The following is a 288,358-nucleotide window of genomic DNA, read 5'->3' on the forward strand; positions in this document are numbered from 1 at the left end:
ATGCATTGCTTTGCATCTTATAAACTCAACTAAGCCTTCAAAAACACTGTGAACCACCCCTTTAAATGATTTTTTCACCACAATTATTTTGCCAAAGAAAAGCACCACTGGTGCAATCACACCACTGTTTATTTCGATCCAAGATAACAAATCCCAACCTGCTTCTACAGCAAATATATACAAATATATAAATATATTTATTTTTTCATTATTTTATTATATATGTGTTACTCTGTAATATTATAGAGGTTTGAACTGTTCAATGTTACAACAATTATGTTAAAATGTTTTAAAGTCTGGACCAATTGTTTTAATTAGATAAACATTTATCGGTCCTATGCCTTCATAAACAGTTGACGTCAGAATTATTAGCCCTCCTGTTTATTTTTTCCCCAATTTCTGCTTAATGGAGAAGAGATTTTTTTTCAACACATTTGTAAACATAATAGTTTTAATAACTCATTTCTAATAAATGATATATTTTATCTTTGCCATGATGACAGCACATAATATTTGACTAGATATTTTTAAGACACTTCTATTCAGCTCAAAATTACATTTAAAGGCTCAACTAGGTTAATTAGGTTAACTAGGCAGGATAGGGTAATTGAACAAGTTATTGTATAATGATGGTTTGTTCTGTAGACTATCAAAAAACTATATAGCTTAAAAGAGTCAAATAATTTTGACCTTAAAATGGTATTCAAAACTGCTTTTATTCCTATTTTATTAAAATCTGATTTGACGAAAATGTCCTTGCTCATAAACATTAATTGAGAAATATTTAAAAAAGGCAAAAAGTTTAAAGGGGGGTTAATAATTTTGACTTCAACTGTATACTGTATATAAAATACGTACAGTATAAATACATTTAAATCACTTGACTTTATTAATTTTGTTTTGCTAATATTAATTTTGTGATGTGAAAAGACTTAATCAGCATAACAAAAATTGTTTGAGATGACAATTACCTATTATACCTTTACATCAGTAGTTATGGAACACTTTCTGGCTTATTGTTTTTTTTTTTCGTAATTTTTTAGGGAATTAAATAAAAAAGCCTAACTAAAAGCTAAAATTTAACTTAAACCACATTATTATGCTTCTATGATTATCTGAATATGCAGATGCTTCAAATACTGTAACTACTAAAGAATTAATTATGCTTACACAAAGTGAGACTACAAAAACTTTACATAAATACACTGTAAAAAGTAATTAATTGACTTTACTTAAATAAAGTGCGTAAACTCGTTGCTTTAAATTATGACTGAAGTGAAGTGTGAATGGACTATGTGCATAATCATAAAAATTAAGTTAATTAAACTTAACAGTTCTAACGGGTAACTCATTTTAAGTCCTTATAGCCTACATGAAAGGGAATTTGCTCAAAAGAGACATTAGTACATGAAATTGTACAAAAATGTTTTGTACATGATGTTTTTGTATAGAAAAGTGATCTGAGGTTTTGATGGGTTTTATTAATAAAGAAAAAAAAATTAAATTTAAATTTTAAATTCTAAATTTAAACTGTATACGGGTTAACTAAAACTGAAACATTACAGAATTTGTATTGTATATTTTATCAAATTTAAAAAAAAAATGTAAATTTTAAACCAAGATGACCCTACAGATCTGTGCTTTCATTTTACTAAAGTAATGTCAAATCAATGTTCAAGACAATGTGCTTAAATTGGTACTCTTATTGTATAAAAGTGAATAATCAAGGCAGATTGCTGTGTACGCACATTCATCGTAAACCTTCACCTCATTGACACAGATGAACTGCGCATTCACAAATATGTCAGACCCTGTTGTTTGTCAGCCATATGATAAAGAAGTAGGAAAACTAATCATGACCAAAGGAGTGAAAGGTTATGTTGAAGCAATTAGACCTCGGTGGTGGTCCATGAGTCGGCCCATAAAACAAAAGATCTAAACCAGACACACAAAGCAGGCAGTGAGTTACAAAAGGAGGAAAGACGAGTCCAATCATTTGTCACTGTTAAAAAGCATTCAGCTAAGGAGGTCTAAATCAATTTCACAGTCTCTTAAAAGTGCGGTGCATTGTAGCACCTCGGATTTAGAAAAACGCTAATGCTACTCAAGGAATCCTGGCATACTGCAAACTGAAATTTTACTAGATACAATGATAAAACACAGTGTTATTGGCCTCAAACATGTCATGTGCTGTTAAGGTTACAGTCTCTGTGTTAGCGCCAGTTATCTAGCTTGTAATTGGAAAACCATGTTCTTAAAGGAAGTGGTTGATATCAAAGTACAAAACTACAAAATAAAAGGACCAAAATTACATCATGGCATAGGCCTCATAAAATGTCGTTATTTGGCAATTGCAAAGATGGTTTATGGCAAAATGGTGTACAGTGTTTCAACAGGGCCGAAAAGTCATAAAAAGGTTTAAATCGTTCACATGTTCTTTTTCCTCTTCGCTTTTTCTCACAAAAGACTTTTGCATATGGTTACAGAAAAATACTGCTTTCATATACACTGAAAAAGAGAGAAAAAAAGAGGTTGTCACCAATGGTTTCACGTTCACCTTAGAAGATTGGTGTTTGTTTTATTGAATTAATAATGTTATAACATTGGCAAAACATTTTGTACATATACAGTTGAGAGCTAAAATATCAGCCCTCTCGTGAAATTAATTTTTTTTCAAATATTTAAATGATGCAAGGATTTTTTTTAGTATTTCATATAATATTTTTCATATGGAGGAATAAAAGCATAAATAATTATATTTATTATAATAGTAAATATAAAATTTGAGTGAATATAGGTATCCAAATTAAGAAGGAAAATTTCAGATTACATAATAAACCAATGTTCTCCAATAACTCAATAAATAACTTAATTAACCTAATTAAGCCTTCAAATTGCACTTATACAAGTATAAGTATAGTATAGAATACCAGCATTCTGCAAAATAACTAGTAAAATAGTGTTTAACCATGACAAAGACTAAATACATTAGCTATGCTTAAAAATGTTTTGAAAAAAAAATAAATAAATTTACATCTTACAGGAGGGCGGTAAATAATTTTGCATTAAACTGTATGTAGATTCTTTAAATCCCTTCTTTAGTTTGCTATATTTCATCTTTTTATTTTTATCATAAATATCCTTAATAAAATGAAAAATCAGAATGCAGTATAGTTGTTCAATTTGTTTGAATGTTATAACTTAATAAAAAAAAAATATAAAAAAAAGATTTTTTTAAATATATATATATATATATATAAATTTGGATTCAATTAGATTCTGTATCAAGCCTTACATTCCAGTATTTCTTGGAATACTAACTGTTTTTGCTGAAGGAATGTACATTTTGTCCAACAGTTGTATTGGACAATAAACTAAATTTGTCCAGAGCCATTTCTAAAAGTAATACAAATCATACTGTTAACAAAATAAAGCCAGTATAAAGCCAAGTATGACTTGTCAACTAAATGTCTAAGTTTATTATTTATTTTCAAAAAATGTTGCACTTTTATTTAGCAAGTATGCTTTAAATTGATAAAAATGTAAATAACTACATTTAGACAAATAGGCTTCAACATGGATGTGTAATGTTCCACCATGTTCCTATAGGGGTCAGTCTGGAAGATATAAACATGCAAGAGAGCAATTGCTAAATCTTCAGGAGAATGCTCAGAAAAAGCTCCCTTAACATAGCAAATATTGCTAGTCCCTCTGGTTACGGAAAGATACAAGGGGAAATTATTGGGTGAAATGGGATTGTTATTTACTTCAAACAAACAATGATTAGGCATAAACTCCTATCTGTAACAACAGGTTCTTGTGTATCTACAAGTCCTCACATTGTTATTTGTTATTAATTTTTTATTTTTGTTTGATTTGAGGCTTTTTCCTTTTTCTCCCCCTTTTATTTGACTGTTTATTTCATTGCTTCTGATACAGATATCTTTGTCCAGTGCTCAGCATAAATGAGTACATACCTTACAGATCTCTCTTCTAAATTTATATAAGGATGCTTTACATTAATATAATTGTGCATATACATTAGATTAGTCCATACCAAAGCCACAACTGGAACTTATTAAGCAAACAAACAAAATATAAGATCATAGCAACAAAAAAGTTGCAAACCCAAATTAACATGTTGATATAAACAGGACAGACAGAACAGGAGTAACATATAAATATTAAATAAAAAGGTTATTTTTTCGCAACACCTTATTGAATTTAAATGCATTTTCTTTCTATTACCAAAGATGTTAGGTAACCAAACTCTTATATTAATGAATATTACTGTTTAAAAAAAACTGAAACATGTATAATATATATATATATATATATATATATATATATATATATATATATATATATATATATATATATATATATATATATGCAAAAGGAAGTGTACTCACTTATATGCTCACTGTATATGTTAAAACAGAAACTGTTTAAAAAAATTAATATTTTTAATAAAAAAAAAAAATTTTATCATTTGTGTTATTATTACTTTTTAAAGACTGATTTTATTGTAGACAGTGCAGCAGTTTACTCAGTCTGAGAATTTTATTTTGCGCAACCCCCGTCAGTTCTCAAGAACACAGTGACAAGAAACAAATGCAAAAGACTCGGATATAGAAGGTCAGCGACATGATCTCAATGGAAAACATTCCCCACCTCTGCCCATTATATCCTTAATTTGAGGCGTAAAACTGACAAAGGCACTTTGGAGATTTATGTGCTTCTTTGTACTGTTGACTCCCATATGTGCAGCCTGCGAGGATGGTGACTGGACAGGCCAACTAAAACTCTTTAACACAGACCACAGACACCTTTAATCTGCCTCACACAAAAAAAAACCCTCGCACCCACTTGTTTAGATTAGATGTGGCCTCCACACATGGGGAAAGCATACAGAGGGCAATTAAAAACACACTGTATCCCTGCCGGTGGCCTTTTGCACTGCCAATGGCTTCCACACTTTGAGCGAGTCTGCTAAACAGATAAAGTGTCGTTTAGCTTCTGTTACACTTCTGCCGTCAAACAGAAGTTACACATCCGTCCACTTGAAGCCGCCCTCTGTTTATTTGCTTATCCAGCTTGGTTGGAGGCCATAGCTTTGGTTGTTAAGACTTTGATTGCCACCTGCACCTGTCTCAAACAACGCTGTTTGCTACAAAGTCTGCAACTTCACTCGAAGCTGCAGGGGAACATCTGATGGGTGGGGAAGCCATGACTCTTTCTCTTACCGGTCTGTTTGAATCAATGGAGCGAGTGGCCATAGGGTAATTCTGTACCGCATTCACCTCCAAATGAAGCAGCAGGATGAAGTGAGTCATTTGGCTCAGATAAACAAATTTGTGCAAACCTCAGCTCTGCACGGCTCTGACCTCAAATGCGTCTTACAAAGCAGAGCAAGTACTCAGGTGAATGATAATAAACTGCTGGGAGGCTGGCAGTGTTTATTTGCTTTAAAGTAATTTACTCAGTGCAGTTTAGTATGGGCTCTTAACAATACTTTTCTAAACATAGTGTGTTCTATTAACATACTATAACCTGAAAAATTTAAATGAAATAATTTTGAAAACGCATGTATGTTCTGTACATACAACAAATTTTTTTACATGTAAAGTAAATTAATTCATAGTTGTTTTTGTCTGTAACGTGTATGGAAGCCCACTTCTAAATAAAAGTATATTATTTGTTAAACTTGGGGCATTTGTAACCCTGCCCCAAAACAAGTTACAAGTGCATATTTTATTTTTAGAAATGTTAATGTTAATTATGACATTTAAACAATCATAAATATCTAAATAAATCTGATTTGTTATTATAGGACAATATTGGAATCTGAGTGTTCAAAAATCAAAGAGAATGATGAACCTAAAATCTGTCCAAATTAAGTTCTTAACAATTCACATTACTACTCAAAAAATAGTTTTAATATATTTACATTAGGAAATGTACTAAATGTCTTAATGGAACATGATCTTTACCTGATATTCTAATGATTTCTGTCTTAAAAGAAAGATCTAACTTTTTTTTATGTTAGATTGTATCTAAATCGATTTTTGTGGTTTTGTGGTCCAGGGTCACATTTATATCTCACTCTTCTCTCTAAAATTAGTTTCTTGAAATTGCGAATTTCTATCTCACAGTTAGCCTGTTTTCATTTGAACCTCAATTTTAATTTATGAGCAAAAATCTTAATATTCATTTATTTCATTTTTAGCTTAGTCGCTTTATTTATGAGGGGTAGCCACAGCAAAATTAATTGCCAACTTATACAGCATATGTACGTAGCAAATGCCTTTCCAGCTGCAACCCATCACAGGGAAACACCCATACACTCATTCACACACATACACTATGGACAATTTAGCCTACCCAATGCATCTATACCGCATGTCTTTGGACTGTGGGGGAAACCGGAGCACCCAGAGGAAACCCATGCCCTAATGGGGAAAAAATGCAAACTCCACACAGAAATGCCAACTGACCCAGCCAGGACTCAAACCAGCGACCTTCTTGCTGTGAGGCGATTGTGCTACCCACTGCACCACTGTGCTGCCCCGTGGTGGACTTTCTCTCATTATTATTAAAACAACATTTGAAATGATGCCCAGATCAGTGTTCTAATTCAGGGATTCCCAAACCCCTGCCCGTGAGCTGCAAAATAACAATACCAGTGAATTGCGACCCCTACATTCCTCTGAGGTGGTTATAAATATACAAATGTTGCACACACAACAATAGGCCTGTATAAACATGAGCATACTAACAACACAAAAAAGTGCAACAGTCTAACAACCATAGGCTATAATTTATGTAGTCATAATTTGTTTAACCTGATCTAATGAGACTGTTGTGGCCTGGATTCATTTTTTTATGTATTTGCCTGTCATAAAGGAGTCAGAATGTTTAACCTAAAATCAATCTGCTGCAGATGACACTATTGATGTGCTGTTAATTTAATGTAAACACAATAATCCTATGAAAAAAAAATGTAAAGGCTAATGGCTTTTCATTTGCATGTTTGCTGTTTTTTATGTAACTATTAACTACTATTTTTCTTCTGTGCGTTATGGATAAAAATATAGTAATATAGAAATATAGTTCTAATAGTTTATACATTTATTTGACTTTTGGAAATCACCAAGCAACCCCATCAATGTTCTGCGACAACCAAGGGGGTCCCAACCCCCACTTTTGGAACCACTGTTCTAATTAGTTCAATAATCCAATCACATAATTTTCTTGAGTCAAAAATCAACTATGATTCTATGCACATGAAGCAATTAATTGGGTAAATCAAATTCTTTTGATTTAGTGGCTAATTAGCATGAATTCGTATGATCTCATTCGTACAATTTAGTTTGATTTGCTTATTCCCTGAAAGCAGCTGGGTTTAGCGGTGGGGATGGGTTCCATGCCTCCTTTTTAAATTTTTTGTGCGAGTGAAGTTGTACAAATTCATATGAATTAGCCACTAAATTGACAAAACATAAAATAGTTATGTTTCCTGGTGGGATCAGGCTGCTATGCGCGTTTCCATCATAGGTTTTCCATCCTAATTTTTTTCTAAATCATTTCAGTTTTCATTCAAAGATTTTTATTTTTTTTTACTTTGAGGAGTTTTCACATAGCACTATTTTTAATGTTATGTTTCTAATGCATTTTAGTCTTACATTTATATTTGTGCATCCTGAAAATGTGTGGGTCGTGAAAACAGACATTCGAAAATGGTTTTCAAAGTGTACGTTAAAAAAACAGAGACGTATCATTATTGTCTCTTTGTAAACATGATATTGTAAAAATGCAATGTCATTTGCATAACTAAAACTTCAAGGATGCACAGGACTGTATATGTACAGAGGTATATATTTTGCTTCTTAACAAAGTGATATCGCCAACTACTGGTCTGGTATGAAAGATAAAAGTTTTTTCAAAAAATCATTGTCAACGGGTATTGTTTTGTCAACATTATCATATCTATGTCGACAAAATGCTATCGTTTTTGTTTTTTGATACATCACTGTCACACAAATGTAGCCTGAAAAAAAAGTGCTTTCATTTCGCAAAGGGGCTTTTTTATATAAAGCAACATATTTATTGCAGCTGCAAAAAGTGGTTATTTTTCTGGCAACATATTGTGATGTGTAAGTGGAACGCAAGTGAGAACATGTCTGTTTTGCTTCTTTCATGGTAAGCCACTCCGTGCTATGCCTGAGTGCACAAATCATTCTAGTCTCCATGAGAGCCCGGCTATCTAGCATAGGAAAACGCTATAATGACATCTAAATCAGTGATTCTCAATGACTGCTGTTGTTTTAGCATTTGACTTGCTTCTGTTTTACTGCCAGACCGCTTTTGGCTCCGGATTTTCCTCTTCAGAGGCCAACAACATGCACCAAATGTTTCACATTATCGGTGTGAAAATCCCCCAATTCCTTCGCTTTTTTTCTTTACAAGTCCATGCATCCGTGGAAACTTGATATTTCATATTTCATTCTGGTTTGTGAATGTCATCACGAGAGATGCTGGTTCACATGCAACCGGCCGCCCGAGTCCTTTGATCAGCCTGACCACGACTAATTACGAATGGAGAACAACTGAAAGAAATATCGAGAGATTTCATGGGAATTGGCACAAACGACCCAAGCTTCCTAATTCTGAACGGTCACTCAATGTTCATTGAGGAGGTAATGTTGCTTTCAAACAATGCTATGGTTCAAAATAATAGGAACATCAACACCTCAGATCATGATGATTCTCTTTTAGCACGCTCTTAAAAACACAGGTTCCAAACGGGAGATTTCATTTTAATTTTCTTGTCATAAGAAATATTTTTGCCTATACTAAATAATCTTTCAGCAAAAAGTCCTTTGTTTTTATTTGCGTGAAGAACATTTTAACAATCTAAAAATGGCTGCATAGATGTAAAAAATTTCTCCATCGAATAAAACATGCCAAGAATAAACATTTATTTTTAAGTGTGTACAAATGAAAATTCAATGCCACTACAATTAGGCTCAGCTTAGAATCCAAATTGAAGGCGACTGCACAACAAAAGTGATCTGTCAAATGTGGCTATTTGAACTTATAACTAAAACCATGTCGAAATATAAAACGTTGACCAGGAAAAGGCGAACATATGTGATTCAGAGCATTCGAAATAAAGACCTGCAGCTCTGGAAAACAATATCCCTGAGCTGAGATATCAAGGGAAAGATGTAAAAGGAAATTTAAAGCAGCATAAATGTTCTGAGTGTTTAAGAGTAGTGCAAAGGTCCCAGGGGTCTCATCTGGCAAAGGCCTTTGTTCACAGGACAGGATGAATCCAGTGAGATAGTTTCCTTCCCATAACATTCTTTGTCTCAGATGTGCTCCGTTGTATGTTTGAGCTCCTTATCAGTTTACTAAAAAACTTTTAAAGTCTTTATCTTTACAAAATTGGGCTGCTTAAAAAAAGCTAGAGCACATATTTTTTGGAGGCATTTCTGAAACCCTACAGCTTTTTTTCCAGAAGAGATGCCAGGTCAAGCCTGGTCACAGCAGCAGGTGACTCAAATGAGGTCATTATGTGGTCATTAGGGTGATTTGAAACCAGCGAGCAACTGCAGGGTTCGGAGGTGAGTGCTGTCACACATCCTGCAGGACTGTTTTTGTTTTCATTGTGCTGTCTTTTTTTTTCCAGGGAAACCGAGTCTCACCAGGCTTTAACTTTTTTCCTAACAAGCGTGAAATGCACATTATCTTCAAAAAGAAGGAAATTAGCAAGTCTTGGCGCTTGAGACAAGTACTCAGCTGTACACTGACAACAGTCATTCGTGCTGTTTCAAAAGTCCCAATTTTGGAAGAAGAATTTTTTTCATAGACGTCTCAATCGACAAAGCTACGCTGCTGCTTTTGTCATCAGTGTTTCAGTAATAAATCTGAAAATTACAAATGCGTGTCATACTTTTGTTTCAATTGTTCACACGGACAAATTCAAAGCTTTTATGGATCCGTGAAGCCCATTCTCCCATGTTTTGGCTGACTTTCTCAGGCCATACTGTGATCTGCCTGGATTCATCTTACATCTCTTTCTCCTCTCGGTTTGCAGCAGGTTCACTGCCGCAGAAAGCAAACTGTTCCACATTAAATCCTCTCAACTACCTGTCTGATAGTCCGCCAGCTGTATTCCTCAAAGTCAGCCAGTCGTTCCCCCTGCAGGGCTGGAGAGCGCAGACAGCCTTGGCCTTCATTCAGCTTCATCATGACTCAGGAATACACCTGGAGTGGTATTTAGAAAGGCATTTTTAGTAGGTGTTTACATGACACTGTTTTCAGATATAAATTGGAAACTTTTTATGTGTTTTGGCCATTCTTTGGAACAAAGTTTTGGGGACCTGAAAGGAGCAGGTCCCCCTTCTAGAGGAGTGACATGGTGTGCTTAGGCCTGGAACAATTTGGTTGCTTTTAAAGTGGAAGTTAAACACACCTATTCACTGTCTGGTGCACTGCCAATTTAATCCCATATAATTATGGTACAATGACACTAGATTGTAGTGCTGTCAATTTCACAGCTCAAAACCAGGAGAAATGTAATTCTGCAAGCTGTAGATCACTTGAATATATGTAATGAATTATAATTGTTGGCTTATAAATATTGAAACAAATTAATCTATGTTGAAAGCTCATTAGAGTTTGTATTCAGCCATGATGCATGCTGCTTAAAATATAATTCATTGTTACATGTTTTCTCACTTGTTTAAAAGATTAAATGTACTCTCCCAAATTGTCTTTAGTAACGAGGTAAATGCTTAAATGTGGCATTTAATTAATTTTAGCTTTCTGCTAACCACTGCTTTTTGTTTTGAACAAATGTTTTCTTTATATACGTTTTCCATTGGCAATGTCAAATAACAGCTTCACATTTACATTTTTTTTTGTGTTTAAACAGATGAGAATACACAGACGTACTGATTTTTGCCCTTCCGTATGCCACCATTTTAAAAAATCTTTTGAAAGATTATCTTTTAATTAAAAATGCATGTTTTAAAAAATTATACCAATATTGTTACAACTGGGGCTGCAACAACGAATCAATTAAACCACTAGAAATTGATTTCTAAATGCATTGGCAACAAATTTCATAATCGATATGTTGTGTCAAGCAACACAGGGACATTTGATTATAAAAAAAAAAAACAATTTAAATGAGCGCGGAGCGGAGTGAACACGGTCTCTCTTGTCTACTGATACCGAATTCAGTACCTCAAAGACAGGGGATGAGGAAGAAGGGAAAACAGCCGGGTAAATCCCTACAGAATCCTACTTTTGTTCCATTTTGAAGTAGGGAACGTAAAGTCCTGGGGCCTCATGTATCAACGCTGCGTACGCACAAAAACTTTGCATACGCCAGGTTTCACGCTCAGAATCGCTCACGTTTGGATTTACTAACAATGAACTGAACGTGGGAATGTGCGCAGCTCCACGCCAGCTTTATGGCTGGCGTACGCATATTTTTTGTGCGTGTCTGTTTTATTTCCATTGGCGACTCCTAGAGGCAGTTGTGTTAAATTCCTCTCTACAAAGTGTCTGAGCCTTGCATTTGCGGCTGTATGAGACAGGTTCATCTAGCAGGTATATAGGGTTTCCATACCATACAGTTGACCGGCCAAACATTAAAGCGCAATTTGCAGCAGTTGCCTGTTTTCCCAATGTAATCTGAGCTATCTACTGCACGCACATTGCTATAAAGGCGCCATCTGAAGATGAATTTGCATGCGTGAATCAGAAACATTCCATTCAATAAATGTGTAAATAAAATATGATGCACAAACTTGTTAATGATTCCTACTTGTCTTTACTCGTGATAAATAGTAGGCAAAATCTGATATGTAGCGGTGGAAAAAAGAAGAAAGAGTTCATCAGATGCTGGATTTGAACAGAGTTCATGCTCGAACGTGTCAAAACATGTTGACATGCGTCTTACGAGCTGCGCCACTGAGACTGTTAAGGGTACTGCAACATTTTACAGCTATAAATCACACAATTTCTTTTTTAATTCACTCAGTGCGATGTTCAGACCCAACTGTGTTAACCGCATCAGCTAAACTCTCCCACTCTATTTTTTTCTTTTTTTGTTAATTCCGGAGAACAAAACTTGCAAATAACGCCGCTTTTCTCCGGTCTACCTCCAATTCACATTCTGTTCTAAGTTTCTCTTTTTGCTTGATTTTGTCATTGCTTTTTCCTTTGGTTTTGCCAAAGTAGAGTCATTAGCATATTCATACGGGGGAGGAGGCAGGGAGGGGTTTTGCGCTTGTGCATGTTGCGCTCAGTTTCACGTTCATTCGGATGTACAAAAGAATATGCGTGAGATTTGGCATACGCAGTGTTTCATACATCTGAATTTTTTCAGATCTTTCACATTTTTTCACATTTACAGCTTTGTGCGTACGCAATGTTTTAGTAAGATTTCCACGCAAGTCTTCGTACATGAGGCCCCAGCTCATTTGCATTTAAAAGCACAGGCTGCAAAAACTTTTATGCCAAAATGTGCATGTTCTAGAGGCTATTCTAAATTATCTGATGGATATTTTGAGCTGAAACTTTACAGACACATTCTGGAGACACCAAAGACTTATCGAACGTCTTGTAAAAGGGGTACAATTGGAGCCCTTTAAAGGTCAAATCGTGTGTGTGTCTACTGATTTATCTTCTGGTTTATATTTCTACTGGTATGTGAGTACTTGAAAACCCAAACTATGTTGGATTATTGCTGTCTCTGTGCTGTTGATACAGGCTTTATTAGCCTAGTACAAACTGATAACATATAGAAAATTATATTATATCATACAATTATATTTTATTTATAAATTGCATCCTATTATTACAGTAAAGTGTTTTTTTAAATTTAGAAATACATTTAAAAGTAATATATTACTGTGATATATTACTGTGATGGCATAGCTTTATTATCAGCATCAATACTTCAGTCTTGAGTTACATGATCCTCCAGATATCATTCATTAATGCTGAATTGGCACTCAAGAAACACTTATTATTATTATCTTTAAATGTTTTTATGACTCTTTGATAAAACAAAGTTCAAAAGAACAGCATATACACACATTTGAAACTTGACCTATTTATTAAATTCTAACATAGCTTTGTCCTCTGGTAATAATTGGGTATGATACATCATATTTGATTTTCATTCATGAACAGCTAGAAATCTGAGCTAATCTGATGAGCAATCAATTAAACAAATTTTAAGTTGTAATAAAATAGTGGACAGTGAAGAAGATAATATAAAACCATTATGTGCGTATCAATCACGGGCTGTAAAATTTTTATAAAAATTAAATTTAATAAAATTAAATAATATAATGCTAATTATCTCATTGCTCTTGTCTTCTCGTCCATATATGAATCACAGTTCAACAAAACAGATTATGCATAGTTTTAAAATTAAAATTTAAAGTATTTGGCAATTTCCGTTAGTCAATCTATACCTAAATCTGATTAGCCATAATATGATGCTACAACTACATCTGTGGTCGTTCTGCTGGAGAAAATGTGAACTGAAAGCCATCTGGTACCATCTGGCTAAAAGTGACCTCAAAGATGTCTAAAAATGTTCAGTTAGTTTTAAGAAAAGCTCTTTTCGGCATAATTTGCTTGCAAACTACTTAAAAAGACAGAAGTATTTTTTTTCGGTCATGACCTGTGTGTTCATTCTTCATCATGTTATTTCCTGAGCCTCTTCAACAAGTGCAGCCGTCACATGCCACACAAGTATCTAACTGCTGTAACCAAGTCAGAACACATGGGCCGATGAGAGCTCACTGGATCTGACAGTCGCAGAGCTATGAAGTTTGTCATGCTAGAAGATTATCAGTTGCAGAGCGAAAACACATGTGCACTATAATAGCGAAGAAGAAACAGAAATGTTGATCGATTTATAACACCATGCATGATTTATTCAAAGGTAAATAACCCCGCAATGCCAAAACCATCTTTTTAAAATCAATTCCTACATCAAGTAAAGTATGTTACAGCATGCTTTCTTTTTTTAAATAAAGTTGCTGGGAATCTGGGATAAAACCTGCTGTAACAAAACAAAACATCAAGTTTTTTTTTTCTGAGAGATGAGTGAAAAATGTGCACCTGTTGACAGTTCTGATTAAAAGTAGCCATGGTTTGAGGTAAAAAATGACCTGTGTTCAAATAGCCTCAAGCATTCCAGTCTAAAGACATGCAAACCGATTTAGTTCTACACAGCGTAGCCATATAATGTTAAGCCAACTGGTCTAAGCACTTTTAATGCAGTGAACTTCAAAGTAATTCCACTTCAGAGCATCAGTTGGGATTCCCAAGACAATGCACCTAATACTAAACGAAGTTCACAAGTCTCTATGAAAAAACAGATCACTCCTGTGAGGATGATCTTCACTCCATCTCCATCTACAATATAATGGTACCCTTCAGACTCAGGGCCCAATCATACACTCAGAGCAATATGGCCCCAGGCTCAAAGGACGTGATTTGTTGTTATTTTCAGGTTGGAGCAGCTAACATTTTCGCGTTTGCACCACGTGGTTTAAATAGCAGATCCATTTGCCAACTTTGTGGACTCATGGACGTGCTGATCTGAAAAGGAGGTTTGTTAAGGCACACTGTTGGCACTTTGCTACTGTACCCCGTAATTTTTTTTACCTTAAATTTGCAGTAAATTACTGGCTTATAATTGCATTACTTTTACAGTAAAATATTGTATGTAAATTTACATTACATTTTACATTTAGTCATTTAGCAGATGCTTTTATCCAAAGCGACTTACAAATGAGGACAAGGAAGCAATTTACACTACTGTAAGAGCAACAATGAATAAGTGCTATAGGCAAGTTTCAGGTCTGTAAAGTCTAAGAAGGAAAGTATTAGTTAATTTATTTATTTATTTATTTATTTTTGAGTACAGTTAGTGGTATATCCAGAGAGGCAATTGCAGATTAGGAAGTGAAGTGGAGACTAAATAGTTGAGTTTTTAGTCGTTTCTTGAAAACAGTGAGTGACTCTGCTGTTCTGATGCAGTTAGGGAGTTCATTCCACCAACTGGGCAGATTGAACGCGAGCGTTCGGGAAAGTGATTTCTTCCCTCTTTAGGATGGAACCACGAGGTGATGTTCATTCACAGAACGCAAGTTTCTGGAGGGCACATAGACCTGCAAAAGTGAGAGCAGATAAGTAGGAGCAAAGCCAGAAGTCGCTTTGTAGGCAAACATCAGAGCTTTGAATTTGATGCGAGCAGCAACTGGCAGCCAGTGCAAACGGAAGAGCAGCGGAGTGACATGTGCTCTTTTAGGTTCATTAAAGACCACTCATGCTGCTGCGTTCTGGAGCAGTTGAAGAGGCTTGATAGAGTTAGCTGGAAGCCCAGCTAGTAGAGAGTTGCAGTAATCCAGTTTGGAGAGAACAAGAGCTTGAACAAGGAGTTGAGCTGCATGTTCAGATAAGAAGGGTCGGATCTTTCTGATGTTATAGAGTGCGAATCTGCACGATCGAGCAGTTCTAGAAATGTGGTCAGAGAAGTTTAGTTGGTCATTAATCGTTACTCCAAGGCTTTTCACCATTTTGGATGCAGTAATGGTTGCCCCATCCATCTGGATTGAAAAGTTATGGTGTAGAGTCGAGTTGGCAGAAACTACAAGCATTTCCGTTTTTGCGAGGTTAAGCTGAAGATGATGATCTTTCATCCAGTGTGAAATGTCCAACAGGCAGGCTGAGATGCGAGCTGGAAACGAGGGATCATCAGGATGAAAAGAGAGGTATGTACTTACAGGCTGTTGGTCTCGTTGCTAAAGTGCTTCTCCTGCAAACTAAAGCTAGCGTGCTCAATATATAGTGTTTACCTGGCGTTTGGACATGCCTCCCAAGTAAAACAACGCCCGAAACTGCAGCGGACGAGGCAAAACCGTCCACGTTCGACACACAAGCTCTTATAGTAACCAAGGAAACAGTGGCTAAATTTTTCTAGTACTATACACAACTGAAAACAACTTTAAATGTCCTACAACTTTACACAAACAGCTGAAAACAAGTCTTCAAACCATACACAACAACTGAAACAAGTCTGAATGTACTTACAGGATGTTGGTCTCGTTACTAAAGTGCTTCTCCAAATTCTCGTTTGGTTTCATTGCTAAAGTGCTTCTCCAAATTCACAGTAAATTATTTCTCTCTCTCTCTCTCTCTCTCTCTCTCTCCATATATATATATATATATATATATATATATATATATATATATACTGTATATAGCGCAAACTTTTTTTTAAACGTAGTAGTGCTGCGCGTTATTTGTATAAGGTGATGTGTTGACAGACTGACTGACTGACAGGTGTGTGATGTGTGATGCCAGCAAACACGATGTAACTTTCAGTTAAGATGAACACAGTTTTCATAATAATACTTTATTAATAGATAAAGGTCTGTGGTTCTGCATACAATGATTTTATCTTGCTGGAGTTTATTGCCATTTCAGTTTACTACAGGAAGCAGTAATGCCGCTCTGTAGATCTGGAGAAATTCATAAATATTCCTAATGCCAATCTAATAAATGTTGGAGACATACTTATTACATAAACGCACTAAATCGCACTTTAGCAGCGTTTATTTGAGAGCACACAAGAATATCAGAGCTTGAGCAGCGTATATTTGAGGGCGCGCAAAAAGTTTTGTGCACGAGCAGAGGAAATTGGCGCGCAAGCAAATATATTTGCATGCTCGTATTACATAACTGCAATCTCGACTTGTAATACTGCGCTCAAAACATATTTCAATTTGTCATTGAAATAACGCTATAGGTAGTGATTTGTGTAAAAGATCTGCCGCCACAGCTGAAAAAAAAAATCCTAGAGGAAACACTGTGTGTTTGTGTGTGTGTGTATATATAGATTTTTTCAACACATTTCTAAACAGAATAGTTTTAATAACTCATTTATATATATATTGTAACAACGGGGAGTGACACCAACAACAGAAGTTTGGATCCACGTGCAGGTTTATTAGAATTGTCAGGCAAGCAGTGGTCAATACCGGCAAACAGATGTATGAGGGCAATCCAGAGTCTTAGTCAATTTAACAAGCAAGAGGTCGAAAGGCAGGCGGCAGACAAGGAAAACTAAATAAACAAGGCTGGGTTCAAAACACAGAGAAACAAGACCAGGATAACGCGTTGTAATGTCACCTACAGATAAACAAGACTCGGCAACATGTGTGTGGAACAAAGGGGTATAAATAGTCCAAACAATCATTGTGTGAGTGGCTTCAGCTGTGAGAGTGCAATCAGTGTTGATCTGGAACCGGTTGTGTGTGTGTTTGTGGCATGACTGGGTGTTGTAGTCAATAACATGGCAGATATGTAGTTCAATGAGTGGGAATGTTTGTGTGTGAATGTTTACCAGCGACATCTGGTGGTTGTTCATGACATTATATAGATTATATATATATATATATATATATATATATATATATATATATATATATATATATATATATATATATATATATTAGGGCTGTCAAATGATGTAAAAAATTTACGTAATTAATCACACTTTTTTTGTAACTAATCTTGATTAATCACAAAACGCCATATTTATTACAGAAATAAAAGGACAGGCATTAAATGCCATTTGAATTTTAAAACACTCAAAGCCAATAACAAACAAAAATGATTTCCATGTTGGATTCTAAGTGGACTACACACACACGCACACACAACGTGCGCAGGACAGCAAGCCCGGTGAGCGACGGAGGGATCCTTTCAGATTTATCAACACGCACGATGGCGTTCATCAAATTTGTTTAAACTATGTGCTCTAAAGTATGGCTGTATTTTACAAGCAAGGATTCTGACACAGCAACGTGAAACTTATGAAATGTGAGGGCTCATGGACGCAGCTTAGAGAATAGGGCAGAGAATAGGGCTATCATTGACAGCTTGCAACTTCATTTGCCATTTTCACTGAGTACATTTATATGGACACCAATACTCCGCTTTTACGATTAAGGTAATACTGATTAAGAGTCTACCATTTAAGCAATTTTTGCAATATTTGATTACCTTAAAGGATCACGCGAGTCCCGAAATGCAGAGGTTTTTCTTTCCGTTCGCCATGAGGTGTCAAATTCCATTAAAACATCCTGAATGAAAACATGCTGAATCAGAGTGAACTGCTGAACTGCAGTTAAAGTCTAAAGATTAAAAATGAAACACCCGAATTGCATGAAACTCTGAAGGAAACGCAGAATAGCCTGATTATGCGACATAATTGTTTTATACTGAAACTTTCCTTTAAAAAGCACCTCCTTGGACTTCAAATTTCTTTGCACATCAAACACGCGCAGAGCTGGGGCAAGCTGAACTGGCGCTCGAGGCAAACGACAATCACGTCGCCCTAAACCCATAAGTTAAAAAGAAAGTGACCTTTTTGCTGATAAAAACAAGGACCGTAAGGGAGAGGGTTGGTGTAGCTGATGAAAGTGAAGACCGGGGGGTTCGCTCACTATTCTGCTGCCCAATGCGCCCACTTAAGTCACCTCTATGCAAGCATCGTCCCTAAACACACGTCGGCCACAACAGGAATTGGAAAAACTGCAACTTCGTTATTTGCGTTTTTTTTTTTTTTACGCGTTAAATATTTTAATCATGTGCACTATTTTTGACAGCCCTAGTATATAGATATTCATGATTTGTGCACCTATACATTCCTTGTTTAACCCCCCAAAACAAGCCCTCAGGTGCAATATTAAATGTACTGTAGACATTACCTTAAATTCCTTAAAAAGTGCAAGCGACATCATCAACATACTTCAACTTCAGACCAGATCCGAAGCCAGTTGTGAAATCCAGGTGAGATCCCATGACCACTTGACGCTCCAAGAAAATAAAAGTGCTTGTTAGACGTTGTATTGCTGGGTAAAGAAAGACTGAATTGGAGGTTTGTGAATAATTAATTTGTTTCCAATTCCATACACTGCTTTATAAAACCCAGAAAACAAACCTGTACCGCATGTCTTTGGACTGTGGGGGAAACCGGAGCATCTGGAGGAAACCCACGTGAACGCAGGGAGAAGATGCAAACTCCACACAGAAAAGCCAACTGACCTAGCCGAGGCTTGAACCAGTGACCTTATTGCTGTGAGGTGACAGCACTACCTACTGTACCACCGCGTCGCCATAAAAAATTATTTATATATGTCATTCCTTCATTTTCTTGTTTCTCAGCATATTATACATTCATTTATTTTATTTTTGGCTTAGTCCCTTTATTAATTCGGGGTCGCCACAGCGGAATGAACCGCCAACTTATCCAGCAGTTTTTTTTACGCAGCGGATGCCCTTCCACCCACAACCCATCTCTGGGAAACATCCACACACACATTCTCACAGACACTTACACACTACGGACAATTTAGCCTACCCAATTCACCTGTAACCGCAGTCTTTGGACTGTGGGGGAAACCGGAGCACCCGGAGGAAACCCACACGAACGCAGGGAGAACATGCAAACTATTTAGACACACAAAAACAACACTAGAAATTTTTCTTGGCTGCTGCATTGAGGATGCCATATCAACCAGCGTCTTTAGGCAGACTGTTTAGAACTTCCGTTTACAGCGTTTACAACCGGTAATTTGCGATCCGAAAATGGGTTTTAATAGCGTTTTGTGTGGATTACGGAGTGTTTTTGTGACACAACTTTGAAAGGAGTGTGTTAAAGCCATTATAATTTGTCAGATGTGGTTCGAAAAACGTTCTCAGTGTGTGTGTTTGTGTTACTGACCTGTCACTAATCATGTTTCCATCAACATATTTTTATGCGCATTTTGAAAGCATGCTGAACTATTACTAAGAGCTGTTTATCTATTAGTACAATTGACCATCTGATCATTTTTCCATATTTTAATCTTTTAATATGATGTATAAGGCCTGTTGTTTTGTTCCTTCTTTCGAGCTGGCAGAGCAGAAATGATCAACATTGATGTTTCAATGATCTGATGCAGTCTCGGTTCATATGCTATGTCTCTCTATAATTTAAGCCTATAATGCAGAATTCTAGCCAATGTTTCTTTATTAGATTGATTAATTCAATAGATAGATAGATTTTTACAAAACCTGACAACTGAAATGAAGCTCTGAATGAGAAAGTCTGACCTCTCTGATATATATTTGGTGACGATGTCTGTGGGGTGTTAAAATTAAAGTGCACACTTTCGCTTATAAAATATTCTATACACAACTGGTCAAAAGTTTAAGGTCAGTATAATTGCTAAATATGTTAAAATAAGCTTCTCCTGCTCACCAAGGCTGCATTTATATCATAAATACAGCAAAATTGTGAAACACTGCACTATAAAATAACTGTTCAAAAGTTATCATTTAATTTAATCATTTGACCAGAGATTTTAATGATGAATTTTCAGCTTCATTACTCTAGTCTTCAAACTCACATGAGCGTTCAGAAATCACTAATATTGATTATTATTGTTGATATCATTATTAATAATATTATTATTAATGGTAATGGTAATAAAAGCAATAATGTCTGGAATAATTAGTTTATTATAAACTACATACAAGAAAGCAGTTATGTAAAAATTGTATAAATATTTAACAATTAAATTATTTTTTATATTTAATAAATGTAGCCTTGATGAACTGAATAATTTTCCTTTAAAAAAAAAACTGTACAGCTAGATAAAATAATATAAACAGCTTTTAACTTAAAGCTATTAACTTAGCTAGTAACTAAAACGCCTTACTGTTTAAGTATTAGTGTTATTATATTATTAATGACCTCCAGAATCAAGAGCGTCTGTGCTCCGCGTCTGACACCTTCAAACACCACTGTGCGTTCACTGTATGTCAGGATTGCCTTCTGAGGCGCAAATCATTTGTTTGATGATGAAAATATTCACGCAGCTTCTCCTACTGCAATAAATTCAGTTCTTACTGTAGATATTTGGCGCCAGTTAATCAGGAAGAGACGATTTTGTTTGCTTTGACTTATGGGATGGATATTCCAGTTTTGCGCATAAAGTTCATTTGCATTTTGGAAACATAACGTTAGCTACTGACACCCTTGACGTGAGCGCGAAAACGAGGGCTAGGGGTAAGGGAAGGGCCAAAATTGGGATTGGGCCTAAATTAATTAACGTTAACAGAAAATTACCTTTCTTTTTTCAGGTACTGTGCTCAAAAACTTGCATACGCAAACTCTAAAACATTACCAATCACCAAATGGCATCTGTTTATTTAATTTAAAAAAAAAGGCGCGCTCAAACCGTCCGTTACTAGGTTAATTATTTTCAATTCCATTTACTACACAGCAATATATAAAAAACAATCATTTAACTGGCATAATTTGACATTTAAACATGTACCGAAAATAAACCCATTGGATGAGACGACGACGGGTGGATTTCAAGGGCAGGCTGGCATGCATTGCCTCGTGAAGGTGACGGTGTTTGTTACTTTGCGGTCGAGTTGCCTCGGTTGTATAAATCAGCTTCCTTAAGTGAACCCTAAAGAGTCGACTCTGCCTGAAACCGATTTCTTTTGTGAGACACAACAATATGATTCATTACTCTAACCGCTCGGCCACACTTATTTTGTACAGTAATTGTACACTAATTGCATGCTGATAAATGAGCTTGTGAATATGTGTGATAAAATAATTCTCGATCAATAATTCCCATTCAATCCGATTCAATGTCATGCGAGTGCTAAACTGAACCAGTGCAAAAGTGTAATTTTTTGCTATTATTATTATTTGGCAGCGTAACTATTATATAGCTATATCCGACTTTAACAATAAGAATAAAGTTCGTTTGGTGTGTTTTGGGAATTAATATTTTTATTCTCATTTCGCACCAACAAGCTATTAATGCTATTAATTACAAGCTGTTAATGGGAGTTGAGAAAACCCACATAATATTATAAATATTGCTTTTAATATGTTATGAAATGAAGTTTCGCTTTGATGTTAATTGTAATAATGCAGTGTGACTTTTTTTTGTTTGCAAAAGGCGTTTGGCAGCAGCCGATCCTCCACGCAGTCAGAGACTAGATTTAGAACGGAAGAACATCTCAGAAACACTTCAAGAGGCCTGCCTGCAAGAGATTTGTGTAAAATGCTATAAAAGTGAGATTGCTTTCAAAAATAAATGAATACATTTCTTTATTAGTGAACTCGTATTTACTAAATTTAATCAACATTTGGATGGCATGTGTCTTTCTTCCACAAAATAATAATGTAACGTTACTAGCAGTCTGAAACTGCACACTTTGTGTTTAAGGTTTTACATTTAACGACTGATGCAATTAATTAATGTATTGTATTATATTATTACATAACATTTTGTACAATTATGATTATTATACAATTTGTTACCTGCATTTTGTAATGTTTTATTACTTGCTACACACATTTTTTTGTTATTGTCTTTATTCTGCTGTATAACAGTAATCTGCCTATATACTTGTATTTGTTGTAATTTCATTACTATTATAATGATTTATTTTTTATTTACTTTATTGTCTGCACAAAGATTCTGAGCTGAAATTCATATTTGACACCGGCGAAAGATACAACACAGCACATATACACTTAAATATCTTTAAATCACATAAAAAAAACATACTACCCCACTCAGACCCCCCAAATAATAACAATAATGATGATAAAAATAATAATGAGGCATTTACACACCTATGACTAAACTAACCTGCAAAACATCCTTCAACTGAGATTCAAGAACAACCACTGCCAATCGACAAGATCGTTTAAAGGGTCCCTGTTCATTTTGGCTAATGGTGTATGCAATGTTGTATTATTATTATTTAGATAGATAGATAGATAGATAGATAGATAGATAGATAGATAGATAGATAGATAGATAGATAGATAGATAGATAGATAGATAGATAGATAGATAGATAGATAGATAGATAGATAGATAGATAGATAGATAGGCAGGAAGGCAGGCAGACAGACAGACAGACAGACAGACAGACAGACAGACAGATGTAGTCCTTTGTAGGAAGACTGCAGCTGTGTCTCATTTCAGAGGCTGCATCCTCCGAAGGATACATTCAAAGTAAAAAAAAAAAATCGAAGGCTCCTTCAAGCTTTACTTTCCCAGGTAATGAAGGACACAATTGATGGATCCTTCGCGGCCTCAGACGTCCCAAGATTCATTGAGCACTGATAACGGCAGGACTTTTTAAAAGAAAACTCCGGTTTAAATGTATGAATTAAGTTTAGTTTACTTGGACATCTAAACATGTTAAAAAAAAAAAAAAGAATATGACATGTCTTATTAAAGACACACGTGTAGTTCTCCTAAAAGGAGGGGGTGATGGTGGGCACAGAAAGACAGACAGACAAAGTCCTCCTTATACAAGGAGCTGGTGGTGGTCATACAGGGCTCTAGACTAACGTTTTGCACGGATGTGCCTAAAGTTTTTTCCAAGGTCACCAGAACAAAAGTTAGGTGCACCCACATTTTTTGACTGCATCGCATTTAATGCTGCAGTTTTTCAAAAATGCTATCCATATACACACAAAAAATTATTTCAAAATTGTTGCAAACAATTTGTAAATTGTTGCAAAAATTGTTGTGTTGACTTTAAACAAACAAATTACATTTAGTAATGTTCAGCTTAATTTGTTTGTTTAAATTCAGCCCAAATAAACTGTTTACAACCATCTAACTTAATATTAACTAGCACTAGTTTAACCTACTTTATTATTATTATTATTATTATTATTATTATTATTATTAGGCTGGCTTGTGTAGCAAGCCAGACTATTGTTATCCTATTTTTCTTCTGAGACTAAAAATTAAACTCTATCTCCTCCTAGAGCTTTCAAGCTATGACCACCAAACTCACACCAGACCTCCAAACTGGTCTGACTCGGGTTGCTATATCTTTTCCGACTGATCCGACTTTTGGTTTTCCGAAAAACGTCCCGGGACCGTCTGAAAAATCCCATTGACTTAACATTGGGTCAAACTTTGTGACCTCATAACTCTGCATCAGACTGTCCTACAGGCTTCTAACTGGGCTCATTTAACTCAGACTACCTAACTGCCAATAACTGATGAGCTTTTAACTTTCTGGCCACACCCTAGCAACCACTTTTGGGACCCTAGAAACTGTCCCATAGACTTCCACTGCAAAAGACTCTCATTGACTTTACATTGGGTCAAACTTCAGACTGTTGCACAGACTTCTAACTGGGCTCATTTAACTCACTACCAATAACTGATGAGCTTTTAACTTTCTAGCCACACCCCTAACAACCAGATAAGGCACCCTAGCAACGGTCCCATAGACTGCAATTATAGAGGTTCAGATTGATATCGTCATGCTGCAGTGTGATAGAGACATGGGTGTTGCTTTTAACTGTTCCTACTGGCAAGAAGCTTTGATACATCATCAGTCTAAGCTGACAATCCACTCCATAGCAACAAAACAGACTAACCTAGCAACGATATAACAGCAGCTATATCTCAGTATTAGAACATCGTAGAGAAGCGGGGGTTGGCTTGTTTGACTCATGCTAGCACACCATCCATCCATCCATTCATCCATCCCTCCATAATCTATCCATCTATCTATCTATCTATCTATCTATCTATCTATCTATCTATCTATCTATCTATCTATCTATCTATCTATCTATCTATCTATCTATCTATCTATCTATCTATCTATCTATCTATCTATCTATCTATTTATCTATCTATCTATCTATCTATCTATCTATTCATACTTTTTAAAACTGTTTAAACTAAATAAACTATTACCATCAGGCTTTCACAAGCCAGCCTCAAAGTTTGTTCTCAAACTTTAAGAATCTAGTTATTCATTAATTTGTTTTCTTTTCAGCTTAATCCCTTTATTAAACTGGGGTCGCCACAGCGGAATGATTTGCCAACTTGTCCAGCATATGTTTTATGCAGCGGATGCCCTTCTAGCTGCAACCCATCTCTGGGAAACATCCATACACACTTATTCACACACATTCACACTCATACACTACGGACAATTTAGCCTACCCAATTTACCTGTACCACATGTCTTTAAACCGGAGTACCCGGAGGAAACCCACGGGAACTCAGCGAGAACATGCAAACTCCACACAGAAACACCAACTGACCCAGCCGAGGTTCGAACCAGCGACCTTCTTACTGTGAGGCGACAACACTACCTACTGCGCCACTGCGCAGAAACATCTGTGACAAAGTTTGGTATTATGATTTTGAATGATCTTTTGCATTAAGGGGGTGTAAATTAAAATCAATTTAAAAAAATGTAAAGTAGGTTAAACTAGTGCTTTTTACATAGTTCGAAAGCATTTCATAAGTGATTTGTAAAGAAATCTACAAATAATAAAATAATATTAACTACACTGTAAAAATGTATGATCAATTAGACATGACAGCATATGTTTAAGTTCCTTGTAACTTATTAAACTAAGTTATTCATGTTTTAACTTAATTTTATAAGTAACACAAGCTGTTTTAAGTCAGTTTATAATAAAGTTCAGTGGACTCATAAGGTTAATTTGATTCATCTTAAAAATTTAAGGCAACTAGGATTTTTTTTACAGTGTATGAAAGCAATAATAAAAATAAAAAAAATTGCAGCATAAACTCTCAATGGGTTAAGGATGTAAACTGCTGCTTGCAGCTAGATTTTATTGTAGGAGTTGAAGCACGAACACACCGAATTTTCAACTCACTGACTGCGATGAAGACGCGTCTGGAAAATGCAAGCATGTGGCACCGCGTGTGCGACACTTTGCGTGCACAAACCATGCATCTTCATTTGAAATAACAAACTAAAATGCGCAAATGACGCATATTTGAATTGGCCCTCATTGCTTTGAGGCTTGCGTCTTGTAATGTCATATGGAGAGCTTTATATCAACGTGTGCTGCAGTTGGATCAAAAATATAATGAGAGATGCATTTCTTGAACTTATGTTTATGTCTGTTTTTGTTGTTGGAAAGGCTGCAAATGCATGAAAATTGTTGTTTTCCTAAAAATGCACTTTGGTGCATTTCTCACAACACTCTCTTTACTATTCTAATTTATTCACAGCATTGTGCAAAATAATAAATACACCCTTATTTACAACTAACAGAACATTTCTTTGGGTAGAGCTGTGCACAACTGTGAAGAACATTGCAGTACATATTGGAACTGAACCTACAATATACATAGCTCTGTAAATCATTCATGAAATTGTTTAATTTCCAATTAGGAAATAAAAATATTAAAAAAAAATTAATAAAATTTGCTTGACAGATTTTGCCAACTAGTTCAACATTTTTGTATGTAATGACTCAAGTTATGAAATGAGGACTATTAGTTTTATATGGAATGACTATTCAGCATTCACAAGTTTAGTTAATTTTGACTGACATGACATAAGCAACTGCTAATGTTAGAAAACATCAGAGAGTTGTCTGAAAGTAATTGATGCATGTCCAGAAGTATTTGCTATTTGTTGGATTGAGAAACTGCTACTATGATGTGCACAAATGACTAATTGTTTTGAGATATGCAGTTACTGTTGTGCAAATGTTTAAGTTTAAAATAAATAAATATATAAATAAAAATTTTAAGTTATTAAGTAATTTTAGGTTATATGCTTACATACAACTTGCAGAAGAAAAGATAAATATATATATATTTCTAATTGCATGATGCATTTAGCAGGCCTTAATAAGCTTTTTACATCAGGCAGTTACACACAAATTAAACAGTTTAAAAGTTTATTTACATTTATGTTCCTTTTAATGTTACTTTTGGTGCAATAAATAATTCGGAATAATTAAAAGTGTTAAAATATTCTTTAGATGTATTTTATAACTATGAAATTTAATTACTAAAAATTAAAGCCTTAACTTGCCAAGAAATGCTCCACTTTAAGAATGGTAAAATAATGCCCCCACTTATGCAATTCTAGAACCTTGTTTATATAACCATGGACATATATGTACACACAGTAACACCAAAGTTGCACATTTGTAAAATAAATAAAATAAACAAGATGCGCTTTCTCTCATGCAGCCTCCAAGAAAGCCCGTCGCGGCAATGAACTGGCTACTTGATGAAAAGAAATGTCTGCAGCGTCTGCAATCTTCATTTTTTCAGCCGCTGACTGAGAATAATGCTGCACTATTTTACTAACAAATTAATAAAATGTTTTCTTTTCTCCCAACACACTCATAATCATTATTTTAGCCCGTGTAAGATATATATATATATATATATATATATATATATATATATATATATATATATATATATATATATATATATATATATATATATATATATATATATATATATATATATATATATATATATATATTTTAGGCACCGGCACACCTGTGGCTGCGCCCAAAAGGAATTATAAGTTGATCCTATCCTAATGAACGACCTAAGTAATGTAGCCTAGTTATTAGTTGTCTACTAGCATTCTTGTTAATTGAGATTAAAATAAGATTAAAAAAAAAAACATATTGAAAATGAGATTTAAAAAAAAAAATTATTATGGCAACCTATGTGACTGCTTTGGGAAATAACACTCGTCGGAGACGTCACAAGATGACTGATCAAGAAGGAACGTGTAGTGTGGCACATTTGCTCCCCATGACAAGTCAAGATTTTATCAAGAAAAAAAATTGCATGATCTGACATAGTGAATTTCGGAACCGACAATACAAATTGTGTGATCTGACCAGAGCTTTACCCCTACCCCTCGTTTTGCCCATTCACGTGAAGGGGTAGGGGTGTCTCAATTATCATATGAGGACGTGTGCAGGTGCTATAGTACTGTCCCATTTCTTAGGGATACATTTGAAGCCCTTCCCCTTCACACTCTGTTTCAAGGGCCAAGGGGAAGGAATAGGCAACGGGCTTTAAAATTTACCCCTAACAAATGGGACAGCACTACAACACCTGCACACGTACGGGTAGGTAGAGGTACAAAAATAGAGTTGGGATTGGGCCATGGTCTTCCTACTTGGAATACCCTGCCAGTCTGTCTGTCTGTCTATCTACCTATCTAGACAGACAAACAGCCAGACAGGCAGACGTAGTCTTCCTAAAAGGTGGGGGTGATATTGAGCAAACAATGACAGACAGACAGACAGACAGACAGACAGACAGACATAGTCATACAAGGGCCTGGTGATGGAGATGGATAGATGGATGGATGGATGGATGGATGGACGGAAGGACTGACAGACGGTCAGACAGACTGACAGACATATAGATGTAGTCCTCTTAATATGAGGGGCTGGCGTTGGGCAAAAAATGACAGAGAGACAGACAAACAGACAGACAGACAGACACACCGACCGACAGACAGACAGACAGACAGACAGACAGACAGACGGACAGATGGACAGACATACAGTACTCCTCCTATTTTGAAAACCCTGTCAGTTTGTCTGTCTGTCTGTTTGTCTGTCTGTCTGTCTGTCGGTCTATCTAAAGAGACAGACAAGTCCATCCTAATACAAAAGGCTGGGGGTTGGCATAGATAGACAGACAAAAATAGTCCTGCTAATATGAGGGGTTGCTTTTGGGCAAAGTATGACAGACAGACGGACAGCATAGTTCTTATATTTGGAAGACCCTGTCAGTTTGTCTGTCTTTATGTCTGTCTGTCTGTCTTTATGTTTGCCTGTCTGTCTGTTTGTCTGTCTCTCTGTCTACATAGACAGGTAGACAGATGTAGTCCTCCTAAAAGGAAGGGGTGGTGGTGGGCACAGAATAGTAGACAGACAGACAGAAGAACAGACATAGTCCTCCTATTAGGAAGTCAGTTTGTCTGCCTGTCTGTCTGTATGTTTGTCTTTTTATCTATCTAAACAGACAGACAGACATACATAGTCTTCTGAAGACAAGGGGCTGCTTGTGGGCATAGAAAGCTAGCTAGCTAGATAAGCAGACCGACAGGCACACAGACAGACAGAGTTTTCCTAATACATGAGGCTGGTGGTGGTTCTAGATATATAGAAAGACAGACAGACAGAAAGACATAGTCCTCCTAATACAAGGGGGTGGTGATGGGCATAGACAGACAGGCAGACAGATGTTGTCCTCCTAAAAGGAGGGGATGGTGGTGGGCACAGAATGGCAGACAGACGGACAGGCATAGTGGACTCTGTCAGTTTGTCTGTCTGACTGTCTGTCTGTCTTTCTGTCTGTTCATCTATTTATCAAGACAGACAGACATAGTCATCCTACTACAAAGTGTTGTTGGTGGTCATAGATAGATAGACAGACAGAGAGACGAAGAGACGTAGTCCTCTTAATAGGAGGGGCTGGCTTTGGGCAAAGAACAACAGATAGACTGACAGACAGTGAGACAGATATATGCAGTTTCCCTGTTTTAAAGACCTTGTTAGTTTGTCAGTATGTCTGTCTGTCTGTCTGTATGTCTATCTATCTAGAAAGACAGACATAGTCTTCTAAAGACAAGAGGTTGGTGATCAAGGTTATTGTAGTTAACGAAAACAAACGAAAAAACGAAAACTAAAATGTAAAATAATTGTCGTTAAGCTAGCGTGGTTCGTTTGGCATATGTGAAACCACCAATTGCGCTCAGATCCGCGCTAAAACAATCGTTTCGAGATCGCTTGTATGAGGTGGTCTTGGCTCGATTGAAACGAACTCTGAAGCGGATCGATTGTAGTGAGAAAGCGATACGGCCCGAGCCCGGTTATATCATAATGTTTTTTGGATATGTAATAGGCATACGGCTATATGAAGAGAATTACTATTAGGGCGGGAGGTCATTCAACAGACATCCCAAGTCTCCCAGAAACTGAATCGTATCACAGGTGTGAACGCACCTTTAGACCCTTTCGCACCTCAGTCCACTGCTGCCACTGGCCAGATCGAGCCAGCTCTTCTCTAGTCAGTCCTTGCTGTTGCTCCCGCGACAAAAACGACAGACAGACATAGTCCTCCTAATACAAGGAGTTGTTGGTGGTCATAGAAAGATAGACAGACAGACAGATAGACAAACTCCTCTTAATAGGAGGGGCTGGCTTTGGGCAAAGACTGACAGACAGACGGAGAGACGTGGTCATACTATTTGGAAGACCCTGTCAGTCTGTCTATCTTTCTATCGATCTTTCTATGAATGTATGTATCTTTCTACCTACTTAGACAGACAGATGTAGTCCTCCCAAAAGGAGGGGGTGGTGGTGGGCACAGACAAATAGAAAAAGTCCTCCAAATACAATGTGCTGGTGGTGGACATAGACAGACAGACAGACAGACAGACAGACAGACAGACAGACAGACAAACACCTATAGTCCTCTTAATAGGAGGGGTTGGTGTTGGGCACAGAATGGCAGACAGACGGACAGACATAGTGCTCCTGTAGGCACTATGTCTGTAAATTTGTCTGTCTATTTGTCTGTCTGTCTGTCTGTCTGTCTGTCTGTCTGTCTGTCTGTCTGTCTGTCTATCTATCTATCTATCTATCTATCTATCTATCTATCTATCTATCTATCTATCTATCTATCTATCTATACAGACAGACAGACATAGTCCTCCTAATACAAGGAGTTGTTGGTGGTCACAGACAGACAGACAGACAGACAGACAGACAGACAGACAGACAGACAGACAGACAGACAGACAGACAGACATACTCTACTATTTGGAAGACCCTGTCAGTCTGTCTATCTTTCATCGATCGGTCTGTCTGTCTGTCTGTCTGTCTGTCTGTCTGTCTGTCTGTCTGTCTGTCTGTGTATCTATCTAGCTACTTAGACAAACAGATTTAGTCCTCCTAATACAAGAAGGTGGTATTGAGCATAGACAGACAAAATCCTCCTTATACAATGTGCAGGTGGTGGGCATAGATAGATAGACAGACAGACAGAGAGACAGACAGACATAGTCCTCCTAATAGGAGGGGTTGCTGTTGGGCAAAAAGTGAAAGACAGACAGAGCGACAGACATAGGCTGCGTCCAAAACCGCCTACTACTCAATAGGTACTGCATTTTAAATTAAACATACTACTCAGCCGTTGGAAAAGTACGTTCTATACAGTATGAATGGGAAAGGTATGAATGGAATTCGGACGTACTACATCTGCCATTTTGTTATGGTCACGCGACCTACCTGCGTCAGTTACGTTGCTTTACTCCCATTCATGAATTCTCTTGGCATCATGGCATAGCGCAGCATGCATGGGATGCGCACTCCAGAATCTCGCCGGAAGTAGTAAGTCATCCGGGTACTTCTCGCATAATGATTTTCGAATTCTATGAATTCGGACATACTACTCGGCTCGCATACTGATTTTAGTGTACTGTATAGTATGAAGGTATGTGGTTTCGGACGCAGCCATAGTCTTCCTATTTGGACAGACAGACATAGTCCTCCTAATAGGAGGGGTTGCTGTTGGGCAAAAAGTGACAGACAGACAGAGCGACACATAGTATTCCTATTTGGAAGACCCTATCAGTTGTTCTATCTTTTTGCCTGTCTGTCTGTCTGTCTGTCAAGGCAAGGGGGCTGGTGGTGCAAAGATAGATAGTTAGATACATAGATAGATAGATAGATAGATAGATAGATAGATAGATAGATAGATAGATAGATAGATAGATAGATAGATAGACAGACGGACGGACGGACGGACGGACGGACGGACGGACGGACGGACGGACGGACGGACGGACGGACACAGACAGACAGACAGACAGACAGACAGACAGACAGACAGACAGACAGACAGACGTAGTCTTCCCAATAGGAGGGGCTGGTATTGGGCAAGGAATGACAGACGGACAGACATAGTCCCCCTAAAAGGAGGGGGTGGGGGGGGGCACAACAGACAAAGTCCTCCTGATACAATGGGCGGGGGGTGGGCATAGACAGACAGACGGATGGACGGACGGACAGACAGAAAGACAGACGTAGGCCTCCTAAAAGAAGGGGGTGGTGGTGGGCACAAAAACACTATTTATTAGACAGACATTGTCCTAAATGGAGGCAGTCTTTTTGTCTGTCTGTCAAAAAGATAAAGGGATATACAGTAAGACAGACAAAATTATCAAAAAAGGAGGCACAGAGACAGACTTACAGTCCTTCCAATAGGAGGGGGTGGTGCTGGGCGTAGATAGATAGATATTTAGACAGATAGACAGATATACTGTAATCCTCCTAATTTAAGGGTATGTTGGTGAGCATAGACAGATTGAAACACAGACAGTAACTTTTTGAACTTCTACAATCTGGTCAATAGTAAAGAGCACAGAATGGCCCGACACAGGAACAGTTTCTTCCCTCAGGCAATCCATCTTGTGAACATTTGATTATAATTACAGAACAAATAACTCTATTTATATACAGTACACATACACTTATTTTGTTTTACAACATACTTAGTTTACATTTCAATTTGCACATAATAAAGCTTTGCACACAATATTGTATATATACCTGGACATACAGTTGTAAATTTTTGTTTATATAAATTTGAGGGTTTTTGTTCTGTCACTGTATTTTGTTGAAAACTTCTGTCATGCAAAATACCTGGAAATAAAGTTTTTTCTGATTCTGATCGCTTTACTCACGATTATAACACACACACACACACACACACACACACACACACACACACACACACACACACACACACACACACACACACACACACACACACACACACACACATATATATAAACTCTTTTACTTAAGACTCTTTGCAGAGTCTTTTTCCTGTGAAGCATTACAAAGGGGTTTTCCCTGTTTATCCTCCCATGTTTTGATTCTTGTCTTGTTTACTATTATTGTTGTTTTGCCTCCTGTCTTGTTTCTAATTCTGTGTCTATTAAACATTTTGTTAACATTTGTCTCTGTTTTATTGTATTTTTTTTTTTAAATTGAACGATGTTTGTTTGTTCTGATAATGTTTTATTTCTTAGTGCCAATTTCCGAAAGAGTTTGAGTTTTTTGTTCACTCAACTTCAAACATTTTAGGTCAGTTCAACTGATGTTTTCAAAAGTTGAATACACTAAAAAATGAAAGAAAATAAGGAATAAAGAATAAGTTGTTCACTCAACTTCAGACATTCCAGTTCTGCAGACAAACAATGTTCAGTTGGCACAACTTAAAAAACTTTTGTTACAGAGTAGTTTACCTCTCCAGAAAATCAATAATCTTATGTTATTTTTTTTATTATTATTACTGACAAATAATTGTAGGTCAGTGCAGCTGATGTTTTCAAAAGTTGAGTGAACAAGAAAAGTAAATTGAAATAAGGATTATATATATATATATATATATATATATATATATATATATATATATATATATAGATATATATATATATATATATATATATATATATATATTTTTATATATATATATATATATATATATATATATATATATATATATATATATATATATATATATATATATACACACACACACACACACACACACACACATTATACAGCATATATATAAATTATTTATTTATTTTTTTGAACTGGCTTAATTTTTTACAGTGCACATTATACTAATACTTTTCAACAGGTTATGGGATTCTGTCTGCTTTTTGACACCCACCTCAAAATATTATTGAAGCTCAATCTGGAACTCAATACACCACCAAGAAGTTTCACACTAATCAAGATAATTTATGTCAATTGAGGGATTTATAAACAAAGTGTTTCTAGTCCGATCGTGTCGTCAAACTGATCACTGACACTATCTGGATGCATGTAAACATATCTGCTTTGTCTTGTCAATGCTGATACAGTAGTATGAGTACAGATGGCCATGTGTCTCAACCCAAATGGCTGACAAACCGAAGATGGGGAAGATTAAGTTTTAGGGTGTTTTTGTCTGCCAGCTCGGCACACGGCACTGCTTTGAATGTGGTTAGTAATGGAGAAATGGCTGTTGTATTCTACACAAACCATGTAACCTGAGGAGGCCTTTGTTTCTGCCTGGAGAAATGTTGGACTGAGGCCACAAGGCACTTGACTGTTTCAGAATGGGTTGCAGTCTCCTCTTGGGTCCTTCAACCTTAAACGCAAACTCCATCATAATATCATTTCTCATGTGCTTCAGACACCCTGCTCATTTCTGCAACCCTTGACACCTATGAAACCAAACAGCCTGGATACTTCCACAGGCCTTTATTACTGCTCGGTTTTACAAAGATTTGACACAAAAGAGCCATAAAGATTACAAGATCCATACACCTTTCTGTAAAAAGGTGGTAACCAACCCAAAAGTCAATGCTATTATTTCAGCAGGTTTTTCTCATTCCTGCAGTAACATAACACTCTTTTAATAATCCACTTAGTGGAAATGCAGAGCACCTGCTCTAAAGTAAAAGACAAAAAACTATTCTGTTTTTGTGTTGGGGAAGATAAAAGTGTGTATATTGCTTGCCCGTGCAGTTTGTAAATGTGTAGGCTTTCTAATAACAAGCAAACAAACATCCTTTTTATAGTGTGAACCAAACACATTTTAAGATCATTTTTGCATTTGCATGCAGTTCGAAGAGTTGTGAAAGAAACATGTATTCTTTTTCTAATGCTGCTTTGAATGTATCCCCAAGGTCATAAACATGTCTTTAACATACACTGTAAAAAAAGAAGAAAAACTACCAGGACATTGTATATATGTATGCACAAAACACTAATCCAACAACATGTATAAATTAAGACCTTTTTAATCAAAGTTCTTTTTTAAGGTTTAAAAAAAAGAGTAGTTTGCATTACTGGACCTTATACTGGACATTATTTAAGGCGGAATAATATTTTTATCATGAAAGAGTTGTCATTTGTTTAATTGTATTGCTTTTTCAGTCTTACCTTACTCTCCACCTTTCATGCTGGAGTTTGTGCTCTGCTTCATAAATCGTAAACCCTGTCTACTTTAATTTGTTTGACCATTGCAACTATTTGACCTTAAGGGGCATCATTAGAATTCCTTACACCTTTAAACCTTTTTGTCACAACAATTGAAAAAGTAAAAAAAAAAAAAATAAATAAATAAATAAATAAATAAATAAATAAATAAATAAATAAATAAATAAATAAATAATAAATAAAAATTGGCACACTAGCACTTTAACTCTCAAAAACCATATTTCAAGAGTTCTCACTTAGATATTGTGGCGAGGGGGTGTGGTGCGCACCTGCCTCGGATCCCACGGAAGGAGCTCTGGACAATAAAAGGAGGAACGATGGCAGAGGAAGCGGAGAGAGGACCGGGCCCGGACATATTTTACTTTTGCTTTCAGTTTGATGGCAGTCTCCATGAGGAGCTGCCGTCCGTTTGTTTTGGTTTAGACAACAGTCTCCGTGAGGAGCTGCCGTTCATGTTATAAATAAATATTTCAAAATTGCGTTGGTTCTCCAGACACACTACCACTCGGTCCTCCACCAGCTAAGAGATGCGACAACGTGCTGGGAGCCCTGTGGAGGAATCTATCCACCCGTCCGTCTTCTGCCATCCGGCGACGGTTCTCCTGGCTGGCTGGCGGCATCTCTGGTCTCCTGCTCCGCTCCCGCTTCGGTGGAAGGATGCAGGCTCTGGCATCATGGCGGATCGCGGCGACTCCCCCGGGTTCTGTGAGATGGCTCCCTTCAGCACTTTCCCTTCCGGTGGTGAGCCCCGCGTCCCCTGCTGGGAGACGGCAGCAGGCAGATCCTTTCCTCACCAGCCTCAGGCTGCCCCGGCACTCTGGGCAGACGAACGGGTTTATCCCAAGTGTGCCGCAAGCCTGCGTTTGAGTGAAGGTCTCGGCCGTTTGATCGCCCCCTGGGGGCTGGCTGCAGTACAAGTCATAAAGCCCGCCTCCTCCGTGTTAATGAAGGAGACTTGAGCCCAAATGAAAAAATTAATTACACTTGCAATAAAATGTCCCGAAAGATGGTTCTGGTCGATTAAGGCACTGGTTATTGTGCTGAAATAGGTGCAGATCTTCATTTTTGTAAACAGTTTGTTTTTAGCAGTAATTTAATGCTGGGCGTGTCATCGTGATTGACAGCTGTGATTGACAGTTTCTCAAAGCAGGGCGTCTGAGCTTCGGCAGAAGACTGAAGTGTTATTACTCGATTTCTGTGTTATTTTACCATGACAAAATGAGTTCAGCAGTAAACTACAGTTTCTGACATACATGATCCTGGTGGAACTCTGTTTATTCGCTAAGTTCAGGGATTTTTTCGGGCTTTATTAGTTTGCTGATACATGCCTAACCACCCAGATGGCAAAACACAGTTCTGGCTAGATTCTCGCCTGCTGGAGACTTACCCCTCAGAGCTCAGACTGACTACCTCTGCTGGACCTACTCCGGATGCCTGGACTCACTACCCGATTCCAGCCCAAGTCAATCGAGCCAGATGCGGCAGCCGAGCGAGCCGGCGCTGCCGCATGCGAGCCGGAATCAGCCCGCGACGCCGCGAGTAGGTTATGCGCTGCGGTCCGGAGCTGGCGCGATTGAATATGTAAAACCCTCATATTTGTTAACGTTATTACATCCATTTGTGTTGATATGACAGCAAACGCATGCTGAGAAGTTCGGGGGGCGTGGTTGATTTTACATAAAGCGTTTGGTTGGAAGCTCGACTCCGCTCATTTTCACGGCTCCTCCTCTGGCTCCATCAGACAGTCCTTCTGCGCATGTCAAGGCTCCAATTTCAGCAGTCTTTTGCGACAGTTTGTGCCCGTCAAGCAGGCGTTTTGCCCTCAAGGCGTTCAATAGGAAAAAGGGCTGTCGCGTCGTCCATATTTTTTACAGTCATTGGTTTATCCCCCACTCGGGTTAACTCCCAAACACTCGCCCCCTCTCTTAGCGGCGAAGGCATCTGGACAACGCGTCCCTCCTTCTCCTGGGTTTCGGCACCACTGTAATAAAGTTCACGACCCTTTGGCCGCCGGGAAGAAGGAGGCGGAGAACCGACACAGTTTTGAAATATTTATTTATAACATGAGCGGCAGCTCCTCACGGAGACTGCCGTCTAAAAAAAAACAAACGGACGGCAGCTCCTCACGGAGACTGCTGTCAAACTGAAAGCAAAAGTAAAATATGTCCGGGCCCAGTCCTCTCTCCGCTTCCTCTGCCATCGTTCCTCCTTTTATAGTCCAGAGTTCCTTCTATGCGGTCCGAGGCAGGTGCGCACCGCAGGTGTATCCACTTACGCGGTGGCCTCACTCCGTTCCCACGGCTCTCGGCCACGCCCCCTCGCCACAGATATGCTGAGCGTTTATAACAGGTTTGGCATGCTGTCTCGGGAGAGAACCCTGAAGCCTCCTTTTCACTGCACACGACAAGCGACAGACCGGAAGTCATTCAATTCCAATGGAGAGTAGTCCGGGAGCTGCGGGCAGTTCAGATCATCTTTGTATGTGGAAAACTTGGATCCGATTTGAGCTGCGGATCCATTGAAATATTTGAACTCTTGGTACTAGACCGTATGCGACCGGCCGACCGGATGTGATGTATTCCAGTGTTGTACAAGCAGGTCCGTGCGCAAAAGATGAGAAATACTATTTTTTTATTATTTTTTTTTATTAGAAAAAGTCTATATTAACAAAAAACATTTCTGTTCATAAATGTAAGTAACAAAAATATTTTTATGTTGTCTCCACATCCCCCCTAATGTTAGCGGTCATACGTTCTTTCAACCATGGTAAACAGACGGAGAATAAAGCCTCTTGCTTTTGTACCCCTTTATTTCGGACACTGCGAGAACAGCTTCTCTCCCATGGTGCACTTCAGAACTGAAAATTCTGTGCGACTGCCATTAGGGGGCGTATTCCGACAGTCGTGCTCAAATGTTGTGTGCAGTGGAAAGGCAGCTTAAACTCGGAGATACTTCAGCCCAAGGCTCCCGCCTGTTCAATAAGCTTATGAGGGGATCCGAGATCAGGTAGGTCTCAAGAGCTCCCCCTTACAAAAGGAAAGAAAAGGAGGAGATGGGGTGGAAGGGGGGATTATTTCAAGACGAAGATAGAGCAGTAGGGAGAAAACAATCTATTTATAGTAAGCTTGGATCACTCTAATTGGATTTTTAATGATTACAGAAGAGAAGCCAGTCCCGTTCAGTCATATCACGTGTTCCTCCTGGAATTAGTTTCTGAAACTTCACTTAATGTGACAATTTTTTTTTTTTTTGAGAGCTAAATGGCAGTTAAAAAAAACAACAAACTTTTTCTATTGTGGTTGGCTTGATCGAGCACCCGCCCTTAAGAATGTGTGCATACTGACGTTTTTCTTGCTATAAAATCTGGCAATTTATAATTATATAATAACTGTTGTTTATGACCCTGGTACAAGCCACTTTTTGTGGCTGCCATGTTGCAGCTAAAGCATTTCTTAGTTTTATTGTTGCCTTGAATAGGCCCACATCCTACCAAAATGCTCACTTTTTAAAAAGGTTTAAAGCAGCCCCAACCTGTTATTATCATTTTTTTAGCACATATTTTAGATTTTTGCACGGATTCTGTCAAAATATCACTTGAATTGTTAATGTGTGTATTTTCAAATAACCTGAACAGTTGTTAATCTTGGATATTTTTGGTAGCATTTCATAGAGTTTCTACAATGTTGTAGATGCAAACGGGCTTAAAACCGTGTTTAAATCTCCATTTGTGTATATAGACTTCTCAAACTACAGTTTCAAAGTTGCTTCCCTAACACTTTCCAACATAATCTATTAGATGTGCAAACTGAGTTGCTCAGTATTTCTGACAACACGGGTGGGCTTAGGACAAAGGTGCAAGTATGCGTACTCATGACACATTGCTGAGGAAAGGGGGAGAGCACCCATCAAGGCATCAATAAAATGCAGATCTTTCACGTGTAGAAATACCAGACCATCCGTCACACAGCAGGTAGCCGAGACTCATGTGCGCGTCCTCCAAACCAAATCACACAACCATACGGCACATGTGTTCTCAAAATGTGTGACATCTTACCCACACACTGCTCCTCACAGTGCAGGATTTCAAAGGCCCACCGCGCCGCATTTATTGTGTCTACCTGGACTGTATATTTCTTCGCCGAGCTCTTTCATTTTTATCAGCTTGAGGAACAGTTTAGACTGGCTGAGCTCACGTCACACATAAACTCTTTGTTTGAGCTGTAAACGTGTAGGCGTTTGAGTCCCGATGATGGTGTGATGATTTAAAGCAGTCAGTGTACATTCAGATAACATCTAAAGTGAGTTAGTTGCACTTGTGTCTGTATCTGTTGGAATCGCATCAACTATACAGAAAGTTATAAACTGCAAGATTGTTGGGAGAGATTGAGCCGAATTTCCCCAGTTGACCAGTAGAGTCTTGAAATATACGGGCATTCACCCACATTGTGTAATAGCGCAGATAAGAGCTGACAATATAGCAGAGAAACGATACAGGACAGAGATAAAGTAATGCTAGATGGCCACTTTCATTGATCAGATGCATCATGGGTGACCGCAGCTCTAATGTTCCTGCTAGAAATGCTCATGTAAACAAAGTTCAACATCAAAATGCCTCCATCTTGTTAACAGAGGCGTGAATCTAATCTGAAAACGTTCCCTTATGGTCAGAAGAATCTCTCGTTCGATCAACAGCTTCTTGGGTAACATTTCTCAAGAGCCAAAATGCACCAACACCTGCATCACAAAGTATTTTGCCATGCTTCATCGCTGCGATATCTACAAGAATGCAGGGACTTTCTCAAGGAAGAAATGACCAATCAGACACGAGGAAGTGCAAGTGGAATGGCTCCATCTGTCAAGTCCATGGCCGAGTCATGAACCCTCGTCTTCCTCATGCTCTGAGCGGTGAATGCGAGCTCTTGTAAAGATACCTGCAGCTTTGATTAATGCTTCCAGAAACGTGACAGGCTTTGAAGATCTCCGCACGGTCTCCGTCGTGATGTCATTTTGTTTGTGGATGTTATAGCTGTCCTCATGTCCTGAGATTCTGTCTACTTTAGTGACTGCCCTGATAGCGGTTCTGGTATGTGTGCAAAATGTAATTCAGGATCAAAGCAGAAAACACAACATAGAGATAAATACAGGCGGTGTTCTGTAGTGCGCCGTCAGCTGCTAGATAAGACACATAAAGAGGTTTCAAGGCAAAACACAGACGGGTAAAATAGCATATGAAAACACAATCTCAGCGCTTTGTGGCAGTTTCGCTAATTGATTGAGTCAACAATGACTCTGCTATTTCTGAAGTACAAACAGTGTCCAGTGCAAATATTATTGATGTGAAAAAAAATGAAAATACAAGGTGTGATTTGTGTAGCACAATGAGAAAAGCTAGTATTGGACTGATGGTATGAAAATTGTTAAGCGAACATCAGCCATAAATGGGATACATATGCTGGAGTACTTTGGGGATGATCGAAGGTACTCTCATTCCTCAATAGGAGAGCAGCCTTTGGGGAGTTATTACGACTTCCTAGAGTTCATATTTGAGCTTGAGATGGTCTATAAAAGGCCAAATGATATCAAGCTGTGCTGAGGTGTATTTTGTGGCATTTGTTTTCAGTTGGACTATATATGAGTTTAAGGAAATGACATGCATTTAAGAGAAATAATTAAAGGGATAGTCCTTAAATAATCAATTGCTCACTGTTACATACTTTAAAGCTGTACTGGACACATTTTTTTTGAAGAATATGGGTAAACAAAACAGTCCTGCTGATTTCTATTGTATTGCATATTCTTTCTTTCTTTCTTTCTTTCTTTCTTTCTTTCTTTCTTTCTTTCTTTCTTTCTTTCTTTCTTTCTTTCTTTCTTTCTTTCTTTCTTTCTTCTTTCTTTCCCTTTAAGGTGCTAATGTTGTATATGTTTAAATGAGGTATTTTTTTTACCCAAATTAATTGTTTACTTTCTAACTTGTTACTAAAACTACACACACGTAGTGGTACAACGTGGTATAAAGCTTTTCGATTTACCGGTCAGTTTTCTCATTTATCGGTCTACGTTCTCTCACCTATGGTCATGAGCTTTGGGTCATGACCAAAAGGACAAGATCTCGGACACAAGCAGCCAAAATGAGTTTCCTTTGCAGGGTGGCAGAGCGCACCCTTATGGATAGAGTGAGTAGCTCTGACACCTGGGAGGAGCTCGGAGTAGAGCCGCTGCTCCTCCACATCGAGAGAAGTCAGCTGATGTAGCTCAGGCATCTGTTTTGGATGCCTCCTGGAAGCCTACCTTGGGAGGTGTTCCAGGCATGTCCCACCGGGAGGAGGCCTCGGTGGAGACCTAGGACACGCTGGAGGGACTATGTCTCTTGGCTGTCATGGGCACACCTCAGGTTTCCCACAGAGGAGCTGGAGGAAGTGTGTGGGAATTCTAGAGTTCTCTCTTAAGACTGCTGCCCCTGCAACCCGGCCTCGGAAAAGCGGTAGAAAATGAATGAATGAATGAACACACACACAAACACAATTCAATAAAATTCATCTTTAATTCTATAGCACTTTTACAATGTAGATTGTGTCAAAGCAGCTTAACATAGAAGTTCTAGTAAATTGAAACTGTGTCAGTCAAGTTTTCAGAGTTGAAGTTCAGTTTAGTTCAATTCAGTGTGGTTTTATTTTCACTGCTGAAAGTCCAAACACTGAAGAGCACGAAGTAAGCAAGCCAGTGGCGACAGTAAGTGGAACAAAACTTCACCAATTGACGAACATGAGGGAAAAAATCTAGAGAGAAACCAGGCTCCGTTGGCCAAACTTCTTGTGCAGAGCCTGAGGCTGGAGAATGATTATGTTCATCGTAGAGAAATTACAGGTGTACACACACACACACACACATACAGATATGTGTTTGTTTTTGTGAAAAGTGGGGACATTACATAGGTTTCCATTTATTTAATACTGTCCAAACCGTATATTATATTGCCATCACCCCACCCCACCCCTAAACCCAACCATCACAGGAGACTGTGTGCAGCTTTACTCTCTGATTAAACTCATTCTGTAGGATTTATAAGCATTTTGAGAAATGAGGACGTCACCAATGTCCTCATATTTCACCTCCTTTTTGTAAAACCTGTGTCATACCCATGTCATTATACAGATTTGTGTCCTGATATGTCACAAACACACACACACACAGACACACACACACACACACACAAACACACACACACACACACACACACACACACACACACACACACACACACACACACACACACACACACACACACACACACACTACTGGTCAAAAGTTTGGAATCAGTATGATTCTTTAAAATGTTTTATAATAAGCTTACTCTGGTCACATTTATTTGAAAAATACAGTACAAACTGTGAACTATTATTACAATTTTAGTTTAAAATAACAATACAGATTTCTTGAACAATACAGATTAAACTTGAAATTTAATTTATTGGTAACACTTTACAATAACTGTACATAAATAATGATGTATTAATATGTAAACTAAACATTACTTTATTATGAATTAATGATGAGTTAAGGTATGCACTAATCATGATTTAACTTTAACTACAACATGAGTCACATGAGTTTATGTGTGAATAACGACTACCTTAATTAGTAATTAACATGTTGTTAATTAATGTATTAATTAACATTTAAGTTTAAGCTAAATGTAACCAACATAAACTCATGAGCTGTTAATGTATAGTTATATATTGCACATCACAATTAACTCATCCTTTACTACTCATGAACTCCTGTTCATGTTGACAGAAACTGACAGTATGGTATCAGTTTTACAAACAACAAACCTTTTTCCAAACTATATATATATATATATATATATATATATATATATATATATATATATATATATATATATATATATATATATATATATATATTGCATTCAAATCAAATAAATATGGCTATAAATGTACTACTAGATTAGATTAGATATAACTTTATTGTCATTACAAATGTACAAGTACAAGACAACGAAATGCAGTTTAGGTCTAACCAGGAGTGCAATAGCAGCCAGTGAAGGATATAAGTTATAAAGTGCAGTTATAAAAAACGGTGGTGATATTTACACATGAATATACTATAAACATTACATACAGGTCGTATTAGCTATGATTTACAATAAATGTATATATGTAGAGATTGCTATTAATAATCAGAAAAATGCAGATATATATGAACTTAACTACAAATGTATATGTGCAGTGGACATGTACAATACAAGATGAATTAGTGCAACAAAGTGCAATAAATATGTACAGTTGTAAATGTGCAAATATTTAATAGTGCAGTGACTATTGGGAGTAAAAGTTATGATTAGAGTTTGGGGTGTCTGGGGGTGGGGGGAGTCAGTGGGGGTCAGAATTCAAAAGTGAGACAGTTCTGGGCAAAAAGCTGTTTCTCAATCTGCTGGTTCATATACTTATAGTGTGTGTGTGTGCGTGTGTGTGTGTGTGTGTGTGTGTATATATATATATATATATATATATATATATATATATATATATATATATATATATATATATATATATATATATATACAGTACTCTTAAAAACGTTGAGTTATTTATTTAACCCAATGGGGTTGAGTTAAACATATTTGGTGCTTTTTAACCTTTATTACCTTATTTATAATAACTTGAATAGTTGAGTTAAATATTTGTTGCTTTGTTGAGTTATTTATAACCTTTATTTGGTTATTTATTAAATAACTCAACCAGTTGGGTTAAAAATTTGAATTTCAACAGTCAACTGATTTTATCTGACACAAAACAGCTGTATTAATTTTTGCATTATAAAGTTTATTTACGCTATAACGCTGTAATGTTGTTCTTTTTTTTAATCAAATGACCTCTTGGTGTTATGTTTTTATATCCGATTTACCACCCAAGACCATCTTTTAGAATCGTTTGGATGTGCTTAAAATATATTGTACATTGTTAACACTAAGTGAAGCCTGCTGCAGCTGCTGGACAGTCTCTACAGCACACAGAGCTTCATTCTGCTCAATCAACACATGATTTTCTGCTTGCACAGTTTATAACTGTCTGCACTTTGCTCTGTTTCTTCATTGTTTGTGATTCTTGATTTATTTTAACAAAAGTGTCTGGAACTAAAATGTAATGGAAAAAAGTTTCAATATTTTTGAATACTGTATGTTATTTATTTACACAGTCATAATTATAAAATTAATAGTAGTACTAGTAATAGCAATAGATATACCAGAATTAAAAAAAATAACATTTCATCAAAATAATTAATCAAATAATCAAAATTAATTTAATTTAATATTAAATTATATAACCCAATGCATTGGGATAAAATGACCCATAGTTGGGAAGGTGCTATAATAACCTATAGATTGGTTATATGTTGAGTACACTCATTCATTTATTCATTCATTTTCTTTTGGTTTAGTCCCTTTATTAATCAGGGCCTCCACAGCGGAATGAACCGCCAACTTATCCAGCATATGTTTTACCTAGTGGATGCCCTTCCAGCTGCAACCTATCACTAGAAAACATCCATACACTCTCATTCACATTGGACTTGGGGGGGAACTGAAGCACCCAGAGGAAACCCACACCAACACGAGGAGAACATGCAAACTCCACACAGAAATAATAACTGACCCAGCCGATGCTCGAACCAGTGACCTTCATGCTGTGCGGTGACAGCACTACCCACTGCACCGCCGCACCGCCCACTACATTTGTATACTGTAATATTTACCATACAATATTGAATAATTCTGACATAATTAAAGACAGTGGAAAAATGACCACAAATGAGTGCAGTGCGGCACTGGAATCATCTTAGCTGAGAATGTGTTGTTTTGTCATCGCTAACAGTTTATCTTTGAAACAAGATTATAAAGTTTGTCTATACAAATACAGGCAGCCCTTGTTTATGTAACAGACCTTTTTAAGAGGTACATTTTCTTTATCAGAAATCAGTATTTACCAACAAACACTGTTTAGCTGTTCAGTTCAGTGTTCAGCCATTGAGCTTTTTTTCATGGATGTGTAAATAAAAGGTCAAGGTGTCTAATACCTTTCTGAGAAATGTATTTTTACTCTCAGTACACCAAAAAATTAAACAGTAAATATTTAGCATAATACAAACTTATAATCCTTCCTATTGTTCTGTTTTTAAATTCCTAGAAGATTAGCAGTTGAGCAACTGTCAAAGAAAAAAAAAGTATACTTATACATATTCCTATTTACACATAACCACAAAATACACTATTAACTATGAAGTATATTTAGTCTAAGTATAACCCAGTTTGCTATAAGCAGTTCCTGTTCATTTCTTAATTGCACTGCGGGAAAAAAAGTAACATCTAAGTTGACTGGGATTATTATGTTAGGTAACACTTTATTTTGATGGTCCATTTGAGTCTTAGTAGACTATCTGCTTAATATTTGTTGATCCTGCTCCTTTAACAGACATTTAACTGACTATAAGAAACTTTGCAAGTACATGTCAACTTACACTAACCCCAACCCTAATAGCCGACATATAATCTAATGAGAATTAGTTAGCATGTAGATGCAGTGTAACTTAAATTCAACGAACGGACCAGCGAAATAAAGTATGATCTTATTTTATATCACTGAATCAACTTCAATACACTAATTTAAACCAATGTAACAACATCTTGCAGGCCACCACATGAGCTTTGCACTTTCTCAAACACAGTTAAAGAAATATATTAATTTGCAAAATCAAATATTCAAACGTTGTGATGATTAATGGACAGGATTTTGTAAGATAAATTTAAAAGGGCAAATATTAATAATGTTACAGTGAGCTACTTTTTGAACATCAAGGGTTTACAATGTAGGTTGAGTTCTTCAGTGTCACGATGATCTGGGGACTGTCATCTTTGTGTCCTTGAATGAAAGGCAAAGTTGATCATGCTTGAAGTCACTTGATGGAAAATGCATGTTAAATGGCAACCAAAACATTAGATGTGATGTCAGTTATTTCAGGGAAAAAAATATACTGTTTTCTCCAAACATTATAGTGTAATGTTGTAGGTTCGCCTGCGCATTTGCACTTTTCAAAGAGTGACATTTCATAGAATTACAAAATAACGTTGTCACTGTATCAAATGTGACCCTGGACCACAAAACCAGTCAGAAGTGTCAATTTCTAGAAACTGACATTCATGAATCATCTTAAAGTTGAAAAAATAAGCTTCCCATTGATGTGGAGTTTGATAGAAAAAGACCATATTTGTCTGTGTTCCACTAAATCCGGAATCACAGGGTTCAAAACAGGTAAATATAAAAAAAAAATGCCTTAAACGTTGTGCAAATTCAGCTCTTAGCAATGCATATTACTAATCAAAAATGAAGTTTTAGAAATTTACAGTATAGGAAATTTATTAAATATCACAATGGAACATTTATTTACAATACCTTAATGATTTTTGGCATGAAAGTTAAATAAATAATTTTGAGCCATGTATTTTTGGCTATTAGCAAAAATATACACATGCAAATAAAGGCAGATTTTATGGTCCAGACTTACAAATAAGAAATTAGTATACAGAAATAGACAGCACACATAACATATGTTGTCATAATACCAATGTTCTGCAAAGTTTTGTAGACAAAATACAGTCATTTAAATAAAAATGGGCACAGTGTTGAGTTTTGTATGATCTCACAACACAAACAGTTTCTGTTTGATTTAAAAGGGACTTGAGCTGTGCTTTATTTAAGGGGTAATGTATAGTTCACAGAATAACCTTAGCTTGAATAGATTTGTTCTGAAAAAACAACATGTCTACAGATACATTATTTTGCTTATTACGATTACTTGCAACAAAAACAATAAGACACAAAACATTGATTTTACAAATCAGTAATTTAAAAACTCTTTCATTAATTGTAAAGCTTTTTGAAATAAAAATAGATGACCTACTATTTAGTCACAAGATAGTGCCCAACAGTCAAGAACAGCGGCACCACAGACAAGCATACAAATATGTATATACTGACTAACATTCATGATAAATCAAAGTACCTGGATGAGCCTGTGTTAGTTTCAGCAGATTTTATCTGGGAATAACATACCTTGGAATAATACGATTGACCAATCAGAATCAAGTATTTTAGAGAGCTTTTTTTTTAGGCTAAAATGTGCATTTTTAAAGTTTATTTAATTTGTGTTGTAAGGTGGTTGACTAATAGAGAGAAAGTGATGTATTTTTGGCAGTATTAGTTGGGCTAAACTTTCCAGAGGCACAGAACTCTAAGGGCTAAGATGCCCCAAGACGATGCCAAATAACTAGAGCAAATGAAAACCAACTGTTTTGTTGGCTTGCATTGGCTCACGTCTGGACCAAAAAGCTGCGTCTGAACACACCATACAGACAGCGGCCAACTGGAACGAGAGTGCACGTCCTGTGCCTGCGTGGGAGGATGTGTTTTTCCACATCTACAGACGACAGTAATCTTCTCATTCCACAAAGCATAAACAAAGCAGAGTTTAGTACCAGTATCACAGCAATTGTTTCTCACCACGAAGGGATTCGCTTTTGTAAATATCTCTGATAATATAACAATCCATGTCATTTGCAAATATTTGATACATGTAAAGAAATTACAGGTGGCCTCTTTGTGTTCAGTTGTTTACTTGGTTAAGTGTCAGTATGCTCTCTTCAGCCGGTGCCAATTCTACATGTTGAGCTCGATCTGACATTAGCCCCTTTCACGCAGTGATAGCGGTAAATATCCAGAAAATCCAGAACAACTTTACCGGTAAATTCAAAAAAGCGCTGTTCACACAGGCATGAACATTACGGAATTTTTTCAGAAAAGACCATTCACACATCCATTCCAAAATACTGGTAAATTATGAAATCATGAACCTGAAATGAGCTCTAAATAGTATTGTGAACAACTTCGATATAAAGATAAAAGTATTTATTTTCAAGCGCCGCATGAACGTGAATGTGTATGAATGTTCTGACTGGCTAAAGTAGACGTCGTGCATCAGCGTGTTCTAGACGTGAACGCGCTCTTTCTGGCAGTCTTTCTTCCACATTCACACAGCGCAGCGTTCCGGCAAATTACCGGTAATGTAACAACTTCTCTTTCTGGAAAATAGTTGGAACGAATTTAACGGTATTTTCAAAAAGAGCCTGTTTACAAATACATACCTTTCTGGAAAATTGTCAGTTAATTTCCGGAAAGGTCCATATGTGTGATAGGGGCTATTTACTTGATGAGGTGCAATACCGTGACAGGTCAGAACAAAAAAATAAATAAATAAATGTCAGAGAGATGTCTAATTTTTTAGTACAAATATATATATTGATATGTCAAACAGAGAGGTGAATTACTATAAATGTATATTTCGATATGAAACCATTGCAATTAGAGTATCTGATGTCTTAAATTATTTGAAACCCCAGAAAAAATATTTGACTGGTTGGCTGATTGGAGGAGCAGCTGTCAATTTCACTTAGTGGAAACGAGGGTGATAGGGAAAAGACGCACATGCACACGCACACGCACACGCACACACACACACACACACACACACACACACACACACACACACACACACACACATATCGATTATGTTTAAAATTTGAAAAATTTAATTCTTGAATTGAAGGTTTTTTTTTAACTTAATAGGGTGGTCCAGAGTATATTTTAAGGCGTGGCTGCATTTATAATAAGCAAAGCAACATGTGCTTATGCTTCAATTGTAAAAAATCATGTAATTTTTTTATATATCTTTGATTATATAAAGCTACTCTGCTAACATAAAAACAACTGTCATTTTTTAGTATCTCCGAAAGCCCATCCACAAGAGGCTTTGATCGGTCAGCTAACATATTGACTGTGATTAGCGGATTGGCTCCACATCACCAGAAAGTGCTTTGCTAGTATACACTTTGTCATTGCGTAAATACACTGTCAGTCAGAGTAGCTGTAAGCCATATCAGTGTGAGCCTGAGACAGAAAATGAAGAGGACACAGCTGAACCTCATGCCTGCTCTCCTGCTGTCTTTCACATATATTTGGAATAAGCATGTGTAAGTAATATGAAACGTTCACATATCTTTTGGGAGTGAAACAAAGTGGCCGTAGCTAAACTATTAACGGTGCCAAACAGCATTTCCCATTGTTTACATCCTTGTTTACGTCATTGCTACAACATACTGATAATGCTAGACAGTATGCACGTAATAGATCAATTTTATCAAATAAAAACACTTACAGGTTGTGGCTCACAATCCACAGCTTCATCTATTATGGTTGGAGCTGCTCCTTCTTTGAGGAGTTTTAGCCAAATTCAGCACTAAACTGAGAAAGATTCTGAAAGCTGTCCATTGTCAAATGCTAGCTATATGTTTTAAAATTCTCTAGGACATAATTAAAATTAAATTGTAAACACTTCTTTCTTGGTGTCATGTCCTTTGGAAGCCTTAATACAGAAACAGAAGAAGCTCTGTGGACGCCATTTTAGCTTTCTCTGCTTTAACATTGCAGCTCCTCTGGCCACGCCCCTTCACGGCATGGGGTGTATGTGGTGAATGCGTGTTACCTGAAGCGTTTATGATCTCACTAACCCAGATGTATTTAAAGTCTCCAAAATTTGTTCGCTGTAGGCTTTGCTAAGCTAACGCTGTCTTCTATGCATTGAACTATGAGTGTATTACATTCAGAGATGTTGTTTATATTCACAAGCTACATTATACATCAACTAAAGTTTAAAATATGATATCATAGTGGACCACCCCTTTAAACATTTAAATTTTTTTATTCATGCTCATTATCTTCCTTGACCTTATGGTTTCTTATTCTGGATTTAGTTTTCATTTTTGTACCTTATAATTTTACATGTGTTTTCACTTTTTTAAATACACTTATTGTATTTTGATTCGTGACCATGATACTTTTAGCTGAAATTTGATCCCATAGTATTACAGCATGTATTAACAAGACAGAACTAGATTCTAGAATACATATGTTTTTTTTTTTTCCAGAATGTCATCCTTCATGGCATTCGTTGTCACTCTTTTTTCTTCATAAACTGTTTGGCAGTTTAATGTGCTAAAGGTTCAAGTACATTGAACAGAAAAAGTCCTTTATGCCTCTTCTAAAAGCAAACACATCCAGCATATCTCAGATGTACGCTGTATAGAATTGCTACTGACATGACAACTTATCTCTCAGGCAATGAGCTGAAGAGGCTTGTTACATGCCTCTGTGACACTTCCAATCAGCACTCGCGCTGAAGTGATAGTGAAAGACAAGGAGACAGAGGCCCGGCCCAGTCACTTTGCCTGGGACCATTCATCACTGGAACCGCATCATGCTTTATTCCAATAAAGCCTCGTGAAACAAGAGCTGATTTCTTGCTAAATTCCAACATTAGTCACAGGTCCATATTTCAGGATTAGCAGAGTCTATGGGGAGTAATTGTTGCCTAAGGAATGAATGAGGCCTGCCCGGGTTACCGAACCACTCCATTTGAAGACATTTGTTTAGACATCGCTTAGTAAAAAAAAAACACTGTTATGCTACCGGATCAACGACCACAAATTCCTGTCTTTGTAGCTGTCAGTGAAACCTTGTGAGTGATGCCTGAGGGACGAACAAAAAAGTTTGAGAAGAGATTTTTCACTAGGTAAAGAGGCTTCAGTGTGTGCTAGAGTTGTCTAATGGTTACCTTGCAGGAGCTTAATTGTTACCCAAGTACTTGAAAGATCCAATTTCACAAGTTTATATGAGGAGGATCAAGACGGGTGAGCTTTCATCAGAAAAGCACTTAAGATCCGTGCTGATATTCGATAGAACTTAATCACTGTTTAGAAAAAATGGCGCCTGTCTAAGCGCTCTTGGATTGGATTCCTTCGTTTCCATGAGCGGTTTGTGATTTCTTGGGGGACTTGGATTGACTCGTACAGTATGTGGTCCCCAAACGTTAGGGATCACTCGTTCATTAGGGGGTTTTCAGCACTGTGCTAATGGTTAACATTTTAGGCCCATCCATGCTGACATACTAACACTCCCACTATTCTCTATAGATTCAGTCCTAAGCATTTTAACCAGTGTATTTAGTGAGACCATCTTCTGTGGTTTCAGTGAATTTCAGCTCCCATGACCCATAATTCCTCTGAACTCTCAGTGAACTATCTGTAACATAGGCTCATTCTAAAAACATAGCCCTATATACATTTCTGTAGATCATAAATTATGTAGCCAGAAGTACTTGTGGCTGCTGTTCATTTTTAAAATGCTACGAGGTGGTATGACGTCGTTTCTTTTTGTGCTTACCAGCTGACCGATTGCCTTCGTATGGAAGGCTTTCTGGCTGTTAAAAGTTTGTCCAGTTAGCTCACCATGTATGTCGGTGGACTTGAGACGGAGAGAAGAGAGGGCTTTTCTTTTTTTAAATTACCTTTTACATTTGTCATTTGGGTTTAGGGAGGTTGGTGGGCAGGTCAATCCGTGCATTTTAAAATACTATTGGTTGGGTTTAGAGAAAGGGGAGGGTGAATCAGTCGATCGATCAGTCAGCCAGTCATTCAGTCAGTAAAACAGTCGACAGCTACCTCTGGTGAATTTATGTGAGAACAGCAGGCGCGAATGGCACTCGCGAGAGAAATTTGAAATCTCAAAAAGCGTACACAGCAGCCTGTGGTGGATTTGCGCAAACAAAAACTGCAACGTCGCCCCTGGGACATATTTGACGGTTTCTAGAAATCTCTATAGAGGCATGTTTTCAGAATAAGCCTGGGTTGATTACCTAAGTTTAATGAATGCAGAACTAATTCAATAATGTCAACATGAATAACTGCATCATTTTATGTCAGTCTATTTACGTTAATCCCACAAAAATATATTTTTGTCAAATAATGATCACAGTTTATTTGACAATCCTCATAGCCAGCATAAGTTATTCAAAGTTAAAGGTATTTGAATAACTTTGAAGTTAAAACAATGTAAACAAAAACAATGGTCCTAGTGTATTTCCTGTTTTACATTTTTAATTTCTATAGCTTCCGAAAATCTAAAAAGAGCCACATATTGATAATGTTATGATAGCTGTTGTAACATGAAGTTATGATTGAATTGCCTCTTGTTACAGTTATGAAATAGTTTGATAACAAATAGGAAATGTTCATGGGCCAATGACATCCCCACATGGTCAATAGCTATATCATTAAAATATGTACTAACAACCTTGGGCTTGACAATGAGATACCTGTAATAACTTGTATATTCAAAAGAGCTGCATAGGAAAATGGATAGTTTGTAGATAGATAGATAGATAGATAGATAGATAGATAGATAGATAGATAGATAGATAGATAGATAGATAGATAGATAGATAGATAGATAGATAGATAGATAGATAGATAGATAGATAGATAGATAGATAGATAGATAGATAGATAGATCTAAACAAATAATATACACTTACTTGTATAATTTGCAAGGGCAACTGAATATAAATGGTAAACAAACATATTAAAATAATTACTTCATTTATTCATTCATTCATTTTCCTTTGGCTTAGTCCCTTTATTTATCAAGGGTTGCCACAGCGGAATGAACCGCCAACTTATTCAGCTTATGTTTTACACAGTGGATGCTCTTCCAGCTGTAACCCAATACTGGGAAACAACTAAACACATTCATTCATACACTGAGGCCAATTTAGTTTATTCAGTTCCTATACTGCATGTCTTTGGACTGTGGGGGAAACCGGAGCACCTGGAGGAAACCCACGCCAACACGGGGAGAACATAAAAACTCCACACAGAAATGCCAACTGACTGGAACCAGCAACCTTCTTGCTGCGAGGCAACAGTGCTAACCAACGCATGAGACACAGTGTCACCTAAATAATTACTTGACTGGAAGAAAATAAATAATTTCACCTGGAAATTACACAAAATAGACATTAAATATTCATGTAGAACTCTTGAAAAAATGCTGCAATAATTTTAAAGCAATAATTTTCATTAATAATAATAATAATAATAATGCTACTAATAAAAATAATAATAGTAAAGTAAGAGCAGTGACTGGGAAACAAAAAGTGAGCGCAACCCTGCAACTTGTAGCCTGTAATAACTTGTGAATAGGAAATAACAGTAATATGTGTGACAAGGTCAATATGATTAATGATGAGACCTTGACAATGCACACTTTGAATCCGACATCTGTGGACAGCAGATCTGTTGTTATCAGACAATCGGGGAAAGTTTCTCTCCGTGTTTGTGCACACTTAGCAGGTGAAGTTGAGACATGCAAAGCGCCACGGCCATTGAAAAGCGCATAAGGACTGTTTGCAGTTTGGACACATGAGATCTTGCTGTGAGGGGATGTTACTGGTTGGTAAAATAAGAGGGAGAGATAAGCAGATGGGGGTGCATTGTGCTCAGTTTCTGACTTAATGTCCTCGACCACAGTTTACATTTAAAACAGAACATTAAAATGCTAAATACAAATAAACTGATACTAATACAGATTATATTTGATATATATCCTGATAATAACTGTTGGCGGTGGCTCAATGATTAGCACTGTCGCCTCTCAGCAAAAAGATAATTGTGGACCTTGCATGTTCTCCCCGTGTTGGCGTGGGTTTCCTTCAGGTGCTCTGGTTTCCCCCACAGTCCAAAGACATGTGCTATAGGGGAATTGGATAAAATAAATTGACCGTATAGTGTATGTATAAGTGTGTATGGATGTTTCCCAGTACTGGGTTGCAGCTGAAAGAGCATCCGCTATGTAAAACATATGCTGGATAAGTTGGCAGTTCATTCTGTTGTGGCGACCCCTCATGAATAAAAGGACTAAGCCAAAAGAAAATGAATGAATGAATAAGGGAAGGTATGAAGCACTCAAACCACCTTACAAGGTGCATGGACAAAATGCAACAATAGTAAAAATAGGGAACTCCAGCAACACTTATAATAAAAGAAGACAATTTTTAAAAAATGAAATAAATGCCAACGTGTTTCAGCTTCCTCTGTGCAAAAACACATAATAAAACACCAATTCATTACAACACTAATACAGAATTATGATTATATTCTTTTAAACTTTGAAAATGGAATAGCAAAGTGATTTAAAATACATAGAACATCATAATTATTAAACAGTAATTTTTTAATTAGCATCTCATATATATTCTATATCATGCATATTGTGAATGTGGAGTGCATGACAGCAGAAAATGTATGATATATAGTGACAAAAGGGAAAATAAATGACTATTTGACATTTTCTTGTTTAGCTGCGGTTTGCTGTTACTCAAATTGAATAATGTTGTGTGTGTGTGTGTGTGTGTGTGTGTATATATATATATTCATTCATTTATTCATTTTCTTTTTGGCTTTGTCCCTTTAATAATCCAAGGTCACCACAGCGGAATGAACCACCAAAGTATCCAGCACATGTTTTACACAGCGGATGTGCTTCCAGCTGCAACCCATCTCTAGGAAACATCCATACACACGCATTCACACTCATGCACTACGGACAATTTAGCCTACCCAATTCCCTTGTACCACATGTCTTTGGACTGTGGGGGAAACCGGAGCACTCAGAGGAAACCCACGCGAACGCAGGAAGAACATGCAAACTCCACACAGGAACCAGAAACGCCAACTGACCCAGTTGAGGCTCGAATCAGCGATCTTTTTGCTGTGAGGCGACAGCACTACCTACTGAGTCACTGCGTCACCTAAATCATATATCATTAACAGTAAATATGCTTAATATATTAATAACAGTTACAATCAAGCAATACAATTGCAACTTAAAATGTTTATGTCATTATTGTGAATTTTGATGTAGTTTGTTAATATCTGTTTATGTCAACACATATACAGATATGAAGTATAATAGCCTATTGCACAAGCTTTCAAAAACAAAAGGTCTCTTTGTGAGCATTATAAAACCCATTTGGTTCTGTTTTAAAGGAATAGTTCACCCAAAAATGAAAATCATTTGTCTATCCTTCATTTTTCAAAAACTATTAGAGTTTTTTGGAGACCTGTAGCTGACATCCCCTGACTTTCATAGCATTTTTTTCCCTACTATGGAAGTTGATGGCTGCAAGCAACCAGCATTCTTCAAAATATCTTCTTTTGTGTTAAATAGAAACAAACAATTCTAAATAAAATATATGAAAAACTTATAGCGATATATATTTTCAATAAGTGCATTGTTAATTCAATTGGCAAAAAAAAAACAGTGAATACTTAATGATTTATTCATTTTATTAATGATTTCTCGTTATTTAATTTTGCATCGCATTATGACTAAACATGTTTGCATATATTAATGTTATTTCTAGTCCCCCCTCCCAATCCGCAATAGTTACAGCAGTCTCCATATTTAAAATAACCTAATCTATGACTTACAAAACCTAATGTAATCTGAACTTTGAATCTTGTCACCTACTGCACCCGTTTAATTTAACCAAGAAAACTGATTGACGCATTAAATCAGGTAGAATTAGCTTTTTATGTAACAATTGTAAGTGCCAGCCCAGCTAGCTCAATTGGTAGAGCATGAGAATTTCAATCTTAGGGTTGTGGGTTTGAGCCCCACATTGGGTGTTTTTGTTTTCCCAGAAATGGAATGCGGCTGGAAGGGCATCCGCTGCGTAAAAACTTGCTGGATAAGTTGGCTGTTCATTCCGCTGTGGCGACCTCGGATTAATAAAGGGACTAAGCCGAAAAGAAAATGAATGAATGATTTCAAGTTGTCAAACACTGTTGTGTTACAACTTAATCCAATACACTATCACCATCATTGCATTGCTTTTAAGTTACATTCACAGTATTCAAAACACTCCTCTTAAATGTTTTTTTACAAGGCCTTACAAATACAAAAGAGTGAGTATCAATGAAATAGCTGCAGAGGCTCAGAGAATTACAAATGTCCAAGCATTCAAAATAACCCATTATTGTATTCTTTAGGTATGCAATCAACCGCAGTGAAACATATTTCAGATTGAGCAGATAAAACACTGGCGATAAACTGCACAGGTGCACCCACAGCTTGAATTTAGGTCAACAAATGAAGCACAAAATATGAACTCTATTCAAGTCTGTCAATCAGCACAATGCGGTAGAGAAAGTATTAACTTTGCAACACCTTTCATTGAGAAACACAAATCACTCATATCAGTCAAATGCCAAATTTGTTTCAAGAGGGTGTTGTTGTTTCAACAGCATGGAAACACTCCTTACTTGTGAAGGGCGGACAGGTTGACACTAGCTGGGACATAATTCTCTTTTTATTTTTTTGTAAGAAAAAAAAAGTCACAACGAACTGAATACCAGCACTTAACGCTATATATATCCTGCATGCAACTTGACGATCCAGTGCGGGTTGTTACAAATACTATGCTTGAGCAAATCCTATACTTGAAAATGTGCTCAGCCGTGATGTTTAAATATGTCTACAAATGAAAACAGTCTGCAGCATCTTCATTTATTGATATTGATTGAATTTTTATTTGTATTTTTTGCTTGCCATCAAAGGGTTGGCCTTCAGTAAGGCTGAGGATTTCAGAACTAGCCATTGCGCACCATGCCTGAACTCTGTCAGAACTCCTTTACGCATTTATGATGAAGAGTATATGATTACCTTTTGTGCCAGAGCGATTTTATTATTTTGCACAAGTTGGAGACCGGACCACTTGTTTCATTGAAAACAGGTGTCAGCTTTTATAGTTAGTTTCCACTGAGGGGCAGCTGCCCTGGAAATAGTGTTCATCTTACAGATTTAGAACATTCACGTCATTGATTTATCAACAAGAAACTGACAGACAGTGGGAATTAACAATGAAACATTTACAGAAACTCTCTCACCACCATCATTTCCACCATCCCCACCATGCACTGCATTTTAACCAATCCTCACTTTAAACAATATTGCCTACAATAATTTTCCAACAGCAATCAGACTGTGTACACCTTTTTTTTTTTTTTTTGGACTGTGTACATGTCTATCTGTGCCAACATGCAGGGGTGCAACTACACATTTACTGAGGGGTATGCGGGTACAAGTTTTGAAATAAAATTTAAATAAAAAATTCAAATAGTTTTGAGCAAAATAAGTTACCAAAAGGCCTGATGTATCTTTATGACATAAAAACACACACATATATATATATATATATATATATATATATATATATATATATATATATATATATATATATATATATATATATATATATATATATATATATATATATATATATGTTTTATATATATATTTTATATATTTTATAAAAACATGTATATAGCATAAAGAATGAATCTTGATCGAAGGATTAATGTAGGAAAAATGTGAATATTCTGACTGTTTGATCATGTGTCAGTTTTAACAGGGTCAAGAATCATTATAATCAAGTATAAAAAAAAACAGATAGGGGAATTTTTATTCCAAACAATATTTTCTATTTTATCTGAAATATATTGAGGAATGTACTTACATAAACATCCATTTTGTGTGATCCCTCTTATTTTGGCAAAATAATGAATTAATTAATAATAAATAATAATAAATAAATAACTTTTTTTCTGATTATTTTTTATAATTTTTGACCTCAACTGTGCTGTATGTATGATTTGACAGTTTTTACTTTGATCAATTTAAAAAAATCTAAACAGTTACATCTACATGAACACTTTACACTTGGCTGTGTGACTGCATGTTATTGTGCTAAATGATTTTGAATTAAATGTGAGTACCAACGAATGCAACTCATGGTTTAATTTTTAAAAATAAAATGCAATATTATACTCGTGTAAAATGCTAAATAATCATTTTTAACAAACCATATTTGTTTATTTTTATTATTTAAAACTTTTAATTAGGATAATTTCAAAAATAGTTTTGGCACCATGGTGCCTGAAAGGTGCCTAAAAGGTCTATTAATACCTCAAGGGTACATATTAATACCTAAAAAGTACAAAAGTGTTCCTCTTAATTTTTTTTAGATACTAATATATGCTTTGAGGTAGCAATATGGACCCTTTAATTACAAATGTGTACCTTTTGAAAAGGTACCACCCCAGTGACAGCTCGTGTATCTTTATTTTTTAAAGTGTATTGTTATGTTTTTTGGGAGTATGTTGTTGTATTTTGCACAGTCTGTATTTTGCACTGTCTGGAGCCAGCACCTAAGCTTTTCACTCATCATAGTACACATAGTGCTGATGATGATGTGACTAAAAGTGATTTGATTTAATTTGATTAGATTAGAGAAATTGGTCAAAAATAACCAAATATTTATTTAACCCCCAATATAGGTATTTCAAATACGTGGAAAACAAGTGCTGACTACAGATTTGAAAATACAAATAACTAACAGGTAAGCATTTGTATTTTTAGAGATGAGCTTAATAATGGGTCTCAGCATTATAGGGCTTGTGAATATAAATGAAAATTCACTAATTGACATACTGACCAAAACATTTGTATCTGTCATTAATTTCTACAGATGTAAAAGATCTGAAATGTAAGCTCGTGCAAAGTTATTTCAGAATTTTAAACATTACAAATGATTACATTTAGTCAATGTGGACCTGTAATATCATATCTTTTGATGATGTGGGAACAAATGTGACAACAAAGTTTGAATTAAATGAACGCAAACTTTAAATCCATAGGACTGCTGCATTGCAAAGTAGAACGTATTGCATATTTGCACATGTTTGGATGTGTTATATGTTGTTGATTTTTGCTTTTTTAAAAAGACAAAGCAGAGTGCAATTTGATTTAACAACCTTTGCAGACTGTTGCAGGGTTTGGCATAAAGTCTATGATCGTGGATTAAGAAGTGAGTCTTTACAACGTAAGGTTCTATCAAAGTTAAGCAAGAAAAAAAATAATTCAGTAATTTAAAAAAGGGAAAAGGATATGACATGTTTAAAGTTGTATGATCTTTAATAGTTTTTAACACAACAATAAGAGACTAAATTCATTTGGGATACTGTGAACTGAACCACTTATCTCTTCATGTCAAAAGACCATGGTGTTGTGCAAAACATAGCATAATTAATAATTACAATACACCACTCATGATGTGACACTGATTCTTTTTTTTTTTTTAAATTGTCGATTTTTACTCACTTGGGTCAGTTTTATTTTTAGACCATACTACGTATTGTACTTTCTTCAAAAGCACATTTAACATAGCATTCCCATTCTATCTGTGAAATGCTAAACATCGCATTTTAATAACTGATTATCCCCCTAGCCAAATTTATTAGGCATATGTTTGTTAGATGTGTCGACCTTTTTAAATGATTAAAACTGTCAAAAAGATATAAAAATATATAAAAGATCTGTATCCTGAATGAATGATTTATTCATTCTTTCATTTTTCTTCAACTTATTCCCTTTATTCATCAGGGGTCGCCACAGTGGAATGAACCACCAACTTATCCAGCATATGTTTTACAGAGTGGATGTCCTTCCAGCTGCAACCCAGCACTGGGAAACCCATACAGACTCATTCACACACACTACAGCTAATTTAGTTCATTCAATTCACTTTTAGTGCATGTCTTTGGACTGCATGGAAAAAACCCACGCGAACACAGGGAGAACATGCAAACTCCACACAGAAATGCCAACTGACCCAGCCAGGGCTCGAACCAGCGTTTTTCTTGCTGTAAGGTGACAGTGCTGCTAACCACTGAGCCACCGTGTTGCCCCTGAATAAATGAGTTTGAAAAAAAGCTCTTAGGATATACAGTAATAGTTGTTGTAGGAGAGTGTTTGCTAAGGTCTTATGTCAAATGCCATTCACCTGATGACTTCTCTTCTCGCAACAAGTCATCACCAGCATAAAACAAGGTGAAAAAGTTACATACACACCCGTCCTGTGCACCAAGAAAAAAAAAAAAAACCTTATTGTGTTTCCAGAGCTGAAAAATGAAAACAAAGATTTGCCTTGTGAATGCTAACGTGAGAGGGCAGGGACGTGCAAAATGGTGTCTGTGTACATAGGAATCAGAAATTAATTACAGATGGGGCAGCTGTCATTCTGCCAGTGGCAGCTCAACAAAGCTGAGCGGAATACCTGAACCGTGGTTTAGAGGGGTAAACACTTAACTTATTCACTGCGCCTTCATATGGCATCTGAGCTTCTGTCAGAAAAAGACAAGCACTGTTATGTCTACAGTCAATTGAGAGGCAATTACGTGGGACTAATCTGTCATTACTGCTAAAACGAACTAAGCCCACAGACATTGTATCAAATCACATGCGTCTGACAAAGCATGCCTGTCAGATAAGCCCGCCGCATACCGACGAGAGCGGAGTTTGTGTGCTCAGGCACAGCATGAAAGAGGGAAAAGGTCAATGTTTACTGTATGTGGCATGCAAAGGGCCGACTAGCTCAAGTTGTCGATGATACAACAGATCGGCATTGTGTAATCTTCCTTTCACAGTGGTTTGGGTTGACTTGTCACCACGATGCCTTATTAATTGACTTTCACTGCCATCCATTTGGTGTCTCGATGACTTAACAGACTCCTTTATGGCCGCCGGAGTCAGACTTTGGCCCCTGAGAATATGAGACTGACAAATTAAGATAGAAAGTCAGGCCAAAACAGTTTCTCACATACCACAAGCTTCATGTCATCCTAGAGTGTTTTGAAAACCTGAGATCTCCACTGATATGACAAGCTAATGCATGAAACTCCTCCTCTACGGCCTGTATTCATTACATGCTCCAGAACGGCCGGAGACACTGACCAGTCCTGTGTTGTTTAACTTTCTGAAAACTATATCTTAATCCAGCTGAAGTGTTTAGATGGCTGGGTGGGATGTGTACTTGCGTTTGTGCACACACAGCAGATGTACAAATAAAGATTTTACTCAGGTTTATATATTTTAAATTGTATAGCCTGTGGGTGTCACATTGGCGCAGTGGGTTGCACGATCGCCTTACAGCAAGAAGGTTGCTGGTTCGAGTCTGGGCTGGGTCAGCTGGCATTTCTGTGTGGAGTTTGTATGTTCTCCCTGCGTTCACATTTGGGTGCTCCGGTTTTCCCAACTGTGTTCAAAGACAAGTGGTATAGGTGAATTGGGTAGGCTGAATAAGTGAGCATGGATGTTTCCCAGTGATAGATTGCAACTGGAAGGGCATCCGCTGCGTAAGACATATGCTGGATAAGTTGACGGTTCATTCCGCTGTGGCGACCCCAGATTAATAAAGGGACTAAGCCGAAAAGAAAGAAATGTATAGTGTGTATGCTGACATCTTAACATGCACTATTTCTCCCTTTCACACTTCCACACACACACACACACTTGACACAAAAGGTGCGAGAATAAAGTAGCTCTAACTGATCCCAGATGCTGGATGGTCATTGGTGGTGGTCAGGTATTTTGCTGACATCATCCCACAGGAGTTGAAAGTATTCAGTGTGACAAGTTAAAAACACATTGTGAGCTTAAATTGTTCATCTTAATTTAAAGACAGTAAAGCCAACGTTTTTTTCTTTTTTTCTTTCAGGGCCCCAGACTAAAGAAAGGAAGATTTAATATGTACCCATCATAAATGTTATAGTTAAAAAAAAAAAAAAAAAATCTTGTAGTATTCTGATTTTATTACTGTTTTGGAAGAATATGTGGAAGTGTTTTAAAAATAGTCTTTCCACTTATGGTTGCAATGTGTCATCCAACTATTAGAGTGCAACATTCAGATTCCTGAAGTAAAAACTTTTTTAACGAAAACTGATCAATCTTTAAAAACAGGCCTGTTATTTTCCACAAATCTGCTAGCATTAAAGTCATTTTTTACCAATCATGTTTAATATTGTATTTTTTTTTTTGCAGGAAAAAAACCCAGTCTCATTCTGAAAGCCAAATATGTCCCAGGAGTTACGTTTTATTGCAATATTTGTTTTCGTAAATCAACCAGAGGCCACTGTGTATGCTTTTTGGGATCTCGAATTTCTTTTACGAGTGCCATTCACACCTGCTGTTCTCACGTAAATCTACCAGAGGTTGCTGTGGACTGACTGACTGACTGAATGAATGACTGACTTACCGATTGACTGACCCACCCTCCTTCTTCCCTAAACCCAACCAATAGTGTTTTCAAAAGCACTGACTGACTCACCTGCCCACTTTACTAAACCTAACAGTTTTAAAAAGCAATCACCAAATTTTTACCCCGTTTTCAAAATTTTCCACATTTTCACCTTGTTATTAACTTGTATTTTTTGGCTTCAGGTCTCACTCGCCTTCTGGAATCATTCTTCACCAGACTCGAACAATGTTACCATAGTCAGCTTCTCTCTGTGTCTCAAGTCTACAGACGTACATGGACAACTTACTGGACAAACTGGTAACAGCGGGAAAGCGTCAATATGGAATTTAGCATTCAGCTGCTAAGTCATACCGCCCTGTAGCGTTCGTTTTAAAGACGAAATGTAGCCATATGTACTTCTGGCTACATAATTCGTGATCTCCAGAAATGTATATAGAACTATGTTTTCAGAATGAGTTTAAGTTGAAAAAAATGTAAATACAGTTTATCACTGAGACAAAACCAACAAAACAACCTTTCATAGAAGAAAGTAGAGGAATGGCATTTTTTTTAGATTAACTATGATTTAAATTATGATCCTGAAATTATGGAGGTGGTGTGGGGGTGCAGTGGGTAGCAGTGGTCTGTGTGGAGTTTGCATGTTCTCGCCGTGTTGGCATGGGTTTCTTCTGGGTGCTCTGGTTTCCCCCACAGTCCAATGGTGTATATAGGTGAACTGGGTAAGCTAAATTGCCTGTAGTGTATGAGTGTGGATGAGAGCTAACGGGTGTTTCCCAGTGATGGGTTGCAGCTGGAAGGGCATCTGCTAAGTTGGCAGTTCATTCAGCTGTGGCGACCCCTGATTAATAAAGGGACTGAGCCGAAAAGTAAATGAATGAACGAATGAATGAAATCATTGACCTTTGATTGCTGGATTAGTTTTCACTCTTCTTGACAACTGCTTGCAGATGTTCTCCTTTAATCAGTCACTTTAAACTGTAGACCAAATGTGATTCTCAGACCTACTAAAACCCAGACAACATGTTAAGTGAGCAACTTCCCAGTCCATGCTGATTCTTCTTTTTATTTTTTTTTTGCGTAAAGTCTCTTTACTGGTAGTAATGTGTCTTAGTTTAGCAGATGTCACGCAGGTAAAGATGATGAATAGACAGCAGAGGATAATAGTGAGTGGCAGAACACCTGCAACAAAGGCAACTACAAAGAGGCCTCACTGACAGCGTTTCCTTCCCCCCAGCCTCCATCCTGACCCCTCTGGAATCCCGCACCATCTTGGAAAAAGATTTCCAGCGCTGCTCTTTATCAGATGCCGGTCCCAAGGGCCTGTTAAAAACCCTGGGGTTTGCAAATCGAGCACCAGCGCGGCAAAATTAAAGGGTCAAGTGATAGAAGGTGTCCTGCACCTGTGGATAAATCTGGCTGAATTCCCCTCCCAACAGGACGTCAGAGCAGCAGATAAACACTAACTGAAGCACGTAAGATAAAAAACCAAGGATGTAGCCATTTGGCCAACAGGGACCTTTAAGAAACCTTTTATTGCCACGGATGGACAAAATGGTCACTACTTAAATTAAAAAAGTCAGATTTAGAGGTGCCTGACAGGTTCATTTGTATCTCCGGATGCTTTATTTTCACAAGAATGGACATATATAGTGTCTGTAGGATGATAAAAAAGAAGTCCAGTTCATTAAAACATGACTTATTCTAGGAAAAACAATACAACCTGCAACCAGCGAGTGTCATTCACTGAAACACGACACGAGTTTATTCAAACTTTTAAGTATCCTCCACAAACTGATGTTTGTTTTAGGCATATTGGGTGTCAATAACATAAAATTCAAAAGTGGAATGGCTTTGCGACAGACCCCTGCCGCGTGGCTTCATGTAAATACGAAAGGCTTAATAAGGAAAGTTATCCACCTGTGACGCTCAGAATACCAACAGCACCACGTGCAAAACAAACAAGCCCTCGAAACAGATGTCACATGTAAAACTAAATATAACGTGCCTTTGGTTGGGTCACACCTGGAAAACACAGGCAATTAGCCAAAGTAGCCCATGAAAGCCGCTCAAATCTAGGGTCTATATATATATACTGTATATATATATTTGTGGCCACTGTGCAAATACAAAGCGCGGTGAAATGCCGATACTGCCATGACGGCTGATAACCAATGTGTTTATACAACGCCAGCAAGAGCTAAACTTGTCTTTCTATGAATACATTACACCGAGGCTATTGTGATGTACAGTATGTGAGATTGTTATTATAAGCCACATTTGCATTCAGCTAAAAAAATATTTGTGCTCACACTGTTGAGCTTATTTGAGCTGGTAGTTTGAAGGCATGTGTGAGATTCAATCGTTTAAGCTGCTAAGTGTCATTTAACTTATTCAAATATGTATAGTGACAAATCACCTAATGTGCTTCAGGATGAGTACTGGTTGGGTGACTGTGCACACCCCAATTGGGACAGTGGGCAAATTTCATGGTGGGCAGGCTGAGGAGGTCATGGTTTTAAGGCAAATTGATTCTGAAACCACCGTCCACTGTCATTTTCCATGTCAAATGAATGCTGGTCTGGTCTTTCCTGACCAGTGAATCTGAAGTGGAGGCACTAACCATTCAGGTTATTTGGAGGCTTTATTTGGATGAATTTACATTCAGGAACCTTGCACACATCCTATTTTTTTCAAAATGGCAAGAAAATAAAGGATTACTGAGCAAAGGAAGCAGAGACAGAGCCAAAACCATAGACTTTGTTTACCTGTCCAAAGGCTATTCAAATACAACCTTTACTTTGAGCCTTGCTGTCCAACAAGATTTAATTGTTGTGACTTACTCTGCATATTGATGTACTGAAGAAACTAAAGAACATGTAACAATCTTAATGAATATTTTGTCATGAGTTAAATTGCTCTGGAAACTTTAAATATCCAAATCATTAGAGCTTCAAATATATTGTAATGAACTGATTAGAAAAGCAGAACCATCACAGATGCTCAAATGGTGTTCCCTACAAATACCCTAAAAACATTACAAACCATCAAGTTTTAACCATTAAAGCCAGTACGTTTTAACGGTTTCTCCAAGTTCTCCAAGTTCTTTAAGCAGGTGTTGTTTTGTCTTTAAATAAACATATTTTAGTTGTAATTTAGTATTAACATGTAACAAAGTATCAGACCGTGTAGAATTATCTGCCATTAGAACTGTTACACTTCTGTAATTGCTTCAATTTTTTAAATCAGTACAGCTGTAATGTCTTAAAAAGATAACTTAAACTATAGCCAGATCTACAGTAGCTATATCGTATCAAAAAAAAAAAAAAAGATCGAAAACTATGATCGAATCAAACTGCTGTATTATAGTTTCATTTGAAATACCTCATTTGTTGACGCAGGAGATGATGATAAAGTTTGTGCAAACATATCCATATCTCTATGATCAGTTGCTCCCTCATTACCTCATTCTCTTGGGTGCCACTTTGGTTGTGTCCATTTTGTTAGAGGAAATCAACAGAGAAAGTTAAGTGAGCAGCACATAGGCCTATTTACATATTCATCAAAAGTCACTCTCGGCAGCTTGGTAATGTTCCTTATATTGCTGCAAAAGTTTTTGATGTGAAGTGATTATATCTGGGTATTGAATCACGGCCAATCTCTTGAAAACGGGTGGAAGTAAATTATATGCTGCAGATCGCTTAATGGCCACTGATGTTGTTAACAATTTTTTATTTCTACATACACTCACTGGCCACTTTATTAGGTACACCTTACTAGTACCGGGTTGGACACCCCTTTGCCTTCAGTACCGGGTTGGACACTACCTTAATCCTTCATGGCGTAAATTCATCAAGGTACTGGAAATATTTCTCAGAGATTTTAGTCCATATTGACATGATCACGCAGTTGCTGCAGATGTGTCGGATGCACATCCATGATGCCAATCTCACAAAGGTGCTCTATTGGATTAAGATCTGGTGACTGCGGAGGGCATTTGAGTACAGCAAACTCATTTTCGTGTTTAAGAAACCAGTCTGAGATCCTTCGCACTTTATGACATGATGTGTTATCCTGCTGGAAGTAGCCATCAAAATGGGTACACTGTGGTCATAAAGGGATGAACATGGTCAGCAAAAATACTCAGGTAAGCTGTGGTGTTGACACTATGCTCAATTAGTACTAATGGGCCCAAAGTGTGCCAAGAAAATATCCCCCTCACCATTACACCACCACCAGCCTGAACCTTTGATACAAGTCAGTGTGGATCCATGCTTTTATGTTGTTGGTGCCAAATTCTGACCCTATCATCCGAATGTTGCAGCATAAATCGAGACTCATCAGACCAGGCATCGTTTTAACAATATTCTATTGACCAATTTTGATGAGCCTGTGTGAATTGTAGCCTCAGTTTCCTGTTCCTAGCTGACAGGAGAGGCACCTGGTGTGGTCCTCTGCTGCTGTAGCCCATGTGCCACAAGGTTGGGCGTGTTGTGTGTTCAGAGATGCTCTTCTGCATATTTCAGTTACTGTTCTATCAGCCTATCAGCTGGAACCAGTCTGGCCATTCTCCTCTGACATCAACAAGGCATTTGCACCCACAGAATTGCTGCTCACTAGATATTTTCTCTTTTTCGGACCATTCTCTGTAAACTCTAGACATGGTTGTGTATAAAGTCCCAGTAAATTAGCAGTTTCTGAAATACTCAAAGCAGCCCTAAGTCTGGCACCAACTACCATGTCATGTTCACAGTCACTTAAATCACCTTTCTTCCCCATTCTGATGCTGCTCTAAATCTGCAGCAGATCGTCTTGACCATGTCTACATGCCTAAATGCATTGAGTTGCTGCCATGTGATTGGTTGAATAGAAATATGCTTTAACAAGCAATTGGACAGGTGTACATATTAAAGTGGCCGAAAAGTGTACAGTTGAAGTCTGAATTATTGGAATTATTACCCCCCCCCCGCCCCCCCCCCCGTATATTTATCCCAAATTTCTGTTAATTTTTTTTTTTTTATATTTATTTTCAACACATTTCTAAATACATTAGTTTTAATAACTGAGTTCTAACAATTGATCTTTGTCATGCTAATATTTAATATGATATTTTTCAAGGTACTATTATTCAGCTAAAAGTGCAATTCAAATGCATTTCTAGGTTATGTTAATTAGGCAAGTTAGGGTAATTAGGCAAGTCATTGAATAAGATTAGTTTGTTCTGTAGACAATTTAAACAAAATTTTGCTTAAAAAGGTTAATAATTCTAACCTTAAAATGGTTAAAATAAATTAAAAACTGCTTTTATTCTAGCCAAAATAAAACAAATAAGACTTTCTCCAGAAGAATAAAAATATTATCGGACATACAGTAAAAAATTTATTACTCTGTTAAACATCATTTAGGAAATATTAAAAAAATAAATAAAACAATGAGCGGCAATAATTTTGACTTCAACTGTATAACCTTTAATCATTACTTTATAGCACAATATATTTCATCTTATTTGTGATTAGTTATTTAACTATTATTTTAAAAGGTGATGCCTTTTAAAGACTTGTGGAACAAAGTATTCATTTAAATGCTCTTTGGTGACGCCATTTCACACTTTTTTTTTAAGATATTGCCTGTTTATTTATACTTACCAAAGTCCCTAATCCTACCCAATACCCAAACCTCACTGCTATAATAACATTTAATATAAAGTAAATTAGTAATATATCGAGGCAAAGTCATAGTCAAAGGTTTGTTACTAGACACAATTTTCCCTTATAATAAAGTGTGACTTGTTGATTTTTTTTTTAGGCAGGTGGTTAAAAACACTTAATCATATTTCATAATGTCTCATTGTACAGTTGACAAAAAATGTCCACCTGTGTGACAAAAAGCCATTTATTTTACCATGCGGTTAGAAATGACTTGATAAGAGAAACAACCACAAGAATACAATCTGTCATTCCAACACCGAGGTCACATACAACAACGTGCCTATCTCACCTGATAGCATCAGCCAGGTGTCAGAGAAAGCTGACAGGCGATAAGGTTACACTGCAACCCAAATTACGTTTAGTCAGGGCTGCTGTTACAATTTGTACATAAATACATGATTACTATCCAAAAGACAAATGTATCTTTTAAGTACATTTATAGATGCTGTAATTAATGTATTAAGGAAGAGAAGTCTTAGAATACAGTTTTAGATTAAATGCAGTTCAAATAACACAACTCTTTCAAATAATTTAAACTTGATGTTGTATTAAGTTAAATGATTCAAGATGGCTTTGAATTTTAAATTGGAGGTTTATGTATGTGCAAAGTGTTTATCTTGGCTTGTGTTTGCTATTTAGTTTTTTTTAATGGTGTACAGTATAGTGTAGTTTCCATATTCATAGTTGAGATGTTTTTAAAAATAATTATTATAAAAAATGAATTTACAAAATCCTAAAAGAACAACAAAATTAGCTATAATTTTGTCAGCATGTTCTCTTAATTATATAAAATCCAAACAATCAAAACAGTATTTCCAAAATAATAAATAAAACACTAAAATGTTCACTTTTGGTTTTCTTTGCAAAAGGGTCACCTAATCTAGTTATAAAGTAGGCAGTACTTGTTTTGATAAATACATTGTAGTGTACAGTGACAGAACAGTTCTGTGATTTTTAGGACTTTGTATTTTTGTTTTTAATGACATTTGAGAAATAATCAGTTTTTTACCGCACAATTAATGTGATTTCAAAAATGTTACGAAAACATTTGACAATAATGTAAATGCTAATGCAGGTTAATATTAGAATTAAATTTCTTGGAAATGAAATGTATATATATTTAGTGTCTTAATGCAAATGTAAAAAGATGCACTAGTGGCAATCGTGAATTATGGTACACTAAAAAAAAAATATTTCTGCAAAATTGTTGCAAACGATTTATGTGTTGAATTTCAAAACATTTTGTGATGTTCAGCTTAATTTGTTTGCTTAAATTCAGCCCAAAAAAATATTTACAACCACTTAAAAAATAATAGTAAATCCAAGGAATTATCTTTGACTCACGTTTCAGTGTAGAGCAGTTTAGTAAAAATATATTTTATTAATTTGAGCAGTTTAGGTCTTTTTTAGTATTCATTTATATAAATGAGTTACAATCCATATGATTTACTCACTTTATCACTCTGGCTGTTTAAACTACCTTTGCTTTAAACGGGCTGTTGACAGTATTCGGGATTAAAACTCACTGAAATCTTGAACAATGACTCCCTCAAGTGGTCACATCATAAAACTACGGTTTATTTCGCTTAGAGGCCAGTGAATCCTGTATTTTAGGGTAGGTTTGGGTTAGTATCTGCACATGGGTCAAAGATGAGACATTCCCCAAAATATACAAACGTGATTTTAAATGTAGCCTACAAAAAAATATATATAGAATATACAGAACTCAAGTGTCTAGTTGTTTTAAATGACTTGTGTAAAAATAAAATGTCAAAATAATGGTAACAATGTTCCGTTCTGTAAAAATTCAACAACATATTCTGATGCTTCAAATAAAAGAACAGTCATTATATTATATTTTATAAAATTATATTATATTTAGCTATGTTATATTATATTTGGTTATATTATGTTATATTTTATTATATTATATTAGGCTTTGATATGTTATATTAGGCTATATTTTATTTTATTATATTATAATTGGCTATAATATATTATTTTGTGTTTTATTATATTATATTATATTATATTATATTAGGCTATATTATATTATTTTATTACATTATACTATATTATATTTTATCTTAATACATTTTAAATTATTTAAAAAAACTTCTTGCTGATAAAATGTGTAAAATATTGCTTGACAGATTGTAGCAAAGTATACACATTTAAAATAATAATAATGAAATATTAAATAATTAAATAATGAAGTATTCCTAGTATTTGAAGCCCCATTGGGTTCATTTAACAGTCCGTGTATACAGTTCATATGGCATCAAATTAAATTATCCTTGGTCTAAAAAGGCTGTATATGTAAAAAATTTTAAAAACTGTTTATTCTTTAAATAATGATATAAAATATGTCATATTATTATAACGGTTACTTTATTTATTATTAATTTATTGCTCAGAAATAATTAAATAATTCACATTAAATGGAAGTATTACATTACTACACTTATTTATTATTTTTTTTGCTTGAAAATCGTCTTCGACTCACATTAAATCAAACAAAAATCATTTAAATATACAACTTAACAACATGAATAAAAAACAAGGAGTTTTTCTTCTTCCTGTAGTTTTTCATCTTGTTCCCCAGAATACATGATAATCATACAAATGATCATTTAAATATTTTACTAAGGAGGCTTTTAAAGTTTAAAATTGTTAGGGTTGGGTGGTCTTTAAAGATTTGGACCAAGCTGGTAGCATTCCCCCTATGACTAAACCAATCAGAAGCCGTGAAGTTATTATTTCTTATGGGAGTCAAACTTCGGCTCAAACGAGCAATTTAATTGTAAAAAATTAAATGTATATTATACATTAAATATTTAATTTAACATTTAAATTATAATTAATGTAAATATACAATGTAATACATCACACTTGGTTTTACATCGAAAACTAAAAGCATTTTCCTCTTTGTAGCAAACAGTAACATGCTGCTTACACAACACATGCATTTGCTATGGATGTAATTTTCCCAATAATATCGAAACATAAAACAAAGCGTCTTTCTAAAAGATACGCGCGGACACAAAAAAGTATGAATAAAGCCCATTCTGTGCGTTGTGTGTGAACGCGAGAGCATATAGAAGAGTTTGTCCCTAAACGCCCTGGCGGACAGACGAAAGTTCCAGCACGTTCGTCGTTGTGTGAAGTGAAAGTTATGTATCCGCCAGCCTCCACCCCCAAATATATCACTAAATGATAGACGTGTTCTTCAGCCAATCACACGACAGAGGCGACTGCATTTCCTGCTCTCTCAGCCAATCAGAAATAAGAAAACACTAAAAAACGCGGACTTCAACTTGTCAGCAAAACAGAAGGGGGAGGGGATCAACATATGGCAGTCATATTTCTGAAGCTGAAATAATGTGCTAGACCTTTTATTGTGTTGTTTACCTCGCAGAAGGTAATTAGGTTTAAATACTCTTTGCTTGGACATTTATACTAATGTATATATGTCAGCGGGCAGCATTTTGGGCATTTTACTGATAAAATGTGGTAAGCTAGCATGCTAACATAACTGTACAGACGGTTAGCGAGCTGTTATATCAGACGGGGGGCTAAATAAGCTTGCTTGCTATTAACTTTGACAGCATAAAAGCAGGCGAGTAAATGACTCGTCTATGAATGCAAGAAAAATACCTTCGTAATCCAACGAAACAGAAAAGCTGCTGTGAATGTGCGTTGGTGGCGCGCTGTGATGGGAAGGTCCCAGAAAGTTTGAGATTTCAGGAAACTGCAATGGCGTGAGGGGAGACAGTCATGACAGCAGGTCGAGGAAGCCATGATCCGATCACAGCAACTCTCTCCAAATAACACCCCGCTATCACTGCATTGCTTCTTTTTAAAATAGGCCTTTTGCGTGTGATATCACCGTTAACAGCGACTCTTCCTAATTAGGCTCTATTTAAAGTTTTAGTCATCATGCTCTGAACACTAAACATAGGCCTGCACGAATGCATTTGTACATTCAACAGCAGAATAACGTTAGTTGTTTATTCAGGTCTTTAGCCTGGGCTGATCTGCGTGAATGAACTCTTGTTGGTTCATAGAGACGCGAATAATTACTGTAATTTTAAATAAGGTCTGTAATTAAATGTTAGAGGGCATTTTCTTGATAAAAGTGTGTTATTATCTTACCCTCTGCAATGTTTTACTCTTTACTGTCATACTGGTGGCTTGTGATTCTGTATTTTCATTCCAGAAGTGCCGCTTGAGGGGCGTGTCTGAGCACAGCGCGGGTTATAGTTATGCAAATAACCCTGTCAAAGTTTTGGTCTACCGTGTTGTCTTTTACTTCATAGTAGAAACAACAATAAAGCAGTGCTAGGAAACAATGCAACTTATTAAGTCAAAATCACTCAATTTAATGTATGTTTCCTTTATCTGAGTGGGTGAGGTCATAATAGGCTAATAATAATAATAGTAATAATAATAATTACTATAGTAATGATGATGATGCACTCACATGGGAGTCAAATGTTTATCTAATAATTATTAATGCTAATTTATATATAAGATAGTTTTACAGAGCAAATTAATTGCTTGTTTTTTTCAGCAAGCAACATGCTTAAGAAACTTATGCAAAGTAATATGAAACAATGCAATGTTAGGAGTAAAATATTTAACAATAGCTTAAAATAATTGATAATTGTTCTAAATTATTTGAAGCAGGGGGAAATTTGTTTTTAAAAAAAATCTGGACCCTGAACTATCAAAAATGTATTGCACACATTTCAGTATTATGACAGAACTTGGTTTCAGGTTATTTATATATAATGATGCAAGAAGTCACAGCAGAGTGTAATGCAGTTTCTTCTGGCGTGTTGCTTTTTATTTTAAAAGAGAACAATGCATATTTCTATGTATTAAAACAAGTTATACATGTCGGATTATTTCTGAATAGGTAATATTTATTAATAATAAATATAATCTTAAATGCATTTTAGTTTATTAATGTTTGTGCTCCTATAACTTGCATTTATATGAAGTTTTATGATCAATTTACAGTGAACCTTTTCATAAGATGCATTTGGCTTGAAAATGCTGTCATTTGGGGTGCCAAGCAATGTAGTGCAGGCATGACAAAAACCCAATAGACCCATCTTTTTTCTTCTTCTTCATATTTTCTTATTTCTTCATATTGTCAGTTCATGGGTAAAATAAAGTTTGTGGCAATTTTAATCTGATGATACTGTAACTTCTGATGTTTACCTAATACCTTATAACCACAGACGTAATTTTACTCAAATATTGAAGAATACGGTAGGAAAGGCTTCATTTATATTATCTTTAAACTTTTGTCAATTCCTCTCACAGCTTCTCAGCTGATAGATGGCCACCCCCAATGAGCCACCTGTTGGGATGTCCCATGCTGGTCCCTCACCGGGTGCTGGCCTGTCTCCGGGCCCCATCCTAGGACCGAGCCCTGGACCTGGTCCTTCTCCTGGCTCTGTACACAGCATGATGGGCCCCAGTCCAGGACCTCCGAGTGTCCCACATACAATGCAGGGCCAAGGAGCAGGAGAATACTCACAAGAAATGCACCCAATGCATAAGGTAGAAGAAAATTCAAAACGATTCAACCAGTTGCTTCTCTAAATGATTCGCCTTTTTGAAGCATTCAAAACAGAAATGATTGAGCGTATGCCTAATTATTGAACATTTTGTATTGAACTGAAACTAATATGAATCTGTCTGCCTGTCGTTAAATAAGAAAGCTGCCAAAACAACTGAACTGCTGAAAAATAATATTATCATTATAAGCATTACTTTTAAATGATCAGATCTTTTTTGTATACCTAACACTCTTAATAATTTACTTATGGTTTGAGATGTATATTGTTTTATTTCTTTTGTTTTATTTTTTATTTTTTATATTAAATATTAGTTTTTCTTTGATGTATTGATTTTATTTCTTATCCTTTATGACATTTATGTAACTAGCTGTACAATGAATATGTATCATTTGTTTTCAGGTCACACAATATTAGTACAAATTAATGTTTTCTGTATCCTGTTATTAATATTAATAATAAAAAACTAAAATAAATATAAAAAGCATTGAAAACAGCGCATGTTAGCGGCACCTAGTGGTCAAAACTATGTAAATGCAACAAAAACTCAGCCAAAAAAAAAAAAAAAAATGAATGCAATTGACCTTATTCTCCGCAGACGAGTGGGCGCTGCCATTTGAATCTTTTTGGCACGAGACTTCCGGTCTCATTCACTTGCATTCATTTTTAGACATTAAAAACTGCTCGTTTCGCTGTTTAATGTTGCAAACTGATATTTCCTTGTTGTATTATTCTACTTGGTCTGTATAGTCATGCAAACATTTGTTTGTAGAGCAAGTAGTTTGACCGTTTTTTGCCGTTTATTATTCCTTGTCATTTTTCCCATAGGCGACTGAAACGGAAGTTCTAAGACAATCGCGAAAACAGGCGCACTTCCGCATTTTAGAATAAGGTCAATAGAATGAGTGGGATCTGGCTGCAGAATCAGTGCAGATGCAATCTTAGTTGCATGTAATGCTTTTAAATGGGCTCACCTAACCCCACACCTAACCCTATCCATCAAAGCATCACTAGCTCTATTGAGCGCATTGTGTCTGACATTGCATCTCACAACTTGCATCATACAAGCTGCATTGTTTCTTTGTTCTGCTTGTTGTGAACTTTAAATTGAAATTATAACCTATAAATGCACATAGCTCACAATCTAATGTCCCTAAATAGTCCCACTTTATATTAGGTGGCCTTCACTACTATGTGATTGCATCATAAAATAAATATACAATGCACTTACTGTGTTAATAATACATTGCAGAACACTTCTGGTGCACTTGAGGTGATACGGGTTGGGATAATCACTGGTTTGGTGTTATGAATAGGTTTATGGGTGACTTCAGGTGTAAGGGATGGTCAACAGTGTAACTGCAGAAATTGATTACATGCAAGTATTTAATCAATCTTGAGCAAAATGCAAAAACATGTATTTAAACCATAAGTACATTGTAAAAAATGCTTAATTTCAGTGTACGTATATATTAGTTGACTAAGCTCTGCATACCCAGTACCGGGTTCGGGATGTCATTTACTTTATCGCAATCTTTAAATTTTTAAGGTCCGTACTTGCCAAATACCCCCATAAGTGGTTCCGTTCCATCATCAGTTGAAATAAAACAACTTTTACATTGATTATGATAGATAAATTTTTTTTCCCTGATTACTGACATGTGCAGGAACCACCAAAATTAATTACAGCAACCAAGACCACACAGAACCTAAAAGGTACACTTACAAATTTGAGTTTACAAAAAATAAAATAGAGGTTTATTATTATTTGAGGGGTTTATAATAACACTGGCAATACATACAATTATTTTAATAACTTTCAACAGTGTTTAATGAATATTCAAAGGGTTTTCTTTAAAATGAAAAGAAGCTTTTGCAATTACATCTCTGCATGTGGATTTGAGAAACTTTTGAATTTGGGCAGGCGAAATCCAGGTGGAAACCAAAAATAGCACCTGACTTTAAGTTAAGGCCACTTAATATAAAGTGGGACCCATTTAATTATAAGTGTCAGCGTAATATGCATTCTTTTATACATTTTCAAGGTGTATATATTGTTGTTTAATGGTGGGCTCTACTAAACTAAAAGATACTTTGAACAACTATTAGCTATTCTTCCATTATTGACTTATTGAAACATCTGACAACTCAAAACAAATCGGAGATGAGACAAATGCTTTGAAACTTTATTTTTTGTGTTGTTGTTATCATTGACTTTCTATCACCCTGGCATTGTTTTGTTTACTATATTGTCATGTATTTGTTTTTTAAAGAAAAAAAATGCTTTAAAACCTGTTCAGTCATTCAGCACTGGAGGAGATCTGAATGATTCATGTATGAATTTTATAGTATTACACAGATTACTTCCAGTGGCATTACATTTTCAAAACGTTTTGAAACATAACTAAGCTTTGTTCACTGCAATCATGCCACCATGTAAATTTAATTTTGCATACTCCGAACCACTGATTCGAAACAAAATATTTATAAAGGTTTCGAAGCTACATGAAGCAGTGTGTTGAAGTCAGCCATCACTAGCATAAGGTACCATTTAGTATTCAATTTAATTTAGTATTCAATTTAATTTAGTATTCAATTTAGTAAAAGTATTATTTTTGGCATTGATTAAAAAAATAAATAATCTTCTAGTAATTGCAAAAAAAAAAAAAAAAAAAAAAAAAACAGATAATGTTCATTTTCATTCAAGTTCATTTTCCAGTGGTTGGTTTGATGTTGTCTGTTAATTGTGTGTGTGAATTGTTGGTCTAATCTCCCATCTCTTTTCAGCCTATGGAGGGAATGCATGAAAAAGCAATGGCAGACGATATTCACTATGGCCAGATGAAGGGGGTGGGCATGAGATCACTGCACAGTGGCATGGGTCCTCCACAGAGCCCTATGGATCAACACAGTCAAGGTACAATTACATATAATCCAAAGTATAATAATGAAGCACTCAGCGGTTATAATTTCACCCTGAATTATATTGTAGTTCAGCTCATCAAAAGAGGCTCTTATTTTGCCACTGATGTCTGTGTGTCTGAGCCTCAGAGGAAGCTGGAGCAATTATCTGACAGTGTTTATTTATTTATTTGCGCACTTACTTTTAGGGGCTGCCTTTATGTTCCACCAATTATCCTCATATGCTCGTACAATACCTCTGATCTTTTGCACTCTCTTTATTGCCAAGGCAACCTTTTCTTTCATCTGTTCCTCTTACAGTTGTAAATGCGTCTTGTTCTTAATGTTCATAATTAAGTATTCTGCAATTAACAGTAATGAGTTGTTTAACCAAAATGTCATTTTTTTGTTGATAGCAGCCTTAAAGTGGATTTACATTTGCAAGAATTCCGTGGTTTGAAAGGGTCTATTGTCAGTTTGATTTAATAAAAATACATTTGGTGGGATTTAAACAAAAAAAAAAACAGGATGTGGTGGCACAAAGTGCAACAGATATCTTCATGAGTTCATAATTGATAAAAAAATGAATCACTGTACACACATATAGTGTGTTTAACCCAACAGATAGCATTGCTTAGATCAGTGGTCACCAAACTTGTTCCTGGAGGCAGGCCCGGATTGGCTAATCGGGAGGACCTGGAGAATTCCCGGTGGACCAGTTCATTTTTTGGCCACAAGGGCCGGTGTCCCTAGCTGCTTGCACTCTCAGCAGTCACACTTTTTTCATTTATTTATTTATTTATTTGACCATAGATTCACTCTTTTTATTCATTATTTTGCCGCAGCTCCGCTCTTTTTATTTATTAAAATGCAGCCTGCAGGTTAATGATGATGTAACTATCATTCAACCCCAAAAACCAGCATCTTAGTGAATATAAGAATTCGAATAATTAATATTAATGAATAAATGACGGTTCACATTATGTAATAAATGTGACATAATTTGAATGTCATCGTAACAGCGCCATGGTGGTCTAGTGGTAAGCTAGACGCCGCTGATCCATGTTTGAACCTTACCTGAGTAATTATTATTATTTATTCATTTATTTTTTTCATTTTATTGTTAAGACATATAATACTGTTTGGGTTGTTGAATATTTGAAGTTCTAAAGCAGCTGTTTTCTTGAAAAAGACGTGATAGTGTCATTAGAAACTGAATTGGAAATGACCTTATTTAATAGTCAGTCGTGAACTGAGGTGGGCCGGTCTAAGACTTGAAACTCCAGGGCTGAAAAGAAGTCCCACTCCGGCCCTGCCTGGAGGGCTGGTGTCCTGCAGATTTTAGCTCCAACCCTAATCAGACACACCTGAACAAGCTAATCAAGGTCTTGCTAGGTATACTTGAAACATCCAGGCAGGTGTGTTGAGGCAAGTTGGAGCTAAACCCTGCAGGTACACCAGCTCCTCAGGACCAAGATTGGTGACCCCTGGCTTAGATGTTTGGTAAATTAAATTAAAAAACATATGAAGAGTTTAGATGCAAAAACCTCTAAAGGCCGTTTTCTACTGAAAATAACGATTTTCTCCGACTCCTATGTGCAGGCTCTGTAATTTTACTGTTAAAATGATGAATGAGTTATTTTCATTGACTTAAACGAGAATATAAACATAGAAGGCTGGAAAAAATGCTCATTTTAGCAGAACATGGCATTTAGAGGTTTTTGAATCTGAACCCTTCATATATATGTCATGATAGGTGTCAATGTGGTGCAGTGGTTAGCATGATCGCCTCACAGCAAGAAGGTCGCTGGTTCTAGCCCTAGGGGGGTCAGTTTGCATTTCTGTGTGTCTCTGTGTTTGTATGTTTTCCCTGTGTTAGCATGGATTTTCTCCAGGTGTTCCGGTTTCCCCCACAAGTCCAAAGACATGCGCTATTGGTGAATAGGGTAGGCTAAATTGGCCGTGCTGTATGAGTGTGAAAGAGTGGGTATGTTTCCAAATGTTGGGTTGTGGCTGGAAAGGCATCCACTGCATAAAACATATGCTGGATAAGTTGGTGGTTCATTTTGCTGTGGCGACCCCAGATTAATAAAGGGACTAAGCCGAAGGAAAATTAATGAATATCATGTAAAACAATTACATGTTCTAAAAGTGTTTTCCTTTGTGTTATGCCTTAAAAATAACATTATGAACTGTAAGAAAACCAGAACTAAATGGATATTTTATTTTATTTTTTTGCCAAGAAATTTCCGATGGAGGAGTTATGGAAATTTTAGGTTGTTTTTTATACAATGATGGAATACGTCAGATAAGGCTGTAATGCATATTCTCTTGGCAAATTGCTTTTTATGTTTATAGATGTTTTTTTATGTTGTTTTTGTGATACAACAATGTTGTACATATTTCTTTATACTTATAATCAGAAAAAAACAACAACGAACAAACAGTTTTTCCATTAATTTAATAGGCCGACTGAACCAAGAGAACTAAACTACAAGCATGAAAACATTCTAAAACCAAGCAGCTTACTGTTGGTATCATATTTGTGACCAACATGTGCTGTTCATGAGCAAGTTTTCTGTCGGGAATATTTTCTCCCTCTTGTGAAGCTTCCATATATCCACTCAAAGTATTATGTCACCAAGTAGTGGCAATCATGACTGCATACCTTAAAATGTGTGCACATAAAAATACAAAACGCAAAAACTAGAGAATAGGGATGCACTGACAAATTTTTAGTCCGTTATCGATAACCGATAACTCTTAAGATTTGGATGTCCATAACTGATATTAGCCGATAAATATAAATATTTTTCTAAATATTATTTATAACTATTTACTAAATGTTATAAATATTGCAAGGTGATTAGACTTATATTCACCATTTCACATAAATCATTCATTCATTCAGTTTCTTTTCGGCTTAGTCCCTTTATTAATCAGGGTCGCCACAATGGAATGAACTGCCAACTTATCCAGCATATGTTTTACGCAGCGGATGCCCTTCCAGCTGCAGTCTAACACTGGGAAACACCCATACACTCTTTCATTCACACATACACTACATCTATTTTAGCTTATTCAGTTCACCCATATCGCATGCTTTTGGACTGTGTGGGAAACCGGAGCACCCGGAGGAAACCCACGCAAATATGGTTAGAACATGCAAACTCCACACAGAAATACAAACTGACTCAGCCGGGGCTCGAACCAGTGACCTTCTTGCTGTGAGACGATCTTGCTACCTACTGTGCCACCTCGACACCCCTCACAGAAATCAGCATACCAAAAATAAATCATTTCCTTTTCTTTATAGCAAATGAACATGCAACTTGACTGTTGCATAAAAATAATAGATTAAATGACAAAATTGGATTTAAATAACAGACAAGTAAAATATATAATTTAAATAAAATTAAAATAAATGTAAAAAAAATTAAGAACTAAAACCAGCTCAAATATTCTTAAATAAAACATGTTACAGTAATGTACATATGTCCAAATATGTAATGTCCGGAAAAGCGCTCTGAGAGATGTTTTGATAGTTCAAAGCCACTGTACAAGCGAAAAGCTTAATACAGATAGTATTATTTTAGAAAATGCGGCATAAATTTGTCCCATTTGGAGTTTTAGATTCATTTGAACATGTAGCTGCTGCTTGTCAATCAGACAACACTTCTATGTTCATGCTTTGTCAATTGCTGGAATAATGATCATTGAAAGGTTTTTGATAAACCTTCAGATTTATCATAGTCAAATTTGTCCTCTGAGTCACATTTTGACACCACACCTGAGCACTGATAACTTAATGACAAACACAGTGCATTATATAGAGACTTGTAAAATTATATAGAATTTGGTTGAGAACCACTATGCTGGATTCATGTCTATGTCGGCTCACTATGTGTGTGTGCGCCGTGCTGATAGCCATCATGTGCGCTCGTTTTAATCATTACAAATATGCAGATCAAACTGTATACAGTCTTACATCAACAACAAATTGCAAGCAATGCGTTGCTAATAACAAATAATTAAAATATATTACAAACAACCCAACGAGTTGTTTAGCATGTGTGCATCGCTGCTATTATGCTTACATATGTAATATTTTTTCTGTGGTGTTTTAAACCAAAATACATAATTACACTCAGTCAAATAATCTGCAATGATAAGGAATATGGTTACTTACTGAGATGTTAATGCACAGCAATACCACACAAAGAAAGGACGGGCTTTGAAGAAATTCTTAATGTGAGGAAAGCTCGTTATAGTGCACTCAAAATGTCTGAACAAGTTCAACCCACGCATGTGTGAGGCAGGCAGTTCAGTACAATTACATAATTTATTGGCATAAAGATATCAGCCTAATTTTGAGACCGGACCGATAACATAAAAAAAAAAAATAAAAAATCTATCGGCCGATAACAATATAGCCGCCAAGATATATTGTGAATCCATACTAGAGAATCAAAGCAAAAGAAAAACTGATAAATTCGACAGCACGTCGCATCATTTCTACAGAATACATCTTTTCCTCTTTTGCTTTTTAGGATACATGTCGCCTCACCCTTCACCGATGGGCCAGGTGCCGGAGCATGTGCCTAGCCCCATGTCAGGAGGAGGGCCGACCCCGCCACAAATGTCCCAGGGTCAGTCGCCCATGATGCCAATGGATCCGCAGGGGATGGGACAGCAGGCCAGGGGTCAGTCTGCCTTCAGCCCAGTCCAGCTACAGCAACTCAGGGCTCAGATCCTGGCGTACAAGATTCTGGGACGAGGCCAACCTCTGCCTGAAAACCTACAGTTAGCTGTGCAGGGCAAGAGGAGCCTTCCCACCATGCAGCAGCAGCCCGTCAACACCGGCCCCTTCAACAGACCTCCAGGTGAGTCTGAGTTTATTATATAGTATTTATTTTAAGTTGTGCAGTTTTATTAGTTTTTTTACAGGGCTTGAAGATAACGTTTTACTTCGTAGCACCTGGGCTCTGAACTTCAAAAATTTAGGAACACCACAAAGAATTTAGGAGCACCCACCTAAAATGAAGGAGCACCAGTGCAAATTGTATAGGTTGGTGTCACATGACGTTATTGATGACGTGAGACTCTTTTATGAAGTGATTCTTCCACATAGAAATCACTATCAGAACATCAAAATGTTTCTGTTTTATGTTGTTTATAATTGTTTAAATCGGCCAAAATAAGAAATACCGAACAGTTTTTACTTACAAAAGTTTTTGCTCATAAAAGGAAGAAAGTTGAAGAAACTGGCTGAAAAAGTAAGAAAAGGTGGCATGAACAATTATTCAATACATCCATGTGAACAAACTTTTTTTGAATGCGATAATTTGTTTGAATGTTGATGTGTTATACTAACATCAGATACAAACACCACACAATAAAAGTAACATGAACCTCGAGATGCGGAGCAGTGCTGAATGTTTACTGAATACTGTATTTACACAGAATTTATACAGTTCATGAAAATTTATGGCATTTTTTTCCCACTTAGAATTTTAGTTTTTAGTCCAAATATCTACATTTCAAAAAGAAAAGAAGGTTATTTTTTGTGGTTTAACGGATCACAAATCTCATTTTTTTAAACTTATTCTCTGACATAATTTTAATGGTTGTTTGTCACCCCTTATTGATGAATTAATGTAATTGCTACAACATTCACCAGCTTCAAGCTACAATAAATGGTGATTTTAATCTTTACCATAAACATCAGTGTTTATATCTGAACTATAAACTGTTCTCCCAGTACTTCCGTGTTATTTATATGTTTGTAATGAATTGAAAAAAAGTGTAAATATGTAATATCTTTTGACCAAATGCAGATTTGAATGCAGGACTTTTAAAGGATTAATAAACATATGCAAATCATTATCGTTTATCATTCATGTTGCGCAGGTTTGAATTGAGATTGCGATATTTTAACGTTTAATTGTGCAGCTGTACGCTGAATGCATTAATGCAGACTAAACAAACAGTGACAGAAAACACCTTTAATTAATGATCTAAAAAAGCTTTTTAGGTTCCACCACAACTTTTTCCGTCATTATATTTTACAGCTAAGCCAAAATGCTTTCATACACTGCGGTAGGCAATCTCTCTGCAATTGTTGTACATGCCGTTTTAACCTACAAGTTTAAAAAAAAGTTATTAATCCAACGGTCACGTGTGTTCTGATCTGTGAGTTGTGATTCGTACACCCCTAGTCATTTCACTTACTGCCAGATAATTGTACTTGTATTAAGGAAAAACTCTTATTTTGACATATTTCTTCTGAAGTGGAAAACAAAACAATGTTTGGTAACACTTTATAATAACTACACACTATGAACCATTTATTAAGCATTAGCAAATAGTGAATTCGTTATCTGTTAAGCATTAACTCTACATTATTAACATTAAAGCAGTTTATAACTGCAGCTGCAAATGCTGTACTCTTGGCTTATAATCACATTTATAATGTGCTTAATAATTGTTCTTTCATACTTTGTTAATGATTTATTTTTCATTACAAAACTAAGTATTGCATTATTTACAAACCAGTTATTTAAGCATAGTTGGTTGTTTTTTAAGATAATTCAGAATGAGTTATTAAATGATTTATAAACTATTCAAATTAACATTTATTCAGGCATATACTAATAGTTAATTTGTATGTTAATGAATGCTTTATTAACTCAACTTCATCCAGTTTTGAGACCTAATCTAAAGTGAGGACTATTAAATTCAATTAAAGGCTCAGTTCAATTCGAAACAGGAAAAATTACATAAACAACTTTATTCAATCGTATTCGTTCGAAAATACACAAATTAAACTGTACTTCAAATGAAAAATTTATCTTTGCAACCTTATCTTAAATAAACTTAATGTACAGTTTAAACATTGCTTATAATTATTTAGTTAAATTATTATATTGATGTTGTTTTATCCAGTTTTATGTTGTATTTTGACACCTGTTATTTGGCAATATTTATATAAGATTGCAAATATTATTGTTCATTTGATACTAAGCCTGTAATTGTCCTTTATAAGGCATTTATAAAGCATGAATAGTCCTCACTTTAGATTAGGTCACAAAACTGCATGAAGTTGAGTTAATAAAGCATTCATTAACATTTATAGTAACCATTAATATATGCCTGAATAATACGATATATAAGCATTGATTTCAATAGTTTATTAATCATTTACTAACTCATTCTGAAAAATCTTAATAACCACCAACTACTCTTGAATAAATCATTAACAAAGTATGAAAATACAATTATTAGGCACATTATTAATGTGGTTGTAAGTTAAGAGTACAGCATTTGTAGCTGCAATTATAAACTGCTTACTAACGTTTATTAATGTAGAGTTAATGCTTAAGCGTAAGATGCTAATGCGTAGTAAATGATTCATAGTGTGTAGTTATTATAAAGTGTTACCGTTTGTTGTGCCTCCCTTTAGTCATCATCGTTTTTAAAAGACTTGTTTTTTGGAGTTTACACAGACACAACAATGGTGGTGTTTTCAGAACGAACAAGCGAAATGCATAAAAAGTGTTCAGTTTTTGGCTGAAAATGTTGTGTACATGGCACCTTAAAAGACTCTATAATGCATTAAAAAAGGTCATATTTTGGTTTTGGGAGTCTCCAACAACAACAACCTGATATGCATGCAAGGTCAAAAACACTTTCATTGTCTTATAATATCCATTTATTTTACTTACTTATACCATTGACTCCCATATGATTTATTCAGCGATTTTGTTCCCAGACCCCTCAATAGGGTGATGCTAATCTGTGCTGATTGACTTGATGACCCAGTCTGTTGCAATTGGTCGACTGCATTCAGCATAAAAGAGCTTAGTGCATGCAGAGTATATATGTGTCCAAATGTAGTCAAACCCCAGCATATTGCTCTATTCTTAACCATAAGTAAAAACAGCGACACACATTCAGTATTATTCCACACAGTGGCAAAAGCTAAACTATTTTGAAACTTGACCACCATGTGTGTAGGAACAACTGATGGTGGCCATAGCAATGACAAACTACAGAGGATTGCAAGCTCACAAACGCAATTAAATCCATAAAGCGGTACGCATCACAATTTCAACGTGGTTTTAGATGCGATATGAGAACATAAAGAGTTAACAAGATACAGTACAATCCACATGGAGTGATTAGAAGTAACAAAGCACATTCAAATACATATTTTGTAAGCTAGAGAAAGCAAGGAGGTAACCATTTCAATCCCATTTACACTTGTGAACTGGAGGAAGAAACTGATTCATGAACTGTGTACTGATAACATTCCTGTCAAGTCAAAGTCCCGTACATCAATAATGCTTTCTTCCTTTACCTTCCTTTAACAAATGGCTGACGCGACCCCCATTGCATGGTATTTTACTGCATTAATCACTAGAATTTTCGCTTATTAATGTTCACTCATCTTCAGTCATGATCAGTCCCACACACACCTGCACTCTGCTAGCATTTGAAGGGAGAGCCATGTTTTACCAGATCTGGCACTTCAGATTTGGTATTGTTTCATGTCGATGTTGATACAAACAGGCAAAAGATCCAGACGAACAACTAATCATTTAAATAACTCTGAATCAATATTTTTTTTTTTTTGAAAATTTATATTTTTAAACGAGGTGCACTTTTAGATTTAAACATCAGCTAGTTCATTTTCATTCACTTAGTGCTGTGTTGCACACTGCATGCAAGGTCATTTTCAAAAACCCATAATAGAGGCTCTTAAATGGCATTCTGCACTCTATATTCTCATCATGTTTACTGTCCAGTCAAATTAAATCTGAATCTGAAGATTCTTACCCTCTACATTTAACTTAGATGCTAAAGCTGCGTCTGAATATGGTTACATATTCACACAATTAAATTTTTTCTATGGTGAATGGCACATAGTGCATTATAGCGAACACATGATTAAGCTGATGTATATGCTTTCCATTGGGGTGAATGAAAACTAGTTTAGCATTAGTGTCACTCAGATGGCTAAAGGGCACATGCACAGTCTGCTTCGGTCCAGTAACATGATAGCACAAGCGGATCATATGCATGGGTCGGCGCAGACCACAAAGCGTATCAAACTCATTTGAATTCTTCACAGAATGCTATATTTTAAAAAAACCTATAGAGGAGATTAGGAGAAGAAAAGGTTAGACAGGCTTGGCATTGCTATTAGACTGTGGTTGTCAAAAGATGTTAAATACAGCTTTACTGAGCTCAGTGGCTCTGGCTGAGCTGTGATATAAACAAGATGCTACTGGCTATTAAAAGCATACACGAGAAGCTCTACAATATATCCATTTTCATGTTTTAGCTGAATTTACATCAACATGCTGAATAACTGCATGTTTCAAAGAACCCCATGATACTTTTTAAAGTGGCTATATCGAAGAATATTATGTTATTAACTGCTTTTTATTGTTTTTAACAAGTCAACAGGTTATAAGAAAACTTAAAAGGTTATAATGCTAGATTTTTAACGCAATCCTTGTCTTTTTTTCTAGGTATGCCAATGCCTCATGGAGGGCCTGCAAGTGGCCAGTGTCTGTCTCCAGCCATGCAGACTCATACTCAGAGCTCTGGGCCAAAACAATGGACTGAAGGTACTGTATGTGTGTGCTGTATTTAATCTTTAGCTGTGGGCAGTGGTGGAGTGAGTACTGAAAAATCATACTCAAGTAAAAGTACCATTACTTGCCTGAAAATGTTGTGCAAGTAGCGTACACGTATCTGTTGTAAATATTACTCAGAGTAGGAGTAAAAAGTAGAAATTTCAAAAGCATTTAAGAGTAGTGAGTATTATTAAGCTATAAAAAGCTGATGAATTTACATGTAATTTGTGCAAATGTGTGTAAATCAAAATCACTGGACTGATTTTTCTAATCCTTATAGACAAGAAAGAAATAAAGTAGTGACTGCAGGTTAAGGGAAAGTAGTGGAGTAAAAGTACTGACACTGCACTAAAAATGTACTCGTTGAAAGTAAAAGTACACATTTTTGAAACTACTTAGTAAAATACAATTCCTGAGAAAAACTACTCAGTTATCATACACCCGGTACAATGCGGCGCAAGGCGCAAAGCGCAAAGCAATTGTTGTTTGCTAGCTTCAGCTTGGCGCAAGAGTCGTTTTGATGTTTTGCACCACGCTGTTTAAATAGCGAAAGCATTTACGCTCATGAGTGCGCCCATAGGCGTTTTGGTCTAAAAAATGAGGCGTGTTGAGGCGCATTGCTGGTGCGTTGCTATTTTGAGGAACTTAAGTAAACGGTTCAATAGACCAGATCAAAGCTGGTCTATTGTCCAGCGTAGAGCGCGTTAGATGTGCGCCTGGCTTACACATTGCTTAACACACACAGTATGTACAGCAATAAGCAAATATCTTTACAAATAAAAAAGAAACAAAGGATTAAAATATTATAAAAAATATTATTTTCTTGCCTTCATAAATATAAAAACCATACGTTCATGCCTTCTTCATCTTGGGGGGCTTTTTCAGTTTATTCATAACATTTTGCTTTTGTATAATATTATTAGTATTATTTATTATATGCATATTTATATTTGTTTTATTAAAAACAAGCTTAGTTGTCCACCTGTCAGGTTTTACGTCATATGGGGCACAACATGTGTATTTGGATATAAGACCACTCTTCATTATTGTTGTTCATTTATTCGTTTGCTGGAAATTAGAACAAAATTTAGAAATAGTTTTGATACAAAACTTTGCACTTAACAAACAAAATTAATCATGTATAGGCTAATGGATATCTGTACTTACAACATGTTTCCCTATCCACTTGAGTGAAAGTGCGCGCAAGGCAGATTTTTCCACCCTTATAGTAGCAAAAGTGGATTCTGACACGCTCTTAATGTGTTTGCGCCCTGCACTATGGACTTTGTGCATGGATTGTCAAAATAGAGCCCCTACTTTCTAGAATTACATTCTTTACACATTTGCATTCTTTTACACATTTTGTATAAATATATATATATATATATATTATATATATATATATTATATTATAAATAACTCACACTTTAGGCTGTAAATCATTTTTATATAGTCTACAATCGCAGATGTTTATTTATTTTTTAAATTTTGATGAAGACAACATTTACATTTTAGAAATTTTTGTATACATGGCAATCGGCTTATCTAGAGTAAGCCGTTTAATTAACAGTAACACGTTTATGCTCTAATCTGCTCAGTTGATGCCATTATTGTTCTGTAGGGTAATTCAATCAAGGAAGATTCATTTATATAATTGGCAGACAAAGATGAATCATAACTAAGCCAGTAACCTTTCTGAGAATGAAATATTTGAAGTGGTTTTATCCATCTATACATTGATTTTCATTTATGTAACAAAAATAAATGAATGCAATTATAACAAAGTTTAAACTGACACATTAAGTAGATGTGAATTGGCAAAGATTAAATTAAGTTTAATTATAAAATAAGAACAAACAGCTCGCCATGGACGACTGCCTTCTGGTACGTTCGTAGTTTAGATGCATTCAAGTGGCTTTTCATCCTTTAATGCTGTAATTGGTCAGTGCGACTCTGGCGCTGTTTAGCAAACAGTGATATAACAACAGATCCATTATAGACAGCGCTTGAGGAAAAAATGCTCTGCAGACACTGTCGAGTCTGGGTCTGCAAGTACACAAAAAAAAATTATTCAAAGATGATTCCTTGGATTTACTTAATTTTTTTACGTTAAGCGGTTGTACACAAATTTATTTGGGCTGAATTTAAACAAACAAATTAAGTTAAACATTATTAAACTTAATTTGTTTGTTTAAATTCAACACAAATAAATTGTTTGTTACAGTTCTGCATGCAACACTTTTTTCAGTGTAACATTATTGTTAACAGCCGAGAGAGAAGATAAAAAGTTACCTCACGAACATGCCAGCAGGTCAAAGGGGCCACAGAGAGCAAGGGAGAGAGACAAGGAGTTTACAGCTTTAATTTTTCCCTAGCTGGGATCCGATGTACTTTCCTGTCAGTGAAAGACTGTCCAGCAAACTCACAACCAGTAAGTTATCTGCTCTTTAAGTAGTTGGAGCGTCTTAATTACTTGCGGTCTTCCCCCTCACCGTAAGCTACCACCATTTATGCAATAAATGCCATTTCGTCACCTTAGAATTATAAGGTTCTATCTGACATTTTTGTCAAAATTGAGTTATTAGTATTCTTATTAAATGACAACTTATTTACATTATGGGATTTTGTTTTTTTATAAGTTGTTTACATTTTAAGACTTTTTATTTAATGAACAAATGTTACACACATACTGTTTGCTATGGAATGCAAAAACTTTGAAGCTCAATATCTCAAAATCAGTCAGACACAGATATAACCTTATAATTCCAAGGTTAAGATTTATCATTTGGTACATAATAACCGGTTATGATTATTACTGTATCAATACCATGTGCTGAAGGTTTTTAAATGTGTGATATAAACTGTGGAGGCAAAAAATCACTTAACACAATGTTTCTATTCCAAATTTCAAAAAGCATTTTCTAGGCAAGCAAAACATATTGTCTTGTTTTAGAAAATATAATTAATATAAATTATAAATAATCTGTAAATGGGGTAAGTAAAATAATCTTATGTCTAAAGGAAAAATAAGATCATTTTGCTTACTCCATTGGCAGATTATTTTGCTTGTTTTAAGGAAAAACACTTAACTTTAGCATATCATTTCTTAAAACGTGATTCAAGATTAGGTTTTGATAATTGAACTAGAAACAAGACAAAAAGCCTAACAAAGAAAAGCATTTGTTTATGTGCATACAACTTGTAAGCACCATTTATCTGATATGACGCATGCGGTCCAAGATGATGTTCGTTAGCACTCATGCCACCAGCCACCCACCGCTCCATTAGCTTTAGCAATACTGTCGTCTATTCGCTCCACATACTGCTCCAATATGAACCGACTCAGATAATATTTTTGTGCAAGGTCAAAACTCTTCATACGAGTGAAACTTTGAAAAGAATTAAACTTTTAAACAAAATGCCAAGGGGCAGAAGTTAAATAACCTCGCTAATATGCTTTCAAATGACAGTGAATTAATTCATGAATTGCTAGATCTCCACGGGAAAGTCAGCGAAGTTCAGACAAATTAAAGATCATTGTTCATCTTTTCAAGTGAACTTGATTGGCGAGTCAGTCTGGTTTGATTTTAATTATGCTGCTTATTGGTTATAATTTTGCAAGATGATATTCACCACCTCAGGTCAATTGACATTTCAGTGCTTTTTATAAAATGCCCTCATAGCAGCTTTAGCAAATGATTGATTGTGCCCAGCCAGAAATCGAGATCCACAGACCTTTTTTTTTTTTTTTAATGATTTATTCTGAACATTCTGTATCATCTCTCGGGTGTACGCTCTAATTTATGGACTGGATGCCCTTTATGAAGTCTTAAATGCATTGAACTTGATTTGAAATGGGTTGTTTGAGTCTTTATAAAGATTTTTTTTGTATTTCATAAGTACACGTTAGTTCAAACTATGCTTTGAACTGTCTAAACCTGTCAACAAGCTTTGAGGATCTCTTCTGAGGATGATCAAACATATAAACGACAATGGGCTTCTGAAATATAAATCACACCACTTATGCCTTTTCATAGTGTTACGTTATGTTGATGGTATTGACGAAATCCTTATGTTTCACTGGGAGCATTTTGCATCCAGGAGCATTTCTTTGACTGGCCTGACATTTGAAAAATCTCACAAGATGTTTGCAAAGTGCATCTCTTTTATTTTCAGGTCAAGGTGCAGAGACATCCAGTACACCACAGAAGCTGTTGATCTCGGCTCCCAGTGGCAGACCCTCTCCAGCTCCCCCGCTGGCTCCTACCGGGACACAACCTGTTCCCAGCACCTCCCTCACCTCCCAGCCCCAACCTCAACCACCGGCAGGACCTGGGCAGCCCTCCCTCATTATCCAGCTCCAGCAGAAACAGAATCGCGTTACCCCCATTCAGAAGCCTCAGGGTCTGGACCCCGTCGAACTCTTGCAAGAGAGAGAATACCGGTATGTAATGAGTAATTAAATTCCGCTTATACTGCCCTACACTGGCTAAATGTCATGAATTTTATTTTCTTTTTGCGGTGATGTTTCCTGAGGTGTTCTTTTGATTGAAAACATGTTTATTAATTTTCCATCATGTTTTTTTTGTCATGTGATTAACCACCTCATTAAAATTGTACATTCAGGATGCTTTTCATAACATTTAAAATAAAAAAACGCAATGCTCTCAAAGATTGCCTGTATATGATTTATGTGGAATCAAACAGACCTTTTGTAAAATTATGAGTCCATTATGAGAAGCTAAGTGAACGGTTACTTCAAAGTTGATGCTTCCCACATGAAAAATACTGTATTTAGTAAATACCACTGTAAAATACTTAAATTCATCTGTTGTGGTATGTCTAATGTTGCTGTGTTGATACAATAAGTATTTATTATACTACATCACAGTTTACTAAAACTGTTATAAAAACTGTTGAGTCAGCTGTAGATAATAATACAGTATGCTGCAGAAATTACATTTTACTATAGTAAAACACTATATGTAATGAGTATTTAAATTTCACTTAATTACACTACGCAGCCTATACTGGCTAAATGTCATGATTTGCTTGTTTCCACTAGTGTTCTGCAGAATTCCTCGACAAATAGCTGTAAATACCATTTCTATCTATCTATCTATCTATCTATCTATCTATCTATCTATCTATCTATCTATCTATCTATCTATCTATCTATCTATCTATCTATCTATCTATCCATCTATCCATCCATCCATCCATCCATCTATCCATCTATCCATCCATCCATCCATCCATCCATCCATCCATCCATCCATCCATCCATCCATCCATCCATCCATCCATCCATCCATCCATCCATCCATCCATCCATCCATCCATCCATCCATCCATAATATATATAGTTTAAAGTGCTATAGTATTTTTTCATGTAGAATTGATTTCCATAGCCAAGCCACATCCAAATGGTAATTGTGTGTATAAAAAAAATTTAAGCCATGAAATTTAGTCTTTTTCTTTTTAGTACACTGATGATTATTATTTTTTCAATTCATGATGTTTCTTTAGATTATATTTAAAGTGTCACAAATATACCACACATTTGCTATGCAATGTATAATTTAGACCACTGTTTGATTAGCTGTAATGCGCTGACTTATTTTATTTGTAAAGTACTTTTAAAGGAAAGGAAAGGAAACATTAAATATTGTTCCATTTATTTTTACATTATGCTGTAAGACATCAGACCAGTGTGGAATAGAGACTATGAATCTTAAAACGGCTCAAGGAAAACTATCTCCCTTTCTTTGCTCTTCTGTCTCTAAAATGTTGCAAGAACTATTGTTGTTGTTTTGTGAGCTTTAATGAATGTTAGAGAAAGGTGAGAAACCCTCCGGGGTTTTCTGAAAGTTCCTCAGAACTTGGTTGATTACACTGGCTTGCACTGTCTGCAACATCAGAAATGTGTTGATGTTTGATGTACCTTGAGGTCACCAAGACCAAGTTTTTTTTTATAACTGTCTGTGTTATCTATTTTTTGCGGAGTTAAAGGTTCAGATCTTGCAGGTGAATTATACTTTCAGCAAACTTGTTAAGAAAACTTGTTATGATAAGAAATCATAAGTTTTGTTATCTGTGCTTCATTTGCTTTCATATTTTTTATTGCTAATAACCATTTTAATTCTGTTGTTATTAACAAAAAACAAAAACAGACATTTCTTTTCTTGTTCAAAGACTTCAGGCCAGGATTGCTCACAGAATTCAGGAGCTGGAGAATCTGCCAGGGTCTCTGCCACCTGATCTGCGGACTAAAGCCACAGTGGAGCTGAAGGCTTTAAGACTGCTCAACTTCCAGCGGCAGGTGGGTCATTGACATCACTCTTTGTTTGTCGTACAAGAATAGTTTACTGAAAATTCTGTCATTATTTGCTCACCTTTTACTTGTTACAAACTTGTTTGACTTTTCTTTTTTCTGTTAAATACCAGCGTTGGGGTAGCACATTACAGGAAATGTGAATTATGTAATAACATTAGTTTTTAAGTAGCGAGTAAAATACTGCATTACTTTAAAAGATTCATTCATTCGTTCATTTTCTGCCACTTTTCCGGGGCCGGGTCGCGGGGGCAGCAGGGTTAATAGAGAACTTCCCTCTCCCCAGACACTTCCTCCAGCTCCTCCGGGGGACCCCGAGGCGTTCCCAGTCCAGCTGAGAGACATAGTCCCTCTAGCAAGTCCTGGGTCTTCCCCGAGGCCTCCTCCCGTTGGGACATGCCTGGAACACCACCCTAGGTAGGCATCAAGGAGGCATCCGAAACCGATGCCTGAACCACCTTAGCTGACTTCCCTAAATGTGGAGGAGCAGCGGCTCTACTCTGGGCTCCTCCTGGGTGTCAGAGCTCCTCACTCTATCCATAAGAGTGCACCCTGCCACGCTTTGAAGGAAACTCATTTCAGCCGCTTTTATCTGAGATCTTGTCCTTTCGGTCATGACCAAAAGCTCATGGCCATAGGTGAGAGTAGGAACGTAGATTGATCGGTAAATCGAGAGCTTTGCCTTTCGGCTGAGCTCCTTCTTCACCACAATGGAGCAGTACATTGACCACAGCTGCCGCTGCACCAATCCGCCTGTCAATCTCACGTTCCATCCTTCCCTCACTCGTGAACAAAACCCCGATATATTTAAACCCCTCCACCTGGGGTAAGGACTTTCGTCCAACCTGGAGATTGCAAACCACCTTTTTCCATTGGAGCACCATGGCCTCGGACTTGGAAGTGCTGATTCTCATTCCAACCACACTCGGCAGCAAACCGCCCCAGTGCATGCTGAAGGTCCATGTTTAATAAAGCCTACAGAACAAAATCGTCTGTGAATAACAGAAATGAAATCCTGTGGTCTCCGAAACGAACCCCCTCCAGCCCAAGGCTGCACCTTCAAATTCCGTCTATAAAAATAATGAACAGATGTGGTGACAGGGGGCAACCCTGCCATAGTCTAGCATTCACTGCAAACAAATCTGACTTCTTGCCGGCAATGCGAACCAGACTCCTACTCTGTTCATACAGGGACGAGACAGCCCTCAACAGACAGCCTCTGACCCCATACTCTCCGGGCATCCTCCACAAAATGCCACAAGGGACACGATCAAATGCTTCTCCAAGTCCACAAAACACATATGGACTGGTTCGAGCACCCAGGTGAGGGTATAGAGCTGGTCTAGTGTACCACGGCTTGGACGAAAACCGCATTGTTCCTCCTGGATCCTAGGTTCAACCATTGGCTGGATCCTACTCTCCAGTATCCTGGCATAGACTTTTCCCGGGAGGCTGAGGAGTATGATCCCCCTATAGTTGGAGCAGACCTTCCGGTCCCCCTTCTTAAAAATGGGAACCACCACCCCAGTTTCCCAGTGTGAGAGAGAAATGGAGTTTACTTTCATTCTATCAATTGCTGTGAAATAGGGGGTTCTGCTCGAAGTGTCAAACACACATGCAGTGAAATTGTACACAGTTTCTGCGTTTTTAAATAGTTGGTGCTCGTCTCCCTTGCCATAGTAAGCGAATATGAGGTAAATGATGTCAGTACATAATGACCGATTATGATTATTACTGCACTGAGGTCGAATTGTCTGCATGGCAGTGCATCGAAGAAACAATTAATTTTGACACCCCTACCCTTTATGATGATCGTGTTTTAAGTCACATAAAAATAGAATACAGTGCAAAGTGCAAGTTTTTGAAAACTAGCACCAAAAATTGTTTTTTAAAAACTGTGATATCATGCGTATGCATGTTAAGTCTTTTTACCCTATAGGCAGGTGCAAGTTGGCACCCAAAACAACAGGACTGCATGTCACAGGTGCATAGTAAGGCTGCACAATATATTATTCCAGCGTCAATATCTCACTGTGCGCATCAAGTAGACACAACAGGACGTGCAATTTTGAGTTGGGATTATACAGTAATTCACCAGGAGTCACACTTAATATTTTTTACAGAACACACAAGATTTTTGGAGTCACTGAAGAGTTGAATCATAATGGAGAGAAAGTTGAGTCGCTTTTTTTTTTTTTTTTTTTAAGTTTGTCTGCTTTTTTATCTGCATGTGTTTTAAGGCCTGGGACAGTTTAAAGCATTCATGCATAATACATTTTACCAATTGTAACTTTATTAAAGATTAATGTTATTCAATTATTTATACAATAAAGACGTGTTGTTTTACATATTCACTTAATATTCACATTCACATTCACACATAGACTCCTCAGAACACCATAAAGAAGTGTTCATTTCATTAGCATCTTTGCTCTGTTACAGTTATCTATGCTTGTAATTAGTTTGTTATATTTTATGCATGATTCACTTCTCTACATAGTCATCCCAATCTTAAATCTTTCCAAATAGTGCTGTTAAGGCCAGTTAATACAATTAGATTGTATTTATATCGTATTCACCTTATAACGCCAAACATGTATGTAAACATGTTAACATACCCTAAAATGTAATTGTTATAATTTAGTTATGATTGTTTTTTTTTGGATACAAGTACAAATATTATTCTGATGCAGCTGCAGGTAACCATTTCAGGTAGGCAGTTTTTAGATTTTTTTTAAAAACATGTAAGTGATGTATTGTAACTTTACAAGATATTTTTGAAATAATATTTCAAGACATACAGTTGACCCCTTTGTTTATTATTTTTCCCCCAATTTCTGTTTAACAGAGAGAAGATTTTTTAATGAAGTTAGCTTGGTGGGTGAGGGTATTTAAGCAATTTATTGTATAACGATGGTTTGTTCTGTAGAGTATCGAAAACATTTGCTTAAAGGGGCTAATAATTTTGACCTTCATTTTTATTTATTTATTTATTTTTTAATTTATTAAAAACTTTTTATTTTAGCCAAAATTAAACAAATAAGACTTTTTCCAGAATAATAAATAGTATCTGATATACTGTAAAAATGTTCTTGCTCTGTTCAAAATTATTTGGGAAATATTTAAAAAAGAAGAAAAAAATAAATCAAAGGGGGTTAATAATTCTGACTTCAACTGTATATTAAATACACTTCACCTTACAGTACTTTACAAAAACCTCAGTTCACCACTAGCTGTATTTTAGCAAAGTTTCAAGAACTATTAATATTTTAGATTTGGTTTCATTATTAAGATACAAGTCAAAAATATATATAGTTTACGTAAGAATTTAAAACACAGTTTTTTAGTAACGGAATTTAGTATTTACTGTGACCCCCTTGGCTCTCTCTCTCTTTTTAAAATTTTATTTTTTTAAACTTTTTTTGCAGAAATTGTTCTGAAGTACAACTTTACATTTAGCCATCTTTTGTTTGTCTTATTTATTTTTTTCATCTACACTGTAAAAAATTTATAAATTAGCAGTTTTACATATTTTGTGAACATAAAAAAACACTAATAGTTCACCAAAATGGGACTTATATTGACATTTTTATAATGTACAATATTTATAATATTTTAATAATATAGTTTGAAGTGATATATTGTCTGTCTGGATTAGTGTTGTATATTATGCTAAAAAAAACCTCCCAATACATTTCTGCTTTTAGAAGAGAATTATTTTTTGATGTAGTATTTCTTACACACTATATTAATTCAAAAAACAAAAATGTCAACAAATGTCACAGAGTTGAATCTTTTTAACAGATTTTGTTGACAGAGCAGAGATCAATGTCCCATAATGCAATTCACAACTGTAAGTAAGCACTTGTGAATCACAAAATATGGAAACCATTAGCTAACAGATATTTGTTTAAAGTGTACTGTGCGCGATCCCATACTGTCTCTTTTGTGTGACTGTCTTTGTTTTATGAGCTGTTTTTCTTTTCAAATTTGATTTCACTGTTCAGATGGAGATCCAAAGGATAATTATACAGTATATGGTCATTATAATGCTATGTTGTTATATGGTCACTAGAACATATTCAAACATTTAATTTTATTGATGCTTACACCAGTGCCTTTTTTAGATTTGAGTTGATTTTTTTTAACTTTCCATGAACACAATTGACCTTTTAAGTAGAAATGATCCATTTCAAAATCAATAATAAAAGTCAGTGATAAAATTATTGTATTAATGACAAATTTAGTACTCAGATAAGTTTCTCTTTTATCGATGCTTGTAATTCATACAGTTTAACATAAAGGCTTGTTTCTAATAGCCTAACTTATTACGCTCATCAGCTAGGAGACACTTCTAATGGAAATCTCTCACTTTTTTCATCTGTGCTTTAGACATAATGAAATAATTTAAAAGAAACCAAGTGGAAATTGCTTATGCATATATTTGATTTCCAGGTGTCATTGAGCTTTTTCCCTATTCACATTGTTTGGATGGAGATGGTGTCTGAAGTTGTGCCTTGAATGTTTAATTTACTCAGTGTAATGCATCGAACCTTTAGAGGGCGCCCTTGTTGTATTTGGAAAACAGGCTCCTCAATTCACGGCCTTGTTGTGCTGTAATTAAAAACAATTACGGGCAAAATATGTGTGAAATGCATCAGAATATAATTATCATTTGATGAAGCTTATTAGCTTAATGCAGTTTGCCACAGATGATGATGATGATTGATTTTTTTTTCTTTCTTTTTCAGCTGAGGCTAGATGTTGTAGCCTGTATGCGCCGAGACACAACTCTTGAAACAGCCCTGAACTCCAAGGCATACAAGCGCAGCAAGAGACAGACGCTGAGAGAGGCTCGCATGACAGAGAAACTGGAAAAGCAGCAGAAGATCGAACAGGAGAGAAAGCGCAGACAGAAACATCAGGTGATCGATAATTGATCAGTATATCAAGTGTGACCTATAAAACTATACTACTGATAAAAAACAGACAGAGCTTCTAGCATGTTCTTTGTTGTATATGCACTGCCTGACAAAAGCATTGTCTCCCATCCAAGGTTTTTAGGAACAACAAATAATAACTTGACATCTAGTTGATCATTTGGTATCAGAAGTGGCTTATATGAAAGGCAAAGGCCTCTTGATAAAATAAAATATGATCATGCCTTGATTTTTAATTATTTAATTAGGGAAGTCAGGTCTTACTTTGCTTAGATAAAAGTCTTGTCACTTAACTGGAATAATGTACATTATAGATAGCATGATAGATATAAAGTCATGCTGCAGTGAAAAAATAATTAATATTGTGTGTGACTCTCATGAGCTTGGAGGACTGCATCCATACATCCCTGCAATGACTCGAATAACTGATTAATAAAGTCATCTGGAATGGCAAAGAAAGCTTCTTGCAGGACTCCCAGAGTTCATCAAGATTCTTTGGATTCATCTTCAATGCTTCCTCCTTCATCTTACTCCAGACATGCTCAATAATGTTTATATCTGGTGACTGGGCTGGCCAGTCCTAGAGCCCCTTGTCCTTTTTTGCTCTCTGAAACTTTGATGTGGAGGCTAAAATATGAGAAGGAGCGCTATCCTGCTAAAGAATTTGCTTTCTCCTGTGGTTTGTTATGTAATGGGCAGCACAAATGTCTTAATACCTCAGGCTGTTGATGTTGCCATCCACTTGCATGGTTCCATACTGAATGTAACCTCAAACCATGATTTTTCTATGACCAAACTTGACTGATTTCTGTGAGAATCTTGTGTCTATGCGAGTTCCAGTAGGTCTTCTGCAGTATTTGTGATGATTGAAAAGCAGTTCAACAGATGATTCTTCAGAAAAATTGACCTTCTGCCACTTTTTCGAATCCACTATAAGTCAAGTATTATTTGTTGCTCTTACAAAAGGGATAGACGACAAAACTTTTGTCAGATAGTGTATTGACTAGCTGACAGTGCTTTTCAGAGAAGTCATATTATGAGCAATTAAATGATCTTGTCCCGTTTAGTCAATGAGGAGAAAGTAATTCTTAAGCATTTGTTGGGCGAAGATTCATTCACTTAACCATTTTTCTAAGAAAATATAATTCTAAAGATGCTGTTGACTTTTCAACAGCTGCCAGTTACAACCATAGCAATCCATACATACAAAAAATAAAAACAAATTTTAGTTTAGTAGTTAAGTTTATAAAATAAAAGGAAATGACACAGGGTGAATGTATTTAAACAAATGAAGACAAAGGTGTAAAAAAGCATGGAAAGCCCAGACAGCAGCTAAAATCTCAGTTTTTTTTTTTTAGAAAGCAACCCTCTGCCCCTTGTCAGTTTGAATGAATATTAGCTGCTTTAGTTACCTGTCTCAACACCTGCTCTACCAGATAAAGATGAATCCAGAGTGGATGTTTTAGAAAGACAATGAACCCCCACACACAAAGCAAACTCCGTTGGTTTTAGATGAAGAAAACAATCTGCTAGAATGGTCTAGTAGCCAATAACCTGACATGAAGTCAAAACAAGAGGCATCTTGAAGCAGTCATTGCAAAATAGCCTTTTATATAAAGTATGAAATGGCCTCAGCCATATCAACCTACAGCCAAAGACGAGTTACTTGCTGAAGCTAAACAGGGCTGAGCCTGGTCAGTACCTGGATACGAGACCACATGGGTAAACTAGGTTGCGGTTGGAAGTGGTGTTAGTGAGGCCAGCAGGGGCGCTCAACCTGTGGTCTGTGTGAGTCCTAATGCCCCAGTAAAAGTGAAGGGGACACTATACTGTCAGTGAGCAGTTTTATTTTTTTGGCAAGATGTTAAACCGAGGTCCTGACTCTTTGTGGTCGTTAAAAATCTCATGGCACTTCTCATAAAGAGTAGGGGTGTTACCCCAGTGGCCTGGCCAAATTCTGTCCATTGGTCTTACTATTATGGCCTCTTAATCATTCTCATCCACTAGATTGGCCTGATCACCGTCTCTTCACTCCACCTATAGCTGGTGTGTGGTGTGCGCATTGGTGCCGTTGTCCTGTGGCTGCTGTCGCATCATCAAAGTGGATGCTGCACACTGGTGGTGGTGTGGAGAGACCCCCTCCCCCTCATGATTGTGAACCGCTTTGAGTCTATGGCCATACACAATAACTGAGCTATATAAATACACATTAGTGTGTCATTCCATTGTTATTAGCATAACAAATGTTTCAGAATTTTTTTGTTTCAAGTCTTCAATCAAACTTTGATAGAGTAACATGTTGTTTGTAGCTCTGTGTAATGCTTTTTTAAAGTGTCTCCCATTTCATTCTGAGTTTAACCGTCTGTGCAACTCATTTGATCAAAGCTGTTATGTGAACCCGTCAAACTGCACCGAAGGGTTTGCTAAGGTGCTTTTCAAGGCTAGTACAAGCAGATTGTTTTAAAGATACAAAAAGGGTATTTGCGCATGGGGTTTAAAGCTCCAACCTGTTTTGCTCTAGGTAACTAATTAAATTAAATTATGAATTGAAACCTTGTATAAGATGAACAGTAATACATTGTTAATAATCTGAATTGTTTCCTGAGAATTAAATCAGAATATTATAGTGATTTCTGAAGGACTGTGTGTGTTTATAGTCTTGAGGAATAAATATTCTGCAATATTTTGGTTATCCAGCACAACTATTTAAAGAGTTTAAAAAAAGATACATTTACTGGAGGTACTGAATTAAGAAATCATGTTTCTTTTTTATTTATTTATTTATTTATTTGTTTGTTTGTTTAGTTTTAGTTTTAATTTTTTATTTATTTACATTTAGTCATTTAGCAGACGCTTTTATCCAAAGCGAGTATATTATTTATTATTATATATATTTTTAAAGTTACAAAAAGTGAATTCATGCATAAAACAGGAACACCTGCCTCTCAGTGTGTATGAAAATAACCTTTTCCATTTGATTTAAGTAGATTTTTCAATGCCAGATAAGCAATTTCGCTATTTTAAAGTAAATCTATATTGACTTAAAATCTGAAGAAATGCTGATGGAGTGTGAATTTATGGTACAACAAAAGTTATGTTCAGTGTTAGGCAAGCCACTTGAAAAATGTAGTGAGCTAAGCTATTACCTACTCTACTTAAAATGTAGCTGAACGCTAAAAGCGAACCTTACGGAAGTGTAGTAAGCTAAGCTAAAAGCTACTTGGCAAAAGTAGCTTAGCTACATCTAAGCTATTTTTGCAATCTTCATTTTTAAATCAAAGCAACTTAAATCCAAGTCAATCACATCTTTGTGATCAATAAAACTGTCAATGAAACAAGGCTTAATTGTTCAGTTCAATTATTTACTGCAAATAATATGCTTTACTTAACAGAAACACATTATAGTATATAACAGCTAAAACTAAAAATCCAATAAAACCAGGTGTTACACATTTAAAATAGTATAGTCATTTATAGTAAAAAATTGATTTATTTATAGGGAAATATTTAGAAATAAGCATTATAGTGAATATATAAAAAACTTCTCTCCTTCAAACATCTTTCAGTCAAGCAAGTTTCTCGTGTCAGCCCAATGATTGTTTGGTGATGTCACCAACCAGAGTGAGAGGTGGCAGTAACACACCAAAAAGTTTGTTGTCGACCACTGTAAAACAGGAAGAAGAAATAATAGTAATTCTTGCCATCATATTGATTTACTTTCACCAGCTAGACACGGGCCTGTCAGTGCCGTCACTTATTGATCTGCGATCGGTAAATGTAGCTTGCGTGGACGCTACTTGCTTAAAATAATAGCTTCACTACAGAAAAGCTATTTGATTTAGAAAATAGCGACGCTACTGAGAAATGTAGTTAAGCTAGTAGCGTCACTACTTGTAGCGTGACTACAAGTAACTACCCAACAGTGATTATTTTGGTATTCTAGTGTTTAGAAAAAGAGTTATTCAAAGCTTAAGTTATAATGTTTTAATCAGTTAAAATTCATGGGTTTGAAGTTATTTTATAATGTATTTTCAAACTTAGAAGTGCTGGTAAACTAATTCATACCTAAATCCTGAAGAAACTCCTTTTAAAATGTATTAATATTATATACCTTAACAATATATCAATACATTTATTGATTTATGTCAAACAGTATATTATTTATTATCACATAAGATTTTATATTACAATTTTACTTGTTTTTTTAATCAGATAAATCTAATGCGCATAAGAGACTTCAAAAATCTAAAAAGGTAGTGTTAGAAGGTGCACAATTTATTCAAATGTGTTGATATTGTAATGTCTTTTTTTAGGCTTTACACTGATGTCTTCTTTTTGACCTTTATTTTTTTTCTCGTAGGAGTATCTCAACAGCATTCTTCAGCATGCAAAAGATTTTAAGGAATATCACCGGTCCATCTCTGGAAAAATCCAAAAGCTGTCCAAGGCCATTGCCACCTGGCACACCAACACAGAGAGAGAGCAGAAAAAGGAGACGGAAAGAATCGAGAAAGAGAGGATGAGGAGACTGATGGTATGATTTTTAGCTAGAAAATAGTAAATAAATAAAAATGTAAAATAGGGATGTACTAGTGCGCATAAGTGTATACAGTATGTGCTCCCCCTTGTAAAAAAATAGATGTTTTTATGCATTTCTCAGTGATTAAAGTCAATTATTTTGAGAGTTTTATTAAAAAGTTATATTCAATAAAATAAAAACTGACCCTGCCAAGGCTCGAACCAGCAACCTTCTTGCTGTGAGGCGACAGCATTACCTACTGCCCCAATGCATCGCCTCCCAACATATTAATTTGGGCCCATTATATATTATATAGGGGTCTGTTTTGGGTCACAGGGTTGTTCAACCACTTTACATATTTGAAGCTTCTAGTTTTACTTCCTGTATTTCCATTTCAAAGAATGAACATTGAGCATTCTATGATTCTATGACTTTTCAGCTGATGCATGAGTTACCCTTTTCAAGACATTGTATGTGCTCTTCAAAACTTCATATCCACTTTCAAATGCTGTCAATTTTATAAGAAAAACTAAAAACATCCACTTGTGTTCTGTTACAGCCCTAATATGTACATTTTGGGAAGAGGTGCTCTTTAAAGCTCTTTATAGGCTCACAGTGTTTTTTTTCCCGATAGGCTGAGGATGAAGAAGGTTACAGGAAGCTAATTGATCAGAAGAAGGACAAGCGCCTGGCCTACCTTCTTCAACAGACAGATGAATATGTGGCCAACCTAACTGAGCTTGTCTATGAGCACAAGGCTGCTCAAGCTGCCAAGGAGAAGAAGAAGAAGAGAAAGAAGAAAAAGGTGTGACGCAACATAACCGTGGAAAAGAAAGCATGAAATCATTATGCTCAAATCTGATGCAGTAAAATACAAGGCTACTTATACAGTCAGAATTATTAGGCCTTCGTAATTATTAGTCCCCATATATATTTTTTCATTACTCTGTTTAACGGAAAGAAGACATTTCTAAACATAATAGTTTTAATAACTATTTTCCAGTAGGTGATTTCTTTTATCTTTGCCATGATGACGGTACCTAATATTTTACCAGATATTTTTCAAGATACTAGTATTCAGCTTATAGTGACATTTAAAGGCTTAACTAGGTTCTTTAGTTTTATGTGCCACGTTAGGGTAATAAGTCAAGTCACTGTATGACTATGATTATTCTGTAGCTTTAGGGGGATGACCTTAAAATGGCATTAAATATGTAAAACTTGTTTATTCTAACTGAAATAAAACAAAAACCACTTTCTCCAGAAGAAAAAAATATATTATAGGAAACTAGAACCTAAAGTTTGTTGACAAGCTTTGATGTTGGCTTGAGAAACCCAACACGACTGCACTAGGACTGGGAATGGCGGTTGGTAGGAAGCACTGCACTTGCTAAGTGGTTGCTAGGCAGTTGCTAAAATGTTTATGGCATTGCTAGGTGGTTGCTAAGCAGTTGCTTAATGGCAACACTCATGTACATGTTTGATTAAATACCAATACTTGGTAGGCTATTTCAGCATATGTTATTGCACTTAGATAATAATCAATAGCATGTAGCTAATCGTTATTAGCACTTGACTTATCATTTTTACCATGCATAGTATACAGGAAGCCCCATTTGTTAGCATAAGTCAAACAAGCTAATACCCAGGTCCCTACAATGCTCTGATGTAGGGATAATGCTGTTTTTAAATGGTTGCTAGGTTTGCCTGTTTAATTGCTATGGGGACAATTGACTTTATGTAAAAATACAATGCTTTAATAAGTTTGAAAGTGATACATGCTAGAATATTAGTAAAATTGTACATTTTGTAAAAATGGCTTGCCATATAAGCAAAAAATATAGAGTTTAAGTCATGGAGTTCATGGCATGCCATATTTTGAGAAAAATAATGCTCAAAAATATTTTTTTTTGGAAAACTATAAGTCTTATAAACCTGAAAAGATGAAAATCTAATGCAGAGCACAGCTTTTGGCCAAATTAAGGGCTTGTACACTTTTTTTATATACCCGGATTATTAAAATGTAATATTTAACATTTATTTATTATTTATTATGATGATAAGTGATTGGCATGAGGAGATATAGCTAAAATCTTTAGTGCAAAAGGCACATTTTGACCAAATTTGGGCCTTGTAGCATGAACGGCCTTGGAGGAGATACAGTTGGTTTTGGTCTTTCTCAAGCCAACAAATGAATGTAAAAATAATCCTTACTAATTTAAACATCATTTGTTCTCTTAAACATCAATAATTTTTAAGTCAACTTTAAATGTTTCATTTACTGCTTCTGTTAGGGAATTTTTAATGGTCATCAAACACTTGTTTATTGCTGTCATGTTTAACATTTAGAAGGAAGCTGGTGATGCCGAAGGAATGGGAGCCATCGGGCCTGATGGAGAGGTAAGTAAATTGCTCCGAAAATGAAAGCAGAGTAGATTTGAATAACCGACTGATGTGTGTTCCTTCTGGAAAACTCAGTCTGTCAAACCTAATCCAACGCGTCTTGTCACTGAAAACCTGCTTTTATGTTTACTTATTTGCGCAGCCCATAGATGAGAACAGCCAGATGAGTGAGCTGCCAGTCAAAGTCATTCAGACCGAGACGGGGAAAGTGCTACAGGGGACAGATGCTCCCAAGTCCAGTCAGTTAGAGGCCTGGCTCGAGATGAACCCAGGGTAAGCTCTCCTCACATTGAAACTTATGTGTGTCTGGTAATAGAAAATATATTCCACACAATAAAATATGGCCAGTCTCTTGGATAGAGCTATGAAACTGCGGTGAGCAATGTGTTTACTGCTGTGAGAGGTGAAGGAAATGATGAAGGGAACATGCTTAAATTTTGGTAACTGCAAAAAAAAAAAAAATGTAAATAATGTCCATTTTTTTATATACAGTAGAACAAATCACTCAAATTAACAGTATATGTTAAGATTACTTGTAGTTGCATTAATAATATTACAATATGTCTGTTTTGTAAATGCATGTAAATTGTGAACAGGTCATTTGTGCATATATTTATTTTTTTAAAGAGTTTTATTTTGTAAAATCCTATTGTTTTGGAGTTTCTTATATTTACTGTTTATGATAATATCAAAATTGATCTTTTAATGTTGTTTGAATTTATTGAGTATGTTACTCATAAAATTCCCCAAAAGGTTGATGTTCAGTGTGTTACATTTTGGTCACACATTGTCTGTTTATTTACCTTTTCCTTTTCCACAATTACAACTCAAACAAGACCAAAGTAGGATATTTTAGATTATTAAAGCAACACTGGCTATGTTTACATGCAGCCATGTAATCCGCTTGTATTCAGATTAATAGTTCAAACTAGTTCAGGTACCTACATGTATATGCCTCAGGGGTGTCCAAACTCGGTCCTGGAGGGCTTCAACTTGCCTCAACACACCTGCAGGGATGTTTCTGGAAAGCCTAGTAAAAGCTTGATTAGCTAGCCCAGGTGTGTCTGATAATAAATAAGTGCACTTTATTTTAGAAATGCACTTTAACCTAATTATAAAAGTAAACTAGAATCAAGAAATGAAACGAAGAAAATCTGGAAAGAAACAATAAATAAAGTATCTAATGCCACAAATGAACACAATAAACAGTTGAAGTCAGAACTATTAGCCCCCCTGAATTATTAGCCCCCCTGTTTATTTTTTACCCAATTTCTGTTTAAAGGTGGGAAGATTTTTTCAGCACATCTCCAAGCATAATAGTTTAAATAACTCACCTCTAATAACTGATTTATTTTATCTTTAACATGATGACAGCAAATAATATTCTACTAGATATTTTTCAAGACATTTCTATACAGCTCAAAGTGACATTTAAAGGCTTAATTAGGTTAACTAGGCAGTTTAGGGTAACTAGGCAAGTTATTGTACAATGATGGTTTGTTCTGTAGACTATAGAAAAATATATAGCTTAAAGGGGCTAATAATTTTGACCTTAAAATGGCTTTTAAAAAAAAATAATAACTGCTTTTAGTCTAGCCAAAATAAAACAGTAGCAGTGTGATTTGGTTGGACATAGACATTTGTTGGAGACATGCGTTGGCACAGTATTGCGTTTATACAACAGTTCGTCGGCATAATCATGTATATAAAAAAGAAAATCAAACACGGAGAGTCTAAAAATCCTTTTAAATGAGTAACTGCTTTCTTCCACCATTCATTCACATCTGCAGCTGACGTCAGAACAGTAGAAACTGTTGCTACTTCACAAACGTCACTTTAGAGCTAGTGTTTGAATGATTCTCTAGCATAATATCTAAAGTGATGACAAAACCGGTGATTTTGCTCACATTTTAATGTTATAAGGCTGAACGCCATGAAATGTCATCAGTCTAAAAACGTTTCCCACGATTTCTCTATTACAAACGGGGGATTACAATAAATAACCTCAAAAAAGCCAAAGCAGAGCAAACACTACCAGATTTCTAATGTGTTTGTGCAAAAGAAAAACGCTAAACACATGCAAGCATTTCTTCTTTCTTTCTTTTTACTGAACTAGTCTGCAGTACGAAAACAGGAGATTCATTAAAAACAAACAGATGGCAAATACAAAAGTTGCTCAGGGTTATACAGTGGCCAACACAAAATACATACATTCCTGATACACTACAATTACTATGGTATGAACACAGCACTACAACATACAAAAGAGAGAAATCGACTTAGTCAGTTACCAGATTAATAACGAATTAATCAGCTGTAGCTAGAAATTACGCAAGTACGCAAAACATACAACATTTTGTGAGTAATACCCAAGGGTGAGGAGGCTGTATGAGCGGTGTTATTACAGAAATATCACACAGCTATCAGCCGATCAGATTCGTGAACCAGACAGAACTGTTATAAATAAACATATTTATTTTTACATTTTTCTAGTCTGAGACACTATAGCCTGCTTTAAAAAATGCAAGCATAATAAACTTGTATTATCTGCATTGAAACTAATCTTTTATTTAAGCTTATATTTGACTTAGATTAGAATGTTTATTGCCCATGTAAACAGATCTGCCATCAGATTTACTTCACTCAGATTGACAAAAATTGGTGTATGTAAACATAGCCACTGTGGTTTTGTAGCTAAATTAATGTATTCAAACATATAATTTCAGTATTTTTTTTAGTAATCCAAGTATTAGAATTAAGTAAAGAAAGCTAATTAAAGATAAGCATTTTCATGTGTGTAGATGCTTTGGTTTTGGCCAAGAATACTGAAGTAGATTACAGTAGGTGAAAGGGATATAAAAGGATTTTTCCAACACAAGCTGCAGCATCGTGCAAGCCAGCTTTTTAATTAAACTGTAAGGGGAAAAGCTTTGATAAGAAGCACCTTTTTTAAGCTTGTCTTGTCAATAAACCCTTCTAAGGCTTCAAGTGTTTACTAGTGCATTATGCCCTTTAAAACAGCTATGAAGTTGCGCCGCGGTCAGACAGTGAAGAAAGTGGCTCGGATTTTGAAGAGGAGGTGAGTGCCCTCTTATTTCTTCCCATTAAGCATTGACAGCTTCTTGGTGTAGAGTGAGTCATACATGAGTACACAAACTCACATTATCATCTTTTTCTCCGCTTCCCAGAAGCCTCTTTTAGTATCCGCCTTTGGAGCTCCTTTCTATTCTGCAAATTCTGCTATATTGTGTAACTTGGGCAATCACTGTGCATTAAATGAGCATAATCCGTTAATACTCTCTTTTAGGATGATGAGGAGGTGGTCTCCAGAGCTGAGTCGGAAGAAAAGAAAGTCATCGATCCCAACAGTGATGAAGTATCTGAAACAGCAGCCAAGCACATCATAGAGTACGTTTCCTGTTCACACTTCAAAGCGCACGCACACACACACACAGACACACACACACACACACAAATGTCTTGTCAAGCTGGAGTGCAAGGAAAGTAGACCAGGAAGAAACTAGTGTTGATAACTGTTAAGTGTTCCCCTATTTTCTTTCTTTTTCTGTCAGAATCCACTTCAGCGTGATATTGCTCTATGCTGGAGATAGTTGTGTACAGTGGGGTTCAGATGTGTACTTGTCAAACTATTTTGCACTTTTTCAATTTTATACTTTTTTTGTAAATGAAGTTCTTAGGGAAAGTTCTCACAAAATTATATTTTACCTCCTTTTTTCTCTTGAACACAAAAGAAGATATTTTGAAGAAAGCTGGAATCCTGTAACCATCGACTTCCACAGTATGTTTTGTATGTACATCAATGGTTACAGGTTTTCAAATTATATTTTTTTTATATAATTTGAATATAATTTTTTAAAACTTTTTTTAAATTATATTTTTGTGTTTAACAGAAGAAAGAATATCATAAAGGTTTGATACTTATATTTTTATATTAAAATTTTTAGGTGAACTCTTCTTTTAACTAACTGAATAAAAAAAAGAACTACTTGGTTTTTCAGTACATTCTTATTCTTTTATTCCTTCATTCATAGCAGTATTCGAGTTATGAATGAACCTGATGATTGTTTGAAGGCACAATATGTAAGATTTTCCAATTTGAATTATCCAAAAAACACTAGGACAGCATTATTTATTTAGCTGGCTTATCTACTTATGTTATCCCAAATGTTTTGAAGAATGTTTAAATCCTGAGGATTCACGTATTTTAACTAGTGACATGGACCGTGTTTTGTTTCGCCATAAAATTGACAATATATAAACTCTTGATTTCTGGTTTGGTTTATAAAAAACGAGCAACAACCAAAAACGATTTTAATATCTCAAGATGTGTGCAAGATCTATTTTCAGACCAGCAAAACCCTAGTTTTCATGTTTTGTGCCACGTTATTTAAATAGCAAATCCATTTGCGCCACTTTGTGGATTCATGGGTGTTTCAGTCTAAAAAGGAGGTGTGTTAAGGCGCACTGTTGGCGTTGCTATTTTGAGAAACTGAAATAGACTGTCATTGACCAACCAAAAGCTGGTTTACAGTCCAGCGCAGAATGCATAGTTATGTGCATATGCAGGTCCAAACGCTTACACATTGCTAAATACACACAGGATGTACAGCAACACACAAATATCTCTACATGTAAAAGAAAAATAAAGGACTAAAATGTTACACAGTTATTATTTTCTACATAAAAATAAAAAACACTACCTCCATGTCTCTTTCATGTCGGGGGGCTTTTTTCAGTTTATTCATGACATATAGCTTTTGTATAATGTTATTATTATTATTTATATATAAATATATATAGTATAATGTTATTATTATTATTATTATTATTATTTTGTATAATGTTGTTGTTATTATTTATATATAAATATATATAGTATAATGTTATTATTATTATTTTGTATAATGTTGTTATTATTATTTAGATATAAATATATATAGTATAATTTTATTATTATTATTTTGTATAATGTTGTTATTATTATTATTATTATTATTATTATTATTATTTTGTATAATGTTGTTATTATTATTTAGATATAAATATATATAGTATAATGTTATTATTATTATTTTGTATAATGTTGTTTTTATTATTTAGATATAAATATATATAGTATAATGTTGTTATTATTATTATTTTGTATAATGTTGGTTATTATTATTTAGATATAAATATATATATATATAGTATAATGTTGTTATTATTATTATTATTATTATTATTATTTTGTATAATGTTGTTATTATTATTTATATATAAATATATATAGTATAATGTTATTATTATTATTTTGTATAATGTTGGTTATTATTATTTAGATATAAATATATATAGTATAATGTAATTATTATTATTATTATTATTTTGTATAATGTTTTTATTATTATTTAGATATAAATATATATAGTATAATGTTATTATTATTACTATTTTGTATTTGTTATTATTATTATTATTTGTAGTATTATTTTTTTTATATTCATATTTATATTTGTTTAATCAAAACAAGTTTAGATTTGACGTATGCATCACCATATGGGGCAAAAGAATAGGAAGGTGTTTGGATATAACTCAGTTTTTTGACCACACTTCGTAATTCATAACTGAATTTAGAAATAGTTTTGAAACAAATCTTTGTGCTTAACAAATGAAATTAAATATGTGGGCTAATGGATGTTTTCAGTGGACTGCGTACAACACCATTTCGACGAAAGTAACGAGTAAAGTAAAGAGTAGAAGTAAAGTAAAGAAAAAATAAATAAAGAGGCTGAATGGAGGAAGCTCGTTCTTTATCCTCGCTGCAGATGCGTTCAGTTGTTCACCATGTAAATATCAAATGCATCATATAGCAACACAACAGACTCTTAAAGAGAATAAGAGATGAGATTCTGATTGGCTTAATGCACTTTATACTCAAAACACACATAACTCATAAGGAGAACAACACAACCCTGTTAGACCATGCACCAGGGCACAAACCATAGTTTTCTGTCTTAAGAATATCAAAAGTGGATTTGGATACACCCTTAATGCTTTTGCGCCATGCGCTTTGACTTTGCATCTTGATCATTAAAATAGAACTCATTGTGTGTTTTATTAGCCTGCACAGAGTAGCATTAAAACAGAACCTAAAACTATATTTTGTATACAGTAAAACAGCTCTGCTTCTTTCCCATCTGATCTCTGGAAGAACCAAAAGAGGTGGAATATGGCATTATAAAAGTTTTTCTACTTTCCTGCTGCATGACGCTCATCTCTCAACTGCTTCATTCACACTGCACTTTTTCTCCCATTGACTTCCATTTATATGCATGCAAACATGCCAGACCGGAGACGAAAGTATGTGCGACATGTTTTGCATATCTCTGCATTCTAAAGTTCTAAAACTTCAGATCTGTGAGTTTCCATCATGTGAATGCCTAAGACCAATAGAAGTAAGTAAGTTATAGAAGCAACCTCTGTTTTTTTGTTTTATATTTTGTCTTTTTGCAGCACCATCCAACAGATTTTTGCATGCTTAAAGGTGCAGTAGGTGATCTGCCACAATGCTAGCCTGTTAGCTTAAATCTCTGAAACACCGTCCCTCCCCTGCCATCCAAAGCCACGCCTCCTGAAAACACAAGTGCACCCTAAAGACGACTGCACCCTCTGTCATGTGTTGAGCTAAAGCTTGGCCGACGGCATGCAGGAATTACACTCATTATTACACTCATTTCTAAGCGATACTTACATGCCATTTCTGACCGAATATTCAGAGTAGCTGTAAACAATATAGGAAGCGTGTCACAGGCCGTCATTGTTCAAAAATGACCCAGTATGAATATAAAACCATCTTTAGCTCAGTAAAGCAGGCTAGGCGGAATAGCGCTATCGACTGATGTTTTGATGTTAAACTGAATATCGATGCTGTAAAAGTCCCTTATGAAACTGAAAATAGTCACATTAGCTTTCACCAGGAGATTTCAGTGACTGTACAACACTTCAGTGCAAATAACCCATTCATAACAACCCAATCTACATCAGCTCTGCCTGACAAAAAAAAAGTTTTAAAACATAGCATTACCTGTCTAAGAGAAATACTTGAGCCATGGTGCGCAGCAAGTGGATACACAAATGACAGAGCTAGCTCAAATCTGCATTTGCTGACAAACAGTTTGGGCTACTTATCAGAATTAAGGGAGATGTCGGCCCGACACTATTTTAATTGGATGAAGATTTTTTTGTCTTATGCCTTACCCAGAATATAAATATACATATAAACACATTTAGATCGTTTACTGTAATCATTACTATTGGACTGTGAAGAGACTTTCAACCAGGACAACAAAAAATGTTTCTGAAGACAATCACCTATTGCACCTTTAAGCTCTAGTGTGAGCGCAGCTTCTTTTCTGATTCTACCGTGATGATAAATTTTAAATATTAAGTTTGTCCATGAACTTGTTTTCATGAAATTGTGTTCCTTAGGATGCAATGAAGATGACAACTTCCATGGTTCCACACTCAGTCATTGCATCATCAAACAACACCTTTGTTTGTTTACGCCCTTATTGACGCTGTGAATACCCCTCTAGCTGTGGAAATTACATACATATTATGCCTTTAATCCAGGGTGATATGAGATGATCTATAGGAGCCTTGAGATTTAAGGGAACCAAGAACATTTGAGCACATGATCTAATGTTGACACAAAATTGCTCATGCATTTAATGAGAAAAGCAGCATTCTTAATTTAACCAAGGATTAATACTGTATAACTTGAAGTATTTTGAGGTATTAATTAAAATGTAATTGTATTTAATTTTCAGAGTGCTTTCAGACTTTGAACCTCAATACACTTGCAACAAAAAATTAGGCTGGCGGTAAATTAACATAATGAATCATAATTCTTGTTTATGTCAATTAGAAATGAAGTGGGCACTGGGTTATACTGCTACTACACATTTACACCACTCCCTAATGCAAACGTCTAATCAGTCAATCATGTGGCTGACTCACAGCATGAAAACTTGGACATGGTGAAGAGGTTTAAAAATCAGAATTGCCAGGAAATGTCTCTTAGGCCATCAAGCAATTGTCGGTGCCAGAGGGGAACTCTGGACGGAGGATCTCTGGGGATTTTCACACAAAGCAGTCGCTAGGGTTTCTAGAGAGTGGTGTGAAAGCTAAAAACAGCCAGTGAGCGATGGATCTGTGGCTGAAAAGTCTTTGTCAATGAGAGAGGTCAGAGAAGAATGGTCAGACCACTTCAAGCTGACAGGAAAGTGAAGCAACTAAAATACCAAACATTACAACAGCTCGGTCCTTGAGAAAACGTTTAAATGCACAACACGTTCGACCTTGGACTGAGTGGGCTGTATCACCAGAAACACACATTGGGTTTCAGAGTAAATCCATAGATTTGTTGCCTTGTGTCAGTGGATCAGGAAGATGGTCTCAGGAATTGTATTAATGCAAACTAAAAAGAACCTTCCTGAATGACACAGGGTATTGTTGGTAGTCCGCACACTGTCTGGTTGCGTAGGTAACATGCTTTCTGTTTAATTATTGGAGAATTAAAATACATGCATCATTTCAAGCTGATCAATGAACCGTTTTTTAACATACACTCACTGACCCCTTTGATTAGGTACACCTTACTAGTACCTTTTTGCCTTCAGAACTGCCTTAATCCTTCGTGACATAGATTCATTCAGGTACTGGAAAGTTCCTCAGAGATTTTGGCCTATATTGACATGATAGCATCAAGAAGTTGCTGCAGATTTGTTGGCTGCACAACCATGATGTGAATCTCCCGTTCCACCACATCCCAAAGGTGCTCTATTGGATTGAGTCTGGTGACTGTGGAGGCCATTTGAGTACAGTGAACACATTGTCATGTTCAAGAAACCAGTTTTGAGATGATTCGCACTTTATGACATGGTGCGTTATCCTGATGGAAGTAGCCATTACTAGATGGGTACACTGTGGTCATAAAGGGATGGACATGTTCAGCAACAATACTCCGATAGGCTGTGGCATTGACACTATGCTCAATTGGTACTAATGACTAATTGGTACAAAGTGACTCTACCATTCGAACATTGCAGCAGAAATCAAGACTCATCAGAACAGGCAACGTTTTTCCAGTTGTCTATCGTCTAATTTTGGTGAGCCTGTGCAAATTGTAGCCTCAGTTTCCTGTTCTTAGCTGACAGGAGTGGCACCCGGTGTGGTCTTCTGCTTCTGTAGCCCATCCGGCTCAAGGTTGGATGTGTTGTGCATTTTTCTGCAAACCTCAGTTGTAACAAGTGGTTATTTGAGTTGCCTTTCTATCAGCTGGAACCAGTCTGGCCATTCTCCTCTGACCTCTGGCATCAACGAGGTATTTGCGTCCACAGAACTGCCGCTCACTGGATATTTTCTCTTTTTGGGACCATTCTCTGTGAACCCAAGAGATGGTTGTGCTGGAAAGTCTTAGTAGATCAGCAGTTTCTGAAATACTCAGAACATCCCGTCTGACACCAACAACCATACCACTTTTAAAGTCACTTAAATCAACTTTCTTCCCCATTCTGATGCTCGGTTTGAACTGCAGCAGATCGTCTTGACCTTGTCTACATACCTTAATACATTGAGTTGCTGCCATGTGATTGGCTGATTAGAAATTTGCATTAACAAGATGTTGGACAGGTATACCTAATACTGTGGCCAATGAGTTTAGAAGGGCCTATTTGGTGGAGCAAGAAATCATGCTAACATAATGGTTCATGATTGAGCCAGCACAATGTTGAACCTTTATAGATCTGTTCATTTAAATGAATGTATTGGGCAGATGTTGAATATCCAGTTACAGGATATTTTACATTACACAGTACATGTTCTCTGTAAAATTGCGTTGACAGTGTCTTGCTGACTACAGAAGTGGCAAAAGGCTGTATTTAAACAATATTGTATATTTTACAATATTGTGTGTCCAGTTTTAATTGTTTATTCTAAATATTAGACACGCAAAGTTTTTTCATGTGCAGTTTTACAAACAAACAACCACCAAACAAAATGGTAAAAATGTAATCTCTTCAGAATGGGCAAAGAAAATTAAATACAGTTACATTTTGTAAGCATGTTTTCTCAATTTATGTTTAGGTTTATCACTTAAATGTGATGTGGTATCACAATGCATACTTCATCATGAAATTTAGTTATAATAAATTAAGACGGGCGAAGCAGTGGGTAGTGCTGTCGCCTCACAGCAAGAAGGTCGCTGGTTCGAGCCTCGGCTCCGTTGGCGTTTCTGTGTGGAGTTTGCATGTTCTCCCTGCGTTCGCTTAAGTTTCCTCCGGGTGCTCCGGTTTCCCCCACAGTCCAAAGACATGCTGTACAGGTGAATTGGGTAAGCTAAATTGTCCGTATTGTATGAGTGTGTGTGTGGATGTTTCCCAGAGATTGGTTGTGGCTGGAAGGGCATCCGCTGCGTAAAAACTTGCTGGATAAGTTGGCGGTTCATTCCACTGTGGCAACCCCGGATTAATAAAGGGACTAAGCCGACAAGAAAATGAATGAATGTATGAACAAATTAAGACATGTAAAAATAACTTATACATCCTTTGAAATAAAGTTAAACCAAAACTTTAACACGTTTTCTAAACAGATAGGAATCTATGTTAATTGAGCAGTTTAAAAGTTCTGATAAGAGACAATTTGATCTAATCTGCAAGCGGTATGTTTGACATGCATACCTTTAATAGAAAGACTAAAACAGTTACAGAAATGCAAAAAGATCTAAATGTGTTTCAAACATGAATGAAAATGAAATGAATCTTTGTGGTTTGCGACAACTTCAGAGTGAGAAAATGATGACAAAATGATTTTTTTTTTTAAGTTGTAAGACATCTAATTATTTTTTCAGAACACAAATGAAGGCATTTTAAATTTTTATAAATCATCTTGTTTAACTTTTCAGATATTTTAATAAGACATGGTAAAAGCCATTCATTTGAATTGAGTGATTTAATTAAAGTCTTCTGCAAGGCGGCAGTTGCTCTGTGTAATGAAAAAATAATATAAAAAATAATAAAGTTTGATCAATTTTTGATGCTTGAACATTTTCATTACTTAGACCTTTGGTGAAAGACAGATATCATAATACAATATTAAACCCTGTCATCGTCAACATTAGTGTAAGTCAGGGGTGTCTAAATTCGGTCCTGGAGTGCCGACTTGCTTCAACATACCTGCAGGGATGTTTCTAGAAAGCTTAGAAAGAGCTTGATTAGCTAGGCCAGCTGTGTCTGATTGGGGTTGGAACTAAACTTTGCAGGACACCGGCCCTCCAGGACCGAGTCTGGACATACTTGGTGTAAGTGAATAAGGATTTTTTTTACTTTATTTTTGTACTCCGTTACAGGTCTGCTAAGCAGGATGTGGATGATGAGTACAGCAGTCAGGCAGGACAGACCAGCTCCCAGTCTTACTATGGAGTAGCCCACGCGGTCATAGAGAGGGTGGATAAACAGTCAACCTTCCTGATCAACGGGACCCTCAAACAATACCAGGTACTGTTATACCAAGTAACGGGTAAAGCAAACTCTGAATAGACTCCTCCACTAATATAACATTCTCAGAGTCCATCTGCTCTGAAGAGAACTGTGTATGTTTAAATGATATTTCAAGAGATTATACTCTTGAAATGAAAAGGGCTGGAGGAAAGAAATCGTACTGAGAGGAAACATTAAAAATTGAGTGGTGTGTATAGAATCTTTCATCCCTTTTGGGTGGTAATGGATTTCAAACTGCGAAAACAGGCCTCTTATCTCCTAATTTTCTATTCTGCACTACCTGATTGCTGGGGTTTTGTAAAGAAAACTTCAGGGAGACTGTTTATCCTTTGAAAGAACTAAGCAAGCACTAGCATTCATGCTTTGATTCCACTTGGCAGCTGCGAAACACCAATTGGGTCTATTGTGCCGTGTTGTTCAGTGAACAATTGTGCAATCCGTGAGTCATGAGTCTGCTCGGTTGTCTGTTTGTGATGCTTTTAAGATATTACAGTAATGACGGAAGCCTTTGTATTCAGATCCAGGGTCTGGAATGGATGGTGTCTCTTTACAACAACAACCTGAATGGTATTCTGGCGGACGAGATGGGTCTGGGGAAGACCATTCAAACTATCGGGCTTATCACTTATCTGATGGAGCACAAGAGGCTCAATGGGCCATATCTCATCATCGTACCGCTCTCGTAAGTCCAGCAAACAAACTGAGAATAATGTGATAAGAGGTGTAATGAGGTGAGCCGTCTAAGAGGATTTGCGGCCTAATGGCTTCATTAAATAGCTAAACACTGTTACACACAGTTCAGTTGACCTCTAATGACTAAAACGGCAGTGATAGGGATTCGCTATGTTGCTTTTTAGAGGCAACATATGGCAGTGGCACAGGTCACTGACCAACTTTAATATCAATCATTCATGCTTTGTTGATTTTATTTTAAATTGAATGTTTTGATTTTAAACATCTTGTAAAATAATTTGTTTATTCAAGGTTGTGTCATTTTCTCAATTTTATTTATGTAGTCCTCTTTAAAGCACATCTTAGCTTGTGTCTATAAAAGCCCCTCATTGAAAATGACCTCGAGCGCAGTGTATTCACTTGAGCATTTTTGATTGATATCTGAAAAAGCCAGACTTGTCCTTAAAGTACTTCACCTCTTCACCCGTCATTTGCTCAGCTTCACAATAACACCATCACATATCAATCACACATATGAGTTCATATAGAGGTAAAATGTTCACTCTATATCAGGGGCTTTTAGCATAAAAAATGGCAGTATTGATTTTATTCTCCTTTTTCACAGGACTTTATCCAACTGGGTTTATGAGCTGGACAAGTGGGCACCGAGTATTGTGAAAATTGCCTACAAGGTAGCTATTGATTTTTATGATCAGTGTATATTGTTACTTTGGACAATGCAGTTTTTATAATCTGATAAAAAATGTTTTAATAAAATCAGTTGTCCTTATTGGGTCTTCTGAAATGTGTTAAAGGGCACCCCATCAATGAGGAGGTCATTGGTTCCACAACTTCGCAGTGGGAAGTTCAATGTTCTTATAACCACCTATGAGTACATCATCAAAGACAAGCACATTCTCGCCAAGGTAAGGTCTACACATTTACATGCATGTATGCATTTGCCTTTTTAAAAAAAAAATTAAATCTATTTTTGTTTGGCCTATTTTGGCCTATTTTTTATGATTTTGAAAGAAGGTTCAATTTAGTTGATCAAAAAGTACAGTAAAAACTGTGAGGTATTATTAAAATAATTTAAAATAAATGTTTTATGTTTTTAAAATGTATTTAGAATGTAGTGAATATAGTTTTTAAATATTTCCCAAATTATGTTTAACAGAGCAAGGACATTATCACAGTACGTCTAATAATATTTTTTCTTCTGGAGAAAGTCCTATTTGTTTTATTTCAGCTAGAATAAAAGCAGTTTTTAAATTTTTAAACACCATTTTAAGGACAAAATTTTTAGCCCCTTTAAGCTATATATTTTTTCGATAGTCTACAGATCAAACCATCGTTATACAATAACTTGCCTAATTACCCTAAATTGCCTAGTTAACCTAATGAACCTAGTTAAGCCTTAAATGTCACTTTAAGCTGTAAAAAAAATCTAGAAAAATATTATTTACAGTCCTCATGGCAAAGATAAAATAAATCAGTTATTAGAAATGAGTTATCAAAACTATTATGTTTAGAAATGTGTTGGAGAAATCTTTTCTCAGTTAAACAGATATCGGGGAAAAAAATAAACGGGGCTAATAATTCAGGGGGCTAATAATTCTGACTTCAACTGTACGTATATTTGTACTGGGTAAACAAAACAGGTCTAAGTGTATGTGTGTGTGTTTGTGAATGCTAGGGTGTATGGTTGTTTCCCAGTACTGGGTTGTGGCTGGAACGGCATCTGCTGTGTAAAGCATGTGCCAGACTAATTGAAGGTTCATTCCACTGTGACAACGCCTGATCAAAAAGGGACTAAGTCGAAGAAAAATTAATAAATAAATTAATCACTGCTTCAGTTGTCAGTAGAATTTTCAGATACCATTTCTAAATTTCTAATTACTAAAATGCTGTTTTGGTTTGTTACAAAAATTCTTATCATTATTAATGCTAAAAGATTTTGTGCTGCTTAGTATTTTTGTGATTTTTATTCTATGAATAGAAAGTTCAAACGGACAAGTAGATTCAATATGTAAATATTAAAAAAATGACTTTTAAACACATCCATGCTAAAAGTGTTCATTTCATTCAGACAACTTGGAAGATCTTTAACCTAAGTCCTAAATCCAGCAACAGTAATACTACTTTTATCGATACCACTTCTTGGTTTGGTACTTCAACTCTTATTGGTACTTTTTGCAGTGTTTTATTTTATTTAAGAAAAAAAAGTTAACAGAATTAACAAAACTGTTTTATTATTACATTGTAATGTAAAAAGAAGCCAACTTGTGAAACAAATAAATAAAAAAAATCCTGTTAAAGAATGTACAATGGTTTAAATAAAAATGACTCTCAGTTTTTAACCATTCATCTGGAGAAAAATCTGTAAAAAATACCCTCTTTTAGGTACGAAATGCAGTCAAATTATCCGTTAATATTTATGATTTTTCAATGTTTATGGATCACAGTGTTTTGGAACTTAACAACGTAAAAAAATGTGCATTTTTAAAAAAATTTCTTAATAAGAATAGTTTATTATTAGGCTATATTTGTAAATACAGTAATGTAAAAGCATCTTTAATGTTTAAGACTTAGTTAGGCTACTGCAGAAAGAAATACTGTTTTCATTGTAACCGAATGTGTGTGTTAATTAAACTATTAATATTATACTAATTAAGAGAGACCTTTTGTGATTTACTGCAAGCATAACGATGTGGATGATGTACCCTTAGCTAGTCAGTTGGAAACTTTTAACTTGTCTTTCTGAAGTTAATCCACTTTTGTTGCTACAGACATTGTCGCTGTCTACTCAGGAAATACAACCCGTTTGGTTCTCTTCGCCACTCCACAAGCTTACGAGCTGTGTGTGCACGCGAATCTGTGTTGCGAGCTATGTGTGTGCGCTTAGCGCGAGCCTCCACTGAGCGTGCGCACAGCCAAGAATTGTAAATGTTTTTATACTTGATGCTCCCACCGTTGTACATTTGGGCGAAAACGCAAGCATTTCTCATGTGAGATTGCCAACTGTGCAGACGAATATCGTAAATTAGGTTGGTCAGTTAAATTATGCTACTGTAAACAAAGAGCTTAAAATGACCAAGAGGCGACACTCAATAGAACGTTCCATTGCAACAGCAGCGCCCAGCAACAGCCCTGGATTCCGCCATTATGGAGTGAAAGTGATCGGCCGTCCATTAAATGTCATTACTATCGCGATGGCAAGCAGCTGCTTTGTTTTTTATTTATTTATTCAAAAAGCACATTAAAGTTGAGATACAACCTGAAAGACGACAATACAACACGTATTATCACGAACATCGGCACTTTTAATAGTTTATTTTACAGACTTATAATATGCATGGTGTTCTATTGGTGTTTTCATTCCAAAATGGCCGCCCCGCCCTCTAGTGGCTGTTTCCCAAATTACACCAGAGTGTCGCCTCTTGGTCATTCTAAGCTCTTTGCTGTAAATAATGTTTATTCAGCAATAATTCTCCAGTACTGATAGCAGAACCGTTAACATCAGAGCTTATTGATTCTTCGGTCTTTTATAATTTAGCACCAAGACTGATAAAATACCGAGTTTCGGTACCCATCCCTACCGGCAGTAGGGTACATTTCATCAGTTGATTCATTCTCTGGAAGTTTAGAGAAACCACTAATCTAGTAAAGAGGTTTGCATACCAGAAAAGAGTTAAGAACTAAGATCTGTAAAATTTAAACATCATTTTTCTTGTGTAAACACCTAATGATGCCTCTCAGGCTTTTCTCCCAAGCACCAAGCTCAAGACATTATTCCAAATCCTACTGCATCACAGATTGCAGCAACACGGTGGCGCAGTGGTTTGCACTGTCACCTCACAGCAAGAAGGTTGCTGGTTTGAGTCCCAGCTTGCTTAGTTGTCATTTCTGTGTGGCGTTTGCATGTTCTCACTGTGTGCTCCCGTTTTCCCCACAGTCCAAAGACATGCGCTATAGGTGAATTGAATTAACTAAATGGTCCGTAGTGTATGTGCTTTAATGTTACGCCTGTTTCACACCGCAAGCGTCAGCGGCGCGTGAGCAGAGCGTGAGCAGCGCGTGTGTTTTCGGCGTCCATGTTAACAGCTTAGAGCTTTCACACCGCACGCAGCAGCAGCGCGTCAGAGCGAGGCGTGAGCGTCGCCGAAGCAGCAGTGCAGCGATAGTTTCGGCGCTGGGTCTATTTTTGACGCGCTGCTCACGCTCAATTAAAGTGACAGTGCTTTGATAATGACCAAAACACATTGAATGACAGTAAAAAGTAGCAATTTTACCCAATAAATGCGTTAATAATGTCCAATGGTTTATATATAGTCATTCAAATGAACTTAAAACGATTAAAAACGGCAACAAACATTTATTTAGGCCCGAACTACAAAACCAAATGTAAAACAATTTTAGTATCAGTTTTGCTTAAGTTGCACACTAGTGTTGTAGGAGAGGGGAAATAGAATATTTACGGGAATTGTAGTCCATAGCGAAGTGTATTGTGGGTAGTGTAGTTCGACACGCATGCTGGATGATGTGAGCTCGCTGTGTTCTGTGCAGCTGAGCAGAGCAAGAAAGTTTTTATCGGCTTTGTTTTATGTTTACTCGAGTTATTCCTACCGGGAGCTTTTTGCACTCTGAATCTGACAACACGAAAATAAGTAAAAGAATGGCATGCATTGGTTACTTTCGTCCGTCTCATCCTCTGCACGAGCATGAATTAACGAGCTGTTTTTCTGCCGCTGGACATCACTGAAGCGGAGAAAGTAACACTAGTTTGATCATGTATAAATATCATTATAACTATATTGTATAAATATTATTATAACTAGGTCTACAGCAACCTGATAATAAAAAACAAATGACATGATATCACAGGCGATTGTCTTCTGACTGTAGACGCTTCTTATATAAGTTAGATTGAGAAGCATACAGCACTATTTGATCTATAGAATTTGTAAAATAAACATTTGCCGGTTAAAGAAACAGCATAGGAGGGGCCTTGGTGCAGATGAAAAGTTTGAAAAGTGTATTTGTATATAGAGAGACATAGGTAACTAGATAGAATAGACAGAGATAGGTTGATCTCTGCAGCAGCTGCCGAAGAGCTGCGCGCTGCAGACGCAGCTGGTGTGAAAGGCAAACGCCTGCGTGCTGCTACTGCTCGACATACTCGCTGCTCACGCTCTGCTCACGCGCCGCTGACGCTTGCGGTGTGAAACAGGCGTTAGTGTATGGGTGTTTCCCTGCACTGGGTTGCTGCTGTAAGGGCATCCTCTGTGTAAAACATTCAGTATTCTGGATAAGTTGATGGTTCATTCTGATGTGGCGACCCGGATGAATAAAGGGACTAAATTGAAGGAAATGAATGAATGACCACAGATCACCTCTCACATTAACTAACAATTTCTCCCATATCATTGTTAACGTCATTCTAGGTTGGGGAATTTGCTGGAAGATCTTTTTAGCAAGCTTTCTGTGGCTTAAATGAAGTCTATATGCCTCATATGGAGAGTTATAATTATATGCATTGTGCTTTCTCTTTTTTCTCAAAGTCATTTATGACACTTTATTCCATCTCATAGTCATTTCTTTTGGTGATTAAATTACATCCTTTGGACTGCTTTTTTTAAGCTGAATGTGACGCGTCTGCTTTTGCAATACCTGTGAGTTGATCTTCTAATCCAGTTTGTGACTGCCGAACTGTCATTTTCAGATTCGCTGGAAGTATATGATTGTGGACGAGGGTCACCGTATGAAGAACCATCACTGCAAGCTCACACAGGTGTTGAACACCCACTACGTTGCTCCCAGGAGGCTGTTGCTCACTGGTACTCCCCTGCAGAACAAATTACCTGAGCTCTGGGCCCTGCTCAACTTCCTCTTACCCACTATCTTCAAAAGCTGCAGCACCTTTGAGCAGTGGTTCAATGCTCCTTTTGCAATGACAGGAGAAAGGGTAAACTGTCATATTTGAATCTTTAGAGATTTAGAGATGTCTATTTTACGTCTTACACTGTATTTTAATGACTTTTTTTCTTGGTTATGGGGTTGCGCTGATGTTTGTTAGGTGGATCTGAATGAAGAGGAGACCATCCTCATCATTCGTCGTTTGCATAAGGTGTTGCGTCCCTTCTTATTGCGCAGACTGAAGAAAGAGGTGGAGTCTCAGTTACCTGAGAAAGTAAGTGTATCCACTTTGTCTCTTGTGTGTGTGTGTGTGTGTGTGTGTGTGTGTGTGTGTGTGTGTGTGTGTGTGTGTGTGTGTGTGTGTGTGTGTGTGTGTGTGTGTGTGTCTGTGTCTGTGTCTGTGTCTGTGTGTATGTATTTTATTATTAGCTGATAGTGAAAAGAGCATTCAGTGACATTTAGCATCTGTCTGCTTTGGTTCACTGCACACAGAAATCAACACATAGTCACTGCCTTTTTCACATACTGTGTTGACGCATTTTCACAGATATCGTGAAATACTGTAAAGGCCACCAAGAACTATAACATTAGAATGCATAATTCTAAAACAAGGGTGTCAAACTAATTTTCACTGAGGGCCATTTTAGCATTAGGCTGCCCTCAAAGGGACAGTTATAACTGTAAGACTGTATGGCGGATTTTCATGGAAACTTAGTTGAAACATTTTCAACAATAAGTAAAAAAAAAAATATATATATATATATATATATAAGGTGCCCTTTAAGATTTTTAAGTGCAATATGTATGAGATTTTGTTAAAAACATTTAATGTACAAAAAACAACATTGAATTTCAAAGATGTTCCCAGAAGTCATTGAATAAAGGAGGTGGGAAGTGCAACATTTGATATAGATTTATTATTAAAGTCTCATTTATCTCAGGAGTTTCCGTAAATGAGACAGTGAAAGTAAACATTACCATGAAAATCTTAATAAAGGCACATTAACAGTGTTTATTTGGTGAAATTCCTATTAAAATTTGTTTTATCTGTATTGTGCAACATTTGTTAGGGTCTTTATGGATAGTTTATATTGCGCATAAATGTCATGTGACCATCAGGAAAAACACATTTCATTTCTCACAGGACGCGGTCTTTGTTCTCGCGTTCCCCCAAATTTGTTCTTTCGAGGTAATCTTGCAAGACCAGTCACCACGAGAACATGAGTCGTGTCTCTGCGTTCTTGGAATTTAGAAACAGCCATTGTCTGCATAGTCACTGCCTGATAAGGCAGGAAATAAACAAGTCAGCTGTCTAAGCTTTGGGGCAAAACCTGTATGTCATCCTGTTCAAACTATATTGATGCACTGAGTCTTCATTTGTCACAGGTGGAGTATGTCATCAAATGTGACATGTCAGCCATCCAGAAGGTCCTGTACAGACACATGCAGGGCAAAGGTATCCTACTCACAGATGGCTCGGAGAAAGACAAGAAGGTAAACAGAGAAACTGTGTGCTTACTCACTTTTACACCACTGTGCAGATTTGATGTGTTTAATGTGTTTTCTCCACAGGGTAAAGGTGGAGCCAAGACCCTAATGAACACCATCATGCAACTGAAGAAGATCTGTAACCATCCCTACATGTTTCAGCACATTGAGGTATCACTATCTGTCATAGAACAATGTTTATTAAGTTAACGTTACATAGGTTTACCTAAAACTTGAATTTCTGTTATAACTGACTTTCCTGCAATTTAAATGACTTTAAATATATCAACAGAATACAAGAGAAGATATTTTAACGCTATTGCTTTTTGACATACAAACTCAATGGGGTCCAAAAAACAGAGCCCAAAAAAAAAAAATCTTCTTCAAGACCTAAAACTACTACATAGCTCTGAAGTTAGACCTTAAAGTTTCTGTCTATGTCTGAAAATAATAATAATTTTTGATTCATAATAGATTTATTTTCTGCAATAGGTTTATATCAATTCTAAGGTAAAAAAACAAACAAACAAACAAAAAACAAACATACATTTGTTTTTGTAGATACATCACAACAGCTGTTTTTTCACAGTGTTTCTAAACTCGTCTTTTCATCGCTCTAATTAGCGATGGCCAGTTTGTTATGATTTGTCTATGTACCAGTAATGAAACGTTCATTAACATATCTGAACAGTAACAATGTCACTAGCTAATTCAAGCCCAAATTCGCATGCTTTGAAAGTGAATGCAAATTGGAGACAGTGGAAAAAGGGGTACCATCTTAACATCAACATCACAAACCAAACTGCTTCATGCCTCAGCTTCAACTAAATGTTTGATTGAAACGGGTGTTGTTTGCATAGGTAGGCATTATGCAGTTATGTTACAAACCTTTGCAGTTTTGTGCTGGATGTTAGAAAAGAGTTACCGATGACTTATTTTTAAGCAATTTGGAATCATTTTGGGTGTACAAAAATTACATTAAAGTACTTTCACAAACAGCTATATTACATGCTACCTGAATGTTAAAATCTGAAAAAACTACAACAGGGACACTTTAAATATCTATCAACAATCAAAAAAGCTAACGCTTTACATGCAACTAACCCTGAACCTAACTTGCATTCTAATCCTAACCATATGGTATATACATGTAATTAGGGCTTTCTCAGCCGTGCGATATTCTGCAATATCAGAACTCGTACAGCCTCCTCAGCCTTCAGTATTACTCCGCCCATATAGAGTGACAACAGATCAATAAACTCATTATAGTTTGACAAATGTTGTAGCTGTTAGACAACATAATGTACTTTTGAGGCTTTTTTAGTCGAGATTGTAGTTGTTTAGATTGCAACTATGCCTTTATTTACTGTATAAGGATAGAGCCTGTTTTAAATAATAATACAAAATCAGCCTGTCACTGAGCAGAGCAAAGACGGTTGACGTCCATGTACAAGATGGCGACAGAGACCACATAATAAGCCCTTAAAAGAGAAAAACTCTAATTTCTAACTACAGCTGATCAAATCATTATTATTTTGGTGAGTAACATTTTAAGTTGATGTCCCTCTTTTGTATGTTGTAGAGCTGCATTTATGCCGTAGTAGTTGTTGTGTATTAAGTGTAAGAAAGGACTCGCATATCAGGAATGTATGCATTTTGTGTTGGCCACTCTTTGGCCCAATCCAAATTCTACCCCTTAGCTCTTCTCCCTTCCTCTTAGCCCTACGCCTTCAAGCTAAAGAGAATTGGGACACCCCTACCCCTTCACGGGAAAGTGCAAAACGAGCGGTTGGGGGTGTCCTAATTCTCTTTAGCTTGAAGGCATAGGGCTAAGAGGAAGGGGCGAATAGCCCTTCAAATTTAGATTTTTCAGGACCACACTCGAAACCAAGGAGTAATAAAATTTCCCAGAATGCACCATCCACCACGGCAGGGTCACTGCACCTGGAGGTCAGAAGATGCACAAATTAGTATTGTTTTATATTATTGTGAATTTTTACAACAAACAAGCACATGTTGTAATATATTCATAGCCGCATTTGTGTTTTACCGTCATGCTTTTAAAAAAACGCTAAAATAAAAACTGCTAAATTTCGCAATGTATAATCAAAAACTATAACTTATGTATAGTAGTTCCACAACATTCTGACACTCGATGACACTCGAATACCCTGTCAGAAAAAGTCTAGTGACTGGGAAAGAGCTTTAAACAGTGTGTGCTATAATGTTAGTTTTGTTTTTGGTGTGTTTACATTGATGAATAAGGCCACTTTGTAAATGCACAGTCCAGTTACGATCTTATTGTCACATTAGATTGTTATGATAACATAATACATACCTTAAGTGATTTCCTCAAGAAAAATACCAAAAAAATAAAGCAACTGGAATAACTACAGCACTGATCTCATATGAAGGATGAGAACGCAATGACATATATTGACGTGTGCAGGTCTTGTAGTGGTGTCCCATTTTTTAGGGATAAATTTCGAAGTCCTTCTCTTTTACACTTTGTTTTATGGGCCAAGGGGAAGGAGTAGGGGTTAAAAATCTAATTGGGATTGGGCTTTTGTATAACCTAAGGTTACTTTTTGATTGGCCATCTGTTTGTTTCTATTGAGTCTTCTTGCTGTAAGAAAAACCCGCATGTGTTTAGCGTTTTTCCTTATCGCAAACACAACAGTAATATCGTATTGTTTGCACTGCTTTAGCTTTTTCGGGGTTATTTATGTGATCTCTAATTGCAATAAAGAAATACTGGGAAATATCTGTCGACTGATGACATTTCATGCCAGTTAGCCTTACAATCTTAAAATGTAATGTAATGTAATGTAATGTGTATTTATATAGCTCATTTATTATGTATGGCCAAACACCCAAAGCACTTCACAATCATGAGGGGGTCTCTTCACACCACCACCAGTGTGCAGCATCCACTTGGATGATGCGACGGCAGCCACAGGACAACGGCGCCAGTGCGCTCACCACACACTAGCTATTGGTGAAGTGAAGAGACAGTGATAGAGGCAATTCTGTGGAAGGGGATGATTAGGAGGCCATGATCGTAAGGGCGGATAGGGGGACTTTGGCCAGGACACCGGGGTTACACCCCTGCTCTTTCACGAGAAGTGCCATGGGATTTTTAATGACCACAAAGAGTCAGGACAGTGTTGTGTCCCCTTAACTTTTTCTGGGGCATTAGGACTCACACAGACCACAAGTTACCAGAAGGCAAAGTATCATAGACGCTGCGGTGAACACTGTGGTTTCTGTGGTTACTGTCATTCCTCTGCAGACAAAAAAATTGCAGTTATCGCCACAGCCATAAACTGTATGTAAGCCTTGTTAGTTGTTCAACGAGCAGTGCCACTGTAATAAACAGTCAGTATTTTTTTCCTACTTGTATAGCATGAGCTACACTAAAAGCATCTTTTTTGTATCTATTCAGGAATCCTTTGCTGAACATTTGGGATTTCCAAATGGCATTATCAGCGGGTGAGTATACATCAAATCGAGCGTTACATAACCTTAAGAGTTACCATGAAGTGTTCATTCATGTCAATTATGGATCACTAAACTGACCGCGGGCTCTGGACAGTGGAGGTACACCATCATAGATTTGACATTAGCGTTGTGCTTTTTTTTTTCTTGTCCACCTAGCCCTGACCTGTACCGAGCCTCTGGCAAGTTTGAGTTACTGGACCGCATCCTGCCCAAACTGAAGGCCACCAATCACAGAGTGCTTTTGTTCTGCCAGATGACCTCCCTCATGACCATCCTGGAGGATTACTTTGGCTACCGTAACTTCCTTTATCTGCGTCTGGACGGTCAGTAATCAGCGCAGTCCTTCTTTAATGTTTTCCTGTCCTTTAGGGCCTTATTTCTTGGGGGTTTCCAATTGGAAATTTTAATAAGTGTGATCACACAAACATGCTGCCCTTTCTCTTTCATTAACACTCCTTTGCTGCTGGTTTTGTCCTCCAGGAACTACAAAGTCAGAGGATCGTGCGATGCTTTTGAAGAAATTCAATGAGGAAGGCTCCCAGTATTTTATCTTCCTGCTGAGCACCAGGGCGGGAGGTTTGGGGCTGAACTTGCAAGCTGCAGACACTGTTGTGATCTTTGACAGCGACTGGAACCCCCACCAGGTTTGTGTGATTCACTGCTGTGATTAGAGAGGAACTAGACAGTCGCATAGCAAGTTTTCAGCTCAGCAGTCATCTGTCATCTCTAGATCTGACTTGAAATACATTTCAAAGTGCATGTTTGTTTGAAGTAATCGTGGAGGTCTGTTTTTCTACCCTAGCAGAAAAAAGGTAGCTTTTTCTTTTGATTTTTTTGAACTGTTATTTGATTTTGATTACATCAAACCTTTATAAAAAAATTTTTTATCTGTAATTATGGTCTTAAATCTTAGGTTCTTTATTTAATTTTGTTTTATTCTTTTATTATATTATCTGAAATTATCCTGTATATACATTTTCTTTTTATTTTTAATACATTAAAATATCTTTAGGCAATGCAGTGGCGCAGTAAGTAGTGCTGTCACCTCACAGCAAGAAGGTCGCTGGTTCGAGCCTTGGCTGGGTCAGTTGGCGTTTCTGTGTGGAGATTGCATGTTCTCCCTGCGTTTGCGTGGGTTTCCTCCGGGTGCTCCGGAGTTTGCATGTTCTCCCTGCGTTTGCGTGGGTTTCCTCCGGTGCTCCACAGTCCAAAGACATGGGGCACAGGTGAATGGACCCTTCGCTAAGCCCCGCCCTCCTTAGTTACTGTTGCTATGCCTGTCAAGCTTTATTGCCTGCAACGTCTATTACAATGTGTATGCGCCAGTTTCAGACATTGCCAGGGATAAAATTAGTCATTTTTTTCCAACAGATAAGATATCCGAGAAAGCCAGACAAAAAAGGACAGCAGTATGCATTACAGGGGTAGATTCACGACATAATAGGCAACTGATTAGAAAATAACCGGATCAAAATTGAAGCTAGCTTAGCCTAGCCGCCTCATACGCTGACCATTCAACAGCTCAGTTCATGCACAGCAGGAAAGGTGACATTTAAAAATAATTCAGTAAAACTAAATAAACCCTGATTTCTCTTTTTTAGCCAAAAAGCCTGATAGATTAATTGTTGTGCAATGAAGTATAGCGTTACTTACCAACTAGGAAAAACGCATGGACAGTGCTTCTACATCATTAATTTATAGAAAGAACAGCCAAGAAGGGGAAATAGATGGATTTGTACCAGATATTAGCATCATTTACCCATAACAGTGAACACCTATCACCGTCTGTACGTATGTTTGTGTGCTCTTTATAGCGTTTCTATTCTAATTTACAGTTAAGTGAAAGAGATAAATACATTGAAATGCAAATCAAAGTATAAATAGCAGAAGTGAACGAATAGATTTTCCCTACCAGCAAATATTAATCCGATGCCAAATATAAAAGCAGACACTAACCCTCTATAGCATCGTCACAGATGAATAAATCTCCAAAAGACAGACGAAAACATCAGTGAATTGTAGCTCTGACATGGACATCGAGGCTTATAAATGACTGAAAAACAGCTGCTTGTAAAGTATACTGATCGCAAGTGCTCAGATTGTGATCACATCTCGGTTTTGTTCTGTTGATATGTAATTTCAAATATTCGAAGCTTGAAACAGATGGAAATATGATTGCTATTTGTGTGACTCCAAAGGCTTAAATGGAGCAGTGCTCATAATATCGAGCGAAAAAAGAAAAAGACAGCTGGGAAACATGACCTGTTTTGTATTTTTGTAATAAACACACTTTAGATCTGTTTAGGGTAAGAGGTGTGTGAGTTATTGCCGTCTATGACTGAATGTGTCAGAAATATCGAAAACAAAACTGACTTAACACCGCTCCTTTAGCACCCCTCACAGAGATTGATCCATGCTGGCATTTCTCCCCTTGGGTTTTAGGTTTTGAAAAGGGAAAAAATTCCACCACCCAGTCCAAACTTTAAGGATACCGGGTATCAGATTTGCACAATCAATATGCACAGCGCTTTGGCCTGTTTCCCTCGCTCGAAAGCTTGACAGAGCTCCTGCGCATAGCTACGGTTGCTAAGCCACGATTGGTGGGTGGCGTTTTTTGGGTGTGGCTTAGCGAAGGGCCAATTAGGTAGGCTGAATTGTCCATAGTGTATGGATGTTTTCCAGAGATGGGTTGCAGATGGAAGGGCATCCGCTGCATAAAACATATGCTGGATAAGTTGGTGGTTCATTCCACTGTGGAAACATCAGATTAATAAAGAGACTAAGCTGAAAAGAAAATGAATGAATGAATAATAGCTTTAATTTAGTTTTCTGGTCATTTCCATATAATTAAAATTTTAATTACTTTTACCTACATAGACACTGATTGTACTTTTGCCAGTTCTCCTTAACTAGACAGCCTGAGTAACAGCAGCTGAAGAGTACTGTATAATGTGCATGTTACTTTTAAGGCTATATTTGACAGATTTCGTAAAGGCTTCAGTACTTTTTGAGGTCTCTCTGCAACTTGACACTTGTGAGGGCGACTTGGCTCTATGACAATGAGATGAGACCTCAAATTTAATATTCTGCCACTTGTCACAAAGCACATTTTGCATATTGACTGATCTAAAGTGCCTGAATTTTATTTTATTATTTTATTTTATTTTATTTTCAGTCCCAAGTGGAAACATGCCTGTATAGGTAGTTGACATCACATAAGATAATAAACACTTGTATTAATTATAATTTTTCATAAAAAAATGATGGTACTGTATATGTAATAAGTATATGTAAGTCCAATAAAATTGTTTGCTTGAAGTAGAGGTCTGTGCGTGGCTATAATTTATTTTGCTTGCGACTGCTATTGGGTAAAACTTTGAGGTGTTATCACATTGTCCATAGGGTCATTTTTTTCCATTTGTGTATATGACACATGTAAAAGAATCCTATACATCAGACTTGCCTGATATGGGTTTCCTAACAGTAAACTGACCATTTTTAATGCAAGTTGAAGGACAGCCAATCTACACTTTGCTCTCCCATGTTGGTAAAGACAGCTTTGATGACCGTTATGCAGATGATGCGTGCACAGACTGTGCCAATAAAATGCACATGCAGAAAGCACTGGTCCATGCTTTCAGCATGTGTAACAGTCAAGAGCACTGGCTGTACCGGTGCTCAATAAGATATGCTATTCCAAAATTATATTGGGACACTGGAGCACTATTGTTAGAGCGACCGCTTCAATTTAAATTACTGATGGTTTTCTCAATTACCGCATTTTATTCAGAAATTTATTTGCATCGCAAGAAATCTGCTTGGGTCCCACTGCTGGACTTTGGGACCTGACCAAAAGTCCAGCAAGTCTTTGTACATGACCGTGAAGTCATGTACAAAGACTTGCGTGGAAATCCTCCTAAACATTGCGTACGCACAAAGGTGCAACATGCAGGAGCGCAAAACCCCTCCCTGCCTCCTCCCCCGTATGAATATGCTAATGACTCTACTTTGGCAAAACCCAACGAAAAAGCAATGGCAAAAGCAAGCAAAAAGAGAAACTTTGAACAGAATGTGAATTGAGGGTGCTCCTTTAGGAGGTAGACCAGAGAAAAACGGTGTTATTTGCAAGTTTGTCCTCCGGAATTAACAACAAAAGAAGAAAAATAGAGTGGGGAGAGTTTAGCTGATGCGGTTAACACAGTTAAGTCTGAACATCGCACTGTGGATTAAAAAAAGAAATAGTGTTATTTATAGTTGTAGATGTTGTAGTACACTCAATAGTCTCAGTGGCGCAGCTCGTAAAACGCATGTTAACATGTTTTGACACGTTCGAGCATGAACTCTGTTCGAATCCAGCGTCAGATGAACTCATTCATTCATGCATCATATTTTATTTGCACATTTATTGAATGGAAATGTTTCTGATTCACGCATGCAAATTCATCTTCAGATGGCGCCTTTATAGCAATGTGCGTGCAGTAGATAGCTCCGATTACATTGGGAAAACCGGCAACCGCTGCAAATAGCGCTTTAATGTTTGGCTGGTCAACTGTATGGTATGGAAACCTTATATACCTGCTAGATGAACCTGTCTCATACAGCTGCCATTGCACGGCTCAAAGACTCTTTGTAAAGTGCAATTTAACACAACTGCCTCTAGGAGTCGCCAATGGAAATAAAACAGACACGCAAAAAAAAATGTGCGTACGCCAACATTCCCACGTTCATTTCATCGTTAGTAAATCCAAACGTGAGCGATTCTGAGCGTGAAACCTGGCGTACGCAAAGTTTTTGTGCATACGCAGCATTGATACATGGCCCCAGGCCCCAGATTTCTTGCTATGCAGGAATGCAGACCTTTAGCTTAAAGTATATCATCTAAAACATTTTGTTTACGCCTGCAGACAAAAGTAAATTTGTTGTTGGCGTTTGTAATGTATGTATATATTAATTGTTTTTTTTATTGTTGTTTGTTGTGTTATGTGCCTTTGCCCCACACATTTTCAGCAGAAGATGCTAATGTTAACCCATCCATCCTCCTCCACAAACAGTGCACAGAAAGTCACAGTGATTTGCATCCATTTGTTCTTCCTTTAGAAAACAAATCAAAGAATGCACTATGCCTCTTTTTAATTAAAATCCCCCACTCTGATTATTATTGATCTAATAATAACACGCTGCTGTGATTTCCACCACCAGGACTTACAGGCCCAGGACCGAGCTCATCGCATTGGCCAGCAGAACGAAGTACGTGTGCTGCGCCTGTGTACCGTCAACAGTGTGGAGGAGAAAATTCTTGCGGCTGCCAAGTACAAACTGAACGTTGATCAGAAGGTCATTCAGGCAGGAATGTTTGATCAGAAATCCTCCAGCCATGAGCGCAGAGCTTTCCTACAGGCTATTCTGGAGCATGAGGAACAGAATATGGTGAGTCACTGTAACAAGATCCGCTCTGAGTTATTGTTAGACTTACTAATTACATCTAATGATGCACCAAAGTAAAAAATTACTTCAAAAAAAGTAAATAACAAGGTTGCTCCATTTGTAAAACTGTTTGATGGCTGCATGATTCTGGATAAATTGAGAAATGCCTTTTTTATCATATTTATTATCATAATTTTTTTTAACACCTTAAAGAAGGGGTGTCCAAACTCGGTTGGAGCTAAAATATGCAGGACATTGGTCCTCCAGAACAGAGTATGGACAGCTTTAAAGGGACAGTTTTATCAAAAAAGAAATAAAAAAGAATCATTGTTTAGTCTCCTTTATGTGGTTTTAAAGCTTTATGAGTTTCTTCATTTCTTCATTTTCTTCATTTCTTTTGTGGAATATAAAATGAAATATCTTGAAGATTGCTGGTTGCTGGCTTCCATAGTAGAAAAAATACCATGAAATATATTATTTTGAGTATAACAAAAGAAACTCAAATAGGTTTTGAAGAAGTAGAAAGTGAGGTAATAATGTAAAAATAAAACATTTTGGTTGAACTTTTTTTTTTTTTTTACATAAAAGCATGTTATTTATTAAAGGTTCAAGAAACCCTTAACTACTTTTAAAAAAATGACAGATTTGTGTGTTTTGAGCATCAGTTAAGACGACGTTAGCACCTTTTAGCTTTTTAATTTTGGATAAATCTGGATAATTTTGAGCTTTTGTCAGCTAATTCCATCTTACGGGTTTAAAATCATTTTTGGCGGCATCAGAATCAGAGATGTAGCATTTGTCTGCCTGTCCACGTGTCGGTTTCTCATTATTATTCATAGCTGAGTTTCCTTATCCTTTGAGAAGACCCTGCTTCTTAGTTATTTATCCGAGCATGTGATTTCCGATGACAGACCTGCCAAGTGAGACCGTGACCCCGCATGGCATGCAGTATTTAGCCATACGTGTAGGGTCATATGTGTTTGTTATCATAAACCATGGAGTTTGTTGCATGGCTTTCCCCACAATGCTGTCCGGGCTTCTGACACATCCAAGCTGTTGTTGTGCTGCAAGCATTTTTGTGAGGAGAGCATTGTGAGAATTGGAGAATGGTGGACTTTGTCTTTTATCAGTTGCATTCGTTACTATTCAGACACATCGCCTATATGCATGCTGCTGTGTTCGCCTATATTTAAAATCTTCCATATTACCGGCAGGGATAATGGTGTGAATAGATAGGGCAAGAGACCTGCTATCCATTGTGTCTGTATTCAGACGCGGGAATTCAGGAGGATAGAACTCTATATATGTGTAGCCTTTGACTTTAAGTGTAACCTATATATTTTATAATACAGTTGAAGTCAGAATTATTTGCCCCCCTTTGAATTTTTTTTCTTTTTTAAATATTTCCAAAAATGATGTTTAACAGAGCAAGGACATTTCCACAGTATGTTTGTTAGTTTTTTTTTTTGTTGTTTTTTTTTTTTGAAGAAAGTCTTATTTGTTTGATTTCAGCTAGAATAAATTCTTTTGTTGTATATTGTTTTTATTTTTTTTAAAGCCATTTTTAGGTCAAAATTATTAGCCACTTTAAGCTATATATTTTTTCACAAGTCTACAGAACAAACCATCATTATACAATAACTTGCCTAATTACCCTAACCTGCCTAGTTAGAAGTGTCTTGAAAAATATCTAGTAGAATATTATTTACTGTCATCATGGCAAAAATAAAATACATCAGTTATTAGAGATGAGTTGGTAAAACTATTATGTTTAGAAATGTTGAAAAAATCTCTCCGTTATACAGAAATTGGGGAAAAAAAATAAACAGGGGGGTTAATAATTCTGACTTCAACTGTATGTAAACACAACTATGGATAAACTGTCATATATGTAGCAGGGCATTAAATTATTTAATGTTTATTTCTTTGCATTTTAACTTTGTAAACTAAAAAATCGTGGGTCTCTTTTATGGTTTCCTCACATTTTTCCCGTGCTTAGCCTGTCATGTCCACTCCTCTCTCTTTTCATAGCGCACCACACCAATCAGTCTATTTAAAATTGTTTAAATTGTTTCAATTAATTATTTCTTTCCTGGGACTTGGTTGCAGTTGGAAAGGCATCTGCTGCGTAAAACTTATGCCAGAATAGTTGGCAGTTCATTCCACTGTGGCAACCTCTGATAAATAAAGGACTAAGCGGAAAGAAATTGAATGAATAAAACTTTTTTTTTTGAATGAATGATTATTCAGTGACTCACTCAAGGCTTTTTTCTTCACAAATTATTCATTAACAATTTTTAACTTGCATAATGCTGCAACTGATTTTTTATTTGCTGCACAGTGTTATGTATTTAGTTTTGATTGCTACTGTGTTTATATCCTTTCTATGAACCTTCATCCCAGTTCTTGTGATGTTCTTTACTGAGACAATTCAATGCTCTGTGGTTTAAAAAAGCAAAATAAAGCTAAAGACCAAAGCTGTTTCACAACTATGCACATTCACTTTGCCGCTGCGTTAACACAATTTTTTTTATAATTAGCACAGCAATCATTTAGGAATAGGGCTGCATGAATTTGAAGGGGGAAAACATGACACCAAGACAGATGACTTGAATAGTTTTTTAGATTTTGTTGGGAAGTGCATCTGCATAAAATGTTATAAACAAACTACAAGCAAAGATAAATACAAAAGAACCAAGATACAATAGAAATTGAAGATACAAGATACAAACTAAAATTCATTCATTTTTTCATTTTAGTCCCTTTATTAATCTGGTGTCGCCACAGCGGAATGAACCGCCAACTTATACAGCACGTTTTTAGCTTACCCAATTCACCTGTACCACATGTCTTTGGCTTTTTTACCCATGCAAACGCAGGGAGAACATGCAAACTCCACACAGAAACGCCAACTGACCCAGCCGAGGCTCTAACCAGCAACCTAGCGACCTTCTTGCTATGAGGCGACAGCACTACCTACTGCGCCACTGCGTCGCCATGCACAGAAATACTAAAGTTATTATTTTGTGCAAGTGACAGGGAAGTAACGGCTTAAAGACATTAGCAAATGATAAACTTTCACTCTATTTTTTTAACTTAGGACTGAATACACAGGTCACATGTATCAAAGTATGGCATCTGGTCAACTGTGATGCCTACTTGACGTTTTGACTGCTGCTCACTTTGCATCGGATGTTAAAACAATATTTTGTGCTGTCCAATTTAGGGATAAGAATGTGCATGCATCAAGATGTAATCTTTTAATGATTAATTGTGTTCCTATATAGCCGGTTTACATCTAGTCACTCGAAAGACTGACTTGCTATCCATTTGGCAATGTGTATTCAATTTTCACTTCAGCACCAAAAAATGTCTTAGTAAAATGGATATAAATAAATATGCAAATACAACAGAGTTCAATTTTGGAGATGATGCCAATACCAGACAGTGGAATTTTCTATTGAATGCTCTTGTCGCTCCACACAGTAATTAGGGTTTCTCCATCCATGTGTCCCGTTTATGATTGCTTTGCTTGTGTGCATTGCAGGGCTCTCAAATTTCTGTATTCTAATGTGTGGAAGGGGTAAAGTCTTTAAAAGTGAACAGATGCATTTCATCTTAGCCCAGTCTTGTCTTCTGTGAAGGTGATCTAAACAACTGTCTTGCTTTATACAATTTATAACGTAGCGATCAAAATGAGAGAACAGCAATGATATAGCACAAAGACAGATAACAACAAAAATGCCTGAAGATTCAAGAGGTGTTTGAATGACTTTGGTGTTTGTATTGGGTGTTTCATTTTTTAATTTTCGACTTTAACTGCAGTTTGGTGCTTGCACTTTCATTCCGGAACATTTCATGCATGCCCCCGTGACTAACAAGATATTGGATGCGATAATAATCTGCTAAAAGAGTTTTGTTTTAATGGAATTTGATACCTCACGCCGAATGAGAGAAAAAATCCTTTCGCATTTCGCGATATATGTGTCTGTGGTCCATCTCTGAATTGATAAGTGCAGAGAATAGAGTCAAACAGCCGTGTGTGTTGAAACTATCTGTCGCACAAGCGGTGAAAATCCTACACGACAGTAATAGTTTGATTGCGGTGTTTACATGTCTGTACTGCACTAAAATTAGCATACTCCAGATGTCTTAATACGATTTCTGTTTAGTTTTATTATGACCTCAGAGTACATTATGAAACAGAGTAATGTCTTCATCGATTAAAGTCAGAATATTGGTTCCCATGTAAACGTACAGTACTCATTGTCTTTCATGGGCGACCAGCTTTTTTGTTAGAATGAGTTAGTGACATTATAAAGATGCATTATTCTAGAAATCGCAGATTTGAAATGACCAACTTTCTATCGTAGTTCTCTAATTTTTGCTACACACCAGTAAGGCATACAAAAACATAAATAAATTATTCAAAATGAAAAGCATTAACAGGAATGTCCACCCAAGGTTTTGTCATAACTTTCTTTTACATCTATCTAAAACTTTAGGTATTTCTTTCTTAGTAGAACATAACAGTTTAACAATGTTTTCACAAATGAAAAAGCTGCAGAAACAAAAACAGCCATTTCCAACATCACTCCTGCTTTGAAGGAATGTCAAACTGAGTTATTGTAAACATCACTCACTATATAATTTTACCACTACAAACCCCTAACCTTTTTTCAGCATTTTGTTAAAAAAAAAAAAAAAAACGCTGTTCATCACTGACCTGAACATATTTTACTTTGACCTATAAGAGAATGCAATTCAGCAGAGACCAGAGTCAGTTTTGCTGTTGAATTTAATTGAGACAAAGGCTAAAAGAAAGATGTTATTTTTCGTAGACTAGTTGGAGTGCAGTTAACCTAAGCTGAAGTTCTTATGGGAACAGTACTACGTGTTTCTTTTTTGTCTGGTAGTGCCTGTTCTGATACTAACATTATTTGAAAAGCAAAATGGTCTGAGGTGCCTTTATGTGATGCTAATTAGAAATCCCCTTGGCAGATCTGAAAAAACTAGTCACTCATTAAGTAAATGAGTTCTAAATATGTTTGTTGACATATGTGTCTGTGTGATACTAGGAGGAAGATGAAGTTCCAGATGATGAAACACTCAATCAAATGATTGCTCGTAATGAGGACGAATTTGAGCTTTTCATGGTAAGTCATGGTAAAATTGCATGAAATTTACTGCTTGCACAGATATTTCGGTGCATGGATGATTCACAGTATTATTGTCCCTTAAAAAGCAAATGAAGTCATTTTAAGACTACAACTATGAAACTTTTCAATTACTTTCAAACTTATTCAATCTATAAACGCCACTTTCAGCGCATGGATTTGGACCGTCGTCGAGAGGATGCTCGCAACCCTAAGCGTAAACCTCGGCTAATGGAAGAAGATGAGCTGCCATCGTGGATCCTGAAGGATGACGCAGAGGTGGAGCGGCTGACCTGCGAGGAGGAGGAGGAGAAGATTTTTGGCCGTGGATCCCGTCATCGTAGGGATGTGGACTACAGTGATGCGCTGACAGAGAAGCAGTGGCTGAGGGTATGCTGCTTGTGTTACTTCATTTTACTCCATGACAAATATGTAAGATGACATATGGCATCGTAGGGCTGCATGATAAATTGAAACTAAATTGCTATTTTGATTATTTAGAAGCATGGGAATCTTGTCAGGGAAGTACGGGTGAATCTTGTCAGCCAGAGGGTGATCTTATGCAAATATTTCAAACAGCCAAGGCGAAGAAACAGCCAGGAAATTCTCATTGCATCTGCTTAAGCGCAACATTTACACTATATTTTATTTTGAAGGGCTCATGTAGGGGTCACAAATGTATTCTTTAACACACTTCTGCATCATCTTAATTAGACAATCAAGGACTTGTGCCTTTTCGTGTTTTTGTCAACTTGATGACACCTAAAAAAAAAAAAAACCCAAACCAAAATGACGACTAGTATAATCTATAGACTGCACTTTTGTTTATTTATATATTTATGGTTTTATGTATGTATTTTTTTAACATTTTAATTTATTTTGTAATTTATAATTATTTAATTTATTATTTTGACTTGTATAAATATAACAGTAGTAGTCTGTAGAAGAATACCATACATGTACATTTACAGGTAAACTCAAATTCTGAGGCTCCATTTTTACCCTTCAAAACCATTATTCCAAATGGCTCTCAGTTTTGGGCACTTCAGTTTAGAATCACACTTCTTTATGGCAGCCATAATTGCTTTCACTTTCAAAGTGTTCTTCGAGTGCAGTATAGGCCGTTTGGAATGATCTGTTAACTGCTTTCATTGATTCAACATGACTAATCTTCACCACACTATGGAATCCTCTCACAGAATGATTTATTTCAGACACTTGACTGAAGTCAAGAGTTTAGAGTAAAAATGTGTTATTATATGTGGTATTTTCACACTCTTTCAGATGTAGCAACACAGTCATAGTTCATAGAGAAGCTATGCAAACAGAGTGATTCATAATAACCCCATAATTATTTGTGATTATAAACACGGATTTGCGTCACTTTTGAGTGAAGTACGACTCTATCCGAAAGCATTTGCTGGGGTTTAACTACTGATAACAGAACTGACATTTTGTTTACTAAATATGCAAAATGATCACGTTTGATTAATTGTGCAGCCCTATGGCATAGACATAATCCCATACATAAGATAAAAGCTCTTGTTTCCACAGCAACAGATTGTCTTACACTGTTTGCGGTGGTCTTTATTGTACTGAATGCATTTGTTACATGAATATAACTCCATTTTGACATGTTCAAGATGTCAGGTTGCTTTCTCTTGTCATATCTAATATTCTGTATAATTTTTTTTTTCAGATTTATTTTAAATGATGACATATATAGTGAATTTATAATTTGTTAGCATTAACTCATTAATAGACATTAGTAAGCAGTTTATAACTGCAGATACAAATGTTCTATATTTGACTTAAGCCTGGTTTATACTTCTGCGTCAAGTGACCGGCGTAACCAGCTGTGCATTTATACTTCTGCGCACTGTCTCTGTTGGTCTGCATTAACACTTCCGAAACGCTAGTTGGCAGTGAGGTGTAAATGTTCCTCTGTATCGAGTTTCTTCGCTGCTGTTTTGCTTTTCCTGAACATTTCCGGGATGTAGAAGTGGCTCAAACTCGCTCATTTTGAGGCATGAACCGGCGGACGTGCAACAACTTTAACTATGAGGTAAACACAAAACAAAACTTTCCATCCGGAGCTCCTTCACGGGACTCCACACTTGTAAACAATCGCTCCATCAGGCTCGCACCATACATGCACCTCTCGGTCCCGCCCAGACTCGTCAGCGCTACCAAGCCGACCAATCACAGAGTTTGCGCTACGAGCCGTTGCGACGTGTAGTTACATTTTTGAGAGGTGCACGTCAGCGACGCCGATGGCCGTTGGCGAAAGGCTATGCGTCAGCGCACTAGCATACGCCAGCGTTTGACGCAGAAGTATAAATCAGCCTTTATAAGTACATTTTATAATGTGCCTAAAAATTGTACTTTCATAATTTGTGACCGATTAATTTTTCATGACTAAATAAAGTATTGCATTATTTACAAATCATTTGAATATAAGAGTAGTTAGGTTTTCAAGATCATTCATAATGAGTTAGTAAATGATTAAAAAACTATTAAAATCAACATTAATCGCCTCACAGCAAGAAGGTCGCTTTTTCGAGCCTTGGCTGGGTCAGTTGGCATTTCTGTGTGGAGTTTGCATGTTCTCCATTATTCACGTGGGTTGCCTCCTGGTGCTCCGGTTTCCCCCACAAGTCCAAAGACATGCGGTACAGGTGAATTGCGTAAGCTAAATTGTTTGTAGTGTATATGTGTGAATGGATGCCTTCCAGTGATGGGTTGCGGCTGGAAGGGCATCTGGTGTGTAAAACATATGGTGGATAAGTTTGCGGTTCATTCCGCTGTGGCGACCCCAGATTGATAAAGGGTCTAAGCTGAAAAGAAAATGAATAATTTAATGAATAGTAATAGATAATTTGGATGTTAATAAATGTGTTATTAACACAACTTTATGCTGTTTTGTATATATTTTGTATATATATATATATACAGTTGAAGTCAGAATTATTAGCCCCTCTGAATTATTAGCGCCCCTGTTTAATTTTTTCCCCAATTTCTGTTTAAAGGAGGGAAGATTGTTTCAGCACAATTCTAAGCATAATAGTTTTAATAACTAATTTCTAATAACTGATTTATTTTATCTTTGCCATGATGACAGTAAATAATATTTTACTTGATATTTGTCAAGACACTTCTATACAGCTTAAAGTGACATTTAAAGGCTTAACTAGGGTAATAAGGTAAACTAGGCAGGTTAGGGTAATTAGGCGAGTTATTGTATAACAATGGTTTGTTCTGTAGACTATCGAAAAAAAATAGCTTAAAGGGGCTAAGAATTTTGTCCCAAAAATGTTTTTTAAGAAGTTAATAACTGCTTTTATTCTAGCCAAAATAAAACAAATAAGACTTTCTCCAGAAGAAAAAATATTATCAGACATACTGTGAATTTCCTTTCTCTGTTAAATTTTTTTTGGGAAATATTTTAAAAAGAAAAACAAAATCAAAAGGGGGGTAATAATTCTGACTTCAACTGTATGTGTGTGTGTGTGTGTGTGTGTGTGTGTGTGTGTGTGTGTGTGTGTGTGTGTGTGTGTGTGTGTGTGTGTGTGTGTGTGTGTGTGTGTATATATATATATATATATATATATATATATATATATATATATATATATATATATATATATATATATATATATGTACAATATGTAGCCTATATACTGTACACACTATTTTCCCAAGTGTTTATAACTACTGTAAGAAAATATCAGCATTTTAAGTATTATCTTTGCTTGAACTGACCCAATCTAATCCTGTTTAAATGAAATGAAACTGCTCCTACGCAGGTTTGAGCTACCAGAACTGTTGCTATGACAACAACCTTCAGATGCGTTTTGAAGAAAGAAACAATCCTGGATCGTGTCCAATCGTCAACATCCAAATCCAGCTAATTGAGTAATCTGCGTAGGAAGAACGGACCCCTAATCTAAAGTGAGGACTATTAATTCTTTTTAAATCCCTTATAAATGACAATTAAAAGGCTCAGTATCAAATGATTAATACATCTTTGCAATCTTATCTAAAACGTAAAATTACTGTAAAGTTTAAACATTGCTGATTAACAGTAGTGTCAAAGTACAACATTAAATTGGATAAAACAACAATATATTAATTTAACAAAATATTATGATACAGCATTGCATTAAGATACAAATTATCTATTAGTATATGCCTGAACAATAAGATATACAGTTTTATTTGAATTTTTATTAGCTCCCCTTTAAATATGTTATTTTATTTTATTTTTTTAATATTTCCCAAATGATGTTTAACAGAGCAAGGACATTTTCACAGTATGTCTGATAATATTTTTTCTTCTGAAGAAAGTCTTATTTGTTTTATTTCGGCTAGGATTAAAGCAGTTTTTAATTAAAAAATAAATTAATTAAGTTCAAAATTATTAGCCCCTTTAAGCTATATTTTTCGATAGTCTACAGAACAAACCATCGTTATACAATAACTTGCCTAATTACCCTAACCTGTCTAATTAACCTAATTAACCTAGTTAAGCCTTTAAATGTCACTTTAAGCTGTATAGAAGTGTATTGAAAAATATCTAGTAGAATATTATTTACTGTCATCATGGCAAAGATAAAATAAATCAGTTATTAAAGATGAGTTTTTAAAACTATTATGTCAAGAAATGTGTTGAAAAAAATCTCTCCATTAAACAGAAATTGGGGGGGGAAAGGAGGAGGGGGCTAATAATTCTGACTTCAACTGTATAAATGTTAATTTAAAAAGTTTATTAATCATTTACTTATGCATTCTGAATAATTTTTAAAAACTAGCCACTTCTCCCAAATAACTGGTTTGTAAATGATGAAATGTTTAATTTAGCAGTAAAAAAAAATTTAAAAATAACAAAGTAGGAAAATACAATCATTGAGCATTTTAAATTTGTGCTTGTAAGTCAAGAGTAGAGCATTTGTATCTGCAGTTGTAAACAGCTTACTAACATCTGTTAATGTAAAGTTAATGCTTAACAGATAATGAATTGACCATTTGCTAATGCTTATTAAATGATACATGGTGTGTTATTATAAAATGTTACCAATTTAATTTATTATTTTTTGTGATTTTTTCACTTTTGTAACTTTTTAAGTATTGATTTAGTTTTAGTCATTTTAGGATTTTAATTAAACTTTAGTATTTCTGTTTGTTGCCAAGTCCAAATATACCAGATTTTAATTGAAGTTATTTTTTATTTTGATTCAGTTTCTGTTTATTAACATTTTTAAAAAATTATTCTTGTTAACAAAAACATTAAGAGTTTATGCGCTAACATCTGCAAGAAAGTTATTATTTATGAGGTGTAGATTGTTTTCATACAAGCATAGAGCTACTGATAAAGTAAGTGTTAAAAATGGGTCTAAAAACATGAATATTTGACATGAAAAATTATTTCTCTTCAAATATATTTTGAAAAAACATACCTCAATCTTTCTAATGATTGCATCTACTAGCTTCCTCTGATCATTTATTTATTTATTTATTTATTTTTTGGTTTGCCTTCTGGTTAGATTTGTAATTAAAGTATTAAATGGGCTGAAAAAGGTTCGAAACAGCAAATTGTGCATATGCTCGCCTTTCGTCCACAGCAAATCCCCACCACAGTATGATTGATAAGACAACAACGCAGCAGTCAAGACAAATACAGCTCTCATCCATGTGGAATAATTCAGCTCGATCAATGAATCCAATTGCATTACGCTAAATCTCCCAAACACAAATAGTTTATTTTCTTATTCCATCCAGGCACAAATTGACTGCCCTTCTCTTTAACAAGTCTTTTTCATTTCCTCTATCATTTTTGTGTTCAAACCGAACTCTAGTGCTGTCCCAGCTCAGTGGATTGATCCAGCCGAAAACAGGCACTGAAACTGTTTCCATAGGGCATCACGGTTGTTCTTTGCTGAGGCTTCGTCGGCTACAGGGCTTGGCTGGAAGGTAACAAGAGCAAAACTGTATTTGAGCACACAGGCTGAAGGTGTAAAGCAGCAAGGGAGGTAATTATACGTGGAGCCAGTTCCTGGTAAACAGAGGGCCACTGAGGACTAAAAGTATACTGAAAGAGGAAGGAAGTTTGACACACAGCAATCAGATCTTTTTGACTAACAATGTGGGGTCTGTGCGATTTTTATGAGGTGGAAAAAGTCCACTTTGATTAAAGTTATTTGAACCACCTTGCATTTATTGTGGCTCGATGGGAGATTTGGACCTTAAAGGTAATCTCAATAAGCTGTCTTTCACCCTTTTCACTGTTTCACTAAAATTCACCATGAGTTGTGAGGAAATATTTACCATGTGATAGTATCCTCACAAAAACTTTTGTAACTTATATTTCAGGTCATTCTCCAAGATTGCTTTACACAGGAAATTATGACCGAGCATCTCCCCATCGACGCAGCTCAATGGCTCAACAAATTGATTTTGACGCCTGGCTGCACAGAGTTTAGCAAACACTCAACTGTGTTGGGAAAATGAAGTCTGTTTTAGGGTGTGAGAAAAAACGTTTTAGCCTAGAGAGCATGAATATTTGCTATCTGACTTCAGCCTAAATTCTGCTTTTGAGTTCTGGCTTTGTCTTTATTTATTTATTTTTTTTGTTTAGTAGGTCAAGGTGCTGGAAATATTCCTTAGGGATTTTAGTTCATATTGACATGATAGCATTGCAGAATTGTTGGCTGCACATCCATTGCACCACATTGCAAAGGTGCTGTACTGGATTGAGACCCGCTGACTGTTGAGATTAAACTCATTGTCATGTATGGAAAAAGGCATTTATATATATATATATATATATATATATATATATATATATATATATATATATATATATATATATATATATATATATATATATATATATATTAAGGGTGGAGCCGAACCCGAATACAGTATTCGGAAAGGCACGAATAGCGTGTTTTTACGAATACTTATTTCGAACAAATACTTGAAATATTATTTGTATTCGGAAGCAAGAAAAGCATTATATCAAAAAGCTGCGTTTCCTCCTGAGACCACAGTGCGTGAGTGAGAGCGAGAGAGAGCGAGAGAGAGAGAGAGAGAGAGAGATACGCTCAGTCGGAGGGCGGGGCGGAGGTAAAAGGTCTCTGGCACAGGCTTCTCCACAGCAACAGACAGAGAAGGCTCGGCTAAGCGAAAAAAATACTTCTCTGCATCACTATTTTTGTTAAATAGATTTTTGTACCTTAATTGGGTTCCAGATGCAGTTTATAAACTTGTAGCGGAGTTTGTTCGGGATTTTCCATTACGATGCATTTTTGAAGTTTGCAATCGGGTGCTCTCTGTTTACGCAACGTTAGCTCTGTTAGCGCGGTAATTTAGACAATAGACTGTTGACAGAGTAACGTTAACGTTCGTTTATAAAGGTTAAAACGATGCTTGTGCAGTTGTGTTGAATAGTATGCACTTATGGGAGTTATATGGTACGTCTAAATAACTGTCTTTTGCAGACAGCAAGATATATGCTATAGTCTAGTTAACCTTAGCATAGCTTCCCGTCACTTTTTATTAACTTGAAACTCCTCAAATACATTTGGGCACCATGAAAAAGAGTGAAAAAGACTGCTGCTGAGCCATTTCTTGGTCCTCCACCAGTAAAAAAAAATAAAACTTCATGTTCTTTGTGGAAGCATTTTACAGTCAGTGGTGCTGCAGATAAAACAAAGTGATACTGTATAATGTGTGCAAAAGTAAAATCAGCAGAGGCAGATATTAAACATCTGTCAACATCTTCTGTGCATAATCATTCATTTTATTTCCGGCTTAGTCCCTTTATCAATCTGGGGTTGCCACGGTGGAATGAACCACCAATTTATCCAGCATATGTTTTATGCAGTGGCTGCCCTTCCAGCTGCTACCCAGCACTGGGAAACATCCATACACTCTCTTTCACACACATACAATAGGGACAATTTAGCTTACCCAATTCACCTGTATTGCATGTGTTTAGACTGGGGGAAACCGGAGCACCCGGAGGAAACCCACACCGACATGGGGAGAACCCAGTCGAGGCTCGAACCAGCAACCTTCTTGCTGTGATGCGACAGTGCTACTCACTGTGCCACCGCGCAATCTTCTATGTAATGTATTATCACATGCACTAAAAGCATCCTCTCCTGATACTGTCTGTGAACCCCCCACAAGCATCAATCCCCTCAATCAGCACAGCTATGTTCTGCTAAATCCTCCACAAGCACCAAACCATCAACACAGCCACATTCTGCCCCAGCAAGTCAGTTTCAAACATAAAAAAGTAAAAAAAAAAAAAAAACTTTGTGTCTGTTTTGTGGCAGGCAGATGACAATAGCAGGGCTGTATCTTTTAGTATTATATAGAATACTTTTGTTCTGCCAGATCTCCCAGGCAGGGTTTTATTTAGATTTATTTAGTTAATTTTAGTTTTTGGAATTCTGTCCATTGGAAAGAAGTTCTTTCAGAAGAAGAACAGTTTTTTGAAGTATTATTTGTTTTTATTCTGTCTATTCAGTATCCTTTAACAAGAACGGTGGTGGTGGGGTTCATAATATTCACAATGGTATTTTATTAGTTGTTGGTTTAACCATGGATGAGATAATGGCTTCTATGTTATTTTCTTTTCAATGACGTTTCTTGTCACATGTTCAAAAACAACAACCAATATTGCATGTCTATAATTTATATAATGGGTATAATTAAACAACACTTTCACTATAACATAAATTAGAAGTGTTATAGAAAAAATATATATTTTTGCGCCATTTTGAATTTTACTCGAATACAAATACAAATACAAATACAAATACTTTTCCCCCCTCAACAAATACAAATACAAATACCGGTTGCTCCGCACATCCCTAATATATATATATATATATATATATATATATATATATATATATATATATATATATATATATATATATATATATATATGTATATGTATATGTATATGTATATATATATATATATATATATATATATATATATATATATATATATATATATATGCTTTTCAGTGTACTGCTGTATACCCAAAGCATTTTGCAGCCTTCTCCTGGGATCTCTCCTCACTCTGTACTTGAGTGCAGTATTGAGAGAGAGAGAGAGTGGGTGGATATCCAGACATGGTCTAACACCTCATTTTATAGCAAATTGCCTTGTTTTCCCAAGTTTGCGTGCACCACAAGTAGGCGGGGCAGTGTTTTGTTCAGATGTCAAAACAAAATGGCTAAATATTCTTAATAATGGCAAATGGCTCAAATGACTCTTTTTGAGATGGACAATAGCTTAATATATGATGATTTTTAAAGATTTAAACCTCAGCTGGATGTTTTCATTCACTTAGAGCTGTTACACACTTCTCATTTACAAAACCCATAATAGACCATTTGGAGGGATGCAAACAAAAACGATGGTCCCAACGAATTTCCTGTTTTATTTTGATTTCTATAGCTTCCGAGAATCCAAAGAGCCACATATTAAATAATGTGTAAATAATGTAATGATAGCTGTTTTACTGGGAAGTTATGATTAACTTATTACAGTTATGAAATAGTTTAAATAACAAACAGTAAATGTTCATGGCCAATGACATCATTACATTGAAATGGTCTATAGGGGATGTTTAAAGGTTGTGGCTGTTCCTACAATTAGTTAAAAATATGTAATAATGCTTGTTTATTTTTCATTTACCAACTCATGTTTAGAATTCGATCATTAACTTCTCATGTGCAGGCCTGTATTTGTCAGCATGCTGTTGTGGTTATCACACTAACCAGCGTAGACTATACTGCTGAGAATTTCAATCCAGCAATCTTATTTTTTCTCTCTGCTTATTTGACTACATTGATAATGGCGGGCTGCAATGTCAAGTGATCAAGCGTCAACCGTGACCTTTTAGCGCAATCTCAAATTTTTCATTAGAATCTGGAAACAGTTTCAAATGCTCCGTCGTGTCAGTCATTCAAAGCAGCAGCAGCAGGGCTCGGCTAAGAAATGTATGTGTGGTTAGCTGCTTTTTGACAAGATTAAAATGGTGTTAATTTACACAACAGTTGAGAAATTTTAAGCAAAGTTTTCATTACGACTCTAATCATATCAGCTCATAAAAATGGGCCTTAGTGGTTTTTAATGGGCCATAGTGGTCCCAAAAATAAATCAAATAAAATAATTATTACAATCACTGCCAGCCTGAACTACGAGTAGATCAATGTTTTCATGTTTTTAAGACAAATTCTGACCTTGCAGTCCAAATGTCAAAATCGAGTCCTATTTCAGGTTGGATGTGGGTTATTTAAGTTATTGTTGCCTTTCTATCAGCTCCTACCAGACTAGCTGTTCTCCTCTGACCTCTGACGTAAACAAGGCATTGTTTATGAACAGAAATGCTGCTCACTGGATATTTTATTTTTTCCAGTCATTCTCTATAAACTCTAGAGAAGGTTGTGGATATTCCCAGCCCAGTCTATGTTTCACCAACAGCCATGCTAAGTGTCTTAAATCACATTTCTTACTCTTTTCTGAGTTTAGATTTTAACTTAAGATCATATTACTAGGTATACATACCTAACTACATCCAATGCCATGTGATTGGCCCATTAGACATTTTAGTTAATAACAAGTTGCACAGGTTTACAATACAGAATAAGGTGGCTGGTGAGTGTAAAATTTACTGTAAATATGGTGTTTTTACATATATTAGCTGCGTCCCAACTGGCACACTATATACACAATGCACTCAACAGCATAGTATATGAATGTAGTGCCGTCCCAAATGGAGCACTGTTTTTTTACTAAGCGGAAATTCAAACCGTTTCCCTAATGACGTTTGACGGTTGCCAAATTAGTTGAATAAATGATCAAACTACCAAATAATACCTGCCATGAGTATAACTGCATTCACCACCGGGAGGCGATATAATCACTCTCAGAGAATTTTGCTTTCACAATCCAAAATAAATAATCCAACATGAGTGCCCGAAAGCTCAGCCCCTTCCACTCCATGAGCAAAGCAGCGGCAATGTGTAAAGTGTCGGTTGAATACGGTTAAATAAGTGCATCATCTGAGTTTTTAAAGTGCACTTCTTCTTTTTAGAATTTCAGTGTGAGTGCACCACTATTTATACTACAAAATGGCGTAGACTAGTGCATAAGTATGTGATTTGACACACACGTTTTGTGTTTTTGTGTCAACTCTGCTGTGCCTAAAAAGAGGTAAGCCATTTCTGCTTCTGAAGAAAGGGTTATTCATATTGAGAACCAAGTCATTTTAGTTGTACTGTGGATTGGTCTCTTGAGGCAGCATTAAGATGTCATGTGGGCGTCCTTTTTGACTTTACAAAGTTGTGAAGTTATTACTTTCTGCTAAAAAGCACTGTGAGACAATAACAAATGGGAATAAGCAAAATGAAGCTTATATAATATGTCTCTTGTGATATACTGTAGTCTAGTGTTAGAAAATCAAAGGAAAAGTGCTTGTTTTTTTTCTGTTTTGTCTTTGCCTTCACACATGCATATGATAAATGATGTCTAAAAAGGTGTTTCAAACTGCACTGTCATCAGTTAAGCTCAGTTTAAAGTGGTAATAAAACTGCTACATAGAATAATGTTTCCAGCTAAAAATAAATAAATAATAAAAGACTTGGTAAACAGAAGCAGTGCACAGGTGCACAGAAGTTATTAGTCACAACTGAGTCACATTACACCTGGAAATCAGCGAGATGATTTTAAATTGTATTTATTTTTGTTAGGATGCATTAAAGTGGCCAAAGTTGTTGTGCTTGTTCCAAACGTTTATTTTGAATACAATGCTGTTCTTTTGAGTTTTATATTAATCCCAGAATCCTGATATATAAAAATGTGTATCACAATTTCCAAATATTAAACAATACAAATGTATTCAAGAGTAATAATATTAGTAATTATTTTTGAGCATCAAATTAACATATTAAAATATGCACATACATAAAATATTATTTAAGGATAATGTGACTGGAGCTATTGTATTTGAAACTTAAATAATTACAAAAAATACCTATTTTAAATTGTAATAATATTTCACAATATATCGATTTTACTGTATTTTTTATTAAATGATATAAGCCATGGTGAGCATAAGAAACTGCTTTTAAAAATGAATAAATACAGAGAAATCAAATGAAACATATTGAAATGTACAAATATCCATATATATTCCTCTGTCCTGTTTGGACAACCCATTACGGCCTATGACATTGAAACCTGTCCTTGCACTATCAAGAGTACTCTTCCTTTCACAGGAGCTGCTGAGCTCTTTCCCTCAGATTAGTTTGGTACCCACAGGTGCGACCTCACCATGACAACGGTTGAGGTGAGGGGGGAGAGGTTATTCATTATTGGCTCAGCGTTACTAAAATACAGCCAGAGGCGTCCCTGTAGACAGCCAGTATTTGAACCCAGGATCTCAGCCAGGGGTCTATTATTTGAGAGCTCCAGCTCAGGATTTAAAAGGATGATGTGTACCCTCTGCTCTGACCTGATGCATAATGCACAGAATCGATGTGGTGCTAAAAAACATGCATAATGTTTATTTATATATTTTTTGAGTGCATAAGTGTAAACTTTAATGGGATAAATGTATGCTATCGATCAAAAGTTTAGGGTTGGTGAGACAAACTGTGGAAAGGCTGTTTATTTTATCAAAATTACAGTCTTTTTTAATATTACAAACATTGTAAAAATGTATATCATTGTAATGATATACTTTAAAATAATTTATTCTTCGCAACTATTAATTAGTAAATTAGGAGTTCATCAAGGCAGAAGCTGTAATGAAGAAGTGTTCCCCACACTAATTTAACTGCTTATTTACAGCAGATTAAATTAAGGAATTTGTTTAGAAATTCAGTTATGTGTAATAAAATGAAATGATACAGCATAAAATATCGAACACATGAATAAATGGAGGTGTAGAAAGGCAGTGAAAGCTCAGACAGCAGCTGAAATCCCTTATTCAGTTGTTAAAAAAGCAGCCCTGTCCCTTGTCAGTGTAAATGAATAATAACTGCTTTAGTCTCAACACCTGCATCACCAGATGATGAAAATTAAACCAGGGTGGACTTTTCAGCAAGACAATGATCCAAAATTTTTTTTAAATGATCTTCTATGCAGGCTGTACCACAGCTCTAAGTAGATGAAAACATCCAGCTGAGGTTTAAATCTGAAAGTGCACTGTATTTATTCTTCAAAAATAAGTGTATAAAAAATAAAATAAATAAATTGTCTTCTGTTAGAATGTTTTTTTGCTGTTCATATCAACATCAATACGAGACATAGCCAAATATGACATGCTGGATCTGGTAAATCATGAACTTGCCTTTCCCTTCAAACACTAGCCGGGGGAGGTATTGATCATGATGTGAAGATGATCGATCAGTGATCATTTGAGATGCGGTGCTGTGGGATATAAATGGTTAAAGTTTATGCTCACAAAAATATCAGAGTAAGTAGGTTGCCTTGCGTTATGTTTGTTTCTGTCATTTTTAATAATACAATAACTTTGCCTGCAATGCAGGAAAGAAGGATCAGGAAATACTATTGATGTATATGACTTTGTCAGTACACAGTTCATGGACCCGTTTCATCTTCCTCCAGATCACAACATTTGATGCCGAGTTCAGACTGCATGATTTTAGCCCCGATTTTGACTCGGCGACATGTTTTGAGAAATTGCTGACAAATGCTTGAAATCACAAAATTGGTGCTCGTGTGAGTGACAATCATACAGTGGGAACAATCAAAGACGCAATTTTTACCCCATTAAAGGCTTCTTTCTCGTTATGTTGTTAATAACAAAAGATAAACTACGTGTTTTTGGCTGTGAGACGTAGTTTGGACGAAGTTGTCTGATGAAGTTGTCCTATTGTAAAGTCATGCAATGTGAAAGCCCCTGTCGCCGATCCATCTTGCAGTGTAAACAAAGTAGCGACAAAACGGTAGCCCAGATAGTCATGCAGTGTAAAAACATCTGTGACAACTACTTTGAAAATCATGCAGTCTGAACTCGGCATAAGTGTGGTTGAAATGGTTGCCTCATTTTCTGTAGTTTGCAAAATATGTATTTAATTGTGTGTTGTAACTTGTAATCGCTCTGCACAGCTTGTGCTGTATCTGGTTAACTCTTTATGTTTGCATATCACATGTAAAACATTGATAATACAATGTGTGTTGCTTTCTTTACCGATTTAAACGCATTTCTGAACTCAATTCCCTGGGGTTTGTCCTTGCTATGTCCACCATCAGCTCTCCTTACACACGTGCCACGGTTAGTTTTCAAAATAGTTCAACTTCACCCACTGTGTGGATTAATACTAAATGACTGTATGCCATTGTTATTACTTGGGTTAAGATCTGTTAAATTTACAGAAAAATACCAGCAGCTGTGGTTGCCACAATTTTTCCGTAAAAAATACAGAAGTTTATAGAACTGTTCAAATTTACGAAAAAAAAAAAAAACATATTTCATGAACTAAAACAATGTTCAAAAACTTAGCTTAGTGCTTAAAAACGTAAAGTCTTTCAATGCACTAATGTGTCACTGCATCAGTAGCTACACAGTTACCTTTAAACAAAAGAAGATGCAGCATAAAATCAATTACTCTTAGTTCATCTCAGACTCCACTATGGTGACACAAAAACGTTTTGCAGTATTTTGCTGTTTTTTCTTCATCTTTAATTTACAGTAAAATACCGGCAGCTTTGGTTGCCAGTAATCTACTGTTTTTTACATTTGTAAATTCAGTTTACAGATTATTTCTGTTAAAAATACATTCCAGTCTGTATTTTTTATCAAACACATTTAACCCCTCAAATCCCAGAACAAAATCCTCACTAGTGTCCTCACTACAGAGGGCTGAACACTCAGACAGTGATGAAGTTAATGAGATAATTAAGTGTCTAATTAAAGGAGGATTGAGAATTATTGATGAACAACTGTTAACAAGCAGAATCACTGAAGGAAAGAAAAACACAAACTACAGCCAAAACCAAAGATGAAATCAACTGAAAATAAAACTCTAAATAAAAAAATTGTCATTATAAAAAAGAAAAATACACAATATTAATGTAATTTCTCAAAATCTCAGCAGAGATATTTAAACAACTCCACAAACCTCAGGAGCTTCACTTATTACTGACCTTTGACTTTATTTCTGTCACGTGAACAAAAGCTCCTAATGAAATTTTTGTTGTTCATTTGAAGTCACCATGATGGAGGACAGAGGCTGTTTTAGTTGTGCTCTTCAACTATTTGTTCTGACACCAGATTTAATTTTGCTTCTAAAATAATTGTGTTAATTGCACTATTTGTATAGCATGAAAGGCCAAAAAAATCAATAATAAGTCTGATAAGATTTACTACGATATTAAAACCACCCTCACCCACTTGAGCACTCATTGAAAATATTGTTAATCATAAGTGAGAAATGAATACCACATGCAAATGAAACTACTTAACCTACAGCAGCCAATGACTGTTTAACAGGTCTAAATACATCATTCACAACGAAATAGTTTGATATATGGCATAACTTAAAAACACACAGACATCAATAATTAGTCTTTGAATCTCAACAATGGTGACACACACACACACACACATAAAAATCATATAAAAACAACCCTGAACAATACAAAACACTCTACTAAAATATTATCTCCCAAATCATCGTAAAATAAAGGAAAATAAAGAGATTGTAAGAACTTTAAGCTGCATAAAATAGTCATGCTGCAATGCATGCTGGGAGTTTTGAACTACGCTGGCACCCAGCATGCATTGCAGCATGAATATATTATGCAGCTTTTTTTCCAGCAGCCATGGTTGAGGTTCAAATCCTGATTCTTGATGTCAATGTGTCATAATGTGCATCTGGAGATCTCAAGGTTTTGTGCATAACACTAATTAAATTTTAGTTTCTTATCAGTTCCTTCATAATTGTTTGTTGAATCTCCATGAGAAGCTGTGACATATACAAAAAATAAAAAAAATAAATAAAACTGTTTTCTATAGCTTGACTTATAAAATACTAGAAATTCTATCTGTAACAATTAAGTACACACAATAGAGTTTCTCATTGCCTTTCTTGCTATAACTGATGAGTTTCAGAAGCTCAGTTATAACAGCCAAAGAAACATTAAGATAGAAGAGAAAAGGTTTAAGAGCCCAACTAAAGCAGCCTCTGATCTCCATGATGGTGAGGTCCAATGAAATATTTTCAATAAAAATATAAACCTCTGTTAATTATCAAATATTCTTCAGATATGAGAGAATGCTGTTATTTAATGAAGTTGTTAAATGCTCTGTTTTAATTCAGTTGGTTTGATGTGAGGCTGTGTCTGTAGTTTTAATTCTTGTTCTTTCCTTCAGTGATTGTGCTTGTTAACAGCAGGTGTTCATCATTCACTTGTTTGTGGTCATTCACTCTGTCCAGTGGACTAAACTGATTGACTAATTTAGGGACTAGTGAATGAGTTTGTGTGATGAGATTTCTGACACTCTGATTAGTTTCTCGAAAACAAAGGTTAGATCTGTTACAGCTATTTTCCGTATTTTGTACATAAATGAGCAGTTAATCATTTAACAGTTTTTCACTGTAGATTGTACCGACTTTTAAAATCACTGACTTCTTTACAGTTTATGGCTAAGAAAAGAGCAATATGTTTGTGTTTAACTACATTAATTATTTTCTGCATAAGCTCACACCCACTGTATACTTTGCACTCTAGCTACTTCAACAATATTAATGAGCTGTTGTGGGCGTTTCTTTCCAACCAATCACAACAAACAGAGTCATCAGACCAATCACCTCAGATTAGCGTCACGTAAAGGAGGGTTTGTTACAAATGAATTGCTGAACAAATCATATGGGAGTCAGGATAATAAGGTGCAAATAAATGCATATTATAAGGCAATTACATGTTTTTGATATTGCATGCATATCAGCCTGTTGCAGACCCCAAAATATGACATTTAATAATGCACAATAGGGGCTCTTTAATACATTTTAGTAGTTCATTCTATTGCTATTACCCCTAGCATTTTGTTTTCTTCAGATTTTGGTTTGGTTTATTTGTTTGTTTAAAAAAAATGTTCTCTTTATATCAACAGCTTCTTTAGAAATATATTTACCTGGAAAAAAGCTTTTATGTTAAACAGTTTTAGAACAAATAGCTGTAGGCTGAATGTATAACACCAAAGTGTCTATTGAAAACAGGACAATTACATTTAAATTAGCCCGCATTGTCAAGTGCTAACTTGTTAACCTGATTTGTTTTGCTCATTGATTTAATAACAGAATTAATTCAAAACATGATGTCAAAGAGGGCCATGGTCAAAATATTATTTGCACCTCTGAAAGTCTCACATTAATTTACTTTTATATGCAAATTTGATTTCGGCAGCAAAACACTCTTTAAGGACTGTTTGTTTGCGCATTGTTTATTTCTGGCTCACATTAGGCTCAAATGAGAATTCTGGCTCAGCTGCATAACTGGTGTGTTGATTTTACTTTGCCTGGAGGTTCAGGTCTTCCATATTATAAAACTAACCTTTTGAATTTATCAACAAATGTTACAGAAGAACAAATAACAAAAAAGACAAATATGTTTCCTGCTGTTCAAAGAGAGTGGATTCATCTCTGGAAGACATCGAATTTACTGTGGGTTTCACCAAGGTCTTGCTTATTCAGTAGTGATATTACAAATGCTGTTGGACATCTAGGAGATTTGAAGTCGCACTGTGCTGACCTTCCCCAGCGGGATCACTTGTATACTCCTGCTTTACAATGAAAGCAGGCGTTAGGCTAAACCCAACAGCAGAAATGCAGTGGACCATACAGTACTTCTACTGAAGACGAATGACTCATTCTCTATAAATATTCATGCCAAATGTGTGTTCGGATGAGTCTGAAAGTTGAGAGAATTCCTTTGTATCCATCTGTGGAACAAAAAGGAAGGGTGAGATGGAGAGGAGATGCCGGACAGATGGATTTAATTAAGAGCAGCTCTGAACAAATGCTGAACTCAATCATGTTAGATTGTGAGACTGATGAAAGTCCAAACAGCTCCATAATCAGAGCCCATAGTCAGACTCTCTGTTGGTTCTTTCGTTTCTAGATATAGTTTATGCAAACGAAGGTGGCTTTCGTAGATGCATACTGTATGATGAGTTGGTGAAGTCCTCAAATCAGTGGTACAAGTCGTACATAGTAGGCCAATCAGTGAAATTTGCATTTGCAGAATCACACAGATGGCAATTTCTTTTCTGTTTGGCATATATGTCATTCAGCATGGAGTTGAAAAGATTTTGATGAAAAGCATTTAGCCCTAAAAGCTATACTAACTTTGGTGGATCACATATAGAATAAAAATAACCACCTACATCTGAGTTCACATTTGGTCTAGCAAATCAAATCAATCTAGCTTACCTTTCAATCATAATTCCCCATGCTCCCTCATACTGCATAGACAGCAATGGTCCGAATGCCGAGTTCAGACTGCATGATTTTCAAAGTAATCGTGTCACAGATGTTTTCACACTGCATGACTATCTGGGCTAGCATTTTTTCGCTGCTTTGTTTACACTGCAAGATGGATCGGCGACAGGGACTTTCACATTGCATGACTTTACTATAGGAAGAATCGCCGACAAGTTCGTCCAAACTACGTCTCACAGCCAAAAACACGTCGTATATCTTTTGTTATTAACTACATAATTAGAAAAAGCCTTTAATGGGGTAGAACATGTACATGTTTGCTCACCTGGGTTTAAAGGAAATTAGCCATTTCTCTTCAACGTTGATAATAAACTAATTTCTTTCTGTATGAAACGTCAAACAGACAAGGTTGCGCCTGAGTCCTGTCAAACCTCCACTAGTTTTTCCTTCATTTCGTGGGTCCAAATAAACCGAAAATGAGCGCTTTTAACTTCTCCCCCAGCCTCCCGCTGGCCTGCAGCAGGTATACACACCTGCACACACAAGTGAAAGCTGCTCTCTCATTGGCTGTAGGTGATGGCTGATGTTATTTTCAGTCAAAACTCAATTCACACGGCATGATTTGAATCGCCGACAGCTCCAGATATTTAGCATGCCAAATATCTCACAAGCATCGGCGATTCTCTCAGATCGCATCTTTGATAGTTCATACTGTGTGATTGGCACTCACGTGCACGAGCACCAATTTGCCTGTGATTTCAGGCATTAGTCGGCGATTTCTCAAAACCTGTCGGCGAGCTAAAATCGGGCTATAATCACGCAGTCTAAACTAGGCATAAGACATTCAGAGAACATCTAGAAAGGTTTGGAAAAAGGAAGAAAAAGCATTGTCAAAACATGTCACTTAAGTGGCTTTAAGAACTTTAAATATGACTATATTCACTTATATGTTCTCTCACTTTTCAGCTTGTCAGGGTGCATGTTTACTAAGGGAAATAAAATACATATAGACCAAATATTCAGCAAGAAGTGATAATGCATTTTAATGGTCATCAACATCTTAAATCTTTTCATACTTAGATTTTAAATATTTATTTAAATGAATAAAGCTGTACTTTGTAATATATCATCTTTGCATCCAATTTTTATATATACAGTTGAAGTCAGAATTATTAGCCCCCTTTTGATTTATTTGTTCTTGTTTAAATATTTCCTAAATGATGTTTAACAGAGCAAGGACGTTTTCATAGTATGTCTAATAATATTTTTTGCTTCTGGGGAAAGGTTTATTTGTTTTATTTTGGCTAGAATAAAAGCAGTTTTTAATTTTTTAAAAACCATTTTGAGGTCAAAATTATTAGCCCCTTAAAGCTAATTTAAAAAAAATAGTCTACAGAACAAACCATCGTTATACAATAACTTGCATAATTACCCTAACCTGCTTAGTTGACAATCTAGTTAAGCTTTTAAATGTCACTTTAAGCTGTATAGAAGTGTCTTGAAAATATCTAGTCAAATATTATTTACTGTTATCATGGCAAAGATCAAATAAATTAGTTATTAGAGATGAGTTATTAAAACTATTATGTTTCTCTATTATCTTCTCTTTGTTAAACAGAAATTGGGGGGAAAAATAAAAAGAGGGCTAATAATTCTGACTTCAACTGCATATATAATACACAGTTAAGGCTGATGCAATTTCTAATGTAGTGTCTATAGCCCAAACAGTACATAAAATTAACATTGTTCTCTCTTCTGGCCGCTGTTATCAGTCTCAAACATTTGTTTTCCCCTTTTATTAAAAGTTACGGAAAAAAAACAATTGGGCCCATTTATTTTTCTTATGGAGCAAACTAGAATGCCAAAAAAAGTGTAAATATAATATTAACTGTTGTCTATGTTTACCAAACTATGACAACTTCCGCTGGTTAAGAAACACGGAAATGTGTGGGGGGGGGGGTCTATTTTTTCTAGTGTCCGCAGTGCAACACACAAGCATCATATTGCCTGTAAATGCACACCCTGGTCTCATACTGCATCATTCCTCTGACTAGAAAACATATTTTATTGGATTGTCCAGCTTTAATGACTGCTGAAGGCTTTTTTATGAAGTAAACTCAGCTAAAGAGATATTCAGCAAAGTTTTACCATGAAAGGTTTTAGAATGTTTTATTATGTCTTAGCATTTAAAATCATATCTAATCTATCTGGTTTGTGTTGTATTTATTTTTAATTATCGCTGACTTGTCATTAAATAAAAAAATATATATATGATGATCCTGATCTGATACAGAAGACATTTGCAAACAAATTTGTTGTTGTTTTTTTTTTCCTGGATTTTGAACATCTCTGTATCATTGCTGTCTATGGAGAATGAGGGAACTCTCAGATTTAATCTAAAATATCTTTATTTGTGTTCTGAAGATTCTTAATGTTCTTATGGATTTTGAATGATATAAGGGTGAGAAATTTGATTTCTTTTTTTGGGTGAATTAACCATTTAACTGTTTAACTTTTTTTCAGGCTATAGAAGATGGTAATCTGGAGGAAATTGAGGAGGAAATACGGCTAAAGAGGCGCAAGCGCAGGAGACATGTGGACAAAGACGTGAGGCGTGAGGATGGAGACAAGGCCAAGAAAAGGAGAGGTCGCCCTCCAGCAGAGAAACTCTCTCCAAATCCACCCAAACTCACCAAACAGATGAATGCCATCGTCGATACAGTCATCAATTACAGAGACATGTAAGTGCTACTAAATTTCCAGTAATGGCTCATTGTGGCAAACCCGTTTCTCACCTCACTGTGTTTTTGCAGATGACTTGTTGAATCAGTCCTTCTTAGAATCTGTTTGATTGGTCTTTAATATGCAGCACAGATGACCTGGACTATTAGGTGTTTTTATCCCTCGCTGAGTAATTTTGTTTTGAACATTCTGTTCTCAGCATGTTAGATTTGTTCTTGGAATTTTTAATGTTGCCTGTTGACAGGCATTAATACAGTGTCCAAGACTATACATGTGCAGTGACTCCTGACTTAGGTAACTAGCAGAAATAATGCAGGATGAAGTTTTTTTAGGGCTGTCATGATAAAGGAAATGTAGAAATGTAGAAAAAGTTTTAAAAATCATTAATGGTTTTATTGTTACGTTAGTAGGTTCAGTTAATTCATATAGTGAATTTTTTCACATGAAAATTAAAGCTCACAGAGGCTGTATTAAGTTTATCACAAATACAGTGGAATATTAAATACGTTTTTATACTTTATAACCATGGATCCCTGGATGGAAAAGGTTGGCTAGTTGGTTGAACGCATCAAATCATACTAAATCTGTTGTGTCATCTGATGGATATGCGATAGACACATCTCTCATGTCTCCATGGATTTCAGGCACCCTCTGGTGCAAGCACAGCAGCAGCGCTTCTTGACTATTACACCAAAATGAGTATAGTTCCTAGCAATATCAGCCAAGTAGATAGTTATTTTTATTTTCCACTCAACTTTAAATATAAAAAAATGTATTTGTAGTATCTGTAGTATTGTTCATTTCAGTTATAAAAAGGTTATTTCATGTTTGTCCCTACAAAACATTTACATACATTTACATAGATGATAATATGGAGATGATAATACGGCATAAGAAGTACTGATAGAAAAAAAAAAAAAACATTCAACTTGCTTCAAGTGATTTCAGTTCCTCTTTCAGGAAACTATTGATAACATTATGGCATGTCTTTATTCTTCTCTCAAAATTTTTACAAAGTATTGATCATGCTCCAATTAGAAATTATATTCCGACTCTGTTATTGTGATATTTCAATGAATTTCCCATTTACTAAAACGTGAAATTATGTTTTTAACCTGCCATATCAAATATGGTTTTAGGTTAGCATCTTAACCTAACCCCGCCTGTTTAAGGGAGAGAACATTTTTTCAACACATTTCTAAGCAAAATAGTTTTAATAACTAATTTCTAATAACTGATTTCTTTTATCTTTGCCATGATGACAGTAAATAATTTTTTACTAGATATTTTTCAAGACACTTCTATACAGCTTAAAGTGACATTTAAAGGCTTAACTAGGTTAATTAGGTTAACTAGGCAGGTAAGTGTAATAATTAGGCAAGTTATTGTATAATAATGGTTTGTTCTGTAGACTATTGAAAAAAATATAATTTAAAGGGGCTAAGAATTTTGACCTTAAAATGTTTAATAAAAAATTAAAAACTGCTTTTATTCTAGCTGAAATAAAAACAAATGAGACTTTCTCCAGAAGAAACATTATTATCAGACATACTATGAAAATTTCCTTGCCCTGTTAAACATAATTTGGAAAATGTTTTTAAAAGAAAGAAAAATTCAAAGGGGGGCTAACAATTCTGACTTCAACTGTATAAATTGTTGAAAATATTCAACTCTGTTATTGTCAAGTCTATGTCTAGTCAAGTGCTATAGTTTAAAAAGTTAAATAATTGGATAAATAACAGAATCATATGCTGTATCATGTTTAATAATTTTGTGTTATTTTACATTGATAATGGATTTAGCTTACTGTAAATGATACATTTGCTGTATATCTTTCAAGTTTAAAATTAGTTCATGTTTAAAATTGCATGAAATGTATCAGCAAGTCTGTGAACACCATACAATACACCATACAGTACACAACATTAATGCACAGTGTCATTACTGGAGTCACAGTTTTATGTGACAGTTTTTCTAGTGTACACACCATACATCTCAGCATAGGCATTGTACATCAGACCCTGGTGTCACATGTGTTTTCCGTGGCAGTAAGCATTGTTTATAATAATGCATGACCATGCTTGAGTACACCTTTTTGTTTTTCCAAAGCCAAGGGTATATAGATAATTCCCATAGCGCGAATGGGTGGATGTGATACAATGGGCAATTTACAGTTGCAGCTCTTGCTAATTCTCCCTCACAGCTCAGATGATTAATGTGACACATTTGTGATGAAATTGATTAATTGGAAGTAATGTTGATTACTCAGTATGTTGATTAATCAGTGTCCTTATTTGTAGTTGTCTGAATGCCACACTGGGTAATTTTGAAACCAACTTCAGTGTGACACTTGGATGCATTTGAGAATGTCTTGTGAGCAGAGAATTGCTTTGAATGCATCTTGTCAGTAAAAAAAAAAACATTAGAGGGTTGCATTGTTTATAAGCTGGGTGTCGTTTTTGGTGGTCCTTATGACAGCTTCATAGTTAAAATTGCCATGTAAAGTCAGTGTTTGTACATGACAGACAATTTACTCTTATCTAGCCCTTTTTTAAAATCAAAACATCTAGAAATGTCAGTTAAATGATATTTAAGCATAAGCAAAAACAGACATCTAGCAATTACTTAAAATTTATGACTCTTTGTGGAACCTGATGAGTCACATAATGTGAAACTGAGCACTGCTGCATTTTCCTCAAATGACACGAACATCAGTCTCAGTACAGCGCTCCCATGACTAATCCTCAACAAGACTGCATAAAATGCTTTCAGCGGGGATTTTAAGGTTAAAGTGTGTAATTTATTTGTCACAACCACAAGCAATGATGAGGTTTGAGGTTTTTATAGGTTTTACAGAGATTTTATACTTTGATTACCTGTACTGTCATGCTGTCATATACAGCTCACTTACCATAAATAGAATTTTAACACTAAGGGCTCTATTTTAATGATGTAAGTATACACGTCGCATCCAAATAAATTTTTTTTTTCTATTTTAAGGATGGAAAAATACGGTTTGCACCACAGTGCATGGTCTAACAGGGTTGTTCTTATTGTCTTAATGAGTTATGGGTGTGTTTTGAGCATAACATGCATTAAACCAATCAGAGTATCATCTCTCATTCCTTTTAAGGGTGCTTTCGCACCTGTGAATCGATTCAGTTGTTCCGAAACAGAGATTACAATTGTAACATTGTTGCTCTTTGCTCTTGGAGTGGTTCACTTTCACACTGCAAAGTTTCTAAACGGACCAAAAGAGCTAAAACAAGTCACGTGCGAGTAAACTCTCCTTACATTGGTCAGAGTGTCAGGGTTTATTTTGCAGCGTCCCGCTAAGCTGTCAGAAGAGGTGGTGGTTTGGTGGTGATTGACAGGGTGCGGGTGCGCGACATGTCTGAGGAGGGACGCGGTGGGGAGGGGTGAGAAGGGTGCGCGACGATGCCTATTTGCAATAGGCTTGCATAGATGCAAGATTACCGGGAGATCATTACTCGTTTGCGGGCATCCGGAGACTCGCGAAACTTCCCGCCATGCTCATAATTCTCTCTTCATATAGCCCTAAGCCTATTACATATCCATAAAACATAGTGATATAACCGCGCTCGGATCGGATCGCTTTCTCACTGCAATCGAACCGCTCCAGGGTTCGTTTCAATCGAGCCGAGACCACCTCATTCAAGCGATCTTGGAGGGATTACTTTGGCGCGGAACAGAGCGTGATTGCCCTGTTCACATATGCCAAACAAACCGCGCTAACTGGGCAAACGAGATACGTTCCGAAACAAAAGTGTAGGTGTGAAAGCACCCTAAGAGTCAGTTGCGTCGTGCCATGGTGCATTTGCTATTTAAATGGCAAATTTTGTAAGTAGAAAAACTGAATGCTTCACTAGCAAAAAAACTGCTAAACAGACCATCTGCAGCATGAGGATAAAGAACAAAACTCCTCCATTCAACCTCTTTATTTTCTCTTCACTTTTACTCTTTACTCCTTTACTTTAATAGATTAGGAAACAGTGTTGTGTGCACTCCACTAAAGACATCAATTAGTCTACATATTTAATTTCATTTGTTAAGAGAAAAGATTTGTATCAAAGCTGTTTCTAAATTTAGTTCTAATTTCAAGCAAACGAATAAATGAACAATAATAACAATGTGTGGTCAAATATGTCCAGGAGGACAAATCTAAATGAAAGATTTCAATATAAATATTAATACAATAAAAAAGCCCCTGGACATGAGGAAGGCATGGAGGTTTTTATATTTATGTAGAAAGTAATACTTTTGTAACATTTGATTCCTTTATTTTTCTTTTATATGTATAGATTTTTGTGTATTGCTGTACATCCTGTGTGTATTAAGCAATGTGTAAGCGTTTTGGACCTTCATAAGCACATAAATATGCGCTCTGCGCTGGACTTTAGACCAGCTTTCATTTGCTCAACAGCACAGTCTGTTTCTATTTCTTTCACAGTCTAGTTCTATTTTCAGTTTCGATATATTCATTGCAATGTACCAACAATGCACCAGAACACACCTCTTTTTTAGACCGGAACACCCATGAGTCCACAAAGTGGTGCAAATAGTTTTGCTATTTAAACAACGTGGTGCAAAACGTGAAAATTAGGGTTGTGCAGGTCTGAAAATAGCAACAAGTCGCCCCATACACATTTTGCACTTAATTGCGCGTGGTGTATGATAGGGCCTTAAAAGTCATCTATAGTAGATTTCAAAATCAGTTTTTTTGTGATTCTTCAATTCTCTTAATTTTTATTTTTTTTATGGAATTCTAAAATCAGATCAAATTAAAAGTTAAATGTTTTTGCATGTGTTTAAGTGTGTGAGTGAGAGACCCTGGACCACAGTACTTTGCATGGGTCAAAAATATAGATAAAAAGTAAATCATAATTAAATGCATCCATAATAAAATTTTGCTTTACAATAGTATATATATATATATAATGTGTGTGTGTGTGTGTGTGTGTGTGTGTAAATTTACATATAATTTGTATCATATACATTATATCATAATTTACATCTAAATATAAATAATGTAAATGGTTTTGCGGTCCAGGTTCATATACAGCATACAGATATGCACATAAATACTTAGAGTACATATAGTCCTGAAATATTTTTATTTTTTAATTACTTAATGTCAAACAGCCAGGGCTTTACATTAACACCCGCCAACCCGCCAAATGCGGGTAGATTTTAGTTGTGGCTGGTTAGACAGACTACCTCCACTAGCCACTTTGGCTGGTTTAAGATCATTTTAGATGATAGTTTTATTAAAAGTTGAACAATAAAGATGGCTCAATATTCATGCAAATGTCATCTTAGAATCGAAAAGCAGCACGACAGACAAAAATAGCGTTCGCACAAAGCAAAAGTAAAGAGGTGAATACTGAATGAGAGGATGATCACTCGCGCGCACATGTAATTTGATGTGTGCGACTGTTAAAAAAGCATGCGCGCTCCTGTTCCCTGGCACAAAGCAACCTTGCCTGGAAACACAACTGCTACGATCAGTTGTCTTTAAAAAAGACAGGACAAAAAGTGGGGCAAAGCAGTGGCGCAGTAGATAGTGCTGTCGCCTCACAGCAAGAAGGTCGCTGGTTCGAGCCTCGGCTCAGTTGGCGTTTCTGTGTGGAGTTTGCATGTTCTCCCTGCCTTCGCGTGGGTTTCCTCCGGGTACTCGGTGTCCCCCACAGTCCAAAAACATTCGGTACAGGTGAATTGGGTAGGCTAAATTGTCCGTAGTGTATGAGTGTGTGTGTGTGTGTGAATGTGTGTGTGGATGATTCCCAGAGATGGGTTGCGGCTGGAAGGGCATCTGCTGCGTAAAAATTTGCTGAATAAGTTGGCGGTTCATTCCGCTGTGGCGACCCCAGATTAATAAAGGGACTAAGCCAACAAGAAAATGAATGAATGAGGACAAAAAGTGATGCTCGTGCACCCACAATCTTGCTGCTGCCAAAAGCTCCGGGTATTTTTTAAAACAATTCTTTGTAAGCAGCAGCAATTGCCAGTTTTGTTTTAACTTCTTTTAACAGAAAAGATTAAGGGCCTAACGTTACTCGTGTGCACCTGATCATCCTTCCATTATCACACATGGTATTTTTTTCACCTGCTTTTCTTTTGCTTACGGTTATTTTTGTTAATATGGTTTAATCGTCATTTTTGCAACAGCATTGGTTTAATAGGCGATTAACTCCCCAAGCCCCTGGACAGAGGCTACTGTGCATAGTTTTAGATACATGGCAATAGTTATTTTTTTAAATGTAATTGTTTTTTAAGAAAGGTTTTGTTATATAAAAAGAGCATATACAGCTATATTTTGTATGTTTTTTGAAATCATTTAACTATTGTGGATAAGAAATAATATATATTTTTTATTTTTGGTGTGGTCAGAGATAAATTAAGTAAATCCTTAATGTTGAGCCCTGAAAAGTCTTGTGAAATAAAAATTAAATTGCAATGCGACACCATGAAACCACAACCTATTTGCTCATGCACATTAAGCAGGTTCTTACACAATAAAGTGAAATTATTGAGGTATGTGGACATAACACAAACTCTAAATCAAGTAATTTTAGCATGTCAAAGTCATATTTATGTGTGTATAAAATATATTTTCCCAACAACAAAATTGTGACTTGTGAAAGTAGCACGTGGCTAGTAACGTTGGAAATCTACTAGACACAGTGGCTGGTGATCAAAAAAGTTAATTTCAAGCCCTTTATACAGCAGTTAGCAGTTTTTGCCAAATCGAAATTGTTGCCAAGTTGAGCCACTAATTTAGAGATATTAAACTAAACTAAAAGTTAGTAATGATTAGAAACCATCCTTCAGTTTTGTTAAAAGCTATTTGGTAATGTGCCGCAGTCTGAGCCCAGAGACTTACAGCAAACATGCATCTGCAGCAAAAAAAAAAAACTATAAATTGAGGTGTATATGAAGGTCGACACACCATAATTGCACCAATTTGAGCCCTGATTTAATCACTGAATGTGTAATGAATCATCTGCGCTGTGTCATGAATATTTACAGCAACTGTTGCAGACAGATATGAGCGGAAGTCTTGTGAGGTTAAAAAAAAAAACCTCCTTATCGCTCTCAAGAAATATTGCTTCAGGGGACCTCTATACCATTTCCTGTTGTCCTTGATTTAGATGCGTGTTGTTTCCTGCTGGCTCGGGGTGAGCTTGAGGGTTAATGGCCAGTGAAGCGCCAATCTGATGATAATGTAAACCAGTTGGAGATGATTCCTGCAAGTTTAAAATCCGTCCAGGCTCAGTGCATACTTAATCTCCCAGTGTGCAGTCAGAGGAAGTCAGGATAACCCTCGGCCTCTGTTTCTGATCACAGATCAGGTCGTCAGCTCAGCGAGGTCTTTGTTCAGCTGCCCTCCAGGAAAGAGCTCCCCGAGTACTACGAACTCATAAGGAAACCGGTGGACTTCAAGAAGATCAAGGTAAGCGAGTTACAGTGTATCGTTTATTCCAGTGTGACCCTACACTTGTTATATGTTTTGCTGTGATGTATTATTGTACTAATTATCCTGGATGGACGATAACAGGATTACCCTACCAAAGAGAATTGCCTTTTGATGTGAGATGAGATAAATTGAGATTTTCGTCCTTATGACGAGTCGCCTCGCTCAGCTTGTGTCTTTTTTATATTAATCCGATGATGTTTGAGGCTCTCATTTTCTGTCGCATCTCTAATTGCACCCTACAAGCGAAGGATGTTTTGGGGTGGTGTTAGAAGTGTTCTTGTTTTTTGCAGGAGCGTGTGCGCAGCCATAAGTACAGGAGTGTGAGTGATCTAGAAAAAGACGTCATGCTTCTTTGTCACAACGCTCAGACTTATAATCTCGAGGGCTCTCAGGTGAGTGAAAAAAATGCAACGAACGCTCCGTTACTGTCTTATAATTATTAATTGGCTAAATGCATTACACCCAGGGGTGGAAACAGTACTAAAAACAATCATACTCAAGCAAAATTACCATTACTCGCCCAAAAATGTAGTGTAGGTCGAGTTAAGTTTCTGTTGTAAATATTACTCAAAGTATGAGTAAAACATAGCCCTTTTAAAAGTATTACACTGTTAAAAGCTGATGCTTTTACATGCAATTTGTGTGTGTGTGTGTAAGCATAACATTCTGTAGTGCATTGAGTTATATTTTTAAGACTATTTGGTGATTTCAGCCCTCATACACTAAACATACACAATTCTCTCATCAGTGACATGCAGTCTAAACAGTCTACGTTGCGTGTAAAGATTATGGACATTTTCTTGGACACTTTTAATGCTTCCAATCGGTTTGCTGCATTTATAGAGCGCCTATGTCTTGAAGTAGTTTAGTATGATGCAATTTACTTTGTAATTTGATTGGATAAAAGTACACATTTTCAAAACTACTTAGTAAATTACAATTCCTGAGAAACACTACTCAATTACAGTAATTTGAGTATTTGTAATTCGTTACTTTACAGTGCACCACTGATTAAAATGCAATGTAATATTAAACACATCATTGGCAAAGTATTTGAAATCCACTGATCTGTGTGTAAATGCCTCTTGCACATTTTTATTTATTACTGGCCTTTTCCTGTTGTTATCATATTGTATTTTTCAACCGCTAACAAGCATTGTGCAGTACTGAAGCCACGTTTTCAAAATTGTTCGCTCAATCAGCTAAACAGAAGTCTATGCGGGCAAGCTGTGAATCGTTTTTTCATTGCTTCACTCTAAATGCATGCAATTGTCATTCATTGCCTCTTGCACATGTTTATTTATTACTGGCCTTTCCCTGTTGTTATCATATTGTATTTTTTAACCGCTAACAAGCATTGTGCAATACTGAAGCCACGTTTTCAAAGCTGTTCACTCAATCAGCTAAACAGAAGTCTATGCGGTGCAAGCTGTTAATCGTTTTTTATTGCTTCACACTAAATGCATGCAATCGTCATTCAGTGCCTCCTGCACATGTTTATATATTACTGGCCATTCCTTGTTGTAATTATATTGTATTTTTCAAAACGCATTGTGCAGTACTGAAGCCATGTTTTCAAAGCTGTTCACTCAATCAGCCAAACAAAAGTCCATGCGGAGCAAGCTGTGAATCATTTTTCATTGCTTTCACACTAAATGCTTGCAATCGTCATTCATACACTTTTATAAAACTATACACTTTTAGCGCATTTTTTGCATGCTAACAAACTAATTTTCATGGTAAATTATGGTAAATTCCATGCATTTTGTGCCCTATACTCGTACCAGAAAATGGCATAATCATTCCAGCCTGATGGCAATTTCAGCTGAAAATCTACTCATTCTTGCACCCCCTTGACCCTGTTGTAAATCATGGGCTGTCATTGAGAGCCAAATGCGCACCGTTTCACAATTACATCAATAATACAAATCGTATGACAAAACAGGTGAGATCAATCCTTTAATGATAACAGAATTGCATATTGTGTGTACAATACCATGTCTGTGTTTTCACATGTACCAACATTTTGAAGTGGATTACCAACATTTTGAATTGTACCAACATTTTGAAGTGGATTACATGATTGGAACTTTTTGTTTTTGTTGTACAATCCAAAGCTTGCCTGTCTAACTTGCAGTTTAGTGAATGTTTTGAAATAACAGCATTTATTTATTGTTATCACACATTCTTTAGCACATTCAAGGCAGTGAAAATGTGGTAATTGTAAAAATACATACCTAAAAAAATGAAAAAGTTGTTAATTTCTGTAATGCTCTGCTGTTAGTGTTTTAAATGAAATGTATGTTTTTTGAAATAGAATTGTTGTGGTCAAACAAGCTTATTTTGAGATGTACTGTTGTATATGAACTGTTGTGCTGTTCTGAGTTTTGGGGTTGAGCTAAACTGTTCAAGTCACTGCACTCTGTGAGAACAGTTTGGAAATTATGGCTTCAGTACTCCACAATGCTTGTTAGCAGTTGAAAAAAAACCTAATTTATTAATACAAACCGCTTTAAATATTTTAGGTCAGCTGAAACATCAATTTCTGAAAATCTCTTTATACATTTGTTTTCATGATGGATTGTTTTTTTTTTAAAGAGGATTACAGATTTTGTCTGTGTGTCTAATATCATCTCTTCTGAAATTAGCGTGATCATCCAGACATCTGCAAAAATATAGACATATATCTTATCTTGTAGTTACATTTGTTATTGAAAGTAATTCTTGAAAGTCTGTTATTTTACTTCACATTTGCTTGTAAAAGTGATCATAAATGTATTGGCAAAAAATGAAAAGATGTTTCATTATTTTTTCTGTAAATGTAGATATTTGAAGACAGCAAGAGGTGTGTGTTTTTATTATTTTGTGTTTTGAATTCACCGTTTGTTTTTGTAGATTTATGAGGACTCAATTGTTCTTCAGTCAGTATTCAAGAGTGCCAGACAAAAGATCGCTAGGGAGGAAAGCGATGATGAAAGTGACGATGATGATGAAGAGGACGAATCAGAGGAAGAATGTAAGACTTTTAATTAAGATAAAGGACCACTTTAATGATACTGTAAATACAAAAATAAACCTACCACTTGAAATTGTAGAAAAAGTGCAGTTTTATTTTACTTTTTGAAACAGAATGTTTGTGTGTCACATATCAATGATAAAACTTTCAAAGACTCTTGTTTTGCAAAAGAAAAAGCCACCTTTTCATTAGATCCCAACTTATTCACTTTCAATTCAATGAAGCACAATATGGGAGCTTTGTGGATTATTCAAATGTTTTGTCTTTTTTTGACCAGATTGTATAGTATGTATTTAAACTGTAAGCATGAGGTGAGATTTATCACCTATTACATTTATGCTCTTTTTCTGTAACTGGAGTAGTTATAAGTATATAACTACTCCAGTATATGTATATGTACATATGTATTAATATACAAGTATGTCTAAATTAGTGTGTGTGTGTGTGAGTGTGTGTGTGTGTGTGTGTGTGTGTGTGTGTGTGTGTGTGTGTGTGTGTGTGTGTGTGTGTGTGTGTGTGTGTGTGTGTGTGTGTGTGTGTGTGTGTGTGTGTGTGGGTGTGTGTGTGTGTGTGTGTGTGTATGTGTGTATGTATGTGTGCATATGTATGTTCGATGTAAATTACAAATAAAAAAAATCCCCTAATGTAACACTAAATACGATTTAGAAATACCATTGATCAGCATAAAATATAAAGCCTTATAACTCAGCGTTTAGAGGATTTAAAATAAAGTTATTTTTAAGGCCATGTATATTTCCAGACCATACTAATTTAAGTTTGATTAATGGTAATGACGATCGGGTATTCTGTTTGGGTATTCTGACATTGTTATGTGCATACCAACAATATGTTAAGTTTCTGTCTAATCTTGTGCTAGAATCTTTATAGGTATACAAACACACACATACACACTCTCACTTTCACTGGCCACTTTATTATGTACACCTGTCCAATTGTTTAACACAAATTTCTAATCAGCCAATCAGATGATTAGAATACACATAAGCATTTAGACAAGGTAAAGATGTTATGCCGCAGTTTAAACTGAGCATCAAGGGAGAAAAGGTGATTTAAGTGACTTTTGAATGTGGCATGGTTGTTGGTGCTAGATGAGCTGGTCTGAGTATTTAAGAAACTGCTGATCTACTGGGATTTTCACGCACAATCGTCTCTTGGGTTAACAGAAAGGTCAGAAAAAGAGAAAATATCCAGTGAGCGGCAGTTCTGTACATCCAAATGCCTTGTTGGTGCCAGAGGTCAGAGGAAATGGCCAGACTGGTTCGAGCAGATAGAAAGGCAACAGTAACTCTAAAAACCACTCGTTACAACTGAGATATGCAGAAGAGCATCTCTTAACGCACAACACATCCAACCTTGAGGTTCAACAATTTGCACAGGCTCACCAAAATCGGACAATAGACGATTGTAAAAATGTTTGATTCTTTATTTCTCCTGTGACATTCGGATGGTAGGGTCAGAATTTGGCGTAAACAACATGAAAGCATGGATCCATCCCACCTTGTATCAACAGTTCAGGCTGGTGATGATGGTGAAATGGTGTGGGGGATATTTTCTTGGCACACTTTGGGCCCAATAAAACCAATTGAGCGTTGTGTCAATGCCTCAGCCTATCTGAGTATTGTTGCTGACTATGTCCAAACCTTTATGACCACAGTGTACCCATCTTCTGATGGCTACTTCCAGCAGGATAATGCACCATATCATAAAGCGCAAATCGTCTCAGACTGGTTTCTTGAACATGACAGTGATTTCACTGTACTCAAAGGGCCTCCACAGTCACCAGATCTCAATCCAATACAGCATCTTTGGGATGTGGTGGAGTGAGATTTGCATCATGGATGTGCAGCCTACAAATCTGCAGCAACTGCGTGATGCTATCTTGTCAATATGGACCAAAATCTCTGAGGAATATTTCCAGTCCCTTGTTGAGTCTATACTATGAAGAAATACAATACAAAATTGTCTTCAGAACTGATTAAGGTAGTTCTGAAAGCAAAAGAGTGTACCTAATAAAGTGGCTGACAAGTGTACACGTGTACACACGTGTATACACATTAATTATCATCCGTTTAGACTGCTTTAGTCTATACTCCGAGTTGATAGACTAAATTTTTGAAAATACTAAAGTCTTTGCATTCAGTTTTTGATAAAGCAAAATGGTTTGCTAAATTAGAAGGATGTGGGTGGCATTTAAAAACATGGACTTGTAATAGATGTGAGTGGTATTTTAATGAGTTCTCATTATCCTGTAAAAACTACAACTGTGTCTAAAAGCTCATTTGTGTTTATACCTCTTCTTAGTTGTTCTTTTAATTAAAACCATTATTCTGATTATTATTATTTTTTGTAACCCAAGCTAAATCAGTGAAGGTGAAAATCAAACTGAGTAAACGAGATGAGAGAGGTCAGGACAAAGGCAAGAAAAGGCCAAGTCGGGGAAAGGCCAAGCCCGTGGTCAGTGATGATGACAGTGACGAAGACCAGGAGGACAACGTAAGTCCACCTTTTCTGTTTATCAGTTAGCCTTGTCATTCCTACAATCTGTTTACCAGCTGACATTTAGCTTAATTAGATGTCTTGTAATCATAAACCTCAGGTGCATACATTGACATTTTGATTGAAAATTCTTGAGGAGGATATTATCACAATAAAAAAAGCTTTTGATTGAGAGCTTATGGGACGCCTAGCAGCAAAGAGGTGCTGCCACTCAAAATGTAGCCCACAGACAGCTTCTAAAATGATACAAAGAGAATTATAGATGCTTAGCCACATGTCCTTATCTTTCATCATCTGAGAGCTGTTTGAGGTGTTGTTATGCAGTTCCTCGAGGGAATACGTTATCAGAGAAAAAAAAAAATGCTGTGGCCTTAAACTTCACTTTAATTGCTCTCTCTTTATCCCATCTGCTGCAGTTCAAGAGGAAAATGTAAGTGTGTCTGTTTCTTTCACTTTTCTGTTTCTTCTCAGTTCACATATGCTTTATTCTCTTTGTGTGATTCTTTCACATCTGAACGTCAGCACATTGCATAATCTCCTGTCAAAGGGTTAGTTTACCTTGAAATGAAAATTCGGTCATTGGTTACTTGCCCATTTACATCAGGTCATTCTGAACCAATAAAACTTTTCAGGAATACAAATCTGAGAGATTTATGTCCTTACACTGAAAATCTGTTAACTCAAAACTCTGAAATGTTCTTATAGTAGAGATGGAAATATTCTCTGATTTGCCCAGTTTATCAGCAAAAAACAACTATATATATATATATATATATATATATATATATATATATATATATATATATATATATATTTTGTGCTGTTTAAAACATCGCATACATTTTGTTTTTCTAAGTGCATAAAGTCAGGAATGGACCAGTGAAAGAGTGCAACTGCATGCACATGCCCTAAACAAACATAGTGCAATAAAATAACAACACAATAATTAGTCAAATGTTTATTTTGATAAAATAGTTGTCGTTAGCCCTATCATACGCTCGTTGCAATAAGGCGCAGGATGTGTATGGCGTGATTTCTTGCTATTTTCAGACCAGTGAAACCCTCATTTTCCCATTTTGCACCATGTTGTTTAAATAGCAAATCCATTTACACCGCTTTCTGGACTCATGGGTGTTCCGGTCTAAAAAGAAGGTGTGTCAAGGTGCATTGTGAGGAACTAAAATAGACCGTGCCATAGACCAAATAATGCTGGTCTAAAGCATACCTACCAACATTCCCGTTTTTCCCAGGAGTCTGCCATATTTCAGACCCATCTCCCGCCACCCTCCCATTTTGTTGTTTCTTCTGGAAAACTCCCATAATCTGTCACCTTTTTGGTACAGTCTGTAACATCCCCGTGTTTCTGACTTTGGTATAGTGTCCGATCGCAACAGCCACCCAAAACCAGTTACTTACTTACTTAACAGTTACTTACTCGGTTCTCAGCTGTGTTATTGAGACACAAAACTATTAACACTAAGCCACCTCAACCCCAATGTTATTATTATTAGAAGTATTATTAATTATATGCATACATATATTTGTTTTAATAAGAACAAGCTTAGATTTGTCCAACTGTCGGGTTTTGGAGATGTATGCATCATAATATGGGACGTGTGTTTGGATATAACTCAGTTTTTTTGACCACACTTGGTTATTATTGTTCATTTATTCATTCGCTGGAAATTAGAACTAAATTTAGAAATAGTTTTGAAACAAATATTTCTCTCTCTGTGCTTTGACAAAATTATATATGTAAACTAATGGATGTCTTTAGGGGTGTGAGTTTCCACCATTTCCTTTCATTTTCTTACATTTATGAAAGTAAGAAGTAAAAGTAAAGTAAAGAGAAAGTAAAGAGGCTGAATGGAGGAGGCACGTTCTTAATCCTTATGCTGCAGATGCTGCAGTTTTCTCGCTAGTGAAGCATTCAGTTTTTCCACTTACAAAGTCCGCCATGTAAATACCAAATGCAACCTGGCGCAACGCAACTGACTTTTAAAGGTAATGCTAGAGGAGACTCAGATTGATTTAATGGTTTAATTGGTTTTATGCTCAAAGCACACCCATAACTCATTAAGAGAATAAGCACAACCTTGTCAGACCATGTGCCAGAGTGTATTTTTCCACCCTTAAAATAGCAAAAGTGAAATTGGAAATGCCCTTAATGCTTTTTTGTCATGCGCTTTAGACTTTGTGCCTAGATCTAACACACTGTTGTTTACCCGAGTCTTTCTGGTTAAAGCATTAGTCTGACAGTTAACCTGATAGAAGACACTTATTCGCCATTTGTCTAAACCAATGAAATAAAAGTGATCATATATATATATATATATATATATATATATATATATATATATATATAGGTTTTTTTTTTTTTTCATGAAATCACATTGCATCAAGTCACATTGTAATGAACCAAATTTAAGTCCACTGCAAGTATCAGGAACTCTATCTCACACCATAACAAATGTTGGGTTCTACACAATTCCTTCATTTTGTCCTAACACAAATTGATTAAGTTAACTTATTATTATTATTATTATTATTTTATTTTTATTATTTCAGTAGATTGAACAAAAATCCAAAAATTTACAATTGTACAATTATGATGTGTCAACTCATTTTAAATAATTAGTTTCAACAAGCTGCAAAAGTCATTTGTGGAGTATGAATCTTTAATATATTGTATGGCTAGGCATCAAGAAACACATCACATCCTCCTCAGTTATGAGATGCATATCCCTATTCTATAGAGATCCAAAAATAAATAACAATGCATGGTAATCAGGCAGTTAATTCCAAGGCTTCTGAATATACAAGATCATTAAATCTATTTAAAAGGGTTTTGTTATGCTTTTTAGTCATTTTTAAACTTACGTTTTTATGTAAAATTGCTGTTTGACCATAAAAAAGATCCTCTTTAAAGATGCAGTTTCAATAGCTATGTTTCCTTTCAGAAATCGCATAAAAGAAGTGCGGATAAGGCAGCGTTTCCATCCAACAAATCAAAGAGAACAAAATCGTCACTTCTTAATTAACTGGTGCCAAATATCAACAGTAAAAATGGAATTTGCTTCGGTAGGAGAAGCTGCATCAGTCTTTTCTTTATTTAATAAATTACCTGCGCCTCAGAAAACAATGCCGATATGAAATAAACGTGTGGTGGCGTTTGAAGGCGTGACACATGGAGCACAGACAATCTTGACAGTTCTTGAGGTCATTAATAATATAATAAAACCAATGCTGAAATGGTTAAGGCATTTTACAGTAGAATAACCAAACAACATTTCAGATCTTTTACAGTGTGCTCAGTCTGCTAGCTTGTCCATTAACACACAATTTTATCATCACACAGTCTTTTATAACAAAATCTCATGAGCACATACGGCTCAATTGTGGTAAAAGCACACTCTAAAACCATTAGTACGCCTCATCTTACTCAACACACTGTTGATTACTCGAGTCTTTCTGGTTAAAGCATTAACATATAGTTATATTAAAATCATTTTTAAACATTTGCCTATTTATAGTTGTGGATCATGCAGTATAAAGCTCATGCAGTACCTATCGGACTGCTAGTGAAAACTGTACATGAGTAATATAAAATGACATGAGTTAAAAGACTGTGACACACAAGCCAGCTTAAAAGAACTAGTGGCAATAAAACAAAGCAACGCTTGGTTTTTTGATTTCATATAATTATCACATTCCCGATGGCTCGTTGTTATGAGTATATACACATATTGGAACGCTCAGGTAATGCAGAGTTCACATTGGGAGATTTTAAAGATTGTCAGATCACTGTTGTTTTCACGCTGCACTAATCTCTGGTGTATCGTTCAGTCGCTGCTGTGTTTACACTGCACGATGGGTCAACGACAGCAGGATAGACACTGCATGAATACATTAGAAACAATCACAGACAAATCTGACTCACATACGCAAGTCTGAAGTTATAATGAAATAGCTCAATACCACATGCAAGATTGGAAATGGTAGCCTTCAATAGTTTTTTTTTTTTATTTTTTTTATATAATTTGCTTTTCAAATGGTATGTGTGCTTACTGCGAAAGGACGGAGAAAAAAATGAAGATTCTGGAGGAGAAATGGGACAATGATTGTGCATTCTGCAAAGAGCGAGAAATATAGTTGGAGGTCAGTGAATAGATTTGTAATGTGCTGAGGCTGACCAAGAATATGTTTCTGTTTCTTTAATGTTATGTTCTTTAATGTTATTATAAAGTTTATTTTTTCAGAGACTGTGGTCTATAACTGTTCCCCAAACTCCCATGCTGTTCTGCTCTCTCATTGAGTGTAGGTCATCGCCAATGTGTTTTTCAATCAGAACTCATTTCACACGACGTGATTTTGAATCGCAGACATGTCCAGATATTTAGCATGCCAAATATTTCCCAGACATTGGCGACAATATGTAATCACTTCTTTGACAATTCAGAATGTGTGACTTTCACTTGCGTGAGCAAGCACCGATGTGCCACTGATATTGGGCAATTGTCTGTAATTTCACAAAAAGCTGTTGGTAAGTGTTAATCAGATTTAAAATCATGTCGTGTGAACTCATTTCTAAAGCAAGGGTGCCCAAACTCAGTCATAGGGGGGGCTGGTTTCCTGCATAGTTGAGCTCCAACTTCCTTTAAAACACCTGCCTGAAAGTTTCTAGTATACATAGAAAGAGCTTGATCAGCTGCTTCAGGTGTGTCTTAGGCCCCGTTTACACTAATACGTTTTAGTATTTAAAAAGCATTTTAGAACGAAAACAATCCATGTCCACACTGGCGTCTCACCTAGCACTTCTTAAAAGATCTCCGTCCACACTACACCGCTGAAAACACACATCACATGACCACACACACTCTGCCATACGCTGCAGCATATGCTGTGGTCTGAGCACCAGGCAGTCTGCATTGTTAAATGTTGTTGTTAAGTGTGATATTTAGTAACATGTTTTGGCTGAGCGCAAAGATAAGTTCATATATTAATTTATGTAACCATGTACACTGATTAAAACGGATATTCCAGTAAAAGAGAGGGTATGTTTCATATGTTTCAATAAAATTGAAAGGAGGCAGTCATTTTATAGGCTCCGTTTTTGTTATAAATTTGCATACAGTGAATATTATGGTCATATAAATATGTAGCTACATGACACCTCAACATTTTTAGTGTCTGTTAAGTTGTTAATATCAAAATGAAAATAGGCAGTTCCTCATCATGTTTTCATTTTATTGTTAAGATAGTGAAACAATGTAGCCAGTTTGATGTGAATGAGGTAATAAAGTATACTGTTCCCTTTGAAGATTTACCCAAAGTGTCCTCCGGAGTTTGTTTTCCATATCAAACTTGTGAAGTCTAAACTTACAAGGAAGAAATGCAAGACTGAACTCTGTGCACTTCATTTTGATAAAAAGCCCCAATCAGACAATCAGGCGAATGTCTACAACCACACCTCTGCTTTCAGATGTCTCAGCTTTCCCTCATTCACACTAACACAGAGCAGCAGCATTTTAAAACAAAAACGGCTTCTTCAACTCATCTAAAACTCTGTTTTCAGGGCTCAAAAACTCTGACAGAAAGCGTAAACTTAGCAAAACTTACGTGTTTTAAAACTTAAACAAATTAATGTAAAGGAGGTCTAGTTGGGTTTGGAACTAAACTCTGCAGGACACCAGCCTTGCAGGACCGAGTTTGGGCACCCCTGGCAAAACTGCCTATAGATGTTTGCCATTGTCAGAATGACTGATGATCGATTTGTAAATTTGCTGCCCTCTTTTGGAAAGGCTGCCAAGGAACACCTGTTAATTTGCCTTTAAAGAGACACAAAAACAGCATGTTGTTTATTCAATCCGAAAATGGTTCAGCACAGTATAATAAATGATCAGCAAGGACTTTTGAGTTGACATTTACACATTCCAGGGAAAGCTGCAACCTGTGATATATATCATGAAAAAGACATGTTAGAACTCTATTAATTATGGCTTCATCCACATATAAACATTGACCGATTAGCTAACTATTCCAGCTCTACGTGCGAGTATACAATAGCCGCTTTTCCACTATCGTGCCGAACAGTTCTTTATGCTGAACCATTCCATTCCTTGCCAAATCGGTCCAGACAGCACGGATACGATTTCATTTCCCACTGTCATGCTGCAACAGAGCTCTTTAGAAACTTACACAAAACGCATTAGTAGTTGTCTTGGTAACACAATGTGAACGGCTCCCTTTGTTCAGTTAAATTTAAATGAAAGTATAAACTAGTTTTTTTTTATGTTCATGTGTAGAAGCAAAAGCAACAGAGTGACTGAACACTGTTATGCCACTCTCTTGTATAGGGGTGCTAAATCAAGTCACAGTACCCGTATTTATTTAAAGGTCATATTTTGTGCTGCTCTGGGCAAATTTTATTAGGAGGGAAAATTACCAAAATGTAATGTGATGATTGAAAATGATTGGAGGGGGAAATAAATAATATATTTCGAATCTCTGTACATAACAGAAAAATAAATAATGCAACAATAATAGTGCGTTTGTATTAGTGGAAAGAATATTTTTTTGGACAGGCTGTGTCAAAAGTGAGCGGGCACTTTTCACTAATATATACAGTATATATATATATATATATTGTCTGTAAAATGTAGTCATTTAAACCATGGCTGTTATATGTTTCAGTATTCAAACATTAGAAAACGAATGCATCACTAACAAGTTCAATAAAAAACAACATATCAGGATATAATGTATATAAATGACTATTATATTTAGCAAAATGCTGCTCTTTTTATCTTTTTATTTTTATCTTTTTATTTTTGTTATTTTGTCATTTTGTTTTATTTTTATGTATTTTTAAAAAAATGTTTGTCTTCATAATTAACACGCTATAGAATTATTACTGCTTGACTTTTTAGAAAACATACATACAGCTACATAATGTATATATTTAAGATCAAGAAACAAAAAACAGAAACATATTACATGGCCCCATAAATATTCAACTTATATTTAACTGAATCATATAACGGCCTATAGCTAAATGTTGAAAATTGCTCGTTTTATTTTTTTATAAAATATTTGTCAAAACGTATTGCTATTTTTTGAGTAAAAACAGTACCGACATTTAAGAATCCATATTTTTTTGTTAATTATTTTCTTTGAATTTTTTGTATTAATTATTATTATATTATAATTGTTATAATTATTATTTATTAATGCATTCATTTGACTTGTTTGAGGGTACATATATAGACTATAATGTAAATCATACAACAGCACCTTGGACAGCTACAGTGCCACTCTGTAAAGCTCTTAAACAAAAGTCCAGAGTTGCCTTTCTACGATGACGGCCGACATCACAACACGCCGTAACTTTTCTTCAGGTGGTATAGCCAGCATTAAATCAAAACAAGCCATCTGGGCTTTAAATGAAATAGTGCAATTTATTTCCTCGTTGTTCAAAGAGTCTGCAAGTTTGTGTTCCATGGATATAGGATGTTGTGGATTGTGGACATCGATGATCTTAAGTGTTTCTTTATTTGATGCGCAGCAGAATCTGTCAAGTCATAATAATCTCAAAATCTGCTGTCTTACAGCAGTGCATGTAGCACCTTGATTAGAGCTCGGTCAGGCGAAGGTCTCAATGCCTAGGATGTCAATAAAATTAACCAAGCTCCAGCTACGAATAAAACAATTGGGTATTTTATTATTTTAAGATTTTAGATGACGAATTAGTAATTATATTATAACCTGTAATTATATACATATTATAACCAGTAATTATATACATAACTAAAATATGTTAATAAGAATGTGGTGGGCCAGTGATTCCCTTCTCTGCCAGAGACTGCTCTATGCTTTTAAAACCCTTTTCCAACTGTGTCATTTAGACCTGTATCATTTTTTTTAATGTTAAATGTAGTTTAACTGTGGATGTCTAATGACTAGCGCACTTCCGCTGAGCCAGCTGTGGTAGCTTGGCAATAGAGCCGTGACGTCAACACACAGAATCTATCGGCACAGTTCGGCATGGTTGTCTAACATGCGCTATAGGTGAATCGAATAAGCTAAATTGGCTGGAGTAGATGAGTGTGCATGAGTTTGTATGGATGTTTCCCAGTGATGGGTTGCAGCTGAAAGGGTATTTGCTGTGTGAAACATATGCTGGATAAGTTGGCGGTTCATTCCGATGTGGCAACCCCTGATGAATAAATGGACTAAATCGAAGGAAAATGAAAGAATAAATAATAAATGTGAAATGTGGAATATACATAGACTAATTATTATTATTTGATGGTATGTATATTAAAAATGTGGGTTTTTGTGGGGAGAGGGTTGTATGCTACTGCTTCAGAGAAGCAATTTGACTTTTTATATAAATGAATATATATTCAAACTTCATCCCCCTACCTCAACACTAGTCTGCAACAACATTTTCACACATTTAAATTGAAATATTGTCACAAAATTACATTTGCACAAGGATGAACTTCATTAATTCTCAAGTGCCAAAGCATGAGCTTCTGTAATAGCATTTAAATGCCGTTACATTGTTCACTGTTCTTTACATGTAAATAAAGGCCTAAATCTTTCCTCATAGAAGGCAGTTATGTCTCTTCAGAAGATGAAAGCACACTATTCATGTGGATTTTCTTTTTGAAGTGTCAGACTTTTGAATGAACAATGACTTTCAAAGGAGAGACAGAAATCTTAGGAATATAATTAAAGCCATCTTCATTTGTGTTCTGAAGATAAACAAACTCTAAAACAACATGAGGGAGAGTTTTCGCTGTAGGGTTTGAACATGTCAGAGGTGTGTGACCGAACCCCATGAGTCAGACTATCTCATTATCCACAAATAAGGAAATGCATTCAGTGCAGGAATAATGAGGCTCTGCAGGCCTGAGATCAGTCAGGTGTGGTGTGGGGGGTCGCCATGGGGCCTTGTGTGATCTGCATGTGCATGTAATAATGTTGTGTGTTTGTTTTTTAGGAGCAGTCAGAAGGAAGCCAGAGCGATGATGAGTGAGGAGGAGATGAGCTGATCATCAGCATTACTTTCACATGTTTGTTTGCTTCTTTTATTGTCTTTCCTCATCCTCCTCAAATTACTCTGCACTTCATCTGAGGCTTGATTGTATTTTCTGTTATCCTATTGTATGTTTAGATATGTTGTCTAATGCTTCTGGTTATGGATGCATAATCTACAACGCAGAAGCTGTTTTGTTGCACCTTCAGTAGCCTACAGTTATTGGGATATCTCCCTAGACGTGAGGTATTTGATAGATGATTTCTGTACGCTTGTACAAAATTTACATTTATGCAATGTTTTTTTTTTTTCAAAATATGTTTGATTTAAACAAATCAATTGCATCATTTATAAGCTATTCAATCCCAACCTACAGCAAATGGGTTTTCAAATTTACAAAGCATATCAAAAGTATTCAAGTGTTACTTAAAGTGAAGTCCAGCATTTCGTATTGTTTAGATTAGATCATCAACTGTAGTGAACTCTTTATCGTATTGCATGCAGCACAAAAGCCAGCAGAGATTACAAATGTGTTTGAGATTGGAGCACTTATCTGCCCTGTACTATTCCAGTGCTATGTGATATATGATTTTGATGAGCTTTGTATCATTGGTGATTTCTCTGTGGCCTCTTATATGCTTCATTCACTGCTTTTTTTTTTATTTCATAGTATATGTATGCCTTGTTCAAAGAAGATGCTTCCCCTTAGTTCAATTGGTTTCCTTTTATTTTAAAACAATTCATTTTTCATTTGCAGTGGATAAGAGGGTCTCACAGCACTTCAGTATTTCAAGTCGCATTCATTAAGAAATCAGTATTTTTGCTTTGTATTGTTTGTAACACTATAAACAGTCTCAGAATGGCTACAGTTTTCTTTCCAAGGATATTTATCATTTAGGAAAGAAAAAAACATTAGTTGTTGGGATTTAAATGGGATCTTTTTACAAATGATCTTTGCTCTTTTAGCGCATTGGCAGAATATATATACTTCATTTTATAAGAAAACTGAATGTTATTGCTTTTAAATATACTCATCAACAAACTTGCATTATTGTCAATGAGAACCTTTTTGATCTGTTCTCCTGTGTGCCATTGGTCATTTCCGACATCTCTTTTATATATTCTTGTGCTTGGTAACTCCTTTAATGTGTCATAATATTTGCTCTTCTTGCACACTGTCTTTGTGGTTGTAGCTTATAGCCCAAAGTAAACATCACCAATGGTGAACTTTCTCTTGTCTGTCTGTTGTTGTTGTTGTTTTTTTATTGGTGGAATGCCATAATTACCATCTTAATTAAATAATTGTGACTTGATGGAAATATTTGCAATATTTCTCTACTAATAGGCATGTGTTTTGGCAATCAGACTCTGTCGTTCAGAGTGAGTGGTGTTCTGTACTCCTACAGAATGATAATTCAGAGATTTCAGTCTCTTGTTAAATGTAGCTGTCACTCCTGAAACTTTACAGTTCATTCAAAGCTATGTTGTACTGGAAATTTCAGTATTCAGTGTGCTCATATTATGGTTTAGATGTGCATGGTTTCATCTGCTTCATTAAAATGGAAGCTTAAAGGTGCAGTAGGTGATTTTTTGTTGTTGTGATGATTAATGGTCTATTCACATTTCAATAGTAATGATTAAAGTAAAGGATCTAAATTTATGTTTTATATATATATATATTCTGGGTAAGGCATAAGACTTAAAAATGTTCATCCAATTAAAATGTGTCAGGCTGATAATTCCCATAATTCTGATAAGTAGCCCAAACTGTCTGTCAACAAATGTAGATTTTTACATCTGCGCACCCTGTTCATGCAGATCCACCATTTGTGCATGCAACAGCTGTAAAAACAAACGTTAAAATCCTGAATCAACATTAGAGTTACTTTTGCACACTGGAGGAAGGATGACAGCACGGCAAAGCTGATGTAAATTTTGTTGTTTTACAAATGGTTTATATGCACAGAAGTGTTGTACAGCCACTGAAATCTCCTGGTGAAAGATTGATATTACTATTTTTAGTTTCAAAAGGCACTTCGTTCAGCATCAGTAATATATTTTTATTTAGTTTAACAACAAAACACCAGTCAATACCGTTATTCCGCCTAGCCTGCTTTACTGAGGTAAAGTTCGTTTTATATTTACACTGGTTCATTTTTGAACAATGACAACCTGTGACACGCTCCCCATATTGTTTACCGCTACTCTGAATATTCAGTCTGGAATAGCATGTAAGTATGGCATAGTAATAAGTGTAATTCCTGCACACCGCACTTAGCATACAGTAGTCGCTTTAGGACAAATTGAGACCAGCAAACTTGCATGCATGAAATATTGCACATTATGACAAGTTTTGCTTGTTACACAACTGAAAATGTGACAGATACATTCATTGGGAATTGTAGAATTATAAAGTACTAAAGTTTTCGTATTGGCGAATGACATGATCTAGGGCCCTATGATACACCCGGCACAATGCGGCGCAAGACATGACGCAATTGTTGTTTGCTAGTTTCAGCTTGGCCCAAGAGTCGTTTTGACGTTTTGCACCACCCTGTTTAAATAGCAAATGCATTTGAGCTTATATGTGCGCCCATAGGCGGTCTGGTCTCAAAAAGGAGGCGTGTTAAGGCGCATTACTGGCGCGTTTTTGAGGAACTATAATAGATTGCACAATAAACCACATCAAAGCAGGTCCAGTGCAGAGCGCGTTAGTTGTGCGCCTCACTTACACATTGCTTAATACACACAGGATGTACAGCAATACACAAATATTTTAACAAATGAAAAAAATATGAAAGGATTAAAATATTACAAAAATTATTATATTCTAGTCTACATAAATATAAAAACCATACTTTCATTCCTTCATCACCTAGGGGGCTTTTTCAGTTTATTCATAACAATTTGCTTCTGTATAATTTTATTATTTGTAGTTATATTACAAACAAAATTAATTATGTATAGGCTAATGGATGTCTGTGCGTACAACACGTAAATAATGAGGAGGCTCATTCTCGTGCTGCAGATGCTCTGTTTAACTGTTTTCTTGCTAGTAAAGGGTTCAGTTTTTCCACTTATAAAGTCCGTCATGTAAATAGCAAATGCGCTATGGCGTGACGCAACTGACTCTTAAAGGGAATGGGAGATGAGACTCTGATTGGTTTATTCTCAAAACACACCTATAACTCAAGAGGATAAGCTCAACCCTGTTAGACCATGCGCCACGGGGCAAAGCGGATTTTTCCGCCCTTAAAATAACAAAAGTGGATTCCAACACGCCTTAATGCTTTTGCGCCCTGCGCTTTGGACTTTGTGCATGGATCGTCAAAATAGAGCCCCTACTGGGCTGTCTACTGTCATCTTTAAGGTGCGTGTTCGTGATTTTTAGGCCGCGTGTCTTTGGAAAGCAGGGGATGGACTGTTTTTGAAGATATGGATAGCATTAAGATTATTACTCGTCTCTTTGCCAGTGCTGTTTAGCTGAAGCCATAAACTACAATATTTACAGGAACAATCTCAAACCAAAAAATGGTCTTGGTTATGTGTGTCATATCTTGGTTACATTTGTAACTATTTTTTTCCCTGAAGGAGGGAATCGAGTTATGACTTGAAGGATGGATTGGGGGATCGAGCTTAGACCAATCATTCTCTTGACTTATGCATAGAAAGGGTCTTTGTCAATTGAGGAGTATAATCTGCATATCAGGCCACCTGTATGGGCATTTAAGGGCATACTCACACTACATACAGTTGCTTTGAACCAGGCCAAAGCTTACTTGCTTCCCCCTTGCTAATCGCCTCCCCCGATGGCCCGCACTCACATTATATTCGGGCCTAGGCACGCTTATGTCATCGATGATGTTCAGTAAGTGCTCTCGCTCAGCACAGTGGAGATTTCTTTAGTTATATCGTTTTAGTCGTTTGGGATGCAGTGACACACAGTGAAATATTTCACTGAACAGATCAGCCACTTTTGATGCTCTTAAACAATCATAAATTCCTCTTGCTGCAGGAATTATGAAGGTGCAGCTGACGTGCAGAGAGAGGTTTGCGTCTTTAATAAACTATGACCGTTTGTGTTCGTTGAACAGTAAGAATGATTAATAAATCCATATGAAACAGTTTCTGAAAAGTCACATCTCGTCTTCAGTTTTGGGCTCAGGCGCGCTTTGCACTCACACTACAAGCGTATCGCTCCTGAACCGCGCTCTGGCACACCTCTTCGGGCTAGGGCCTGCCAGCTGAACCATGCCTGAACCTGATTCAGAGCACTCACACATCACAAACCATCCAGGAAACGGGCCTGGGCACAGTTCGGATAGCATTGTATGAGTACGCCCTAAGCAACTTGTAGCCTAGCCACCCTCAGCATTCAGCTGGAAGTTTAGGCTTGTAATCGTAGAGTTTATTTTACAGCTGGGGAAAAAAAAAAGAGTAGGCTCACTGGGGGAAACATAATTGCACAGCCGTTGGACAGTGAGCTAATGTGTCCATCCAGAGGGGTCCTCAGGCAGGGAGTAAAACCACTGGAAATGGGAGGTTTTGTGTAAAGCAATTAGATCGACCTAGGCTATGCTGAATCATTCCCAAATTAGCTGGACCACCTGGGGCTGAAGTTTCCATTTTTCTGGGATCATTAAGAGCTTATGTGAGATGCATTTATAAATGTACATGAAATATAGTGAAGTATATGAAAGACATTTGATATGCATATGACTCCGGAGGGGCAGGTCTTGAGTGAGCTCCTAGTGGTAGATATACACTACAGCAGGGGTGCCCAAACTCGGTCCTAGAGGGCTGGTGTCCTGCATATTTTAGTTCCAACCCCAATTAAACACACCTGAAGCAGCTAACCAAGCTCTTTCTAGGTATACTTGAACATACCTAGCAGGTGTGTTGAAGGAAGTTGGAGCTAAACTATTCAAGACACTGGCTCTCCAGGACCGAGTTTTGACACCCCTACTCTACAGGAACCATGTTGCCAGTCCTGATCAACAAAGTGCTTCCAGTCAGCTTCAACATCAGCCCAAACCCAATGCAGATGTGGCCAGTACCACAATTCCAGAAATGCATCCATGTGGCACATGACACCTCAGCTTTTCCTGGAGGGATCTGTTGTCATAAGAGTGTGCCTGGACACTTGTTCTGGATCTGCCAGGTTCAAATGAAACCACAGGAATGGTCTGTCAAAAGGTAAGGACACACAGAGTACACATCTTTCAGATGTATGGTTGCAAACCAATCCTGTGAATAGGAACGTGAGAATGCTTTACTGTGCGAGTATCATGAATAGTGTCCGGTGTTAGGAGCAGTTTAATATATATAGATATAGTTCTGTTAGATGTTCTTGGAAAAAAAAAGACACATTGCAGTTCATGTGCATGTTGTTGCATTTACTTGTTGCAAATGTGATCACTTCCTGTAAGGCATTATTATCAGCACTCGAATTTAGTGTGTTTCTCATAAGTTGTTTACATTATTTGGAAAATGTAAGTTACTGATTGTATATTTGCTAATTATTATGTTTGTGAGTAAAAAAAAAATCCCCATCTTAAAATAAATTCATTTTTACATCATTACAGTATTTAATGCTAGAAAGGTCCAAATGGTCCTTTTTTAACCTTGACTGATGTGTCAAAAAATTCTTGTATCTTCCTTTTGATGCTAAATATTTTGGCCATTTTTGTGTAATTACTATTATTTTAACATTTTGTTGTTTTTATTTATTTGTTTTCCTGCAGTTTGTGGGTTTTGCACAGCATTTAGTTTGGGAATCTTCGACCACTGTTCAGGCATGAAGTGTCAATTTAAAGTTCATTCAGTCATTTACCTTCAGCTTTGTCCCTTTATTTTTTAGGGGTCGCCACAGCAGAATGAACCACCAACTTATCAAGCATATGTTTTACACAGCGGACACCCCAGCTCTGGAAAACATCCATACAATCTCGCATTTACACACATACACTACGGCCAATTTAGCTTATTCAATTCACCTATACCTTATATCTTTGGACTATGGTGGGAAACCGGAGCACCCACGTGGACACAGGGACAATATACAAACTTAAAAAATGAAACCTGACTTCATGAATATTCATATTTTGTGTTCTCTGGAATTTAAAACTTTCAAAACATGCCTGGTAATTAGAATATCGTCTGTGCTATTTTACAACATATTTATTCACAAGCACACTTGTTGAGCTCTCTTTATTTACACTCTACATTAAAAACCAAATCTCATCTTAAGTGGCCTGCTTAATACAAAGTGAGAGGTAGTGTAGAGGTCCTTCATAGGTTTACCATGGTTCTTTTTCCCCTCAGAGATCAAAAACTCCTTTTCTTTCAGCACTGCTGCCATTTAAATGGAGTTCTGCTAAGCTGATTCTGTCCTCGAGTGTACACAGTCCATTTCTGCCTTGTTTGTCTTACACTTTGAAGTGGCAAGCTGTTTAGATAGCGGTAAGCCTCAGAAGAAAGAGATAAATTGGACAGTAATCCTTGTCTCTGTGCCAGAGATGTCAGCTGGAAATAGTCAGGTGCCAATGCAATCCCTGCTATTCCTCTGTAGCCTTTGTGAGCCCTTTTCCCGATCATCTGAGTGCCGATGTGGTGATAACCAAGGCCATTCCTCAAACAACCTCTCTCAGAAGTGCGTAGAAATTAGTCATGTATGACTGAATGAAAGGGCCAGGTGCTCCCTATTATTAGAACTTCTGTGGCTAATCACACTTTATATCACATATTTAGGGTCTCAGGCCTATGAATACCCAAAATGCGTCACTTAAAAGGGCTCGGAGAGAATGCATTGATCCCTCTGGCATTCCAGAGTTCGTGATCGGTTAACTGCATGACTGAGGAAATGAAATGAATTAAACCTTTGCCCGTATATATGTGCTTCACCATAATCTGACCGCTGAACCAGCATTTATTTAACTTGACTCGAAGCCTTTCCACCATCGGGGAGTGAGATGAAAGCATGCGGTCAGCGAAATTTCCACAGTACATTCAGGAGATGCAGCACTTGCATCGAACCAACTATATTGAGTCTCTCACTAGAGGCAGATTAGGGCAAATCGAGATTAAAAATAGCTTTTTAGAAGAATCTGTAGTGTAATTCTTCCCCTATGATTAGGTCTTATCTGGCTCTGGCGTATCTAATTTGCCAAGATAACCGACTTTTGGATAGCACTGGCTCTGCTCAATATCATCTGATAAATAACAAAAAGAATACTCAAAATCAGTCACGCAGGAACATTCACACATTTGAATAAGATAAAACCACACCAGGGAACCTGCCTAAAATCTACTGCCTTTTTACTCCCCCTTGTGTATGAAAACCAACAGAAATGTGCTTTATTCAGATGCGCAGAGGAAGAGATACTGACTAAACCATCGCATATACATTCACAGGCTGGCAAATAAAGGAACGCTTGAAGTGGCTGATTTGGAGGTGCTCCTGAGGACTGCATATCAACTATGCACCGTCTGTTCAGTCCCGCTCTGTCTGAACAGTTCAGCCGTATGGTGTGCACATGCTAGCATCTGCTCTTGACCATGATGCAGGATTTCCTGTTTTCAAGGTGACAATTGTACACTGACATGTTTATGATGAGGTGTAATTAATCCATGAATCCCAGTTTCTGCAACTCATGAGAGTGAAAATGAACAATAGACATTTTTGTGTCATTCGATGGAGGGATGCGAGAGCTCTTAATCCATGATGTAGGATGTGAAAATAAGACATTGCTTCTCGATTTTGTCATTTCCTTCTCAACATCCTTTATGCATTTTCAGTTCAATGCATCAATGTACAAGGCCCCTGCAAAAATAAAATATAATAATAAAATAATAATAAATGTACAATAAACAAAATCATAAATAAAGTTTTAGTTGTATTTAAAGAAATCTTCAATCCAAAATTAAAATCTTCTCAATCCAGGTCTGGAAGTGGCCATTGGGGAAAAATTCAACCCAGGCTCAATGTGGTAACGTAGTCCCGCGGACGTTTCTGGAGACCGCGGAATACGTCCTGGCGGGTACGTAAGGCTGCGGTTTTTGTTTTTGCGAATCCGTGAGAGGCAGCTGTTGTGTGCTTTTTCGCATCTCAAACGCCTCTCGCGAGTGCAGTTCGCGCCCGCGCTGTTTTCGCGTGAACCCACCAGAGGCCGCTGTCCGACTGACCGGATGATTGAAGCCCTGATTTTTTTTTTCTACCGCATTTTCGGATTCCACTGCGTTCTCACCCTGTTACGAAACTTGTTCACTTAATTTTTGGGATTCTGTTTTTGTCTTACCTAATTGCTGGAACCGCTCTTCCCCGGACTCGAAACCGATCGCCGTGGTCAACTCCTCTCTGCATCTCAAGCCTGCCGACGTACACGGTGAGCTGAGTGGACAAACGGGTTGCAGCGGGAAAGCCCTCCACAAGGAGGTAAGCGGTCGGCCGGCCGGCCGGCAAGCACGGATGGGAACAGCGTCACACCACCCCGTAGCGTTCTCTTGATAAAAATAAATGCAGCAGTACGTACCTCCCGGGACGTATTTTGCTGTCTCCAGAAACATCCGCGGGACTATGTTTTCAGAATGACCTTGGGTTGGAAAAATTGCTGGTGGGCCACATACACTGCATGTTGATTAAGGATAAATGCTGATTTATAGTTCTCTGTTGAATGATTGCCTTGCAGATAGTTGTGCATTTAGACTTCTGCATTTTGTTTGTGATGCTCTGCAACAACAATTCCAAAATGCTAGCTGGAAGCCAGTTTTGGGTTGCTGTAAGTTTCTTCGTGGGTGTTTTTATGCTACCTTACAATAGAAGAAGCTCAAACTCACTCATTCAGAGCTGGGAACCAGCGGATGGGCAACAACTTTAATCATAAGGTTAACACCAAACAAATGTTTCCATATGGAGGTCTTTAGCAGGACTAGATGTAAACATTCGCTCCAACAAGCTCTTTGCTCTCCTGTGGCTTTCGGCCTCACCCACACTCATCAGCAATACGAAGTCGATCAATCTCAGAGCTTGCACTACATGTCATTGTGACATGTAATTACATTTTTTGAAAGGAGCACATTGGCAGTAAAGGGTATGCAACTGCATAAAGGCTGTGCTGGACTCTTTGTGCAATCGACGCAGAAGTATAAATCGCCCTTTTTCACACAGAACATGGAACGCATCTTTCTTTTATTTTCAATGAGAGACACAACAGATTGCGGACAGTTTTAGCAGCAAATACTTTGAGCAAACAATGCATGTCCATTGATTCTGTGTGCACAACTCTTCATATTACAATAAATGTTTTATTCTCGCATATAGGCTATTTGTTCTGCAGTTAATCCTGTACAACAATATTGTATGTGATGTAAAGCCAAAGCTTATGATTTACTGTATATGCTCGGGACAGGACAGACCAAGATGATGCCAAACAACTACCACCAATGTAACCCAACTGTATTGTCGCCTTGAGTTGGATTGTGTCTGGACTGAAAAAACTATGCATGAATACACCAAACTGACAAAAGCAGACTGAAACTAGAACCACGTTTTGAACATGCGTGTGCATTTTTAGGGAAAATCAAATCTCTATGTCAAATATATAAACTATATATTATAAAGTTTAATTTATATATAAATATATAAAGTTTCTGTGGATTGTGGAATATATGAATACAATTGCACCATCATACTCCCATGAACCCAGTAGTATGTGTGTCTGTTTCTGTTTTGCACACGTACAGTGAGGTCAGAACACTAAATTCAACCCAATCAGTTCATAGCTCTGTTTCAACTGTCTGATTTCATTATGACTCTGACCAGTATGTCTTTAAAGATCTATAAAGAAGAGAATCCAGACTGGATGGAAGGGATTGATGGATGGAGAAGAATAGGATTTTCTGGTAAGTAATTGCCAATGTCAGTAGCCAGGTAAGAGTCATTAGTTCAACAACAGCATTGAGACTAGACAAAGATGTAAATGTTTATTGTTTAAATATGGATTTGAATTAGGTGATCTGGTAAAGGTGTGCTTATGGCTGACTGGGTGGAGCTGTGATCATAAAAGATACTGGGAAGTGTAATGACCATGAAAAGTAAATGTGATTAATTAGAGCAGGGATTTGCTGGAGCAGGGAATGACACTCCTGGTCATGACGGAAGAACTGTTTATTCTAACAGTAAATGGCAGCCTACGCTATAACAAGGTAAATTAATTTATGAGCTAGGTGACGGAACCTGCACTGGGTTCCGGTCAATTGCTGGAGGCAAATCTGTGCTGTTTATAAGGATTAGAGCAGGTATAGAGCAAAGCTATGGGATAATATCAGGCACAGATCTAGAGTTAGTGGCTGGAGCTATCATTAAAGTTCAGTCAATGCCTGGAACTGTTTCTTGAATTTGAGTGGAGCTCAGCTCTAGGGGAGTTTTTGTTTTAACTTCTGGACAGATGTAAGGACTGGAGTTGGCTCTACAGCATATCCATGGGTTGGAATTTGTTCTCAAGTTAATTTAATGGGCTCTGGGGTGGGTTCAACAACGTCCCGTTTACTAACATAACCCATGTTCTATGAAAAGGGAATGGAGATGTGTGTCTGATGACAGGATGAGAGTTGGCTAGATAACCAATTAGTCTGAAGAGTAAGAAAGTGGGCCAATAAAAGCCAATGAGCTTAGCTCCGCAGGTGCCAGTGATTAATCATTAGTAGAGTATAAAAGCAGAGCACGTGAGCAGTTAGACTTTTAGCTGCTGAAGAGCTAAAAACTCAGGTATCAGCTGGAGACCCAGCTGCTGTGGCATAGGAGACACCTGTTTTCGTTCATTGTCAAATATTGGCAACACCATGGAGTAAGAACCATTTAATGTGTGTCGGTGCACCATGCCCATCTGGGAACTCGTCATGCGGCCAATCCTGAAATGCTCTTATATGTAACAGTCCGAGCGGTGTGACTGCTGTTGCGGAAGCCATATGCCCCAGGAGTATCTGAAATAGTTTCAGTGGGACAACTGTCTTCCTGCTGAATCAGTCCAGACAGGTCAGCATTGATGAGGTGTGTTCTGCAGAGCGACGCACACTCATGGCAAGCAAATCCAGCTCCACACCGATAAAAGAGATCCTTTGCACAGTAGAGAGTTTGCTATTTTTCCAGTTGACCTGTAACGTCAGCCAGCTCAGGTGCATGAGCACTAGATCCCTGTGCATTAACAACTGACCACTGGATTGAGCTAGAATTAGCCAATCGTCGAGGTAGTTGAGAATGTGGATTCCTTTCTGCCCTTCACGACCTTCGTAAGGACTCTGAAGGGGAGGACTTTGTACCTTTAGGTTGATTGCTGTGATCCACACAATGATGTGTTTCTGCAAGAGCATCCTGAATAGTATATTGTACAGATATCTGTTCAGGATGCACAGATCCAGGATTGGTCTCAATTCATCACTTTTCTTTGGCCAGATGAAGTACAGGCTTTAGAACTCAACCTTCATCTCAGCTGGAGGGACTGGCTTGATTGCTTCCATTGCCAGTAGGACTGCAACCTCCTCGTGCAAGACAGGGGTGCCCTTTGCCTTGTTCCTTAGACCCCACACAGAGGCCAAAGTTATGCCGAAGAACCGGTGAACTACATGTGGAGGTTCCAGAGATCTGGGTGTGGGTGCCAGAGGGTGCCTTGTCCCTGAGAGAAGAGGTCCTTCCTCAGGAGATTACACAAAAAATAGGTTGTCGCAAGGAGTGTCAGTTCTAAAACCCATGTCCGGTTTGGCCAGAGAGGTGCAACTAGCAAGACCTGCTCCTCGTTCTCCCTGACCTTGCACAGGGTCTGTGTGAGTAGGATCACTCGAGGAAATGCATATTTGGGCCTCAGTCAGGGAATAAAACAATTGGCAATGGGCATTTTAGGGTGAAGAAAAAAGGTCAACCTGGGCTTCCCCAAAGTTCTCTAATGTCAGCAGGGCCGTGCCAGAGTGGAGTCTCGCCTTGGGATGCTATTTGCTGTGAGAGGGCACCGGCTGCACAGTTGAGCTTACAGGTATGTGAATGGCACCCAGACAGTGAGTGAGCTGAGATATGCGACAAGAGCGTACTGTAAACCACTCAAACGGTTGATATACACCACCGTTGCCATGCTGTCTGTCTTGACTAGCATGAGTTTCTGCTCCAGAACCGATAAAAATCAGCGAAGAGTGAGAAACACTGCCAGCAGCTCCTGGCAATTGTTATGCCAATGCAGTTGGGGTCCTGTCCACAAACACGCATCTGTCAAGCGTCCAACAATACAACAACATGCCTGAATACTTGTTCTAAGGGCACAATGGACAGTAGAAAGACAAGATCTGTCCGAGGGCTGAGGATGAGGCAACAGAATGGAGTTATGGTCATCCGGTGCGCACCCGCTCTCCTTGTCTGTCAGGGGACTTGATCGTGAAGCCAGCGCTAAAGTGGTATGAAGTGATTGCGGATGCCATATGTCACAGGAGCCACTAAAAAATTTTGTCGAACCACTGTGTTTCTGTTGAGGATACTCAGACAGGACAACACCAGCCTGGTGTGCTTTTCTGTGAGGCGCAACATCATAGAGATAGAGTCTAGCTCCATCCTGAGATTGGAGATGCTCTGCACAGAGGAGAGCTTGTTCTACTCTTGGTTGACCTAAAGCTCCAACTGGTTGAGGTGCCAGAGCACCCTATCCCTGTGCATAATCAGTTGATTCAATGATGGGGCTGATATAAGCCAGTTGTTGAGATAACGGAGTATGCGTATGCCCACAAGCCAAAGCTGAAGATGCCCTAGGGCTTGGAGAAACAGAGACACAGGGACAGGAAGAGCCTGAAGGAGAGGACTTTGTACTGCCATGTTTGACCTTCGAATGCAAACCGGAGAAACGGACAGTAGCCTGTGGTAAAGGTAAAGGTTGACTACGATAGTGCATGCCAGCTCGGGAATCACTTCATACTCCCTGGCTGCTTCTTTGTTAAGAGTGGTGAGGGCTGGAGTGCACAAAGACTGAAAAAGGTGCCCTACATGCTTGCGTGAACTCACTGTGCACCTCCAGGAAAAAGGGGATGGGGGGCTTGGGAGGTTTGACCTTCTTCTTGGCCTGCACATAACACCTGTCTAACCGATAGAGTTCGGAAACCCATGTCCGGTTAGGCCAGAGAGGTGCAACTAGCAAGACCTGCTCCTCATCCTCCCTGAACTAGCACAGGGTCTGTGCGAGTAGGTTCACTTGAGCAAATGCATATTTTGCGCATTTGGGCATCGGTCAGGGAATAAAACAACTGGCAATGGGCATTTTTGGGAGAATCAATCAGGTCAACCTGGACTTCCCCAAAACTCTCTTATATCAGCTGGACCTTGCCAAGGTGGAGTCTCCACTCACCTCAGGATGCTAGATGCTGTAAGAATACAGCGGCTGCATAGTTGAGCTTGCCGTGTGTGAATGGCACAAAGGGATTTTAACCCATGTATGATTCCAGAGGAGTAGACAGACATACGACGGGAGGGTAAACCGCCCAGACAGTTGATATACACCACTGTTGCCATGCTGTCTGTCATGACTAGGATGTGTTTCTGATCCAGAACTGGTAAAAATCAGTGAAGAGCGAGAAACACTGTCAACAGTTCCAGGTAATTTAAATACCAATGCAGCCGGAGTCCTGTCCACGAACACGCAGCTGCATGCTTAATGCACACGGCCCTCCAGCCCATGTTGAAGGCATCTGTTGATATAACAACATGCCTGAATGCTTGTTCTAAGGGCACAACCAGCCCGTAATAAGACAAGATCCATCCAAGGACTGACAGTGGGAGGACACAGTTGAGTGATGGTCACCATGTGCGTTCCCACACTTCATGCCTGTCTAGGTACATGATCGTGAAGCCACGAAAATGCTGGTTTTCATCATTCCCTTCATGTCCCAGCACAAATCAATTAGGTTAACCTAATTGATTTTACAAATTTAACATAAAATAATTAAGTTGTCACAAAAAATCATCAAGAACTGTGTTGATTTAGTTTGTTTTAAGTAAGTAGTTTGGACAAGCAACAAAAATCATTGTTAAGTGTATAACTGAAATCTGTGTTCCGCTTTGGAGCAGCTGTGCTGATATGGCTGATTGCTGACAGTGCTGGAGGACCCTGTGAGTTCACTTTCAGTAAAGCTGGAGTATGGCATGCGGAGGGGTGCAACAACAGGAGTCAGCCCTCTGCTTGATGTACTGCAGAGGAATTTAAGTCTGAAAAAGTGGGTTGATTAAAAGCAACATACCCAGCTGGTGGTTTTATTGTGTTGAGGGTTTGAGAGAATATGTGAGGTCTGTATTCCCCCATCAAATTCTCACATTCTATCTTTCACTTGTTGTTGCTGTTCATGTTCTTCTCTTCTTCCTTTTTTCTTTGGTAGACTCTCCTGACAATAACTGATTTTAAATTGCATTACTGTAAGATAGATTTGAAGAATAAATAGTATTTGCTCACTCTATCTTCTAATCCATTTATCAGTTTATCCATAAGTCTGACTATCAATCAGTCCATCCATTCATTTCTGTTATGACAACTCTTGTAAATAAAACCTAATGTAGAAGATCTATACGCAGATGTAGCTGGGGTGTAGGAGAGAGTCACGAGAGGTTGTTGCTAGAATGGATACAGCTGTCAATAATAACAATGACAAAAATAATTTATATTATTTTTTAAATCACCCATTAGTTGTATTTTATTAATGACTAACCCAACCCCTTACTGTAATGTAATGTAAAAAAAATTGTTGTACAGTGTTACAAAAATTATGCTATATTGATGTGAGTATCTGGTGAGGCAGTAGGTAGTGCTGTCACCTCACAGCAAGGTGGTCGCTGATTCGAGCCTCGGCTGGGCCAGTTGCTGTTTTTGTGTGTTTGCATGTTCTCCCTGCGTTTGCGTGGGTGTCCTCCTGGTGCTCCTGTTTCCCCCACAGTTCAAAGACATGCGGTACAGGTGAATTGGGTAGGCTAAATTGTCCATAGTGTATGTATGTGTGCGAATGAGTGTGTATGGGTTTCCCAAAGATGGGTTGCGGCTGGAAGGGCATCCTCTAAGTAAAACATATGCTGAATAAGTTGGCAGTTGATTCCACTGTGGGGACCCCAGATTAATAAAGGGACTAAGCCGAAAAGCAAATGAAAATGATGTGAGTATCCACAACTGTATTCTATCTAGACATTATCATCGCGAGGTGGGCTGTGACAGAGCTGTGGGAGTGGAGTGGCGCCACATCTGTCTCGAGTCCCACGTATAAAACATGGAGTGAAAAAAGGGGTTATGACAGAGGAAGATAAGAGGACCAGGCCTGGAACTTATGTTTCATTTTGATTTCAGTTTGGTGGTAGTCATTTATGAGGGGTTGCTTCTCCTGGTTGGTTTTATATCTAAATGTTGAGGAGCAATCTGTAATGCATATCTTCTGTGCCACTTAACCGGAAGCAAATTTAATAGGAACAATTACAATATGGATGAAAACTTTATACCATTGCAATACTCTTGTAATTAATTCTATAAACAGTGTTAACTTGAGCACTTGCTGGTTTCTCCAGAGTTAAATATCAAAATATAAATATTCCCGAGAGACATAAAAAGCATAAACATTCATATTGACTTATTCTGTGTCTTTAAAGAAACTGACAGGCAGGTGCATGCTCAGGAAGGACTCAAATACCCTTTTTGTAATTACACTCAAAAGTGCGCTTTTTTGAGGGAGTTTTTTTTTTTAATTAATCACCCCCCCCCCAACCCCTCGAACCCAATGTCTCCATCAGCAAGATGTCCAACTAGTTCCTCAGTAATCTCCAATTAGTAGACTGAATCAACAGTTTCCTAAGCCTAAAGGCTGATGAATGCCGATATACAGTTCTTGTGGAGAATGAACAAAACAAAACCGTATGATATTTACTTTACCTTGCGATCAGCCAGCCTCACACTTAAATCCAGTGAAGTACCTGAGGCAGCCAAAAAAGTCAACACAGATGACCGGAACTCTCATGACACCTCCAGTCCTCCCACTCTAGTTTTAAAACAGGCTTCTGATTTTTTTTTTATATCAATCAATTTCAGTTTTCTGACAATAATTAGCACAGTGGCTACTGTGAATACTGAGTCCATGATGCTTGCCCTGTCCTTAACTTGTTGTGGTGCCTTGAACCCAACATTGATGAGCTATGTGCCAAATTTCAGAGGTCAGTGGAGAGGGTAGCAGAAACTTGCAGGGAATTGAGCTGCCTCACAGCCAAAAGAATGAATCTGTTTTTCAGTCTGGTGGTCCAGTGCAGACAACTCCCTAATTTCTTCCATGATGGCAGCCAACTGAAGAAGATGGGTGGGCTCAATCAACTGTGGATCACAAGTATGCTGTAGGTGCCATATAGGGATGCTGCAGGTGTCATACCACAAACTAATCATAATTATCTTGATGGTGCTCTACAACAGTGGTTCTCAAAGTGGGGGTCAGGACCCCCGAGGGGTCGCAAGACAATTAAAGGGGGTTACCAGGTGATTTCCAAAAATCAATTTATTTTTATTAAACCTTAATAATTACCATATTTTATCCATAACCTACTAAAGAGAAAAAAAATGTAATTTATAGTTACCATTTACTTTATAGTTACTATAGTAGCTTATAGTTACTAGTTGTATTGAATTGAGTCCCCTGGGGTAATTGCATTATATTAAAGACACAGCAATAGAGTCAGATGCAGCAGATTGACTTATAACACCAGGTTCAACTTTCTGGCACATTTAAAACACTGACATACATTAAAAAATTAACGAAGAAGAGACTTGGGTCTATGGTGTGTGTGTGTGTGTGTGTGTCATTGCATGCAAGGTTTCTGTAACTACCTCAGAAGATATTGGGGGTCGCGAGTCACTGGCATTGTCATTTTGTGGGTTCGCAGGCTAAAAAGTTTGAGAACCCCTGCTCTAGAAGGTGCTTGAGGAGTTATGGCCCTTTTCAATTTGTAGAGGAAGTGGAGATGCTGCAGTGATGCTGTCTTGTCAGTCCAGGAGAGGTCCTGATGTGCACACTCTGAAAGTTGGAGGTTGAGGAGTTTGGTGCTGTGTGATGGTGTACAGTCAGTCATACAATAGGTCAGCAGTGAAGAGGAAGCAAATCAGTGCACATCCTTGATGCTGCCCCTTATGGTGCTGGATATTTTACTTCTGATCTGTACTGCCTGTGGTCTTCACAATTCCAGTGTCAGATTGGAGGGCTTCATACTCAAGATGACAGGACGACTGATAACTTCACAATGTTACTTGAGTTTACATGAGGACAACAAAAAGCTGTGATTACTTTTACGAGCTACTCTTCTAAAGTCTACAAAATGTACTCTCAGAGTTAGATTTCTATGAACTGTTGTTTCAAATTTAGAATGCTTTTGGTAAAATGCATTGTAGAGATAAAGCACTGAGATTGCACATTTGCTAAAGACATTGTGTCAAATATACCTGTAATGCGGCATTGAATTTTACTGAACATAATCAGAAAACTGTCAGGTCTATGCAGACTATTCTTAAGCAAGTGGCAGTATGGCAGGATGCTTAACGGAAATGCTGTTCCAAAACATGTCAGATTGAAAGAATTTCATCTGCAGTAATAAGGTGCTTTTGCTGTTACAGAGATGAGGTATGTAAATAAGCAGAATCATTCTGATCATGAACAGGTATTTGGCGAATATTTCACTGGGGTAAAATCACTAGATGAAAGAATATAAATGGGTGAGATTTTTTAAAATTGAATCTGTTGGTCATGCTGCCACTCACACGATGATGTACTAAGAATTCATTTATTTATATGCACATTTTGTTGACCAGCAATTAATAATGCAACTGTTGGAATACTCATTCAATTCCAGGCGTGTTCAAAAAAAAAAAAAAAAAGGTCAGGGTTTTCTTCAATGTCAAAAATCGTAACAATTTATTGGATACAAATGAATAATTCGATTCACAGAAATCTGTTATCCTCAATGCAATGTAAAAGTTACATTAAGGAGGTGCGCAACCGTTTTCATTTCCTGACTTCAACTTATATAGGCAGCTGATATTAACAGGTGGAGTTTAGTGAAATTCGTCATTTGTCAATTATTGTCCAGTCCTCTTGTGACGAATATGGCTGATTACCATTCATCCGCCCACCAGAGGGAGCTCTCTCCCGAATATTGACTGGGTACTTCTTTGGTGGTACTTCCTGGTAGCCACCCTACAGTATATAAGCACATTGTTCATGTCTGTTCTTTGCGAAGGATTGGCAGTTTCACTGCCTTACCAAGCGGTTTCCTACTGTTTTGTTTGCCATTTTTTATGGCCTTTTTGCCTGCCTTTATGACTATTGCTTTTGTATTTTGGACTCTGCCTTGTTTGCTTTTTTGGACTGCCTTTTTGTTTGCTTGACTTTGCCTAATTTATGATTACGATTCTGCCTTTGTTTGATGCACACTGTTTATTTAATAAACCTCCAGCATTTGGATTCATTTCGCCTCCATGTCCTCACCTACGGCTCCCACACACCCCTATTGGGCGCACCCCAGACACAAGTCATCTTTTTCCATGAATTCTCTGCACAACAATAAATGCATAAGACTTTCTGTGTTCAGTTTTAACACCTTTCTTTAGACCTGAATTTAATATTGGACCAGCATGTATCTACTTCTGCGAAAATGCCATTTAGTATGCACAGCATCACACACACAACAGTAGAAGTTCAGTTAATATGTGAGCCTTAAATGACCAATACAAATAATTGTTTGATGAAAAGAAAAACAGACAAAAATAATTAAAAATACATTCATTTTTTCCCAACACAACTCAAGTGATTGTGAGGCTCATTGCATTGGAGCTCAGTTTTTTAAGGACAGATTTTTTTATAACTGTTCCTACAATTTGACTCATTTAGCTGCAACCTCCAAGGAAAAATAATCACATTTCAGATGACATATGTTGGAAGAAAAAGCATAACAACAATCTTATTCTACTCAAAATGTTTGCATTTAACTTTTGACTTAATTGAAAACCGTTTAAATGTACAAACAAGTGAAACAAATGAAGGCGTACAATTACAAGACCATTTGTGATTAAACCCGGAGGCTGGCGAGCTGCCCTGTTTCACTACAATGGTTATGACGGCGCATGTTGTTCTATGGGAGTCTTTTTGTATAAAACAGTTTCAATGTGCTTCATGAGATATGAGCCCAATGACAATGTCAGAGGAAATGTGGGCTGAACTATCATACACCTCTGTGTTCATCAGAAATGGTGCTTGCACAAAGCAATTACTCTTTTTACACCATCTCCAACTGAAAGAGGGGCTAAAAAGACTTATACTGTCCATTTTATAATACACTTTGCTAATACCATGATGGATGCTCTTTTTCCTTCAGAACTGCTTTAAGTTCAATATCATGTATTCAACAATGATCTGGAAACATTCCTCAGAGATTTCAGTCCATAACAGCATCGCATTACCATGTCCACTGCAAATCTACTGTATGGTACAAATCTTTTGTTCTATGACTTCACAAAGGTGCTCCATTGGTCTGAGATCTGATGGGTTTGGAGGCCATGTGAATATAGTGAATTCACTGCCATGTTCAAAAAACCAATTTGAGATAATCAGAGCTTTGAATTAGCTCAAACCAGTCTGGTCATTCTCCTCTGACTTCTGGCATCAAGACACAGAACTGCTCACAGGATGTTTTCCCTTTGTTAGGTCATCCATGGTCAAAGTCACTGCTCACTTCGAACAGATTATCTTGTGCAAATCCATGCTTAAGGGTAGAAGATTCTTCCTATGGTGAAATCAGCTGTACTGCACTGAGGATACTGAAGACTCCTTATTTTATCTCTGTGCAAAATACCATTTTCCTTTTAGCTAGCATAAGGAGCTGTGCAACATACATAAAACAAAGACAAAAGTATTCCTTAAGATGTTGTTCCCAGCTTGAGGGTAAGATCAGGCCCAAATTGGCTAATCAGGAGGACCTGGAGAGTTCCTGGTGGGCCAGTCAGTTTTTTGGCCTTGAGGGCCGGTGTCCCTAGCTGCCTGTACTCTCACCCTCACTCTTTATTCATTATTTAATCACAGCGCAAAGGTACTTTGCTAGACATTGCTGACATGGCCAAATGCAGCATGAGTACAACAACACATGAAGACGATGAAATTGCCGGTAAGTTAACGTTAAGCTAGTTAGTAGCAGTGCAAAATAATGTCTGCAAACCACCGTACATGTTCATGTATCAAACCTTTTCTTGTACTGTAGCTCTTCAGCAGCAGCAGCCTCTAGTTCAGTTTGGTGCTAACAGTGAAGAACCGAGAAGAGCCAGGCCCCATAACATAACCACGCAGCAGTCAAGAGCCCAACACACAAGAATGAACAGGTAGGATTGTCATTGAGTGCATATGAGAATTCAAATAATGAATATTAATAAATATTACACCTGCTTAATGAACAATGCCCTGAGACAATTAATGAAATCAGATGATTCATTACATTAATAAATCTGACTTAACTTGATCTGAAAGCTAAAAGGAGGAAAAAGATGAAGCCATCATTAGAAAATAATACTATGATTAAAAATATCTGGCAGATAACAATGCAATACTTGTTTTATTCTTTATTTGTGTTGAAAGGCTGGATATCTGTGAACAATTTTGCACAGAATATATAAATTCAGATATTACAAAAAAGTACATTGTTATGTTTTAAAGAATAGTGTTGGAGATTTAGCTATCTTTTGATGTTCTTATATTTCAGAAAAACTAAAGTTATAAAGCAGCTGTTTCCTTAACAAAAACATGATACTGTCATTAGAAATGTAATAGATTTTCTTTACATACAGTAGACTCTCAGAAATAAAGCATGTCTGGGGTAAGATGAAGGAGGCATTGAAGATGATTCCAAATAGTCTGAAAGGTCTGCAAGAACGCTTTTTTTTTGCCATTCCAGATGACTTTATTAATAAGTTATTTGGGTCATTGCAGAGATGTATAGATGCAGTTATGGGAGTCATACACAATACATATATATATATATATATATATATATATATATATATATATATATATATATATATATATATATATATATATATATATATATTTTTTTTTTTTTTTTTTTTTCACTGCAGCATGACTTTATATTCTATACTGTAAATAATTTCTGTTAAGTGACAAGAATTTTGTCTAAGCAAAGTCAGACCTTAATGTCATAATTAAATAATTATAAATCAAGGCATGATCATATTTTATTTTGGTCAAATAATTGTAATCTAGAGGCCTTTGCCTTTCATATAAGCCACTTCTAATACCAAATGATCAGCTAGAAGCCAAGTTATTATTTGTTGTTCCTAAAATCCTTGGATAGGTGACGATACTTTTGTCTATAAAGAAATAAACAAGAGCAGCCTGCATGCAACACTTGGTTATTTTGAAATAATTTAGTAACTATGAATTTTCTGTCATGTTTTATGTGACTTATCCTTTGTGGCAGTGAATTTAAGGTAAATCGGTGGTGCTTTCTGAATATTGTATGTTACCAAACATTTTTATTTCTTTTGTCCTCCATTCACCCTGAGTGCTGACTTGGGTTAGAACGAAGCGTGTTAAAGTACAAATCATGTGTTTAAATAACTTAGTTTCTAGTCATTCGTCTCCTCATATTACCATTATATAAACAGAAATATATATTTTTTTTATATCTGGCAATAGTAAGTGTTTTAAATCTCCTAAATTTTAAAGGGTCTGCAGAGCTCAAATTAGAGCTTTTTATTAGCAACTATTGAGAACTCTTTAATAAAAGGTTCTTTGTGTAACCAAAATTGTTCTTATAAAGAACATATGATAATATATTGGAAATACAGGACAATTATATTATGAGTATTTTCCTTCAAGGATAATAGTCACCATTTCATTCCTATTAAAAGTGTGTAGTTTCTGTTTTACAGTACTTTTCAATTTGACAGACTAAGTGGCAGTTTAAGCACCCATTTAGTAATTGTGACAATTACCATATAACTATAAAAGTGCAATAATCATTAATTATTAAATCCAGACCAAAGCTGTAATAACAATGAAATTATAAAAACCTTTTATCCTAAATCTAGAGCATTGGTAGACCACATTTCTGCAAAGTGTGCTTTGAATACACAAAATGTTAAAGGGCACCTATGGCGAAAAATCTTCTTTTCAAGCTGTTTAGAGAGACATGTGTGTAGGTATAGTGTATAGACCGTCATAATATAAACATACTTTTTTTTTCCATTTAACAATGTAAAAACGGTGGACCAATTGGGGCAATTTTCAGATCGACTGCCACTTGACGTAGGAGAGCAGTCCCACCGCCCACCAATATTGATTGACAGCTGCATATTAACATGTCGCTGTAGTCACATGTAGAATCAAATTAACAAGACAGGACGTGTCTGATCTGAGATCTGTTCAGTTTGCTAGGATCATCATCAAATGTGATAAAGAGTGAGTTTTATCAGTTTAAAATGTTTTAAAACAGTGCACGTGTGTAATGAATTACAGCAATTTACTTCATCTGCACAGCCGCATGTCAGAACAATTATGAAAGAAGACACTTCAATCCCGCTTTGTGGACGTTAAATCAGGTTTTTTTGTACAATAACATAACAGATATCTATACAGCAGTGGAGATTAACCTGTGTCCTGTCACATTTCCGTGCAAAAAGAGTGCAAAGCTAAACGCGCACTGTCTGTCTGTCTGACAGGCAGGTAGAAACGGTGGGCGGGGAGGACTAGCCTTAAATGTGCAGTACCTCAAAACTGACACCTGGTGCAAAACGGTATAAGAATCTTATAAAATGTATAATTAAAAATCTGATGGGTGTTTTGAGTTGAAACCTTACAGACACATTCTGGAGACGCAAAACACTCATCCTAAATCTGAAAAAAGTGGTAACCTAGGTGCCCTTTAACATCCGTTTGTCGTAAATACTAAAATAGCTAATATCATTATTATTATTCCTAATGTGAATGCTACCTAACTCTTGAATATGAATCAATTTAGCCGTCTAACCTTGTTTTTTAAGGAAGCATACATGCATAGCACGATAATTAAAAGATGAACGAGAGATAAAGGAAATGTATTTTAATTCATAAATTTTTGACTAGCCGCTGAAAGCAACACAAACTGAGTTTAGTTGACCTGAAATCCACTAACCCATATTCCACATCTCACCAAAGTGAAAGGTCCATTGAGTGGGCAGCTCTTGCTCTGCACTGCATTTATAAAAATTGCACTCCCATTCACAGCAAATGGTACATCTGAGCTGGACTGTGGCAAAGTCTACCACAGAATTTTATCCGTCTGGTTGTCAACTCTTCAACAAAGCTGACCCTCTTAGCCATAGTGCAGCAAACCAGCAGTGAAAAGTTCAAATATTGGACTTTCCTGTTGGGCTCAGGCTGCGTGACAGCACGTACATGCCAACATCAACAGGGTGGGATGGGGTCGGTGAGCTTGTCTGTCTCGTCTGCGGCAAATGGCTGAAGTGCCATGTGTTTGAGCGGTAAAGTATACCACCCCCATCCTTTGTTTCAAAAGGCAACAGGGAACCTTTCCCATTTACATGCAGCACAAGTCAAAGTGCTTTCACTGGCTTCATTTTACGGTGTAAACATCAATGCATTCATCTGTGTTTGTATTACCTAGATTTATTATTTTGATAATCGAGATTAGTATTTATTTACATTTTATTTTAAATGTATAAATTGTGAATATCTCAAATTACTGGATCCCAGTCTTGGATACTATATTGAGCTGCTTTTCTTTTGTCCATCTCCTTTACACTATGAGCTGCTATAAAGAGTCAAGTGAACGTATAGTTTATTCTAAGTTTTAAAATACACAGGGCAACGTTTAGAGCAATGTTGCCATCAATGGGTAACCATGCAGGCACAAGGCAACTATGTACATAATTCATTGTTACCATCTGCTTCCAGCAGCACCATTGGTAAGGTTTAATGTTCTTGAACAGTTCTGAATGTAAGAGTGGATGTCTAAAATGAGCAAACAGAAACTTTAGACCCACATGAAAGTATATAAAGAAGCTATAATGCTTGCTGCACCTTTAAAGTACTTTTGACATTATAAACATTAAATTACATGAAAACTCTATTTTACAATCAAACGAGATCTGGAATAATAAACTTTGAGTTTATACTCATTTTTCTTGCTCCACCTGCAAACTTGTTTTAGTTTTTTGGCAGCTTCTTGCTGGCCATGTGATTTGTTGCTAGCTTTCTGAACGAAGGATATCCATATAAATTCTGACAACAGATCTAACGTATTCAGATACAGTTTTGTTGCCTATTTTCGATAGGAAAGTAGCCAAGCAACATCCCTCAGCAATATTACTCCAAGTTTGTGATCTTTTTAAGCATTTCACAGGTATCTACACTGTTAGTCATTTTCTGTAGAATATACAATAACTTACTTTCAGGAGTCTGCCAGTAACTAGCCTTAAAATAATTACAGCAAAATGCTGTATTTAGATTTACAGCACCATTTTTCTCACTGTATATGTATTTACAGAATTGTGTGTATATCTTTACTGTAAAATATACAGCAATTTTCAGAACATAACGTTAAAATACAGTAACATACTGCAAAAATGTAACAGACAGTAAAATACAGTTTATATTACAGTTAAAAACTGTGTATTTAACAAAAATCACTAACAGTCTAGATCAGGCATGTCCAAACTCGGTCCTGGAGGGCTGGTGTCCTGCAAAGTTTAGGTACAACCCCAATCAGACACACCTGTGCTAGCTAATCAAGCTCTTACATGTACTAGGCTTTCTATAAAGATCTTTGCAGGTGGGTTGAGGCAAGTTGGAGCTAAAATCTGCAGGACACCGGCCCTCCAGGACTGAGTTTGGACACCCCTGGTCTAGATGAATCACTATAAATTCAAAACTACACATTTTGCTAAAACGTTTGGATCAAAGCTCTGTGAAAAAAAAAAAAATCTAACTAGATGTACATTAATGATACAGTACACTGCAAAAGTGATGATACTTATTGCATAAAAAAGTGAGAGTAAAGTTCCTTGGTCCTATTGACCCATCCAAGTGCTTCTCGCACACATTATTAGTGAGGAGTGAGAGCACAGCGGAAGCAGTGGACAGCCATTTGATTCAAGGGGACCAATTAGGGGTTAGTTGCCTTGCTCAAGGGCACCTCGGTTGGATATCGAAGGTGGGAGAGATCACTGATCATTTATTCCATCCACCTTCAATTCTTGTCAGTGAAATCGAACCTGTAACATTTGAATTACAATTCTGACTCCTTAACCATTAGTGCATTCGATATATATACCAGAAACCCAAGGCAGCAGCAGCTGTGTTTGTACTGTATAAAGCACACAGGAGGGAATCCATCATACCCAGATGACCTAATTAAATAACTGTACACAAAACATTGATTCAAGTTGAATATTTTAATAGATTACCAAACTCAAATCCTCTATAAAAAGTGAAAATATAATAATAATAATAATAATAATAATAATAATAATGTTCCTCATTGCATATAGTGCTGACTTCGGTCAGTTTTAACTGTTATCAGCATTTACCTGTTATTAGTGAATAATAAACGGCTTGATGGTGCAAATGACCTTTTAGAATTAGCTATTCCAGAGTGTAACTGATAACATTAAATCATCACTTGCATTTCTTTCCCTTACAGCCCTCATTTGCTTGCTGTCCTGGGGCTTCAAATGCTTTTCTCTGTACAGTATGCATAGATATGTTATGCTGAACACCACATGAACACACAGGCAATCTGGTCTCATTGTATCTGCTTATCACAAAGGGTTAAGTCATAAACAGACGGCGTTATCTATGGTAAAACTGCTTCCAATTTAATGAAGCTTATACAAACTTGAAGTGATGTGTTCTGTTTTACAGAATATCTTTGTGTGTGTGTTTGAGTGTGTGTATAGTACCCATTGTGAAAAAGGGTTGTGTGTTTTTGAAAACATTTAAATATTTATATTTTAAATAATTCATTCACATTTTAATAATCAACTTAAACTTGCAAATGAGGAAAACAGAAGTAAGCAAAACAACAAATGGACAACAGCATATAAGTTTAATGCCGTTTATCAAGAATTTCTTTTTTTTCTTTTTTTATTTTGTTCTGCACACTGATTTACATAAAAATGAAATAAACATGAACATTGAAATTGTTGTCATTTAGAACATAAAATAATAATTAATAAAAACAATCCAAAATTATGTTAGGATTCATTGTAGACAACACAATATGTTTAGACTTCAGAAGAGAAATATTTAGTGAAAAAATCTTGATTTTTCAATTAAAATGAATGAAAATGTGACCAAGTTTGACATTGTAGTTTTCTGGGGAAAAGTTGAAAATTACTTTTTATTATTATTATTATTATTATTACTGGAAATTAGATTGAATAGAGCACTAGTTCTCAACCACGTTCCAGTCCAAAAGCCAACTTAATTTTTATTGATATTCATTCATTTTCTTTTTTTTTTTCTCCCTTTATTAATCTAGGGTTGCCACAGTGGAATAAACTGCCAGCTTATCAACCCGGGCTCATTGTGGAAACGTTGCCCCGCGGAACTAAAGTGGGATGGTGTGGAAGTGTCTATTTGGGCACGCGCGAGTTTCAGAGTCAAAATACACACACACACACGGGAGAAAGTGATGGTGTTTACATGGACATCTGTAGTCGAATTATTTGCCAAATTATTAAATGGTGGACTTTAACTGCAGTTTGGCTCTTTCATTCAGGGAATTCATTCATGCCCCTCGGGACAAACGAGATATTTGATTCGAGGAACTGCTCTAAGCGTGTATTTTTCACGCAATGTTTGATACCGCACGGCAAATGAGAGAAAAAAAACCCTCCGCATTTCTCGGAAACTTAGATGCACACGACAGGTAGTGTCAAAAAGCCGCGTGTGTTATTCCGGTCACAAAATACGGTGAAAACCCTACACGAGGTTAAAGGGTTTAAACTGGTCGCTCACTTACCAAATCTGTAGAGACAGGACAATCACCAGCAACTAGAGCCGTGTCTTTATTAAGAGAAGACAACAAGCGAATCCGGATCTCAGCGTTTGCAGATGAGAACAGCTCTCAGTAAACAATGTTCCTCCTTAGACACGTAAGTTATTGTTGTCGAGAGTCGCGTACACTGTTAATCCACACGTGAGCTCTCACAGAGAGAAAATGAAAACGAAACTTAACGGCAGCAAACTATAAAAGCAACACTTCACGCTTGTTTTGCCAATACAACGTAGTGTGTCTGTCGTCTAAACACTATGACAGTAATGAATATTAATTAAGTTGCACAATAGAGCGTGCTGATTGGTTTGAACCAAGCCTTACTCATGCATTAATGCATCACACTGTAAGACGTCCAGTCTGCACGCTGGAATACAACGCTATTATGTCATGACCGTGACGCAGCTTCAAAAATTCGTTTCAAAACGGAATTTTGCTTGAAATAACGCAAAAACAACTAATTTACACTTTTTAGTGAAATATAGGTGTCCTAATAGTGTTTTTAGCAGTGTGGGACACATATACGCATGTCAACAGCTCAAAAAATGTGTTTTGGTGTTTAGTGACCCTTTAAGTATGTGTGTTTGCAAGTCCATGTGTCTGTATAATTTGTGCAAAGTGAAAACTCACACGACACTATTGAGAATTATGAGCATTTCACTTGTGGCACAATCAACATGACTATCTGAGTGTCCTCATATAAAATCGTTTGCCCTTTTTGTGATTAAGCAGCTGTCTGGTTTCAGCTACAAAAACTCTGATTTGACCACAAGTTAAACTGAAGAGAGATTCTCTGTAAATGTCACTGACTGGCATTAGATGGTAATTACTCTAAGCATCCTCGACCAAGCAACTCAGATTTGGTAGCGCTACTTTATTCCGCCCTCTTGCCCTGTGTGAGCCAAACAGATTGTGGGTCATTTTCTTTTCCCACAGCCATTCTTCCATTTGCTTATCAAAAGAGGTAATAGATAAGAAGAACATGCAATCTGGGGCTGGATCAAAATTGACTGATTCTGTGGCTCGCTCGGGGACTTTAAAAGAGATGCTCACTCAGAGATCTTTAAAGAAGCTGCTACTCTTTCTTTCTTCCCATTTCTGCTTTGTGTCTTTCCTGTTAATTAATTTAGGATGCCACATGTTATTTGATCAAGCCGACTTTCAAAGTGGGACTTTATCAGCATTCTGTCAAGGATTCGAAGATCCTTTTGGGGTTCTTTTGCAACAAATCAATGCTTGCTGACAACACACCTGAGTTACTGTGCAATAGCAAACAAAATGAAAACTGTCCTAATGTACAGAACATTCATTTCTTACTGAAATATCGCCTTAATAAATATCACATCGCAAACGTAAAGGGATAGTTCCACCAAAAATGAAAATTAGCCCATTTTTTACTTTCCCTCAAGTGGTTTTGAATCTTTGTGAGTTGCTTTCTTCTGTTCAACACAAAAGAAAATATTACAAAGAAAGCTAAAAACTAGACATTGATTTCCGTAGCAGATAAACAAATATGGAAGTCAATGGTTACAGATTTCCAGCTTTCTTCAGAATATTTTTTTTTGTGTTTAGCAGAAGAAAGAAACTCAAAAAGGTTTGAAACGACTGAATGGGTGAGTAAATGATGGCCCAAATAAAAATTTTGGGAGAACTATCTCTTTAAATCAATAGAGATCCTTTCAATCAGGACTTTTGCAGCTAAAACTCTCTGTTTGGCAACACAATCGGCCAGTACTATTATACAGCACTATTAACTACTATTAAAGTGGCACAGATTACAAATTGTGGTGGTGAAAATATACTGATGCTGTGAACAAATATATTTCCTTAAGTATCATTTAATCTAATTGCTGCAAGATGTTTTGCAAGTGTATTGACCTTTTGTTTTTTTGCAAATGTTACAGTGAAACTTAAGAGTGTGCTCAGAAAAGACTTATGGAAGAGTAAATTATTTGGTATTCCTGTGATAGTTTAAGAGCAAATTTATGAGATTAGATATCTGGGTAAAGCTATGAAAGTTATATATGGTAATAGGCACCCACTGTAGCCAAGATTTTTCTAAACTGCAATGTTTTTATTTAGATTTTCTTTTCTTTTCGTTTTTTTTTTTATTTTTTGTTTAAAGTTGAACCAAACTAAACATCGTTTCACCCACACAAAATCCCATTTACATGTAATGCACAACATCGATAAGGATGTAATGGTTGTTTGTATAGTTTTTAACCATTTTCATATATAAAAATACAATATATATTTGATGTTAAAGAGCAACCTTATGGAAGGACGCATCTGCTCTAGTTCAATTGAGGGGCCCTAGGTGTGAAAAAATGTTAAGTCCCCTGAGCTAAATCATAAATCAAAATGATAGTCTATACAGTTTATTACTGTAGCTTCATAGTAAACATCAAGGGCCATGTCTGGCTATGAAATATTTGTGATTTGTTATTTGAAGCCAAGTATGTTCTTAAAGCTGATTTTTTTTAGTTATTTATTTTGTATTTTTTTTGCACAAAACATGCAAAAAGGCCTAAAGCCACTGTCTAGCTGAGACGTTGCTTGCTTTTGTCATGGCTGTCTTCTTGAAGGATGTGCATAGTGTTTATATGATCCTGATATGCTGTTGATAGTGAACATAATAAACTCAACACACACGTTTAAGCTTTTAAGTTATATTATATCTCTTAATCTGACCCCCAAATACACCCCTCAAAAAACGTTTATGCAGTTTTAGTTTTTCCACATTATTTTCTATTATTCCTTGGTTATTTTCCCACAGTTTCAAACTTTTCAGTTTTTACTGTCCTTGGGTGATATTTTCTCGAAAAAAAAAAAAAAAAAAAAAAACACGAGAGCTGATGCATCAACCTAATCTTCTTTAATGTGCTGTATTTTTTTTCTTTTTATTGTTTGTATTTGAACAGATTATGAAGTTGGTATTTGGTAAGAGCAACATTTTAGAAGGTGATCTGGGGTTCGCAGATGTCTCGGTAACACTTTACAATAAGGTTTATTAGTTAATGTATTTACTAACATGAACTAATCATGAACAACACATGTACAGCATTTATTAATCATAATTGAACATTTACTAATGCATTATTAACATCCAAGTCCATACTTGTTAACATTAGTTAATGCACCATGAGTTAACATGAACTAACAATGAACTACTGTATATTTTCATTAACTAACATAAACTAGCATGAACAAATAGAGTAGTAAATGTACTGTTCATTGTTTGTTCATGTTAGTAAATGGATTAATTAACATTAACTAATGAACCTTATTGTAAAGTGTGACCGATGTCTCAATGATTTAGCCTCTAACAATTATGGGTTTGATTTAAAAAGTTCCAACCTATTTTGAGTTAATTAAGCCAATATAATCATTTTTAATTCACAGTTATAGAGTAAAATAAATTAACCCAGCATGTTTATTCATTCAACCCATAGGTAAAAAAACAAAAAAAACATTTAAACCAAACCAAAAGTTTAATAATATTTAACTCAGCAGAAGCTTAACAATATTACCCAAACTAGGTTGTTTGAACATTTTTATAGTGTCTAGAAATGAGAAAGAATGAATGAATAGAATTATAAATCTTGTCACAGTAAATAAAGTCATATTTTGTGTAAGTTTAATTGATTTATTACCATTAAATTACAATTGATGTAATAATTCCAAACATCAAAAATGTTAAAGTTGATTACCTAAACATCACAATAAAAAAAAACTATTGGATCCAAACTACAAATGTGCATAGTCTTTTCAAGTCCTTTCAAACTTGCACTGACTTCCTGCACATTGTTAGTGTTGTTAGCTTGGCTGTCCCAATTTAGTTCTGGTTTTATGTCATTATAGTGTCCTACCTGTCTCCTTGAAACTTAGCGAATACATTTCTAAAGCTGTATTTCCATTGAGGTGTAAACATAGAAGCCTCATTAGTGGCTGTTTCTGAGGACCCTTATACTACACGAACTGTCCACTGAATTGGAACAGTCAAAGCTGGTTCTTAAACATTTGAGAGTACATTTACTGTATAACCAGACTTCGGCTGCTTATTTTCACAGAATTTCGCTTAATGTATAGTTCTGCATATATTACATAGATTGAGGTAAAACACAAACCCCACACATTTTCAATTGTGAAATGTTATATCATTTCATAAACTGCAATTTACAACTCGTCACCTTGAAATTATAAGGTTTTGTCTGTTTTCTAAATGATTTTGAGATATTGAGCTTCAAAGTTTTTGCATTCCGTATAGCAAACAATATGTGTGTAACAGTTCTCTTTCATACACTAACATGACAAAGACTCTTAATGTACTCTAAATGTAAATTATCAAAGTTCTCTTACATTTGCAAACTGGAGTAAAAAAACACGGTAAATGCACATAGAACCTTCTAATTCTGAAAAGTAATTTTCCACATGGAATTATAAGGTAGTATCTGACAGATCATTTATTGAAGCATTACTTTTTAAGAAATACAATAAAAAAATATAATAATTGGTGTTGTAACAATATGTTGATGCTTGAAAAAGTTTTATTTAATGTTTTAGGATGAATATTCTTTTCTTGTTTAAATTAAGCATACACGGCTCTACTACTAGATGTTAATTTTATCTAATTAATATGTTAATATTTACTAAATGTTATGCTTTATATGAATCATTTAATTATATTTATTGAATTATATGCCTCCTGAATTAAGATTTGCCCTTCAAGGCTTAATATCAAATTTGAAGACTTTAAAAGGAAACAGACAATGAGCAAATGAGTTTAATAAACACAGAAAATGTTTGACTGACTATATATACACAAATAAAATATTTCACTTTTAATATAGAATTGTTTTAATATTCATTTTAAAATTGACCATTTCATCTCAATCTCAAAAACTGCTTCTCATCATCACATTTAAACACATCTCAATTTTGTGAGAAGCGGCATTTTTTAGTCGACTCTGATTATGTGTGATTTTGTCTTTCTGTTCTTTCCCACTGTTAATGGCGAAAATGACAAAGAAAACTGATCCTGATGTGTGCATTAAAAATGCTGATTGGCTCACAGAAAGAACCTTATAGAGCCAAGCTAGAGTTCGACTTTGTAGATATAAACTTTGATAAATACAGAAGATAAAAAGTCTTAAAATGTGAACAACTTAAAAAAAAACATCACACAATGCAAGTTGTCATTTAATAAGAATATGTGAAATTCTGAAAAAAATGTCAGATAGATCATTATAGTTCTAAGATGAAGAATTATAATAATTGTGAAGTGATGTTGCATCTTCAATAAAAATTATTTGACTGTTTCCCTTTCCAAGATGAGAAGAGAGTTGACATACAGTATACACATACATACTTACTCTCACAGACACACGCACGCACACACTCACAAATTGCAAAATATTAGTCTTAGCTGTGAGAAATATTTTCTAAATGACACAAACTTTTTCTTGTAGTAGCTTTAATGTTTAACGGCCATAATATATTTAATTTTGTACACGTATATCCATGTACACTTACCAGCTGCTATATTATATACACCTGTCCAACTGCTTGTTAACACAAATTTTTGATCAGCCAATTACTGTACATGGCAGCAACTCAATGCAATTGGGTATATAAACATGGTCAAAACGGTCTGCTGCAGTTCAAACCGAGCATCAGAATAGGGAAGAAAGGTGATTTAAGTGACTTTGGCATGGATGTTGGTGCCAGACGGGCTGGTCTGAGTATTTTAGAAACTGCTGATCTCCTGTGATTTTCATGCACAGCCATCTCTAGGGTTTACAGAGAATGGTCCCAAAAAGAGAAAATATCCAGTGAGCGGCAGCTCTTTGGGTGCAAATGTCTTGTTGATGCCAGAGGAGAATGGTCAGACTGGTTCCAGCTGATAGAAAGGCAACAGCAAATAACATAACCACTCGTTACAACCGAGGTATGCAGAAGAGCATCTCTGAATGCACAGCACATCCAACCTTGAGGCAGATGGGCTACAGCAGCAGGAGAGAAAACTGGGTGCAAGATGAAACTGAGGCTACAATTTGCACAGGCTCACCAAAATTGGACAATAGTAGATTGGCAAATTGTTGCCTGGTCTGATGAGTCCCAATTTCTGCTGCAACATTCGGATGGTACGGTCAGAATTTGGCATCAACAACATGAAAGCATGGATCCATTCTGCCTTGTATCATGCCTTGTATGTGTCAGCGTGACAGCCTACCTGAGTATTGTTGCTGACCATGTCCATCCCTTTATGACCACAGTGTACCCATCTTCTGATAGCTACTTCCAGCCGGATAACGTGCCATGTTATAATGGGGGAATCTTCTCAGACGGGTTTCTTGAACATGACAATGAGTGCACTGTACTCAAATGGCCTCCACAGTCACCAGAACTCAATCCAATAAAGCAGCTTTGGGATGCAGTGGAATGGGAGATTCGCATCATGGATGTGCAGCCGACAAATCTGCAGCAATCTCTGAGGATTTTTCCAGTACCTTGATGAATTTATGCCACAAAGGATTAAAGCAATTGGCCGGTGAGTGTATGTTCCTCATAACCTTTTTGTTCACCCAAAAAATAAAGATTTACTTAGTAGTTACTCATCCTCAAGTGGTTCCAAACCTTTATGAGTTTCTTTCTTTTGTTGAACATAAAAGAAGACCTTTTGAAGAAAGCTGAAAACCTGTAAACATTGACTTCCATAATAGGAAACCAAATACTATGAAAGTCAGTGGTTACAATGGTTTCCAGCTTTAAGGTAAAGGGTGAATTTAGATTTTTGAGTGAACTATCATTTTTAAATCGCAGACAAGGATGGACGAGTATAAATATTTTTAGTCCAGGGGTGTCGAGTGCCTCTTTTAAATATTTTCTGTTTTTACACAGAAGGATAAACAATGGTGTACAAATGGTCTTACAGAACAGAACAAGTAGGGGTTAAAATGTCAAAATGTATTGTCCTTCCCTTTGTGAAAAGCTTTTACATGGCAGCTTTTTATTGCTGTATTTTCTTCGACTCAAAGATGCGCACAGACAACAACTACCATTCAGCTCTCAGGAGGTCAAAGCACCAATTAGATATGCATTGTGTCTTCAGCATGCCTTCAGTTGCTATTGTGCTCTGAATGTTTTGTCAGAAAACAAAGACATGGTGGCAGCGAGTGGACAGTGTGACATTCAAATTCACATTTCATAGCCACCAGAATGGCATTTGTGATGTCAGGAAGGTCAGTCCATTGCATATTGTTGTTAGGTGTGGTCTGGTCAGTGTGTCACATCAGACAAACCACAAGCGAATCCTTTTGAAAGAACAAAGCATTTGAATCATTTCTGGAAATGGTCTGTCCTCCCTGAATGCCTCATTTTGCATAAACAGCTAAGGAATGCTTTTAGTTTTAGAAATGTTATTCACTTCTTAAAATAAGTGGTAGCATGCCAATAAGTTAAAATTATTCAAATTCACCAAAAAAAATGAAAATTGTGTCATTATTTCCTCATACTCCACTAGTTTCAATCCTGTTTGATTTCCTTTCTTCTGTTGAACACAAAGGACCGACCACAATGGAAGATATTGTGAATTTACTTCCATATTATGGAAGTGGTTCCTACTATGGAAGCCAATGGCTGTTGGTTTCATTCTTCATAATATATAATATATTTTTTTTCAGTTGAACGACACCTTTTGTAAATATTTTGATATTTTTCAAGACACTTCTATACAGCTTAAAGTGACATTTAAAGGCTTAACTAGGTTAATTAGGCAGATTAGTGTATTTAGGCAAGTTAGTGTATAACGATGGTTTGTTCTGTAGACTATTAAAAATATAGCTTAAAGGGACTAATAATTTTGTCCCAAAAATGGGTTGTAAAAAATTAAAAACTGCTTTTATTCTAGCCGAAATAAAACAAATAAAACTTTCTCCAGAAGAAAAAAATATTATCAGATATACTGTGAAAATGTCCTTACTCTGTTAAACATTATTTGGCAAATATTTAAAAAAATAAAAAAAATAAATAAAAGGGGGCTAATAATTCTGACTTTAACTGAATGTATATTATACAGAAATAAAGTCAAGAAAAGTGAGAGTAATAGCAAACAGTTATTACATTCTGGAATGAAAATAATATGTATTTGTCATTCCAGCCACAAGTTGATGATGCAAAACACAGATGTAATCAGAGGCTAAAATGTTTAGAATGTGTCTGCTTTTGACCACTTTACACAGACACAGTCAAAAACACATTGGTTTTGTAGAGTAGACAACCTTGTGGTCAAATGCATTGAAACATGCATTCCCTGCTGGCCTAATTTTAAAACATCGCAAGACGTATTGTTGACACATGCTAGCCAGATGACATTTAATCATTGCTATCTGAAATCTTAAGTTTGTTTTGAGGTGAGAAATTGTAAATTGCAATGATTTTTTTTTTTTTTTTTTACTAGACCTAATTCTAAATAAGCACACAGTGTTCAGGTTTTGTGGCTGCCAGATAATAAGCAAAAGCTCATCTCTGTACACTCTCTGTTATTGTACAGTATGTGTTCATATGTAAATTGTGGGAACTGTATTTATAAATTTACAAATTTATATTAAAAGATCAGAAAGTCTATGCATAGATGTACACCCAACTTTAGGTTCTCCTCTTAACCAGCCTGTTGACTAACGGGTCAAAAACTGACCAGTGTCAATTGACTGTTTTAACAGACAGAAAAATAAAAAAATTAAATAATAATAATAAAATAGTTGTAATGATGTATGATGATTTTTCCCTCTCCCTCTTTTTTTGCCATCTATATTTACAGTTTGAAAACTGTAGACAAATCTGCTGCTTTAACCTTTATGAATTCTCTTTTTTTTTAAGTGAAGTTTATTTATAAAATAATTTCGAGAGGATCATGTGTGATTGCTTGCAGTAGGCCACGCATTATTCAATTTATGATTCACCAATCAGACGATTCCTAAGCCACTATAAATACCCTAAGTTCCAAATCACAGTCATCTTTGCTTTAAAGAATCCCCCCTTCCACCCCTACTCCTCCTCCTTTCCAGATGGGTGGCACGGTTGCCCAGTGGTTAGCACTGTTGCTTCGCAGCAAGAACTACACTGGTTCTAGTCCTTACCAAAACAGCTAACGTTTCTGTGTGTAGTCTCCCCGTGCTCACGTGGGTTTCCACCGGTTTCCTCCCACCGTCCAAAACAACTTAAGTTAATTGACTAATTCAAATCAGCACCATAGACATGGTCCTAGTAAGTAGTTATCTCTTAAGAGCAATCACTAACTGTTCATTAGCAGCTACAGCAGGGGAGTTCTCGAGATCTACCTGAGCTCAAACTCCCCTCTCTCTTGCAAACGGGAGGGAGCCCCTGGCTTGAGGATCTTATGAGCTCAGGGTTCTCTCCCGGGACAGCTAGCCAAACAAGCTTTATAATCAATCATCAATTAAGTGTGAACTCTTGAAAACTCTTTTACACCTATACAGGTGCCTTTAACATTTGAAAATATAAATATTTACTTCAGTCAAAAATGAGCATTACCACTGATTAAACATTGACGAAAACTCTGCACACTGGCAAGGGAAATTCACAGGGTGTGTGATGAATGATGAGATTGTTTGTTCAAAGTAGATTTGAGCTCTAAAAATTAATTTTGCTGCTTTATATTCCAGGTCTAGTGAAGGCGAGTCATTTTTTAGTTGTAGGATAAATGGGATGTACAGAATTCTGAGACCACACAAGGGTTAAAGAAATCGTGAAAGTGGACAAAAGAGAATGAATGAATGTGATTAAATGAAACTGAACCGCCTCATCTGCCAAACAGTATCTTTGTACATGTGTTTATTCAGTGCATCAACTACTACTTTGAACTTTAACAATGTATTAAACTAATTATAACTATTGTTGACTTTCAGATAATATTACCTTATGTTAACAAATGAAGCCTTATTGTTATCAGATTAACTTTACTGTTGAGTAGACAGAACATTAGGAAAGGTGACAGGCCTCAAACTCATTGAGCGCCCTACATGAACAGTAAGGTTCTTAACGTCAGCACAGTTGCAAATAGTTTATTGTTTCATTGACCACTTTACAACCTCATTACTCAGCCGGAGTCTGGCTTTACAGAATCAAAGCTGAGGCCCGAAACAAAAGGGTTGCTGACATTCAATTTTACTTTCCAATAAAAGCTTGGACCTGAGTGCAGACAGATTCTCAGGACCTCCGAGCACCTCTTTAATCAACGATAACAATACAGCTGGAATTTCATATACCATTTCAGCAGCACACCAGTAACACTTGGAGAGAAGCCAGAGTTTAAGACCACAGGGAGAGAGAAATACTGCAATTCTATTAGTGGTTCTCATGGGAGAGCTGCATGCTTCAGGTATTTAGTTCTTATTCACAAAATAAAATTAAATAAATAAATAAATAAATAAATAAATATATATATATATATATATATATATATATATATATATATATATATATATATATATATATATATATATATATATATATATAAATACACACACACACACACACACACACACACACAATGGATGTTTAACAGAGCAAGGACATTTTCACAGTATGTCTGATAAAAAATTTTCTTCTGAAGAAAGTCTAATTTGTTTTATTTCGGCTAGAATAAAAGCAGTTTATAATTACTTAAACATTTTAAGGTCAAAATTATTAGCTCCTTTAGGCTATATTTTTTCAATAGTTTACAGAACAAACCATCCTTATACAATAACTTGCCTAATTACCCTAACCTGCCTAACTAACCTAATTAACCTAGTTAAGCCTTTAAATGTCACTTTAAGCTGTAAAGAATTTTCTTGAAAAATAGTGAAATATTATTTACTGCCATCATGACATGGCAAAAATAAAATAAATAAAAAAAAATATTTATATAAAAAAAGATATATATATATATATATATATATATATATATATATATATATATATATATATATATTCAACAATAAACATTTCACAAAATTTAAACATGATAAACAGTGATTTTACATGTTATAAAAACGTAGGTTAAAACAAAACAAGAAAATTAGTAGGCGCTTTTAAAAAATGCTAAAAATGCCACCAAATGGAAACTTTTTTCCACTTCTTCTTCTAGACAGTCCAGAGAAAACGTGGGCTGTTATTGAGTGATATGGTCTGGGAGTCTACGGACAGTGGAAGCATGCCTAAATAGGGATGAAAACATGAGGTCTACAGATGTGAAGGTGATCAGATTACCTCTGCTTAAATCTCACCTGTAATGCATTTAAACTGACACAGAGCCTTGAGGGCATTAGGAGAACCTGGATAAGTGTGGAAGAGAAGAAACAAAGATAAGAACTGCAGGTGGTGGGACTTTGCATTTCTCCATATATAAATATGGCACAATGTACTGTATTAATATGTTGTAATTACCTTATATAACCGTATACACCTTATATAACATGGCAGTTATTATATATAATATACAATTATTATACACGGCAAGTATATGTTAAATGCAAATAGTGTAAAAATAAAAGGCAACAATTATTTCATAAAATAAAGTGCATTATTTATAATAAAAAGTCCATTATTTATTTAAATAAATTGAAACCATTATTTATTAACTTTTTTTTGCACTTCCTTGCATTTTTAGAGTTCAGAGAAATGTGAAATTCCTGAGTAATGTCCTAGCAAAAATATGTTTTTAAAGTGTAGCTTTGTTATTTATAAGTAAGGGGTTGACATATATGGTACCCCATGAAAATATGAATACATTTTTTAATTTTGACCCGAAAAGAAAATAATTTTTCTTAAAAATAAGAAAAAAGTAAGACAAAATCCTTTAATAATAAATACATATTTTTTCTCTCTAAGAGGAGATACATATCCTCATATAACAAGATTAGAATACAGCATAAATGAGCTGCATTAGCAGAAATGAGTTGCGTTACCCAGTATTTGTGTTTCAGCCAATTTGGCTGATGAACAGATCTTGCAGAAGGCCATTAAACAATATGTTGATTGAGATGGGAGAGAACTGTATTCTCTGCTTTGTTCCTCCCTTCTGTTTCTCATCAGAGAGGGAGGAAAAACAGAACACATAATTTTCAAGCACTGTGAACTGTTATTACCTCTGTCTTTACAAAAGATTCAGGTCTCTGGAAAAGTCAAGCAACCATATGAACACTGAAAATAACTATTTAAATCTATGGAAATCAAGACAAGGGGATTTAATGTAATTCAATAGTATTATGTCATTACCTGTATTGAGCAGATGCATGAGCAGACCTCTTCAAACTAACTTCATTACCATCCTCACACCAACCATAGTGAGAAAAGCATCGCCATGTGTTTTCTTTGCATATCCTTCTCTTCTTTTTTTTCCACCATGTGCTTTCCTGGGAAAGGGTAGAAAATGACGTCACGGCAGGGCTGGTCTGTAGTTTATTAGTCAGCGCGAAGTGCCAGGTTAGAGCTCAGACAAGGCTCTGTCCAGCCAGCTCAACTTTTAACCACCACAACTCTTCAGAGGGATGTATTTCCTATAAGTTGACAAAACTGAGGCATTAACCCAAGTTCTATAACTTTCAGATCTCTCATTTGCTATATTTGGTTACGTTTAAGCAGTTTTGAAAAAGTTCTCTTCACTGAGGATAAGTTAGTGCGCGACAGTTTTAAAGAAGACAGGCGCGAAACATCCACGTTTGGATTATAGTCTCTGTTTCTCGTCCTTCAGTTGAGAAAACCCGACTCGTGATGGTTGTCCTGTCACTTAGGTTACTCATAGTAGGAGTTGTAGTAAGTCTGACTTCAGCTCATCTGGTAAGTGTTATTGATTTACTGTTTTTCCACGTAAAGTTGTAATGTTATGGAGAAGTGAAGTGTAAATGAGAGCTCGCGGGAGGTTTGACAGTCACCCTCCCGCTTGGAACATTGTAAGTATTGGACTGAACTTTAAGCCGGTTGTAAGAATACAGTAGGCTATAGTGTAAGTAAGTAACAGTTTGTTCTGTCCTTGGGTTTTATACAGAGCACTAACAAAAACGTAATAACTAAATACAACAGAAAAAGGAGAGCGTTCCCAGTTGTCAAACCAATAGCCAAACTGTCCGAAAAGTTGGCATGGCAGAAAACACGTGAAATATGGCAAGCCGTTTTTACACTCAAAGCTCTAAAAAAATTGTAGTAACTTAGGTTTTAGTACTATTTAGATACTGGCGTTTTAGCGCATTAGTTTAATGTACTACTAGTAAAGTTACTGCCTCAATGTTACCAAATACAAGTTTAATTTAAAATGTTTTTAATACAAATATATATTTTTTGTGAATCTTTTAACAGCTATGCATTTCAGTTGGAAAACCTAGCTTTCTTGAACTACTTAATTGACCATATAGGACTATTAGTTACATGGTATTTTACACTTGTTTGTTTAGTGTTTATTATAAGTATTAGGTTTTAATTTCACTAAAACTTAGTAGCCATTTTAAGTGAAATAGTGTTAGGCTACTAATGTCTCATAAAAAGCTCTAACATCTTTCAATAAAATCTCATTAATACTAACAATGAAGTACTTTAGTGAGAAATCTAGTCATCAGTGTTAATTTTTTGTAAACTTAAGATTTTTTACACAACCTGCTAGCCTTCCAATGATTGTATGGTATGGTAGGATGGGATTTTTTGCCTGAGTTACAACTAGTATGGAGTCTGAGGGTTTAAAAAAAAAATCGAAATAATGTAAATCAATGAACTAAATGATATTTTAAAATGTCTACATGGAGCACGATCTTTACCTTACATATACTAATTATTATACTATTATATATTAATTAAATAATTTTGACTCATAGAATACATTTTTGCCCATTCCCACAAATATACTCACTGCACATAAGACTCAGTAAAACTAGAATAAGTTCCAGGAGCAGTCAGAGCATGCATTTTAGAAGTGAAGATTATGCTAGTCATGTCTACATCCACGTTAGATCCAAGTAATTTAAATGAAGTGATAGTAGCCTACAAAAATGCCAAGTAAAAAAAGGATGTTAAAATGGCTTGCCACAAGTGAAATGGAAAGTTAAATGTCAGCTTTGGTTTTTCTCATGACAATTTCACATATATTATGGTTTTCTTTGTGCACCAGTTGTAATTTCTTTTTTTTTTCTTGACTGTGTGTTTCATGCATAGTCTATTTATCTCTCTGTATCTCTTTTTCTTGCAGGCTGGTGAAATTATAGATAAAGAAGGTAAAGTATACAGCCTTGTTTTCCCGCACACGTCTCCACTCTTTGTGAGCTCTTTTTTTTTATTTAAATGTTTTAGGGTGAAACAGTCACTATTGTAACTTTGGATGCTTCAATAATTTACATAGACAACTGTGGAGTGCAAACTAGGGTCACACTCTGCCAAGTCATGCAGGGTTTGACTGTTATCACTTGCATCTTCTTTTCTCGATGTTTAATGACAAATATTTTTATCAGACAATTAATCAGAACTAATTTAACAGTCAGTACAGAAAAAGGCCCAAGGTAACACTGAGATATGCTTCAAGTCAGTTTCTAAAGAACTTTTAATAGACTTTTATAGTCTGTTAATTAAAATTGGGAATGACAAGCAAAATGCACAGGGTGATACATTGTTTACTCTGTTAGACTTAAGAAATCATTCTCTCTCTCCTTTTAATTAGCAGTGAGGGAACTTTAGGAAACGTACAGCGAAGACATACACTTGATCTCTTAAATGTCTAAGTGGTATAAGTCTTTTTCACAGCCTGACAGAGTTTTTTTCAGCCGCCTTCAATTTAGTTTTCAATTGACTAAATTGTGCTGAAACTGATAACACCTTAAAATCTTGTTAACAAATTTTAAATAGTTTAACAGTTATTTGTACATGAAACATTTAATGTTTTATAGCTTGTTTTTAGCTTTATTCTATTAAACAAGTTTATTCACATTCAAGAGAAAAGTCATTTTTAAGCAGATTCAAAAGACACATAAGTACACTATAATAACAAATTGCAAGGCTATGAGGTTCTCACTCGAGCACATTATTTATTTTTATTTGAAATGCAAAACCATTATTCATATGCCAAGAGGTATGCCAAAAGCTCAAATAAAATTGCTTTGAAAATTCACAGGCAGTTAAATGCCTATAAACAACTGTTTAGGAGACTTTAAAACACACAGCTAGCTTTTTCTTGTTTATAAAAACATTTATGTTGCCAATTATATTTAAAAAAAGACACAATACACTAGTTAGAGCGATTTGTATTTGTCACTTGACTTGACACTTTTAATCCAACTTGTATTTACATGTAACACGACAAGAATTTTAATATAATCAGTGTTTGTCTTGTGTTATCTTAGATTTGTTGAAGAACCGTCTGAAAGAGTATGGCCTCATTACTCCCATCAGTACGGACGCAGAGGGACACTTCCTCTCGCATTTTCTATCAGCCAATCACAAGCAACGTGTGAAGCGGGATGTTTTGGAGGGGTCAGCGCCAGCACCTGACAGATTGTTCTTTAACATCACTGTCTTTGGCAAGGAATTCCACCTCAGACTGCATCCCAATCAGAGATTAGTGGCTCCAGGAGCCATGGTGGAATGGCACGATGATATCGAAATAGCTGGAAATGCGACTGATAACAGAACCCACTTTGAACGAATACTTAAAAGAGAGTTGCTAAAAACAGACTGCACTTTTATCGGGGACATCACGGATGTGCCTGGAGCTTCTGTCGCCATTAACAACTGCGATGGGCTGGTGAGTGTTTTTTTTTTACCTTTCAGGCAGTAATATTACTTTGGATTTGAACTTAGAAAGTAAGGTCTGACATAAATGTAATTAGAAATGTGAGATTTCAAAGTGGTAGGTTTGTGTAGTTCATATAATGGCTTATAATGGCCTATCTTTATACTTTATGATTCCACTGCTGCTCACTATCCAAACTTCTATGCAAATCTGAACTGGCATTGAGTGGTGAGTCATTTTCAGCGTTTTCCAAACCTGCAGGGATCCTGTGTCTATGACCGTCACATTTCTTCCCAAGAATATTTGCAATTTGCTTTTATTTGACTTGATTTTAATTTATAGTGACAGTTCGCCCACTCACTCCGTCATCGACTAGTTGTGACGTCTTTCCAAACTAGCTACGTATGTCACAGTACTATACGATAAAGCAGTAATCATTGCTGGAAATCAATATATGGCCAACATTCAATACTATAGTACTTTCAGTCAGTAAATACGTACAAATAATTATTATAATGAATTATATTAAAGGGTATAATTTAGGGCTGCATGATATTGGAAAAAAATGATGTTGTGATATTTTTTCTCTGCAACATGTAATGCAATATAAATAACATTTCACCAAATTACTTAAATAGCTCTATTAGCTCTATAGCAGGTGTGGGCAAACTCGGTCCTGGAGGGCCGGTGTCCTGCATAGTATAGCTCCAACACTAATCAAACAGACCTGAGCCTGCTAATCTGTGTGTTCAAGATCACTAGAAATCTTTAAGCAGGTGTGTTTGATTAGAGTTGGAGCTAAACTGTGCAGGACACCGGCCCTCCAGGACCGAGTTTGCCCACCCCTGGTCTATAGAGTCATTGCTTTAGGGGGGGTAAAATTATGTTTTTATGTAATTTATTATATACACATAATAAACAAAGTGCTGTAATAAATAAACACAATTGAGCAAATATTAAGGTGAAATAACTAAGCAGTACTTTATGTTCTTTTGGGTTTTCAACTTTAACAGTATTCGTGTACAGAAATTGAATAATAAAATCTTAAATAACATTGCAAAATCTTCATCATGCAAATAATTCAATAAAACAAATTATTAATTAATTTTCCTTCGGCTTAGTCCCTTTGTTCATAAGGGGTCGCCACAGTGGAATGAACTGCCAACTTACCCAGCATATGTTTTACACAGCGGATGCCCTTCTAGCTGCAACACAGTACTGAGAAACATCCATTCATACTCATTCACACACATACACTATGGCCGATTTAGTTTATTCAGTTCACATATAGCAGATGTCTTTGGACTGTGGGGGAAACCAGAGCACCCAGAGGAAACCCTCACCAACATGGGGAGAACATACAAACTGGGACACGAAACCAGCCAGGACTCAAACCAGCAACCTTTTTGCTTTTAAGCGACAGTGCTAACCATTAAACGACCTTGTCACCAAACTAATCATTAGTAAACTTTAAAATAACTCTCTTAAATAACTTTTAAATAACTTTAAAATAAAACTTTATTGAACTCTCTTAAAATACACATATTCACATAGTCATAGGGCCTTAAACACATGCAGATGCTAAACTTTCACTCTATTGTGGTTAAATTCTGCAGTGTTGCTACAAATCTCATGTGTTTTGTCTTGAGGTTTTTGGTCAACTGTAATTCCAACTCAACATTGCAATTCTTGCAATGAGCTATTGCGGGCGCACACATTGCAATATCGATGGTCAAAAGATATATATTGTGCAGCCCTAGTATAATTGAATTTTTTGCACCAAATCATTGTAGTTTGTGTAAACAGTAAGAATGTATAATACTGTTACAATCAATAGCCTCAAACTCAATTCTTGGAGGGCTGCAGCTCTGCATACATGCAGTTTAGCTCCAAGCACCTCCAACTCACACTTGCTTCATAATCTCTAGTAGTCTTGAACTCCTTGATTATTTGGATCAGCTGTGTTTGATTAGGGTTGGAGCAAAACTAAGCAGAGCTGCAGCCCTCCAGGAGTTGGGAACTATGGTTTAAATGTTGTACAGTATGAAGTTTTAATTGTAGCATGAAATCTGTATACAAATGATTTCACAAAACCAAACAAACAAACAACAAATTATTCAAAATTTGCAGAAAAAATCTAGAAATAACCAACACAATAAGCACAAAAAGGACAAAGTAACAAATCGTAAGGCACTATGAAAACCTTTTGCTCAAAACTGTTTCTCTGAATTACTCACATATGCTCGTATGTGCCACAGGCTATTGATAGATCTGCAGTCTAGTTTTGGTCTAGTTTTGACACTTGGCATTGCTCAAGGATAGGGTTGTAACGGTATGAATTTTTTACGGTATGATAATCGTCTAAAACAATACCACGGTTTGACGGTTTCGCGGTATACGGTATGTTAAAATGTTACAAAATAATAGAACAGTGAAGCAAATTTGACTTTTTCCAAATAATATATTTTCAGTTACTATAAACAACACCACTTACAATGAACAAATAAAAAAATAAGAAAATAATAAATAATGTGTCAAAGTCCAAATAAAGTCCAAATAAACATGGTGCAAATCCTCAGTAAAAAATAGATAAATAGTAAATATTTACTATACTATAAATAGTTACATAACGAAACTAGATTCAATATGGAACATCCTTAGGTTTTATGTGCCAGCATGGATATGGTTGTCTGTGGATATGGATTTGGATATGGTTGTCTGCAATGCAGACAAACAGCTGCACCTTCATTTGCGTCTTTTGAAAACAGCAAGAGCAGCAGTTCGTCTTTGCTGTGTCACTGTTTTGTCATGTTTCTGTGCTGCTGTGCATGCAAAAGTACTTAGTATGAGAATTATTTCATGCAAAACTTTTTTTTGCGTTTTATTTAGCCGCGCATAAATGTATGCCTATCTCTCATTCCGTGTTGTTCAAAAAGCTCATTGTTGGTCCACAAACAAAAGCGAAACCTATGCTTATTGGTTGTGATATAGCGAGTTTGAACCAATCTGGGCATGGAGGAGGGACAAAGCATCAATGTATCATGTCTGGTTTGTCCGGAGACACAGTGACGAGCGTTTCTTTGTCAAATCAGCTTTGTCAAATTTTGATGACGTACCCGCACTGATTCCGGAGCCTCTGAAAGTCCGCAATGTTATGTGATACAGCACTGGAAAGCTGAGATTCTGTTCTTTATGCCAATCTTTGAATTGTATGAATCGGATCAGCGGATCAAAAGTTATTAAACATTTAAGAGCAATACTTATTTTTAGCCGCGGGCGGCTGTCTCGGTCTTTAAGGGTTAAAACAGTTGATATGCAATTGTTCATGGTATGATAATCGTGCACGTTCAAATCGTGGTAGACCGTCATACCGGTATATTGTTACAACCCTACTCAAGGATATGACAAAAGCTTTTCTGTAGAGATGGTGCCATATTTGATAAGAGCATGTAAAGGAAAGGTTATATGCACAAACACCTTATATAGAGATGAGCTACATCCCAAATCGCATACTTATGCACTATTCTACACAATTTTGTAGTATAAAGAGTGTAAGTAGTGCGTTCACACTGAAAACCTAAAAAAAAAAATAGTAAGTGCACTTTAATTACCTGGATGATGCACTCATTCAGCCGGTAAAATGAAGTGTATAATGATGGGCACTTCACGCACTCAATAGCCGCATTTCCACTATCGGGCCAGTGTGAGCTAGGGCTTTAATCGGGCCGGGCCGGGCCAATAGCCCGGGAGGTTGAGAAATGAGGCCGAAATCATGTTGCGTTTCCACTGTCGGGCTAGTAGCTCACAGCGCGTCACACAAACACCGCCCACAGAACGTCCCCGAATCAAACGTCACACAGCCTGCCCCCTTCAGCGGGAATCAGGACAGGCAGATAAAGCACACCACAGAATCATCACGAAACCATTAAAATGAAGACAACCGAAACAAACAAATGACACGTTACTGTACAGCAGTACATGAAATGTCTATACGCACAGACCTGTGTATTTCCATTCTTTACATTTGTTTACTCGCCGACCGACTGTTGGCATTGTGCATCGAGTGCTCTCGCCACTAACGCAGGGACCCAACACAGAGAGCGCACACATCCATAATATAAAGCCACAGAAATTCTCATTTATAACTCGATATGGCATGTATTTTATAACATCCTCATTTTGATAGACGTCGTGTTAAGTGTTTCAGCACAAGAGCGAGTAGCCTAATAAATTATAGCCATATTTGTTGCGCTCAGCAGCTATTCACTAAAGCTCTTCATTTAAAGTTTCATTTATAAATTTAACCACATCATATAAAAACATAAACACTTGTTTGAGGATATAGAACACATTTTGTGTTTGGACTTTCCCCCAATGCGTTTAAAGCAGCGCTGAGCAGGACTGGGTGACAGTGTAGAAAAAAAAGTAAAAAAATAGGCTAGATTCTGCATTTACTCACCCAAATAATGCTCTGTTTGCGCGATTTGATTAATATCATCGCATCCAAATACTTTATAAATAATATTTCAAACCTTCTCCGGTGTTAATTGTTTTTAGAAAATATCAAAAATCTTTTTTTTCATACAGGTCTTTGTAGAATGAAAGTTAGGCTATATGTGGCTTTAAAACGGTTTGATTTATGTATTGTATATAAGCTACCTATATATAGCTAGCTTTTGTTTATTTTATATTGGTTTATTTATTTAATGCGATTTTATATATATCTGATATTTGTAATTCTTTAAATTATATTTCAATATAGCTTAGGCTATTTTATTAAGATATGACACTATATTGTTTAAAGTCTACGAAAGTGGGCACGTAATTTGTTAAGTTTTATGTCTTTCTGTTGTATTAATATTGTGTATTATCTCCAAAATAAATAAAGAAAAGAGCCGCTCGCGGCATAACAGAGTTGTGAAGGGAGCGCTCTTGCCCGGTCTCACACACACATACAGGCATCTAAACGTGCACAAACAAACATTTTAAACTTGACAAAAACTCTCGAAAACCTTTATTGTCTGCTGTGTCTTTGATATGGTGTAAAGATTATTATGCGTTATTGAAATATAAAGGAGGACGCAGCAAAGAACGTCACTATAAATTAAAACTAGCCTACTTTATTATTTTATGCAGCAGCCTTACATTTAAAAGGGAAACATAAGGGTGATCATACGCAAAAAGACCCCAGACTATAAGGCTAGATGTTTTCTTTCCCTTATTTCTTTAATTGTTTGGCGCATGTACTCATGTGCGATCAGAAAACTGCCCGCCTCTTCTTTCACTCCGCCCCGAAGCCCCAGCTGGCCCTCCTTGGCCCAAGGTATTCGGCGGGCCAAAAAAGGCCGGCCGCTGGCCCAAGAAAGCCCCGCTTTGGCCCGATTAGGCCCCGGAAGTGACAGTGGAAACGCCACTGGCCTTGGCTCGCCCTGGCTCGCTCGCTTTAGGCGTGATAGTGGAAACGCGGCTAATGACTGCAGGTTTGCTCACGTAGCGGAAGGGGTGGAGCTATCTGCCGCACATGTTAGGTAACTTTATTTATTTTGGATGGTGCAAGCAAAATTTTGTAACGAGAGTGATTTTAGCGCGTCCCGATGGTGAATGCAATTATACACATGGCAGGTATTATTTGGTTGTTTAGTAATTTATTTCACTGATTTGGCAACCGTCAAACGTCATTAGGGAAACGGTTTGAATTTCCGCTTAGTAAAAAAACATTAGTGCTCCATTTGGGATGACACTACATACATGTACTATGCTGTTGAGTGTTTAAGTGCATAAGTACATACTGCATGAGTGTATAGTGTGCCATTTGAGAAGCAGCTATTTCAGCATGTTTGATGCAAATGACTAACCTACTAATAATATTTGCAAATATTAGTAAAGAGAGACCCATTGTATTTCATATTTTAATAGTTTTGTACAACCAACATAGACTGTATTGTAGCTGTCAAAACTCAAAATAAGATGAAAAATAAGATAACGATGCAGTCCTTATGAGTTATTTATTATACTCCAAGTCCTTTAAATCCACCCAGTACCTTTGTGAGAATGATGGTCTGAAATTTATTCATTGAAAATCTTGCTTACAGTGAAAATGAAAAGGCATTCATTCACCTTCCACAACTGAGAGCGATGCTTACCACACAGTCTTCAAATCAGATCATTCAGGGAAATTCTACATTGTACTGTGCATCTTTTGGCCTGTCTGCTTCCTCACAAAAGACTCTGAGTGCTTTAGGCGAGTGTCCGGAGTGATAGTGGAGTTGAGTGAACTGTGGGTCACCCCGGGAAGCTGACAAATGGGATGAAGCTGCTTTCCCGGGGGCCTGTCCAACATCAGAGGAGAGCTTTACTCTTCAATAGGAGATAGAGCAAGCAAATTGGGAAATCGATTTTGCATAGACTTTCAAAAAGTTTATGTAGACAAGCTGTGGCAAAGGATTGATGGCTGGGCTGATGAGGCACTCACTGGGAAAATCTTTTTTTTTTTTTTTTTTGGGAATTAAGCGATGGCATTTAGCACAGGGGTTTATTCATTTCAGCCTAACTTGAACACATCTCCCTCTCTCTCTCTCTCTCGCTCTCTCTCTCTCCTTGGATTGAACTGGAATGTGACAGCTTTTCTACTAACTGACTTTTTAGATAGACCAGTGACCTACATAGGAAATAAGAAACCAAAACATTGACAAAGAGAAGGAAGTAAGCTGTTTGTTAGAAGCATGGAAAATGGTTTATTTATTTTTTATGATGCAATGAAAAAAAATCTAGATATTTTGAATTTGACTGAGTATGTCTTCAATGGATATTTGACGAGGTCACATGAATAATAGTGTCAACAGATATTCGTGCTAGATGTGTGCAATTGCTTGTACAAATAAGATCAGCTCAATTTGAAGTAATTTTCTCGCTGGTGAATCTGATGTGGATCAATTAATCACTGTCAGACTAATTACTATAAGATTCATTTAAATCGAAAAGTCATGAGTTTGCAGTTCTTACTGAGAGATTCATTAAAATAACTGCTTATAAATGTAATTTGTCATTTAATGTATTCTAATTATGATTCCAGTCTGCAAAAAGAATTAATACTTTTTATTTTCATGGTAGAACATCATTTTATCATTGGATGTTGTAGTCAGAATCACTAACTGTTTTGTCTGATTCAGTGACTTGGATATAGAGGTTTTATTGGATTGATTTAAGATTTAAGACTTCTAAAGTAACATCTAATAATTCCAAGTTGTAGCAATTTGCATTGAATCACAAATCAGTTTTCTTTATTTTAGTTACTATTGTAATATGAGCATGAAGTTAATAATAAAAAAGGTAGAATTATAGTGCAGCACAATGACAGTTTAAAGAGTGCATGCCTCATGTACAGCAACAAATGAGGACACAATCAAGGAACACAACCATTCATTCATTTTCTTTTTGTCTTAGTCTCTTTATTAATCTGGGGTCGCCACAGCGGAATGAACCACCAAATTATCCAGCACATGTTTTTTATGCAGCAGATGCCCTTCCAGCTGCAACCCATCACTGGGAAGCACCCATACACTCTCATTCACACACATGGACAATTTTAGCTTACTTAATTCACCTGTACCGCATGTCTTTGGACTTGTGGGGGAAACCAGAGCAACTGGAGGAACCCCACGCGAATACGGGGAGAACATGCAAACTCCACACTGAAATGCTAACTGACCCAGCTGAGTCTCGAACCAGCAACCTTCTTGCTGTGAGGTGACAGCACTACCTACTGCACCACCGTGTCACCCGGAATACATCCATGTAAATTAAAATTGTCAAATTTTTGATTTGTCAATGGTGTTCTTTCGCCTGGTGCCACGCCACAGACCTCCGCTGAGTGTGCAAGCCCCTCAAAAAATGAACGAGGCTTTTAAACTTGATGCGTTAGCCGTTGAGATATTTTTTTTAAAACAATGGGGAGGTTAAAAGTAAACGACTGTAAAATCGGACAGATAAACATAGAAGTAGAAATTTTCCGGAACTATGTCATATTATTAATATCATTCAATAATTATTTTAATAATTATAAAGATTTTTATAAGCATTTAAGTTTTTGTTTTTTTATCAAACTTTGATGCATCATTTGCTTTTATTCATATCTCGGACAGCTCTACATTATGCTATTAAAATATCGATGACAAAACAGAACATGGATTGCTTAACAAATATATTTTTTTATTATGGAAAGAATAAAAGCAAAAACAAAAGTACATTTACTAAATAATATTGATGTTTTGTTTAGATTTATTTCATTCCACAATTGACAAATTACTGTCTAGCTAGTTTCTGTCCTTTACTATGCTAAAAAGGCAACAATGGTCCAACATTCCTGACCAGCATCACCAATAAAGCCTAAAAAAATAGGGGATCAGCATATTGTAAACCTTTAGGTTCAAATATTCTTTTCCAGTTATCAGAGAAGTAATTTGTTACTTCATTATAGTTTTGCAACTATTAAATTGTTTTAAATTCAAAATTGTAATATGCACATCAGTGTAAACCTATGAATGATGGAAAAAACATTTACATTACATTCTGTAATCATTTATTGAAACCACCTGGGTCGCTACTTTTGCCTTTTTGGTATTGACAAATTTATCCGTCAAGTTTTTAGAAACTTTTAAACAAAAATATTCTTCCTTTCCCACTGCTGTTTTCTAATTTCTAGCCAAGAATTATTGGTCATCTGGTTATAGGTATCATCACACATAGACGGATCAAAAAGATGTCTGTACAGTCATACCTGTTTCAGACAAAATCTCTTTAAAGTGGTTCATATTCAACTCAAATCAAATGCGGTGCCGTGCGAACTGTTCGCTCGAGTCTCAAAAAAAGTTGTGCGCTTTGCCAGCTGAAATCCTGTCACGTGCACCGAAAGCAAACCTCCGAAAACACAACAATGACGTCACAGTCACCACCAGCACTCAAGCGAACTAGCGGACATCTCGAGTATAAACCAGGCTTAACAATTCAGAAATGAAAAAGGTTAGACGCATTTGCTGTTTTATTTCATTATTATTCACCTTTGAAACATCAAATCATAATTTTATCAAAATAAAAAAGAAATCTATTTTTAATTGAACTATGACTTAAATTATAAAAAAGATTATCAGCCTTCACTGGGTGATTCAGTGAATGATTCTCCAGTCTGATTAGAACCAGCATCTCAAGCTAATATGAGTGATGTCCGAGACTTCTTTAGACATCCTCCTTAAACTTGAATGTCTAAATTGTCTTAGAATGACATCAGTGTTGATGTGTGCCCTTTGAAACCTTGGTTTATTTCAACAAGAGCCACAGAGGCTTTTGTAGCTTTAGATTTTCCACCAAAATCCGTGGCTTTCTTGAGAAATGGACCAAATGCTTATGTGGACAGTCTGACTGTTTGATGTGAAGTGGCACTCTGACTCGACACCAAGTTCTGTTTCACTGGCCTTAATTATAGCCACCATGGATTTTGAGGGCTTCCCATGTAGCCTGTGAAATAGATATTTCCTCTTGAGAGTCGTTGTGGGGGATGGAGGGATGATTTTAGCTGGGGGAGGAGGAGAAAGGGGAGGCTCTCTTACATGACACAGGCACGTTTCAAGCCTGTGAACATTCCTTTGGAAGTGGAGAAAAAAATGAACGGTTCTGTTTCTGCTCAGCAACTCAACAAGGTGTTTAGAATGTCAACAGATTTATCAAAGAGTCAACCCATTACATTTACTATAAGGACTGAAGATGGGTTGGCAGTCGGTATGTTCACAAAGCATTGGGAATGATCCACTGCTAATCTACAGCTCTGTGTCACTCATATCTTGGCCTGTTTATTGCAAACTGCTGTATTCTGTGGCCAGGGTGCTGAATGAGTCTCCTCGCTCACTGATGCTCAAAGCTGGCTGTGTAGCTGAACTCCTGGCTGAGCTTCACACGGGACTCTGGCCCTGAGCCAGAACTTCATCCCCAATGCACCTTTGTCGGGAAAAATAATGATATTAATGGTCAGAGGAATCAGTGTTCTTCTGTTTTTGCTGCCAGTAGCAGTCTTACATGTTCACAGTGTTTCTCAGATCCACTTCACTGCTGAAATACTTTGAACTTTTCCATTTTTTCCCCCATCATGCCTTGAATTCCTCTTTGAGTACTGGTATTAGCTCTGTTGCACAACCCACTGATTCTACTCCTACATGTAGAGCATCCTGCAGGTAACAAACAAGTCTGCACAACACACAAGCATCAATCTGTACACTAATACATTTTGTAATGTAATGTATTTGTATTTATATAGCGCATTTATTGTGTATGGCCGTACACCCAAAGTGTTTCACAATCATGGGGGGGGGGGGGTCTCTCCAGACCACCACCAGTGTGCAGCATCCACTTGGATGATGCGACGGCTGCCACAGGACAACGGCGCCAGTGCGCTCACCACACACCAGCTATTTGTGGAGAGGAGAGACAGTGATAGAGCCAATTCGGTGGAAGCGGATGATTGGGAGGCCATGATTGTAAGGGCCGATAGAGGGACTTTGGCCAGGACACCGGGGTTACACCCCTGCTCTTTCACGAGAAGTGCTATGGGATTTTTAATGACCACAGAGAGTCAGGACCTCGGTTTAACGTCTCATCCGAAAGATGGCGCCCACTGACAGTTTAGTGTCCCCTTCACTTTTACTGGGGCATTAGGACTCACGCAGACCACAGGTTGAGCGCCCCCTGCTGGCCTTACTAACACCACTTCCAACAGCAACCTAGTGTTCCCTAGTGGTCTCCCATACAGGTACTGACCAGGCTCAGCCCTGCTTAGCTTCAGTGAGTAACCAGTCTTGGGCTGCAGGGTGACATGGCCGTGGCTATTTTAACCATAGACGACTGATACTTTTCAATATGAAATAATAGAAAGAATATCTGCACTGTTTTATGTATTTGTTAATCTGTTAATTTTAGCTGGTCAAAATACAGTTGTTCGTTGTAGTTAAGGTCAGCTCAGGGTGCATTAACTAATGCATTAGTAAATAATGAACTATAATTAGAGAATTCAGATGTAAAAACCTCTAAATGCCATCTGAAATGACTTTCAAAAACAAGCATTTTTCTCTACCTCCTATATTTAGACTTAGTTTTTCACTTTAAAGGCAATTGAAATACCCTATTCATCAACATAAAAGTGAAATTACTGAACCTACATTTTCTGAGAAAAAATGCTAACTTTAGAAGAAAATTTTAGATGACATTTAGAGCTTTTGCATCTGAGCTCTTCAATTATTTATTGTTTTACAAACATTGTTTAGTGCTTGATCAACTAACATTTAACATGCGTCCCGTATTGTAAATTGTTGCCAGTACCTTTATTAATTTGTTTAAAAATGAGTTGCTTAAAAGCTTTTCATTCATCGAACAATTCTGATATAAATTTTTTTTTTTCTTTTGCACACTTGTGTATGATTATTCAGTGAAGAATTATTTAAACTAGTTAAAAACTATACGTTGTGAGCATTTTATACCTTATTTGCAGTATATGCTTTCACAGATGGGTGACTCGTGGCTCAGTGGTTAGCACTGTTGGCTCACAGCAAGAGGGTCACTGGGTTGAGTCCTGGCTGGATTGGTAGGCATTTCTATGTGGAGTTTGCATGTTCTCCCTGTGTTGATGTGGGTTTCCTCCGGGTGATTCAGTTTTCCCCAGTCCAAAGACATGCGGTATAGGTGAATTGAATAAACTGAAAATAATGTCCGTAGTGTATGAGTGTGAGTGAATGTGTATGGGTGTTTCCCAGGACTGTGTTGCAGCTGAAAGAGCATTCGCTGAGTAAAACATATGCTTAAGTTGGTGGTTCATTCCGCTGTGGCGATCCCTGATGAATAAAGGGAATAAGTCAAGGGAAAATGATTAAATGAATACTTTCACAGATACAATTATTCAATGAATGGTTAACGAGTTTCATTTAAACCTGTAACTTTGGAGCATTCTTTTTATTAATTTAACTACTCTCAAAATCATTTGTAACTGCAATGCAACCCATATTAACAATTCAGTTCAGAGGGAAAAAAAAGATGCGATTTCCTGCTATTATTGGGTAGTAGCCTACATCTTTCTAATTCAATTCACACAGTAAACTCACAATTCTGGTCAATTAGTTGTGCTGTGATGCTGTATATTCCCTTTTGGTGGACATTGCATGAAACTGCTGTTATATCAGCCTGGTTAGAATATACTGTGCTGTGCTGTCATAGTCTTTTTCTCAAGTTCATACAATGTAGCTGTACAGCCTACATCAAACCGAAGTGCCAGTGACCTAGAAGCACATAAGACTTGAACTGTCGCAAGTGGCTGTACACTGTAAACACATCTCTGCTGTCTGACATCTCTAGCATACCACTGTGTGTTCCGACCTTTACTAACTGTGGCTTTTCTCCACACTTCTGAAGCTCATCATCTGTTACTGCCAGTGTTGGGAGACAAACTGAAAAAATAACATTCATTCATTCAGTTTCCTTCAGCTTAGTCCCTTATTTATCAGCCCGCCAACTATTGCAGCATATGTTTTACACAATGGATGCCCTTCCAGCTGGTAGCCAGTAGTAGGAAACATCCATACACTCTCACTTTCATACACACACTTATACACTACATTCAAGTTAGTTAATCCAATTCACATGTACTACATGTCTTTGGACTGTGGGTGAAACCAGAGCACTTGGAGGAAACCCACGCCAACACAGGAAGAACATGCGAACTGGCCCAGCTGGGACTTGAACCAGTGAGCTTCTTGCTGTGTTGCTACAGTGCTAAAGTTAATGTGGAATTGTAGAACAGAACATTTCATTCAAATCATCATGCTGTTTAACCTTATAACACAATGTTCTGAGTCTGTCCTCATGTTACTGCAGCAAAAGTGGGTCATGAAGACTCAGGTGCATGCGCATGAAATTCTACAATCCATTTAGATAAGATGGATTATACATAGCTGATGAATAATACGTAGGACAGTTACCAGGGAAATAAACTGTGACATTTACTGTACCTCATGTTCCTTCAAAACCTCTTTGACTTTCTTTCTTCTGTGAAGCACAAAATTAGAAATTTTAAAGACGATCCAAGTCTCCTTTTCCATGGGAATGAAATGAATAGAGAATAAAGCTTTTAAGCTTCAAGAGGAAAGACCTACTAGAGTATACAAAGCGTATGTCTTCTATAGAAGGCGACCAACACTTCTATCTGTCATTTACTGATAACCTTCCCTTCCAGCTGTTAACCATTCAAGAGCTTCTCTTGTCCACAAGAATGGTTCTTGTTTTGGAGCCAGACCTCATTCTTGGTCCATTCATGGCCAGGAAAACTGGAGCCTGTTGCAATCCGGCCTTGCTTTTTTTTTTTCATAGACACTCTTAAGAGCAATGCTATAAAGTTAGGAGAATAAACAAACTGGGCTTTTACACCTAACACAAATCAACCGATCATCTACAGCAAATTCATGCCTTCGAGGGATCTGCCGCTGACCACAACAATACATATTTTTAACAGCCTGCACTCTCTGACACTTATTCTCATATTCTCTTTAACATATGTATCTTGTCATTTGGCTTTAATCTAGTCCCTTGTGCTATGCACAAAAATATATTCAGACAACATTTGATACTACTCCAGAAACACATCTTTCATGCTTACCACTTTATAAATTATTCAGCTTATCATTGTGTCCCCTTTTCCTTACAATTCATTGCCACAAAATCTCCTTTTGTTGTTGAAGATTTTTATGGCTGAAATTACATCATAATATTCAAACAAACACTTGACATGTATTCCTTTCCTGGGACACATTTATTGTGTGTATAAAGGCATAACACAGACACAATTTTCTGTGCTCTGTGTTGTGCTCTGACTTTTATGCAAGCGCAGAAGCTCCAGGTTCGTGATCTAAAGTCTAACCAAACTGGGCAGCCTATATATCTGAGATAGACTGCGAAAACACACTGGTTAAAAAAACTAAAAACTAAAAACAACCATGGTTTTGTTGTGCCATGGTTGATTACACCTGAAGTGAATAACTCTATAGGGAACTATTGTTTGGATTCAAGAGCATCATCACATTGTATATTTGCACTGTCTAATCAGGCTCAGTGTGAAAGTACATTAATGCTGCTTCATGTTGTTTAACATTTTCTTTCCTGTTCACAGTACATTGAGTGAATCTAGCACTTGCAACATACAGTGCATCCGGAAAATATTCCTAGAGCTTCACTATTTTACACATTTTTTATGTTATAGCCTTATTTCAAGAAAGATTAAATTAATTTATTTCCTCAAAATTCTACACACAATACCCCATAATGACAATTTGAAAAAATATTTTTTGAAATTGTTGCAAATGTATTAAGAATAAAAAAATCTGAAAAATCATGTACATAAGTATTCACAGCCTTTGCCATGAAGCTCTAAATTGAGCTCAGGTACATTTTGTTACCACTAATCATTCTTGTGATGTGTCAGCAGCTTAATTGGAGTTCACCTGTGCTAAATTCAGTTGATTGGAAATGATTTGAAAAGGCATACACCTGTCTATATAAGGTCCCAGGGTTGAGAGTGCATGCCAAAGCACAAACCAAGCATGAAGACACAGGATTTGTAAGTGAGACACAGGATTTGTAAAACCTGAACCACACTGTTCCAGTTACTATGACCATTTATGTGAAGCTGCTTTGACACAATCTACATTGTAAAAGCGCTATACAAATAAAGCTGAATTGAATTGAATTGAATTGAACCTCAGAGACAGGATTGTCTCGAGACACAAAGCTGGGGAAGGTTACTGAAAAAAAATTCTGCTGCTCTGAAAGTTCCAATAAACAAAGTGGCCTCCATCATCCATAAGTGGAAGATGTTTGGAACCACCAGGACTCTTCCTAGAGCTGGTCGGCCAGTCAATAACACGATGGTAACTGTCTGAGCTCCAGAATTCTTCTGTGAAGAGAGGAGAATCTTACAGAAAGACAACCATCTGTGCAGCAATCCACCAATCAGGCCTGTATGGTAAAGTGGCCTGACGGAAGCCTCTGCCCAACTGGAGTATGCCAAAAGACAGCTGAAGGGCTCTTAGACCATAAGAAACAAAATTCTCTGGTCTGATGAGACAGTTAAACTCTTTGGAGTGAATTCCAGGCATTAAATTTGGAGAAAACCAGGCACTGCTCATCACCAGGCTAATATCAGCCCTACAGTGAAGCATGGCGGTGGCAGGATCATGCTGTGGGGATGTTTTTTAGCTGCAGGGACTGGAATACTAGTCGGGATAGAGGGAAAGATGAATGCAGCAATGTACAGAGACATCCTGAATGAAAACCTGCTTCAGAGTGCTCTTGTCCTCAGACTGGGGCGACAGTTCATATTCCAGCTGGACAATGACCTAAAGCACACCACCAAAATATCAATGGAGTGGCTTCACAACAACTCAGTGTATGTCCTTGAGTGGCCCAGCCAGAGCCCAGACCTAAATCCTATTGAACATCTCTGGAGAGATATGAAAATGGCTGTACACCTTCGCTTTCCATCCAAACCGATGGAGCTTGAGAGATACTGCAAAGAGGAATGGACAAAAATGATCAAAGACAGGTGTGTCAAGCTTGTGGCATCATATTCAAAAAGACTTGACACATGATAATAGCTGCATCAACAAAGTATTTAGCAAAGGCTGTGAATACTTACAGTACATACATGTGATTTTTTTAAGTTTTTTATTTGTAATAAATTTGCAGCATTTAAAAAAAAAAATATTTTTCACATTGTCTTTATGGGGTATTGTGTGTAGAATGTTGAGGAAATTAATGAATTTAATCTATTTTGGAATAAGGCTGTAACATAAAAAACATGTGGAAAAAGTGACGCGCTAGGAATACTTTCTGGATGCTTTGTATTTAAACTGTCAGTACAGTCATCTGTTAGTGCTATAGAGTATATACTTCAGTTGGAATGTGTGCAGAGCTTTTCATGAACTTTTTTGATCCCCGGCCACTCTGACTAGTAGTTTTCCACTAGCCACTAGGGATGTAATGGTATCAGAATTTCACTGTACGATAATACCTTGGTAGGAATGGCACGGTAAGGTATTTATTAAATAATTTATAGGAAAAACAAAACTAATGAAAAGATTCGAAAAAAGTGCCAAAAGTGTTTATTTACCTTAGCACTGAACATACAGTATCAATGACATACAAATTAGCCATTTATCTGTAAGTTTAGAAACAGGAACTTCAATTTTTCATATTTAATAACAAAAAACTATTAAACCATATTAAAAAAAAAAGTTTCAATTTATTATTGTTGAAAACTCATCACATTCAACATTTAATCACTCACTCAGATAGAGATGTTTTTTTTTAAGGAAAATTATCATATAACTATAATCTGGTAAAAGCTGGGATCTCTGGGCATGTCCCCTGCAACAGAAAAAAAACCCCTCTCATTTGGGACTGAGGTTTCTGGGACAAAGAGATATGATTTAGCCAAGGTTGACAGCAGTGGGTAACTTTGTGCATTGTCTTTCCACCACTTGAGAGGACAAGCCATGAGTGAGATAGAGGTCTCTTTGTGGTACAAGTCAATGTCTGTATCAATCTAACAAGTGTGCTGTGTTCTGTCACCTTTTTTCCTTTTTCGTATCTTTCTAGAAAGAAACCGAAATACTTCCACACATCCGATTTAAAACCTGCTTTAGGTTCGATCATTTTCAGCTCTTTTTCTTCCCCGCTTCTAGCAACACACTCCATTTCCGCATTACTGGATTTGTAGTGACAACAGACCGCAAAGGATGATGGCCACACCTAGGCTGTTGGGAATTGTAGATCCCGCTACCTCCCGTTTGCTTCATTCGCCTAAGCAAACTTTTCTCAGAAATATAGTTTAATTGAGTCATGCGCCCACGGTAATATTGATCAAAATTACTATTGCGGTATGACGGCATTTACAATATTGTTACATCCCTACTAGCCACTTAATATTTTTATTAGCCACAATTTTGTTATTGGGAAAATATATTTTATATGCATAAAATTGACTTTGGCATGCAAAAATTACTTAGATTTAGATTTTGTGCTCCTTATTCAATTCACCTGTTTTCTTTTGCTCACGCGAACACAGTTATTATTGTCATCTCTCACACTGGCCCCTCATTGGGCAATCCTTATTGTTGAAATCTTCTTTTTAAGAAAATTACAATTTTAAAATAATCTTTTATCAGCCAAAGTGTCTAGTGGGAGTGACCGTCTAACCTGCCACAGCTGAAACCTACCCCCATTGTCGGGTTAGCAGTGGGGATGTCCCGATCAGGTTTTTGAATCAGAGTCATTTGATTTTGCGTATCTACTGATACCAAAATTCGATCTGATGTTTCTATAAAACAGAAAAAAAGAATAAAGAAGGCGCAGGATGTTCCTTATTTTAATTTAATTCACTTTATTTGAACATTCAACAACTCTGTTAACAAACAGAGCACTTCTGTATATATTCGAGTTCTGATCTGGAGGTAACGTCGATCGATTCTGAAACTGCGTGATTGGACCCGATTTCCGATCACATGATCACATGACATCCCTAGTTGGTGGGTGTTGAAGTCAAGCCCTGAATGTGTGTAATGTTTAGAGAACAGTCCTAGGCTGCACCAGAAATTGGAAAAAGGCAATGCACTAACTAAGCAGTTCAGACTGATTTTGGTTTGGTAGGCTCCAAAAAAAACAACAACTTATAAATAAAAAAATCATTGTTTCTTTGGTCTTGAAAACTGTGTCAAGAATTATTTAATCTCAAAAAACATATTTAGACCCTTTCATGACAGTTTTATTATGACTTTTTGTTAGTTAAAAGTGTTGATTTCTGTTTGTTAAAATAACACATGGTTTATTTTATTTGGAATAGCGTAAATATAAATACACGAGGATAGGATTGTACTGTTGACGAGTCTCTTTAAAATTATAATTGAATAAATGAAGGAAAGAAATGAAATATTAAAACTGTCAGAAGTTGTTGCTTTTCGTTGGAAAGGGCAGCATTAGCTTGAGTTTCACTCTTCAACTCTGTTCAAACTTTGCAAACTCAGGTGAGGCTTTTATTCAGTCCAAAACCAGTTTAAACTCAAAAACCATCCATCTGGGAACACAAACATTCTTCACCAAATATTGGCTGAACTCAGTGACTCCAACTTCAGCATCACAGCTTGAAATCAGGTAACATTTGGATCATAACAGACTGTCCTGATTTTAACTGTTACCCCAGTTCTGCTTATGTTTTTACAGCTAAAGGACTTAAGCAATGTAAAAGAAACTAAATTCCCCCTTCTATGTTCCTCAATGCACCAAAAAGAATGTTTTTCCTGTGCAAATTAACTGGCAGTGGTCCCAAAATATTTCATAAGGTTCTGTTTTTACTGGCAAGACTTCCATTATGCACAGCATTATCAAAAGGTGAAAAAAAGAAAACAGATGCTTCAATATTTTGATTCGACTCAATCCCCACATACATTTAATAAGTCTCTTGTCCACTTTCGGGAAGAAAGACACTTAGTTCTCAATATGATTTGTTAAGCATTTGTTAAGAATGCTACAGAAAAAAAATCTAGCTTATCCAGAACAAAATGGTTGCATTTGATTGAGAATGAAATCGAGCCAGTTCCTTCCCCCTGAGAAGTAGAGCCGTACACAAGAGTTGTATTCACTAATAGCTATTGATGTACTTTGTTGATTCAGCCGAGGTCTTGCCTGTTGCAGGGGCTTGACCCCTGAGCTGTTTTGGTATACGGTTTGAGGTTGAGGAGGGGAGGTGTTGGAGGATATGTAGAGGCAACTTATTTCTTTAGGTCTGCTTCAGGATTGGCCAGAGACTGGCAAATCTGGCCCAGTGTGTTTGGCTGCTTTATTGATTTATTAATTTATTTATACATTTTTTAATCATGACTGGTTTAAAGCCACATTTTCTGTTGTCATTGCTTTGGACATTGGGGCCCGTTCACCAGTTTTATTTTGAGTTAGCCATGCTGGTCTTGCCGCCACTCAAAGTGGTTCATGGGTAAATGTTTGCTTAAAGTGTTTATTCAGGGTGGCAAAAAAAAACAAAAAAAAAAAAGGATTTAGATATGATCCCTGTTTTTTTTTTTCTTTTTCAAATGTATTTATTTATTAATTTAGTTAGTTAGTTAGTTAGTTAGTTTCTTTGGGCTTGCCACATACCAGAACTTTTGAAAAAAATCACATAAATATATTCTCCCAGAATAAAGTTTTCAAATCATCCTCTATGGGAGCAGCGGCAGGTTCATGCAGGGGACAGTGGAGCAGATTTCCAAATACAAATGCACTCTTCAGACTTTCATTATAATATAGGCTGTGGCTTGGACTTTAAAGTGTACTAAATTGACACTTTCTGTATACTTCAAACTTTTAAAAATGAGGTTTGCATTTTTTCTAATGTAATGGCACCCTTTATCAACTGTGAATTGAAAGCGGTTTTTGTGCACACTATTGCACAATTTACAGACACACCCCCAGAGGCACAGCTTATACATTTAGAGCAATATTGTGCTGATTTTTTCTGCTTCAGCAGACAATGCCAAATTACATTATAAAAATAAAGAAATACAGATATACAAATGGTACACCAACAGGTCCACTCGCTGTCCGATTTTCTAATGATGTGTATGCCTAAACTTTATTTACTGCATTTTCTCATAGTTTGAGACACTTTAGCTTTTTTGGACTTGGTTTTGTATCCTCACTGCATCTGTAGTGCACTCTTAATCGTGAAGAAGCATAGGTAAACCTATGGTTAACCTGTAATATGTAAATCAAAAACATGGGAAATTATGTTTTGTAAGCATTTTGGAGTTTTCTGGTGCAAGTGTGTGGTTCGGGAGTTTGCTTTTTCTAACAGAATAAAAAAACAGAAAAAGTATAAAAAGTAAGTATAAAAGGTGCGTAGCAGCTTGACTAGGTATGAAGGAATTGGCAGCGTCTAAATATTGCATAGCATTAATTAAGTAAACCAAAAACAAAAAGAGCAGTAAATGCTCAAAATGTGTGGGAACCATCTAATAAATGCAATAAAACACCAAAGTGGAGAATTATCAGGCCCAGATCAGCACTGAATAGAACATTTAAGCTAATAAAACATTCTGCCATTGTGGAAAACTACCTTATGTATTATAAATATAATCGTAATTCAGGGCAGATCAGGAGTCCCAGCTGGGCCAGCTGACATTTCTGTGTGGAGTTTGCATATCTCACTGAGTTTGAGTGGGTTTCCTCCGGGTGCTCCGGTTTCCCCCACAGTCCAAAGACATGCTGTAAAGGTGAATTAGGTAAACTAAATTGGCCATAGTGAATGAGTGTGTCAGTGTGGGAGTGTATGGGTGTTTTCCAGTGCTGGGTTCCAGCTGGAAGGGCATCTGTGAAACATATGCCGGAACAGTTGGCGGTTCATTCCGCTTTAGGGACTCCTGATAATCAGGGACTAAGCCAAAGGAAAATGAATGAATGAATCTTAATGCAAAATTCCCATAAGGAAAATTATTAATTTTTTTATGTATGACATAGTTCAAGCATTGGCCCTATCCTAATTGTACCCCTTAGCCATTCCCCATACTCTTACCCTTCATTTTGCACATTAACATGAAGAGGCAGGGGTGTGCCAATTCTCTTTAGCTTAAAGGTGTACAGTAGGTCTAAGGCAAAGGTCTAAATAGCCCTTAAAATGGAGATTTTCTAAGACCACACTGGAAATCATGGGGTACAAAAATTTTCCAGAATACACCATCTATACATATGAGCATGATATTGTTGCTTTCCGTGATTTTCTGAAGTTAAATACCAAATAAATAAATAAATAAATAAATAAATAATAATGCAACTGAAATAGCTACAGCAGTTGGCAATCTTCCCATCGTCAATCTCTAATGAAGCAAGAGAACAAGTTAACATATGTTGTAGAGGTGTCTCATTTTTAGGGGTAAAACTTTGAAGGCCTTCCCCTTCACACTTTATTTCAAGGGCCAAGGGGAAGGGGTAAAAAATAGAATTGGGATTGGGCCTTTGTTCTTTTAAACTATTAAGATACTTAATAATGTTTGAGAAATCTAACCTAACATATACATATAAACCATAAATGCGTTAGAATTGCTTGCCTCTGGTCAATTCTTGATAAAGCAGACAAATTGCACCCCCCTGAATCCTCCTGTGATATTCGTATGGTAGGGTCTGAATTTGGTGTAAACAACATGAGGCAATGATCCATGATCCATCATGTCAATTGTTCAGGCTGAGGGGGTGTAAATGGTGCACTTTTTAAAATCACTTTCGGACTTTTAGAACCAACTGTGCCTTATTGAAATGCCACAGCAAACCCAAGAAATTGTTGCTGATCATCTCTATCCGTTCATGATCACAGTATGCCCATCTTGTAATGGCTACTTCCAGCAGAATAGCACACCATGTCACACAGCTTAAATCATCTCAAATTGAAGACCTGAACAACACAAGAGTTCAATATACTAATAGTCTCCACAGTCACCAGACCTCAATCCAATAGAGTACTTTTGGTATGCGCTGAAATGGGAGATTAACATAATGGATGTGCAGCCACAACTGCTTGATGCTGTCTTGTCAGTATGAGCCAAATCTCTGAAGAATGCTTTCAGCATGTTGTTAAATATATGCCTCAAAGAATTAAAGCAGATCTGAAAGCTAAATGTCTTCAGTATAACACTAGCAAGGTTTACCTAATGTAGATAATATTAATAATAGGTAATGCCAGCGAGTGCATCTTGGTCTTAAAAAAATTCCAATAATGTATTCAGTAGCACTCATATAATGTAATGAGCAGTGTGTTTTAGATCAGTGTTTCTCAACTGGTTTGGGTCGCGGGAACATTTTTATTGGGTCACAGAGTGTGTGTTCAAAAAAAAATTACAAAAGGTACATTTTTTATTTATTTTGACTTTTATTTTGAAATGCGTGCACGACAACCCTACCGTTTGACATGTGAAATTTCATTTAATTATAGCAAAAAATATGTCGAAGCGCAGGTACGACCCTGAATATGTAAAGTATGGATTTACATATATTGACGACAAAAAAGACTTAAAGCCTCAGTGTGTCATACTTATAAGTCGTGATGTGCTTTTACAAGAGAGCACGAAACCGTCTAAATTAAAACGACATTTAGAAACCAGACGTTTATTAACAGTTCAGTTTAGTTCATGATAACTCAACCTTTCCTTACCCTAACCACTGTTTACAGTATTTGTCATTTTTACTTTGTATTATTTCTATAATTTGATACATTTTGTTAAATGACAGCAATAAAGTATTGTAAATTTATTTATTTATTTATTTATTTCTAAGTCTTGGTGATTTTCTTATGATTTATCTGTCTCTACTTGTGAATGTTAACAAATAAATACAAATTAATTATAATTCCTAAAATTGTATTGTAGTTCTTAAAAATTTGGGTCGCAGCTTGATGACCATGTAAAAATGTGGGTCCCACAACCAAACCAGTTGAGAACCCCTGTTTTAGATAATCACAACGATGAGAAAAAGTATAGTGCAAACGTGATGTTCATGTTAATATTTATTTGATACACATGAAATATTTTTGCCTCACTTTGTTTATTTGGATTTTTCTTCCTTGACATACAGAGATTCCTCTTTCCTTCTCTTGGTTAGATGACTTTCACATTTTTCTCATTTTTTTTCTCCCGCCGAAAGAAATTAACTGGTGTAACGTTTAAAAGTTCCTTTTAAAGGAGGGATGAAAATGGCAGGTAATGATGACGAAGGTTTACACACATTTCTAAACCAAACACACCTTTAAACAACATGGCAGGTGAAAGGTAGCAGTGTGTCGGCTGAATCCAGGCTTTTTTGGAAGTAGCAGTACCTTTTTTTTTAAATAAAGCACATTCAGACCGGCTCCTTAAGAAGTTTAGACTGGAGTGCCGTCTTAGAAAACTGGACCCCTTCAGCTGAATCCCATATGTTTGTCTTGGACCATAGCTGGTGTCTGCTTGGCGGGCGCTGATGCTGGGGATATTAAACTGATGGAACACAGGACTCTTGATCCCTTTCAAGGACGGCTATTTATGTAAAGGCTTGAGGCTCTGTCCATCCACCTGTGATTGTCCAATCTACAAAGTGAGCTGCTCATTGGTTGATGTACTGTAGCTAACGGGGTGGTACGCAGGTGACCACCTTCCACGTGTCCTCCATGTTTTTCTCTGGCACTGTCACCTCAGAAATGTGCGTAATGTTTTTAATCAGGGCTGGCTGTTAAAGTGGGTTCTGTGTAATGGCAGTATAATTCATTAACTGTGAAAACCTGCAGTGTTTCCCCATCACAGTGTTCTGCTCTAGTATTACGATTTGTTTTTGAGCATAATGGATTCTTGGAAGAACATTTCAGTGGTATAGATTCAAATTATGTTTTTATTTACTTTAGCATTCTCTGAAATGGTTTCCTTGGATACAAAGAACCTATGCACTTGCAATTAATAATAATAATAATAATAATAATAATAATAATAATAATAATAATAATAATAATAATATTAATAGTAATAATAATAATAATAATAATAATTATAATAATAATAATAGTAATTGTAATAATAATAGTAATTTGTTTACTTAACATAAAACACATTTATAAAAATACAAATACATAATAGTTTTGTTAACTATTTTGATATACTGAGATGAAATGTAGTTGATTTATTCATTTTCCTTCAGCTTCAGTCCTTTTATTCATCAGTGATCCCTACAGAGGAATGAACCGCCAACTTATTTAGCATATGTTTTACACAGCGGATGTCCTTCTAGCTGCAACACCATACACTCTCACTTGCACACACACACACTATGGCCAATTTAGTTTATTCAATTTACATATAACACATATATTTGGACTAGTGGTGTAACGATCACAAATCTCACGGTTTGGATCACATTATGGTTTTTTAGTCACGGATCGGACCATTTTTCGGATCATTCAAAAAGTGGAGGAGACAAATGTCATTTACTTTCCATTTATTACAAAAACAGTACTGTCTGCAGGACACTTTTGGTTTTAACAAACCGAAAATAGAACCTGTAATTATATTAAAAATAAAATGAAGAAATAATCAGCCGAATAAAAATAAATAGTAAAATATTCTGCGAAAAATTCACTGTTACTACTACTGTTGTTGATAACGCAAAATGTCTAAATCTAACGTTATAATTTGTGCAGCCCATATTTATTTTTTGTCTCATTTTCAATAAATGATTCAAGTATTCACTCATAAAATGTCCTGTTTTGTTGCTAGATGTGTCATTTTTGAAGAATTATTTATTTAGGGACATATTTTTGATTGCTGATTGGTTAAATTATGTACTTGCTGCCTACAACTTTCATTTTTGAGCACATGACGGTTTTGACCTTTAGCATTAACATCAGGGGTTTTATCTAAACTATAAACTGTTATCCCACTACTTCTGTGTTATTGTCAGGGTTCTGTGTATGTGTCATGTGATTTCTGCGTTATTGTTGTTCCATGTGCTCCGTGTTTATGTCATGTGACTTCCCCATGTGCCGTGATCCCTTTGTTCTGTTTCCCGCCCATCCTTGATGTTCATTAGTTTTACCTGTGTGTCACCCCTGAATGTAATCAGTTAATCATGTCCTGTATATTTAAGTCCTATTTTGTTCAGTCTGGTTTTATACGTCCTTCAGCGTGTGAGTACAGTTTTCCTTGTGAGTGTTTAGTTTTGATAATTTCTGTGCGTTTGTGAGAGAGCCAGTCGTGATAGTTGTTTTGACTGTAATAACTTTATGACTAACTCCAAAGACTGAAGACTGAATCTCTTTCTTGATATTTGCGTTTTTCAAACAAAGATTTGAATGCTGCGATTTTGAAGGATTTATAAACCTTTGCAAAATTATGTTGCGTGGCTGTTTTTAATGATTAATCGTGCAGCTTACACTGAATGCATTAATGGATTAATATCGTTTCCTGCAGAGTCTCATGTAGTTTTGGGTGTTTCATCTTTAATTTTTTGACTTTAACTGCAGTTCGGCAGTTTCACTTTCACTCATGAACATTTCATTCATACCCCCATGACAAACTGGGGAAATGCGCGAATATGGAGATGCAAACAGAGTAAGCACTGGTGGAAGAGTGTTGCTTTAAAGGAATTTAAAAACGCACGCTGAATGGAAAAAACAAAATAAAACTTTGGCATTGTGTGTGTGTGTGTGTGTGTGTGTGTGTGTGTGTGGATCTTGTTGCAAAATGAGGCAAAAAGTCCTACATGACGACAATAGTTTGATTGCTGTGTTTACTTCAATAATGCCCCTATTATATGCGTACTTAACATGCCTTAATTCCATTTCTGTTTAGTTCAAATATGACTTTACTCGGATTAGGGTAATTAAAAATCACTGTTTACATGGTAGACTCCAATCAAGAGTATTGTCTTAATCATATTAAAATCATATTAAAGAATTGTTGCTCAATCAGCTCTGTGAACTTGGCTTTGCGTAGCAGCATTTCTGTATGTATGTTACATCAAAAGCAAGTAGGCTATGGCTCACACTTATTGACAGTGGAAGATCATTTACGTTTAGTCGTGTCAGGAATCCGATTACAGATTAGCATGTTGTCCTCAGAAACATGCTCAGCCATCACACTGTATCGGGTAAGCTGTATAATAATGATTCAATGTAATTAATTTTACGCACTTTCAATACAGCAAGTAATATGTGAATGATGTTTGCACATGCACTATTTGGCTCGAGGGAGGGGTACCTGGGGGGGCTCGAGTGAAATTAGACAAACTTGGGGGCGGATGTGTGTCCTTAATCTTTGAAATCCCCTGACCTAGATGACCAAAAATTGGGTTGGTGGCTGCTATAAAAGGTGTTAGTGAAAACGGCACTAGTCTGTGTCAATTCTAGTGCCCTTTATAGTAATAGGGCCATAATACAGTGAAATCAGACTATAGATGTGATGTTAAACTGAGGTCATGACTCTCTGTGGTTAAAATTCAGTGGCACTTCTCACAAATAGTAATGATGTAACCTCAGTGTCTTGGCTGAATTCCCTCCATTCCCCTTATCAGTAATAGCCTCCTTATTATCCCCATAGAGTTCAATAATTGGATGTATCTCTCTCTCTCTCTCTCTCTCTCTCTCTCTCTTCACTTTACCTAGCTGGTGTGGGATAGGCACACTGATGTCTTGGCACTGTGGTTGCTGTACACTTTTGGTGGGAGGGTAAGACCTCCTGATCCTGGCTGCTAAGTGTTTAGGGTGTACACTTTAATACAAGTAAAAACATTGTATAAATGCCTGACTTATTCATTCATTCCAACAAGTCAAAAGATGTTCACTTCACTCAAGAAAATGTTATATGGGCAGTCATATCTCGGCTGAAAAAACTGGAGGTTGATTAAGGCCGGTTTAGTGCTTGTGTGGTTGTTGTATAACTATGGTCAGTTGTAGGGCTGGGTGATTAATTGAAGGCGATGTTCATGGGCATTTTGGCAGTAAAACTGGCTCTGTAATAAGCTGTAAATCTCCTGCAGCTACTTTCAATTGGAGCAGTGTTTACTATACAGAGCCATAGTTTACTGATAGGCTATGCAAAAGATTATGGAAGACTGAATCAGCATGAATGTGATAGGGCTGTACAATTAATCCAAAATCCAGTTTCGATTTTGGCTTCTAACGATTATGAAAAAACATTTATCGAAATAAAGAATTATTGCATCATATATATATATATATATATATATATATATATATATATATATATATATATTAGTGCTGTCAATCGATTAAAAAATTGACTAATTAAACTCACCCTTTTTAAAAAAATTAATCGCATTTAAAATACTGAAACTTGTAATTTTGGCTATTCAAATGTAAAATTAATGTAAACGCAAGACAAAAAAATATTTAAATTCAAAATATAATTGTTTAATAGAAGTTTTATTTAACTTGTAACACAGATTTCTTCATGTAAACAACATACCCACAATAAACCATCAAGGTCCTGGCTTGACCGCTATATTTATTAAAGAAATTAAAACACAGTCATGTTAATGTGGTTTAAATTTCAAAACAATCAATGCCAACAAAGAAAACATTGATTTCCATGTTGGATTCTAAGTGGACTGCAAAAAAATGGCAAAATACAGGAATTGCAGATACGGAAAATGAAAAATTTATAATAATAAACTATTGAATACAAACTGCTACACTCATTGTAAAGTTTTATTGCTGTGAGTTGAGAACATTAGTTATAGAGTAGAAACAATTTAGCTTAATCCTCCTTTACAATTATCCAGTTGCTAAGACTAGGAGTATCCCGCAAGTGCACAGAGACTCCCAAATGCCCGCAAATGAATGATAATTTCTCACAAATCGGTCGTTAAATACATTGCACACCCCTCTCCACTGCATCCCTCCTAGCACTTCAGGTAGCCTATGTCGCGCGCAACTCACCCCCACTGTCCTTTAGGTACGTCTCGCGCGCACACGCCCCTACTCAGATACGTCGCTCACTCCACCCTTGACACCCCTCAACGGGCCTGACACAGACACACACACAATGCGCTGCAGACGTTTTGGCCCCAACGGCCTTCCATACTGGAGCGACTCCCCTCAGATTCAACACGCATGATCACGTTCATCAAATTTGCTAAGCGTCCTAAAGTATTACAATATTTCACAAAAATTCTGACACCACAACTCGAAGCATACGCTTTCGTTGCGTTTAATGAGGAAACACGCTGAACTTGGAGGCTCATGCTGAAAGGCAGATTAATGCCCTGTCTTAGACAGCTCGCGGCTTCACCAGAGACTTTCTGAGTACATTCACATAAGACACCAATACTCCGATTTTAAAATGATTAAGATTAAACTCAGTAAAATTCTATTGTGTAGCCTAAGCAGTGATTTTATTACCTTAAAGGAACACCGAGTCACGAAATGTGGAGGATTTTCTTTCTGTTCGCCATGCGGTATCAACTTACAACAGAAGTCAAAAGTTAAAAATGAAACATCCGAAATTGCATGAAACTTTGAAGAGCCTGGTGATGCGACTAATTGTTTTATACTGAAACTTGCCTTCAAAAAGTGTTTCCTTGGTTTTATCCACATTTTTTGCATGTTAAACACGTCCACCACAACAGGAAGTAAAAAAAACCTGCAACTGCGTTAATTGCGTACATTTTTTTAACGCATTAATTATTTAAAATTAATCGCATGCGTTAACGCACTTATTTTGACCGCGCTAACATATATAGATATATACATTTAAATTAAACACATCTGATGGTTGCATTTGCACCAACTCCACGCCCACAGCTTCACACATTGAGTTAATTTAGGCTTTGCAGTCTCTGTGTTTAGTCCATTTCTTCCACTGTGTCTGTTCAGCTGAGGGAACAGAACCAACTCTGTGACATGCTGTTTTCTTCTAAATGGTTACATTAATCGAGTTTGTTTAATATATTTTTATTAAAGTGGAATCCAATGTACAAAATAACGTAAACTTCACTGACTGCTTAGTTTCCCCATTTAAGATGATATGCTGCAGCTGCAAAGGTTAGGCCAACTCCATATTAAACCCTAGAGATTAAGATTAGGATGCCATTAAAGTTCATGTTCGTATAAAGGCAGATGTCCAAAACCTTTTGGCAAGATTGTGTTTAGGAACTCTGCATGTCTTTCCAGCAGATTGATAAGATATAATGGATTAAAATGGCTGCAAATGTTCAGATCTCTCAGTCTCATTTGCATTATAAACATAAATATTTGCTTATTTTTAGCATTTTTAAACCCACATTTTTACAGAAAACAGTTACTTCATAAAAAGCTTGGAAGCACCAGTAAAAAGTGTGAATATATAGCCAACATAAATCTTTATTTACATTTTTTTTAATGCTTTATTTAATCTTTATAACAGTGAAGAAAATAACTAATGCTTTAGATTTACAGTATATACTCACATCAAACAGAATTTTCCTTTTGGACAGCTTTCATATATGATCCTTCACAATTTATTTGGTGCCCTAAACTTTACAGAGTAATGTCAGTTACGATTAGTGCACAGCAGTCCAATTAGAGTACGATTTGTCTATGGCAGACACACAAAGGCAGCTGCTTTTCACATGGTTAAACAGCTCTTGCATTCCTTATACATATTCTTATAATTTACTTGAGAAATTCAAGACTTCCGGATCTTAGGGTCATTGAGAAATTTGAACCATACAGTATTTAAATAAAATATTGTCACACACTCTTTCTCCTCTAGTCAGACATTTTATGATAGGCTCAGGTGGTGGGTGCAGTGATCTGCAGTCTGCAGGGAAGAATCAGAGTGTGGAACACATGGAACTTGTACTGTATGTTTGGAGCATTCTGATTTTGCACTCAAACACATGCAGTGCACGGTCTATTTCCTTGCCTCCAATGGTTTAAACGAGAGCAGGTTTAATTTTTATGATAATACGCAGTCATCTACTGTTATTGTAACAAATGGATGCAGTGATCTATATGTGATTTTGCAGTTTTAAGAAAATTCGCCAACAGCACACTGATGAAAAAAACAAAAACAAAAAAAACAAAACAAATTGTTCCTAATTAGATTTTTAGTTATATAAGTAAACATTAACACAATCTACATGGTGTATTTTAATTTTAAATAAACTCTAAATCAGAAAAAGTATGGAAAACACATACAAGTAAAAAGTAATGATAATGCATTAACCACTTTGTAATGTTGCCATTCCTTTTCACAACATTCAAAAGACGTTTATGGACTGAACACACCAAGTGATGAAGTGTTTCAGGTGTAATTTTGTCCTATTCTTTTGCAAACAAGTTAAGGTGGGCAACAGTATAGGGCATCTACTTTGATGCTTTTTTCGCTTCAAAACGCTCCACACATTCTCTATTGTAGACAGGTCGGGACTGCAGACAGGCCAGTCAATTACCTCTATTCTGTAATTCTGTTAGTCTGTAATGTTTGCAGAATGTGGTTTTGCATTGTCTTGTTAAAATATGCAATAAAATCCCAGGAAAAAAGGCAGCAAGTTGTGCTCCACAATCTCTATGTACTTTTCAGCATTAGTGGTGCAATCACAGAAGTGCAAGTTACCTTTGCCAAGGGTACTGACACACCCATTCCATGACAGACCCTGGCTTTTGAGATGCCGCCAAGAAGCTGACCGCACTTTTGGACACTGTTAACATAGGGCTTCCTTTTTTTTTGGCACAGTACAGTTTTCATTGGCATTTGTGGATGCAACTACATATTAACTAAATAGCTGTTTTATCCTAAAATGTTTACTGTTAAATGTACAGTATGTTCTGATCTATTATTATTTTTGTTAAAAATGAATGTGATATTAATTATATATTAAATAATAATATGATATATTGAATTAAAATGTGATATATTGAATAATAATATGATATATTATTTATAATTTAATTAATTAATTTATTTATTTATTTTACTACTACTGCTGTTTATTGTGGTTTACTATATATGTATGTTTTTTTATTTTTATGTCAACTTTATAACTGCTTTGGCAATACATCTGTAATATTTGTCACGCCAATAATGAAATTATTGAATTGAATTAAGAGAGAGAGAGAGTGAGAGTGAGAGAGAGAGAGAGAGTGAGAGTGAGAGAGTGACTATGTATGATTTGTTATTGCTTTGGCAACATTGTGATTTGTTTTACAGTCATGCCAATAAAACTCTTTGAATTTGAGAGAGAAAGAGAGAGGGAGAAAGGGGCTGTTTCTCAATTCCAAGAACGCAGAGAACGAACTTTTTGTGAAGTGTCCTCGGAAGAACGAACTCGGAAAACCACGAGAACAGAGAACGCATCCTCTGAGGAATGAGATGCTGCGTTCTTCCTGATGGTCACGTGACCTTTACGGGTTTTAAATGGAAAATTATTTAAACATTACAGCGTTCATACAACGATTCCTTGTTTTTCCCCTTTTCAAAATATATACTATGCTTAAAAACATTATAAATATGAGTTGCACAATATAAATAAAACATTTTTTAATATGAATTTCAGCAAAGGAAACACAATTAATGTGTTTATTCCTTAATGTTTATATTCACTGTTTCAGTTATATCTAAGTTAAATAAATTATATCTCTGAACTTTAATAATAAATCTAAATAAAATGCTGTGCTTTCCAACTCCAGTGGCAATGACTTCTGGGACTTCTAGAGCGAGATCGGTGCTCAAGTCTGCATAGGTGCGTCCGCGATATCAAAAACACATCCGGGAAGTTTCACTCGTCCTCTGTTCTTGCGGTCTTGAGTATTGGAACTGAACTTTGTCTGTTGATGATGACGTTACACGAGAACATGAGGACGCAAGACCGCTGTAGAACGCATATTGAGAAACAGCCAGGGAGAGGGAGAGAGAGAGTGAGTACTAGTCTTCCAACACATTCCAAAGCACAACCTCTGAGAGGCTGTTCTGTGTCCAGGGGCCGACTCTGGGGCTGGAGGTAAAACTGAGGGGCTGTTTCAAAAGAGCAAAGAGGTCGGTCCATGAACACACACTTGAAGTACTGTCCACTAAAACACTTAACCACTCACGTGCACAGAACAGAATAAACAGCTGAGCATATGGATAAACTCCCACTGCAGAAGTGAGCACATGTACTTGTATGATCACATATTGGCTAGATCACTTGGCATGGAGATCATGTTAGTATGATTTATATTGATTTAGTTAAATTCCAAACACAATGTACACAAGTTTAAATACACTGAGTGCAATGATTTGAGTTGGTAAAAGACCACAATCATATTCACTTAATGCTTTTATAAACCTTATACACTGTAAACAAATCCTGGTTGCCTTAAATTTTTAAGCTGAATCAAATTAACCTTAAGAGTCCATTGAACTTATATTATGTTAAACTGACTTAAAACAGCTTGTGCAACTTATAAAATCAAGTTAGAACATGATTAACTTAGTTTAATAAGTTACAATGACCTAAAAACATGCTGTCGGGACTAACTGGTCATATCATTTTTTACAGTGTCAGCAGTGCGGTTTTCCCCGCCCAGCGATTTTAATTGACAGGCTCATATTATAATGTCCTAATTTTAACGCATATCCCAAGGACAGGATTTGCTAGTAAACTGGGATTAAAAGATCTGTTACCGCAACAAGAAATACATGGTACACTTAAATAAAGATGCCTATACAATTCATAACCACTGAAATCACAACAGTGTCAGTATAAAACAGGGGCGGACTGGCCATCTGACAATTCTGGCAAATGCCAGAAGGGCCGGACCATTTTTTAAATGTGGGCCGGTCAGGTTTTTTTTATTTATCTTTTATTTTTTTTTAAATGTATTGTTTTTACATGCTTTTACAAGCTTTTATCTCTTACAAGATGTGATATTATGATGATGATGATAATAATAATAATAATAATAATAATAATAAATGTTGCGCATTTGGTCCAATCGGCGACGGCCGGCTGGTTTTGAGAGGGGCCGAGTAAAAACTATAAACGAGGATGCTTCTTCAATCAAATAACGCGAGTCACAGTTTGTGTACATTAAATTAGGTTTTGTACAGAAATACAATGGATTTCTATCCATCAGCATATATTTACTTGCATGGCAGGCATTCTACGTTTTACTGTGAGTAGATGTGCTAAAACAGCACAACATGTTAAACATGCATGCATGTGCATGTGTGTGCGCACTGTGAACTTTATAGTTCACACAAAAGGCCATTCATTTTTGCAGAAAGGCTGAGTAAACTCCACAACAAGTACATCAAATAACCACTGGCTAACTTTCTGCTTCAGTCTTACTGTGGTATGTATGATCTCTGTGTCATCCATGTCTGAGTCTGACGTTTTGCTGTGTTTGTCTGACAACTGATTCTGGGTATTTTAATCTTAAGTGACATCCAGCTCATTTGCATTTAAAGGCACAGGTGCAAAACAGCTCAAATTTCCTCTAATCCCAACATTTACAGCAGGCAATGATCTGTCAATATTATCTGATGGGAATTTTGAGTTGATACTTTGAGCTGTTCCCTCTACTCGTCTGTCGTCCATGGGCAGCAGAGCATTTAGCCGCTCTGCTCCCCGGCTTTGGAACTCACTACCACCTGCCATCAGAAATATTGACTATTACATTATGCAACACAAGACTCAAATCTAATGTATTTAAGGTGGCTTTTAATACTTAGTTGTATCTGCACTATTGTTGTGTATACTTTTATATTATTTCTCTCGCTGTCTTACTGGTCTTGTTTTATTGTACGATGTCTTTGAATTGCCAGAAAGGCACCATTTAAATAAATGTATTATTATTAATATACTTCACAGACACATTTTGTAGACACCACATACTTATTTTACATATTGTAGAAAGGGAAAAATGGGAGCCCTTCAAAATATACCCCAAAAAAAAAATTTAAATAACAAATAAGTGTAAATAAATGTAGTTAAATGCACTTTAAAATTACAAATATATGTAAATGTGTTCAAATAATTACTATGACATATGTAAAGGCATTTTGTCAGTATACTGATTATTAATTAATATTACAGTATTTAAACATATATTACGATTATTTATTTGTATATGAAAAGTTTAGATGCAAAAACCTCTAAATGCCATCTGAAACTTCCAAAAAAAATGAACTTTTTTCTCAGCCTCTTTTGTTTATTTTGAAATATTTCACTTTATAACCAAGAAAAGTACTTATTCTTTGCCATAAAAGTTATATTATTGAACATACCAGATATTCTGAACTGCATGTTGCAACCAGTGGAGGTTCTGGGCAAAAACATTTTTTCAGAATACAGTGGCCTAGCCCACCAATAAATTCAGTGTTTAACCCTTTAACTGCCCCACCAAGAAAAAAAAATGTTAACTCCTAATTTTTCTAGTTAACACACTCAATTTGTTTATTTTTTTTAACACATCCCATAATTTCTAAAATATTAGCCTCTGTTAAATGGTTGATATGTCCGTTTATGGTAAAAGTACCGGAATTACATATCCTATGCTGAATATACGAAGTGTAAGACCAATTTAACTAAAACATAATCAAAATAAAACATTTTTGAGAACTAAATTATCTTTATTTTTGAAGCATGCCAAAACATATTTCAGATTTTCCTTTGGGCTAATAGATGTCTAAGAATAGAGGAAAACTAGACCAGTCATCAAATGTCTATTTGACGACTACTCTATTTTTAGGGTATTCTTAGAGGTCTATTACTTTTTCAAAGAGAGCCCAAATTTAGCCTTTTTTGTGTATGTTTTGATGTTTATTAGACACTTATTAGTACTCTTTTAAAGACACACATACAAAAAAAAGTTTGCTGAGAAATCTCCTAAAGAGTGAGACAGGATTTAGCATTTTGTTTTATTTAAGTGGATGCTTTGTTTGATTTCTATTTACTGTTTTTCCTGCTTTAGGCATGCTTACTCATTGCTAAAGAGAAGGAATCTATTGGGAATTTAGTCAAGTGAAACAGGATTAGTTTACTTAGTTATGCAGGAAACCCAAGTTTTGTTTACACTTGTGTGTTAATAAGTTTTGCTCCCCGAAAGCATTTTTTGAATTAAAGATGCATTTAATCTTGGAACAAATTGGAGGCTGAGTAAAAAGTCAAGAGGAGATTAAAGTTCATGATTGTTCATCAAATGTTTAGCACTGCTATTATCAGAGCTTCCAGAAGATATTTGATCATGAAAACATACTGGACTATGATTTATCTGCACAAGTCAAGTTTTTTTTTTATTTCTTTTTTTTAGGCATTGCTAAATCTGTTAGGTGATGCATGTGTTCAGTACCATATGTTGTGAGTCTTTGCGCATGTCAGATGAGAAGATAACGGTAAAGAGGGGGTGTGAGAGCTGAGTGATAAATTGAGCATTGGCCCTCCTGCAAACACCATATGATGTTTTGGCAGGAGCCTTGCATTTACAAAAGTGGTGAGATTTATTGTCACCACAGTTCTTCTGACAGTTATTAATATATCTCATTAGTACTTTAACATCTGCCTCAGTATAGATTTGTTCTCTTGTAAGTTCCTTGATTATACAAACTTCAATTTCCTCTTATTTTTATTGATTTTTTTTTGTTTTGTTTTGCTAACGGTCAGTCTTATTTTGTTTTCCAAAAGGCTGGAATGATCCGTACTGATTCTGATGAGTACTTCATTGAGCCTCTGGAGCAAGGGACACAGGAACACGAGGAGAGAGGAAGAGTACATGTAGTGTATCGAAGGTCTGCGGTATTGCAAACTCCTTCAGACATCTCTTTGGATTACCAGCCAATCGGTATGTACTACTTGATTATTAAAGTCTTATGTTTATCTGTTTATTCTAGCCTTGTCCCATTTCCTGTGCATGCCTTAGGCCTGGCATTTTCCTGCTGCATGTAGATGGTTTTGTAATAACGCTTAATTTGTTTGATGTCAGTTCAGGAATTCAAACATTGTTGCTGTTTATTGATGAGTCTAACAGTTTAATTAAACTCAGTCAACATTATATAATTTATATAATATAAGTTTTTGATGTTCATATATTTGCACCTTATTTATATTTGATTAAGTTAAATATCTCTTTTGGTAAAGCATCCATATGCATTTTTCTAAGTGAGCATTATTTTTGAACCTTTACTTTAGAATTTCTGAAAATAAATAATTGTAACAATTGTATTTTTCCCATACAGTGTCAATGATTGCTTGAATGTCTGGATTTAGGGACTTGCTACTACACTCTCAGAAATATAGGTATGCGAGCTGTCACTGGGGTGGTACAAAAGTATATATTAGTACATAATCATTGGAAGAGGAACACTTTTGTACCTTTTAGATACTAATATGTACATATAATATGGATCTTTTAAAATTTGTACCCTTTGAAAAGGTACCACCTCAGTGACAGTTTGCTTGCCTTTATTTCTGAGAGTGTAGAAAGTAGCAACATTTTTTTAAATCATATAAACATTTAAATTTATATTTATTAATTTTTTAATATACTTGTTGTGTTGTTGAATAGCATTGAAAAAGTGCTTGTTTAGTGCATAAAAAGAGAGAGAAAAAATTAAATGAATAAAGAAAATATTTTGTTTGGACTAAAACAGTTACCTTACTGTATATTTTTTCTCCAGTTGCCACCAGACAGGTGGAGAGTTTGTTTTGTAGACACCCAACTTGACACTGGTAGTGTTCTGTTAACTCTGTTAAAGTAAAATTACTAAAACTAAATATATTAAAATATATACCCTACCTGACAAAAGTCTTTTCGTCGACCCCAGTTGTAAGAGCAACAAATAATAACTTGACTTCTAGTTGATCATTTGGAAAGGTGGCATTAGGTCATTTTTTCCAATGAATTACTATTGAAGTGCATTCCAATCATCACAAATACTGCAGAAGACCTATTGGAACCCACATGGATCAAGTTTGGTGAAGAAAAAATCATGGTTTGGGGTTACATTTACTATAGGGCATGCAAGAGATTTGCAGAGTGGATTGCAGGATGACACTCTTTCTCATACTTCAGCCTCCACATCAAAGTTCCTGAAAGTAAAGAAAGTCAAGGTGCTCCAGGATTGGCCAGCCCAGTCACCAGACATGAACATTATTAAGCATGTCTGCGGTGAGATAAAGGAGGAGGCATTGAAGATGAATCAAAAGAATCTTGATGACCTCTGGGAGTACTGCAAGAACGCTTTCTTTGCCATTCCAGATGACTTTATTATTCAGTTATTCGAGTCATTGCAGAGAGGTATGGATGCAGTCCTCCAAGCTCATTGGAGTAAGACATAATATTAATTCTTTTTTCACTGCACCATGACTTTATATTCTATACTGTACATTATTTATTTATTTGTCCAAGCAAAGTCAGCCCTTACTGTCCTAATTAAATAATTAAAAATCAAGGCATGATCATATTTAATTTAGGTAAAATAAGCATAACCAAAAGGCCTTTATCTTTCATATAAGCCGCTTTTGATGCTAAATGATCAACTAGAAGTCAAGTTATTATTTGTTGTTCCTAAAAATTGGATAGGCGACAAGACTTTGTCTAGTAGTGTAAATGTGTTCTCAAAATAAAACCGTTGATGAAATGAACTAAAACGAAGCAGAAATGTATAGCAAATAAGAATAATAAAAAAAAAAAACTGAAATAAAAGCAAATGTAGTTATGCAAAACTATAATAACCTTGGTATGATATAGTGCTACATGCCAGACAGTCTGAAGTCAGTCACTCTTTGTAGGTGGCCCAGTCCATTACTGATGAACAGCCACTTCGCCAACCAGATCACACAAATCTTTTTACACACTACAATTGAATGGTGTCAATGACTGACAGCACTTTCAATTCTCAGCCAACACTTTTTTTGTTGAAGTAATTTTATAATCACATTGGGACAGTGGGGGGCTCTGGGAAGTCAAGCCCCTTGTGCAGTCACGACCTTTCGAGATTTCCTCTCAATTCAGTCGCCTCTAAAGGGTCAAGTGCTTGTGTGGTTGTAGCGGTTGCTATGACAATGTAGTGGCATTCCATTGTGCCAGGTGGGAAGCATGACGTAGGCGGGGATGATTATGCTCTCGCTCCTGTTGCTTAGATAATTACAGCTTTATACTGATAAGAGGAGGACAACCCTTCTCTTTTTGGTCAGTGAACCATGGATATATCCATTATCGAACCGACTGTGACTTTTCACTTACAACTTGTAAAAAAAAAAAAACAACTATGTGAATTCCGTAAAACACATTAGCCATTTATATAGACAAACTTCTCATGGAACTAAGCTCTTTCAGATTTAAGTTGCTTCCCTGTTGAAAATACAAGAATTTAAACTACTGTTTATCAACTAGTAGGTCGCGATCCAAAAGTTTGTCACCAGACCACTTCTGTTGGTTGCGGTTCAAGTAAAGAGAGCCTAAGTTAATGTTGTTTTCATAGTAATTATTATTATTAAGTTAAAACCTTATAACTTAATAACCACTGCAGTAATGAAAACCAATTTGAGACTACATTTCATATCATAATTGTATACTATATATTTATCTTTATTTGTCATATTAGGTCCAAAACTGTAAACTAAATTGGGTGTTGAAACCATCACACCATTAAGGTGTTATGATTTTTAAGGTAATGATTTTTTTTTATTTTTTTTTTTAACAAAAAGCTAAATAATTGTTGTGCAATAAGATATAGGGTTGTTAACTGACAAGAAAACAAGCCTGGACTATGCTTCTACAGATTTCCTTCACAGCACGAATAGCCAGAAAAGACAAAAGTATAGATTTGTGCCAAACAGCAGCATTACAGACCCATAACAATCTGGTACCTATACTTTTGTATGTTTTCATACTGTTCCAATCATAATGAACCAGTTAAGTGCAATTACAATATGAATTGAAATGTAAAGCCTAAATTGCAGAAGTTCAATTACCAGCAAATGTTGATCTAATAAAATAATATTAATAAAATACGAATCTAAGAAACAGACCCCAATTGTAAAAGACGACTCGCGGTTTACTGCTGACTGAAATGCTGATGGATTCTTCAAGACAGATGTACTAAACATTGCTGAATTGGAACTCTGGCAGGAACCTAGTGGTTTTAAATGACTGAAATAAGGCAAAGGGTGTTGCATATGGATCGCAAGTGCTCACAGTTTACAGTCTGTGAACAATATTTGTAGCTTAAAACAGATGGAAATCTGTCCAGCCTGTGCTGTGTTTCTATAGAGAGCCCAGTGTAGCTTCCAATATGGCCCATGTTTTTTTTCTGCACAGGTCACTTTCAAACTCTTATCAGGTACTAGGTCTCTTGTTTGGTCTAAAAGTGAAAAGAAAGTTACCACCAATGTGGTGCTTTGTCTCATAAATCTGATTGCAGGCATATGTCACTTCGTCTGTAGAGTTCAGGTCAGGGCCTCTGCTCTCCCTCTTCACCAAGAGTAGCGATCCTTCCCAAGGTGAACATGCGTAGAGTGCTAAGAAAAGACCAAAATGTTGATCAGGTTACATTTGCAAGTGTGCAAATGTTCAAACAGTTGCTCACACTATGTAGCATGATGATAACACCAAAATTAAGGTCATTTGTTTGATTCTCTGTCATTCTCTTAGATAAAAGCATCTGGCCATTGCATGACTATGAATGGTTTTGGCAGAAGGTCTGAATTGCATTGCATCCAATTTGTTTTGTTTAGTATCATGTCTCCTGTACAGTAGGTGTGTGGAAATATTAAGTCAATGTTCCTGCAATAACAGACCGGCGTGATTCTGTTTCTACTAAGTGCCTTATTCAAAGCTCTTGGATAGCTGTGAATGTCACACTTTTTTAAAAAAGCATTTAGTTGATCCTCATGATCCTTATACATTTTTTTTTTGTTTTGTTTCAGTTCCAAGCATGACTGTGGTTTGGTTTCACAATTTCTTTGTTTCAGACAGACTGTGAAAGAATTTGATACACATCATCCGGAAATCCTGTAGAATTTAAGCCATGTGATTATGACTTTTAAATGCCTTAAGTGTTTTCCATTTTATGTGCCTAACTTATCAGTGGTGTGATTTCTAAAGCTACACATATAATCTTGCAGGGCAATTGATTTATTTTAAATTTATTCCAGCAGAAATTTAATAAGTGTGGCTGAAACTATTTAATGATATTTAAAATGTATTTTTCCTAAATTATTGTATCTGGTCAGACTACACAAACATAATTCCCATGTCAGACTGTAAGATCTCGGTTGTCATGATATCAAGATGTGTCAAACACAGACAAGCAAGAAAACTCCTCTGGAGTTTGGCATCATCCATCTTTGACAGATTCAGTAATTCACATTCTAAAATAATTTCACACAGCAAACAAAAACAATTAATAGTGTTACATTTTCTTAAAACAAACCTCAATTATAAAATCAGAAAAAAGCTGTTTTGACAATTCCCTGTAGTGGCTAAAAGGTGTGCCAATTGAGTCATCAGATTCAGCTCTTAATTCTTGGTTATTGGCTGTTGATTCTTGGTTTTATGCTCATTGTAGCTGAAGTCAAACTACAGGCAAGGGTCTAAAATCTTCCGACACTGCCAAAACTTTGTCAGAAGGAAGATTTAATTGCAACAAGCATTAATCAACTGTCACTGAACATGTCAAACTATCGATCAAAGACCACAGATTTTAGTCTAGGATTATGTGAATCTTTTAGGATTTCCCAGATTTGTCTCAGTTGACTAAATTGTGGCTTACATTGCACAGTGTGAGCATGGCATTTACATACTCTCAGACTATCCTAATTTATATATATTTCTGGAACAGTCCAGATGTTGTTTATTCTGGGTTTTTGTGTGGCAACACGTTTGAAGCATACAGTATAATGAATTATTAAGTAGCTTCTAAGTAAATCACTTATCCTACTCTCATTCAATGATGATTCTTAATGATTGCACTGTAAAAAATGCATCTTTCCACACAGTTAATTAATGTTGTCCCAACATAAATCGATTATGCTAACATAACTAATTTAAGTAAATTGTTTCAGCTAATTTTAAAGAAGTAGTTTGAACAAGCAGCATATATATATATATATATACCAAGGTGACAGTTGAAAAAGCAAGATATTCTGGTTCCACTACTGCTAAAAAAAACATTATTCCCTCCTGGTTTTCTGAAGTGTGCCAAGGTAAAGAAATTGTAATTTAGCTTCATACGTAGTAAGATAATTAGTTGTTAAAATATAGTTTTAATATGGTAGAAATCAATTAGTTACCAAAACATGAAATGTGCTTGCCTATGTGTTATTTACTCATATACAAGTTGTTTCAACATGAAGCCACAGAGTGTCATTAAGTCATGACATCTTACTCAGCTCAGTTTACCTTATGTCATGGGTCTCAAACTCAGTTCCTAGAGGGCCGCAGCTCTGCACAATTTTGCTCCGACCCTAATCAAACACAGCTGATCCAACTAATCAAGGTGTTCAAGGCTACTAGACACTATTTAGCAAGTGTGAGTTGGAGGTGGTTGGACCTAAAATCTGCAGAGCTTAGCCCTCCAGGAATTGAACTACTTTACATTATATTAGCCTAGTTCAGTTCACTAGTTTACATTAAGTTAGCCTAGTTCAGTTCAGTTCAGTCAGTCTCCCAGTTATTAGTCTAGATCACTTCACTAGTTCACCCAGTTGTAGTGAATCCTCAAAAACAGTTTGTCTCGCCTTTGTATCCTTACTAAAGCTTTTCACTTTCAGATATGCCTGACTCTCAATATAACCAAAGACATGTTATTCTACTTACTTTATTAGTATACTCAATTAAGAAATGCTGTCTTTAGACCACTGAGCTGTTGATAGAACTAGGACAGGGGTGTCCAAACATATTTCTAGAGGGTCCTAGAGGGTCGATGTCCTGCATATTTTAGTTCCAACCCCAATTAAACACACGTGAACCAGCTGATCAAGCTCTTTAAAGGTATGCAAAAAGTTCCAAGGAGGTGTGTTGAAAGAAGTTGGAGCTAAATTATACTGGACACCAGTCCTCCAGGACCGAGTTTGGACACCCCTGTAGTAGGGAAAGTGCAGACATGCTGCTCTCCAGTAATGAGCTTTGTGTGACATGTTTCAGCCTTGCTCCGAGTGATCAGCATTTAACAGCAAAGTAGAGTGATTGGAGGAGACAGCTCCAGATGCTCTCTAATTGCTTTTAAAATGCTTTTGCTGTCATACTCTGATGAACGAGTGCAGAGCCTACAGTGGTTCTTGAAACAACAGTTTCTCAAGTAACTTGAGAACTGCTTCTTTCGGACAAGTTCAACACTGAGAATTGCCAAGCTTTTGCTATTGAGTGTGCATGAACCTGTCTAAAACTAAACAAGTGATGAGACACATTAAGGTTTGTTTACAGCAAAACTACCAGAGGTAGTTGTATACCTAAAACTGCCAGTGCAGGTAAATTTAACTCATGCAATTTGAAAATGGCTAAAAACACATTGTTTCACTGTATTATGCCATTTTGTTAACAAAGAAGTGTCTATGAAATGAAGTGAGGTCATAAAGGGTGCTTTCACACTTGGTTTGAATGCCTGGTCCGTACTCAAGTTCGATAGTCCCCCCTCGGCTGGTTTGTGTTCACGTTGTCTTTTTTGAACCCTGGTATGCTTGCATCATCAAGCTGTTGATAGGTGACGGCTATGAAAGTAAAGCACCAAAATGGGTTTGTATAGCTATTTTTTTGTATGATTCCAAAGGATCCCAAAATTTATCACCCTGTCATTTTCCTTTGTGCGTCTGGTCAGAATGTTCCAGTCTGGTGGAATAGCTTGCCAAAGTCTTGACGTGAACAGCTGAGTTTCTGGCAATTTTTAAGAAACATCTTAAGATGCATCTGTTTCATCAATACTTACTCATTAGATTGTTTAACAATGGCACTTCCTATTCATTTGCATTGGACACTTTGTAGTAAACAATCCATGTTTCTGGTGAAATTGTTTAATTCTGAGCATGCTTCATGCAGGTGAGTGGACAAATCACCAGTAGGAAACACACTCTCTTTACTTTGGGAATGAGTGTGTATGGATGTTTCCCAGTGATGGGTTGCGGCTGGAAGGGCATCCGCTGCGTAAAACATGTGCTGGATAAGTTGGCGATTCATTCCGCTGTGGCGACCCCAGATTATTAAAGGGACCAAGCCGAAAATAATTAATGAATGAATGGTTATTTGAAGTGCTTCTTTTACGCTCATTTAAAAGTGACTTTGTATGAAAGATGTCACAAGGTCATCGAAAAGGACACCATTACTTGAAAACATAAAATAACTGGTAAACCGTTTTTTAACCTGTTCATTCAAATTAAATTAAAAAGATTATCTGTGTGTGCAGCTGAGGTTGTGCTAACGATGAATCTGCTTACAGGTTTTACCTCAAATTTCGGATCCCTGATGTCAAAATTCTAAACAGTCACTACTTTTTACACTATCCAGTGTTCAAAATGTTGCATGTTGCATTCATTTGTTTAGAGAAATCTTGCATTCACAGGATCATTGGTTCACATTATGCTTTTACTGAAGTTTGCCCTGCGCGCTTGCGTTTTTTTTAGTTACTTCTTTGGTTTGGTGCGATAATCTTATCGTTGCTATTATTCAAAAAAGGTAATGATTCGCAGTCAATTGCTTCGTACTGTTTTTATTTATTTCTTTTTCTTACATTTTACAGGTGATTAAAAGACAGACGTTTCGGCACAAAGCCTTCCTCACATTATGCTTTTGTCATACAAATACTACAGGAATTTAACTTTAGATCACACACGCACAAGATACACATCATTTCAAAAAACTATCATTAACAACTAGCAAATATTGTTGTTTAAACTGTAGGATACAGGTTTCATTATGGTTTGTACATACGTGTAGAGGGAACAGTACAGACAGGGTACTCAACTGAAGTTTTTTTCAGTCCATCATAATGTAAGTTTACTGTAAAAAACAAAAACAAAACAAAAAAAACATTGGTAAAGTTAACAAAAGTGTTTCTTACGGCACATTCCCATATCAAAAACTGATATATAGCATGATATATGATTATATATTTATATATAGTTATGCTTTGATTGAGTTTTCTTGCATACAGTAATGTCAAGTACGAAAACATTGTCTGTATAAAGTGGTACATGGAACATTAAAAACCATATAAATGGAATAAGGATGAAATCCAGAGATAATGTAGTCCAGTTGGGTCATCTTCTGTGGTATCTGATGTCATCATCTAGTGCACATCAGTTTCCATGCATCAGTAATGCAACAGTTATTCATTATTTTGTGCGCTTGTATCAGCTGATAGTTACATCATGTTAGTTAAATGAATACTCAGGTTATTTCAAATGTAATGTGTGAGCTGCGTTTTGTATGGGATCAATTTGATGTTTAGTTGTATTATATTGAAAAGGTGATTTTAGTTCAATGAACAAAGTATCTTTGACTAATGTGTATTGTACACAAAAAAAAAAATATATTTTTTTTTTTACTTGTTCAAACTACTTAATTAAAATGAGTTGAATCAACACAATTCTTCAGATTTCATTGGGACAACTCAATGTTTTATGTCCAATCCACATAATTTTTTTAAAAAGTGTTAAGTTAACTTAATTGATTTGTGTTGGAACAACATGAATGAATTGTGTGGAACCCTGCATTTTTTACAGTGTATCCAAGCAGAAAAGAGTTAAGTATTTTGCGAAAATGTGCAATTTTGACATTGGTTATGAATTTTGTGTCTAGAGTTTTGAAAATTGCCACCAGGGGTCTGTTCTTGATAGCTCGCTTAAATGATCTACGATGATTTGGCAGATCCTAGATCTTTTATTCTTGATAACTGATCTCTGGCTAACTTGGTTGTTCCAACAAGTTTGTGAATCAGATTAAAATGTCTGGATGAACTGATCTGAGATCGCTGCGTGTGTTTTGATGGACTGAACTATCGATCCTCGAAATCATGATCAGCAATGCAACGATTGGCTGACGGCACAGCAGCGTAATGACATCATCTGATTAATATTCAATTATCCATGTGAGCTAAATTCCATAAAATTAGTAGTAAAAGGTTTGTTAAATATGATACACAATAACTTACACCTTGTTGTGGGCTGCATGCTTGGCCCTTTCATTTGTCAAGAGCAATTTATTTAGTTTTAGAGTTAGAGCGTATTTTTCTTATTATAGTAGTATTATTTTAGCCGGAATTTTAATCTGTGTAAAGAATACCTGGATGTTTAAAAAAGCATTTTGATATTGATAAAGGCGTCTGCAACTATTATGAAGCATCAAACCACTGTCATATTAACTGTCAAAACATGTTTATGACTGCAAAAATGTATTATTACTTTTTATTAAAGTCACATATTGTGCATGTCTATTATCGTTCACAAATCTAAAGCGATCTAAAAAGTTCATATCAATAAGTTTTCTCTTTGCATCACCAGGTGGCAGTCTTTGTACTTTCATTTCGTTGGTGCAGATTGCATAAGTTTTATTAATATATATATATATATATATATATATATATATATATATATATATATATATATATATATATATATATATATATATATATATATATATTTATTTTATTAATAACTATAACTTTTTCTTACAGTAGTAGTTATAAATATTTTAACTATATATAATAACTATATATATATGTTAAAATATTTATAACTACTACTGTAAGAAAATATCAGAATTCGGTACATACTTTCTGTATTATCTTTGCTTGAACTGACCCGATCTAATCCTGTTTATATGAATTGAACCTGCTCCCAACCAGGTTTGAGCTACCAGAACTGTTGCTATGCCAACAACTCTCGGATCAGTTTTGAAAAACGAAACGATCCTGGATCGTGTCAAATCTTCATTAACCAAGTCCAGCTGAGTAATCCACGTACGAAGAACGGACCTCAGGCTTCTGAAATTTGTGGCAAAACATTTGTAAATAACTGTATATGGAAGCAATGTATTAAGATACAGGTGAAATAAACTGACTGGAACTACAGTACATGAAACTTTTATTGCACAAATTTCAGCCAATCATAATTGCATATTCAGAAAGACCATGGAAAATAAAGAAAATGAGTTTAGTCCTTAATGAGATTAGCAACGGGCCATCCCTCCCTTCAGTGTGTATAATCCAAGCCATGCTGTTTTATTCAGGCAAACTCTTTCTGTGATCTTGAGCTCTTCTTAAAGCAAGCCTGATTGCCCAGTAAATCAGCCAAATGAATTTTTTTTTTCTTTCTTTTTTTAATTCAAGTCATACTATACAAACACAGTTTCGGTTGTGAATAGTGGCAAGTGTTCCCCATGGGCATGCAATAGAAAGTGCCCCTTAATGATTTTGGCTTTCATGCAGATAAAATACCAGCACGTCGGAGCCCATATTAAAAGCAAGTGGAACAACTCCATTATCTGCTTAACACCGTTACCGCACAGCTTTATCAACATGTCAGTGTGCAGGAGCTGTAATAGATGACAGCAAGGCTCCTAAATGACAAAGCAACTTGATGTGCAACTGTGAAATTAAAACTGACTTCCCAAAGAGTTTACAATAACAAATCAGAAATTGTCACCTAAACCTAAATTCGGTCTCCCTCAAAGTTAATGAGTCATCAATCTGAAAGGTCATGAGGTCTGTGGGAACAGATAGCATCAGGACATTGATGAACCCATTTAGCGTAAATTGCAAACCAGGCTCCTGGACACCTACTTTGTCTTGGTTGCAGTGCATGTCCCGTTTACTCCTTAGGTGATTTGTCACTGACTGCAAAGATTAGCTCCAGCCCCTGGAGAGATGAGTTTAACCAAAGGGAATAGCAATTACGATGGTTAACAGCCGAGGTTTACCATGCTTGGTACGGCGTCTATTGCTGCAGTTGCTATGCTTTCAAATTAAACATGCTCGATCAAAAAACGAAGGAGGAAAGAAAGACACTGCGCAAGCTCTGAAAATCCCTGACGGATTAGGTCTGGAAGATATTGAGTTATAACTTTTCTTTTTTCAATGTTGTTTATGTTTGAAACTGAGCCTACTGAGCTTGATGAAATTGCGGGAGCCTTCAATACGAGCAGCAGGGGGAAATGAAAGCAGCAACCTAAATACTGTACTTAATCCCTCCACAAGGCACAAGTGTATGATGTCAGAAAATGTCAAAGCGGAATATAAAACATGAGACCGACACACTCAGATAAAGCGAGCTGTCATCTGAGGGCGACTTGAGGGCTGAAGACTGAGACATTTTGTCAACCTTAATCCGCTTATCAGTGGTAATGAAACAATTTCTTTAGCAGTTTAAACTCTTCAGGTTTGCATATCATTAATTTAATTATCCTATCCTCATTACTGTGCTATTTTAGAGGAGGGGTTCAATTCTGGTCATTCTGCATTTCTCTCTTGTTAAACATGCCTTATAACCAGCTCCTTAGAAGAGAAGGAATTGTGTTCAGATTGACATGTCCCCTTCATAGCTGTCACTAATCTCTACTCCCTGGCCCCTGCACACTAGAAACTGCCTGAACTTGGAAGTTCACTTCATTTAAAATAAATATCCGCACTACATTCTTTGCAGCATCTTCAGACAAAACCTGGAAAAAAAAGTGTGATGGGTTATTTTACTGTAACCAGGAGATTTTGAACACTTCTTTCTAACTGAAATCATGGCAGAATTTCCTGTGTTGTCCACTTTGCCTCTGAAGAAGTAAGAGAAACATATAACATGTAAAATGGAGGACCAGGATTGAGAACCACTGGATGCGTTTGGCCAACTTTAGTAAGCTGTTTGGACAGAGCTGTGTGTAGGCGTAGTGTGTGATATTGGAGTGATATAAACTTCACATTTTTAAAATTTACTGATGTTAAAATAGGATCCAAATCCTAGTGATTTTAAGGCCCACCACAACATGACGTAGAAGTGCTGTTTTCCCCGCCCACTGAATGGACTGACAGGTGCTAATGTCTCCTTAATAACATTTAAACTAGGGTTGGGCATCTAAGCTATAATGCCGATCCGATACGCATCTCGATACAAAGAATACGATCCGATATATTAGCGATACATTTGTGACATATTGCGATGCAACACGATACGATTCACACCCATATCACGATACGATGCGATATTTCAGCACTAACTAATTAGATCAAGTTTATGAGATGATGTGAAAGAGGATGCTGTGCCATTGAATGAGTTTGATTATTTATAAACCAAGCAAAACCAAGACTTTTTTTTACAAACTGGCTTTTCTCTCAGAGCCAGAGTGTCAGTTTACAGTAGAGGGCCATTTTAGAACATATAGCACATATTATTTAAGTATTTTCAAGATAAACAGAATGTATAAGTGCAATATATATTAAAAAAATATATATATATTTGCACTCTTTCAACATAAATAAAATTAGCATTGCACAACAAGAATTGTGATTTAACTTTTCAACTATGAAAACAAGTTTTACAAAGATATATTTTGCCACTGATTATTCACAACTTAAGGTTGTGAACTAGCAGTGTTATGCTGCTTTGAAACATCACTGTCACTGTAAACAACAGGCTAATAAAAATATAACAAACCAGCAATCTTCTTGCTGTGAGGTGGTCAAACTACCCACTGTGCCACTGTGACACCCAATTATTTTTATCATTATTATTATTAATATTATTATTATTATAATTAAATAAAAATTAACAGGAGGAGGTGTTTAAAACCTTCGTTCTCCGTGACACTAGGTTGAATATCTTTGCAGATGAACAATGCAATAGCATTCGTTATTGGCGTAGAGCGAGCAGAACTGTTGCGCATGGAAAAAAAAAAAAACTTGCAATGCTTTTCTCACCACTTTTGGAGCTGGTTGAAGCAGTGCGAAAGCCGGGGATGCAGAAACACTGGAAGATGCTTTCACAACAACACCGTGGCGCCGCTTCAAGTGAGATATCAGATTAGTCGTACTGCCCGCGTATTTTACAGATGCGCGGCACATTTTGCAAATTGCATCTGTCCTGTCATGTCGTCCATCCTTAAATCCATAATGTTGCTTGCCATACTTTAGATTTAAAACTCAGTGAGGAATAAAATGTTTGTTTTGCTTCTCGCGCTTTCTGAGGGCGCACCACTAGCTTCATCAGCACACCTGATACACTGAGTTGTAGTGTGTGCACATCCGCAAATCCGTTGCTAATGCATACTTTATGTAGGTCGATTAAATTATGCGCCAAAAACAGGTTGACAACACTTGTTAATAAATAAAAAATACATTCTATATTAAAAATATAAGCTGTATCTCGGAAAAATCGATGCATCTCGCAAAAACCGATGCATCTCGATTTGCTTCCAAAATTTCATTCATCCTCTGCTGCTGAACCGATGCACTCGCATCGTGAACGCGCATAACCGCGTATCGATACATATCGGTTAATCTTCCCATCCCTAATTTAAACACATCTACAGAATATATTTTACAAAGAAACTTGAATTAAAAACATATGTTACAAGTCTCTGTGATCAGTCTCTGTGATCAGCAATTTATTTTATAAGTTTAAAGGTTTTTCAAACAGACCACTGACTGCTGTTTATCTGACGTAACGCATGATGCCTCATTTACACTATAGTGACTTAGAAGCTGCCTGTCTCTCTGGGTGGTGACCTGCTGTTAACGTTGGTCTGTGTAGGTTTACAGCATGTAGAATACAACTGGCCTCTTATCGAGCTGTGAGAAGATCATGTGAGCTCTACTGGTGCTCCTATCCGCTTGTTAAGTGTGACGTCATGCAAAGCGGCTTCCGGGTCCAAGCGCTCTATTCAACTGAATGGGGAGACTCGTGAAATGGTAATAATAAACGTGTACAAAGTGATTTAATACATTCAAAAATCACGATCGCAATATATATGTACATGCCTAATATCCAACGGCCAGAAAGTGATAAATTTTTTTATAAATTGTTAAAATTTTGGTATTTGTGATGCAGCAAGCCCATAGATTGTTGTGTGCACTATGACTTTATATAAAATTAACTTTAATGTGTGATATGAATGAAAAGTGATCATAAAAAATAATCACCAACACGTCATCACTTATCAAGCGGATTGGCTGTTGCTCAAGAAAGGTGCTCTTCATTTGCAGAAGTCACTCACTCTCTATTAAAATGAATGGTCGCTTGTCGAGTCACTTGTAATGTGAATGAGGCTTGAGAAGCAGACATTCACGTCGGAGCGGTGGGCAGGGATAAACAGTTTTTTAGTACTCAGACTCTAAAATAATTAGATGCCACATTATATGATAAATAATCTCATGGGTATTTTGAGCTAAAACTTTACACATTCTGGAGACACCAAAGACTTACCTTACATCTTGTAAAAGGGGCAAAATAGGAGCCTTTTAAATGAAATATTAACCAAAAAATTTTTTATTTATATATATATATATATATATATATATATATATATATATATATATATATATATATATATATATATATATATATATTTACTATTATAAATATTTTTACAACTGTTTTGTCCATACAGCATATTAGCTATATTGCAACTATATTATGTTGTTTTAAATAATTTTATTTAAGTTTAATTTAACTTAACTTTTATTGTATGATTGACAATTGAATGACATTTGTAACAACAAAAATTGCATTAAAGAAAATAATGTTTGACCTTTTTAAATACTATATAAATTGTTTCTCACTGTACTTAAAATAGAGCAGATACAAGAGCAATCCTTTTTTCATTGTTCTCTACCAGTTTTTTTTTTTTTTTTTTTTTTTCAAGGGAATCACTATTCTTTTCATTCCTTTATATTCCTCATATTCTCAGGAATTTTTACAGGCTGGAAAGGGGAACAAGGTTATTATTTGAAGGTACCATTATGGATAGCAGTTTAGATTCACTATAGGTTCTTTAAGCGTAAAGACCATCTGTTGTCTCCAACAATTTATAGGCCTTGAATTAATTTAGTGAAAGCTCCAGAAGCATGGACAGTTGGCTTTTCTGACACATTAGGGATCAGCTATGTGGTTAAGCGGTGAACAAGCGGCTAAATTGTGAGTAATGGCATCCCTGAAAGAGTCATTCCAAAGTCCCCTCCTCTCCCATTGTGCTGTCAAAGACTTTAACATAAATATTTTTCCCACATAAGGAATGAAAGGCTTTAAAGTGCCTTTTCATTGGACTAAATAGAACGCTAGTCTCTTTCCCAGCACACATGATCACAGTGAAATCCACCACTGACACATAAGCACGTCACATTTGCGCCAGCATTTGTGAGTAGGAAGTTCTTAGAGTGGTAATTGGTATAAACAAAGTGATAGGAGATGATTTTTTTCCGTTTGCCTAAAGGCGTCTGGCATCATCTTAGAAAACACTTTGTAGTTTAGCCGATTAACAGCTTGTAGAAGACTGTTGCCAGAGATTTCATCACGATGCTATTGGAAATTTCTTGATCAGGGATTTTAACAAAGTAGATGATAAAAGAAGCATTTAGTTTTTTTTTTTACTCAAATTATGTTCACAAGATAGGAAACATTTTGTAGTCTTTAAAAGCAAGCAACGGTGCTTTGATGTTCTTGTTCGTCTAAAAAAACTAAATATTAAATCCTACCCAATATATCTGAATGTTTTTGTTATAAATTAGCCAAAACTTAAAGCACCGCAAAACCTTTGCATGAACAGAATTTCAATGGAGGGGCAGAATTTATTCATTTATTTTTTTTTACAAAGATAAACTTTTTCCAACTTTTGGGGGGTTTGGAACAACATCAGGTCAGTTCATTGCCAAATTAATGTCCTGGGCAACATTTTACTCCTTGCCTCATTAGATCTTAATATTCACAGCCAGCTCTCATAAGTATAGTGGACGGTGTCTTCAGCTGTCGCATAAGCAGGGTTCGATTTCCTGATGGTGAGGCTCCTTTCTTGGTAGTTGGACTTGTAATTGAAGGTTGCAGGTTTGAGTCCCAGCAACAGCAGGGATTGTAGGTGTTGGAAGTAAATACCCCCCACCCCACAGAGCAAGGCACTGACTTGGCACCCAACTGTTCCCCGGGTGCTGCAGCAATGGCTGGCCACTGTCCCGGGTGTGTGTTCACGGTAGCTGCACGATTCTGGCTAATATGAGAATCACAATTTTTTTTTGCTTAAGAATAAAGATCCTGATTTTCTCACAATTTTGTAGATGTAAAATAAATGTAACTATGACTAGGCTATTATTATTGTTATTCTCAAACATATGGTAACCAACAATATTATTAGGCCTATATGTGTAGGTCTAAGGTTGGTTAAAATGCTAATTTTTGTATAGACTTGCAATGGTGGACTTGAAAAGACTTTACATATGTCCTGGTCCTTAATGCACAGTAAATTGATTTAATCCGAATACAACTATTCATAATTCTAAAGCCAAATTATTATGTTTGAGAGATGCTTGTCATTTTTCACTGACATTATTAGACCATTTTTTTCACTGGTAAAATCAGACATTTGTCATTATCAGTTTCCTTCATGCATTATAATTAACATTATAGACCTAGTAGTAGTTATACTGACTAGGGGTGTGAACCTACACTGGTCTCACGGTTCGATTTGGTTACGATTATCATGCCATCGATTCAGTTTAATTCGATATCTTGGTGCATTACGGTGCATTGCCAATGCTTTCCATACATTTTTTTTTTTCACCACAACACAAGAAAAAAAATGTTATAAAATATACTTTTTACTTTAAAATATACTTTTTACTTATACTTTAAATATATTTCTATACAATTTTGTCCTTTACTACAAGCAGTAAGATGTACGAATTGTACCTTTAATTTTACCTGCTCATAGAAAACAGTCTTTTTAACTGTTTTAGACAAAACTCCAGTACATACACAGAACAACATGAGCATTTATAGCAAATAAATTAATGTAAATGTTATCCTGCTTTTTGAGTGCTGTCAAGGGTGGTCTTTTTTAATGTAACCTAGTAATACATTTTAATATGTTTTACTCATAAACATTTTTAAAACTTAAAACCAAACAAAATGGTGTGTTTTTTTGTAAAATTATAAATAAAAAGGTAGAACATTTCTGTCACTATTTCTCATTGAAGATCAATCTGAAAATAATCCCAAAATAAACTGTATGCACCATGAAATGAAACATGTTACACTAAACGATGTTACTTAACTGAAACGCAAATATTCTCAGTTTATTTAAAAGGTTAAAAAGCAAGGATATGGATGAATCCTCATCACCTGTGATTTATTTAGTATGAATATCATTTAAAATATATATATATATATTATGTATATTTCGACTTAGGTTCTGTGACTTTTCTTTAAAACATACTAACTACTTATAATCTTTATTATTTTTAACTCAAGCATATACATCCATCTTTGATGCATATCATTGTAGTCCAGTTTGTGCTGAATGAAAGAAAATTACATGACAGCCAAGGGTATAAGTAGAAGCAAATGTAAAAGCATATCCAAAGGCCCCGAGGGCCCCAAAATCCTCTTAGACCCCAGAGGGTTGAAGTTAAACTATAAAGCAACAAAGACAGCCATGCTAAAAGCAAAAAAGTATTTAACACCAAAAATCACTGAAGATGGCAGGCCTCTGGTGTCACTTACTGCTCTTCTATGATGTGTTAAGATGCAAAATGTCACAGCCAAGAAATCCCAGAGAGACAAGTAGTGAGACAAGCCCTGCCAGCTACAGCACTTCATTTGCATAATAGAAATATGGCACACATAATAATTAGTCTAATACGTAAGTCTTTAACAACTGTAAATTCAACAAGCCTTTGGGGAAGTAACTACAAAGTAAAGATGTATTCAAGGCGATTTAAAAGGAGTTATGAGGCTGATCTTGCCTGGGGTATTTTTAAAAGGACATGAATTTGTTGGAGCAGAAAAAGGGAAATGTATACCTGCTCATACTGAGGATAAATGAACTTAGTTTTTGGTTTCTTTAACTCTTCTTTCTGGTACGTACCATGACCAATTCTGATTCCTGAGTCAAAGAATGAATTATGTGCTTCCATTAGACGTTCTTGGCTAAAGCCTCTTTTTCTAATGAAATATTAATGTGTAATTCAACCCTGTAAGATAAGTAATGGGTTCCTCATCTGAGAAGGTACTTGGATATTTTAAACTAAAAGCCAGAAATTAATTTTGATAAATGGCTACTAAAGTGTTTGCCATTGCTCTCATTAAATTATATGTAAATCTTATAAAGTTCTAATTGAAACCAACCAACAGAGTTTCTTCTATCGATATCGACATTTTTGTTTGAGAGGTACCTGCAGCCCTCCAATTGTCCAGACTCTTTCCTTTCCTTCCAAACTCTATCTGGTCAAAATTTCATTCTATGAGTGGCACATACGCACAGCTATCCTCCTAATTGAATTTTTCTGTCACACACTGTTCTTTCCATATTTCCTTTGAATATAAATCATAATAGTTGATGCATTTTTTCCACGAGCCATTGTTATAATTCTCCAGTCTTGGCCCTGACGCGTGTTAAGCTGAAGACAATCTTGAAAGCATTTTCAGATCATTTGAACGTGTCAAATGGAGTTGGGAAGTTGCTCTGTGAGCCTCAGATCTATTGAATCACGCCTTTTCTGTGCCATCTGGCAGGAAAAGAAGACTGGTTTTATTACCATTGCACAATGGCCCACTTCTGTCCTGTGTGTGCAAGGTTTTCTGGAATTAGACGCTGGCAAATAGATAGAATTCTTAGAATTGTAGGCCTGCGGAATGATGTCATAACCGCTACACAATTTATTCCAGAAGTAATTTATTAACTGAAATAAAAACAAAAAGGGAAATCTTCAAGTGCTGGCAGAGAGCGTGCCCAGCGATTGGGGTTTTTGTTCAAGAATGTATTCCTGTAGAGAAACTAATGCGGATATGTTATGCAATTGTTTTTAAGCCACTGCTTTATATAGCTCATGGCCTTTATGAATTTTAAAAGAGAAAAAAAAAAACACCTGCAAGAGAGGAGGACTATGCATTTGGGTGGTTATCAGCTGATTTCATTTATTAAAAGGTATTTGCAAATGTAAGTGGACTTTTAAATGTTTATTTTAGAGTTAATGCCTTTTATATGGACTAATGCATACCATGTGTCGTTCCTAATGACATTTTCTTATTTTTAATGTTTTCCACTTGCTTTCTAGGAGGAATTAAAACATTTGAAATGCACCTGGCTTAACTTATTTAAGGCTTAATTTTAGGTCCTAGCTGGATTTCCGTCAATGTGGCCACATCTGTTTTTGTTTTGGGGAGGCAAACTGTTGTCTGGGAAAGAACTTCGTGGCCTGTTTCTCTCTCTCTCTGTGTCGCTCTCTCTCTCTTTCTGTGTTTGTGTCTGGGGTGTTTACATCTGGGTTGTTAAGAGGTCATCCCCCTGGGCCATTCCATGCTGGAAAACAATGCCTAACAGGCAATAGAAGTGGCAGAGTGTCCCCGTGTAGTCATCATACATGACATATCCCATTATCCTCCATGCTTCCTACACTCACTCAAGCGTAATGGCCAGTATTTGTAGGGGATATCACACCACATGAGGTTTTCATCCTCATGAATGAATTATAGACGTTCATTCTTTCACTTTCATGGTGCAAGGCTGACACAAGGCCTTGGAGAGCCGAACTCAAAAACACCGAACGTTTTATATTTACAGCAAAACAACAATGCAGAAAAAGAATTCTCCTTTCCCCCCCCCCCCCCTCCTGACCATCAAGGATGCTGTGCCTTGGGACAGTGGCGTGATTTAGCTGTCAAATGTTCTTTCTCAGATATTTGAAAGGATGTCATGACAACTTGACCTAAATGCTCTAAAGGAGAAATACAGTTACACAATAAATCTTGTATAAATAGTTGTCCAGATGCATAGTCAAATCAGCTGCTGAAATGAGTTACAGAGATTGATACAGATATTGATATTGTTATGGAGTATATTTAATTTCGACATGGATTCGGTCATTTGGTGTTTGATTATGTTTTCAGGGGTTTGACTCCAAGTAGCAATCAATCACTGCATGTTAGCAGTCAACAAGCAGACTTAAATAAGCAGTGTATACTAGCATGCCCTCCAACTTACATGACCATATAGTTTTTTATTAATTTATTTTTTAACTGTCCTCAAATATGCCCTACAAGAGTATTTACTAAAATTCTGCCCCTATTGCAAATGATGCATTGTGCTCATTCATTAGTGCTGAAATTCATTAATTATGTACCTTATGATATAACACTGACAACAGCCATGGGCTCGATCTCAGAAAACAGATGCATTGGTAAACTTAAATGTACTGTATTGTGTTTCAAAGCCTAATTGCCAAAAGTGCAAAAGTGAATTTTGTGATTTTGAAAGAGGTAAGGGATTGTTTGTAAAGTTGACACACTATTAAAAAGAACCTGCATTGTTATTGGCAACACCAGTCAAAGGTAATTTCTGACAACACATGCTGTCATTGTCTGTATTCAAATTTAAAAAGTATCCATTGGTCATAATAAGCTGCTTGCACAAACAACCTTTTTCACAAGGAAACTAAAAGGAGTGGAATGAAAGAGATTTCCCATTCATGGTCATAGACTTCTGTTGTCACGCTCATAGATAGAAAGGTAGCTCTGACTAATTTTGTACACTTGTGCTTTGCATTTAAACAGTCAAAGCCATGCTATTGCCATGTTTATCAGTTTGCTATCTATGCTTCTGAATTCATGGCCATAAGCATCTCTCTGTCAATTGTACCATTCATTCATTCATTTTCTTTTTGGCTTAATCTCTTCATAAATAAGGGGTTGCCACAGGAGTCCTTTAAAGTCCCCTTAAACTCAAATGATATAGACCTGTACAGATATCCGACTATACATTTGTGATCATGTGTCTTCATACTTCGTAATCATAGGCTTTATGTCATAAAATATATACACACATATACTATGTATCATAATATATACACTAGGAATGCAACAATACAGTTTGCGTATGGTTTAATACATACCTCGGTTTTTTAACACGGTTTTCGGTTCGGTTCTCATGGCTTGACACGTGTTTTTTTTTTTTTTTTTTGTTAATCTATAGGCAACAGCAATAGTAAAAGGTTGAAGAGAAAAAAATGAAAATGATTTATTGCAATACTCCTTTATTTTACTTAAAAGCCAAGAAAAGTACACTTGTTCATAGTGTAGTGTATAAAAAAAATAAACACTGAAATCTCACAGCTGCTGGTAGCCCATGTACAAACTGGGAAACACATACATTCCTACATTTTCAAAAAAATAAACATACTGTACATGTAAAGTTAATAAAGATAAATTTACTATTTCAAATAAACATGTACTTAAGTTAATTTAAATAAACCATCTTAATTATCTCGTGTTGAAAAAAGTGCAAGATAGTAGTCTGTACACGGATAACAAAAAGTCTGCATCTCCGAAAACGGCTGCAAATCTTTAGCAATGAACATCCCGGACTGCCTTTGTTATTTTTATGTGTCTCTCTGAACCAGTTGGGTATGTTTGCTTGAAGGATTCAGCGAGGGATTGTTGCTTTTTCGAGGACTTTAATACCTTCTCTGCTATCCTGCCTTAAGACAGTGATATTGCTGGGTAATGGCGCTGCAGATGTGCAGTCATGGTTATACGTGTAAAACAATACTTGCACACATTTATTTTTTTGTTCACCATTTATTCTTTCATTGGCATTATACTTACCAGCAAATCCGAAATGTCCTAATACCGCAGATTTGAAAGACGCCGGCGCTTCCTCGTACTGTTGCCTCACTTCGCCGGTGCTTCCTTGTACTGTTGCCTCACTTGACCGCCGCTTACCATGTTAAAATGCGGAATGATGGTTAAGCTCCCCCTAACTTTAAAGCATAGTGATTGAATATTTACACATAATAGTTTCCTCATCTCAGCTTGTAGACTTACAGGCACACACATTTAGTCAATTCGGGGAGATATAAAACCCACAGAAATTATTTAAACGCAAAACCGAGAAAACCGCAATTCACAAGCGCATATTGAACTGTGGATGTCGTACCGAACGGTTCAATATTATATTGGATATCGTGGCATCCCTAATATACACACATATACTACACTGGTTCAAGCCTCGGCTGGGTCAGTTGGCATTTCTGTGTGGAGTTTGCATGTTCTCCCCATGGGTTTCCTCTGGATGCTCTAGTTTTCCCCACAGTCCAGACATGATATATAGGTGAATTGGGTAAGCTAAATTGTCCGTAGTGTATGAGAATGTATAGGTGGTTCCCAGTGATGGGTTGCGGTTGGAAGGGCATCTTCTGCGTAAAACATGTTCTGGATAAGTTGGTGGTTTATTCCGCTGTGGCGACCCCAGAACAATAAAGGGACTAAGCCGAAAAGAAAATTAAAGAATGACTGAATGATTTTAAAGACATTTATACAACTGGCAACAAAAGTGCAATGATGTGGCTACACACAGGAGAATGAAAGGGCTCCTCACGGCAATAAATAAGAACAGAATGTGGTCAAATAAGTGGCAATAGAAATCAATAATTGTAAAAGGGGCAAAGCACATAACCTACAAGTCCAAAGACAAACACAAATCAATGTTGGGAACATGTAACAAAGAAATGAAATGATTCTTGAGCAGCAAATCGTCACATTTGAATGATTGTGTTACACTGAAGATCGGATTAAAAATGCTAAAAATCCACCTTTGCCATCACAACAACAAAATAGCATTTTAAACTATATTAATGTTGAAAGCAGTCAGCCAGTTTCAGTTGCAATTATATTTCACAGTATTTCTGATTTAAATGCAAAAGCAATCATTGCAAAGTGACGTCTTTTAAAAACATGAATAAATCTGACCAACCTAGATCAGACCATATGAATGGTAAGGTATGCAGCTTTCTTTCTGGATAAGTGATTTTTAAAAAATCTCTCTGTGGTCTTGCTTCAGCTCTCAAAAGCTCTTTTTCAAAGCAATGCTCTCAATTGTGTATTAATTATGCTGTCAAATGAGATTTCTTTTTTTTCTGCTGGAGACTAAAAGCATGAGGCCCAAAATATGAATCAATATTAAACGTGACTGTCAGGAGTTTGCTGTGCAATGAAAAACCTGGATAATATACAAAGTAATTGAGCAGCCTATTGAGCACATTTCAAACTTGGAAATGAACTGACTGTGAATTCTACACGAATGCACAGCTGCGTGTTTAGGTAGCAAAGAGAAAGAGAATCCATGTCAAGGTGTATTGATTGTGTGTAGCAATTGTTAGATTAAGAGACCTTCTGGAGCAAACAATGTAAACAAACACAAATCAACACACAATAAAAGAAGACCATTACAGGATTTAAAAAAAAAAAAAAAAAAAAAAAACAGCTTAGACAACGAGTGTCCAAACTCAGTGCTGGAGGGCTTGTGTCTTACTGAGTTGCTATATCTAGTTCACTAGGACATATAACTAATATATATATATGCACATACATACATATATATATATATATATATATATATATATATATATATATATATATATATATATACAGTTGAAGTCAGAATTATTAGCCCCCCTGAATTATTAGCGCCCCTGTTTATTTTTTTCCCCAATTTCTGTTTAATGGAGGGAAGATTGTTTTAGCACATTTCTAAGCATAATAGTTTTAAAAACTTATTTCTAAAAACTGATTTTTTTTTATCTTTGACATGATGACAGTAAATAATATTTTGCTTGATATTTTTCAAGACACTTCTATACAGCTTAAAATGACATTTAAAGGCTTAACTAGGTTAATCAGGTTAACTAGGCAGGTTAGGGTAATTAGGCAAGTTATTGTATAATGATGGTTTGTTCTGTAGATTATCGAGAAAAAAAATAGCTTAAAGGGGCTAATAATATTGTCCCAAAAATGTTTTTAAAAAAATTAAAAACTGCTTTTATTCTAGTCGAAATAAAACAAATAAGACTTTCTCCAGAAGAAAAAATATTATCAGACATACTGTGAAATTTTCCTTGCTCTGTTAAAAATCATTTGGGAAATATTTAGAGAAGAAAAAAAAATCAAAAGGGGGCTAATAATTCTGACTTCAACTGTATATATATATATATATATATATATATATATATATATATATATATATATATATATATATATATATATATATATATATACATACAGTACATATATTTCCTGATATTTCATTTTCACAAATGGGTCATTAAAAGTTTGAATAGTTTGAAGCCAAATAATAAGGACTGTCATTTTTAACAGCACCCATCTTCAAATCCAGTCAAAAATCTTTTAAATGCACAAATCAACAACATTTTTCATAGTTTTACCATAGTAAGACTATAACATGGCCATGGTTTTGAGGCAGAGATGTGGCATTTCCATGTAACATTTTAATATTTTTTTTAATTAATAGAAATAAATAATATGTATATATATATGTTATATATAATATATTAATGTTTTATTATATTTTATGTTTTAATACCAATTTTTCTGTGATGGGTGAACAGAAATATACTTTTCTGTTGCAGCTGGAAGGGCATCTGCTGCATAAAAATTAAATGCTGGATAAGTTGGCGGTTCATTCCTCTGTGGTGATTAATAAAGGACTAAGCTGAAAAGAAAATGAATGAATGAAGTATAATAATACAATTGCATTATTAGTTTAGGGTTAGTTCACCCAAACATGTAAATTTCGTTATTTATTACTCACTGTCATGTCATTTAAAATCTCCTGAGACTTTCTTCATCTTTTAACATGCATGAATATGAGATTGGAGATTTGAGATTAAATCCAAGAGCTCCTTGATCCTGCAGCAACAGTCTCAAGAGCAGTTTAGAGAGGAACCAAAAACATTCTCAAAACATTTTGTGTGACTTCAGCAGAACAACTGTATGCAAACGCTCAAAGAACACTGTGTGCCAAAATTATGTAAAAATGATAAACAATGAATATAGTTATAAATGATTGTTTGCCAAGGCCTTTATGTCTGTAATAGTCAGGGTGTGCATTTGATATGGAAAGTCAGAAGTGCAACACACAACCATTGTATTATCTATAATAAACACGCACCCTTACCTGACTTGGAAGACGTAGATGATTAAAGCTTTTTTTTTTTTTTTCCCTGTGCACAGCAGTGTTTTTAAAACATGGAATGTCATCTAAAATATATTTATATACTATTAATGTTCTGAAGATAAACTTAGATTTCAGGGTTATTGTGCATTTGCATTGGTAGTTTAATAGTTTCAATAAAAATTACAAATACCATAGAAACCATACACTAAGGCTATTTTTTAGCAGATCATGTTTGGTTATCATGACCTGCAAATGCAAGAAGATACGATTGCAAATTCAGTATTTCTTTTTTGTGATCAACATTTTACTGTCTTTAGATTAACAAAATAACTGAAATTCAAACAAACAAAGAGGGAAGGGGGAGCAACACACATATCAACAATTTTTCAATCTGAAAGAGAAGAAAAGAAGGTGTGTGTGTGTGTGGGGGGGGGGGGGGGGGGGGGGGGTTCCGGAGACCTGGAATGTCAGAATATCACGTTTAACAACTATAGTGAGATGCGATCCAAGGTACATCCTTGATAAACTTTCCGACGTGCACTGCTCTCTGGAGTGTGCATGACAGTGTGTGGCTGTCTGTGTGTGTGGTTTTGTTTGTGTGTACGAGTGTTCACGTGATGTGCGTTTCAGCGGACGAAGGGGTGTTTAGCAATGCTAGGAAAAACGGTGTGGATGTGGATAATTTTAATTCTAAAATGCCATTTTAACACTGACATATTGTGCCTGAGTGTGTATTTTTCGTGAGCGGGTTTGCGGTGGGGGTGGGGCCCATATGAAGCAAGAGATTGTGATTACATATGATGATGTGTGCGGGTGCTGTAGTGCTTTTCCATTTCTATGGGGTACATTTTGAAGCCCTTCCCCTTCACACTCAGTTTTAAGGGCCAAGGGGAAGGGGTAGGGGTAAAAAAATTAAATTTGGATTGGGCCTTTATCAACTTGTAGTAAAAAAAAATAAATTTACAAGAGACCACAGGTCAACAACAATCAGACATTCCCAAAACATATGGAGAAAAGTACCTGAAGATACAATGTTACAGATATGAACATTTTATTTCTGAAATATTTTTTATCTGTGTTCAAACTCAAGCTACAGTTACTTTCAATTAGGGGTGTCAAAATTACTTGTTTCTTCGGTGCACCGCGATGCAGACGTGGACAATTGGCTATCGGTTCAGTAATAATCATAACCGGTTATTATGTACTGACGTCATTTACCTCATATACGCTCTGCGAGGGAGGTGAGCAAAGGTTCACTGACAATTACAGCAGTAGCCCATATTTTTCTGCGATTGAGGGAATGAAAGTACTCTATTTCTCTCTCTTTCACTGTGGCCCATTTCACCTGCTGGCGTGACTTTTCATCTCGGCTGCTGGCGTGACTTTTCCTTCTCTCTCTTTTCCTCTCAGCTGTATGCATTCCCGTGGCTGTACCTGTGCATTGTCGCAGGACCTGACCAGATTTCATGCGGCGTGGGAATAAATTTCTGAATAAATCGCGGGAGCGTTCGGTATCTCTGGTGTAATTTTAATAGGAGTGGGCGGTCTCACAATATCGCTCCCGAGCGAGCGAGCAAGCAAGTGCGTGTGGTGTGTGTGTGTGTGTGTGTGTGTGTGTGTGTGTGTGTGTGTGTGTGCGTGTGTGTGTGCTTGTGCGTGCGTGTGCGAGTGTGTTTGTTTGGTACTGTCTTTGTTTGTGTATGTGTGTGAGTGAGAGACAGTGTGGTGCTGTGTTTCCGTGTGTGTGTGTGTGTGTGTGTGTGTGTGTGTGTGTGTGTGTGTGTGTGTTTATAGCACATAGTGTTTACAGCTTGTTATAGCCACCCCCCAAAATACAACACTGTGAATGGAAAGTATCGTCAATGCACCGTGATGCACCGAGATATCGAATTGAACCGAATCGATGGCATGATATTCATAACCGACCCGAACCGTGAGACCAGTTTAGGTTTACACCTCTACTCTCAAGCTACTGTCAACTGTGCACTTCCAAAAGATAAAAGTTTATTTATTAATTTATTTTGCTTTGGTTTAGTCTCTATTTTCAGAAGTAAAGATAAAATAACATTACTATTATTTAATGTTTAGCTCTACCAAATCATTTGCTGGTTTCACATGCTCTTAAACTGTAGTGGCATTTTTCTGAAATGTTAGTCTGAAGCCCTGGATATTCCTTTGAACATAAACTAAAATGGCATATTGTTATTTAAGTCTGTTTTACAGCAAATAATCTGTCAGGGTTACCACTTAAAATTGGTAATTGCCTTTCTGATCAAGTGAAAGCTAGTCTTGCAGCTCTGGTTGATTTCTTATTATATTTACAAATGTCTTTGGTATTTGGTTTCAGTTAATGCTGACCTACATGATCAATAGAGCAATTTTTGACAACTGCAAGGCGTAAGACATGATTGGGATAATAATTAAATCTGATTCAAATCATAACCTCATTCACTGTGGAGAAGACACCAGGTCTTAGAGGAATTTTTTTTCTCTCTCACATTTAGGTCAGTTTATTAAGTCAGTTTATTGGATGGCTAAAAAAGAAGATTCTATTTGATCCGACGTCTTCTGTTTGTTTTCTTATGAGAAATGTAGTTTTCACCATAATGATAGATGTACATTCACTCAGAAACCTTTGGAGCAATATAGATAAGAATTAATTAAAATCATCAGAAGATATTTAGAGTAACAATTAAAAAGTTAAAGATCACCTGACAGCCTCCAATAAGGCGTGTTCTTAAAAAATCTTGTACAGTAAACCCCCTACTGTTAGCTTTTAGAGCGCAATGTTTGCTAACTCAGCTGCTCTTGTTTACAAGACTTCTCTCATGTCCCAATAAAGAGTTAAAGTAGCTCCCGGCACATTAGATCACAGCTAGTGGTGTTATCCTTAAGCGCCACGTGGAAGAATTCCATCCAAACTGCCTCCTGCAGCATCCTTTGATCCTATTGCTGTTTGTTATTAGCACGCTGTTGCCTGCTAATAGTTTTTACTTCCAGGGAAGTAATCACCCTCACCCTTCTTAGATGGTTGTTAATCCTCCCATGTTTTCTTCAAGCAGATAGGAAACTATTTTCTCAACTGAGGCCTTGTCCATACGCCAATGAGTTTAGGTCAATCAGCCAGAGGTGGGTAGAGTATCCAAAATCTACAGGTATACTCAAGTAAAAATAAAAGTAACAAACTTAAAAGTTACTCGAGTAAGAGTCAAAAGTATCTGATGAAAAATGTCTCAAGTAAATACTGTAGGTTCTAGTCACTTTTAAAAACATATATATTAAAAATAAAGTTTAAATATTATATTTTTAGTGGTCGAGAGTGTGAAAGACTAATATGTGCTGGGCCAATCAGTTATTCCATTAAACTGCACTTTCTTTAGTTGACTCATAGTTGCCATTAATAAGGTTCAAATCGGAATAATTTTGACACCTACCACTATGTGTTTTTCAGGTTGGAGCTGGAATTCATGTTTGTAAATGTTGCAATGTCAGTTTAATGTACAGGGTGCATCACATTATGAAACTATTCTTGTTGAAATCTTGAAGTGAAAACAGAGTGAACTTGAGGCCGTGGGTGACATCGTCGGATAAACTTA

General features: G+C 36.3%; 2 protein-coding genes and 2 long non-coding RNA genes across 12 annotated transcripts in view; 2 read left to right on the forward strand and 2 right to left on the reverse strand.

Moving 5' to 3' along the window:
* Window positions 1-7,621: 7,621 nt before the first annotated feature.
* LOC141385594 (uncharacterized) lies at window positions 7,622-71,564 on the reverse strand. The gene is made up of 3 exons (XR_015491704.1): window positions 71,485-71,564; window positions 65,504-65,602; window positions 7,622-10,272 (listed from the first exon to the last, which is right to left on the reverse strand). It is a non-coding gene; the product is annotated as an uncharacterized LOC141385594 (long non-coding RNA).
* On the forward strand, window positions 71,150-182,429 carry smarca2 (SWI/SNF related BAF chromatin remodeling complex subunit ATPase 2). Of its 5 annotated transcripts, none has more exons than NM_001044775.3 (34): window positions 71,150-71,248; window positions 73,162-73,401; window positions 76,206-76,335; window positions 80,870-81,202; window positions 85,856-85,954; window positions 90,140-90,407; window positions 92,159-92,285; window positions 97,049-97,222; window positions 101,598-101,771; window positions 102,391-102,561; window positions 104,106-104,156; window positions 104,302-104,432; window positions 107,181-107,238; window positions 107,467-107,567; window positions 115,570-115,717; window positions 116,239-116,402; window positions 117,018-117,084; window positions 117,208-117,318; window positions 122,115-122,357; window positions 122,469-122,582; window positions 123,695-123,802; window positions 123,881-123,967; window positions 127,242-127,288; window positions 127,454-127,620; window positions 127,778-127,941; window positions 132,497-132,724; window positions 137,800-137,877; window positions 138,049-138,267; window positions 158,898-159,115; window positions 166,485-166,590; window positions 166,905-167,006; window positions 169,510-169,630; window positions 172,008-172,144; window positions 181,155-182,429. In NM_001044775.3, the coding sequence occupies exons 2-34, from the start codon at window positions 73,177-73,179 to the stop codon at window positions 181,188-181,190; spliced, it is 4,707 nt and encodes a 1,568-aa protein (NP_001038240.2). In that variant the 5' UTR covers window positions 71,150-71,248; window positions 73,162-73,176; the 3' UTR covers window positions 181,191-182,429. The 5 variants fall into 5 exon arrangements, with proteins under 5 accessions (NP_001038240.2, XP_087107476.1, XP_087107474.1 ...); XM_087251350.1 differs by having other exon boundaries at window positions 71,158-71,340; window positions 172,008-172,148; XM_087251348.1 differs by having other exon boundaries at window positions 71,158-71,340.
* On the reverse strand, window positions 127,968-137,412 carry LOC147844351 (uncharacterized). Its single transcript, XR_015491707.1, has 3 exons — window positions 135,710-137,412; window positions 134,603-135,231; window positions 127,968-128,136 (listed from the first exon to the last, which is right to left on the reverse strand). It is a non-coding gene; the product is annotated as an uncharacterized LOC147844351 (long non-coding RNA).
* A 38,343-nt stretch (window positions 182,430-220,772) lies between the features above and the next one.
* The window catches only part of adamts3 (ADAM metallopeptidase with thrombospondin type 1 motif, 3), a 214,793-nt gene continuing 147,207 nt past the window's right edge, over window positions 220,773-288,358 (forward strand). For 4 of the 5 annotated variants that reach the window (XM_087251131.1, XM_087251134.1, XM_087251132.1 and 1 more), the window contains exons 1-4: window positions 220,778-221,121; window positions 222,518-222,542; window positions 223,662-224,062; window positions 259,298-259,454. In XM_087251131.1, coding sequence (XP_087107257.1) covers window positions 221,056-221,121; window positions 222,518-222,542; window positions 223,662-224,062; window positions 259,298-259,454 — 649 coding nt within the window. In that variant the 5' untranslated portion in view covers window positions 220,778-221,055. 5 annotated transcript variants of the gene reach the window in all.

The sequence above is a fragment of the Danio rerio genome, chromosome 5 (genome assembly GCF_052040795.2).
Source record: "Danio rerio strain M-AB ecotype USA chromosome 5, GRCz13ab, whole genome shotgun sequence".
Lineage (NCBI taxonomy): Eukaryota > Metazoa > Chordata > Actinopteri > Cypriniformes > Danionidae > Danio > Danio rerio.

Coding starts and splice junctions, on each gene's coding strand:
- smarca2 (NM_001044775.3), top strand. CDS start 73,177: ATGGCCACCCCCAATGAGCCACCTGTTGGGATGTCCCATGCTGGTCCC. Junction 107,568..115,569: donor GCAGCCAAGCACATCATAGA/GTACGTTTCCTG, acceptor ACTCCGTTACAG/GTCTGCTAAGCAGGATGTGG. Junction 116,403..117,017: donor CTCATCATCGTACCGCTCTC/GTAAGTCCAGCA, acceptor CCTTTTTCACAG/GACTTTATCCAACTGGGTTT.